The sequence below is a fragment of the Tachypleus tridentatus genome, chromosome 1 (assembly GCF_004210375.1).
Source record: "Tachypleus tridentatus isolate NWPU-2018 chromosome 1, ASM421037v1, whole genome shotgun sequence".
Classification (NCBI taxonomy): domain Eukaryota; kingdom Metazoa; phylum Arthropoda; class Merostomata; order Xiphosura; family Limulidae; genus Tachypleus; species Tachypleus tridentatus.
This window is the reverse complement of record NC_134825.1, coordinates 63,060,207-63,311,586: the sequence shown is the minus strand read 5'-3', so window position 1 is coordinate 63,311,586 and position 251,380 is coordinate 63,060,207. Positions and strand designations below refer to the sequence as shown.

Sequence of the window (251,380 nt, the reverse complement as noted above, 5' to 3'; positions counted from 1 at the left end):
GTAGTCCTCAAGCTTGTGGAATCTAGTTTTCTCATAGGGGAAAAGACAGTCGGCACTAGATCAAGTGCGTGTTTTCGAAATCATTTTGTATTCTTTAATTTTAAGTTTTCCGATTAATTTGCTCGTATTTACATACTAGTAAATAGTATGTGAAACTTACTCAATTGTTACTTAACTATATTAAACGTTTATTCTAAACTGCTTTCGGATATTTTCCAAAAAATATTTGTCAGTTATTCCACTTCTGTTATGAATCCAAACTGTTCTTAAATGGCATAAACTTCTAGTTATGTAGAACACTTCCTAGAGATCATCATGTCCAATTATTTGATAAACAACAAATTGACGTCATATACTTGTATGTTCGAAAACGTCTTTCGTTCTCTACATTAACAACTTGTAGAAATTCTGGAGCGTGAAAGTAAGCTTGTACATAAAATTACTTAATTTCGCAGTTTGGAATTAGTATGACAAGTTATATATTGTATTAAGGTATTTAATTGTTTCATCATAAGAGAAAATAATTATAAAACTAGACTGTTCTGTAGTTATGGAACTTTGATACTAAAGAGAATTTGTAAAAGAAGTCGCCATCTTTTTGCAAACCACGTCAAGATGAAGCTTTATCCTTCCTAGCTTTAATAAACATTGAGTGAGTTTACTCTTTTTGAGCGAGAACTAAATGGTCAACTCTTGAATACAAAGATTGTTAAAACTATTTTAGTCTTGCAATGTCATTACAGGTCATTTCGTTCTGTGACGCTCCGACGATTGTACATTTTGACACACACACACACACACACACACACACACTTCATTCTCCAATAGTGTGAGGTACACTGCTGGCCAAAATCTTAAGGCCAATGAACATAAAGGAAAAAAAAAATCAATTTACGTTGTTAGACTCAACTACTTATTTGAGTAGAGCTTCGAAAGATGAAAATAAGAAAAGGAAAATAAAAACCTTTTGTAGCACTTATTAGGGAAAATGTGAACATTATGAAAGTAGCCGAAATACTAGCTGGTCGAAAGTTTAAGACCATACCAAAAAGAAGTCTTAAACAAGGTAGGAAATGGTCAAAGAGGTTTCAGTAGTAAGCTGCACGGCCGTCGTTGTGAATAATTGCAAACATTCACTTTGGCATGGTCGATATTAGCGTTTGCAGAAGGCTGACTGGAATGGTATTCCAAGAGGTAAAAATGGCTTCACGAAGATCATGCACTGTTTGGAATTGACGTCATTTCTACAGACTTCCCTTGCCATCCACCACCAAACATTTTCAATAGGGTTTAGTTCGGGCAAACACGCTGGATGGTCCAAATGAATCACGTTATTCGCCATGACAAAGTCCTTTGTCGTGCGGGCATTGTGGATTACAGCAGTGTCCTGCTGAAAGATCCAGTCATTTCCACACAAGCGAGAGGCTTCAGTCAATAAGGATGCTCTCTCCAACATGCCAATGTATCCAGCTGCTGTTTGACGCCCGTGTATAACCTGAAGCTTCAATGTTCCATGGAAGGAAAAAGCACCCCAGATCATGATGGAACCTCCTCCACTGTGTCGTGTACAAAATGTCTCTGCTGCGATATCCTTATTGTGCCAGTAACGTTGGAAGCCATTTGGACCATCGAGGTTAAATTTTTTCTCATCAGAAAACAAAACCTTCTTCCACTTTTCTACGTTCTATGTTTGGTGCTTCTCAGTAAAGTTTAATCGAGCTGTTTCGTGGTGTGGAAGGAGGCTTGGTCTTTGAAGACGTTTACGGTTTTTAAAGCCTTTCTCTCGTAGATGCCGTCTTATTGTTCTTGAACTGCCTCTGCGTGTGTCGGGGCCTGGGCCGCCGATAGACTGGTTCTTTGTTCTTGTTACCTGCGTGCGCCGTGCCCGTTACGAGAGATTGTGCTGTTTTGTACCGTGTTCTGCATCGTCCGTGTCATCTGGTCGTGTAGGGTGTAGCTGGTGAGTAGTGTCGGGTGTTTTCGTGTGTGTGAATACGTACTGTGTAGGTAGGTATGGCTGCGGCCATCTGGCTGTACTCTGTTCGGTCACGGTCTATCCGCTTTGTGGTGCCCGCGGCCACACTACTCTCGGCGGTCATAGACGCTGTGAACGCCGCTGTCGGGGGTAGCAATACTGATTGTTTTCAACATTTTGGCAACGGGCGTTTTGTGGCGACGCTGGCGTCGGCTGCTCACGCCCGTCGCCTGTTGGACCAGGGAGACTTTCCTTTAGGCGGCCAGCGCGAGTCCGTGGAGCCGGCCGGGCAGAACATAAAGTGAATTACCCTCCGATCAGTTCACTACGAACTCTCCCATGACGTCGTCATGGACGGGTTGACGGCGTATGGGACGGTCCGCAAGATTGAGCATGAGGTGCACCAGACACGGCCATCCGTATGTACAGGGAACTGACAAGTATGTATAAACATGAAGACGACAGTTCCAAACGTAATTTTTGTGAACGGTTTCTGAGTAATGTGTCATTACCTGGGTATGCAACGGCTGTGTCGCCACTGTGGCCTCGAAGACCACCTGCTGGCTGGGTGCCAGACCCTGCAGTACAGGATATGTCTGGCCTTTGGACACACTGTTAGTGCTTGTACTGTCAGATGTGATGTTTGTAGTGGTGGCCACACGCCCTCGCGAAGCCCGAGGCGTGTGGAAAGTTATGTTCCAGTGGCTGCAGGGCCGCCAACGGTTTTGCGGCCCAAACGGGCGAGGGCAAGACGGGTGGAGGTGGCACCTCCTACTCCCGCGTCGTCTGCAGCGGCTGTGGATGTGCAGCATGCAGGGCAGAAGTATTCAACAAAATATGGTGCTTCTCAGGGACCTGTTCCACTACATCACGTATCGGGATATCCCTGCTGTTTTTGTGTCCCTTTGTGGTTTGTTCTGGGGAGGTGTGACCTTCCTTCAGTTTTGTCTGGTACGTGCAAGCCATGTACTCGGCTGTTTCGAGCAGGCTCTTAGTTAATGGGCACCTGACGTCTTCCTTTCCCATCTTATAGGGGGTTCGTCAGGGCTGCCCATTGTCCCCATCGCTTTACGTGTTGGTTATCGAGTGCCTGCTCTCTCATCTGTACCACTCGGTCTCGATGCGTGGCCTCCAGATGCCGGGCGGTTCGAGCGTGACTTACGTTGCACATGCTGTCGATGTGAACCTGTTCCTTGCGAACTTCACATCGTTAGGTTCGGCGCTGTCCATCGTTACTCTCGGGCCAGTGCTGCCCAGATGAATATTCCCAAGTCTGGTGCGCGGGTATTTGGCAAATGGGCCTCGTCTGCCGACTCCCCGTTTGGTCTGGATTGGACCCCTCCCCGATAACTTGCTTCAGGGTTCGTTTTCTCGCGGGCCCTGAGGCTGCATTGGAGGGGTGGTTCAGCGTGTTGGTTTGGCAGTGCATCATTACTGCTACTGCCCTATTAACCTGTTTGACAGGGCAGGGGTGGTGAGAAGGAGGATCCTCTCTTTGGTCTGGTGCATGGGGGCTGTTCTTCCTCTGGATGACTGCTCTGTCATGTCTTTGCCTTCTTGTGGGGTGGCAAGCCTGAGGCAGTGTCTCTGCTCTCCTTGACGTTGCCACCTCGCAGGGGTGGTCTGGGCATCCCATGTGTCCAGACCCCGTGTCTCCCTTTTTCTGTCTACTACCTTTTGGTGTCTGTCTTTGGAGGGTCACCGCTGCTGTCACCTCTTGAGATTCTTTGTTGGCACAGGGTGAAGGTTCTTTGTGTTCCTTTGGGCCTGCAGAAACTTATGTGTTTTGACCCTCCTTGGTACACTGATGCTGCTGCGGCAATCCGGCGGTGTCGTACCGTGTCTGCCGAAGTACCGATGGACTCCCCTTCCCTCTACCGCCTGCTGGTCCCCAAATGTACCCACTGGATCAAGCGATTCCACCCTGCTCTGCCATGAAACGTTATTTGGGGCCACATCGTGCTGCACCACGTTGGTAGCTATCTTCAGGCTTTCAACTGGTTTGTTGTGCATAACATCCTGCTGGTGAGAGAGCGTTCATAACTGTGAAACTCTGGTGTGACTGAGTTGTGTCTTGTGTATCACACCCAGGTGGAGTCTGTCATGCACAAGTTGGTCCTCTGTCCGACGTCAGCAGAGATCTGGGAAAGGGTTGCTCACCTTTTCCGGGCCCTGCCACTCTCAGCAGAGATCATACAGTAGCACGTACCTGGCCATTTTCCTTTCAGTATACCACAACCATGTTTGTCATCTGGCTTGCTCGAAACAATTTGGTTTTCGAGCAGACGCCAGTGTCGTAATTTTCGATCCTGGGAAAGGCCAGATATAGGCTGTTACTCTGCCTTGTGGCAGACTATCAGCGACTGGGTTCCGGGAGATTTTACCATCTTTGGCGGCCGGACATCTCGCCTCTTTGTGCGTTGGTGGGTGTTCGAGTGGAGATTGGATTCTGAGCTGACCTGCCTCCACTCTCACTTCCTGTTTTTTATTGTTTTTCTTGTATATATTTAACGTTTTTCCTCTTGTATTTATTTAATGTTTTTCGCTTGTCATGCCTTTTTCTACTGTTCCATTTGTTGTAAAGAAATTCGAAATTTAATCTGGTTGCGACAATCAGATGGTGTCTTGCCGGACAACCCATCGAATCCTCCTACTCAACGCCGAAATTTTCTTGGGCTGACCACTTGAAGTTCTCCTTCCATATCCCTCAGGGTCTTTTAAGAAATTTGAAACAGCAGTTTTACTATGCCAAATCTCACCAGCGATGGCACGTTGAGAGAGACCTTGCTTTTGCAGCTCGACAATACCACATTCAAACTCTGCCAACTTTTTAGCCTTTGCCATGTTTTTATCCAATGTAACACAGATGTTAGTGGGAGATGCTGACAACCCTAATGCTTGAACACAAATGACTAAATTTCGTTACGTGTTTACCGATTAAAGCTCCGTTTCAGTATGGTCTTAAACTTTTGACCAGCTAGTACTTAGGCTAATTTCATAGTGTTCACTTTTTCCCTATCAAGTGCTACAAAAGGTTTTTATTTTATTTTCCCTTTTCTTATTTTCATCTTTTGAAGCTCTTCTCAAATAAGTGGTTGAGTCTAACAACGTAAAATGCATATTTGTCTTTATGTTCATTAGCCTTAAGATTTTGGCCAGCAGTGTATGTGATGGCACGAATAACGTTAGGAAGTTACGACTAAAAACCTTATAGTATAATACCCATACTATATTAACCTCTTTTATAAAACGGATATTCTTGCTTACATTGCATCCTACTCCCTGAGAGATGTGAAGTGCTTTTTCCACTGATATTTATGCTCGTGGAATCTCATAAACTCAAAGATGCTGACTCTGTTTATTACAGTTGGTATACAAGTTATTGCAAGTCTTTCTCTGGATGATCTAGTTTTCCTACGTTGATTCATATTCCTTGATTTTCAATACTAACGAAATACAAAGCTTAGATTTTTCATTTGAGGCTGTGAATATTTTTGCATTGCCTTTTTCCAAAACAATCAATTTTCAGTAGTAACATACCAATGCAGAGCCAAATAAGGTCAAAATATTTTAATATATCCTGTTCTGCTGCAATTGTCAAGTGAAAATTTCACTTTCAAAGTAATTTTAACAATATTCAAAATTCTGTATGATGAGAGGGCTTGAATGTCATTTCAATTTCTTAAAAACAAAGTACTTTTTACATCGATTATCATAAATTTTGAAACATTTAGTTAACACAACATCCTATGAAAGTGTTCATGTGATTCACAACACTAAACATAAAAGGGTTTTCAAATGAAAACATGAATTTCTGTTTAATACCACAAGAACATTATTATTCTGGCACTAACAATTGTAGCTAGCTATAGTTAATATTTCATATGTACAGGTGACAAAAATATAATAAAGTAACTATGACATTTTAAGTTTCCAGTAGCCTTTCATAAATTGTCTGATTCATCCATCATGTGAATTTGCAACTTTTGACTAGGGTTATATACAATTAATTCATTAACATGACCTACACATCACCTTCCAAGTCATATTTTTGTTGTACTACAGCAGTTATGGAACTGATTAAAAAAGTCATTTTATCAGCCAAATATGGGGTATTAATAAAGTTGGATTCCACCAATACCTCAATTACAGCCTAATATAACTCTTATGCTTTCATATAGCTACTACCACATGAACTATTTTAATAAGTTTCTTCAAATATCTTAACTCAATGAGAATCATAGCAGTCTTTTATAACATTGCAGTTTTTTTAGTATTTAAAAGATATATTCCTTCAACTCAATCCTATGATATACAAAGGAATTGTTTTATTTTTCTACATGTTAACAACACCCATCTTTTTTGTAGCAACTAATAAATATTAGGTACACAATTTAAACCTACAAAGTTTATATATCAAATATGATTACATCAGTGTCACCAAATCCAACTAAACAATCTCAAGAATACTTTGTGGCTATACATTATTACCACATTACCAAATACAAAAGTATAACACTTCTGGTTTGCTGAAGTTAGTAATGGTAAAACAGCTCATGAGGCACTTCACTTTAAAAATTCCAAGGTTAATAAAGTGTATGTGTGTGTATACTTAGTTCAAAAAATGTAAATTATTAGATCTTTCCCACTAACTCCACTTTATAGCATTAATTCCATGTTTTTCACCACCTTTCTCACAAAAAAGAAGGCAGGTAGACAAATCTGAGTTACAAGCATGTGGGGGGAACTATCCCCTGTTACTGATGGTTTCTCCTACAAAAATTTTGAAATTTAAGCTTGAAATAGCCAATTGCAATCATGTCTTTGTACATAATTTATGAATTAAAAAAAACAAACATTCATGTAACAAATATAACTATTTTGATCACTGACATTTTCTTCCAAATTTTGTGTAACTTGAAGTTTTAGTGTTATGAAAGAGCATAGGTGGGCATGCACAGCTACCTTGTTGTAGGTCTTCATGAAAATGTAGATGTTTATGGGAATACTACTAAAATGCTGGCTGCCTTTTCATGGTTATTCATTAAGTTGTATTGCTTAAATATGTAAATTATATTTCATTTGTGAAAGTATGTTTTTATTCCTTGTTTTACATCGCCAGTGGATCTATGATTGTTAGCATCATATCGTTATTTATGATAACTTACACAGAAGATTTGAACAAGTATGACATTTTTGGTAGTAAGCTGAAATCTAGAAGTTAAAAGTGCTACTCAAGGTAATGGAGTCCCCACGGTGACACTTATAATTCTACAATATAATCTATGAGATAAATATTTAACGTGAAATTTTCACTTTATTATGTCAAGGTAGCAAATAAAACAAAATATTTTTCTTGTCAGGAAAAAATGAGCCCTTTAATATCATATCACTTCTGTATGCTGGTACCACATATTACAGAATATTAAAGTAGGCTTTCATCACTTTATCACTGATGCATAATGATCAAGGGATTCTAATATATTAACAAGCTGTAAAAAGACTTGCAATATATGGAAAAATTCCTTTTCCCTCCAAAATAGATATAATGGGGCAATTGTTTAAAAATTAAGAAATCCCAAAACGTATGGTCAGTTGTAGGTCTATAATTACAATGAGTATGTGCTACAGCTAGAAATTATGAATGATTGTTATTAGTTCATGTTTGTTTTTTACAAACCTCAGGCCATTAGTCCTAACACCAAAGTAAAAGAATGATAATAACAAATAATCAAAAAGCCTTTTTTGTTTGCTAGCCTAGGAATAGTTTAACCCTTAAACAGTAAAATATTGTAGGTAGCAGCATCAATTGATGATGGCTGCCCTTTCAGGGTTAACGTCACTAAATTTTAAAAAAACCTACAAAATAAGCTGCTGTTGAAAGTAGATACTATTTTAAAAATTTACATATTTCATGCATAGTTATTTTTATAGTAAGAAATTACATATAAAGTATCTCCATTAAGTAGGCCAAGAGTAACATAATAGTTCCCACTTAAATTAGGGTATAAAGTGAAACCCCTCTAAAGCAGCCACCTTCAGGACTGAGACAAACTGGCCTGGTTAGAGGGGTTCCACTGTACTTATTACAAACACTAAGAGGAATTTCCAAATCTCGACATATTTTTGAATACAACTCAAAAGCACCTTTAAACCACACAATGATAAATGACAGAAACAAATGAACTACCACACTTTTGTGGATTGTAAATGTTGAGAATCCTAATTCAGTATTTGGAAAATCATGTTTTGGAAGCCCATATTATGACATTTTTCTTGATACAAATATTTCCCTTAGTTATAAGCTTGTGAAATCATTGAACTGATAATAATACATTTTATTTAAATTATTTTGAACAGTTCTTAGATGTGTATAAGGGTACATTTAATTTGGTTTCAATTGTTCTAGCTGATGGAGGGTAACTCCTTAGTCAAATAACCTTTTATCACCTCTATGTCACTTATGTTTAATATCTTGTTGCTATAGATAGAACAAATGACAGAAACCTGAGTTAGATTGGAATGCCATAAACAATAGAAAGATATTAATAATAAAAAATTCTGGATTAGTCTAAGAACAAGAAATCTTTATATGTCTAGATATTTAAAACATACAATAGCATCATTCATATTTCAGATAGTAGAAATGGTTTCTTGCTTGTCAGTGCTCTAGTCTATATAACATTTAATTAGTGCTTTAAGAGAGCCTTTTCATTTTAGCAATTATACATGTTTATGAAGCCCTCTAGATTTACTTAGTGGTATAAACAGCTTATAAAAACTTTCAGTCTCTGAACTGTACTGTATACATTTTTATAACTACAAATATAAAAAAAAACATATGGAGTATATATGTGTATTTAATACAATTATTAACTTACTAATTAAATATGTTAAATTAATTGGTAGAAATGCTTATTAGTCTTGGAATAACATACCATCACAAACTGTAAAATAACAAGTTACTGTTGAAAGTACAGATTACTTTTAATTCATCTTTCATTTATTTAATACTAATTACACATCTTAATTCTTTATCTTCCATACAAATTAATAAAAACTGATGTTATAAAAGCAATAATTGATGAAGGATTATACAATTTAAACTTTCAGCCAGGCATGCTCTGGGTGCTCATGATTAAAGTAATATTTTCTCCCTTCAGTAGTATCCTCCCTGTTAAAAAAAAAGTATTAAATATTACAATGAATTGAGATGAACAAAATAATAAATTTACTGACTTCATTAGACATGTTCAACCTCTTTTCAACAAACTGCCAACACTTATCACTGATGTTCTATACTGTATTACTTATAATCAACATGAGGGGAAAATTTTAATTTATCAAATGTTGCATTGTACTGTGCTCAGTACAGAATATTAGTTTGCTTCAGTTTGAAAATGTCTCTTAGTATTAAGTTTGAGAAGTTTTGGGAATTATTTTAAGGCTCTTATTCCATAAATAGAATGTCAGTTAAACTGTAATAGTTATGATTTATGCATGTTGCTATTCTGTTTTCTTATGGACATCATGTAAATAAATAAAAATTATTTAGTGTACTAGTACTATTGGTATAAAAAAATAAGCTTAAATTTCATTAGTTACCACCACCACCAACAACAACAACAACAACAACAAAAAAAAAAGAGTTTAAAGGAAAGCACTATATTCCTTATTTTTCACGTATGCTCTTTATCTTTTATTTTACAGATAACTTACTAGGTTTGATTAGGTAAGGTAATGAAAGTTAACATTTTCTTACATTAAAATGCATTTCTAATACATACTTACCCTTTCTCACATAAAGCCATCTTGATCTTCTTTCTGTCCCCTTAAGCACTGTTAAAACAATTTCTATGTTCAGTGTACCAGTCTGTATACCCCACCAATTTCACACCACTACTGAACAAGTACATATCATTTGACTAATCTCCACCAGTAGTATTGCAAAACTAATTTTGGTGCAGCTAGCTCCCTCTACTATTCCTGCTCAATTCTCACTTTGAAGATTTCCAATGTATTTCCAATAGGTATGTACCTCCTCTCATATCTATTGGAAATACATTTTAAGTGTAAGAAAGGTGGAGGAGCCAGTGTAGGTGCACAAGACTGAAACCAAGTGAGAAAACAACCGTCAAGAATGAAGGGGGTGTGTGTGCTCCATAATGCATCAGAACACACATGGGGAGCATCTCACTACCTCTGGAACAAGGATATGGGTAGAAAACAGTGTATATATGACCTACTGCTGGTATTACAAAGCTGACAAAATCCCCCCAAATCAACTGTAAGAACAGAGAAGGAATCACCTGCAACTTGAATTAACAAAAAGGTGACCTCTACTGCACATAGACAAAGGAAAAGGACGGTATTATCTTTAACCAGATATTACAAGGAGGATCCTGTATAGCTGGTCCTGCTATAATCAACAACTATTCACCTGGGAATAAGCATCCAAGGGAAATGAAAGGAGAGAAACTGGCTTTGCCCTCTTCTCATTGAGTGGATATAGGACAAGTTAAAAGTCAACAATGCACTCCAGGATCCACCACACCAGTGACAGGAAAGTGGTAAGGATTTCCTTCCTTCACTTGAAGATAAAAAGGGGAGTAAATGTGGTGCAGAGTTTACACAGATGTAACATTAGAGAATGTGCAATGGGTGCCCATAGTTCATCATCCATGGACAAGTCAAAATACACCATCCTAATTAATCGATGAACCCAACCAATTTGTGTGACAGGGAATAAATCATGGGAAACAGATGGACTCCATGGAACAAAATGTCAGGAATGTTAATTCTGTAAGAAGGAAGTACTTGCCATGTGACATTATAAAGAGGAAACCATACAAAGAAGCCAATCTGGAACAGAATGAGAATAAAGGTCGGAAATGAAAGTGTACAGAAATGAATGTTAAAGCCAAACAGCCTTCCATGGACAGTATAGGTTTTAGGAAGGAAGCACTGGTCTGGATACAGGATGATTTAAGCAAACTGGTAGAGAATTCTGGTAAAACTACCTGATTGACAACATCTGCAAGCAAGGAGGAAATAGGTCTTAAGGGAGAGATAGTATATGGAACACATCAACAAAGGTTCAAAGTAGGATGGAGAATGGCATAAGGGACCACAATGAAAGTGGAGGATACATAACCTGAAAGGAGTGGAAAATGAGGGAGATGGCAGGCAAAGACAGAAACCCTGAAAAGCTGAGAGGAAGGTAATGTGTTTGGCAAGGCTGCTAAATAATTAGACACTGTTACAGTGGATAAACCATGGACAATACTTGAGAAAAATGAGAAATGGAAGAAAAGTATGGATAGAAACCACATTGAAGAGATCAAAGGCAAAATATACACCATCTCCTTTGGTAAAGGAGCATTGAAAGTTTTATGGATCTGAAAAGGAAAGACTCAACATGTGGAGTCAGTTCTTGGTTTGAGGCAGTGGACATTCAAAAAAGCCATGCATGAAAATGAAGGTTGGTGAGGTCTAAATGAACAATATCCAACCAAGGTTGATGAAGTATAAAATGACACGGAGGTAAGGGTAGGGGAGGTTGTTAAATACCAATTCTACAGCCACTAAACTTCTCAATAATAACATATCAAAACACAGCTGAGAAAGATATTCTACATATAAACATGTGCATAAGAAGAAATATGGCAAAATAGAACCTTCATTATAGTGAAAGAGAATAGACCAATTTTCTTACCAACTTGTTTCCTTTGCTTTGTTTTTATGTATATTTCTTCAGCTTCATCCAATACAAGATTCATATACTCATCAAACCCCTAACAGACATAATGAAAAAAACATTAGAGATAACATAATTCATGTAATTTAATATAACACAATGTGAAAGAAAATATTAAAAATTACATTTTACCAAACCAATAAAATCCTAAAAGCTAAAGTTAGTTCCTTATCAATGTTATATTTTTGAAACATTTTTTTCTGTTACTGCATATTCAAATGAATTGCTTTTAATTATTTTTTGATAAGCAATTTTCATGAATAAATAAGCTGTTTAATTGTAAATTTTATGATTATGGTAAAATATGAAGTGCATGTAAATTTATATTATTAAAATATCATACTTTGGAATTATTTTTTATAGTGAAGTATAAAAATACTTATAATCTACACTGTAATTTGTATTAAAAAAGGCTAATAATTCCACCTTCCCTTGTATGCAGACACAATGAATTTCAAATTTTCTAAAATAAAATTATTAAAATTGGTAAAAAATTAATATTGTATACATGTTTTACATCTAGTTTTGGGTCTTACTGGGAATAACAACATATAAAAAAAACTGGTTCTGAAGCAGCTTTATCTCAGTTTGGTAATTAGTGGGTTTGTATATTCAACTTTAGAATACTTTAGTGATTGTAATATTTAATACTGACTTGCAGTATTTCTACTGTTCCCTCACATCCACTTATTTAAATAAAACAAAGATGTAATAAGGCATAAAATTTCATGAAAAACAGAACAACTTCTATATTAAATTTTTAAATAAAATGAAATTTTCATAATTAAAATAAACTAGGCAAACAATGTATTTTGCAATGAAAGTAAGCTACTCTTCTCTGTTTCGATATTTTATTCAGTTTTGTGTTTATTTCAGACTTCCTGAAAGTGAGTAAAAGTTGTGTTCATGTGAAGAATATATACTTTTGTCCACTGTACTGTTTTGAAATTCTATTTGTATAATCTCTACAACCTTCTAAATACATATCTATTTTTCATTATTCTATATATTATACTTGATGTTCTCTCTACTTTAACATAAATCATTGCAAAATTAACAATGTAAGATAACATGAAATGTTGATAACTGACTCCATATACATAATACAATGTTAAATGGTAACCTGTACAAGGTTGTTTCAATTTATTAAACATTTTTCTTTTGCTAAGTATTTTATTCTTAGCAATAACCTGTATACATAAGTTCTACACATTAACACCATAATGCTAAATTGCTTTTTTAAGAGACAAAACATTAAATAAAAATGCTATCTAATTTTACATTTTAGAAATACAACAAAATTTAAAAAATATAGAAAATAAATATTGATTTTCTTAGCTTTTCATCTTAACATCTAAACTCAGGTTCCAACTAATAAAGCAAAGCCAACATACCACAAGAGAATGAATCTATGAACCTTAGCTTTAAACATCTCTATGGCAATTGATAATTTTGCATTTGAAATAGTGATCTTTTAATTTAGTCATGTTTTTTAACCAAATTCAGCTATAAAAAAACATACTTCATTGTTGTGAAATACGACAAGTTCATACAATTTAATACTTACAATTATATGTCCTTCTATTCTGAGGTTTACATTTTCATACAGCCATATTTGAATTCTTGCTCTCTGTAATAATGAAAAAGTGATATAGTGTGTTAATACTAACCACTATTCAAAGCATACTACAATCACCTTGTTTCACAATAATCTTTACACTATGTTTTGTTTCCACAGTATTATGAGTTTTTACACTATTCAATTATACATGAAAGACAAAAATATGAAACTCTATAATCCTAAAATCATTCTGGATGGTAGACCTTTCTTCAACAGGAGAAAATAATTAAATAAGGCCAATGCATTGTTTAACATTTAAAAACAATGAAAGATATATTCACTTCTCAGTTACATTTTACAAAAATACTGTGTACACTTTTCCAAACTTATTGTTCTAAATAATTCAGTATTATTTTATGAGTGTAATTACTAATGTTGTATCTTAAACTACACAGTTACTCAAACTTTGTTATTAATCAAGGAAAACATTTATTATGCATGCATGTACTTATCCAAAGTAAAAACCTAGTATTTAAATATTAAATTTATTCAATATAAACATTTTACTAAAATCATTTAATAAAATTAAACTTTTGATAATATCTTACAAAAATTTTAAAACCTTTAGAGAAAAGATAATAAGAAAACTAAAAAGCTATTGAAGCATCTATCAAGTAACCAGTTTTTAGCTAAAAACTATAGTCAATGCAACTGGTGGGCAGCACCCAACCCTAACTCCTAGAATACTTTTTACCACCAAATGGTGGGGCTGATTAACACATTATAATGTCACCATGACTGAAAGGGCATACATGTTCTAGGATGGATTTTGATATGACAACCTATAAGTTGTGAGTTTAGCACCCTAATCGCAAAGCCATGCTATGCCAAAACCACAATATCTATTCAGATCGTGTAGTATTATTGTCATAGAACTCTTCAACTTCTCCCTGCTCGCCACTGTAATATTTTATTTTTACAATAATTGTGGGACATCATTAATTGTATAACACTATAACCAAATTTTCACATTTATTAATGAAGCAAGAAAGACTTCCACCATAATAATCTAGCATTTCCTATTAACTGATGCCAACCAACCACAGAGTATTACAGTAACCAAAATAGCATCAGTTTTAAAATAAAAAACTGCTAAAAGTAAATAGAAAAAATACATAATTTAAAAACATTTTGCCACTGTTACATTGATATTATAATGATGATACCACATTAACAGTGGCAAAATGTTTTGAGTGATATATTTTTTCTATCCAATCTTAGCTATTTTTTGTAAAGTATAGGATACTCCTACTATTTATAATATAGTTTTACCCTCAGAAAGTTTGAAAAATAATATGGAATAAGTAATAATGAATCCCAGACTAATCAGATGTTAGTTATACCCAAAATAAAACATCTCTACTGGCCAATTAGCTCTTTGTTACTGAACTTTTATGGCTATTGGATATAAATATCCAGAACTGTTTTTGTTTAACATCTGTAGTGGCAAATTAGCTCTTTGTTACTGAACTTCTATGGCTACTGGATATAAATATCCAGTACTGCTTTTGTTTGCTGAAAAGGATGATTAGAGAAGTGGAATGTATTTCAGATTATATTAAATATAAAACAAGGTCACTTGAACCAGTATGCTGTGTAAGTTACATCTGCTTAAATAATGCAGCATTCAGCATAAACATTACCCCTGTACACAGCAATTTCCAACTAAAACATATATGATAATGCATGGGGAAAAAAACATTTTCCATAAGTTAAAAACAACAAGTTCATATTGACTTTGGCTGCTTATTAATAGTTTAGTTATGGATCACTATGGATCAGTTAAATACCTGAATGGTATTTTTCCCCTGAATGAATTACTATAGTATATTATAGTCAAATGTGACAAATAAAACCATGTATTTAAAATTGTTTTATCTTAAAAACTACTTGGCCAAAGTGATACAAATTTTCCCAGGGGCACACAGAAGTTTTCCTAAATTAAAACTTGTGGTTCTTTATATGCCTATAGTGAAATGTAGCTCCTATAAGATACATGGCTTTTAACATATCATTTTACATACATTTTTCTTTAACAGTTATCTTGTACTTTACATGTAATATTCCAAACTTCAATAGTACGAAAACTGTTTCCCAACTGTACAATGGCTAATGCAGACTTAATAAAAATTAAGTAAATAAAACTGATACTTACATTTTGAAGGTACCTGAAAATCAAGTTCTGTAAATGGAAAATAACTGTCAAGAAAAATTACAGAAGCTATACTTAACACAATTACTTCCCAATTAGAATATATTTAATAAACTCTCAAAATATTAACTGAATAAAACTTTAAAATATTAAGTTATATTAACTATTCTTGTTGTAAAAAAGTATAAAAAATAGGTTTACAATTAATGAGATTTCAAAATAAAAATTTTCTGCCCAAAATGTAGATAATTTAACTGTACCTTCTAAATTGTATCTGCTACACACAACCATGTAAGGTGTATGCAATGGTAGAGTTACATTAACAACTTCACTCATGACTTCCACTTCTGAACTATTTCTTTGCCATTTCTAAGGAACAGATTTAATGGTACATTTAAAAATTAAAATAATCAATTTTATAAGAGAGTATTTAACTACAATTTAAGGATTGAGGTACTGCATTTTCAATGTATAAATACCAGTTATGGTTTGGTTTGTTTAAAATTTTGTGCAAAGCTACATGATAGCTATCTGTTCCTAATTTAGCAATGTAAGACTAGAGGGAAGGAAGCTAGTCATCATCACCCATTATAAACTCTTGAACTACTCTTTTACCAATGAATTGTGGGATTGGCCATCACATTATAACACCCACACAACTGAAAAAGCAAACATGTTTGGTGCGATGGAGATTCAAACCCACAATCTTCAGATTATGAGTCAAGTGCCTTAACCACCTGGCCATGCCAAGTCCACTAGTTATGATGATAACAAATAAAAACTGTGAACTAAAAAAAGAAAGTATCAAATGAGAAATATCTGGTATTTTTTATTATAGAACTTAAAATAAGGGGAGTTTGAATGGGCAAAAAATGTCTCTTAATATCTTAAAATGCATCAAGCAGATATACCCACTTTGACATTTAAAGCCATTTGATGCTACAAACAGACTTATCCCACAGCTTTACAAAACACCAGAAAAGATAAAATTCCTTGTTTTATTTTTTAATAGATAATTTACATTTTTCAGGAACCAGTCTCATATGTTTTATGCACCAAAAGGGTTACAAGAAACTGAGTGTTCCTAGCACATGCTGTAAACAAACACAAAAAAGTATTAAGTGACAGATGAAACAGTTGTCTTGCACTTAATACTGAAACTGGCATTTTTTCACCCCAACCCTAAAAATGTAAAACAGTAAAAGAGGTACTTGTTTCAGGCATCTCAGTTTATTTATACACAAGTCTGAGTGGTTAGTCCTTCATAGCTCTAAACATGTTGGTAAAAATATTGTACCAGGAAAGCTTAAGTATTACTTGAACTTAAAACTCCAAAATAACCTCCAAATCCATATAAATCAATTTTTTTTAATACAGTTACTACACATAATTAATGAAACTCAATTTTAATAGTTTATATCCTTACAAATACTGAAGAGTCAAACTTTTATGTTCCTCCGTTGTAAACATTTCTTACAATAATTTTAATTTGTTTTAAAATGTAGATTCTGATTGGTTTCAGTTATATGATTGGCATAAAAAAACTTGTTAGAGAACTTGGCTGTTCCTATCATAGGTATAGAGAAATTGTAATGATGCAAGAAATACACAATATATTACATTGAATAGAGTGACACAAGAAAATGTTTCAGTGTTTTGCTACAAAAATGTATAGCTTTTCAAAACTTTCATGCCCCAGAAAGTAAAGCATAGGTATTGATTTACCGAGTAAATATTTGTGGTGCCTTGAAGATTTCCAGCAAAGTAGAGAAATCCGAGCCCTTAAAAACAGGAAGTTTGTAGACTTTTCGTGGAGGTGTGTATCATAATAGGTGTGATGGTACAGCCACAAAGAATGAGACTGACAGAGTTCACAAATAATGTAAATTTTTAATGAACATATCCAGAACTTGCAAGAGAAACAATAATACCTTATAAAACAATTTAAGATAACACTACATTCTATAAAATAGCAAACTATGGTAACGTGTGTAAAATAAAAATATATAAATAATAAAACAAAAAAATGTTCTCACGTTTGAAATAAAACTTGAGAACTATAAATATTCCAACCTCTAATTCAACAAATAAATTGTAATTTAAATTATAAGTAATAAAGCATTAAAGAAAAACTGTTAATATTATTGTTAAAGGATACAATTGGTTGCACCATGACTTTTTGTATTTTCTGTCCTCCTCCTCCTTTGTACGACATTTTAGTTACTTAGTTCTTTATTACCAGAAGAAAACACAGCGTAAGTTAAACCAAAAGGGATAACAACCACCACAAATAATATAAGCACTTTAAGTTTTCTCTAAACTTGTTCTTGATACACGGTAATCACTCACCACGTGCTCGGATATTATGCCCTCTACTAATATTTAAATAGAGTTTATAAAAGTACTTTTTAATTGCAATACGAATATATTTCTATCAGTAAAAGAAATAAAAAATAAAAATGATGCGTTGGTGGCAATGCCGAAAAGTACAGATACGAGATAGAATGACCACTAAAAACTACACAAAAATGTCTAAATAAGTAATAAAATACTTACAATAAAAACTTTCCTCTCTAAGTAAATGTTGAACTTCTTCCATTTGCATGAATTCTGGTTTGAATAAAGGAATTTGAATCGATAATTTAATAAATTCTTCCAATGATTTGGATCCGGCATGGTCAAGTGGTTAAGTCACTCGACTCGTAATGTGAGAGTCACAGGTTCAAATCTCCGTCACACCAAACATGTTTGACCTTTCAGGGCGTTATAAGTCACGATCAATCCCACTAGTTGTTGGTAAAAGAGCAGCGCTCTAAACTTACACTGCAAAATTAGGGACGGCTAGCGCAGGTATCCTTCCTGTAGCTTTGCGCGAAATTCAAAGATTACAATGGATAATTCCCATAAGATTAACTAAGTGGCTACTTATATAACAATGTTTGTATGATTTTATGTATTTATTTATACCTTGTTTCTGCACATTTTGACATTGCCATCTCTACATCATTTTTTTTTCAAAACATTGTTATTACTTGTTCCCTCTTTTTTTCAATGAATGACAGTCACTATGAAGGCAGGAGTTTTAGTCTTAAATGATGTGTTGTCTTGATGGATATCATGAGTTAAACGCTATCCTCCTTTTGTAATTCCTAAGTTAAAATGCAAAATTTTGGTGTGTAAGTTTTGCAACAGCTTACAGTATTGGTAAGCTATTTCTTCTGATGCCAAAATCAAAATAATCTAAATAATATTTAGCCATTGCTCTACTCCTTGGTTCTCTACTTTAGCGATGTTTTTGGTTAAATTGAAGGTCTTAACAACTTTTGAAAACCCCTAACGTCTAAGTAAAAGGTTTATAAAAGTCTATTACATTTTAATAAAAGAAATTTAAGGGTATTTTGAGCAATACATAGTATACGACAGCAATTTTTATCAGGCCTGTCCATATATACTAAGTGTTATCGTTCTCAATGATTATAGCACTGTAATAAATAAAATTGATGTCAACTGACTATGACACCAGGAATCTGTTTAAACTCATTAATGAATTTATATGTTTTATTGTAATATGAGGTTTTAAAATATCTAAAATAACTCGTAGTAATTATAAAATTATATTTTATTTGACTATTTCATGATAGTTCAAAAAAAATTTTTCTTATTGCTCCATACATCGCCTTAAGGGTTCGTCATGTAATTGCCGTTATAATTACTGAGGTACAAAAAAAAAATCAAAAGGCCAAAAATGTGAAAGATTTTCCATGTTTTTCTAAATTACACTTGCAATACTAATTGTTTTATGATTTATTTCCATCATTCTGTGTTGTTAGTTGTTCAACTAATTCTTTCAGTTCTTTTAGGCTATCTTCATGCATAGTTAATTGTCCAACAATACTTAACCTGATTACTCCGTAAGGTCTGTATTGTACATTCAGTTTTATCTGCAAATTTAATAGACCCAAGCATCGTCAAATGTAGATCTCCCTAATAAGATGTACACTTACTTTGCTTCAGTCTAATTTGCATACCCTTGTTTGTTATGACACTATGAAAATGGTCATATGCCAACGAATCCACCATTTTATGTAGAACGTCTGGATGGTATAATTGGACAAACCATTACAAATCTTCCACAAGCTGAGCAAAATATCTTCTTTCCTCCATACTTTACTCGTAAGTTTTTCTTTAGAACTTCATTCTCGTATGTTACTCCAAACCTGTTGGATAAAGCAGCTGTCAATACTTGACAGTGATTGTAGCTCTCAGCTATAATATGTTAATGTGGTTAAAGCAGGTCCTTTTTACTAAGCAGCAAGGTGAATAAGTTTTTGCTCACTATTTCATACATTTATTTTATTTATTATTGCGACTGAGTCCGATAGTTTCTACTATACCAGGTCTGTTCAAAATACGCGGACTGTTTGAATTGCGCGGCTCCAGTTGGTTCCAGAGGAATCCGCTTGGTGTCGCTATATTCGCACAGATCAGCTGATTACACCATTTTCCGATTGCAGATATCTCCATTTGTGTATTAGCTACGCGGTTTTAAGTAAAGTGCAATTTTTTCGTTTGGCGGATTTCAGAATGAATGACCTGAAGGAGCAACGACTTGCTGTGAAATTTTGTGTTAAACTTGGAAAATCTGCGACTAAAACTTTTGCTGTGCTTAACACGGCTTACGGTGATGTTGCTATGAAGCGTACGGCATGTTTCAAGTGGCATGAACGTTTTAAGGATGGCCGACAGTCCATTAAAGATGATGAGCTTTCTGGACGTCCTTCCACGTCAACTGACGACCCACACGTCGACAAAATCAACACCCTGGTGCGGGCAAATCGACGTCTGACTGTCAAGGAGCTTGCTGAAGAGTGTGGGATATCAGTTGGATCTTGTTATGAGATTTTGACCGAAAAATTGAAGATGCACCGCGTTGCTGCGAAATTTGTGCCTCAGAACTCGTGAGTTTTTGACCAAACACTCGATCACTGTTCTTCCCCACCCCCCTACTCACCTGACCTTGCTCCTTGGGAATTTTTCTTGTTTCCCAAACTCAAAAGACCCTTGAAAGGAAGAAGATTTGAGACAATTCCCGAGATTAAGGCAAATGCGACGAAGGAGCTGGAGGACATTACAAAAGAAACGTACCAGGACTCTTTCAACAAGTGGAAACACCGTTGGGATAAGTGTGTGCGTTGGGGAGGAGAGTACTTTAAAGGGGTCCCAGACCTGTAACTTATAAATAAAGTACATTTTGTTTTATGACGTCAGTCCGCGTATTTTTTGAACAGCCCTCGTATTTCAGTGATTTCTCGAATGAATTATGTGTTGAACTAGCTAGCTAAATCCTGAAACTGGATTTCATTTTGAAACAGCTGGAACAGACAAGTAAGATCCTGTAGTCAAGATGGTACAGCAGTAATTGCAACAGATGTAGACCTTACATCTTCGATTTTGTAGGTTTTTGGTTACTTAGTAAAAATAAGGCAAAGTTCGATTTACTTATGAATAACAAATTAATTTATTTCTTCAGTAATGTTCTTTATACTCTACAAACTACGATTACTGGTAAACTTAACTTTACGATATTTCAACAGAATTCTGAAACTAATGTACACCTGATTATAAATAATACCTGTGGTTGGCACAGCACAGTTAGTTCAACGTTTCACTTTGTTCTTAACAACGAATAAACATAACTCACAAATAAAGCTCATGTTACATGCTTGCAAAATTTCTTTGCAAAGTTGACTAGTTAACTTAGTAATCGATTAATGAAGAGCAGAACGAACTCACTAGCCTTTACTGTTTAACTCACTAAAACTTTTTAGTAGATACTGAAAATAATAATTAATTCTGTCTCACTCAGACTTGCATTTATATACCGTACACTAGATTTCTAAACATTGCAGGATACTTTGAGATGTCATGGCGAACTTCTTCTAGTAAACAAAATCAGCAATTAGAACTGTATCCTACAATATTATACTATAACGGAACTCTTGCTTATATGATATTAGAAAAAAAAAACATTTTTATTACGCGATGTGCAACCTTCAACTTCGCAAATTTTTTATTGTGTGTGAATGTAGATTTTCAATAAGAGTCATTATTTTTTCGTTTCGCTTCCGTTTCTCGTCAAGGAGAATTTTATTTTTCTCCATTCTCAGAATGCATATGTGACGTCATGAATTCGTCACACGCAGATCTGATGCGCCATCTATATAAGTATAATAATACTGTCTGTTGTATATCTATGTAAATACTTCCCAGGATATGGATGGATCTTCACCAAAATTGGTATGGAGGTTCATTAAATTCCGGCCCAGCATGGCCAGGTGGTTAAGGCACTCGACTCGTAATGTGAGGGTCGTGGATTCGAATCTCGGTCGCACCAAACGTGCTCACCCTTTCAGCCGTGGAGGCCTTATAAGTGACGGTCAATCTCACTATTCTTTGGTAAAGAGTAACCCAAGAATTGGCAGTGGGTGGTGATGACTAGCTGCCTTCCCTCTAGTCTTACACTGTTAAATTAGGGATGGCTATCGCAGATAACCCTCGTGTAGCTTTGCGCGAAATTCAAAACAAATCATTAATATCCTGAGAAAATACATACAAATTTTCAGTTTTGCATTTCGTGGTTTCATTGAACGCTTTTTGCGTTTTTGTAATCACTATTTCGCCCCTGTTGATGTATTTTCATGAAATTTGACATAAAAGTTTATTGAGTCCCTGAGGAGGTACAGCAAATTTACAGTTTCATTGTAAATTCATTCGCTGTTTTTATTGGCGTTTCGTTTGTTTGTTTTCTGATTTTATATAAAGGAAACAACTTTTCATTTACTAAGGCAACCTTTCACTAATCATGAATTTACATAACTTCCGTCCAGGATATGGGTACCCTCACTGGTACAGTTAATGTGATTTTTATTTTATATTTTCAAATTGTTGGTTTCTAATGCTTCAACAGCTATATGGATTTAAATTGTAGCATTTAATGTATCACACGTTATATATATAAATAGCATTTCAGAGAAATGTTTACCTCTCCTCATCCAATCCAACTGAAGAGTTTTGATATTAAACAAAACCTCCTTGGAGAGTGAATTGTGGGAAACAAAAGATTGATCTGATATATTATTATTATGCATCTCTGATTTTGAACCTCAGACGGTCAAACTAAGAAGAATGTGAAAAAAGGCATGTAATTGATTTTTATCGTAATTACTTGTTGAACTAGCTTTTGATATTTAAACATGTAACTTTTAAAGTATTATATTACATATATAAATGTAATTTAGAGAAACTCTAGTCTAAAACCGTCGAACTCAATATAAATCTATAGTTTACTAACAAGATTAACATATATTATAAAAGTTTGAAAGAAAAAGAAAGTAATATACTTTGAAAAGCCTTTCATGAAGTTTATTTAGAAAATTCTTAGATTCATGGTCCACAAATTCTGTATGGTAAATTTTGACATTTGTACATTTTTATACAACAGTATAAGTCCTTTTTTATCGTTTGCAATGATAATATGGATTTGTGCTATATATAACAATAATTTGGCGTGTAATGGCGCGTGGTTTCAAGTGACTTTAATACAGAAGCACAAAACAAACTGTCTGGTTTTTATAGAAGCTTGCTTTTTACAGCAGGTGTCTGTGCCTTGTTGTTGATAAATTATAACAATAAATGTACAGCATATAATTCACTTGTTTTGATGTAATATATATTCAAAACAAGTCAGACATCGATAAGTTTCTTGAAGGCCTGTCAAGTGTGATGATGTGATATCACCTTGGCGTTAAGGTAAAAAGTATCGGTGAAGATTAGACAGATAAGTTGCAAGAGATGAAGAACTCTTCAGCAATAGTTTCCACAATTGCACCTTATATGGACTGTTTGTTTGTTTTTAATTTCGCGCAAAGCTACACGAAGGCTATCTTCGCTAGCCGTCCCTAATTTAGCAGTGTAAAACTAGAGGGAAGGTAGATAGTCATCACTACCCACCGTCAACTCTTGGGCTACTCTTTTACTGAGGAATAGTAGGATTGACCATAACATTATAACGCTCCCAAGGCTGAAAGGATGAGCGTGTTTGGTGCGATGGGGATTCGAACCCGCAACCCACAAATTATGAGTCGAACGCCTTAACCCATCTCACCATGCCAGACCTTATGTGAACTGTCTCCCAAGTATATTCACACTTCAAAAAACATATGTACTCTGGAATAGCTTACCAAACTGCAAGTATGCTTTGGTGCATTGATACAGCAGTATCTGATACCAGTGACTAAGCAGAATTTCTCAGCCTTCAATAATTGTTGTGTTGCAGCATCTGTCTTTGGACAGGAAGATTGGAGCACCCGCCTTAGTTATGGGTTTTGGACTATTATTTACAAATTTTTTGTATCTTAGATCACAACAATATAAACAAAATACACGGGACTGCGCAACTGCTCAGTAGATGCAATGGAATCGACGACAACCTGTGGCTGTTTTTCAAACTCTAGAAAAATAACGAGGCCCAGGTTGGTTTGAGTTACTTATATGTGTTCAAAAGGTTAGCGGTCAGTTCAGCCTACACATAGCTAGATAATGTTTAGTGTAAACTTAAAATCATACTTGGGAATATGCTGAAATTTTCGGTTGATATGGAAGCACCAGAGTTGTAATCAGTTTTGTCATGCATCAAGTATTATAAGTGGAGCTATTCATTCCAGTCAGTTAATACAGATTCATTATAACAAATGTCAGAAAATTTTACCTACAGTTCTATGGAAATATTGTCAGTTTCTTTATATATATTAGTCCTAAGTACATATTGAGAAGTGATTCGCAGTATCTAAAGACATGCAAGATGTGTTCTGTAGTATGCTACTGACTCCGTTTCGTGCAATAATGCAATCTCGTGTTGGCAAAGCAATATGTTTAATTGCTTATAATAATCAAATGTGTAGTTTTATTCGCATAATAAAATAAGCAGAAGTAGCCCATTGTCTAACTTTGTGTAAAATGAATTACTTCTTGTTCAAAAATCAACTTCTACTTGTTTAAACACATATCTGTCTGAGTTATGGCAAAGTTGTGGTGTTTGTGTGTAATGTTGAAAATATGGCTATATAGATAGTGTTACATATCATACTTTAGCCTCCAATTTATTAAGTTACATATTACAATTTGAAATAGCCTGAAACTGAATTAAATTGTAATTTAAATGTAGAACTTAATTAAATATAGAAATGTATCAAATTTATAATGTTTGCAATGTTTGCCAATAACATTGATAAATACAGTTTTGTTTCTTAATACCAATATATTTTAATGTACAAATAGTAATACAATTTATAATAAGGATTATTATAAATGGTTAATACAAATAATGATTTACATGCAAAGGGTTTACAAATTTACAAATGATATTAAGTCTTCTTTCCGGTCTAAGCTTCCTTGATATCTTATTGAGGGTTCAGAATGAGCAAATTAATTCCGAATTAATGTAGATTCAATTCATTTAACAGGGAGCTAGCTGGCTCTACTTTATTCGTTGGTATCATTTCGTTTACATGCTGACTTCTTACCATTGAATTATGTAATGTTTTCGTGAAAATATTGATGTCTAATGTAAATTCACTGAAGTTGAATGTTTTGTGACGTTTGAAATCTATAAACATTCCTGACCAAATATCTGTAGTTTCTCAATTAAGAATCGTTAACCAAAATTATAGTTTCGGAGTTTTATAGTACACAGACTGTAGCAAACCAACAATATATATCTGTCTTTCGGCGTGTCGGTTTATAAACGTTAAGGCAAGGTTCAAGAAACTTCAGTTGGCCTTAGTACGCTAGTGCTTTCGTGAAACATATATTATTGATTTTTACACTTGAGAATCTTCTACACACTTAGAGAAAAGGTAGGAATTTCGCAATACACATTTAACACTATAAATTATATGCATTTCTAAATATAAGTTTAACTTATACAAACTTCAATATTAAAATAACTATACAATAGTAAATACGTTACATTATTCAATTCCTCGGTGAAATGTTCATCAGCCTTATGAGAATAGTGAAATTATCTGAAATTAGCTGTACAGCTAGGGTTAATTTTCACACTACTTCTGAAAACAAACTTCTAGATTATTGCACATGTAATTTGGATCCAACACAATAACAAAGTCAGTAAGTTGCCAGTTGAATATCCTAATATGTTTGAGCAGATTGCAATTTGAATAAGACAGTAATATCTCACAACCACAAAAATGTAGATGACGTACAGCTGTCGTGCAGGTTTTCACTAAGAATACAACCAGTACTGCAATACATTGGATGTTGAAGGATGAAACAATACAAAGGGTGTTTGGTTAATTTCATTAGTAACTGTAAGTTCTGTATAGATTTTAGATACGGACAAAGAACTGTCTGGACACATTCAAAGGCAAGTATTAGTTTAATACATTAAGCCTTGCTTCATGACACTGGACAGTTGAGTTGAGCAATGAAAACGGATCCAAAACTACATTCACTATTTGAGATGGTGTATAAGAATTTCACATGATGTCATTCATTCCATGTAATGTACATGCAATTTGTAAGCTCAAGAAGGGAACATTACACACAAGATCACAATGTTTCAGTGAGTATGACTTTGTTGTGCATCATGGAAAATAGATAGCCTGTCTTATAAAACAGCAAAAGCTTGGCCTAGTTTTAAAATCTGACCTGGATACTATGTGGCCTGAAAACTATTTCTGTATCAGTGCCATCGAACCATTACAATGCGTAATAATTCTACTGGTGGATTGGTTTCACTCCACAAGCAATGCTTCAGAATCTCAGGAAAACCCAAATGAAAGAGAAAGATCTCACTTGTTGGTTAGTTATCATAAAATAAGAAGCAATACTGTCACTGATAAAGGACAACAGTACAGATATACAAATTTTGACACTTGCATGAGCTGTTGTTTTTTGTTTGTGGAATTTCGCACAAAGCTACTCGAGGGCTATCTGTGCTAGCCGTCCCTAATTTAGCAGTGTAAGACTAGAGGGAAGGCAGCCAGTCATCACCACCCACCGCCAACTCTTGGGCTACTCTTTTACCAACGAATAGTGGGATTGACCGTCACATTATAACGCCCCCACGGCTGGGAGGGCAAGCATGTGTGGCACGACTCGGGCGCGAACCCGCGACCCTCAGATTACGAAGCGCACGCCTTAACGCGCTAGGCCATGCCAGGCCCCTTGCATGAGCAGCCTTGAGTTTAGGAAGGTTTGGTTTGGTTTGTTTTGAATTTTTCATAAAGCAACACGAGGGTTATTTGCGCTAGCCGTCCCTAATTTTACAGTGTAAGACTAGAGGGAAGGCAGCTAGTCACAATCACCCACCACCTCTTTTTTGGGCTATTCTTTTACTAACGAATAAAGGAATTGATCATCATATATAACGCCCCACAGCTGAAAGAGCGAGCATGTTTGGTGTGATGGGGATTCGAACCCGCAACCCTCGGATTACGAGTCAAGTGCTTTAACCACCTGGCCATGTCGACCCGAGGAAGGTATGATGGATTGTTGTGGCAAATCACTGTGTGGTGATTTGTAATCCTCTCTCCAGAGCTTTTAGTAGGATATTATTCATATGCAGGGACGAGAGTCCCCCAATTGTTTTGCACACCATGTACCAACATGCAAAAACATTTCTACTCACATTTGTATTGGAATTTTGAGCAGTGATGTAAACTCCGTATTGTACGTACTGCCAAGACGAGAAATGAAATAAAACGTGGTAAACAGTAACTGAGATTTTTTTGGCTCTTTGTTGCACAGAGTAACTATGGATATAACTGGTCCTCTTTTGAATAAAGTAATTGACACTTGATTACCAAAACTGATTACCTCATCAAGTAAGCTAAAAAAAAATTTCTACTGGTTAATATAGTAGTACTTTTCGTTACTTTAGAGTTGTTTGTATAAACAATAGCTAGACTCTTCAGAACACCTTGAAAACTTTACCTGAACCAAGTAAATAATTTCAACCAGTTATTTCCAGAGTTGTTTGAAGTGCTTGGTGTGGTGAAGATCTGCTTTTGTCGTATCAGTCTGTTTATTCGACAGAAAACTTGCTACACACTATGAATCAGCTGCTTGAAACGTTTGTTAGTCTCAACAGAAATAACCAATGAACACCTGCCATGCATAATGATGACCAATTATGTAATAGAATAGAAATCAATATGTTGCTTCACAAATCCCCTCAGGTTTGACTGAGGAATACAAATAAAGTTTTTGTGAACTTATTGTATTCTCCTTATTGTTATGTACCACATTTCTTTAAATGTAATAGTTAATGGACATAAATATATGTCAGCTATTTAGAAGAAGGCTTCAAAATAACGTGAAAAACTAAAGTTCGAACATAAGGACTGGATGTGACTTTCGTAAATATTTATAGCAAATAGAGACTATTTTATTCTGGTGTCCCTTTTCTTGTACTTAAAGCAACTCAGTCCTTCTAACTACTCCAACTGCAATAGTTACATACGATTTGTAAGCTCACTGAAACACAGACTAGTCAAAACTGTAACTTACTGATGAATCAATAGTGCATGGATTCACTCAAAAATCAAAAGCTGAAACAGCCGACAGTAAGTGATTTTTCTGTATTATTTCAACTCAATAAATGAAGAAAAAGATGACAGAAGTATTTAATTAGCTGTCTGAGAGGAGTCAGACAAGAAAGTAGCAGCATCGCAACAGTGTATGATAGGCCAATGTGCCAATTTAAACCTTCTGGTAAGAGTTTAAGGTACCAATAGTTCCTCTCTCAGTCATTGTCTCATCTTCAGGTGACATTGCCTGGTCCAGTTGGGTCCAGATTTGAAGGGGATTGTATAAATTATAAAAAAATGATATTTTTACACACTCCCGCTAGGATCACTATCCCGTGTTCAAGGAACATCTCTTCAGCATTATTCTGTGAAGATGCCTAAAAGGTAATATATAGAATCTTATCTCTTCAGCAACACCTCTACAGTGAAAACTGAGGCGTTTACATCCACCCTGGGATCTTCAACTATTTATTGTGATCATTTCATTTATTCAAGTGTGAACAATATCTAGAGCTCCCCAAAACAACTTCATTATCCTCTGTCATGTCTAGTTAGCTACATGGATGAAGATCTGGGCCATTTGTTAATTTAAATATTAAGATTAAGATCTGGGATAGAAATGATTGCTTCAAGACAACCAGAGATCTGTTGTCAGACATGTTGAACCATGCTGTAGTTGAAGGTAAGTATGAGATCTATTTTATTTAATTGTAAGTTATAATTATTATTAAAGTTTACTTAATTTATTTTCTTCTTCTTATGATTTATGCATCTTGTGAGTAGATTCATATTTTCATTATTGTTAAAAGGCTCAGTTAACTCAACATATTTAGAATATTGTCTTTATTAAAGGTTTTTTTTTATGACTCATCTTCATTTATTGTATATAACATTTAAAAAAAATATTTTTATGTTATATTTTTCATGGTTATGATATATCACATAAATGGCAATATTCATGTTTGCATTGTTAAAGGTTTGCTGCTTTCTACGCTACACTTCCTGTGGTACAGCGGAATGTTTGCAGACTCCCCCCACTAAAATCCGGGTTTCGATACCCGTGATGGGCAGAGCACTCATAGTCATTATATAGCTTGGTCCTTAATTCCAGCCGAACATATTCTAGTGTGTGTTTTTGCTTCTTTCTAATACTTAAAAAAATATGATTTTATTTTTCATCTTTATATTTCTTTCTGTTTTAATAAACTTTAAAACTGATAGTTTAAATGTTATTTTTATACTATATGACTTTATTACATTGTAGTTGTGATTTATATATGTATTTAGTTTTGTTTGAAATTCGGACAAACCAATACGAGTGTTATCTGCGCTAACCGTGTCAAATTTTAGACATGATAGACTAGAGGGAAGGCAGCTACTCTCTACATTGCAAACTCTTTGGATACTCTTTTACCAACGAATAGTGGGATTGCGAGTCAACCGCCCTAACTCCCAGGCCATGCAAGACCTACATATGTGTTGAAGAGAATTTCTGTTTTTCCAGTGTATATGATTTTATCTTACAATGTTTAACACAGAAGTCCTTATTTAGAAATTCATTGCAATTATAGTTTTAGATTAAATACTAATTTTGGTTTTACTTTTCTTGGCAACTATTATAAAAGCAAACAAACAAGTTTAAGGTTTGAGACATTATATTGACCTTATTTCCACTTTTCTAAATATTATTGATTTAAAAAATGGAGTCAAAATTGGGTTTTGTAGCTTGAAGATATAATATCAACACTATGCCTCAAACATTAAGCTTGTTTGTTTACTTTTGGCGATTGTATTTTCATTTTAAGCTACCTATGTTATTTGTGGGTTTTTTGAAGTCCTTAATTCCTCTGTTTAAATTTAAAAAACAATTATTTTGTTTCTTTAATTGTGCATGTCCATCATGGTAATAAATTTATACAATGCCAATACTGTCCTATCCTATCCGAAACAGTTTAGTTTGAAATACGTAGCTGGTGTATAATGCTCTTTCAGGAAACAACGCCAACCTATGGATTGACTTCATGCAGACTGGATGATTATTGCTCGTGATATCATTGTCACAGTCGTATCTTTGATAGCGGTACTGCATGTATAATCACTATAATGCGCAATGTGTAATGATGCATTTAGTTATATTGCGCACGTTTTATTACAATACTCACAGTTATTTTTGCTCTAGTCTGGCAAAACAAAATTAAATAATAATAAAGAAGAACAAATCGGCGATCTGTATTATAAACCGCTATCCTGATTAATGATGTGTCTCGTTTTCTTATTTCACCAAATGAGTCGGGCTAGAAATTTTGATGAATTCTTCAATATTTCCAGTTGTCCGATATACCACAACTCTTACTCGAGTAAAAATTTGCATTTTCCCACGTATGCTGCTTTTTCATTAAGATACTGTATTTTATTTATTTCCATTTTTCTTATCTGACTTCAAAATAATATTTAATCTTATTAGGATCATTATAATTATAAAAAAAAAAAAAATAAACGTTTGAATAAAAACAATGACATCTGTTCGACTGACATTGTTGTCATTCAGAAATGTGGATTATATACAAAGGTAAACATAGCGAAGGTCAGATGTAAAAAAAAGTGGTTTTCAATACATGCAGATAAATACGTCTGTACTGTGGTTAATAAGAAATAAATATTTATTGATTTAATTAAAATAGGGCGAGGAGGCTTCAATACAGACAGAAGATAAGAAAATCTTATCTCTCTTGCAAGTTCAACGACGTACATGTGTATGTATATAATTATAAATTTTTTATATAATATGAAGTGTGTATAATCTATAATGCATGAACTTGTGTATAGAAGTTAAATAAAAAGTACTTAAGCACGATCAGCCTCAAATTCATTTCACGCAAAGAACTAATGTTTGTTAGCTGGTTTTCACTAGATAAGTGGTTGAGGTCCGTTATACGCTTTATACTAGTATAATTTTCTAATATTAAAATTCTGTGTGCGTATATATATATATATATATATACTTAAATAATTATATGTATGTATATAAAATAAACATTAAAAAGGTCTTTACAAAATTCATTTTAAAACCCAGCTTTTATCCTAAGATCATAATGGATGCATATTTGCCAGTTGCTAGAAGCGTATGAAGTCTTTTTTTTTTCTTTAAAGAAGCTTCTAATTTCAAGGTATTAGGTATGAAACAGTTTCGCAAAATATAATTCTATTTACTGACTTTAATTTGATTAGAACAAAATTTACAAAGATTCGAAAACGATGTGTTACAAAAATTTGAACATGTAAATTATTGAGTCACATGACAACAACGGAAAATGTAAAGTATCGGTGGAACAGCTGATATCAGTTGTGCATTTGAGAAACTTTATGAGTTTCATATATATAGTGCAATACCATTGAAAACTGATCGATTTTGGATCATATCATAAAGATGTGTTCACATCTGGGATTTAGAATTTCCAATCCGAATATTCCCTTGTACTTGTGGCAATCCACATAGAGAATTAGATACATCCACTTTATAAAGGAGGAGAAACAGAATAAATAATGAAGAGATACGAAATAATATTTTTTTACCTATTAACAAATACAGAAACACAATATGTATATATTGTATACTAAATAGTCACCTTTAACTGGACCCATGAAACGATTAACTGATTTTCTTTCCTCAAGGTAGCTTCCCGTCAACCAACTCACTTGAGGGAGTACCATGTTTAAATTTAACGTTTTTTGCTTAACAGGAAACTTTGATTTACCCAAAGCAACTAGTGCTACCCATGCAATTAGTTATTTTAATTCAACGTGAGGGAGAGAGTAACCGCGAGATTTCATCTAGTCCATCTACTGAAGTAAACGGCTGTCGTCTGCATTTTAGCACAACGTGTACGTTACAGCAACACCACAAGAACAGGTAGTATGTCCAGACAATAAAAAAGCAGATAGAAGTTAACACAGCAGCGATTTTAGATCATGTGTTATCTAAAAACTGCAAAAAATCAGAATAAACTGAAAATTACGAACTTCTAGTGTTGAAATATACCTGAGTACTACACATTTAATGTAACTGAAAAACAAAAGAATATGGGATAACTTGAGACAGCAGAAAGAGACTAGCAGTAAGTCATACTCAACTGTGATGAGCGAAGTGTGGTACTTAGTACATGATGAAACTCCAGTAGTACAAAATTCAGTGACAGAAGCTGTCCAAATGCTCTAGACAACAGTATGCAACATAATCAAAAAGGATTTACATCTCAAAAAAGTGGCATAGGCTATGTGTACACAATCATGACACATCTCAAGTAACTGGAGAATGAAATGGGTATATACATAAATGTAACAGTTTTGAGCGATCGAACTGTTAAAGAGGATATTGAGAAACCATCGTTTTTGTACAGTAAATGGCTTATATATAAAATACTAGTACTTCTACTCTTGAACAGACAGTGAGATATATTTGATCTGTTCACCTGTCTTTATTATCTAGTGTCGTTATTATCAGTATCGGGAACTAATTAATTTTTATCTTTAACTCTTTATTAGTATAATATTAACTGATTATCCCAAGTGATAGCTTTTTCTAAAACGTAAACAGCAGATTATATTTGAATTTAAGGTGGACTTATTTTCTATGTTAACTATTACCATTGAATTCAAAACTGAAACAGTAACTTTCCATGATAATTGCATATATGTCTCAATTTTCCATTCAAAGAAATACTTCGCTATTGAGTCAAAATTCGGCCTGGCATGGCCAAGTGTGTTAAGGCGTGCGACTCGTAATCTGAGGGTCGCGGATTCGCATCCCCGTCGCGCCAAACATGCTCGCCCTTTCCGCCGTGGGGGCGTTATAATGTTACAGTCAATCCCACTATTCGTTGGTAAAAGAGTAGCCCAAGAGTTGGCGGTGGGTGGTGATGACTAGCTGCCTTACCTCTAGTCTTACACTGCTAAATTAGGGACGGCTAGCACAGATAGCCCTCGAGTAGCTTTGTGCGAAATTCAAAAACAAACAAACAAACTGAGTCAAAATTTCAGGGCATGTGTCATCAGTCCTTTTCTCCTCTGGTGCCGCCACCTACATTCTAAAGTAATATTCCAAATGCTTTCTTTCAGACATATTTTGTACTGTTCTTTAACATCTGAAATACAGCATTCTTATAAGTATTCGTGTAATAGAAAACGGTTAGAACTCGGCTGTAAAAGTAATACAAAAATAATGATTGATTGTTGATAAAAACCTGATATACTTTGATACGCAATCGTATGACAAATACTTTTATACTAAGAATCAAAGCTCCTTTGAAAAATCATAGTACATAAATTAAAGCACAAAGAAAGTTCCTAGCCCCATTTTATGGAAGAAAGTTAATTTGCGATTTACCTATAAGGTTTCAAGTCTTAGTTTATAAACATTAAAGCGGGTCTTCTATCTTCTTCTCAGTGACACAACAGTATATCTACGAGCTTATAATGCTGGAAACCGAGTTTCGATACCCATGGTAAGCAGAGCAGCATACATTCCCTTTAGATTTGTGCTTAACACTTCAAACAATAATTAAAGCGATTATTTCAAACGCATTTTACGTTTTCCTACCAGCACTGAAAAAAAGATTCTTTAATTTTCTTTTAAAATTTGTTCCAGAAACTCGTGTTTTTTTTTTTTTTTTTTGTTAGGGTTAGATTGTTTAGAAACATGTTAGTTAGCTGCTTTCCTTCGTTAATGTTGCGTAATTAAGTAGGAAAGTTACAGTTTTCAAACTTCATATTTGCTTTAAAAATAATCATTTTTTAACACTCCAGTAAAAATAAAAATCTTAAAATAACGTCAAGGTGAGTTAAGACATGTTTGATTAAAATAAAAGTTGAGTATTTGACATTTTAATACAAGTATGTCAATCCACGTAATTTATCATTTTGAAATAATAAACATAAAAACAAAGAAGTTACTACAGGTAGGGAGAGGATACGAATGCAATTCTATTATGGAGTACTATTCTCCCAACTCATCGATTGCTCTCAAAGGCGTTTCCCTCATTGGCTTGTTCGCTCACGTTTGGAGTTGCGTGGCACGTGGGATTCCAGCTGCGACACGCCTGCTTCTCGATTCAGCGCATTTCACGACGGTTCTCGTAGCTTAGAAGAAATGTAAAAAAATAAATAAAACGAAACGGAACTTTAAGAGCAAGTTTGGTCAAAGGTTACATAAATCGAAAACCAGAGACACATTTATATTATTTATTTTTGCTACAGGCGAAAGTTTTACATTATAGAAGATTAAATACAAAATCAAATTCTTCCAAACCAAGGCTCCCTGATGGCGGTATAGCTTTATATACGAATACGGACTTGTGTATGAATATGTGTATTATTTCGCAGATATTTTCAGGAACGAGGTAATAAGATAATCAAAAGGTGAAAGAGTTAAATCGTTTTTGTTTTTCAGTGATGTCGAGAAACCCACTTGTTGAGAAATTTATATGCAAAAACGGCTCGTTTGGGTTGAGAAAATATTTTACATAGAAGAGCGAACAACGTTTCGACCTTCTTCGGTCATCGTCAGGTTCACAAAGAAAGAGGTAACTGACCGGAAGCTGACCACATGTTTGAAAGGGGTTGTGTAACTGTGTGTCGAAATGTAGAGGGCGGTATTAGATGTTTGAATATATAATTTTATTTATTTTATTATATTAATATAGGTATAAAGGCGTTCCTTTATATTGGTTTATTTTGGGTTTAAGTTGTTGTATAAGTAAGGCTTCTTTAATTTTGCGTTTCTTTATGTTTGTTTCTTTATTTAGTATTTGAAATAAACCAATATAAAGGAACGCCTTTATACCTATATTAATATAATAAAATAAATAAAATTATATATTCAAACATCTAATACCGCCCTCTACATTTCGACACACAGTTACACAACCCCTTTCAAACATGTGGTCAGCTTCCGGTCAGTTACCTCTTTCTTTGTGAACCTGACGATGACCGAAAAAGGTCGAAACGTTGTTCGCTCTTCTATGTAAAATATTTTCTCAACCCAAACGAGCCGTTTTTGCATATAAATTTCGTTTTTGGTTTTGTTTTTTAAATAAAGCGCACCTAAATGTTATTGCTTGTTCATTAACATTTTTAGTTATTAAGATTATTTGAATAGTTATCACCTCTTAAAATATTATGTGATAAAATACGACGAGAGGTGTTAGTAAAAAAAACAAACAAAACAAAGAACAATCGCGATGCACCGATTCTGACATATTAATTTATTTTATTAACAAGCCACATATTAATTCGACAGATGGCGCTATAAACAGCATCTCTAGTTTATTTTCATTGGCTCAGTGTTCGACGGTTTAATTTGATATTAATATGTAAAATTAAGTTTCAACTCTTGTGCTATCTAACTAAATGAATTATATAATGTTTTTGTTACACTACTACGTAGTCATTTTCGATGGCCTTTTCATAAACAACTCTAATTAAGAGCATGTGAGGCTTCAATTTTGAGTGTTCATATTCTTTCTTATTATATTACCTTCGTGAGTAAATTTATTCATTATTTTGAATTATGGTTCAAGTTTCCTGGAAAAATATAAAATATATATGGCTTAATGCATTAGTAACGAATATTTAATCCTTGCCGTTTGGTATATGGTGTAGAATTAATACTTCCTAAATTAGTGAGGCCCAAGCAAACATGTGAGTATAATTAGAAACTGTTTCATATCGAGTAGAACTGACCCAATTTTGTTTTATTGCTTCTAATAAAGGCTGAAAACTCTTACAGTCACACAAACCGTTCATCGAGATTTTTTAATACTGATCAATATATCGTTATTGGCACCGCTGAAAACTGTTTTATTTTTTATCATTGAACACTAGAAAAATAAATGAAAGTACATATTTTGTACTTGTTAATATAAATTGAAGTTCAGTACTCATACCTTCTGATTTAAATTACTTTATGAAAATCAGCTTGATCTGCTAATTTGAACAACTTGTAATAATCCTAATTTCGTTTCTCCAGTAAAACATGTAGATCATGGAAATGGGTTTCATTGCGACAGACTTATTTTAATAGGCTTGCTTCACCATGACTAGACTTAGGTTAACTGAGATATTATAATGTAATATCCTGAATAATTATAACTACAGTAAAATAACAGAAATAAGTGTGTTTGGTGTAGTGTGATACAGCTGTGTCAAGATTTATTATAACCATTAATGCTATATTCTCCTATTTCTATATAGGTCTAATATTATATAATATTACAGTAGCTTAAACATTCACTGAAAAATAAGCACATAATACACAGGGCAGAAAAGACACGCCGTCCACTTTTGCCAGTTAATGTATACACATTGATATTAAGAACTAACGTCTTCCAACAAAGTTAAGCCGTCATGCATTGGAATTTTTAAATTAATAATTAGTTGTAAATAGGAAAGATGGTATTGTTGAAAGCTTTGTTCATTTTTAGTACTGACTTTATACAAATAAATAGATTATTATCAGATGTCCGTGTAAAAGCAAAGTATTTTCAAATTAAAGGACATAAAAATCTTAATGTGTATGTTTAGAGCAAAACGTAATTTTTTTGTTTTTCATTTCTAAAACTGACCATCATAGTTTTTGGATGGCGCTGCTCATGCTGTTTAGGTGAGTAATGGATGTGAGTCAATTCCGTCTAGACTTTTAACAGGAAACTTTTATAAAACTTAGCCTAGAGCCAGAACACAATTATTTTTCCAAGCGCAAAGCTCTAACGGAAGCCAAGGTAAGGACAATTTTTCTTTTGGAACAAAATTATATATCAGGAACACTTTGTTAACATAAAAAATATAAGTTTCAGAAGTAGTCGTAAATTAGGCTTACCAACATGTAAAAGCCAAATATTTAACAGTTCATGTATTTTTGTAACGAATAGATTGCCTTATTATACAAAATTAAAACATTTTCTTTATGAAAACAATTAACGAAAGTAGGTAGTTTTATCTTGGATGTTACCTTCAAGACTGTCACGTGATTCACCAATAATATAAGGATTTCAGACCACACATAAGATCTAAAGATTTGTTCAGAAAAGTTTCTACATTATCTATTAGGTTAATAAAAGTTTGACGTCATCAGTAAATGTAAACAGTAAAATATGTTGTAAACATAGTCTGTAGCAAAACTGAATGTCTTAACAAGTCAATATAGATGATTAGAGAGAGAGGTGTCATTGAACTGTAACGTTTTACTTTAATACAGGTCTAATATATTTTTTGAGAAGATATAGTACCTTTAAAATCGAGAACAATGTGATCCCACTGAAAAATCTATTTAAAACTTTGCCTTTATAAAAAATTAGCGACGCTACTGCTTACATTTTATTATTTTCCTTATAGTACGTGATATACAACTTTAGTCGAAGAAAGGCCAAAAAACAAGTAAATGTGTACAGACTCCTTAAATACATTCTTCTATAGTTTTGGGCAGGAGTGAAATTCTCAAAAAAAGATGAACTCAGCTAGGTGAAGTAAATCTGTTTCAGGAAAACAAACAAAGAATAAACAACAACAAAAAACGCCTAAACGCAAAACAACGACAAAGCAGCTGAAGTAAGTCCCGGCACTCAATAACTCTGAGTACCGGCAGAATTTCACGCATGGATTTAACATTGAATGATTATTACAAATGATGGTTTACGTACAAGAGTTTTACAAGCTAAAGTTTTACAACTTTACTGAGTCTTACGTCGGGTCTAGAACTGAATATTTTATCGATGGTCCAGGTCCATGACGAGCAAATTAATTCTAATTTGATATTGTTACGTCTTGCCTAAGCTAAAACTGTCTTTTCCTTGGCTAGTTTCACACCGGGTACAAGCTGACTCGTTCCAGCAGAGATATTTAATGTCCTTGTAGAAATAATAACGTACGAAGTAATTCACTGTAGTTGAATGATTTGTAATGTTCGAAATTTATAACATTTCTGGTCAAATCCTGTAGTTTTCCAATTAATAGATGTTAGTTACAGCTATAATCTCCTAAGCCTATAGCGTACTGACTGTGGCTGTCCAACAGTATTCTCTTCTCCCGCTTCTCGGCTAGCCGCTTATTTATAGGAATCAAGAATTTGTAGAAATTTCGACTAAATTCTCGTGCGCTTTCGTCAAACAAATATACTTGACTTTAAAATTAATAACGTTCTATACACTTCGAGGACAGGCGGGACTTGCACAATACACAATTTAGAATGTATGTCACAGGCAAGAAAAGAAAACTATATAGAAACAAACGTAGGAACTAAAAATAAATGTACAACAAAAAATTCGTTACAAGTGTAAGATAGAAAAGAAAACTTACAGTTTTTTGGGTTATATTACATATACTTCTAAAATTATAGCTTTTAAAAACGTACTTTTATTGTTACTATCCTACGTGATTAAGTACAGTAAGAACATTAATTGATTCAAAAAATCTAAGCTGTAGCTTGTTACGTATTATAATTTATCTCGGACGAGTATCCGGTTTATTATGTTACGTATGTAACGTATTACGATTTCAAATAATTGGAAATTTGAATTTGAATTCAGAAGTTAATTGAATGTCGATACGTATGAAGTTTATGATATTTACCAACAAGATTGATACACACAATTTTTTTCTTAACACAAATATATTTTAATATGTAAGGAGAACACAATTTATAATAACGGTTTTTGTATATAATAATTTATAAGCAAGTGTTTTACAAACTTACAAACAATATTAAGTTCTCTATACGGCCTGGGACTGAATACTTTGTTGACGGTTCGCGAGGCGCAAATTACTTTACGTTGATTAACAGATACGCTTCACTTGAAGGGAATGAAAGCAAACTCCATTTTTCACACGCGAGTTTTTCCCAGACAAAAATACCTAATGTCCTCGTAGAAATACTAACTTCCGAAATTAATTTACTGAAGTCTGTAATGTTCGAAATCTATAACGTTCCTCGTCAAATATTTCTGATTAATAAGCGTTTTTCAGAATTATATTTTTTGAGGCTTATAGTACACTCACTGGAGCAGACCAACAATATCATTACACTGTCTCTCTGCATGTTGATTTTTAAACTTTAAGGAAACGTTCATGGAGGTTTATTTGGCAACAATACTAGCATTCAATAGAATTACATACACACCCACTACATGTTTTATTTTTGCGGTCGAGAATTTTCTACACATTTAGAGAACAGGCATGACTTTCGCTGTAGACGTTTAACAATACACATTACACGTATTTATAAATATTATTAAACCAAGACAAACGTATATAAATAAAATTAATACATAACAGTAAATCCATTACAAGCTAAACAACAATTATTAATTTTATGAAAGTTCTACATCAGATTTCAGATTGAAAAAAGAAGATATAAGAATCAGTTATGAGGTCATTTCTTTTTATGTGAGTGATTTTAATGTTAATATATTAACTTGTTTTTCATTTACTCATACACACACACACATATATATATATAGATACATAATGAACATAAGGAAAGTATTCAATATATCCATATCAAGTGCAGTAGGTCTTCACGAGTTTCAAAGGTGAACTTTAATTTCTGCTAAGTGTTCTTTTCTCTCATTCAGTACGTTTATTGTATGTTTATCTGGTGTCAAACATTCACAGTTTTCTTTTACTTTACTTTCGCAAAGCATATGAAAGATTTTTTTAACATTAAAACTACTTCTCAGTTACATATCCACAAATCTCTACATTTTTGGATCTGAAGGTCATCCCAACAACATCATTACGAAGAAAAGTTTCATATTAAACATTTTTCACAACCACCTGCATCTTTGGGTTTCTCAAACGGGTTTTCTTAATCGTCATCCGCTCATGATTGACTTTTTAAACCATACAAACTGCAATAGAGCAACATTGACACAAAAGTTACCTGCAGTGAATTTTGTGCCACAAAGAAATTATCTGCATCCCATAGAACACCATCGGTAGTGGAAAATAGGCAATGTGTACTGATAATAATATACATTATAATAATATAATAATAATATGTATTAGAAATAAATAAATGACCATTGTTTTCTTACCCACTCTGTTTCATATATGAATAAAAGTATCTCTTTTATTTTAGCCAAAATACTTCTCGGCTTTCAGCGTACAAATATGGTATCAGCACGTTAACCTGATAATATGCAGAATTTACTTTATTGTTGTTTTTTTCTTGACACTTAACATTATATCTTTAAGCACAACCATCATATATCTTCTTGAAAGACGTTCATGACATGGGCTTTACATGGCCAGGTGATTAGGGCGCTCGACTTGTAATATGAATCCTGCGGGGTCAAATTCCCGTCATGCTTGCCCTTTCAGCCGTGATGGTGTTTTATTTAACAGTCAATCCCACTATTCGTTGGTAGAAGAGTTGGAAGTGAGTAGTGATGACTAGCTACCTACTCTGTAGTCTCAGACTACTAAATCAGGGACGGCTAGCACAGATAGCTCTCGTGTATCTTTGCATGGAATTCTAAAAACAAACAAACAAGTCATGGCATGCTCTGTACTATTTTTAAAAGTTTACATTATCAGTGGCACGATAAAAACTGCTTGAAGTTTATTTGAAGTACACAGGTAAACAAGTGCTTCATCCAATATCACGAAATAATTCGAACTGTTACATTTGTATAGCTTCTACACATTTGTGTATTTCATCACTCGTTCGGTTATATTCTGTGGAGGCCTTTTTCTCAGTTCTTTAGGCCTAAATCCATGTGAATTTTCATGTCTGTAGTAGTAAAGAAAGCTCCTAATTTAGCTGCAATGGACTGCTGTGTTCTTGGGTTGTTTCTGGTGACAAAATGTTTGATTTTCTTTACAACCTCTGGTGTGCAACTGATAGCCACTAATGGAGTAGACATTTTTGTTCTTGGCAGGAATTACTACTTCCGTTTGGAAAACTTTGTTTGTTTGTTTTGGAATTTTGCGCAAAGCTACTCAAAGGCTATCTGCGCTAGCCGTCAATAATTTAGAAGTGTAAGACTAGAGGGAAGGCAGCTAGTCATTACCACCCACCGCCAGTTCTTGGGTTCCTCTTTTACCAACGAATAGAAGTAGTGACCGTCATATTATAACCCCTCAACTTGGAGAGAGTGTGTGTGTGTTTTCTGACATCAAAGCCACATCAGACTATCTGCTGCGTCCACTAAGGGAATCGAACCACTAATTCTCGCGTTGTAAATTAAAAGACCGCTGTCCTACCATGGGAACATTTGGAGAGGAATAACAAGATAGTGTCCCATAATTAAAATAATTAAATAATAATTAAAATAATTCTCTGTAGCAAAAATTCAGAATAATGCACAGCACTAACACTCCAAAGCACTTGAAACTAATCGCTTAATGATGTTTGTATAATGCCAAAATATCAGTAAGAAAATATTAGGATCTGTATTTTTGTAAAAGTGCATCAAGAATGATTTAATTATCTTTAATAACTTTAAGTTTAAAAATACTGTATACTAAGTCACCAACTCAATCACTAAGTCGTTGACTTTAGCATCCAATTTCACTTCAGTGAATTGACTCATTAAATATGAAACTTAATAACACTGCACAACAAATTGTTTGCTTCTTGAACACTGTTGGTGTTCCTTATAGATTTTTGGCTGCTTATCACGATAACCACATTCATATTTGCCCATCACGTACCGTTTCATCGAAATCTTTAGTTTTGCTATAATGGAAAAACGATATCAGGGCAACTGGATATGCTTGCTGATTATTGTTGGACACTGCAACGTGATGCACCGGACATTGAATACAAACGAAAATCTGGAGCAAAACACTTTTAATTATGTTGAACTTAATAGCGTGTTAGAAACATAAACGCGATTAAATACGTTATTGCCGGCAAACAGTTAACTGTCTATTTCTCAGAGTTCCTACATGATGAAGCAAAACCAAATTGATATTTGTTCATACCCACCAGGTACCTGTCACAATCAGCAAAAACTTTTCAGGAAGCAAAACTTTAAAAAAAAACTGTTGTGCAGTGTGACTTAAACATGTAAAACATGTGACTTAAACATCTTGGTAGAAGGGCTCGCCTTGCTCCTCTGAGTATGCTCTCATGACCTCCTTGAATTTATCAAGAAGAGCATCAAGGATATGGACATTCAGGGACATTCTACAGTCCATTTTGCCGTAGTTCTTCACCAGAGCCTCAACCAGTTCCACATAATTTTTGGCTTTGTGATTCCCCAAGAAGCCCCGAACTACTGCGACAAAGTTTCCCCAAGCATTTTTTCCTTCCTACTGAGCTTCTTGAGGAATTCTGTGCACTCCAGGATCTTCTTCATTTGTTGTCCAACGAGACACCAGCTTTGACCTTTGCCTCAAACAGCTTAGGTAAGAAGTCTCAAAGGTACTTTAAGGCTGCAGACTCCTTATCAAGAGCTATGACAAATTTTTCCATAAGACCCAATTTTATGTGCAATGGTGGAAACAATACCTTCTAGAGGTCCACTAATGACTCACACTTGACATTGTGTCTCCCCATAGAGAACTCGGTCCGTTGTGGCCAGTGCTTCCTGTTGTATTGCGCTGCGGTGTCCCTGTTGTTCCAAAGGCAAAGATAACAGGAAAACTTCTTGAAGCCTCCTTGGAGATCTATCAGGAATACCATCATTTTGAAGTATCCGATAACCTCCTAGCTATACTCATCATGCTTCAAGGCTTCTAGCAAGGTCTTGTCGCTGTTTTATTCCTCTTTGAAGTGCACCGAATGAGCCAGGGGAAGAGACGGATACTTATCCCCGTTATGGAGCAGCACAGTTTTGAGGCTTCTGGAAGATTTATCAATAAAGAGGCACTACTCGTTCGGGTTACGAGCAATTCCAATTGCCTCGCACAGACCGGATACGTTGTGGCAGAAGCAGAGCCCATCTTGACGAGTGAAAAAGCTCGAAAAATGTCGGTGACACTTCCTCTGACTTTCGACTGGCACACTTTCATCTAACAAATCCCACTCCTTGACCCTAGATGTCAAAAGCTCGGTATTCGACTTTGTTAGACCAAGATCTCTGATCAAGTCATTGAGGACTTTTGGGTTGGGTAGTATGGGTTTCTCTCACCAGCTGCACCTCTCAAATTGTAATCTGAATTTTCAACGTCTACCTCCTCTTCTGATTTGCTGCTCTCTTTTGAGGATGGCTGCTTTCTTTCTGGCGGAGTGGGTACAGGGAGCTCAGGACAGTGTGGCACTGTGCGATAGATGATGGAAGATCCGGTTACATGATAGCAGATACATTCTTGCGAGCCCGACGTTTGGGAGGGTTCATCATGCAGAAATAGCAATTGCTTGAGTGGTGAGTGGATTCACGCCAAATTCTTGGAATAGCTAACTTCATGGCTCTCTTATCCCCTCTGTACCATCCTGCAAAAGAGCAAAATAAAATTATTATGAAGAATAAATTTATTTCATCCACAACTAATGTGTGAGAGGTTCATGCAAAATATTTTATGTGATATTTTTTTCTTTTTTATTGGAAATCTAAAAAAGAATAAATTAAAAGATATTTAAATTTTAAAAGGTCTAAAATTTCTGCAATATAAAATCTTACTATTCAAGCAGCAAAAATTGTCCGTTTTACCTTCTAGAGTTTTTTGCAGTGCTCGCAGTTAAAATAAGATGCTTAAGGTTTGTCTTGAACCCCATTCAGGCATGCCGAAATATTTCTTGTAGGCTTCACACATTTAAGCAGATGCTGTCACAAGGTACTTTTTGGCTCTTGTCTTGATAAACTGGCCACATAATAGCAGAATGCGTCTGGATAATACTTGTAGCTTCTTGATGCCATATCTGATAAAATCAGATAGGTTCCTTTGTTCACTTAGGCAGCTAAAACTAAACTGAAGTGCTGGGCCCCTGTATGTATATTACGATGGAAAATTCCAGAAAATTCTAAAAGGTTCTTGAAAATTCTCGTGAGTTCTACAATACTTTAGAAAGCTCTTGAAAATTCTTGTAATTTTGAGAAAATTCTCTGTCAGCTACTCAGCACTGAATTTACCTTGAATGTTCTGGAAAGTGGGTAAATTTGAAAATTTCATTACCCTTGTCACAAAAACAAAGTTTGAAGAGAAAAATAGGTCTTTTCCATTTATTTTAGGCATAAGCAATTGGGAAATAGCATTTTCTGCCCAGAAACAAGAAACAGCAAAAATTTTGTTATATAGTGTTATTGAAATAAAGTTCAACCAAAGTATTATTAAAATAATACCATTACTTTAAACGATTTCTAGGGAACGCTTGTTTTGTTAATGTTTGGTCGCTGCTTAAAAATATATTTATAAATTATCTTCAGTTTTCGTATACAAACTATACCGACTTTTGTTCATTACTGCAATGCACACCAAACTTTAAATCGTTTGTACGTATCCATTTGTTTTAAAGAAGAAACATGAAGTCCAAAAAGTCGAATGAATAAAGTTGGCATGGGGTTGAAGACTAAATTAATTATTTCAGTGTTATCTGAGAGAAATGAAACTATTAACATTTTCTATATGGCAAATTTAAGAACAATTCGAACCCTTTTTTTTTAAATGAATTTAAATTACACTTATGAAGATTACTTTGTGTTTGTTGTTTCAATATATGAATTTAAGACTAATTTAAACATTCTATACTGAATAGTCCGACACGGTCAGATGTTTAAGGCGCCTAACTCGCGATCTGACTGTGGCGGGTTCGAATTCCCGTCCCATCAGACATGCTCTCACTTTCAGTGATGGGAATGTTATAATGTGACGGTCAATCCAACTGTTCGTTGGTTAAACGGTAGCCCAAGAAGTTACGGTGGATGGTGTTGACTATCTAACTTCCCTCTAGTCTTATACTGCTAAATTAGGGACGGCTAACACAGATAGTCCTCGTGTAGCTTTCGCGAAATTCCACAAACAACTGAAACTAATGTTCGTAAAATATTACAGGAATTACTGCCGTGCCGATCATGTTGCTATCAACTAGAATGTCTATTTGATCATTATGGCCACTTTTGTGTGTTATGTTCTAGTATGTTGACTTTAAGTATTACTAGTCATGCTATCATAATGATTGTAAGCTACTTTTAAAATTTTTAGTTCATCAGAAGTTCCAAGAGTTATAAAATATCTTCTACATCCGATAAGCTATATTCTAAGTGGGTGCACACTTCTAGCTGCACAGTACATTTTTCAGAGTTTATTTGTTTTAAATGTGAATTATATTGACACACTAAAACAAATAAGATATAACGTCTCATTTGTTAGTCAGCCACTCATTTATTTATTCATATTTTAATAGATATGCATATAAGTATAAATGCTCTCACAGAATAAAAATTTAAGGCACACTTAAACTACTGTTTTTAATATGTTATTATGAACATAATGTATAATGACATAAGTATATATACTGTTTCGCAATAATACATGTACAAAATATTTATCTAATAAAAAAACTTATATAAAGAAAGGTGTATTGTTTTAGGTGAATTTAACTTACCTTTAACAGTAAACCCAAAAATTGCAAATAATGTACTTAAATTAACAGTGAAGAAAGCTCGAATAGAGTATAATAAAATGATTTTAATGACTTCATGCTATGTCATTATTTAATCATGAAAGCGCTAATAGTATCCAGTAGAAACATCATCACTACATATCAACTCACAGTCATATGAACACTCCAGATCATCCAATAAACATATGACTACTACAGACCAATTACAGAATTCATTTTACTTTTAGTATATATGAACTGTCAAGGAAAAGCTTTGACCAATTTTGTTTCTTCTTTGTTACCAGAGGAATTTCAAACGAAGTAATAATTATTGGATGAAAGTAAACGTAATGTTACGGAACTACCTACATTTTGTATTGCATTTCAGTTCTTAAGGAACTCTGAAAATTACATGGTTACACAATTATATATATATATATATACACACACACACACACACACAGATGCAATTAACTTTGCCAGTTTTGTAAGGAACCATTAGTAGTGACATTGTAATAACTCACCACCAGATATTACGAGTTATATTAATGACTCGCAATACAGGTGAGTTCACACACAACCCATCTCTATGTGTGTAGAATCACAATTAGCTGTGTTATTTGTTAAGTTACGACATAACGTATAACAAATTTTTATTGCGTTTCTCGTATCTGTTGTATTATGTATTTTGGAGTACTCTAAAAGGTATAATTGCGGAAGTGCGCTACAAGATATATTATATAGAGCAGTAGTACAAGATATAACCTCCCGAAATGTACTAAGGTATATCATTTTGAAGGATACTACCATACAGGTGTAACCTCTTGAAATGTACCACAAGGTATAACTTCTTGAAGTATGCTACAGCACACAACGCCTTGTAATGAATAACGTATGATACCTTGCATTGACTGCATGAGCTGTTTTTATAAAGTCTGTCAGGTATAATATAAAAAGAAAAAAAATATGAGTGGTTAAGATGTTATGTGTAAATCGTCAAAGGACCAGAAAGCAGAAACAAAGAGAATAATACATTTAAAAATAAGTTGTATTTATTTTACCAAACAGAGACAAAAGATAGGAAAAACACTTAGTCAACACCGCCAACAGTTAACTTTCGAGCTACTCTTTGCCATCAAATAGCTGATTTGTTTTTCATATTATATTACTATGGCTGAAAGTATGAACATGTTCGGTGATGATTTTCAATCCGCGATCCACAGATTGCGAGTCGAACATCGGAATCACCGTTTTAAGAAGATAGTAAGAGATTAAAGAGACAATAATGAAAAAATATTGAACAAAATAGCCAAGATAATTGTAGACATTCGAAATACTGTAATTAATACAAATGTATAAAAGCAAAGGTGGGAATGAGAGAGTACATAAACAGTAAAAAGAATAAATGAAAAACAACTATAACAAGAAAGGAATATGAGAATATTTCAAATTGTTAAAGGGAAAAGAAAGAAGACTTATAGATGAAAAAATAATAGAAAATAGAGAAAATGTCGGGGCGTTTGGGTATGAAATATTATAAAAGTAGAAATAAATTATAAGTATATGACTACATATTTAAATATGTTTTTAGGTACATAATTAGGTAAATTAGAACTTGAAGAACCATTAATGTTAATGGTTAAAATGTCTGTCCTTCATTCTCTATATATCAAGAATTGTTGTGAATGCTATATACTATGTTGTAAGTAAAAATGTCCCAAAAGACCACTGGACTAATAAATAAATAAATTAATTAATCTAGGAAAAAGTCTATCAGAAAGCGTTTCGAAAAAAAAATGTGATATGGTTAAAACTAAGGTCAAAACGAACTCCAATCAGTGAAAGCATTCTCAGCTCATCAGACGCAAAGAGAAATAAATGTCTTTGCGATCTATATTTATATGTATTTTCAATTAAATAAGTTGTGCTTCAATACTGCCATCACTAATATTGGCCAGGTGTGGTTAAGGCATTCAACACGCAATCTGAGGGTCGCGGGTTCGAATCCCCGTCACACCAAACACGCTCGCTCTTTCAGCTGTGGGGCGTTATAATGTTACGGTCAATCCCACTATTCATTGGTAAAAGAGTAGCCCAAACATTGGCGATGGGTGGTGGTGACTAGCTGCCTTCCCTCTATTCTTACACTGCTAAATTAGGGACGGCTAGCGCAGATAGTTCTCGTGTAGCTTTGCGCGAAATGTAAAACAAACCAAACCAATCACTAATATTTGTGATGACCTGTGCTTTTGCACATATAATCTGAGCCAAAAGGTAATAAAATTCCAGGTGGGAAAAGCTGTTGATAGTGATCACCTACCAATATATTGCGTCTTCGATCTCGCCCCCCATAAAAATATAACATTCAGGAAAGAAAAAATTAATTACAGTAAAGCAAATTGGCAAAATTATAAAAAAGGAATTGGACAACCTTTTACCTAATAAAGTTATAAAAGAAGTTAAAACTCATATTGAAATGGATAACTACTGTCAAACAATAACGTAGTGCCTTCAGAAAGCAGCCAAGAAAACAATAAATAACACATGGCAACCCTCGACAGAAATAATCACCCTAATCAAAAAACGAAAACAATTAAGAAGACAGTGCATGATAAAAGGAGACAGAGAAACAAAAACGCAAATAAACAATATAAGAAATCACATCAGAACACAAATAAAACAACAAAAACAAGATAAATGGGACAACTTCTGCTCAAAAATAAATGATAAAACTGACCCGAAAACATTCTGGACACACCTTAAAAGACTCACCAACGATAATACAGTCGCAAAGAAATATCCTTCACTGGAACATAACAATACAATTGCACACACAAATAAAGAAATAGCCGAAGCTTTCAAAGATCAACTTCAAAATACATTTAAAACTCACTCTGATCCAGATATGAATACATATTTCTACAATAAAGTCACCAACCATATACTAAACAATAAACAACAATTTGAACCAATTTTTCCAATAAACATAACTGAGACAAACACAAGACCTATCACAAATTATGAAAACTGATAAAACACGTTACTAAAACAGAAATATTCTTACAAGAATTACTTGAAGCAATTAAAAAACAAAAATCAAATCTCCAGGTGAAGATGAAATACTAGCTATCCTTCTAAAAAGGGCACTCCGAAATTGTTTGACCACCTGAAAACACTTTTTAATCTATCTCTATCCACAGGATACATCCCAGTTTCTTGGAATTTTGCTAATATATTAATGTTCCATAAGGAAAGAAAGCCAGCAAATAAAGCTAATAGCTTCCGACCAATCAGCCTGACCAGCTGTATAGGCAAAATTCTCGAAAGAATAATCAGTAATAGACTCTCCACATTTTTTGGAGATAACATCAAAATTACCAAAAGAACAAAATGGATTCAGGAAATTTAGACAAACGACAAATTGTTTAATTAGATTAACCGAAACTATAATAAATAGCTTCAATAAAAAAGAATGTACTGTCGCTTGCTTCCTTTATATCGAGAAAGCATTCGACACTGTATGGCACGATGGTCTAAGGTTCCAAATGAATGAAATGGGACTACCGCGAGGAATTATTCGCTGGCTATCTAACTATTTGGAAAATAGAAAATGTAGAGTAAATGTATAAGGTACCTTTTCTAAGTACTTTGCTCCAGAAGCTGGTGTCCCTCAGGGAATGGTGGTTAGTCCTATACTCTTCATCATGTATGTAAACAATATGCCATTGAAGGATCCAAATCATGGATTCTCTTCACAGTTCGCGGATGATGTGGCAGTCTGGAAAAGTTCCGCAACACCAACGATAGCAGCCACTAACATACAACCGCAACTAAATAGAATAAGCGAATACTGTCAAAAATATAGAATAAAAATAAACACAGCAAAAACACAACTTGTAGTCTTTACGAAATTGACAAAACACAAAAAAATAGCCAGAATTATATATGAATGGATGGCACACTACTTCAGACTGCCCCATCGGCAAAATTTTTAAGTTTAACCTATGATTCAAAATTAACTTGGATTAATCATGTGAATGAAATTAGAAAGAAAGTCTAGCGAAGAACTAACTCTGCTAGGAGTCTAACTGACAAAAACAGTGGAGCATCTACAGACAACATACTAAAAATCTATAAAACATATATTAGACCAGTAATAGATTACTCAGCTCCAGCATGGATAACTGTAAGCAATAAAATGATTAAAACCAAACTACAAACAATCCAAAACACACTTCTCACAACAGCATACAGAGTTTCAAGAACTATATCATCTCAATTCATACACAAATATTCAAACATGCCAACCGTACCAGATAGACTCCTACATAGTACAATGACGTACTTCGATAAAAATTGGATGAAAAACGAATTACTATGCGAACTAGATAGGTACCTCATACATGATGAAGTTAGTCCAAAACATCTCTCCCCAGTCAATTTATATTTTAAACATAAAAATAAATAAATAAATACAAATAAATAAATAAAAAAAAATAATAAAAATTAATTGAAAAAAAAAGTGCCACCAACAAACTTGACATTCTGCTGATAGAGTAGAATAATAACCATATATGTACCACAGTACATGGACATTGCCCTGAAAATTATCAGAATAATATTCAGTTTAATAATTACAAATTCCAATACTGCAAGACCATAAGTACGGGGAGGAGGAAAAGGTCAAAGAGAACCTGACCCTCCAGGGTATTAACATATCTTACCCAAACACCGTGAGAGAGAATATTTGTGAGAAAAATTTTTTTATTTCTTATCTTTCTTGGTGAGCTCTTATGTGACATAAACCATTACATTTCACCACTGTTCTGAAGGATATTTGTGATTTATCCAAGCCGCAACCAATCAACCAATTCGCAGTTTAGGGCTAATTGCTCAAATATACGACTTTAGACAATTTCAGAAATTTCTCGTAATTTTCCAAGCATTATATCCTGAGACGAGTTTACTTCGCTAACCAGGTGTGTCAAATAAGGGTGTATTGGTGTCTTGAATTGATAATCTTGCTGGCAGGATAAACTATTATCAAAACCCATGCATGTAAAATTATTATCTATCATGTGTAAATACCTATTTTTCATTTTGTATAGATATCCTGGTGTATTACTGAAAATAAAAGTAACATCTTCTTGGCAAGGGAAAATTTAAGGTTCCTTTATTTTAAATCTTGAAACAACTGATACTTCTACTTAAAGATTCATTTTTTGTGACGTTTGAAGCAGTACACTTAAGCAGCTTAACTTCACGGCTTTACGAGTTGGACTCGTAGTGAGTTAATTGCGGACTAGAGTTGTGTTCATGACATGTTGTTGGCCCGGCATGGCCAAGTTTGTTAAGGCGTTCGATTCGTAATCCGAGGGTCGCGGGTTCGAATCCCCTTCACACCAAATATGGTCGCCCTTTCAGCCGTGGGGGCGTTATAATGTGACGGTCAATTCCACTATTCGTTGGTAAAAGAGTAGCCTAAGAGTTGGCGGTGGGTGGTGATGACTAGCTGCCTTCCTTCTAGTCTTACGCTGCTAAATTAGGGACGGCGAGCGCAGGTATTCCTCGTGTAGCTTTGGCGAAATTCAAAAAACAAAAAAACAAAACAGACATGTTGTTATGTTCTTTACCAAAACAATTTGCGCCAGTTGTTGCAGTATACCCAGTTGTATGATGGAACGTAACCTGTGACAAACTGGCATTCCGTTCAGACGTATTCGAATACATCATCATTATTATCTGCTTGTGCCAAAAAAAACCCGGATTTCAGCGCCATCTATGCATAGGAGTGATTCGACTTCGTGTTGAAATCATACTCACTTTGTGATATATAGAAAATACCATTACACGATTGGAAATATATTCAGATCACATTTATATTACAATAAAATATTCTTATTTTACTATTTATCCAAACTATCCTTAACTACAATGCAGAAATAAGTAAGCGATAAGTTTTGTTTGATTTAACTCGATATTTTAATTTCCGGGCTCCCAGTAGGTCAATAATAAGTTTTCGGACATACAATGCTAAAACTCTAGGGTTCAATTCTCAGTGATGAAGAAAACAATGAAGCGAATAAAACATTTTAATTTCCATATTACTACATCTATCCTGTAGTACATAGCGATTCATCTAATATAAATAGCAGATTTTTTTTAGTTAAGAGTTTCATAAATTTCTTTGATCAGAAAAAATCACAGCATAAACTTGTACAAGTGATTAATTAATATATCTATGTCTATCATAGTTCCAGAAATGTGATATTTAAATTAGTGTGATTTAAAATAAATGAAATTGTGTTAACAAAATGGAGGCCAGCTGAGCGCGTGAAAAAGTAATTTACTTTCAAATGACAAATAACAAGAGCTTCTGCACTTTTCATGAAAATGTTAAAAATACATCATTGGAATTCGTATTAATCATGAGTTGGTACGTTATTCATAAATAATAAATTTTTAGTAGTAGTAGCTGAAAGTTTCTTTATCCGAACAGCAGACTGTAAGAAAATCTTCGATTTACTTCTAGTTTTTGCACCTGTTTGTCGGCATATGGTTAAGAAAATATACCATAGAAAAGAAACAGAGGAAGAAACAAGCAACAAGCAGAGGACTGCCAACTGAGAGAGCGGCAAACAGAAAACTTGTGAATACGGACACGATGTATTTATTTGGCAGCAAGGTGGCGCCCCTTGACAGTCGAATTTATCAATTCCCAACCAGGGAGCTTCTTCCCTGCTGAGAAATACTTGTGCGATGTGTGTAGTGGAATGGGACTGAGGGGCCTTGGAAGGGGCCTTTAGTCAAGTAAGGCTACACACTGCGCAAGGATTGCTCTGTTTTTAGCTTACGTAATCCTTCCATTTAACTCGAACAAAACTGTTTCTCTAAAAATATAAAGAAGTTATTTTAAACATTATTTAACTACCAGGAAAAGTTTTTTTTATTCGAACCAACCATTATTTTGAAAAGTTTTCTACATGTGTGAGTGTGTGTCCTAAATTAATATCGTAAACATACTTTATGCTACTTGTTCTATTTTCATGGGTACTAACAGTTTACGAAGAAGGATTACGTTCGTTTATTAACTAACTCTTTTCGTAAACGTTAACGAAACAACAGTAAAATTTTTATATATTTTTTATAGCTTAACGAAATGTTTCCTGCTTCTTAAGATAACGGTTATAATCGAACAAATAAAAATATCAGTAAAGAAGGTTTATGCCTAAAGAAACGCAAACAGGCGTGAAAAAGACATACATTCTGTATTGGAACATTTGTGTTTTATGTTTACAATCTTATTCAGAACGAAAACCTAGGTCCGATACGGGAATCGAACACCAAATTTTAGTGTCATAAGCCTCGAAGCGTGATGTTGAGCTACTGGGAGACCGAACTAAACCAGAAGCACGAAATTAAAACCAAGCTGAGAAAAATTGGTAAACGGTGTAAAGGAGAAGATAATTAGTAAATGATGTTACCTGTTGTGAAACATTATGACACCAGACATCCATAAAACACTTGGAAACTCAATAAAGTCATTACAAACAGATATTTAACGTGTATAATTCATTTTCTCGTGAGAGTGTTAGTGTTGTTACTAAATTATTTTTCTTAATGAAGAGAGAGTATTAGAACTGTTATTGAAATATGTACATGAAAACAAAATTATCTTACGAACTCCATCAAGGGTGAGAATAGTAAGACTGAGTTATATAAACTATAAACCGTCCTGTATTCTTTCTGACTCTCAGTAAAAAGTGAAAACAAACAAACAACAATATATGAGATATGTATTTAAAAGCCTTGTTTTGTTTCCTTTCAGTGAGAAGGAAAAGGAACTGCAAATAAAGTATGTTTAATAAACCAATAGTTTAAGAATAAAAGACCGCAATGTAAAGATATTTGCAGGAGTTACTCATTAAGAAGAGAAAAACAAAATGACCCAAACAGAGAGCAAGTTGCACAGCATTTATAGATATATAAATGTCATCACCACCCACCGCCAACTCTTGGGCTATTCTTTTACCAACGAATAGTGGGATTGACCATCACATTATAACGTCCCTACGGCTGGGAGGGCGAGCATGTTTGGCGCGACGGGGTTGCGAACCCGCGACCCTCAGATTATGAGGGGCATGCCTTAACACGCTTGGCCATGCTGGCGTTAGAGTGAAAATAAAACTTCAAATAAAATACATACTTAACATATCTTGCTTTGGTGTCTTCATCAAAAGCCGATGAAGTGGCAATTAAATATTTACCTAAATACATTTTGCTAGCTATTTTTCTTTAATAGTGTAAGGAATTGTGTTTATGTTCTTTCTATAAATAGTGTAAAATATAGTATGAGAATATATACATAGAGAAAACTATTGATAATTAGATAATTTAGAGAAATGTAGGTGTTATGTATTAATGTTTTGAATATATAATTATTCTCAGGATAGGCAGAAACTACAGACCAGAATCTAACTCTTTGTAATTGGGACAGTCAAGCATAATATTAATTTACATTCTTTTCGCAGTGTAAAACGTCTTATAACTAAGGTAAGGTATATAAGGTAGATAGACAGAAACTACAGGCTAAAATCTAACTCTTTGTAACTGAGACAGTAAAAAATAATATTAATTCACATTATTTTCGCAGTGGAAAACGTCTTATAACTAAGATAAGGTATATGAATTTGAATAAAAAAATGTGTTAAAGTTATTCATTTTTCTTATTCGTTAAAATTCCCTAACTTTTAAAAGTTTCGGGTTTAAAAATGAGACGATATAAGAATTGTCAGAGTAAATTTGAAATAAGATTTCACAATTTATGTTTCTTATATTCGAAATAAAAAATTACTTTAAACATGGTGATACACTTAGACAAGCAGTAGAAATAATGTAAAACACAATATATAAACTTTCAAGCTTGAAATAGTTGGATAGATAATTTCTTGACATCTTTTTAAATGTACAGGTTTTTCGTTGTGTGTTTTGTTCAGTTTTATAACTTACACACATAAACACCCTGACTGTGAACATAAATACATAACAATTCTTACTTTAATGTTGTATATTTCTTTATTCGGATTATTTAGGCTGCCTCATATACGGACAAAACTTTCGTATCTAGTAGTATAGAACATTATTCAAAAATATCACAATAGATTTAATTAATATCTTTTATTAAATAGGAATATAAACGATTTATACAAAAAATGAGATGGACAGAGAACAAATAGGAAGTTTAAGTATAGAAAGGAATTAATAACAAGATGGTAATCTGAGTGAGTTTTATAGAAATTCAACAAAAGCAATAGGAGGCAATTTACTGAGATATAACAAGGAAAAGTATTAATATTGTTCAAATTGTTATATAAGGAAATGACGCAGATATAAGGAATCTTTTAGTAAACTTCAAGTGTTTCGACTCGAAATTTATCAGTGATATTTATCTAATCAAGTAAAACCTCCTTGTTTTCTAAACTTAAAAAATATTTTAAAAAAATATCAATGCGTGATATAAAGAGTCCCGAGGATATTTGTTAATTCTTGCTACAGGGAATAATACCTCCTGGTTTACGTCTTGTTTACATACACGAACATAATTCTAAACTTCTTTTGTGTGTGTATGAAAACAACATAAAGGCGTGTTTGTTAAACAAGTTTTCACTGAGGCAATTCCGCACGTAAAAGCATGCGAATTCCCATGCCGTACTGGTATCTATTCTTGACATATGAGTTGATGAGTTCAGAAAGTACGTGGCTAATGTTTTGCTCATAATGTGACCTAATATGAACTCGTATATTTTTCGTTATAAATAAAGTACTGTATTTGCATGAGAACAGGACAATGAAAAATATTTTATTGAATGTGCAGCTGAGAAGTATCTAATTGTGCAAACCTTCTACTTTTTTGCTTCGATAAAACAGAAAATAGAAAATTATATAAAAAGAGCTCCATATACCAACCAATCAGAAGTTGTCCAAAACAGGCACAGCAGCTTCGTTGTTCAGACAGTAAATCGTATTCTTGAATAGATTGTTCAGGCAGAGTGTTCGTGATGAACAATCTAGAATGGACAACAACTGTCTATTGTAAAAAGAAAACAACATAATTGTGGAGAATGACGTCTTAGAAGTCTTCCAAAAGTTTATTTTGGTAGTAATGACAGACTTTGTATTCCACCTTAATATCTGATCACACTAAAAACTCGGTGTTCTAACTCAATCTTTGATAGTAGTAAGAAACTTGGTATTCCATCTTCACCTTTAAGTGTAATAGAAATTTGGTATTCCATCTTCACCTTTAAGTGTAATAGAAATTTGGTATTCCATCTTCACCTTTAAGTGTAATAGAAATTTGGTATTCCATCTTCACCTTTAAGTGTAATAGAAATTTGGTATTCCGTCTTCACCTTTAAGTGTAATAGAAATTTGGTATTCCGTCTTCACCTTTAAGTGTAATAGAAATTTGGTATTCCGTCTTCACCTTTAAGTGTAATAGAAATTTGGTATTCCATCTTCACCTTTAAGTGTAATAGAAATTTGGTATTCCATCTTCACCTTTAAGTGTAATAGAAATTTGGTATTCCATCTTCACCTTTAAGTGTAATAGAAATTTGGTATTCCATCTTCACCTTTAAGTGTAATAGAAATTTGGTATTCTGTCTTCACCTTTAAGTGTAATAGAAATTTGGTATTCTATCTTCACCTTTAAGTGTAATAGAAATTTGGTATTCTGTCTTCACCTTTAAGTGTAATAGAAATTTGGTATTCTGTCTTTATTTTTGATTAATGAGAAACTCGTATGTATTCTACCTCATATATATATATTTATATGCAGAAAATTGATTGTCATTGCTTTGCCTGGAAAAGTAGACAACTTCAACTACTTCTTGAAATCAAAATAGATTTATAAATAAGTGTTTCTATGTTTTTTTTTACCAATAAGTTTTTTTCTAGACATGTTAGTAAGTATTCTGATTGACTGGCTAGCGTACAAAGAAAAAATACTTTGCTCACTTGAGCTGGCAAAGTGTGCTTTTCAATAAATATATACATATATATTAAAAACAACAACACGTGAAATTAGATGCAAGAATAAATTGGGATAGTGATTAGTGAAATATCTACCAAATTAAGAAAAGTGAATAAAAGGAAAGAAATTACTATCTTTAATGACAGAACTGTGATACGTTTTATACCAGCCGATGTCCGGAGTTTTCATACATTTCTGTGTTGGCGATATGAAGCATCTTGACTGGACACGAGGACAGCGACCTGTTTAAACTTCTAAAGACCTTGATGAAACTTTGTAGAATGGACAGCAACTGCCTGTCGTGGAGACACAAGTATAGAGGACGACGTTTCGAAAGTCTTCCGCCTTTCGTCAGTTCTATAGACCTTGCTTGTTGAAAATGATTGTAAAATAATTTATCCAACATACCGGACAGCCATAACTGATACACGTCTATTTAGCGACTAGAACGAAATTGTCTTCTCGAAGATCTAGAAGCTACATAACCATTGAGTTAGAAACATACAAAATTAGAAATAATATATCTCAGTGTGAGAAAAAAAAAAAAGTACCAGAGATCTTTACCCGAGTAACCAAATGGTGGAAATACATTTTTAAAGAGCACGATTGATGAAGTTTTTCTCAAAATTATAGTTTTAATATATATAATGCAGTTCATTACATTAACGATATTTTCATTATAACGTTTTAATATTGTTCTTAACGGCTCTATGTTAGTTATGTTTTTTTCAATTCAATTCAGGCCTTTAAAATGATTACATGTTTCCGTGCAGTTCATTTATTGTGTCTTTCGTAATAAGTGGTCAACTGACGACACTTTTATACAGTTTTTTTCTCGCACTTATCTTATAGTTAGTCTACTTGTATATTTCTATATAGTTTTTAAAGGTACTTTGTAACGGCTGGTGTGTCAGTGATGTTTAAATACAGTTCTTTATTACGTAGGTTGCTAAAGATGTTTCACACAACATGTAAATCAGTGTTATAAGAGATGGTATATATATATATATTAATGATGTCTCATGCAGTGCTTTAATGCATGACATAACAGAAGGTGTACTAATTACGTTTTTATTTAACTCTTTAACACAGTTTTTAATAGATGTGGTTTTAATGAAATTTTTATTCATTATTTTAACGTAGCCGTTATTAGTTGGTGTTCTAATGATGCTTTTATGTCGCTACTTACTTACTGTATTACTTAACAAATGGTGTATTAATGATGCTTTACAAAATACTTTATATTTTTATAGCTTGCGTATTTCTTAGACGTTGGGTAATGTTTATAAAGGTTATTCACTTACACTAGGTTTAAAGAAAGTTTAAACAATACGACACCTTCTTTAAGTCAATATCCCCTCGAAACGCAAGTTAAGATGTGTAAAGGGAAAAGTCATTGGCTCCCCAACTCCTTTATTAATGGCAGATTTTCCCAAAGTCTACTTGTATAACTGAGGAGAACAGTTGCACACGTCGATAAAGCACCCTGAAAACGTTTGAATTCTGTCCAAAGTTCAAAACAGTGAAGAAAACCTCGTGAGTTCTGCGAAATATTACGGGAAATGAAAGAGTTAAAGCATTTCCTAAACAAAGCGGCTAGGTTGCTTTTGTAGATCAATCTGCTCATTCTAGAATATATTTAAAAATAAAATGCATATGTATTAGATAGCTATCGAAGCGCCCGCCTATCAATCCATCAAAACTTACGCCTGACTATATAGATAACCATCAATTCATTTATCTGTTTACTTATTTATGTATCTTGACAGTAACTAACTAGGCTGCTACCCACCAGGGAATTTTTAAATTACTCATGTACCTATGTAATGAAAGTACGAGTGAACTGAATGTTGAACGGAATTAATCTTTCATTATTTTTTAACAGTGAATCTCATAACGTGAGTAGGTAAACAGTGCATCGTTGTATATTATCGTTGATAATTTGGTTATTCAAGATTAGGACTGAAGCGTTTCACTGAAGGACAAAACAAGATCGACATGTTGAATACCTTCACACCAACTATACCAGAAGTAACACTCGGATGACAACGATTTAAAAACAACAACAACAATATCTTTTGTAGAATCAACTTTATATTCTTGATTACTGTAAAGTTACGACTAGTGATATAATAATACAAATATTTAGACAACAACTGAACAACGTACGACTAGTGATATAATAATACAACTATTTAGACAACAATTGCTGAACAATGTACGACTAGTGAGATAATAATACAAATATCTAGACAGCAATTGCTGAATAATGTACGACTAGTGAGATAATAATACAAATCGTTGGCAACAGTTGCTGAACAATGTAGACTAGCGAGACAATAATACAAATATTTAGACAACAGTTGCTGAACAGTGTAAACTAATGAGACAAAAATACAAATATTTAGATAACAATTGCTGAACAGTGTATGACTACTGAGATAATATAAATCATTATACAACAAGTTGCTGAACAGTATAACTAAAAATAGAGTTTAATAACTGCATTTAAATCCTAACTTTTTAATTACTAGAGGATTTGATTATTCCTAAAGGAAGATTTACACTACTTAATTCCAGAGTTCGATTCCCCCGTAGTAGATAAAGCGAAGGTAGCCCATAAATAAACAAGAGCGACGGCTCTTCTTTTGCTAGTTTAATTAAGCCAAAGTCCTCGCTTTGAAAAATATCAAAGAAAGCATTTGTGATCAGTTTTGTAGAGAAAGGTCTCTGGATTCGCGAAACTTAACATAAGTACATTTGGAAAAGTAATACTTAAAATAACTAAAAGATAAACCTGAAAATAATTAGAACTCGTTTAAAAGTTCAATTAAGTTGCTTACCCTTATTACATGAGCGACACAATAAATAAAGTAAAGCATTACGACAATGTATTTACTATCGCAGCGTCAGAAATCCTCCACTTATACTTTTATGGAACTTATAAGTTACCTTAATGCAACAAAAGTTACTGAGGCTGAATGAATTTTAAAGTTCTAACATGGCCTGGTGATAAGGTCGCTCCATTTTCTCTTTCCGGATAGATCGAGATTTAGATCTTGAGGACCTGTGAGGGTCAGGTAAAATAAGACCCTCTTCCTTACTTTTTCTCATTGTTGAGATTTGGGTCTTATAGACCAAGGAGGGTAAGGCTCACTTGAACTTCTTCCTCCTGTCTGTACTATTGCTTTGCTTTCTGTTGAATGTTTATGATGATGTTACATGAGGGTCAGAGTAAACCACACTTGCTCCGACCCCTTTAAGAGCAAATGTCCGTGTAGGTATCCTCATTAGGATTCTTATGTTGCGTATAACGTCTATAATATTCGGTTTTGAAATATCTTTTATTATACAAACAGTCAGGTGTAAACAGACAACACATTTCATCAGTTCTCGACCAACGCAAAAACATTTTACATATAAAAATGTTTTTGAAATGTTATCGTATTAGTCCAAAACTTGTGTGAGTTTTATTGTTTATTCATTGGTACCCTTATTAGATGTATGTTTGTAAAATATATATTAACAGGTGAGAGGTACTTGCAATTTTCGGGTCGTGGATTTGAATTACCGCCACCGAACATGCTCGCCCTTAAACCTGAGAAGGGAGAGGGCTTTACAATGTGACGGTCAGTCCCACTATTCGTTGATAAAGAATAAAGAGTGGTCCGAGAGCTGATGGTGGATGGTGTAGTCTGTCACATTAATATTAAGGACGGCTAGCACAGAAATAACTTTGCGCGATATCCCACCAAACAAACAAACAATTAATTTTAATAAATTACCATAATCAAGTTTGTATGAACGTTCATCGTACGATTAACACTATTCTTAGAAATACATAAGGAAATATATTGGTATTCTTATACAGCTCGATAAATACTTGCTATGAGCTGTAACTGAAGGAGTTTCATAAAGTACATGTTGAAATACTAAATAACGGAAAATTGCCATTTTGATACCCTCGCTTGTACAGCGTACAAATTTTGGAAAAAAGTTTTTATTAATTAATGTAAGGTTACATAAGATTTTTTTTGTTTCAACTCATTAATATGTATTTAAAAATCACCGAGGCTTCAATATAAAAAATCAAAATAATTGATCAACAAATTGTTCATGTCAGGTTTTATAGGAACAAAGATTCTATAACGTCCATACCGGTCAGTCAGAAAAGTGAAAATGGATTGAAATACCTTCTCACTCAATGCTACATATATTTTATGTATTATAATCTCAAATACATCAGTCGAAACACTGTTAGTATAACATTTCTAATGAATTTAAAGATAGAGCTAACTGTTTAAGCAATATCTGAGACGTTTTGGTACTGATATCGTCCAAGAAGAGAGATATACCTTTCTTTTTGACTAAGAAGCTACATGATGGACTACTCGTGCTCTGCAAATCGCGGATATTGAAACCAGAACCTTAGCATTATAAGCTCTCAAATTTGCTGCTGAGCCATCGTGGGTGGGGGTGAAAATGTATTTAAGAAATACTTCGCTGTGAAATCAAAACGCATACTTTAAATTAGGTTTAACAACGAAATTATAATGTTCCTATCAAAAGGCATTAGTGTCAGGCCTATTACATTTTTAAACACTGTGTTTTTAAGCTAGGCCTCTAGGATACGTAGTAACATTAATCAGTTTGATAATGTAACTTAACAATAGTTGTTTTAAATAAATAAGTCAAAATTAATCTTGTATTTAGAGTTAGAAACAACCACAGATCCCTGTGTTTCAAAGTCTTGTTATCAGCCATAAATCCTCATGTGACAAGATCTTAAACCTTTATAATCAGCCACGTCCCAACGTATCTAGGTTTAAGTACGTTATCATTATTCACAGATCCCTCCATGCATGTTTAAATATTAAACCTTTATAATTAAACACAGATCTCCGTGTATCTAGGACTTAACCTTTACCACCAGCCAGAAATAGTAAACAATTATATGCAGTCACAGCTCGCTATGTGTCTAAGTTATAAATGAAATTAGTATTTTTTTCCGTTTTATTATGTCTTCTAATAAGAAAGGAACAGTGAGAATCTTATCTAAAAAAATGGGAAATTACTGCAGAAGACACTACATACTTTGTTTTCTTATTTTGGTATTACTCTTTCTATCTTAACAGTGTTGTCTTTATCTGCTCAGCTGGGAGAATTTGCTTCTTTATCTTGTGTAGTCAATAGATAAGTTCTGTATAACAGTTAACGTTCAATATTTCGTAATTACAGCAAACTTTAGACTGTTGACATTATGAAAGGAGCACACAAACGCTATCTTGGCTAAGCTATTTGTTTACTAATAAAAAAAAAAAAAACAATGTAAGGTTTTGTGCACGTTCCAGCGAGTTGCAAGCATAGAAACTACGACGTAACAATTTGTCAATATGTTTATAATAGGTCAGTGAGCTCTACCATTCCGATACCTTCGACGTGGTTATAGAATGTATTCAGAAGAGATATCTAATACAACAGTGTTAGGGGACAGGCATGTCTAACAAGCTATGATTGATTTACATCATGATAGCATGCAGTAAAAATGGCTGAAGAGAAGCGAGACGTGTCTGTAAGACCGCTGGAGATGATTGTTTCGTCTGTAACTTGAATGTTTGCATAGTTCAGACTTGTAAAATTAAAACTTTATAATATTGGTATTCTATCGAGTTAAAGATTACGATTTCGGCTGCAGTTTCATGTCAACTTTCTTTTTGCTACATAATTTTCGATTGGGAATTTTGATTGTTTTAGAATAAAGACACATTGGTCTATATGTTGTGTTCACTGTGGAGAATCAAACCCCACATCTTAATGTTGTAAGTCTGTAAGCTTTAGTCACTTCATTAATTCTATATGAATAAAACAACACAGAAACTTTTTCATGTAGGGCCCGGCATGGCCAGGTGCTTAAGGCACTCGACCTGTAATCTGAGGGTCGCTGGTTCGAATCCCCGTCACACCAAACATGGTCGTCCTTTCAGCCGTGGGGACGTTATAATGTTACGGTCAATCCCACTATTCGTTGGTAAAAGAGCAGCCCAAGAGTTAGCGGTGGGTGGTGATGACTAGCTGCCTTCCCTCTAGTCTTACATTGCTAAATTAGGGACGGCTAGCGCAAATAGCCCTCGGGTAGCTTTACGCGAAATTCAAAAAACAAACAATCTCCATGTAGTGTAAAACGTCTTACATCTTATAGCAGACATATTATTTTAAGAATAAAGCGTGTATAAGAAATTCCATTTAGCAAAGGGAATTTAATTAATATTTTTTATTATATAATATTATTTTCATAATGCTTATTCCTGATACGTTGTAACATATAATGTTACGGAACGTTCTCTTGTTATCACGTCAAGATAAGCTGAAATTATCTCATAATGTTGAAGGAAACGTCATGTATGAGAATGCAGAACACAGATGTGAGAGTAAAGCTTTATTTTAACATTATTCGGTGTAATGTATTGCTTGCATAATTTATCAACTTCGTTAATTGGAGAAGTCGAATTTACTTTTTACATGAAATGCTAAAGTTTGAAAAATTGTTCGTTTGTTATAGTTCGCGGCAGCTTAACCAGACTTCTTGGTATAAGCCGAACGTAAGATCACCAAATGTGTTTGTGAACTCATACGCTTGCAAAACGTGTGAAAACCACTATAATTCATTTACTTTCACTATTATATTTTATTCGTAGTTTTATTTCAGACATTAATTGTATATGATCCTGGTATTAGTTTAATTTGTCGAGAGAACAATCTTAAATCAAACCCGACGGTAACTATTTCAGATACATATTTTTTGATGTATTAAAATAACATCGTTAAGATATAGATATGTCTGCACAGTAAATACGGCTATCCTGTTTTTTTAGGGGTGAATATAACTTGAACACAAGTGTTTATAAGGCTATGAATACCTCATATTTGTTATACCTCTTTTCTCTATCTCATAATAGCTGTCAAGTTTAAGGTCGCTGGAGAATGATATCATAATCCGAGGAGAGGCTCCGCCTCATTGAGACTTTTGCCTCATTTGAGTGATGACGCCAGTACTAGAGTTGCGCAAGGCTGACGGAATGCACGAGCCTGACTTTCACTTTGGTATACAATGGGGCGTTTCAGCTCTAACATTAATACCACCCATCCACCTAGAGGTCAAAATATACACAACTAGTGCCTAACCAACGCTGGATGGAAAGGTATTAGGTGGGCGTGGCAGTAATTGATATAGTTTAATTTGTTGTGTGCTTATTATTGTGAAGGGGTGCAAATGAAATCACGAATCATTTTTAAGGCACAGATAACGTATTCTGTTTTTTATACTTCGTAGCAGAATTGTGTTCAGTTATTATCACCTTCTTATGCTAGGCATCGTGGATTTAAAACTTAAAATCAAAGTAAAATAGTACCTAATTATTCTCTCCACAATGATTCGTCATTTGGTTTTAAATGAAAAAAAATCGACGAATTCAGTACTAAGTAATGTGAACCAATCAACTTAAGATGTATTTTATACTTATATAACAGATATTCAACAGGAATTAAGATAAAAATAAAAATAATACAACCCAATAAATTGCTTTTGATTTGAGAGATCACCTTTTTCGAAATTGATTTCTCCAAAGTATGCCTATTTTGTGCACGTGCATCTCTTACGTTTTAGTTTCGAATTCACAACCATTATACTTCTTTGTTCATTTATCTCGATACATATAAACTAATGCTGTAAATAAATATTAGAGGATTAAAAAGAATGTGATAAGACATTACGTAAAAACCCATTTTTCTAACATCGCTACAAGTCCTTTATAAAGGTGTCACTTCAATGTTATTTTATAACATATAAGATTACAAAATTATTCTACTTAATTATCTCTTAAGATAGAAATAGACTCAATATATATGATTTTTTTCTATCTTCTCTTGTTTTCTTATTTTTGATAAAGTTCCAAAGGAAAAATTGTACTGCAGGCAATTGAGAATTCAGCCGAGTCTGGGATATTGTGAAAATAATAATCTTTATCTTACTACAAACTTTAACTACCGTCAAGCAAACACTATAGCCTAAGATATATTTATTGACTTGGTGTAATGAACTTCATAGTTTAGTTGGGATGTTGCTTTGTAATTTAGAGATGATTCTTAAGTTAGCATCGATTTATCAATAAAACATTATATATATATTTAGCTAACAAACCCTGATCATCATCCTTTATACCATAGTTCTCTAAGCCATATTTTGCTGTCTATCTGCCTAAATCTTTCATCAATATATTATTCAATGCATTTATTCATAAACCTACTGACATATTTCACACATCAGTTTGCTTGTCTTAGTGTTCCAATTTCCCATCTATTTGCTCTTTTCAGAAACCACATTTGACACAGTCGATCTTCAAATCATCATTCAACCAGCGATTTGTCAAATTCAACCAATTATTAACTATTTATAACTTTGCACTCTCTGCTCATGTACCAGATTACATCCACCCAGTCATCCTCTCATTCTTATGATGTATTATTCATTTCTTAGTTAATCATTATTTACCCAAACAGACAGTATCGTAGAGTGTAGTATCTGTCATCACGCCCTCTCTCATTAATGTGTTTATTGCTCTCTTCAATACTCTGATAATCCAAATTTATCCATAAAATTTTAAAAAATATCCTCATAACATCTCCCAACTTATTTATTCATATACATGAAACTATTTTGATCAATTAATATTTATGCATTAATAACATTTATCTAATTATAAGTTCATTAATTTTGTCTATTATTTAATTAATTGACCGATGAATTACAGGCTTGCGGTGGTTTTATTATATTGAAAATTTTACATGTTCTTTGGTAATTCCCGTACATTAAATTCGAAAATTATATTCAGTTTTCTCCATCACGTCCATATTTTTCACAAAACGTAATAATTCAATATATAAAAGATTAAAAGACGTAGATTTTCTTCAGTTCATGGCCCGGCATGGCCAGGTAGTTAAGGAACTTGACTCGCAATCCGACGGTCGCAGGTGCGAATCCCCGTCACACCAAACATGTTCTTCCTTTCAGTCGTGGGGGCGCTATAATGTCACGATCAATCTCACTTTTCGTTGGTAAAACAGCAGCCCAAGAGTTGGCGGTGGGTGGTGATGACAAGCTCCTTTCCCTTTAGCTTTCACTGCAAAATTAGGACGGCTAGCGGAGATAGCCCTCGTGCGCGAAATTCAAAACAAAAACAAACTTCAGTTCATCTGTACTTTTATTAACAAATATAATAATAATGAAAATAACGTTCATTGTGGTAAACCAAATAATAATATCTAAATAAAATATTTTATTCTTCCAGATTTGTAAAAAATCTATCCTTACGTAATACAAAAAATTATTTCCGAAATATGAGTAGTTGAATTAAGGAAAATCCAATATTAAAATCAAAACATTTTGTATGAAATTTAAATTCGCGGGCCTATGTTATTATTCTAATTAGTTTGTGTCTATTATTGTTAGATTTTAGAAAAATTAAAACAATTTATGTTGTGCATTAGAAGTAAGCTTAGAAACAAAAGCTATATAATATAAAATTTGAAATGCAAATGCATGTATAATTCTCGTTTAATATGTTAGGACCTAGATTTCTGTACGGTTGACTTAGGTGATTACTTCGATATGTTTATTTCCTCTTGCTCGCTCAGCGATGAGCCGAGAGCTTAAAACGCTAAAATTAAGGGTTTAGTTTTTGCGGTAGATACATTAGAGAAGGTCATTCTGTAGCTTTATAATTAACAACAAAACAAACTACGTCTTAAAAGGTGTCACTCGTATATTAGGATGACAATAAAATCTAGTCTTTTCGTGTCGATATACTTTTATTTATTATGCTTTGTTTGTTTGTTTTTGAATTTCACGCAAAGCTACATGGGGGCTATCTACGGTAGCTGACTCTAATTTAGCAGTGAAAGACTAGAGGGAAGGCAGCTAGTCATCACCACCCGCCGCGAACTCTTGGGCTACTCTTTACCAACGAATAGTGGGATTGACCGTTACATTATAACGTCCCCACGGCTGAAAGGACGAGCATGTTTGGCGTGGCAGGGATTATTTATTATGCAAGTATGTGAAATGTTGTGATATAAGAGAATACAAATAAAATAGGAATATTTTGAAATGTATGATGATTCCATTAAATCTGAGAAGGTTTTTGTCAAAGTTTTGAACCCAAACATCACGTTCTTTACAGCGCCAGTATCCTCTATATTGTGGACTGTTTTACAACTAGTGGATAATCGGATCTTAATAGATAGTGCCATTATGTTTTAATGACTCTATACACTTTGTATTCTGTTATCTGTGAGTCTTCTCGTTTATTTTTACAAGATATCTACAAAAAAGAGCAGTTTACTTATGTGCATGTTGAAATTTGTTATAGCTTAAGATTACTTTTTGGTGACTTAAATTATTCAGTAACGATAATGTTAAAAAAACCCTGGTCGTCCAACGTATATGCCTTTCCTTACGCTAATAAGTAACTATGACTTGTATTCCATGAATGCAGAGCGTATAACTCATCTGATCATTTATGAAAGTCTAGAAAATAATATTTTTGTTTTTATTTTACATTAGTGAGATAACCTGGCTCTGTCATGCTTAATCTTTGATTTTGAGGCTACAGAAGTAACCAACATTTGACTCAACAGTATTAAGTATCTTTCTTGTGCGTTTTCTTATTGCAAAGCCACAATGGGCTATTTGCTGTATTTTTTTTTGTTATGGCGGGAAAATATTCTATTTACGAAAATATTTTAGATCATGTATTTAATTATGAATTCTATAAATTTTGAAATCATACCGCGTGAAACTGAAAATTTTTGAAGTGTGATATAAATTAATGGAATATTTATTTACTTTTCCTGTACAATATTTTAAGACAACTAGCGAATTTTCAAACAAGTTGAAAAGTGGGCCTCGGGGGATCCTGTGTCTTTCCAGTACCTTTAAGAGGTTCGTCAATTAGTATATAATATAGAGCCAAGCACACATGAGATTAGTCTATTTCGAACGACTACAATAAGTTTTTAAATTTAATTACTTGTTCAGACAAAAGAAAACAAACACAAAAAACAACTGTAGTAAACTAATCTACATTCGAACATTGACAAAACATAGAATAAAGGTGGAAATGACTTATTAATACCTTACCCTCCAGCTTCTTGAAATAGTTCTTCCATAACTCTGGAAGTGAACATAGAAAGAGAAAAGTCAATGAACTTTAAGGAAAATCGTCGGGTGTAATGGGTATGTCAGTCTTACATAATTGAAACAGTTTCCTTGAGGCGAACGATGTTTGTTAAGAGACACCAGAAAGATGAATGGTTTAATATGCAAGTTTAACTATAACATAAATCCCATTGCGTTCAACTGTCGTTTAGGCTACTATACGCCTCAGTGAGTCTTATACAGATGAGAAAAAGCTCGAGACTCCTAGAAACATCATAAAACTGATTGGATCCGCAGCTGGGGCGTGTACGCACAAGAGAGGTTTTCGTTGTTTTCTAACTCGGTAAAGAAAGAAGGTTTCTATTGAACTGGCGGTAATTTATTTGTACTCGGAACACATGAAATAAAGAAAAGTTTTTAATTTGACTCAAAGAATTGGAAGTTTCAACTTGAACAGCAGCTGGGCTAAGCGACCGGGTCATAAACCTCAGGGTTCAGCTGCAATTGCTCCTAATTTCGAGCTATTTAACGAGAAGGAAAGTAAGCTTAAACAGCACTTGTTGCCAGAAGAGTTTTTGAGACAAAGACGATAACTAACTTTCACTTTTATTAGGTGCTCATAGCTGAAAATACGGAGTGTGGTTCTCACATCTTGAACTTTGCACTGTTAAGATCCACAGACAGACACACTAACCAGTGAGCCACGCCTGGTTACTAACTTAAAAACTTGTCAGTCTTATATTTTATTTCATTGTCTTTATGACTAGATGATAAATATTGATGATCTACAATCAATCATCGGCTGAGTAGTTTTGTTTGAGTTTTGTATAATTCTTGACTATCCACTCCAATAATTATTGTAGAAGCACGTAACTAATAATCTATTAAACAGATCTTTTGTTTTAACAATTTAGTTTATCATTATAAATTGATTATTATATGATAAATTTGCAAATTTCCACTGACATTAATCATACTGAAACTTTATAGCTTGCAATGAAAATATAGATACTATAAACCTGAATTCGTTCAGTGTATCTTCACGAAATTTGGAAAACTTTTACAAGTCTGTCGTACATAAAGAAATGAGATTTTTGAAATACATCTTTGTCTGTGAATATGCGAAGCCTTTACTTAATCAGTTCGAGTGTAAGATGATTTTCATGTTAACAACAAAAATACGTTTTTCATCTCACACTTTAAAATTTCATTTGTATAACCTCTAGAATATCCTAAATAATATCAGATGTGTTCATTAGGACTTCGTATTTTTACCCATTTAAAGGGAAAATTCACAACTGAATTTCAGCAATTTCAGAATATATTTCAGCACCTAGAAACACAACACACATTTTCTGTCCACTGGTGAATACAATGTTAAAATGGTGTTCTTATTTGTAATCCGCATTTTAAATAAATATGTTTTTAAAACAAGAGAAAAATCAATTGTAACCTGAATTAGTCCAAAGTAAACGTTCATGATTAACCATTGTATTATTGGATCGTTGTTTCAAGAGACTCATTGAGGACCCTCTTGAATAAATATTGTAATTAAACAAGCCTCATTATAAAATGATGTCATTAATGCAGAATTAATTTTGTAATTGGTTGACATAATAACGGAAATTCATGTCAAAGTCAAAATACTTCTCTCTAGCTGTGAAAACAGTCTCAGTGAGTACTCCTCGTGAGAAACATCGTCATTAAAACAAAGGAGCCTCTTTATAAAAGTATATCATGCATATTAATACCGAATTGATTGGTGATTGGTTAACTTAATATTTGAAATTCATGTCAAAGCCAAACAATCTCTAGTTGAAAACAAATTGGATGATAAAAATCACTCACGAAAATACGCAAATGTACAAATAGAAAATAAATAAATAGGGAATTTTACTTATAATGAACCACGTTATACAGGTTGTCGAGTAAAATCTGTTATCTTTTGTCTGAATGTCTTTTCTTTTTCTCATGTATTTAATATATAAACTTATAAATGTCGTCTATTGGTTGTTTAATCCTCTACCATCTAATGTAGGCGCTGTCACCCTTGTTTTGTTATGCTGTTTATTTTAAGATAGCATGAAAAGCTGGTCCTCAACTGCCTGAAATATAATAAGAAAATTATGATGTATTAATAACTTTAAGCCAATTAGATTAAATGATATCACTGTCTAATATCTGAATGAAAGGAAAGACAGAGGAACTGTTAAAACACTCGTGTTGAGCTATCGACCTATGATAGGCCTGCAGTGTTAATATAACGATAATACTTGGATTTAAGATATACTACGTATTAAGGTGAGAAAAGAAACTGCTCGCCAATATGATATTTATTAAAAACAAAAGGGTCATGAGATCATATCATAATTATGTTGTCTATAATTTTGAAGTGATAAACTAGTTAGAAAGCAGCTATTCAATACCATTCAACGCTAACTATTGACTAATATTTTCAGACACAACAATGATATTTGATCGCCACTTCTATAACTCACCCACGACACCAAAACGCGAAAAGCGATTTTTTATTTGTATTAATTTGGCATGGATCAATAAACCTCATCAGATCCACAATTAGATATTTGTAACCGCTGCCTCGCTCTGAGCCTCTAACGTTCAGTAAGCCACAAATTACGACTGTAAACTTAATATATCCCGTAACTATATCAATTAGTATTTTGTAATCTTACCATAACATTTTGTATAAAGAACTCGATGGAGGTAGGGGAACGACGTTGGAAAAGCTCATACATGATCCCTGAGCAAAAGTCAGCAAAAAAGTAAAATGTAGTAATGGTTATGAAAACTGTCACCCAAACTGTAGTTTAACTGACATTCAAAGACTTTGTCTGAGTGATAATTAATTATTTTTTTAACACTTGTTCCTGGAAAACTTATTTTATATTATTTTATTTCATGCAAAGTGCGTCAGCTGTCGGAAAGTTGTTTACTGCCGAAATCTAGTGTTGTATTTCAGTGTCAACCGATGACGTCTAGAACCATCTGTATTTTGCATCATTAGTATTTTCTCTATTACTGCATAATGACATCTGTTATCGTTTATGGCTCTCATGCAGTACAATATAAAAGAGAACACACCGTATAAATCAATGACTATTACGTGCTACTGAATGAAAATCCAGGTGTCGTCCTGATTTGCGATATCAATATTTCTATATAGGGATCTTTTAAGGATTTCTCGCTCCAAGATACATCTGATGCTATTTGAATACTGTACCTTTCTTTGTAGTTTTCGCATCGCTCTTATAACGCTACTTGTAACTCCGGTGAATGTTGCATCTCCTCAGAGATTTTCGAGTTGTGATGACTTATTACTACCTGAAAACTTTTATGTCTCAGAAGGCTGGCCATGCTCTCTATTAGAATGGATATTGCAAGACTGAGTTTCCAGAAAGTTTTTAAAGAATTTTGTTTTGTTTTGAATTTCTCTAATTTAGCAGTTTAACACTAGAGGGAAGGCAGATAGTCATCGCCACTCACCGCCAACTCTTGGCCTACTTTTTTACCAAGAAGTAGTAGGATTGACTGTACCATTATAAAGCCTCCACGGCTGAAAGGACGAGCATGTTTGGTGTGACGGGAATTCGAAGAAAGAATTTGTAACAATAGCAGTTAATATGTTAAATGTGACACTTTTATAAATATTAAAAAAGTACGTGAATACGAACACTTGTGTTTCTAAGTAGGTAAGACAAACTTCATACTTTTATCTGAAGATTACGCTTATGATTCGCTAAATATTGCTTCAGCGTTCGTTCTAATATAAGATTATTATTGAAGGTTAAACAAAAACTGTATAAGACATGTCGCCTACTTTGGACGTGAAAATAATCAATCTTCGTCAGTTATATGCCAACTGAAAATGAAACATAACTCTGGAATTTCGTAATTTCTCGTTAGTAACAATACTAACATACATTCCTTCACGTGAATTTGTTCAAGTTTAAACTCTGGATACGCCTCTGTTTTTCGACCCATCAATTTTATGACCATAGACAGCCTACGGTATATTTTACTGTAACCACCTTAGTAAATCAATTTGCTTATTTCAAAAGTATTTCAGTTGTAATGAGAGTCTTACTAGAAATAAGGCACTTATAAACGTGTCAGTTGTTACACTACAAAATACAACAACAATATATCTTTGTGTTTGAATTCGTGGAAATATTTTAGTTATTTTTAATTTGTATTGTTTGTTTGTTTTAATTTCGCGCAAAGCTACACGAGGGCTATCTGCGCATTTTGTATTGTCCAATATCTTTATAGGGCTTCTTCCTGCTGTGAATATCAGTTCTTGTTAAATTATCTTTAACCCTGCGTTAGTCTTTCGGGGTTTTCACGAACCCCAAATATTTTGTAAAGATCGGCGTCAACACAGGTGCATGTCTGTTGTTCTCAGTGGTTTCAGTTATCGGCTAGTTTATTTTAAAGTTTTACAGTTAGTTTAAGTGGTAAAAGAAAAACAAGTTGTAATATTCAACGTTCATTTATAAATCGACAGAGGAATGATTTTGACTGTTAGTGTATTTTATTTACAAAATAATAGTGTATTATTATTGAAATATTTTAATATTTTTATGTTGGGATCCCCTTGGAACCCGGAATAGTGGCTACAGAAAATTTTCACAGAAGACTAAGTAACATAGTTTGAAATTATTATGAAACTATGATGTAACATTTTGTACTGCTTTGCTGTTAACATTACTTGCTATTTATAATTTTTGGCATTGACGTGCAGAAAGTAAGTTTGTGAATACTGATATATTTGTTGTTAGCGTAAAGTGTAATAATGTATTATGTGCTATGCGCCTACCACAGGTTTCGAACGCCAAAGTTTAGCTTTATAAACCCGCAGGTTCGCCGGTGAGTCTCTAGGAAGGCAAGGAGCGAATGTTATTTTCATTTGATCAGGACCTCTCTATCCCCTTTTGTAGTAAGATGTTAACACTCATTAGAATACGATTTTAAGCAATTAGAATGATACTACTTATTATTAGAGATAAAATCACACGTTGTAAACATTTGAAAATAAAAAATAAATGTGCTTAATAATGAAGTGTTTGTAATTGATAAATTCCTAATTAAAACAGTTTGAAAACGGGCACTAACTTCTTTTAATAGTAATAAAAACTAACGGTTCATTTTTCCAAACTAAACAATGCTTGAGTAATCTAGTTTGTTTGTTTTTTAAAAGTAATATTTCAGTTAGAGAATTTTTACTTTTACATCTCCAGAATGAGTGAAAATTCATCAACATGATTTTAAATAAAAAAGAACAAAAATAAATAAATAGTACAGAGCAATTTGTACCTAATAATTTGTGAAACGAACTGAGTCCGGATAGAAGCACTTATTTTACGGCTTTAAAATTGACTCTTGCCGATTCCAAGACCTCTACCTTTTAAGGTCATCAATTAATCATCAGAGTGTCACTTATTTTCTTCACCTGTAAGCTCGTTAGATGGCGTGCTTTCTATTGGTGTATATCCTACTCAAAATGGTTTGCACTTGCTAGGGTACTTTGTCTGAGTAAATAGTAAGTCTTAACTTTTAATCACGTGCACTCGCTCTTCCTACGATCCTCTCCGTACGATGGCCCTCACTCGTTTACATATTCAAAAGCTACGCCAGAGGCCACTGTGACCCCCCCCCCCAACCCATCCAGTCAAAACTGGAAGGGTTAGAGAAATAGAAAGATAGGTTCTTTACAACCACATGATAGGATCACCACGCCCTCTACAGTGTTAGGTTTTTCTCCTCAGTTTGATTTATAGACATCGATGGATGAAACGAAACGCAATCACTTTGACAACTTGACTCCTCTTTCGGTGAGATAAATCTCCATTTTGCATCGTCACACAGGTAAAGACTCTTATACAATACAACATTAGATTTTTCATCACAAACAGAAACTGACTCAAATACAACACATGAAAAGTTTTGACCTGTCCACCACGAGAGTATTCATCTTTCCGGTCTTGTTCTGTGTGATTGCAATCACTTCCTGTCTATTAACGATGTACATCTTTTATGAGAGACCCACAATTCCAATTAAAATAGCGGAAACGAGATTAATATATAGCAAAGAGGCGTGTTAAATAATTTAAGCCTAATTTATGAAAGTGGTAAAGACAAGATCTTTCAACTACGCTATCTACCGTCCGTACAAGTATGGATAGTAGCAGGTGTAGGTGATATATATATGCATCTGTGAATATTTGGAATTTTAAGTTTCAATCTTTATAAGCATAAGTTCTTGTTTGTTATTGTAAGCAGTTTCCAGTGGCACGACGGCACATTTGTGGATTTATAACGTTAAAATTTGTGTTTTGATACTGTAGTGGGTACAGCACAGATGGTGTAGTTTTGTCCTTAACTACAAACAAATAAAACTGTTATAAGTTTAGTGGTGCAACTGCCTCTGTAAGAATTTGATATTGGCCGCTAATGGTCATCAAAGAGCAAGTGCATGAAGTAGATTACTATTTCTGTAAGGATCGGGTGTGGCCATGTGATTTGAGCAACAGACTGGGAACCTGAAGTTTCGGAGTTAGCGTTCTGTTGCTTTAACATTGCTGTATGCCCTATGGAGCTGTGAGTGCTTTAAAAGAGTGGCAGCTAAATCCCAATATTTGGTTAGAGTAACCAAGGAGATGACAATGGGTTGTTTTGGTTACCTGTCTTTCTTGTATTTATCAGTTCGGAATTAGGAACGGCTAACGCAGTTAGCCCTTGTATAGCTTCACGAAAACATTCGAAGCAAAAAAAATAAAAAAATGTCTTTCAATGACACATATCAATATCTAGATTTTACGTATATAAGGAAGCATATAGTGAAAAACATTCTAGGAAAACAGCAAAACGACGAATAAAATTTCTAAAAGTTTTGGTGCACGTTTAAGTGTCTTTATCATTTTATTAACTGCAGTAAGCACTTTTTAAATATTTCAGCACTAGTATTTGTACGCAACATGTTTTCTCCAGAATACTGCGTGACTTCTACAAAAGCTAAAACGATCTTTGTTAAAATCAAAGAAATTAGTTTTTATTAAGGTTAGTTAAATTAGATCTAAAAAAATTAAAACTATATAATTAGAATGAATCCAAACTGTATCTTGAAGTCTCTAAAACGTAACAGGATTAAAAACTGTTACTTCTGGAACATGTTATTCCTCAGAAACATGCTGACATTCGAAATAAAACAAAAATTAAACCCAAAGTTAGACTAGTTCCTTTAACCCCCAAACTGCACGTCGGTTTTAAAAGAATGAAAATGTTTTATGCACAGTATCGTACCACCTTTCATGGAGAAATGTTAGATGTTTTCACTTGTTCTGTATTTTTTTATTTTAATCTCGAAACGTTTTAACTGCATTTCCATGGTACGGGAACAGTGAACTAAGCGCAATACAATGGAACGAGGATAAGGTTATTTAGTTTATGAGTGAAATACTTCGAGTTTAACTTACATATTACCTCAGGAACTATTATTGTAATTAGACATAAAATTAAACTAAAAGAGCTATCACAACGTATACCCTTATGCTTTATTATTATTTTGGTAGAATTCTGTAAAAAAAAAAAAACAGTTTAAACTTTGTGGAAGAAAAAAATATGTGAAAATATTATTGAAATGATTTTATGTTATTTAGACAAATAATTTGTGAATATTTATAGCAAAACTTAAACATATTACAACATTCAAGTTTACTACTATACTTTAGTTATTATCATGAGCTTAATACATGTCCTCCGCTTGGACAGTGGTAAGTCTACGGATTTACAACTCTAAAATATGATGGTTCGATTCCCCTCGGTGACACAACAGATAGCTTGACGTGACTTCACTATAAAAAACAAAACTCACACAGACACATGCTTAATAAATAAAAAATACAAAAATCATGACAAGTTATCATTTCTTCTACCCATGGCCAAGCGCGTAAGGCGTGCGACTCGTAATCCGAGGGTCGCAGGTTCGCGCCCGCGTCGCGCTCAACATGCTCGCCCTCCCAGCCGTGGGGGCGTATAATGTGACGGTCAATCCCACTATTCGTTGGTAAAAGAGTAGCCCAAGAGTTGGCGGTGGGTGGTGATGACTAGCTGCCTTCCCTCTAGTTTTACACTGCTAAATTAGGGTCGGCTAGCGCAGATAGCCCTCGAGTAGTTTTGTGCGAATTTCCAAAACAAACAAACAAAATTCCTTCTACCCCTTCCCCTGTGGTCCAATGCTAAGCCTGAGGGATTATAACACTAATAATCGGATCTCGATACTATTTTGGGCACAGTGCTTGTAGCCCATGATGTAGCTTTGTGTTTAAGAAAACGCAACAAACAAAATTATTTTTCAACGTCACCTCTTAGGAATGATCGATTTGGTTTGAATTTCACGAAAAGCTACAAGAGAGCGATCTGCTCTAGTTGTCCCTAATTTAGCAGTGTAAGACTAGACAAAAGGCAACTAGTCATCACCATCCACCGCCAACTCTTGGGCTACTCTCTTACCAACGAATAGTGGGATTAACCATCACATTACAACGAACCCCCGGCTAAAAGGTCGAGCATGTTTGGTGCGACGAGGAGTCGAACCAGAGAACCTCGGATTAGGAGTCGAGCGCCTCAACCACTTGGTCATGACAGCCCGGGAACGATCTTAAACGCTGTACTCCAGTTTATTCCAGTGTAAATTGTTTAGCTGCTTCTACAAAATACGTATAAATATCCTCTTTATATTTGAAACGGTTTTGCGAACATGTTTAATATGGTTTGGTTGCCATTTACACAGCACGAGTTTAGTTTTATCATTACCACAAAGACGATGGTGTCTTAGAGCACTTAAATAATTTGTTCTAACAATTTCTTTCGACACTGTAACAAATATATTAATTAGTCTTTGTATTAATTAATGTTAAAAAATAAACAGTGTTGGAGGTTACGAGTTCAATGGAGTTTGAACCTATTGTGCTTTTGTGATTAGCGTGCCGGACTGCAGATTCACAAATCCGTGGTTCGCGTCCTGTTGCCAGAAAAATCGCATTCTGTACTTTAGGTAAGTGATATGAGTAATAATAAAACCCTACTCTATGGCAGTGGGTTGATTACATGAACTTTATAAATAGTTGCTTTGTTAATTCTTCTGTGCAAATATAGATGTAATTTTTCCAGGTGGCAATATCATGAGTGGATGAACAAGCCTAATGTTTTAAAGATACTATGGTTTATTTAACTGTATATGGTTTAAATAAAGCTTAACACTGGCTCAAATGATTCTAAAACCAACATAGACAATTAATTTACAATAAACGAGGACTCAGAAATTTGGGATTCTTCGCGAACTTGTGATGACCACAAATAGTAAAAGTCTTATTTTCTAATTATTGATATTGAAACATTGAAAAGTCGCTTTGAAAGCTGATGGAGCTTAACGGGCTACAGAAGTTTGTTCTTTAAATCTGTACCAAACACTCATTGAGTAAATTAAAAATATGGAAAGCAAACAGCGTTCATATCAGTAATTACATAGTAACACCAACTACTGTACTTATCTTTCCCATCGTGACTGGAGAGGTGAAAAGGGTGATATCAACCTGCTTTTGGCAACCACAACATCAGAGAGAAACATAATTATTTAATGAACAAGAGGGATTCCTCAGTAGCCGCGGCACTTGAAATTCTTTTAGGCAGGATTAAAGTAAATTAATCTATGATTTTTTTTCCTCTTTTTATTAGCTGTATTTTGCGCGTCAGCAATACCAAGCGTGGAGCTCATATATACCCGATTCGATTTTGTTACTCATCAGGATTTCTACCAAATTTCAAATTGAAATTATTTTAGGCATGATTAGAGTAAATTAACCTCTGATAGCTTGGGCGTGGTTAAATACACCAGTCGAAAGTGTTTGACCGCCTGAGTCCTAAACTTTAATTAAGTAAACAATTTTATTAAAAAGTACATAAGGCACGAGTCATTGTGTCAATTTATATACATACGAAGAGCCAGTTAAAATGCTTTAGTATAAAGGTGAATATATTTCAGTGTTTTCGCTTCTCTCAACTTCTTTTAATTCTTTCCGTTACATAAATATATATTTTATTACTTAAGCCTATAGACATCTTATACATTATCAACTAATTTAAGTTTTTAATTAACAGGATCTCTTAGAAACCATAACTTGCAAGTTGCTATGGTTACAGTCCACTCTTGTAATGAGAGAGTATCTAGTACACTGTTGAAACGATAAACCGCAGAAGACGTTTCTACTTTTTTTTTCCACCTATTGTGCAATTGTCTTTTGTTGCTAAGTGATCAAAATTTACAACGCTTTTTTAGAACTGTAACATACTATATAATTGTTTCTGGCTGTGAGGTAAATGGTAAACATAATTTTGCTACTTGATTTAGAGTTAATTCTACTCGTGTCTCACTGAGGTTAACCCTAACTAAACACCTGTCGACTGAACGCTGACAAACAGAATTCCCTAAATTAACCGGGAAGTAGCGAGAGACTTAATAAACGCTTGTTAGATTTGAGTGTTGTGACTTTCTATAATTACTTTTGAATGGAAAACCTATATAACGTGGAGAGTTCGTTGATCTACACAAGTCTTGTAATTAGGAGGGCGCCACTTTAAAAACAGGTGAAAAACTTTCCCACACTCGGCTCTTCTTCATTCCTCTTGCTAATTAGATAGTAATTATCGCTTTGATATATTAAAATAGTGCATAAATGGAAGGGTGTTTTCATTGGTAAATACTTGAACATGCTTTTTATCATAATCGTTCATACTTTATAAAGGAAGTGGTAAAACAGATACAAATTATTCGTTTTATCAGTGTTTTTTATTTTACGTTACAAATGACAGTATAAATCAATCGAACTTTGTGGTGGAAAGTGTTACTGCAGAGTATACATTTTATTAGCCTTTAACTGAATCTTACAAACCATATTCAACTGTGCTAGTCTGCGCTCTGAGGTAACCACTATAATCACAAGTATGGTTTTTGTATGCTCTTTAGATGCTACAAACAGTTCAATGCGCATAACTTAAATGACAAACATATGTAACAGATTTATTATTATATATTTATTTTAATATCAACGTTTGTTTTAGTTAAATACCTATTGAGAAATGCATGTAGTTTATACTATTAAATGTGTATTGCGAAATTGCTGCCTAGTCACTAGTGTAAAAATTAACAATGTACTATGTGTGTACGTAAAACACTAGTGATTGCCAATATTATTGCCAGCTGAATTTTCTAGAACGTCGCCTAACGTGTATATAAACCGACGCGCCAAAAGACTGTTTCATATTGGTGGTTTGTTGCAGTTAGTATACTATAAACCTCGGAAGCTATAACTGTGATAAACGCTTAGCAATCGGGAAACTACAGATATTTAACTAGGAACTTTATAGATTTCGAATATTATAAACTGTTTAACTTGAAAGAATTAACTTGAAACGTTAATATTTCCACGAGGACATGAGATATTTTCATGGGTGAAAAGTTAAGTGTACTTAGTGAAGCAGCTAGCTAGCTAGCCGTTAAGTGAGTTGTACCGATATCAACTCTAAATGCATTCGCTCATCGTGAACCGTCAATAAAATATTCAGTTCCAGGTTAGATAGAAGACTTGGTATTTTTGTAAGTTTGTAAAGCTTTTGTATATGAATCATTATTGGTAATAACCATTATTAGAAATTACGTCATTGTTCGTATGTTAAAATATATTTATGTTGAGAAAGAAAATTATGTGTATCAATCTTGTTGGCAAGTACCACAACTTTGATACATATCGATATTCAATTAACTTTTAAATTAAAATTAAAATTTCTGGCTATTTGAAATCGCAATACGTAATATAATAAATTAAAGACAAGTCCCGGATAAATTATAATACGTAACATGTGTAATCTCAAATCAGGGATTCAATTCCCCTCGGTGGCAGATAACCCGATGTGGCTTTGCTATTTAAAAAAACACACACAAACACGTGTAATAATCAATTTTACAAAGTTTTCACCACAGTTGAATTCCTTTTCTATTACAAAACATGCTAAACTTTCTACTATGAAAAAAGGATTTACAAAATTAGTGTACGTTACAAACATTAACTCGTTTGATATGATATCAGCAACATTTTAGTATGACAGGTGAGATCAATACACATCAAATAAAAATGTCTTGTTCTAGTCGTGAAGAATTGAGACAAACGATACATTTGCAATTTTATTATTGTGACCCAAAAGTTTGCACGATGCCAACGAAATTACTCGAAAAAACTAACGAAAGTAAAAGGTATATCGTAGTTTTGATTAAACATGTTATTAACCAGAGAGTTCTGACTGGAACTGTTATGGATGAACCTGTGTGTAACACGAGGTGTAAAATAAGGCATCGTTTTAAGAGTAAAAAGTATTGTCTTATACGTCGGCAAATACGGTGTTTATTCCAACGTATCAGAATAGCCAGTGTTTAGTGTATTCTCGTGTTATGTAACTAAAAGCTAATTTTACATTATATTATCTTACCTAATTCATTAAGTGTTATTAGTTAAGCCTCAAACGATATCGTTCACATAGATAAGATGACAACTTATGTTTAGATAGTAGCTTATGTACTGAAGCTAAGTATTTCAGTTTAGGCCTAATCTAAGTTGGCAACCGTTAAACATTTCTGAGAATTCGGCTGAATATATCATAGATACTGAGGACAGATAACTGATTAATAAGCTTAATGTAGCCAGTGTAAACCGGGTCATTTGAATGATTTCTGTTATGAACTGTGTTATTATTTCAATTTTAAATTCGAAATAAATAACTTGATCTAAATCTACATGTAACGAAAAACAACAGGTGCAGCTTTAACCATGAATTACGCTTGAGTGTATTTCTTTATAATTTCATGAACACTTTTATTAAAATCTTATAATCACAAATTGTATATCCTTAGAGTTTGATGCATAAAATGCGTGATATTTATATGATTAATTATTCTTTTCAGCTTACTTATATTAAGATATATCTAACATTTACAACCTGTTTTAATGGAGTTAATTATAATTGAGGAAGATTATTTCGACAGTTACAATCATGGTAAAGTAATTGAATGTTTCTATGCGTATATCTTATTGACATAAAAAAGCCACTTTAATCAAAATGTACATATCTTTAGTTACAATTTTTTAACATTTTCAGAGCTATGCAACTGTTTTTGTTGGGACTAAAATAATTATTATTGAATATAAACTGTTATTGCACGTGCATCAGTTACTCAACTTTATCGACTGTGTTCAAAGTGCTGTTGTAATAGTTTCCATTATTAGGCGAATTCTTTGGGGTTGGAATTATTCAGTGAAAGGTTGAATGCAAAAAATCCGGTATACTTAATGATAACGAAAGCTTCTTATTTCTTCGACTGCACAAGTTAGCTTCTGTAGTTTTCACTCGATAAATCCAAGTCCACAGCATACATACATCTAAAAATTTTACCCACTAAATAACTCTATAATTTTTCTATTTCTTCATCTAAACACAAATTTAACAACCATAGGACTAACTAACTGACTAATAAAATCCATCAAATAATATTTCACTACTTCAGACTTAGTTCAAACTATCCGTATACTCAGTTATCAACAATCAATTCTTAAAATTATTTTGCTTTTAATAGTGCTCATCTCCTACACTTTCAAGATTTTAGTTATTAAGCCACACCCACCACGCTAAGTCAACTTTCTTTCTTAACAAACCAAAATACAAAATTTCAAAATGAATAAAAAAGTTCTCTTAACAAAAATATAATATTGTAAAGCTTGACTGACTAGTTGGGATGTTAAGGGTGAACAATTGATAATTTCAGTTGGTGTTTTATTGACAGTGGGTCTACATCTCTTTGTCTTATTGATAGTGGAATTACATCTCCTTGTCTTATTGACAGTGGGTCTACATCTCTTTGTCTTATTGACAGTGGGTCTACATTTCCTTGTCTTATTGATAGTGGAATTACATCTCTTTGTCTTATTGATAGTGGAATTACATCTCCTTGTCTTATTGATAGTGGAATTACATCTCTTTGTCTTATTGATAGTGGGATTACATCTCCTTGTCTTATTGAAAGTGGGTCTACATCTCTTTGTCTTATTGACAGTGGGTCTACATTTCCTTGTCTTATTGACAGTGGGTCTACATCTCTTTGTCTTATTGACAGTGGGTCTACATTTCCTTGTCTTATTGATAGTGGAATTACATCTCCTTGTCTTATTGACAGTGGGTCTACATCTCTTTGTCTTATTGATAGTGGAATTACATCTCGTTGCCTTATTGACAGTGGGTCTACGTTTCCTTGTCTTATTGATAGTGGAATTACATCTCCTTGTCTTATTATTAGTGGGCCTACATCTCCTTGTCTTGTTGATAGTGGGTCTACATTTCCTTGTCTTATTGATAGTGGAATTACATCTCCTTGTCTTATTGACAGTGGGTCTACATCTCTTTGTCTTATTGATAGTGGAATTACATCTCCTTGTCTTATTGACAGTGGGTCTACATCTCTTTGTCTTATTGATAGTGTAATTACATCTCTTTGTTTTATTATTAGTGGGCCTACATCTCTTTGTCTTGTTGATAGTGGAATTACATCTCCTTGTCTTATTGACAGTGGGTCTACATCTCTTTATCTTATTATTAGTGGGTCTACATCTCCTTGTCTTATTGATAGTGGAATTACATCTCTTTGTCTTATTATTAGTGGGGCTACATCTCCTTGTCTTGTTGATAGTGGGTCACATCTCCTTGTCTTATTGACAGTGGGTTTACATTTCCTTGTCTTATTGATAGTGGAATTACATCTCCTTGTCTTATTGACAGTGGGTCTACATCTCTTTGTCTTATTGATAGTGGAATTACATCTCTTTGTCTTATTATTAGTGGGCCTACATCTCTTTATCTTGTTGATAGTGGGTCTACATCTCCTTGTCTTATTGATAGTGGAATTACATCTTCTTGTCTTATTGACAGTGGGTCTACATTTCCTTGTCTTATTAATAGTGGAACTACATCTCCTTCTTTTATTGACAGTGGGTCTACATCTTGTCTTTTTAATAGTGGAACTACATATCCTTGTCTTATTAATAGTGGAACTACATATCTTTGTCTTATTAATAGTGGAGCTGCATATCCTTGTCTTATTAATAGTGGAACTGCATATCCTTGTCTTATTAATAGTGGAACTACATATCCTTGTCTTATTAATAGTGGAACTACATATCTTTGTCTTATTAATAGTGGAACTACATATCTTTGTCTTATTAATAGTGGAACTACATATCTTTGTCTTATTAATAGTGGAACTACATATCCTTGTCTTATTAATAGTGGAACTACATATCTTTGTCTTATTAATAGTGGAGCTGCATATTCTTGTCTTATTAATAGTGGAACTACATATCTTTGTCTTATTAATAGTGGAACTGCATATCGTTGTCAATCGCTTGTTTCAATTTCATCGCTTTAAAGCAAAAATTTCATGTTCTGTTAAAATATTTTTTTATTTTGTATTTCTTTGAAGTTTTTTGTAGTATTTTATACACGTGGCGAGATTTAATGAAACAAACGTTGTTTTAAAGTGAGAGTAAACAAAACAAGAATCGTTTGATTTATAAATACGGAAATTCCTAACAAACGCCAGAGAAATTTAGTTAGAAATTGATATAATTTGCATTCGCCTGTACTTATGTAATTAAACGAAATAGAAGGATGAGAAATATATTAGTATTGTAATTACAACGTCTTTTAATCTCTTGTGAAGAAGACGTAATTAGCGTTTTGTAATCAATTGTATTTCTTTTTAATATATCCACCTGACATGTTTTATTTGTTTTTGAATTTCGCCAAAAATATTTGAAGGCTGTCTTTGCTAGATGGGAGCTACCCTTTTACTAACAAATAGTGGGAATGATCGTCACATTATAACACCCCCACGATTGAAAGGGCAAGCATTTTAGTGATGGGGACTCGAACCCGCAGACTGTGACTCAAGTGACTTAACCATCAGCGCCACCTGACACGTTGACTTACTCTTTTTACTAAACTGGGTCAAACTTAAAACAATAGAAAAATAGTCTATTAGTAAATAAAGCCCCTCCCAGTGGCACAGTGGTATGTCTGTGGACCCACACCGCTAGAAACCGATTTTCAATAACCGTGGAGGGTAGAGCACAAATAGCCCATTGTGTAGCTTTGTGCTAAATTACAAACAAACAATAATAAATAAAAGGTAAAATATAAGGGCATTTCATAACCATTATTTATAGCTTAAAAAACAACATGTTAGTAAAAGAATCATATTTACTTATCAGCTTTTGGCGGGAGGTAGGGTTGAAATAGTTAAAGCCAGTTTTACAAAGACGGATCAGATAGAGCGAAAATAAAAAATAAAATTGGTAACGAGTATACCTACTTGAAGATAGATTTCTTACATTCTTCTTAAAGAGATTCGTGATGACGAGAAACCACCTGAAGATGACTTAAGAAGGTCGAAAACGTTGTTAATACCCATTCCAGCCGTCCTGAAATACATTCTTATAGAGATTGTAATGCGTTGTTTCATCTGTTGTGTGTCTTTGCTGTTAATAGTATTTTATATCACAAGCCTAATATTAACTCAAGAGGGTAGACTAATGTAAGACATTTGGGTTAGTCCTAGATCCATGTACCTTAAGGTAAAAATGCAAAACCATTGCTATTTGTTGTACCTGCTGACATACAAGGAAGTTGTTGGCAAGTTCACAGTGAGAATTCCCATTAACTTATATTTTAACAATATTTTATGGTAAATATATAAAAGGGTTTGGCAGCTCCGACCATATTTTGTGAGACGAAATGTAACTGCAATACCATAAATGGAAGCGAAGTTATTTGAATGATGAAATTTTGCATTAAAATAAACTTTATTAGTTTAATTAATTTATTTTTAAGAAGAGTCATGGTACTTGTCACCATCTTTCAAGAAAAATTACGTTTTCAAATACAACATAGCAAATTCAATAAGATACAATTACTTGATAAAAGTAAATTTTAAACTAGAGTAGCAACATTACCTTGTCTTTCGTTTATTTCAGATTTATGTGGATTGGTTACCTATTTTATAATTTGTTTATGTGACTTTCTTAGTTCTGGGGATTGTTTAACATCCCAGAGATGCTACGTTCACTATAACATGATGATAGAGATGTAGTCGCTGATAGGTGATGCAGCTATGGACCAGTAGGAACTAGTGACTGATAAAGTGAAATGTATGGGAGTTGTATAGGATGTAGGTAAACGCATCTGTAAAGATGAAATCAAAATAATACAAATAGAGGAGAAAATTAAGATAAACTGGGTAAAAAAAACATGCACACGAAAAAAACACGTGGATCACACAAACGACACCTATCCAAATACGTCTGGTCACTGTAATATAAATAATAAATATTACTATTGTGACAGTTTCATTCGTACGCCTGAAATCCATGTTAACCAAACAAGACACACGACTTTCACAGTTTCCAATTATACCAGTCATATCATGGGTGAAGAATGTTTGATGCTTTTTACTATGATATAGGTCTAGCTCATCTCTTGTTTTATTAACCTGCATTCAGGATTACTGATGAGGAGTAAAATTCTCCGAAACTTGTATAACCCAAAAACACATGTTGATTAAGGTGTAGATTGAACTGGACCTTCCTTGAACTTGAACTATGTTTGGAATGTCAAATTTATTTATTAACCGTATTTCTTCCTAATTATTTGGTAAGAAAGAACTTAAAAGTTAGTTTATGAGCATATTCAGAATTAGTTAGCATGCTAAAGATAGATTAATATTACTAAATTTCTTTTAAATGTTGAAATACGTACGTCATTTGAAATTTCATCATTAATTAAGCACGTGTAGAAACACTTGCTCGGTTTCAGCTACTCTACATAGCAACATCCTGCGAATAGACCCAAGTAAGAAACTGTGTGCGAGGGAAATACTGCGTGCTGTGTTCGTTATTTGCGTTAACTGCTCAACCTTGTCAGTTATTGCGTTCTTCCCTTCAGCAGTGCTAAACACAATTAGCACTAATTATCCTGGCAGGTTATTAAGATATGCTTCTGTTGTGCAACGTAGATACACTGTTTCGGTGCACAATCTTTATTCAACCTTTATTATTCTCGTCCAGAAAAGCTGTGAAGTGTAACCATTGCTTTACTCGAGGTTAAAAAAACAGTTATACGCGTATACCTCCATAAATACTTTGGAAGTCATCAGCCACGCCCACAACTCAATGGTCTGTCATTAGTGCTGGCAAGTTTACGACATTACAGCATCGATATTGGTGTGAAGAATTACGGTAGAAGCCAATCAGTGAGTTGACCAGTGGGATGTTAGCCACATAAAACTACTAGTTGTTTTTACGAGCATTTTATAGTTTTAGATGAAGTAGATAGGACTAAATTACGTCGTCATTATTTTACTTTCTCAAAATGATGAAACAAGGGCTTATGTAAATAAATGTAGATTTATTTCACTTATAATTCAGTCAATCAAAAATGCTCCATTTTTCTTGAAGCGAATAAGGAAAAGTTATTGTATAATATTTTAAGGAGAAAATCAATTAATAAAACTTATCCTGTTAATTTTATTAGACAGGTTCCTAATACATGGTTGGCGAAAGATTTGAAAATGACTTAAAAAATGTATTGAGGTTGATAAGTTACGATCATTAATATGTCTGGCAATTTGCAGATCAATGGATCGAAATGTAGTTCCAAATGTGCTCACTGTTTCAGTCGTTTGGGCGTTAAAATTTGTCAGTCAATCCAGCTCTTCGTTGCTACAGAGTAGCATCATGTTAGAAGTTCAAAATTAACAACGACAGCAAATAGTAGCATTGTAACAAACAAAGTGATAATACGAAACAAAATAATTAATAAAATTACTGCAATTAAGTGCTTTAATTCCCACAACCAAAGTTTATTATTATAATTGTGGGTAAGAACAGTAAGGAAGAATATGAGATTTTATAAGGTTGATTTCCAAGATCAGGTGAAAAAAAAATCGAAATTTAAGTTAATATTCAAATATCAACTTACTGAAGTCAGACAAACATTAAATGTTAGACAGTAATTATAGACCAAGTAGGGCCAGAAGAAAGAGAAAAAAAAGAAAGGTAGACGTTTACATTTGGCCGGACAGAAGGTGCTGTTTTGCACAAAATAAAATTATTTTTGTATATGCACCTCCAAGCATCGTAAAAATCATTTTAGCGTGCCTTAACATTTGCAGTGTAAGAGAATTTCGTGAATACCGTGATTTGATTTGAATATTTCAACTTTAGACAGCATCATTAAAGAAACAAATATATTTCTGAAAAAAAAGGAAAACTAAACAACAACAACAAACACCAGATTTTTCTCATAAACTGCCATAATTTCAAATCGACAGTTTTCGGTATTGGATTTAGTTTTTAACAGGAAAACGTATTTGTACGGTAAGTCATGACTGTAAAATATAGTTTTATATTTTAAAACTAAAATAGTTTTACAGTTGAGGTAATAGTTGAGGAGGAATTGAAATGCGGGAATTATAGGTCGATAAACTCGTGTGTGTGTGTAACGAGTCAATGTTGTGAATGTCTCATAAGAGGAGAATTTGGACACAGCTTTAGTGTTTTCATGTCAATAGCTTTGTTTTAGTCTTGCCACAATTTAGTTTCATCAGTGGATACCTTTGGAGTCATAAAAATAACGCTGAATGACTATTTTGTTAGTTTCTCTTATTTGAATAGATTGCGAGGTAAATGGTGTTTAACAGAAGATATTTTTTAGTAAATGTATAGATGTAATATTGTAATTTTTAACCAGCTTATATCAGAAAGTCTTATTGAATATAATATTTCTGTCAAATGATAAGCAGGTGTAACAGATTAAATACCATTCAAGTCAATAAAAGATACAAATTCGATAAAAACGTAAAAAAAAATCGAATAAGATTTTTAACAGGTCCGTATACAGAATTTTCAAAAAGGGGGCTCTAATTTGTGATATCAAAATCCAACACATGTTGTGCAAAACACAATAAACATGCTAAGTATGCTAATATTGAGAAAATCTGGGGGCATGACCCCCCAGAAAATATATGAAAAATAGGCGCTATGAAATTAAATCTGGAAGACATTTTGCATGGCTATGCAAAAAAATAAAATCCGCAAAAATCCAATTAAAAGTGAAGAAATATAAGAATATTTTGTTACATCACAAAATTAAGGGGGTTAGGCAGAACCTACTCGAAGGTCCGGCATGGCCAGGTGGTTAAGGCACTCAACTCGTAATCCGAGGGTCACGGATTCGAATCCCCATCACACCAAACTGCTCACCCTTTCAGCCGTGGGGGTGTTATAATGTGACGATCAATCCCACTATTTGTTGGTAAAAGAGTAGGCCAAGAGTTGGCGGTGGGTGGTGATGACTAGTGTTACATTGCTAAATTAGGGACGGCTAGCACAGATAGCCCTCGCATAGCTTTGCGCGAAATTCAAACCCCTCTTCCTTCCCCCTACGCACGTGCATATTTGAAACTTTAATTTAGAATACTGAAAGTAAAGTAAAACAAAATTTAACCATATTCACCAAGTTTAAAGGAAAACAAATTCAATTTGAGTTGTGTCACCTTCGAATGAAATTAGACGGGGTATTTTAAGAAAAAAATTAAACATATGTTTCCAGTAAGAATTACAGCAATAGCAAAGTCAGATCGAGTTATCTACTGTGCCCAGGGCAATCGAACCCTCTGATTATAGCGTTGCAAATACCTGGACTTAACACGGAACTAACTATTCGTTTAGAACGAATTGAATGAACGAATAAGTCACCAGAAATCGTTGGTAACTGTCGATGTTTTCCAGTGAGCTATTAACATTTTAACATAGTATCTATGTGAAGAAAAGTGTTTACACACCTTTTGCATTCTTTTCACTTTCAAACTACAGTCTGTTTATTTGGTTATATAGCTAAAAAAAGGGAAGATATTTCCAATTTAAAAGTTGATCTCGTGAGATGTGAGATTCATCTTCAGCCGTAATATGTCACTGGAAAGAAGTGTCTAGGATACGGGTGTGTCTGCGTGTGGGGTTACGTGTAAGAACAGCATAGGGGGCCGATGTCTAATTGCTATGGAAATCACAAGCGAGGTTTGAGTGTTGACTATTCGACCTGTTCCTAAAGTTCAGGTATGTAACTTAGCCACTTTAAAATTCTAATGTTTCTGTTTCTAGCACGTTCATGAGAACATGTCAGTAGTTGTCTTGTTGGTAAATTAAATCCAGGAGTTATAGCGCCCTCTTTTTAACTTTGCATGATCTTTAGTGCGACTTAACCGAAACCTCCTGGAGTGCTTAGACACTTTATGTGCATTCAAGCAAATATGTCATTGCTGGAAATGAGTCTTCATTCCTACTTACCACCCAAAGTTCATGGTTCCTACGACGGGCGTAGAATCCGGGGGTCCTTTAACAACTAATTCACTATTAGAAAAGTTACGAAGACAGTTTAGACTTACATCATTCATTGGTAATTTTGAACATTTACTTTAAAATGGTTATTTCTTATGTTTTAATTATATACATAAATAAGATAAGCACGGGTTTCTAAATCTGAGGATTGAAATTCCAGCATTTGACGATAGAATTTACTGTATAATATGTCCACTTTTACAGCATACTTACTTATAGAACTGAATCAGTGCCTGGTCTAACGCCTATTTGTGAAAGTGTAATGGAAAACTTGGATTTTACATTCCAATGTGTGAATACCATATAAATCCTGCGATTAAAAGTGGAATATATTTAGAATTAATGCTATCATCATCATACTTAAATTTCATAATACAAATCAGTATTAGAAATAGTAAATACTTTTAAATCTCACTTTACAGAAATATTAGATTTTGGTTATAAATTTCGTGCAAAGCTACACGAGGGCTCTCTGCGCTAGCCGTCTCTAATTTAGCAGTGTAAGACTAAAGGAAAGGCAGCTAGTCATCACCACCCACCACTAACTTTTGGGCTACTCTTTTACTAACGAATAGTGGGATGGACCGTCACATACAACGCCCCTACAGCTGAACAGGGTGAACATATTTGGTGTGAGCGGGATTCGACGAATTGGCAGTGGGTGGTGTTGACTAGCTGCCTTTCCTCTAGTCTTCCACTGCTAAATTAGGGACGGCTAGCGCAGATAGCCCTCGAGTAGCTTTGGCGAAATTCAAAACAAACCATTATTAAATATTATAACCTGGACATTTCAAACGTAGAAATGTGATACACTGAGCCATATCAAATTAAAAGGTTTATTTCAAAATGTCCAAACACTAAATTATTTATATGAAGTCAACAATGCTCGAGCTGACCGTATTTTTAGGAAGAATGAGTGTGATGTATAATATACTGAAATATTTGTTCATTTATAGTCAAATAATATGTTCGCACGTATTATTGCATTGTTACATTCCTTCTTTGGGACGACATGTATGTACTTCTGAAAAGAAAGAAATGTTTGTTTCTAGTATTTGTTTTAAGCTTTTTGCGTGACTACACGATCAATCAGAGTCTCTTCAGTCTACGAATATATTCAAGTTTTGCTGAGAGAACCCGATCTAAACTTGATATTAATATACAGTTGATACTTTACTCTTAAGTTAGCGAGTTCTTCTAAATTATCTAGAGAAAACAGTTTAAAGTCTCGCACAAATAAACGATAAGAAGTAAGTTTGTTTTTATTTTGTTACAAACTGCTTTCACTGCACGCGGCTGTAGGCCACGTTTATAACTGACGTTATTTACACAACACTGATGTAGAAAATATATTTCTGTGTACCAATCACGCATAAAACAACAATAAAAAAGTAGAAAGCAAGTAAAACAACTGACGGATTCCCTCTACTGACGAGAAACGACTTTAATATCTTGAACCGAACTTCAGTTTTCTTCTTTATAATTTACCTCCGAGTGTTCTAGAAAACCAGACGTCAAATCTTTAGAACTATCTAGGTCTAATTTAATGTCGTCATTACGACCTGCATCTCCTCCGGCTAACATCTAAATTACAATGTTAAATACAGCTTACAACAATACTATACGTCACTTACGGTTTGTTTCAAGTTCTGTTGATTCATTGTACAAAAATACTCCCCTATTGTTGGGGTACTATGCTTAGCTTATCGCTTGTTTATTAACAGATATTTTTATTCGATGAATGAAAATATTCAACTTTTGTTGTTAGTGCAATACCTAGTTTATTGCTTTAGGGCATCAAACTGCCTTGCAAAATTTGTATACAGTTCACCATTGTGTCTTGTTCGATGACATGTTGGCTAAATGATCACCAGGAGCAAAATCTGTTCATTTGATTTCTTTATAAGGACGAGAAGAAAAGGAATAGTTGGCTTTGTTTTTTTTTGTTTGTTAATGCTGTAAAATTATGAACGCTCGTGACTAGTATAGTAGTTTGTTGGAGAGCAGATCTCTTACAGACTTGCACCGCCCCAAAACATGAAGAAGCATTTCATGTAACACGTGCCTTTTTTTCTTATGTGACGTCTTATTAAACTGCCACATTACCGTATTACGAACCCTGTGATTTTGTCTTTTTCATTCTATGAATGTGGTACTATTTAAAGCCCTCTTGAAACTAACAACTCGTTTATGCTAGTATTTCTTCTCAGCGATCCAACATCGGATTGTTAACAGTAGAGTGAAGATCAGTTTACTCACGTAAGGATTATGCATGTGTAATTTAGTGTAAGGGGTGAATAGAAGTAACCAATTTTTTAAATGAATATATTGTTTGAAAAAAAAAATAATATTCTCCCACACGTATACATACGAGTTAATATAAAATATCTTAAATAGTTATTAATGATGATATTATATATATTCTCAGACTATTGTTAACTTTGGTTATCCTCAAAACTGGCTCCTCTTTCAGAATATTCTTTTCTGAGTAGTTTGGAAACATCATATGTATATAGGTAGGACATCAAGAAAATTTGTACGCATTACAGAAATTGTAACCTAGATTTTAATTAATTACGGTGTAAATTAAATAAAGTCGAGTTCCACTTACAATTTTTGTAATTTTACCACATATAAAAAGCCTGTATTGCAATATTTCCTGAGATATAATTGACATTTTTAAACCTAAAGGTTAAGTTTTGAATACTTGCATTTCTTTTCTTCATCAACGCTCACTGGAAAACAGACTAATCCACATCTCTATGTGATCTTATTTCCAGGTGGCGCAGCTGCTAAGTAGCGAAATAGAACACCTCGAGTTTAATAAAAGAATTAAATCAGCTTAAACATGGTCGTGCAAGCCACTTTATGTCTTTATATATCACAGAACGGCTGGTATGGGTATGTCGTTGTTGGCTTCCGATACACCCTAGAACAGGAAATTGGTGAGTTTCAGATATACCAATTCGTTTCAAAGAAGACCGCAAGCCACTTGGACCACCAAGTTCTTTTAAAACCAATCTCTTTCTGCACAGATTTTCCACGAAACTTAACCTTCTTTTATTATTATTGCTTCTCAATGACGAGATTACCGGGCAAGTACAAGTTTCGATTTATTTCGGATAACGCGTAAACAACAAAATAAAATTAATCTTTGCTATTGTGTACAGTGGGATATCGATGTTTTGGGGTCTTGTTTCAATTCAAGATCGTTGTGGCGAGAAATCACTTGTATACTTTCACATTTCATCCTAGCCGCTTGGATTTCTTCCAGTTGTTTGCTTTCCGCGGTAACTTCCAAATACATGAGCCATAAACCACATTTGCTTGACACTAGTCTGTAAGGCAGATTATCGAACGTTGTAAACTGGCAAACAACTCTTATTTTTATTGTTTAGTTCTTACTTTGGACAACATAAAGATACAATAACTTCATTATATTAAGATAGTATAATGGAGCTGGCCGATTCTCAAAAATATTTTTTTTTAAATTAAATATACCTCTTTAGTTACAAAAGCTGGACATGGCCAGGTGGTTTCGGTGCTCGACTGGTAATCTAAAGCTCGCGGATTGAATCCTCTTCGCACCAAACATGCTCGCCCTTTTAGTTTTGGATGCGTTATAATGTTACGGTCAGTCCCACTATTCGTTGGTAAAAGAGTAGCCCAAACGTTAGCGGTGGGTGGTGATGATTAGTTGTCTTCCCTCTAGTCTATCACTGCTAAATTAGAGACGTTAACGCAAATAGTCCTCGTGGAGCTTTGCGCAAAATTTAAAACAAACAAATTGCTAAAAGCGACCTCATATATTAAGCCACTACATTATTAGTATATGAGTTTTGCTATTATTAAAAAAGAAAAAGAAAAAAGTAGTCGTTTGTATGACGTTACAAATAAGTGACAATGAAAGCTACCGCATAAATATATTGGACGTTTTACTACCTTAAAAGGTCATTTTCAAATTAAAAATGTTTAAGTGTATTACTTGTAGCTTTTTATTGCCGTATAAACTTCTGTATTGTTTGTTTCTTTTTTTTTAATTTTCTGCAAAGCTACACGAGGGCTATCTGTGCTAGCGTCTCTAATTTATCAGTGATCGAATAGAGGGAAGGCATCCAGTCATTACCACCCACCGCCAACTCTCGGGCTACTCTTTTACCAACGAATAGTGGGATAGACTGTAACATTATAATGCCTCCACGACTGAAAGAGCGAGCATGTTTAGCGTGATGAGAATTCGAACCCGCGACCTTCGGGTTACGAGTCAACCACCTGGCAATCCCGGGCCTTTTTATGCATTAGCGGCCTAACTTATTTCTTTTATTGAGAAAAGGGCTGAGCTTAAAAGGAAACATGTTGTCTCTTTATTTTAAAATGTTGTCATGAAAGAGAAACGTTAATTACTTATGAAAGGAAAGTAGTTAAGGAGGCGTAAGGGAGGAGGAACGTAGTTTATCACAGTAATGGGTCACACACGCAGCTAACAAAGTTTATTACCACCTTCCAACTAGTCAAGCAGTAACAGTATTCTTTGGGAAAAACTATAATAAATGCAAAAACTGAGTACGACAAAGAGGAGATAACATCTAAAAGTCTAATATGTGATATACACGATACCCCAAACGTCACAAGAAGTGGACTCACCGATTTCAGATTAAGAGTCGAGTGCCGTAACCACCTGGCAACGCCGGGCCTTACTTTTAATATAGCTTATCCTGTGTAGTGCCTTAATAGATAAGGTGGTTTTCACTAGAACTCGTACTGTGTACTGTTTTAATACATAAGGTAGTTTTTGGCGAAGCTGAATTTTTTATTTCATACACAGCCATGCAATAAGAAAGAAGTAGTGAGCTGGATGCCCGTTGATATCTTGAAAAATAAAATTTATGTTGCGTTTTTATAAACTATCCTTCAGCCAGTGGCATGATGTATATTGATACCTTACAAACGTTGTTGCGTTTTTACAAACTATCCTTCAGCCAATGGCATGATGTATATTGATACCTTACAAACTTATACAGTGATAATACAACTAAAGGAAATCAAATCGCGCTGTAAATTTCGTAAAATAAAATAAACCTGAATAATTGAATACTGTGATTGTACGACTTCATTCATTAAGCAAAAGTTTTTAGTAACGAACGTGACCAATATATTGATTGCTATTAATCTGTTCTCACTCACTTATAGGTATAATAGTACTGTAAGGTTAGGATTTAACCATAACTCTCGAACAATGCCAGTTGTCGTAAAGAAACACGTTCATTTATTGTTAAGGTTTTGGAAGAATTGGAAAACCTATAGACAGTAAGATTTGAAGTATCTAGTGACATTTCTTAATGGGCAAAATCTCCATTTACATAAACTAATGTAACCCTCAGTTTTCTATTCATTCTCTGGTTTAAACACTGTCTGATTTCCACTTACTCTAGGACAAATGATTATAACATTATAGGGACACTTCTTCACATTTAAGCATTAGTAAAGCTCCAAAATACGTAATTTGGTGTTTAAAACAATAGGAACATAAAACAACTGGTAGTACATGAATCTTTGCTTTGCAGTCAGATTAGTTTAGTTCAAGAATCATTCCAACTTTATATTCCCATCAGCCACTGCAGTGAAAATTGAGACATGTGACTTTTGACAGATCAGGACTTCATTAAAAAACATACACCACAAAAGGCTGTGTTACCCTGAAATGTTTGACAAGTGCAAAATTACAAAACTTCAGATAATGTGAAAGTACCCAACGTTACATTACAGAAAGTCCTCCCGCTCAGTTGTTTCTAAATACCCAGTGGACGATGCATTACAAAAACTCATACTCTTTAGGTAATGTATAATAGGTGACCACTTTGTGGAGTGTCAAAATTTCACATGGATTCAAAATCCCTTTTGAATATCGTCTGTTCTTAGAAATCTGACATGATAATTGTTACTGGGTGTTCCTGAGACTGCAACCGTTTGTATGATATCTTGTGCCTGCGTGCATATCAGCCAAGCTTGTGGAATCGATACTCATCCGATTACAACATCTTTTATTAATCCACATCATTTGTCTGCCCGCGAACTCCTCCTATAGTTTTGGAGTTAGGGGAAATACAATTGGAAAAAAACATGCCAGAAGAGTTACCCAAACATGGTGGAGGTTTAGGAGTAAATTCTTTAGGGTCGTTGAAGTTGAATCTGGTATTGTATCTTGTGTTCTTGGTACCCTGATTTCGTACCACAAATCACAAGCTACAAAGGGCAAACTTAACACGTTTATTCGGGTACCACAGGCGAGTGTCCTAACGCCTTTTCTTTCGGGTGCGAACCCCATTTGAGTAGTTATAGAAGTAGTTGGGTATTATAAAGGAATTTGATAAGTAGATTGGGGCTTCTATGAACCTTTAGAAAAGCTTTTGGTATCCATAGTGGAACACGTATGTTATATGCTAGTCAGCTTATCTTGGTTTTAGAAACTTAATATTTTGCCAAGGCCTCTTTTGTTACGCATCTTCTAGGAGAACATTAGAAAACTAATTAGATACCACAGAGTATATGAATTATACCATATCCTTTAACCAAATGTTAGACGCCTATATTAGTAAATAACGTGTTATTAAGAAATGAAAGAGATAAAGTCTTAATAATGAAATGACATGTTAGAATATATATCTGAGGTAACATGTGTCTTGTATATATTTTTACCGATACTACGTATATATAAATAGTCAAGTGAATTTATCACGTTCGATATTTATGAATATAAAATTGTTATTGTGAAAATAAAAAAAACGCGTTATAATGTATATTCCCATCTTTCATTTGAATTCAACACTATCTGGTTTCCATAATATTTCATTATTTAGTTACCTAATAGGATAAATTGTTATTATACTTTCATTATAAACCTTCTGGCAATAAATATGACACTTTCAGTTGAAAGTCACGTAAAGTGTTATAGTATTTAACATATAAATGTATACAGATATATCTAGACCAGGTCAACTAAGTGAACATTTACATTATTTGCTAGTGATAACCGTCAAACAGAGGTGATTCTAGGTAATAAGTGGGTAACCCCAGGTGTGTAGGTAAGACTGGGGACTTTTTATAAAAATTGCTGTATAAAACATCTGGTTCATTGTAAAACAATTGTATTTTTATAGTATATGATATTCAAGGCATTCAAGGTGGTTTTCATCGTGTTTCAAAGGAAGTTTACAATTAATATTAACAATATGTTTATGCTAATAGCTTGTGTACCTATTATGTTTTCTGTACAACAGATAAAATGTTTCCTTCATAATATTTAAAGTTTTATATAAGAGTTCTCTGTGTTCTTATACTAAGATATAAGGAGAGCAAGATAAATTTATACTACAAATGTATTTATCTGTATTCGAAGTCATTTTTATGTATTTGAAAAGACAAATAAAATGCCAAAAATAACCTAATTGTTCTTCATATCAGCTCCGTCTCTGACTATTTTTCTTGGTATTTTTCCTTAATGTTTTGTAGTTTATATATATTATCTAGTATGGATATATTTTTTCTAAAGTTTTAAATATTAGCTGTAGTAATAAGATTACGCTGAATCAAATTAAGACCTTAAAGTCCAGATAAAGCATCATCTGCACAATATTTCAGCTTCTAGCATTACGCAGGAGCAGCAAATCATATATAGGTAAACATCCACATATATTAATATGTTTATGGTACAGCACGTCATAGAGTACACATATGTGTACTTGTGTGCGTGTGCTGTGTGTAAAAACATCATCTCGAGAGTTATGTAAACATTAACATTAAAAGGAGGGCTGAGTTAAAAACGTCAAGATGAAATCTTTGATGAAGAAAAGAAAAAAAGATATTTTAAGTGTCAAAACAAGATTTATAAACTCCAAAAAACAAACAATCAACAAAAGAATGCTTACATTTAAAAGACCATTAAGACACAGGCTATAATGTGTGATATTAGAGGTGCCCTGAGTTTTGTGAGTGACTGAGGAAGTAGGAACTACAATGTGATGAGGATACACCGTCTACCAGTCTGAATGTTCATTCGCTAGTCTCACATGTTCAATAGACAGGAATAGAAAAAAATAGTGGGAAAAGAGTTAAGAGAGCAAGATGTGGGTGTTGAATACCACAATGTTCCATATCTATCTCATCTTTTACTGCCTGCAGGTAGTTGTAAGAAAACGATTGCTCTTCAAAGAATTGAAGAATGCAAAAAACGAAAATAAAGCTATAATACAGTGGATAGGAATCTTATCTTCTGACCTTATTTCCTCCCATTGTAGCAGTAAAAGTTGGAATTAACAAGTTATGTATTAGTGCAGTAGACAAATTATACTAGCATAAAAATATATAAAAAACAGTAACAATAAAGTTATCAATAATATAACTCCCAACATCCACCTATTAGGTTTACTCGTAGAGTCCACAGTAATAGGAATTTTCAGACTTTACCTACCATTTACGAGGTCTGATCAAAAAGTTCTAAGACTTTTTCTGTTATGGATGCCAATACAGAGGCAGTGAGCTTCATTGAGGTGTGTACAAAGTACAAATAGTGATCCACCCCATGAATAAGCTATTTCTCCAGACATTATACCCGCGTTGCGAAAAACGTGTTCAAAGACAGACGTATCTTTTGTCCCTGTTGTAATAAAATGAACAGAAAATAAGAGCAACGTGTTTGCATCAAGTTTTGTGTGAACAATGGTAAAGGAGAAACAGAAATCATCAAAATGTTACGAACTGCCTTTGGTGATGACTGATTGAGTAAGGCTGTTGTTTATCACTAGATGAAACGCTTCTAAAATGGCCAGGAATCGGTGGAAGATGACCCACGTTCTGGGCGACTGTCGACATCGTCCACTGATGAAACGGTCACTAAGGTGAACAAAATTCAGGGTGATCGACGATTAACTATCCTCGATATTGCTGATGAACTGGACATTTACTGTGGATCGTGTCAAGTGATTTTGACTGTAAACCTTTGTATGCGTCTTCCTCATGAAAACGCGCCTTCACACACTGCTGAGTCTGTTCAAGAATTCTTAGCAGAAGAAAATATTCTTGTGATACCACATCCCCCGTATTCTCCAGATCTCGCCTCGTGTGATGTTTTTCTGCTTCTGAAAATCAAAATTAAGTTGAAAGGAAAGAGATTTGATGACATTTCAACCATCCATACTTTTGTGAAAGCAGAACTTAGTCGCACAACAGTTGAAGACTTCCAGCATTGTTTCCAAAAATAACAGGAACGTTGGAATAAATCTATATCAGCTGGGGATATTACTTTGAAGGGAATAACATATAATACTGATGTATGTACATTATTCTTCGGAATAAAAGTGAAGTCTTTGAACTTTTTGACCACACCTCGTATTATCTTTATGTGCGATAACGGTATTAATACACGAATGAATATAATGCCAAAACATTTAAACGACTTTATTAAAAACTAATAAATCGAAAACTTCAAGCAAAAATCCATTACAAAAAGTCTTTAGTAGCCTTCTTCTTATGGTGGGCCTTAGAACAAACTTGTTTAACTGTCAGGTAAATTTACTCATAAGTATTAAATGAGTTAAGTTAGAATCCCCGTCACATCAAACATGCTCGTCCTTTCAGCTGTGAGGGCGTTATAATATTATGGTCAATCTCACTATTCGTTGGTAAAAGAGTAGGCCAAGAGTTGGCGGTGGGTGACGATGACTAGCTGCCTACCCTCTAGTGTTACACTGCTAAATTAGGGACGGCTATCGTAGATAGCCCTCTTGCAGCTTTGCGCGAAATTCAAAAACAAACAAACATCAAGGAACCTTTAAAAAAGGTCCCCCCGCTGGTACAGCGGTAAGTCATTGGATTTACAACACTTAAATCGGGGGTTCGATTCTCCTCGGTTGAATCAACAGATAGTCTGTTGTGGCTTTGCTATAAAGAAAACACACAGACACACCTCTTTAAAAGGGTCAGCTTCTACGTATGTCATGTGTGTTTGCACAACTGAATGATGTGACAAAATGTTAAGAGAAAATTAGAAATAATGATTATTCGATACATTTTTTATTCTCTGCAACATAACTAGCATTATTACATTTTAAGATTAGGAAATATTTTATTCATAACAGCTGCATAAATGACCACCGAATAATTAATTCTAAAAGTGTAAGAGTACGCTCTGAAGTTTAGATTCCAAATTTCAATGCTGGTGGGTAAAATACTGGACTCGCAATCTGATTGTTTCGAGTTCAGATTTCCGTCCCATCAAATATGCTCGCCCCTTCAGCCGTGAGGAAGTTATAATATGACGGTCACTCCCACTTTTCGTTGATAAAAGTGTAGCCCAAGAGTTGGTGGTAGGTGATGACTAGCAGCATCTCTGTAGTCTTTCACTGTTAAGTTAGGAACGGCTCAGGCAGAGCCCAAATGCGACGCAATTATATAATCAAATATTAAAAACCAATTATAAACAAAAGCCACTCCATTCCAAAGCTCTACCTATACCAGTCATAGAACAACATTCATGGACGTGACTGTGAAAAGGAGAATATAAAATAAAACCGAACAAAACTACTACAAGCTTCTATTAAAATAACATTTAAGTAAGAAGGAGGAGGTCAAGCTGCACCTGACCCTTTACACAAAACATAAATACTGATGATGATGATAAAGAAAAAGATAAGTAACATCACTGTTATTCACTCAGTACAGTTTAATGGTCGTGACATGTATCATTTTAAGATTGGACACTTTGTTGAAAATAAATAAGTAACTTGACTATATTGTGTGAAAAGAAACAAACATCACTATAGACTTTACATTTCAACGAAGAAGGACAGGCGACATCATGCAATCAGTCATTTCCTCAGTACATTTTACCAGAACATTACTGTGTTGTGCCTTTTCCATACTTAGATTCCTTACTTCATTGAATGAGGCAAGAAAAGCATGGGCTGAGCTATTGTAATCGGTCATCACACAATACAGTTTTACTTCACTCTTAGATTGTCTAGTTGATTACAAACAAGCAGGCAGCATCACTGTAATCGGTCATTCTGTAAGTACAATCCAATACCTTGTTAGATCATTACTTGCCATTTCTCACTTTTATATTCCTTACTCCATTATAAAGAGACAAACAGCGTTATTGTAGTTACAAATTCCTTCAGTATAACATACCAGAACATAACTGTGTTTCATCGCTTCCTGTTGACGCCTTACTATAATGAAGTTAGGATTGACTTGGTTTATTATGTTTCATTAATCTATGTTTTAATTAGAACTATAAAAGCACAGTACATACTCGTTTAATTTATGCTATTTCAGTCAATAAATATTTATGTTTTATTAAAGAACGCAAACCTAGTATTTTTTTGTATTTAAGAAAATATAAATGCTTTTTATTATATGTTATGAATAACATTATTACTTATTTGGTTTGAATTTCGCGCAAACCTACACGAGGGCTATCTGCGCTAGTCGTCCCTAATTTAGCAGTGTAAGACTAGAGGGAAGGCAGCTACTCATCACCACCCACCGCCAACTCTTGGACTACGCCTTTACCAACGAATAGTGGGATTGACCGTTACATTATAATGCCCCCACGACTGAAAGGGCGAGTATGTTTGGTGTGCCAGGAATTCGAACCCGTGACTCTCGGATTACGAGTCGAGTGACTTAACCGCCTGGCCATGCCGGGCCTTTATTACTTGGAGAACGAAAATTAATATTTTGGCACAAATGAAAGTCAATGGAAACTTTTTAATATATTTCATATTAAGCCTTATCAGAATAACAATACTGAATATACTATTTCTGAAGTAAAGAACAAAAAATGAAACGTTAGTAATGTGACATGTATTTTATTTCACGAGAGTTTTAGGCAGAAGTTTTATCACTTTGTGAAACTCTTTACTGTAAGTTAAAAATAAAACAAAGACGAAAAACATATTCAGGATATGACTTTAAGATGTAAGAGGCACACAAGAGCCATCTACGTTGAGAGCTGTAAACACAGCAAGTGCCGCTTCGCCAAGTGTAACTTCAAGGAACAAGGCACACAAGAACTGTTTTCGTTTTTTTTTTCTCTCTCTCTGTTTGAATTATGTCAAGAGAACAAATACTGAGGTTTGCATCGCAGAGATTTCCTTCAGCTGTTCGAAAGAAATGGAAACTTGACATGGGTGCGGATTTTCACACTACACGCAACCCGTTAGCCTGTCAAGTATTTACAGGTGGTCGAGTGCCATTTTTTTTTCTCACACGGCAGAACGAAACTAAAAGTGAAAGAGGCAAATCAGCATTTTGAAGTAATTTGCTTTATTTAGTTTTACCTTGGACCGCCCTCGCCAAATCAATTTATTTCTTTTGTGCTTGTCCGTTCTTATTAATTATGGCACGATTCATAATTCAATGACAACTATGTGAACTGGTAACAGACAATAAAAAAAAGTGAGGCTAATTACGTAATCTTGTACTCAATAGGAAGACAAATTATTTTAAAGGCTATTGCTACAAAATTAATAATTAATCACTATGGAAATCCAACTTTAAAAGGTTTATTGCTATTAGTGTGAGCCCAACATGGCCAGGTGGTTAAGGCACTCGACTCGTAATCTGAGGTTCGCGGGCTCGTATCCCCACCAAACATGCTCGCCCCTTCAACCATGGGGGTGTTATAATGTGACGATCAATCCCTCTGTTCGTTGTTAAAAAAGAGTAGCCCAAGAGTTGATGGTGGGTGGTGATGACTAACTGCCTTCCCGCTAGTTTTACAATGCTAAATTAAGGGCGACTAGCGCAAATAGCTCTCGGGTATCTTTGCGCGAAATTCAGAAACAAACTTATAGTGAACATTCAAAAGAACACAATAAGGATCTAACCACGAATAATGCAAATACTTATACATTAATATGTTTGTATTTTAATTAGGATACCAATATTATTGGTACTTATTGTATGACTCAATTGAGCTTAAACTGCTATTCAAGTTGTAAAAAGTCAGTACCACATCAAACAAAAGTGTAAAATATTATCTCTAACATCAAATGCTTGAAGCCTCTTACTGTTCTGTTATTGATGACACGATAGTAACACGGTACAGCCAGATGGTTAAGGTGCTAGACGCGTAATCTGACGGGTGCAGGTTCGAATTCCCCTCACGCCAAACATACTCGCCTTTTCAACCCTGGCGACCTTATAATGTGACGATCAATCCCACTATTCGTTGGTAAAAGAGTAGCCCAAGAGCTGGCGGTGGGTGGTGATGTGATGACTAGCTCCCTAACTTCTTTTCTTACACCGCTAAATCAGGGACCGCTAGCGCAGATAGCCCTCGTGTAGCTTTGCACAAAATTTAGAAACAAACACGACAGTAAATGTTTTGTCCATGTTAGTTTATATTCATTGTAGACTTTGCCTGGGAATCATTGTAGATGATGTAACGACAGACGTATTTTTGGATGTGTTTCTTCATAGTTATTTTTTTTTATTGTATTAATACAGATTTAACTCATTTTCTCTATTGTAACTGCTGGACTGATAACATTTAAGTCAATGTACCCTTTTTTCAATTAATACGTTGAGCAGTTGTACTCTATTAGGCTTAAGTCCACAGCTTCACATTTTCCTGTGAGCGTAATAATGTAAAAGTAAATACGTAAGAATGCAAAAATGATAGGTTTTTCCAAGTCTGTAGATTTATGTTTAATTCATTAAGATGTTGTACAATGTTGATAATGTGTTTATCTAGTGGTTGTAATATGTTGAGAATGTGTTTGTCTAGTGGTTGTAATATGTTGAGAATGTGTTTGTCTAGTGGTTGTAATATGTTGAGAATGTGTTTGTCTAGTGGTTGTAATAAATTATTATAGTTTCAATCTTTACCTTACTCTGACTGATTTGTTCCAACACTAGAACATCATATTTGATTGTTATTAGTAGTTTACTATTTCAAATTATCATGGAATATTTTGTTTGACCTTTCTGAGTTCAATATTAAGAGGTCAGTGTTTAATTCTGTCTAATGGTCCAAATATAATATTTTCACTAGAAATTAGAGTGTTAGGGACTCGAAAAATATTATCTAGTAGTTCAGGAGTAAAGTACTGGATTCAGAACGCTTAAATTCTAGTTGAGGTTTCCCCTTGGGGACAGAACGGGAAGGCCCGGCGTGGCCAAGCGTGTTAAGGCGTGCGACTCGTAATCTGAGGGTCGCAAGTTTGCATCCCCGTCGCGCCAAACATGCTCGCCCTTTCAGCCGTGGGGGCGTTATAATGTGACGGTCAATCCCACTATTCGTTGGTAAAAGAGTAGCCCAAGAGTTGGCGGTGGGTGGTGATGACTAGCTGCCTTCCCTCTAGTCTTACACTGCTAAATTAGGGACGGCTAGCACAGATAGCCCTCGAGTAGCTTTGTGCGAAATTCCAAAAAAACAAAAACAAACAAACAGAACGGGAATAGTGTATAATGTAGTTTTCCCTTCGAATAAAACAAACAAAACGACCTTCCTAAAGAATTTAATAAATACTTATTTTTATAACGACGAAAATATTACCTAGTTAAGTGCAATATTCAATAGGGAAATCTTTTTTTTCGTTAATATTTCTAATTTATTCTTACCAACAAACCATTTTACTAAAATGGCGTTTTGTGGTTTTAATGGATCTTTACCTCAAGCACTAATGACATCTACCAACAGTGGATAACAACCCACTCCATTTGGCTACTTTAAGATGATGATTGCTACCTGCTAGATTTTACAGTCCATTTCTCCGCCCTTACCTACCTTCTTTCCTCCTCCTTGACCTAGTCCCGCCCTACAGTTAAACATGCCCTCACCAGATGGCGCTTCTCTAGTTGTTTGGAGTCGCATGTCATTTCGGAATCGTGATCTGCGTTTTTTTTCTTCTTGTTATTGTTTTCTTGTGTAAACTTTTCGATTATACTTATATTTTAAAGTATTTGTTAAACATCTGGTTCTGCATATAAGAAAAATATACTTATAAATAATCGGCAATTTGGTGTTAAAATAAGTAAGTAATATAACGTGAAAAGTCTTTACCACAATTCTGATATTGTGACTTAAATAATTCATGAAAATTGCACTTCACTAAGTAAATCAAGTTAACACCGTAGTAGTGGTTGTTCAAGCAATTTACAAATATAAATAACGTTTCAACAACCGTCTATATCTGTCATCTCTAATACTGTTTCGATTCGCCTGGTATTAGGTGAAAGACCTAATCGGCAGTGGCTGCAGCAGATGTCGTATGGATGATGTGTTTTCATACATTTTTATATACTTTCACTCAGAATATTTTAATAATTTAAGTGTTTGTTACAAACCAACCTTAGATCTCAAGGGAGAACTAATATCATCATTAATAATCAACGTGGGAATAGCTATATTAACCTTTTAAATCCATCTTTTAAAACTATACGAAACCACACTAGCATCGTATGAAAAGATAAGTTTTAAAACTGAATCGTATGTAACGTATTACACAATATGTAGACTGAAGTAGTAGTTCCTGTGATAAGCACTTTAACTGGTTGTACGTCCGTGGTTTATATTTGGAATTCAAACACTGAAACTGTTGGGCACTTAACTCGCACATTTATAGACAACCTATTCATACAGAGAGAAAGTTTTAAGGTCGAAATGCCTACTCTTTCACATTTTCAGAAGTCTGTCTGTCAGTGTTGTCGGGACAACAAGCCAGAAGTCACATGTACAAGATTTGTAGAAAATCTATTTGATTTCAGAATCTGCAAGATGTTGACAGCAGAACAAAGGTTCTCATATCATCGTAGTACCACCAATTGTATTCCATGACTTTATCTGTTCCATGGTATATAAAAGTACTAGTACCACCAATAGTATTCTATGACTTTATCTGTTCCATGGTATATAAAACTACTAGTACCACCAATTGTATTCCATGACTTTATCTGCTCCATGGTGTATAAAACTACTGGTACCACCAGTTGTATTCCATGACTTTATCTGCTCCATGGTGTATAAAACTACTGGTACCACCAGTTGTATTCCATGACTTTATCTGCTCCATGGTGTATAAAACTACTAGTACCACCAGTTGTATTTCATGACTTTATCTGCTCCATAGTACAATAAAACAATGATTTCACTTTATCTTTTCTACTTTGCAATTCAAAGATCTGGAACTTGACCGTGCCTACTGTATATATGCGAGTGATAATAAGTTTAGTTTTATACAAATAATAATAAACGTTATTAATCTTAACATTGAAATCTGATCTGTAAAAGACTTAATTAAAAATGATAATTACAACTCACTTCAATTTGGTTGACACCAAAGTCGTTGTTGTTTGTAAAAATTGAATATATGTATCCGTTTATGTATATATATATATATATATATTTAATGCCCATGTATATGCATCCGTTTATGTATATATATATATATATATATTTAATGCCCATGTATATTGTTTCGAAACCGACCTGTATTGTATACGAAATTGAAAAAAAAAGTTCAACTCATTTAAATAATATATATAAGAGAAAGAATAGCCAGTAATAGCAATGATAAACTTAAAAACCGAAAGACATAAGTCACGTCCAACAGTTTGAGAAACACTACTTTATCATACTGACCTTACCTATTCTGTTTTAGTATATGTAAACTAAATTTCACTTTTCTTACTCTGTTTTATTATTGAAAATCTTAAGCATTGTCTCACCTACCCTATCATTTTATACAAATAACCAAGAGTTGGCCACCCCTACTCTGCTTTACAACATAAAGCAACAAAACTGTGATGCTAGTTAATATATTTTGCTGTTAAAAAACTAATAGTTGTCCTTATCTACTCTGTCTTACTATTATGAGATATGACCTTCCTTTATCATACCTCAAAGGTCCCATCCAAATACTAAGCTTCTGTTTACCCTTAATGTACTTAAAATCATCCTTACTGTTAATTGTTATATTTCAAACAACCTTTTCTATCCATACCCTTTCTTTGATGTCTTAATTTGCTGTTTGTCCAATTTCTTCATTGTCCGTAATCTAAATCTTCCATCACACCAGTCAATGTTCATTGTTTATGAAGGAGTGAAGTTAGCCATCTCTACATTAACTTCATTTTTGAAGAGTTTCTTTGTGCTTGTTTATCTTTAACTGGCCAGTAAAAGAGTTTACCCGCGAATTTCATACTTCTAATAAACAATTAAGTAAGAATATAGTGATTATATAAATTTGCAAATTCAATTTGGACTATTCTTTTTATAGTTTCATAGTGTGAACTGAGCTTTCCTGTGTTTTTATATATGTATATGGATCTAAAGTTTTTTAAAACTCCATTTAAGAAAGCGAACAGAACAGAGACGCGATTTCAAGATACATTTTGTTTCAACGACGCTTTCTTAAGATTAAGTGTACTCATCAGCCAACAATGACCGGAATTGTTTATTATTTCATTACAGCCTTTTGTAAGTCGTCTGTTTTTTTCTATTATCTGGTACAACAATTGGGCAATATAATAAGTATGTGTGTGTGTAAAACATATGGAGGTCCTGTAAATGTCATCATTACTTTAAATAAACACTAAAACATTTTACTCTTCCATGATTTTTTGATAAAATTGCTCCGTGGCTAATTTATTTTTACAGAAAAGAACCGGTTTATTAGGAATAGAGAGGCAACACTTGTTTAGTTTATTGTATATTCAGTATTTCTACTCTTAGTTTCCATATGGGAATACTTTGCTCAGGGTTTTCTCACTGAATCCACTGTTATAGGGGTTTCGTGTTGTATGTGTGTATATATATATACTAAATCAATCGGACATAATTTTTTTGATATTTTATCATGATAACATCTGTAACATGTTACTTATAATATATCTCGGATGATTCTCCGATTTATTATGTTACATGCGTTACGTATTACGATTTAAAATAGCCAGAAATCTTAATTATTTTAATTTAGAAGTTAATTGAATGTCAATATGTATCAAGTTTGTGATATTTGTCAACAAGATTGATACCCACAATTTTCTTTCTTAACACACATATGCTTTAATATACAAACAACAATAATATTTATAATAACATTTATTACAAATAATTTATATGCAAAAGTGTTACATACTTACAAACTATACTGAGTTTTATGTCTGGTTTAGAACTGGTTGTTTAATCGACGGTCCAGATACACGATGAGCGAATTAATTCTGAGTTCATATTGTTACACTTCGCTTAAGCTACCTAGCTAGTTGTCTATTCTTGGCTGGACTCACATCGCTTACGAGCTAACTTTTTACCGACAAAGACATTTAATATCGTCGTATAAATTCTAACGTCCGAAGTTAATTCACTGAAATTAAACGGTTTGTAATTTTCGAAATCTATAAATGTTTCTGGTCAAATACCTCTAGTTTTCCGATTAACAAGCGTTTATCACAGTTATAACTTTCGAGGTTTTTAGTATACTGATCGTAGCTGACCAAATGTTATTAAAATGCTTCCCCCCATGTTTCAACTTTATACTCATTAGGCGAGATTCTCGACAATTCAGGTAGCAATAATGCTGGCAATCACTAGTATTTTACATACACACATAGTGCATTGTTGATTCTTACACTCGAAAATCTTCCACAAATTTAGTGAATAAGCGTGACTTTAGCAATACATATTTAACAATATAAGTTACATGCATTCCTAAATATATATTAAACTGAAACAAACACAGATATTAAAATAAATATTGAACAGTAAATTTATTACAAAAGGAGCTCTCTTTGACGTCCTCTCGGTGCAATTAATACTGGTACATCGTGTCAGTACAATCCGTTGAATTATAATATAATAGTGATGTATTTTGTCGATGCAATCCGTGGGATTATCGTGTACTATTGATATATTCTGTCAGTCAAATCCGTGGAATTATAATCTAGTACTGATACGTTCTGTCGGTGCAATCCGTGTGATTATTATGTGATATTGATATATTCTGTAGGTGCAATCCGTGAGCTTATCGTGTAGTATTGATAGATTCTGTCAGTACAATCCGTGGGATTATCATCTAGTACTGATACGTTCTGTCGGTGCAATCCTTGGATTTATCATCTAGTACCATTACATTCTATAGGTGCAATCCGTAGGATTATCATCAAGGATTGATATATTCTGTCAGTGCAATCCGTAGGACTATCATCTAATACTGATACATTCTGTGGGTGCAATCCGTGGAATTATCACCTCGTGTTGATATATTCTGTCGGTGCAATCCGTGATATTATCATGTAGCATTGATATATTCTGTCAGTACAATCCGTGGAATTATCATGTAGTATTGATGTATTCTGTCAGTGCAATCCGTGGAATTATCATGTGGTATTGATGTATTCTGTTGGTGCAATTCCTAGGAGTATCATGTAGTATTGATGTATTCTGTTGGTGGAAGTTCTGGGATTATCATCTAGCATTGAACTGAACTCAATGTTTATTTGTTTTCGAAAATAACTTCAAATAAACAAAAGGAAATTTATTGTAAACCTCCGTTGCTAGAAATTTTCTTTCTGCTGTAATTCAGATCAATAGGAAACAGCTCTACAAAGTAATTGTTTCTAAGTTATGGTACGGAGGTGTACAGTACAACAACCATAATGGATTACGCTTGAAGTTAGATATATAATACACGTACTGTATATATATTTCCTACTGAGTACTGTTACATAGTTCAAAGGATTATCTCAGCGTCTTTTGAGACAGATGTGTATCTAATGTTATTTATATAGGTAAAAATAGGAACAAAAGTTCGTGACGGCAAATGTTGTGAACCCTCTTTGAAAGCTACCGATTTCAAATACTCAAGACATTTATTTTAATTTGTTTAGAAATTATTATATTTAAAACTATGTTAAAGTTCATATAGAATACAATATCTTTCAAGTGAGAAAAATTAATTGGTTCTATTATATACTTCGACATTGTAGACTTTTCTATGTATTTAGTGCTCGTGTATTAATATTAAAAATATATAAACACACTTTAATTGTATAATATTAATAATGGCTTGCCAATTTTTTAGCATATATGAAGAAAAAATCTATAATTTATTATTTCCATAAGTTGCTTCTCTGAATCTCTAATTACCGTTTCAATAATTCTTAGAAAGAAAAATATTACGCTTGTAGAACAATACACATTTGTACAAGATGCTAGGATGTTAACGCATTGACACAATATTTTTAGAAGTTTTTACATAATTTACGATATGTTGTTATTCAAAGACAACACGTTTACATAATAGAGGCTCATTCTTGAACTGTAGTAATAATTATTATGACATCCAGTTAACTATACTCAGAATTTACAGTCTATTATTTGTTTGTTTGTTTTGGAATTTCGCACAAAGCTACTCGAGGGCTATCTGTGCTAGCCGTCCCTAATTTAGCAGTGTAAGACTAGAGGGAAGGCAGCTAGTCATCACCACCCACCGCCAACTCTTGGGCTACTCTTTTACCAACGAATAGTGGGATTGATCGTCACATTATAACGCCCCCACGGCTGGGAAAGCGAGCATGTTTGGCGCGACCCTCAGATTACGAAGCGCACGCCTTAACGCGCTAGGCCATGCCAGGCCCTACAATTTATTAAAAGGTGAAATTTTAAGAATTGAGGGGTTTTGTTTCTCATTTTTATGTAAAGACATATTGTTTTAAATGCGTCAATCAACTTGTTTAATTTTAAATCGTATTAGGTAACAGTGTATCTAGAATACCCTATGCTGTTACTGATTTATGCTTCTAGTCTCTTTAAATATAAGGCTAATAAAATGCTACCGAGTTCCATAAATTTGCTGTCACTATTGTTCTGACAATTAATAAATTTTGTAACGCGATGAAAACATTTGGTTTACAACGAAATTTATACTATTCTTCGAAAAGTTGTTTTTAAGTATTGTGTATCCTATTTTCGGTCTCTAAAAGTGTTTTTGCGATACTATCAGTTTTGTGACTTTACGCTCTGTGTATCTTAAGACTTATGGTATGTGTATTAAAATAAAGTAGAGAACAACCTTTCGACCTTCTTAGGTCATCTTCAGGTCATCTGTGTCTTCTGGTTTGAGATATTGAAAATTACAACTTCAAGGCTATGGTTTGAGACTTAGAGTATATTTTATGCGAATAAAATGTCAGATGCTTTTCCTTGAGAAATTTAAATACGTAAACTTATTAAATAAAATTATTTTAAACTCTGAAACTCATTATAACCATATAGAACATTTCTGTCACGAATTAACTCGTAAGCTTTATCTTCTAAACCTGTAAAAAATTCACGAACACTTGCGCTTCGCTATATAAGATTCCACATAATTTGCAGAAAAAGTAAAACGATTTTCTCTTGCACACTGAAATGTTTTATTTGTCAAAATGAGTGCCATAATTTTTTTATTAAAACAACAAGTTTGTTTCTTTTATTATTTTACTTTTCAAACATTTTTATGACAGTAAAATCAATAAATAACCCTAAATATAGAGTGGGGGTATAGAAACAGTGACCTCTGGAGACAAGTGTAAACTAAGCTATTACAAAATGCTTATTAGAACCAACGAAATGTTCTTCATGGTGTAAGGTCTTATATGAAATAACTACGTATATGTATTTCAAGTCGAGAAAGGTGGGCCTCAACTTTAAGTAGAATGTAGAGAAGTCCATGATAAAACGAATGCAATATTCAAAGCGCAGTTATCAAAATATTTGAAGTTATTACACACGCACGTCATTGAATTATATTAACACCTTTCAAAATTAGTTTGTTTGTTTGTTTTGGAATTTCGCACAAAGCTACTCGAGGGCTATCTGTGCTAGCCGTCCCTAATTTAGCAGTGTAAGACTAGAGGGAAGGCAGCTAGTCATCACCACCCACCGCCAACTCTTGGGCTACTCTTTTACCAACGAATAGTGGGATTGACCGTCACATTATAACGCCCCCACGGCTGAAAGGGCGAGCATGTTTGGCGCGACTCGGGCGCGAACCCGCGACCCTCAGATTACGAAGCGCACGCCTTAACGCGCTAGGCCATGCCAGGCCCTATTCAAAATTAGTTCAAGGGAAAGGTTTCATAAAAGACTTTTACATAAACATTGTTTTTTTCTAATAGCAGGAAATGACATTTATTTTCCCGTAATCATGTTTTATGTTTCAATTATTTCTCTTTTCCCTTTCACTGATTTGGTCTACGATCGTTTACACTTGTGTTTTTATTATCAACGTTGTTATATCTGTTGATATCCGGTGAATTCAACTCGCCGAGATTTCGACCAGTTTGAAAATTTCAAGTTTATGGTTCACCTGTATGATATATTAACTAACGACTATTTTCGTTAGCCTTCGTATGGTCGTTTCACATCAAGAACATTTTTGATCCCAGAATTAACGTTCACTTAAACAACAACATATGTGCAACGTTTTAGTCTCTGTTCAACTCTTTGTTTGCGGCAAACAATCGCTGATTTTCCAGTAAATTCGTAAAATGTAATGCTTGATGTTTCCCTCGTAAATCATAATAAAGTATTTCTGAAGTGTTGTACATAATCTACTAAACTATACTTAGATATGACATAGCGGTCTTCATTTTTAGTTGATAAATTTGAAGTATATGAAAATATCATGTTTTCTGTTTGTGTTTTTTGGAACAATAGTTAAACATAAACTACGTCCACATTTTTCAAAATAGCAATTAAGCGTCACACTTCTTTAATTTCTTTATTAAAGTACAGATTAGAAAGGCACAAAAGGTATATTGCAAAGAGAAAAAATAATTAGAGCTGTCAGAATCGGAAATACTATTTGAAAGTTCTGTTTAAAGCCTAAGGTCCACCAGAATCAACTCGAAACATTTATTATTTTTATTGTTGTTTTTGAATTAAGCACAAAGTTACACAATGGGCTATCTGTGCTCTGCCCACTACGAGTATCGAAACCCGAATTTTAGCGTTGTAAGTCCGCAGACATACCGCTGAGCCGCTGTTGGGCTATTTTTTTTATTAGAATTTTGTTTGTTTGTTTTGAATTTCGCGTAAAGCTATACGAGGGCTATCTGCGCTACCCGTTCCTAACTTAGCAGTGTAAGACTAGAGGGAAGGCGGCTAGTCATCACCAGCCACCGCCAACTCTTGGGCTACATTTTACCAACGAATAATGGAATTGACCGTAACTTAATAGTGCCCCCACGGTTGAAAGGGCGAGCATGTGTAATGTGACGGGAATTCGAACCCACGAACCTCGGATTGCCAGTCGAATGCCTTAACCGTCTGGCCATGCCGGGCCAATTTTATTAGAAAGTAAGTTCTATCAGTATCTTCTACCTTTTTCATGTCTTCGCGTAAAATGTACCACATTCACAGGAAACAAGTTATGAACCAATAAATAAAAAATGATGTTTTTCTGAATGTAAATTCTGTTTATTGTTTATTATCATTTGATATTTTTTTCCTCATAACCTTTGACTTCGAAGGCTACGGCACTACTTGGTGTACCTTTACAATGTAATGTTTACAAAAAAAAATTGTTTATCACAAATTAATCTGTATTGTTATTGTTCAAAAATAATTTTAACATAGCGAAAGTACATTCTTTCCTTTTGTTGAATTTTAATTTGTGATTCTTTGGAAAAATATTCATTCAGTAATTTAAACTCTGAGCAAAAAATTAGTTGACATCAAGATCATAACAAGTTTAGGGCTAAAGGAACAATGCAATATTAAATGAAAATTCAATTTTATTGTGATCACTTTACATTAATAAAACAATAATTTTTAACGAGGAATTGCGGTCCTCTTAAATTTTTCAAATCCTTTGTAGGACAATTGTTGGTAAAGGCTGGTTCTATGGTACAGATCATGTGATTCTTCAGTTAGCGAGCCAGCTACTAATCCGTGAGACATCACAAAATAGTCCCCGAACTCTAAGCTGTGGATGTGTCATTCAATCCCCTAGCTTGTTGGTAGGGTACTGCTGACTGGTAGCCTTGCTGTAACTACAAAAATAAGGAACTGATACACTGAAAATAAACCATCTGATGTTATTTAAACGTAGTTGTATGGACTATGTTGTAGAAAGAACAAATGTTCTAAGATCAAGAACTATCAAAAAGAAATTAGTTATTTGGTGTAAAATTTTAGTGAAACGTTTAGGATTTTTTGTAAATGTTACTAAGATGAGAAGTTACTGGTTTCATTATTTTTCAAACAGTGTTCCTCATATAATTGAATTATCTGTTGCCCCAATACGTAGTTTCAAATTTGTTCACTGAGGGATTTCCAATTGTTTTGACAATTTAGATTTAAATAACAAAAGAGTGAGATTTAATTTACAACAAGTTTTGTTTTGGTTCTCAATATAATACGGTTTTAAAACGTAAAGCTAGACTGGAATTAGGATAACTAAAACATTAATGACAAGTATGAAAAATGCATATTTGATGAGCGTGGTAAGAAGCTTAAGGTATCTTTCTTTAGAAATGTATTAAATCAAAAGCAATTTGATATAAATATAAAGAAAAGTGACTAAACTGTGTAGTTGTTATGATAGACATTATTTACTATATATGTTATGATAGCCAACAACATTTTTTTTCCCTATTTCAAAATATTTTGTTTTCGTTTAGATGTCGTGACAAACCAGTTGTAAAACAAAGCTCACGTGATTGTTGAAATGATTTTTTAACATAAATGTACCTTTAACCTCGTAATTCCAGGTGCCTGAACGTTTCATAGATAATATCTGTTTGTTTTATATTCAGCATGTTGTTTCATAAAGACATCTGTGCACATTATACAACGTTAAGATTAGACCTTCAATATGTTAAATGCACTTCGATACAGATCAGTACGTGTTGGATTATGTAAGCGATTCTTCGTACCACAGTTCCCATATTATCTTGTTTTTAATTCAAAACTAGTCGCAATGCAATTTGTTTATTTTTCTGCTTTTCAATCATTATGTATGCTAGAAGTATATACACTATTTACTTTTATATTTTCATTCAATAGAAAGATGTCTTTCTTTTATATAATGTATATTGAAACGGCGCCATAGATCGACGAGTTAGTCTTAGCTTCAACATTACACTTTGATTTGTATCGTTGGCTTGAAAAACATGGGAAAATGTATCGAGTTATCTTTCGACCTTTTATACATTCTAATTATCTACTGTATAAAAATGATGTTTAGTTAGTGTTTTTTAATGCTTCTGTTTTTTACAAAAATTAAACCAAAGTGTGCTCAAACAAGGAGTTTGTTGCCGTAAGTTATATGTGGTTCTACCATCGGTCGACCGAAAGAAATAATTTCATCACTAATAAAAGGCAACAACGATACTACTGCACGTGGGTATGTTGTAGCTTTCTCTTATGAAGCGGTACCTTGTACATTTTGTATTTCTTGTTTTGTTTGTGGATAGACTTGGTTTATTATGTTTCATTAATCTATGTTTTAATTAGAACTATAAAACCACAGTACATACTCTTTTAATTTATGCTATTTCAATCAATAAATATTTATGTTTTATTAAAGAGCACAAAACTATTTTTTTGTATTTAAGAAAATATAAATGCTTTTTATTATATGTTATGAATAACATTATTACTTGTTTGATTTGAATTTCACGCAAAGTTACACGAGGGCTATCTGCGCTAGCCGTCCCTAATTTAGCGGTATAAGACTTGAGGGTAGCACTAGTCATCACCACCCACCACCAACTCTTGGGCTACTCTTTTAGCAACGAATAGTGGAATTGACGTCGCATTATAACATACCCACGGCTAGGAAGGCGAGCATGTTTGGTGTGAAAGAGATTCGAACCCGCGACCTTAGGATTACGAGTATTTCTTGGTCTTTCTTTTTTTTCATACGTCCAACAGTCCACGTGAGCGTACACTTGACTTTTTTAAAAGTTTTTGTTTTTGATGTTGTTTCTCTAATTCTGAACACTGGCTCAAGCCGCACAAACTGCTATCAATGCATAACCATTCCTAATATTGAACTGAGAGACCAGAGAAAAATCTACTAATCAACAGCACTCATCATCAACTCTTTGACTGCTCTTGTCTGACCAATTAGTAGAGTTTCACAATCATTCTTAAAGCGCACCCAAAGCTCCAGAATACGGATACGCTTTTACAGCAACCACTTGTTTGTATTTAAGCACAATGCTACATAATAGGCTATACGTACTGTATGGTCAGTATGGGTGGGTGCAGAAACCTGGTTTTCTGGTTTTTGTATTACAAGCCTTCAGACTTACCCCTGAGCCACAATGAGAAAAAGGTTTACCTATTGGACTGCAAACGATGAATTCTTGGATTCACATTGTTTGGTCGGACAAGATTAACAGTAAGAGTTATTAACAACTTACCTTCTCATTTCAAAAATTAGGACAGCAACTAATCCTTGTCTAAACATGCCCGATGTGAATAAATACTTTACACGACCTGAAGTGTCTATTTTAAAATATTCTTGTTTATTTTGTCATCACCTCTGTAATCCTAACATGATGAATGGAACTTTTTGGAGGTGCAACATACTATTATTGAATATGTTTAAAAACTTTAATCACTAGAATTTGGACCACGCGGGTTCTGTACATAAAGTAATAATATTATTATACAATATTCAGCTATTTGTTCTCTGTTCTTTGTTACTATCTCGTTGCCTTTAATCACACGTAACATCTTTCGTCAGTCTTCTTCTGCAGGTCTAGTTTCATACTACAGACGAAAAACAAATTCTAGCTCATCTACTACTCTAAGTTGAAATTCGCGAGAGAAAAAATTACCATAACTAAAAAAAATGACAAAGTGTGGCTTTTACTTCTCTTCAAATGTTTATATATACATTGATTAACCACTTTCATATTGTTACTTTATTGTTAAAGGTATAGCTACACAAACTGACTATGTGCACCGTAACCATTGCGGGAATCGAAACTTGATTTTTATTGAATATATATTCTCAGATTTACCATTGATTCACTGGGAAGCTTTTGTATTAATCTAGTTAGTCTTTTTAATATACACTAAGGTAATAGAAGTGTAACTCATTAACTGAGATATAGGAGAAAATAACGGCATTTGTCGTCTGTGCTAGTATGTATATTTAATATTTCAGGTTTGTTTATTTAGTTCTTCAAAGTTTGTCAAAACCTGACAAATGAGTGTCCAAGTTGTGTGGTTGTTCGCTTTTAATCCAATAACACAAACAAAAACGGAGATCAATGTTCAGTGCTTTCTCGCATGTTTACTCGTGTATTATTTTTTATTACACAAGATTTAACACTTTCGAATGCAAGTGTTAAAAATGTTCTGAAAGTTTGCCCATCATAATGACGACGTAAAGAAATAGCCATCCTGTGGCTTATTGTTGAAGATGAAGTAAGACTGCTTAATATAAAAACCTTCAAGCAGTTTATAGTACAGCGTCTATAAATACCATATAAAACATTTGTAATAATTATCATGTTTTAAGCAATGATATCCAGTTTCCTCAGTTACAAACGAAACAAACAGAACAATTACAGCAGGTATCTGCGTTGTAAGGTTATCTTAGGTAGACACAACACAAGTCCGTCCAATCGTAGTGTATATGTAATAAATACACTTATTGCATTTTGTAGAAAATGATGCCAGTTTCTTCATTGCTAGCTTGGGTTCATTTATAGTCGAGGTATTTACTCGCATCTGAGAGTTTCCTGTAAACTAACACAATACATGAATTATGTCATGATAACCATCACGTGTGCGAGCAGGAGTTTAGTTGTTTTTTTTCGAATTTCCAGTGTGAATCTTATTATTAGATAATGTCTATTCAAGTGGTCCATGGCCAGGTGGTTATGGCGTTCGACTCATAATCTGAGGGTCACGACTTCAAATAATTGTCACATCAAACATGCTAGCGATTTCAGTTGTGATAACGTTATAAAGTGACAGTCAATCCAATTATTCGTTGGTAAAAGAGTAGCCCAAGAGTTGGCGGTGGGTGGTGATGACTAGCTGCCTTTCTTCTTATCTTACACTGCTAAATTAGGGACAGCTAGCGCAGATAGGCCTCGTATAGCTTTGCGCGAAATTCAAACAAACAAGTGATCCATGAATTTTACAGTTTTGTCTGCAATGTGTTCTACTTCAAATTAAATTTTTTATTAAGTAATGTTAAAATGTCTCAGTTAAATTTGAAATAAGGTTTTTAGATGTTAGCTACATGAAAAGATATTCAAGTCTCAAAAAGGTTTATATTTGTTTTTAAACAACACAAGTACCTCGTATTTCAAGAAAACAAAATTACATTCATAATGGAAAAAAAACAAACCTTGTTATCACGTTGCAAGAATAGAACAGTGTTATATTATTATAACGATGATGCAAATAATTCAAGTTAACTGGGGTTAAATTTCTAATAAAACAAACAGTTACAGCTATACATATCACGTGACATAACGGCTGATTATTTAATTAATTCCTTGTAGGACCCTTGTAACATATGTATCATTCAGGTGGATATAGTTCCCCTGGTGTGACCACGGTAAATATACGAAATTACAACACTAAAATCGGGGGTTCGATTCCTTGTGCTGTACTCAGGCCCATGTGGTTTTGGTCTAAAATAATGAATCAGAAAGATGAATGCGTTCAGTATATATCAACATTAAATAGATAAGTGGAGTTTCACTTTAAAAACAAAATAGCAATGAAAACGTTATTATAACACTGAAGTTTTATTTTAAGGTAATATATTTTACAAAATACTGTAGTATTCGACATCGTAAGAAAGCTAATGAATGTCCTCAAAATACATAAGTAATTTTTTATTTCACCTAGTTTTAAAATGTTCCTTCTTATCACAAAATCGATTTTTTACGAAATTCATTTTCCTATGCAGTCCAGAGCTTTTAACTTTTCAAAAATTATAGTTTAATGTATTCACGTAATTTAAAGAGACAAATGCATGAATAATAGTATCTGGAATTGTAAACAGAATTATATACGAAATAATGAATAAAACTCGCGAGAAAATGTCCATCTTCTAGTGGCTGTTACGTAAATCATTTCGATAATAGCTCCCACATTCTGTCTATTAGCACTAAATAAGAATACCGTGTTATTAAAAAAAATGAAAAAATTTTCAAGCATTTTACTTTCTCAAAACCCAACTTGTGCAATACGTGTTAGATTTTAAAAGTACAGGCTATGGAGATCAGAACACTGATTTTGTGTCGTTATTTCTATATGTGACCTTCAATAGATGAAAATGGTTGAAGTGTGATAAATGGCGAGACTTACTGGTTGATAACCGCATATGGTTGAGCCACGCCGCTCTCAATGACGATATAGATAGGGAGAAGATAGTTGGTGAACACACCGCGAATGGTTTGGTTTGTTTCGAATTTCGCGCAAAACTACACGAGGGCTATCTGCGCTAGCCGTCCCTAATTTAGCAGTGTAAGACTAGAGGGAAAGCAGCTAATCATCACCACCCACTGCCAACTCTTGGACTACTCTTTTACCAACGAATAGTGGGATTATCCGTCACATATTAACGCCTCCACGGCTGAAAGGGCGAGAATGTTTGTTGTGACAGGGGTTCGAACCCGCGACCCTCAAATTACGAGTCGAGCGCTATGTGCAATATAAGAAAAACGGAAATAAAATATGTTTTGTACTTGTTTTCAATAGCAATCGACAACTGAAATGAAAAACGCATTTTTATATGTGAAATTGATAATCTCAACTAGTAAAGAATCGTCTGTTACATTTTACAAAATATGTTCCTCCATTTTCATGTTTCATTAGACATGTTTTCTGTTAAAACATAATATTTCCATTTGAGCCATTTATTTTTCAGTTAGTAGGAATTTAGGCAAATAAGTTTTATGTATAATGATAAAGGCCAAATGATATAGACATGTGAATACAAACTATCAGTAGAATACTTTTCCGTAAATGAAATTTATTTTAGTTGGAAACATGATCTGATATTGAAATAAGTTGATCACAAAGTATAAGGCGACACAAAATGTATTGGGTTGAGGAATAATTCGTGAGCGTTTTTTGAAGTTAAAAAACTATATTCATAAATGAAACGCTTTCGCAAAATATTTCATGTCATTTGGTAGATAATTTTTTGCTCTAATAGATGGTGTGTTTGATTTTCATATGTCTTTAATTTTTGCTTTCATTTTCAGTTCATTAAATGGACTGTCAAGTGAACAAAATCGAGCATTTTCGACACCATCTGTTTTTCGCATTTAATTTCTTGCAATTTCGTTTAAAACAATGCATACTATATACCTAGGTATTACATGAAATAAAGTATTATAATAAATGTTTTGGGTGTAATGTGTTCATGCATTGAAGTATTGTATAGTCTTGCATGTAATGCTTGAATGAAATTATTTAAAAACGCTCACGAATTATTCCTCAACCTAATACTTTTACTTCTATACTACAACTAAAGTTCGTAATTTGTAAACTTTTACGGTATTGTATTCGTACTAAACGAAACAGCTATAGAACAATATGTATCGTCTCGAAAACAATAAACCCAAATGAATGATAACAGATTCGGAGGAAACTGAAGACACAAAGGCATAAACTGTAACCAAAAGTTGTAATAAAGGAGACAGTGAACATTGAGGACAATACGAGAGAAAAACTTAACAAATCTTTCACAAATTTTAAGTAAAAAAGCAGAGATAAGGACGTGAGGAATGTGGAGCAGTATCTGTTAGTAATGTTTATCATGTGGACTCCATTGTGCCAAACCAATTACAGAAGTAAGGAATGTGGAGCAGTATCTGTCAGTAATGTTTATCATGTGGACTCCATTGTGCCAAACCAATTACAGAAGTAAGGAATGTGGAGCAGTATCTGTCAGTAATGTTTATCACGTGGACTCCATTGTGCCAAACCAATTACAGAAGTATGACAAAACATTAAGTGAATGTATAGTATGACAACTGGTGATCATAAGAATTAACGGTTGTTGTTTTATAACTTATAAAGAAGAAGGTAATGCCTTCTTACAGAGACAGCTACAAGAAAGTGTACAAGCCTTAGTAAGACTGACAGAAGCTAACAGATAGGTTATTTGTGGTGAGAAACGCCAGTGGTACTGAATGAACTAGAAAGTTCTTTGAGCAGCACAAAAATATTATGCTCAAGGTCCAGAAGGAGTAAACTTCTCCAAAATTAAAACTCTTTCCACGGGAGTGAAAGCAGAGATATTTGAAATAATCAGTTTGTCAGTGATGATGGTGGTGAAATATAAAAATATTTCAAGAATGCTCAGTAGCAATGTTGATAACACTCTTTAAAGGCCATTGCACACTGAACAGATACAGATTAATAGCAATTTTAAATACATGAGCAAAATCCTTATAAAAAGTTACCAAGAATCGCATGAGCCTTGAAAGAGATGGAGACCTACCAAACAAGATGGAAGGGGCGTGAAATATGTTGTACACAAAATGTGTTTATTATGCTGTTGGACTATTTGGCCTTTAAGATGTGAAGTCTTAAAAATTCTCATACGATGGATACTGTATATATTGGACACCAAAAGCTGTTAGAGGAAAGTTGGCAATGCAGACCTGAAATTTCGAATCAGCTCTGTCTTGTTACAATATTCTATGTGGACTCATAGAGTCTTTTCCATATACACGAAGCTAGTTGGGTTATTACACTTGAAGACATTAGAATGACACCACATAAATGTATTGATGATGTAAATGTTGCAAGAATTTCGCCTGCGCCGATGAGACGATGAGGGGTCAGCAGTAAAACAGCAATAGCCTCTACCAGCTGATTATAGACATCAAAATGTCCATTCAAGCAGATAAAGCCTGGATCGTACATAGACATAATTCTCTCTTCAAGATGCCATATGTAGACAGAAGTGTTCCACATAAGACATCTGTTACTTTTCTGGTGTTGTGATAAATAGAATTATGACAATATATCTATATATTGTACACTTGAGAAAGGAATCAGTAAAAGTTGTAGCCAAATATTCTCAAATATGCTACAGCCCAGAACATGAAGCAAAAAAGCACCACCAATACGATAAGAGCAACAGTCATGATAAGGATATATAATGGAATTCAATTGTATGCATTATTATTAAAGTCAGAAATGACAAAAGGTGCAAACTGCATTCATGAGAATGGCAGTAGGAGCATCCAAATTAACACTTGGTAATTTTCTACATTGTCTTGGTTTAATCATCGTTACTACAATACAAGAAAACAAAGTATTTTTGTAGGTGAAGTACAACTCAGAGCAACCACAACCATATTACACCCACTATATCAGCACCTGAGAGAGAAGGAAGACAAAGTAATACAGAGCAACCACAACTATATCATCTGTATCAGCACTTGAAAGAAGGGGCAGAAAGTAAACAATACAGAGAAACCACAAACATATCACACCCACTGTATCAGTACTTGGGAAAGGAGGCCACAACCATATCACATCCGCTATATCAATACTAGAAAGATGAGACAGACAAAGTAAGTAATACAGAGATTAAAATCTATCAAGGCATGGGTCAATGAGGGCAGAAAAAAGATATAAGAAGCTATGTCCACTGAAAAAACATCAAAGTATTGAGTAATTCCTGATACATAGCATTAAGTTAAACATAAGATTTTATTATATTGTATTTCGTCACCCGTGTTTAAAATAAATAAATAATCCAACCAACGTTTGACTCTCCACGATTAAAAGCATTTTTACCGAGAACTATACAAAGCTTCTCACTAAAACTACTCTATAGTATCAAATGGAGATGAAGATCCAGCCATTCAGATTATTAATAGGTGGTGTGATCTTTTCTCATTGTAGAATTAGGTAATATGTAAATAGCTATTATCTTTATTTATAGTTTATAAACTGGAATACACTGTACTTACAATGACACTCTCAAAAGAAGAGGAACCATTGAAACATGAAGAGTAGTTTTAGTGAAGATTGTAGGTAAAACTCGGTAAAAATATTTTTAATGTTGTAAAGGCAACTGTTGTCTATGCTATTTACTGATCTTAAGACAATGAAGATTGGCAAAATCTACACTGGCGAAGGAGGCCAGGTTTGGTCAACAAAGCCAAAGTCATGGAATGTACGTACAAGCAGAGGCAAAGAATGATCATAGCAATGGTGGTGGTCTTGGATAGGAAAAAATATGACTACATTTTCTGTGGTCGTATGGCAAGATATACATCTCTTACTTGAATGATCAGCGGATAAAACTTGGCGATCCAGCTCATAAAGGTCAAGAATACATTGAAAGACATTTGTATGGTTTACTAGTAACAGTGGAGATCATCACAGAAGCGTATTTCTGATAAACTCCTTAAATTTCATCACACGACTGTAGACATGTTTTTGTTCAAAGAACATGTTAAAACCTGTGAGAGACGTGAATGATGATCTTATAACGACCAACATTACAGCTAAAAGCATCATTTTCAAAGGGAAAGTGGTCCAACAAGTTGTTAAGATGTAGTCTTTGCGCTACCTGGTAAGATCTTCAAATGACTTCGTCAGTATGTCAGTGAAATGCTGGGTATACAATGGGAACGTAGGATAGAGCAGAGGTCAGAAGTGGTAAAATGGAAGATTGGGGAAAAAAAAAACGTTGAAGCTGGACGTACGTGAAAGTATGTCTAAAGGACATACGCTAATTAAATCTAATTAAATTGGACATTATTACGAGGAAAAAGAGTTTTAAGGTGATTACTGCAGGTAGGAGAACCAATGTCAATCTCTTCAAGCATATAACGTAAGTAATAGTGTAAATATAACGTTATTTATATTTGATACTTATACTGTAAAATAAAAATTGATTAAATAATAACTATGTAAAAATACACGACAATTAATAATGATAAAGTAAACATTATTTCTGTTGACGTTCGGTTGCCTCCCTGTTGTTGATGATTCAGAAATGGAGATGTCGTTACTTGGACTGCGCACTGACAAACGTACTGCAACGGAATTCTGCAGATGGAGAGGAGGAGCATTTATTTATGTCGGTGCTTAAATTCATGAACGTGTAAATAAATAAGTAAATGAAAACAGCTACTTTCCCAACAACGATATAATCAGTAAAAGACAACTACATAGTAAATAACCAAATAAAATATTTTACAACATGACATGAAATAATCTATTTATAGAACTTTTGTTATTTTCAAAGAAGAAATATATCACAAACCAAAATAATCATAGACGTTGAATTTTAAAGAATTATATCCTCCACCCTCAAAACATTTGCAGTAATTTCCATGTCATTCATTTGAATTTTCTCATGCTATCATTTTCATATACGGGGTTTAAGCTACGCTTTCTTGTATGTATTATTATGTGTTAGATTAAAAAATCTTAATTTATTTGAAAACAGACGATCAAACTTAGGAAGACGTAATTTCATGTAATAAATCTACAAGTAAACTAAACAATAAAGTATACTAATGATATTTATAACAGTTTACAGAAAATGAAACAGTTATGAGGGTTTTATAAGTCGAAACAAATAAAATTCACAGTAGAGCAAAAAGGAGACAAAAGGTGTTTATAATAGTATATGAAACGAACCAAAGCTAAATTATTGCAAAGTAAAGTAAATGTCTGTAAATGTAACTGAATATACAAAAACGTCTAAATGCATGTTCACGAACTGATGAGTATATGATTTTGAATGAACTGCGCACGTGTGTCTTCGACCTAAGTCCAGAAAGCTTATAGTAATTTTTCATTTTTTAAAGAAATTACAATAGAGTTAAGTGTTGTTTGTGTGACGTACTTTGCAAATAAAAACTAGAGTTGAAATCGAAGCCAGTCGTCACGTAATGCCAATGATATTGTGCCATTGTGTAGCGTATTCCTTGAAATAAAAAGTTTGACTAAGCAAAAACTGGGAAGGCTAATTTTGACTGGAAAAGTCAATAAGCAACCCGGACTGCTCAGACAAAAAAAAAAAAAAGCCTTTCTAATGACTTGTGATTTGTAGCGTTGGATCGGGCCTAGCATGGCCAGGTGGTTAAGGCACTTTACTCATAATCTGAGGGTCGCGGGTTCCAATTCCCGTCACACCTAACATGCTTACTCTTTTAGCTGTGGGGGCGTTATAATCCCACTCTTTGTTGGTAAAAGAGTAGCCCAAGAGTCCTACGCTGCTAAATTAGAGACGGCTAACGCAAACGTCACAGAGTCTTCGAAGAAAATTACATAAAAAGTGTTAATATTTCAAAAAAATGTTCAACAAACAAATGAAAAATAAGTACTAAAAATGTTTTGTTCTTTTTTAATAGTTTGGTTTGTTTTGAATTTTCGCACAAAGCTACACAAGGGATATCTGCGCTTGCCGTCCTAATTTAGCAGTGTAAGACTAGAGGGAAGGGAACTAGTCATCACCATCCACCGCCAACTCTTGGACTACTCTTTTACCAACGAATAGTTAGATTGACCGTAACATTATAACGCCCCTACGGCTGAAATGGCGAGCATGTTAGGTGCGACGGGGATTGGAACCCGAGACCTTCGGATTGCGAGTCGAGTGCCTTAACCATCTGGCCATGCCAAGCCTCTTTTTGAATAAACCCATAAAATGTTTCTTGTTTTTTGAAAAACAAAAGAAACACCAATATCATTATTACAAATATAAGCGCGTCTAATGATGCTCCAATATAGAGTGGCAGAAAATATTTAAATTAGGAGATTATACTAGTCTCTAGGTACCATTGAAAAATCGATTAACGTTCTATAGAATTGTGTAATGAAAAGTTACCGGGATATGTATCTATCCTACTGTTGATTGATTTCTTCTAGTGATCCTCCAGTGGTAGAGCGGTATATCTAAAAACTCACACTGCCAGAAACCGGGTTTAAATACCTTGGTAAGCGAAATATAGATAGCCCTTTGTGTAGCGCCAATGGTAAATCTGAGAACTTATAATGCTAAATCCCGGGTTTAGATACCTGTGGTTGGTAGAGCTAATAACGAATTATTTTGGAAAATATAGTACAGGACTCTAATGCTTCAAATAAAGAAGTAATTATAAGGGTCATCGTAAGATTCTAATACTGACTTACCTCTAAGAGAGAATAATTAGGTTCTAATGCTGACATACTTTCATCAAACAAGAGTGTGATCCTTATATTGACATTCTTGCATAAGATAATAGCAAGATTTTAATACAGATTTAATTTCGTGATATAGTAGTAAGGTTTTGGTGTTGAGGTTCATCCAACGTTCATTTTTAAAATTCTGTTAATAATATATTTAAAGAGGACGATTTTAGAAACTACTGTAACCAAAATTTTAAAAGAACAGTAGTAAAGATCTAAAGTTGGCTTAGTTCCAAGAATTTATGGTAAATATTTAAAATGACCTATTTTAAAGAATTACATTAAAGTATTGAGGTATTTTGTATAAATAAGGTGTGGGGTACCTTACTAAACTTGGCAGAATGAAATAGCTTGAGTAATCTTTGCATAATTCACTCTAACTGATAGTTTAACTGCTGAAAAACTGAACGCTACTTGCTTTTGTTTCTAATTTGTTCACGTCTTTTTATTTAGAGGAGTTGCAGAAATGTAAACCTAGTGCAGTTATTATATACCTTTAATTAATATCAGTGATATTAACAATAGTTTTATTCTTTATAACTATAAAATAGTAAAAGAAGCTTTAATGTTTATCAAATTTGTATCGCATGATCAACTAGGAAAACAAGCTAATAAAACTATGAAATTGGTCACATTGAATTTGTGATTTATCGTTGTTAAGCGCAAAGATACACAATGGGAAATATGTGTCGCGTCCATCACGGGTATAGAAAACCCTTTTTTAGCATTATAAGTCTTCACAGTTAGTGAGGAGTCACTGGGAAGTGTTTTTCTCAAAGCGTTTAGCATATCATTTATTTTCATATGAGGCAACACTAGGTTTATTGGTATATTGATCTCACACAAGTTAGTGTAGCATTAAACTTAGATGTAGGTGAGTTACTTTAGGGCCAACCTTAATGAATGAAGGTGAGTAGCGTGAGGACAGTTTTTCACCCAGAATCGAAAATGAATCAAAAAATGATTTGAGAAATGACTGACTTATCGACTTGTCAATTATCAAAGAAACAGCCGAAGAACTATTAAAAGTGAAAATCAGATTAACATTCAAATCCACAAGAGCTGTTTGTTTTGTTTTTTTTAATTTGCTCAACTCGCTGATAGAATTCAGCTCCCCGGTGGCACAGTGGTATGTCTGCGGGTTTCGATACCCGTGGTGGGCAGAGCACAGATAGCCCATTGTGTAGCTTTGTGCTTAATTCTAAACAAACAAACTGATAGAGTTTAGAATAATAAACTTTCCTAATTCGTTGTCTTAATTCTTACTGGTGGAAATAATTCTATTAGCTGTCTCACATCTGCTGATTTTTTTGTAAGTAATATATATTACTTCAATATTTCTTTCTCACTATCAAACGTCTTTGATGGTGTTGGTAAAAGTGATTTAGTAATCTGTGTTGTGATTAAGGTATTATACTTGTAGTTTTATAATCAAATTATAGTGGACTACAGATTTGTAATTGGGGTAAGAAAGCGACTACATTACCTTAATATTATAGGACATTTAAATTTCTAAAGTGATGTGTTAATTATTAGCACTGGCGATTAAAATTATAATAATCTCAACAATGGCTTTGATTTTCAAGAATTTTGGTGATATTGTCTTATTGATAATATGAACTGTACCATAAATAACAACAATAAATATCATAAACGTGTTTGTAAAACTGATCACTGATAATACCAAATCAGTTCTGTAACAATCATATTTATCAACAGCAAAACTATTAAGAATGTCTGACACTGCTCAAATATATTAAAGCAGATATTTTATATAAAGGATTGAATATTTCCATCACACCCCACTGTATACCAGTAGTAGCTTTAAATCAGACTTAGCTAATGTTGTACAAAAATTAATGATACAGTAACAATGAGATATCAAGTCAACAAAATAGGACAATATTATGTGTTTTACTTCACTCCAAACATAATTTACTAACAGCGTCAATAACAAGTTTTTTCATGCCAAAACTGTAGAAAATATATTTCTTAGGCAAAGACCATCACTTAGATAGTTCATTAAAGGAATTGTAATGCAAAGTTAACCGAATCTTCAAGAGCTACGAAAACTTAAGCCTAATCTAAATAGTGTATTCCGCTCTTCGTAATTTAACTCTTTAAACCCACAATTGTTTGCGCGTTCTACTGGATTTATTGACATGTTTTCCCAATAACTGTCATCATAATTTATAAAATTTCAAATTTCATAATTTTATTTACCCTTTACATAAAAAATAACTACATGAATAGTTACTGAGTAGATAGCCTCAAACCTCTCCCTGTAGAATGGTATGTAGAAACACCGGTGGGTAACGAAGTGGTCTCGCATGTAAGGTCGTTTGTCGATGCCTATTTATGTTGTCATCGCAAGAAACTACAACAGCTCTTAGTGAGTAAAGCAAGTCCAATTCAAAGACCTTGGCCATTTTTGTGGAGGCGTTTTCATTACAACTTGCTCTTTGGCATACTCGCTGATAACTGTGATGAGATTGTTACTTACATCTTCTGTAAGCAGAGCTCTGAAGTTTGTGAATGACCAATTTCGCGGATTTACCTCAGCCTAATCGTTATATCTGGCTCTGGTAGTGAGCAAAGATCTAGAAGGTGGGTTAGGTCTAGCTGGGATTCGCTTGTTTGGTCTCTTTGTACCACTAAATCGTGGTTGGGACAATAACCCTCTTAAATCAATCGATTGAGAAGCACTGACACTGAATTTCGATTATTGTTCTGAGTCACTTGCATCACTAGAGTCTCTTCCAAAGTCAGATCCATCATCAGAATCACTATCGTCTACACTCTCTTCTTAATCTAATTAATTGAACAAGCTCATTGCTTGTTCATTATTAAAACGTTTCAGTGGCTCCTTTCTACTTGCCATCTTTGTTTTATATCTGAAGTAAACAAACTGTTAGATTTATAAGAAATCACAGGAAAAGAAAAGAAGATCTCAACCAAAACTCGTTGATCTGAAATTTGTTTCAAAACAAACGATAACGTTTCAAGGAACTTCTTGTCCATTTATAATGGGTACATAATTAAATGGTTTGGATTGATGGATTTCATTTCAACCCCTTTGTTATCGATAGTAGAGTATGTATATATGGAAACAACACAAACACCAGACACTTGATCTTTTTTTACGTTGTGCTAATAGGTACCAGCTGGAAAAGGTAGTGTAATAATGTGGAGAAGTTTCCTATGACAGCTATGAATTATGTTTTTTTAAACGTTGACGACTGTATGCGGTTCAAGTTGAATTAATCAATATCAGTTATGTATTTCTATATCAGTGGCGTGGAAGTGACTCCATAAATTCACTTTTATAGTCACTTGTGTTTTCGTTTTCTTTCGAATATTCGCGCAAAGCTATAAAAAGACTATTTACGAAAACAACAACCACTACAAACTCTTGGGCTACTCTAATCAAATAGTGGAATTTCACCACCAATCTCATAACTGCACCAAACTCTTTAACGTAACATTATGATTTTACAGTAGCTGGTTGAGATTTATGGAATCTTTACACCACACTTTGCATCATAACAACTATCGTCACGCCCGCCACAACAGACTAATGAGAAGAAAAACTGACGACAGACAATTTGAAGTGTGTAATACTGGTTTCAGTATCTCATTATTACTCTTCTAGAAACAATCAGATTCTAGAATTACAGATTAATTTTGACACTTAAATTTTAAAACTAGAGATTGGTAGGTTTAATAATAAGAATCTCACAAATGAATTGCCACCAGTATACAAAGTTCAGTAGCTTTGACAATTAGTTACTTTAGATTCAAGGTTTGTAACAACAATGTCATTGTCTGTGTATATGATATATTAGCTTTATTAGCTATTTGGTTTATTAAACTCAATAATAATATGTTGTTTTTTTAACAGATACCTTAGAATGCGTTATCATACCTCTTAGTATAAGTCCTTCGTCCTAATTGGCCGAGAGCCAATGGTATGGTATGAAACATTTTAAAATGTTGCCTTGAAAAGCTGGTCAGCAAATCGCATCAATTTTGTTTGGTTGTCAAGGGCTTTGTCACGCATTCATGACGTCGCAACAGAGCCTTGCAGACGACTATTTCTTTCTTTATTTTTTTCCGACACAGTGAAAACACGCTAATTCGTTTAGGCTTAAATTACAAACAATATCGGATATTTGGCCAGCATTATAGGCTGATGTTAGACAGGTGCAGGTGTGTACTTTATTCGTACAGTCTATAATCATATGATCATATCATATATAGACTGTTGTTATATTTTGAAACATAAACAATTTCGAAATCTTGTTGATTCACAAAATGAGATCAGAAATGGCTTCCCAATGATTCAGTGGTAAGTTTGAGTGCTTATACCGCTAAAAATCTGGTTTCGATAATTGTGATGAGCACAGTACAAATATATTACAGTGTAACTTTGTGTTAAATAACAACAAAAAACAACCATCAATGAAGTGTTAAACTTTAAGATTTTCATATAGTCCAGGGGATGTTGGCTAAATATACTATGGGACAATGATAACCAACAAGGTTTTCGTAAAACTGAGAGCAGAAGAAGGGTGGATAGAATAAAACTGTTACTGACTGGTAACGTCAGGTAGCATATCATTTGTTGTTTTAGTACCCAGTCAAAAATATCACGTAAGTTGTACAATGGTAAATCTGAAGACGTATAACTCTAAAATCAAGGTTTCGGTACTCATGGTGGGTGTAGTACAGATAGTCCATTGTTTAGCTACCAAACAAAACAGTCAATAATTGTTCGCTGTTTACCAAGCTTGGCTTGGTGGTTGGGGCGCTTGAATCGTAATTTCATAGTGGTGAGTTCGAATTCCCGTCACACCAAACATTATCGCCGTTTCAGTCGTATAATCATTCTAATAAGACAGTCAATCTCACTATTTGTTGGTAAAAGAGTAGCCCAAGAGTTGTCGGTGGGTGGTGATGATTAGCTGCCTTCCTTTTAGTCTTACACTGATAAATAAGGGACAGCTAGCGTAGATAGCCCTCGTGTAGCTTTGCGCAACAATAAAAAAACAGTGTTTACCTTAACAGGCATTATAAATATGTTCGTAATAGTATCAATCTGTCCAATATGACAGCTATTTCTTCAAATGGAAAAAAAAGTGGTAGTAGTTTTTATAATTCCATGTGCTATGACGTCGTGCAGAACGTGTTTAATGATAATCTATTAGTTCTTTCGCATGCCGTACAATCAGTAGTAGTGACTTGCTAACGCACGTCACTGGCCTCTAACTTTGCAATTAATGTAAGTAAACATGACATGGAAATTTGGCTTAAAGATATAGAATTGAGAAACGTTGGCACCACTTCGATTTTAAAACATCTTAAAATTATTTCAAAACGACAAGTGTCATTTACATAACATAGCTTGGATGTGTTAAAAGTTGCATTTAAAACGAAGGTTTCTGTTATTATTATGAATAAATTAGATAGTACATATTGAAATCGGGTTGCCAATTTTTAATCCTTATGTTTTTAATTATCTACTGTTTTGAAACATATATAGAAATTATTGTTTGTAAAGATAACCATATAGTACAGATCGTCGTTTGGTATTTTTAATTCGAGGTCGTATGTCGCTAATAAATAGATTCAAAAGTAATTTTAAACGTTCGTGAAGAGGATTTTCGTGTATAAAGAAACAATAACCTGGCTACGATAGTGTTAGGACTTAATAATTTAAGTAAAAACAAATAATGTGTTTTTAAGAAATTTGGTAAATTAGTGATGTATATATGCTAATAATCCAAGCAAAAGTTTTACGTAGGCCAGGGTTCCCGGAGTTTCGCCATCAACGACCTTATTTAATTAAATATAGTTTCTTGCGCCCCCTTTTTAAATCAGGGCAATATGTGTTGTAGTAATTTCTTGTTACTTTCATTTAGAAAAGTATATTAAAATGCATAAGTCTACATTATTGCATTACTAAGCTGCACTATTCTTTTCTGCTCCCATAATATATCAAATCATTCTTCTGGGGTGCGTGCTCCACATTTAATAGTTTCAGCATGTCCAAAAATGATTTAGAAAGGGGGCGCAAGAAACTATATTTAATTAAATAAGGTCGTTGATGGTGAAACTTCGGGAACCCTGGCCTACGTAAAACTTTTGCTTGGATTATTAGCATATATACATCACTAATTTGCCAAATTGCTTAAAAATTCTTTTAATTTAGAAAAGTATATTAAAATGCATAAGCCTACATTATTGCATTACTGAGCTGCACTATTCTTTTCTGCTCCCATAATATATCAAATCCTTCTCCTGGGGTGCATGCTCCACATTTTTGGACATGCTGAAACTATTAAATGTTGAGATAACAGATTGGTTTATGGATGTGCAGCATTCCAGAAAGTTTAGGGCCACGAAAATTTACAGGTTTAATAGACTGAGTCCACGTGTGGCTCAACGGTAATTAGGATAATTTTTCACGCTAAAAACAGAGTTTCGATACCTGTGGTGGGCAAAACACAGAGAGCCCAATGCGTAGCTTTGTGATTAAACTATAATCAAACAAACTCAAAGGAAATCCGAAAGGCTTTTCTACCAACAAATAAGTTTTCGATACTCACGGTGTTCAGAGTACACGTAGTCCATTGCATAGTTCCGTGCTTAATATGTGTGACAAATACATTTCTTCACCGGTAGTTAGTAAACACAGTTCTTAAAGTGGCAAATATGTGCATACATATTTCCTTTCAAATGTCACTATTTGTGATAATTCTATTGTTATAAAACCACACCATAAGTTCACAAATATACTTACGTATTTAGTTAGATGTGTACAAAATTTAAGATAGTTTAATTGGGAAAAACCCTGCAATTCTAACACCTGTTGTCCAACATTTAATTAGCGGTAATCACTAATATACCTAGTTTTGCTATTCATATGCTGATTATTCTAAAGAGTGTGGCGGCTTTTTCTTTGGAGGCAGTCGTCATATAAATATGACATAGTAAAATTTGAGACACTAACAAGTGTCAGAATATTCTCAGTACATATTTTACGTTCTTTACGAAATATTTGCTTAAAGTGCATTGTATCTGTGTTTATTATGCACCGAGAGGGACATCAGCGCTTGAGAGTGAAACACTGTTTTCAAGCATCGTGCCTAAACCATTAGTGTTTATTTATCAACATTTCTACATCTAAAATACGTTTACTTACTTCTTATTTCGTTATTATTACCAGTCAAATCATCTGCTTCAAGTGTTTCTTCCACTTCATGATCAGTTTTGCTCATTATTTCCTGAACATCGCCGTACTAATATTTACCGACAGTTTACAACGTTTTCTTTGCCATTTCATTCGCATCCTCTCACAGAGTTAAGCCTCATCAGTCATTTGAATTGAGTCTAATATAAGTGTTTTATATAGAGTATTCCGTTCAATTGCTATGCCAGTGATCGAAAGTCTCAGGTAAGGTGTAACTTGTCTATGATGACCAAGATTTTGAAGAGCGACGCAAAGAAACTGTCATTGTTGAAGACGCTACTGCTGAAGTACAGTATTATACTTCTTACTAATTGCAGATCAGTCATGTGTCCTAATGCTTAGCGTGCGTGAACTTTGAATCCGAGGATTCGTGCTTCTCCTCACCTTTCTTCAAAACTTTGGAGTTGTGGGTGCGCTATAAGAGTAGCAGTCATATGGAATGGAACCCAAGAGTTGGTGTGACGTCTTCTCTTTAATCTGTTAGTTTAAAATTAAGGACAGCTATGTACAGTTAGTATAGTCGCACAAACAAAACACATAATAAATTCGATCTTATAGTGAAAAGCAAAAAAGCCAAACAAATCTACACGACGTAGGTTTTCTCTTAAGATAAGGACACACAAAAAATCTCCCTATTTCTCGCTGTTGTAAATCAATCAAGTCGTTCCGTCATTTTGATTTCAGTTTCTTTAAATCTAGAGCACATACAAACTAAATACCCACGTGAAGTCTCATCAGTCTATGATGAGTCCCCTAAATCAGTAAAGTATTTCTATTAGTAACTTTCGACATTTAATATAGAAATTTATACTTGTGACAATAATGATGAAAATATCTAATTATCATACTTTTGTATGATAAGCAAGCTTACTGATTAGTTATAGTTATCTTTGTTTTCAGAAAAGTAAGTGTATGTAATTCCTATATGTATTACTATTTTTCACATATTTGACAAATTCTGCCATTTTTTTCCCTTAAGTTAGTGTATTTTATCCCCAGCCTCCCTCAGGGCCCCCAGAGGCACAGCGGCTTGTCTGCAAACATGTACTGCTAAAAACTGGGTTTCGATACCCGTTGTGGGCAGAGCACAGATAGCCCTTAGTGTAGCTTTGTGCTTAATAATAAACAACAACTACAGCCACCATCAGTGACTAAGCGGAAAGATTAAAGGTTTATAAACTACAAATAGTGGCTTACTGCTCGTGGTGAGCACAAAACGGACAACCGTAGTAATGTATCTCAAGACGGCTGGTATGAGTGTTAAAACTTTCATCGAAATAAAGCAGAGAACAACGTTTCGACCTTCTTAGTTCATCTTCAGGTTAACAGACAAACAACAAAAGGAAACCGTATTGTGTATTACGGCTTGAAAACAAACATATAATACTTTCTTCAATTTTCTTCCAGGCCCGGCATGGCCAAGCTTGTTAAGGCGTGCGACTCGTAATTTGAGGGTTGCGGGTTCGCATCCCCGTCGCGCCAAACATGCTCGCCCTCCTAGCCGTAGGGGCGTTATAATGAGACAGTCAATCCCACTATTTGTTGGTAAAAGAGTAGCCCAAGAGTTGGCGGTGGGTGGTGATTACTAACTGCCTTCCCTCTAGTCTTACACTGCTAAATTAGGGACGGCTAGCACAGATAGTCCTCGAGTAGCTTTGTGCGAAATTCAAAATACAAATATACAATCAAAAACAAAACAAACAAACAATCTTCTTCCCTACCTCACGCCAGAAGTAAAACAACAAAGAGCTGTTGTTGTTTGTTATTAAACACAAAGCTACACAAATGGTCTAGCTGTGCTCTGCTTACCATGGGTGCAAAACCTGAGTTCTAGCAGCAAAGCTCCCAAGACATGGCGCTGTGCTACTGGAAAGGGGTGTGGGCATGTAACGTCGCGCTATACGATACTGCAAACAGAAGCACGCATCTGTTTTTTTTTTTTTGGGGGGGGCTTATTACTCCTGTTAACGCCCCCGGCACAGCAGAATGTATCCGAATACATAATGCTAAAAACCTGGTTTCGATACCTGGGGTGGGCAGAGCACAGATAACCCATTGTGCAGCCTCGTGCTTAACTGCAAATAAATACTGCAGTTAATGAAAAGACTCGAGACCCCGAAATTCTCTGGTTATCAAGTGTGTTTTTTTTGTGATTTATCTATTTTTTAAACTGCACACGTTTATTTTCTAGGTATCGTATTTACTTTGTTAATAGTTCAAGAAAAAGCAGTAGTTAACTAACACTTCTATTTTTAAATAATTACATAGTAGGATTTGATTATACTTTAAACATAAAACATACTAGAACAGCTGTCATCGTGACTCGTATGTATACTCGGATTAGTCAATGTAATACATTGATTAGGTCCCTGATGAGTTAGCGGAATGCTTACGGACGTATAATCACAAAGTGCGGGGTTATATTTCCCGCTATGGACAGAGTACAGATGGTCCATTGTGTTTATTAAAAACAAACTACAGCTACTACGGTTAATCGTGTTTCCTGAGGAAGATTTACGTGTGCTGTCGCAGTGAAGTGCCACCGCAGATGTCAGTCGTGGCGCCACGGGTAACGTGTAATGAACATATGTATAGGTTCAGGGTCAATTTTCGACCATTTAACGACACAATAACGCCAGAACAGCTTATCTGGAGTGATATAAAGATAAGTTCATATGCTGTTTATCTTGACAACTTATTTTACAAATCATTTTCTGGTCATTTCATCATAGAGTTGTCAGTGTTTTGTAACAGCAAAAACATGTTAAACTTTCATAATATCTAAGTTAAACAATGCTAGTGCATAGTAAGATAGTTTTATCCATGGTGCCTTATCTGGTATGGCCTGGCGTGGCCAGGTAGGTAAGGTACTCGACCTGAGGGTCGTGGGTTCGAATCCCAGTCTCACCAAATATACTCGCCCTTTCATTCGTGGGGGCGTTATAATGTAACGGTCAATCTCACTATTCATTAGTAAAAGAGTAGCGCAAGAGTTGGCGGTGGGTGGTGATGACTAGCTACCTTCCCTTTAGTCTTACACTACTAAATTAAGGACGACTAGCGCAGATAGCTCTCGTGTAGCTTTGCCCGAAATTCAAAACAAACAGACATTTAGATTACAGTGTTCGGAACATTTTACGCCACCACATGTGTGAAAGAAAATTACGATTACTCAGTTTCAGTTATTTCTCTACCGACAATAATATTACTCGATCTTAGATATTTTAATTAAACGAAAAAAAAGAGCCTTTCTCTTAAGGCTTAATAACCACATATGTCCCCAGTACCTATAGATAAACATTTTAAACAATAGGAATTACTCCATAAAATGTCACGTTTCGTCTTTAGCAGAGTTTTATGTAACATCAATTTTGTGCAATGTTAACCCTAAATATTTATATATAATAATTTTTGTGCCATCCCGTGAACTTGGAACTGTTCCATTTCACCATAACCGGGTTATATTAAATCTATGTTAGGATTGGTTGATTTGGTGTTTTATGGCTCAAAGCAGCTAGGCTATCTGTTCCACGTTAGGAATGGAAACAAATTAATGAATAAAAACGTTAATAATATCCAAGTGTTCCTATCTGGTATAAAATCTAAGTCACATTTAATACTAATAATGATAATTTCGTAAGTTAGAATCAGTTAACATATTTTAAATCTGTAATGTATTATTGTATTAAGAATATAAAACTATTCCGTCCATATGTATCATATAAAAATCTTATTTATTTAACAGTATAATTTAACAGTTTTGTCCATATGTTCTGCTCTTTTTATTTCTTATAAAACGCTTTTCTAGTTTTTCAAAACCATCACTACCGCTTTTAGCTGAGATAAAGCAGGAAGTAAAACTTACAACACTTCAAAACCTAACGCAGCAAATTAGTGATTTATATTTTCAGGAAATTCAACACAAGTACCGAGCGACTTAACTCTATCGATTATGGTGATGTATAGTTAATTCAATTAGCTCAACAATTTGAAAGCAAGAAGGTATCGTCCTATAAAATATCCTTCATACGGAAGATTGAGAAACATCTATGTTCAACAGTCTATGATGTAAGTGGTCGATATACAGACGTAAGTGTTAATTATCAGGATTTCCACATTTAAGTTAGAGTTTTAAAAAGTGAACGTGAATCAGCGCAATTCGTATGCCACAGCTGACGGCTCTGCTGTTTTAAAGTTGCACGATGAAGCACAGCATATTTTATTAATGCGTGTTGTAAAACTGGGTATTTAGAAAGTTAGTTATGTAAATAATGTTACTTGTAGGCGGTTTAACACACAACTTATTACTTTAATTAACGCCCTGAAGGTAAGTGGCTGAATGTTGTCGATACACTGTAAATCCCATGCTGTATAAGAATTATGTTGTAATATTATGCCCGTTTAACTCAACAACAAATCACAGTGGAATAATGTGTTGTACTCAACTGAGATATGTTTGGCTTAAGTGCAGTGTATAAATTATACTGCGCTAGAACAAAACATGTTTAATGTAAGTGCAGCTTATACAATATAGTTTACTGGAGCTACCTATGTTTAGTATACGTGCAGTTTAAGAAGTATAGTAAGCTAGAACCAGATCGTGCAGTCAAAGTACAGTTTATAAAGTAAGGCGTACTATTGGGTTGAGGAATAATTCGTGAGCGTTTTATCAAGTTAAACAAATATATTCATAAATGAAACGCTTTCGCAAAATATTTCATGTCATTTGGTAGATAATTTTTTGCTCTAATAGATGGTGTGTTTGATTTTCATATGTCTTTAATTTTTGCTTTCATTTTCAGCTCATTAAATGGACTGTCAAGTGGACAAAATCGAGCATTTTCGACACCATCTGCTTTTCGCATTTACTTTCTTGCAATGTCGTTTAAAATAATACATACTATATACCTAGGTATTACATGAAATAAAGTATTATAATAAATGTTTTGGGTGTAATGTGTTCATGCATTGAAGTATTGTATAGTCTTGCATGTAATGCTTGAATGAAATTATTTAAAAACGCTCACGAATTATTCCTCAACCTAATATAAAGTATAGTTTTATGTTTAATATATACAATATAGTGCGCTAGGACCAGATTGTTTAGTTCAAGCGCGGTGTATAAAGTCTAACTTTATAGAGGTGGATGTGTTTAGTATTAAGTGCAGTTTTCAAAATATAGTTCGCTGGAGATAAATACGTTTAATATAAGTGCAGTTTATTATGTATAGTTTGCCGGAGCTAGATATGTTTAATATGGGTTTAGTTTAAGAAGTACAGTGCGCTATAACAGATGTGTTTAGTAAAAGTGTAGTTTATAAAGTATTGTGCATTGGAACCAGATACATTTAATATCAGTACAGTTTATAAAGTATGGTGCACTGGAACCAGATACATTTAGTATAAATACAGTTTATAAAGTATGGTGCATTAGAACCAGATACATTTAGTATTAGTACAGTTTATAAAGGATGGTGCATTGGAACCAAATACATTTAGTATAAGTACAGTTTATAAAGTATGGTGCATTGGAACCAGATACATTTAGTATAAGTACAGTTTACAAAATTTGGCTCGCTCAGGATAGAGACGTCTAGTATATGTGCATTTTATTAACCGCTCACGAAGGTTAAATATAAGATTTTCGTGACGGCGTTAATTTCAGTTATTTTAAGGTCTAATAACTAATAAGTCCAATGATCTATACTCGTGCCTTTGTTGACGTGAATAAACTCCAAGGTTCAGAGTACTAGCATTTTGTAAGATGGTTGACTGATTGTTTGGAATTAAGCACAAAGCTAGACAATGAAGTATTGTGCTCTTCCGACCATGGGTATCAAAACCCGGTTTTTAGCCATGAGAGTCCACAGATATATCGCTATGCCACTGGAAGCTTTTGTAAAATGGATTGTAAATCACGCAGAGGTCCACAGAGAACAAACATGGTCTCACACAGCAAACAAACATGGTCTCACACAGCGAACAAAAATACTAAAATATGTTTTAAAGTTCGCATGAAATGGTAGTACTGAATTACCTAGCAACTTGAAAGATCTTAGGCCTTCAATTTCTAAGACTAGGCAACAAGTGAAGAACAGTTAAGCCAGACTTTACGGATAAATTCTCACGTGCTTTATTAACACTCCTATAATTCCTAAATTATGGTGTAGTTTTTAATTCATGCTACACCTAAATATTTAAGCACGTGCAGAGTGTGGTTGTGGGAGAGACACAGCTTTAGTTTTGTAGCTGAATTGTTTCCTTTTTATTCGTAGCGTTTTATGACGTAAACACATACACACATTCTGTGATGTGCGTTTATTATACATGAAGAGAAAAATAGGCTAAAACGTATAACACTCTTGATTGTGAACAGATAAGAGAATACATACGATTAAATTTCGTCTGTTTATTTTTTTACCATTAGTGTTTGTTGCCGCAGTTTATTTCAAAATAGGATATTTTGTGTCTTAATGACCTGACGTGTTATCATACTGTTAAAACATAATTCCCCTTAACTCCAAGTATAACTGATGCAACAGTGTGCAGATAAGTTATTTTGTTGTTTGTTTTTTTTTAGAATTTCGCTTAAAGCTACACAAGGTTTTTCTGCGTTTAACTTCTCTAATCTTGAACTGATAGGTTAAATGAAAGCCAGAAGAAAAGAACGTCCGTTTCGTGTCCATTACGTTTACAGACAAGTTAATGCTTTTGATTTACTGAAACTATTTATCCATTTATCTTCCACCTCGGCTATAACTTGTTGTAATAATTTAATAACTAGCTTTATGCTACAGAATAGAAAACGCTAGAAAACTTCCCGACAAAAGTACAATCAATCCCGTTTCGAATAAAGCAAAATGGCGCAGCAATAGCTTTCTTGTCCCTAATTGAGTTACATTCACTAAAAGTGAATGAAAGAGCTATAAGCTTTATTAATTTGAAGCATATTTGTGTGACACAATAATAATCATACATGTGAACGGTTTTACAGACTAACTATTATTTTATTGCATTCCTCGTTTATATTTTTTTTGTTCTGACAACGATAAACTTCTAACATTAGTTCCCGCCCATCTCCTTCCTTACATTTCTTGAAATTTTCTCAAGTGTTTTGAACATACATTGCCCCGATTAAGGCAAACGGAGTGTAAGACTCGTTATCCCTAATCCATATTCGAAAAACAAGCACTCTGAGCATTGGACATTGTTGGACATTACAAACGGAAGATGACACGCACGAATGGTCACCCTGCCTGACGCAGGCCTTCTAGTAAAACAACAACAACAAAAATCTAAAAGTCTTTAACGAAAAATTTGAAACATGCATTGTGATCGTGATATCCAATATTCAACAATAAATGCTGTCAAGAATTTACTTTAAATCATATATTTATGATCCGTGCTGGAACAAACCAGAGGAGGAGTTAGAAAAATAAATTACAAAGAACTTCTTTGTGCTTTAATTTTGTCGTCATATTCAAGGCCTCCGATTGTCGTTGAATTATAGACGAGATTTTAGTTCTATTAATCATGTTAAAAGTAAGCAAAAAGAATGTTGTTGGCTATAAAACCAAAAGTAACTTGTGTGTTTGTTTGTGTTTAAGCACAAACTTACACAATGGGTATTCTGTACTCTGTCCACTAGGAGTATCGAAACCCAGATTTTAACGTTGTAAGAACACAAACATTTTGCTGTGCCACTGAAGGGACAGTTACTTGTCGGCAGAACATGCTCGGCTAATTTTTAGCTCGGACCTGGCATGGCCCGGTGGGTAGGGCACACGACTTGCAATCTACGGGTGGCGGGTTCAAATCCCCATCGCACTAAGCATGTTCGATCTTTCAGCCTCGAGGGCGTTATAAGTGATAGTCAATTCCACTGTTCATTGCTAAAATCGTAACCTAAGTGTTGGCGGTGGGTGGTGATGATTACTGCATTCCTTCTAGTCTATTATTACTAAATTTAGGGACGGCTAGCTCTGTTTGAAATTCGTAATAAAAAAACCAATCTCTAGCCTCAGCACAGGTATGAGCAGGGTATTTTATACGCAGGCGTTGTTTGTCATTGACCATTGTTAGACTTTAAAGCTATTTGATTGGAGGTCTACGACAAACTCGCCTAGGCTATCTTCTTCCAGTGCGTTTGATCTATTCAAAGACTTTCAACGAATATCTTATGTAAATTTAATAAAAAATAAAATCAGCTTTGAAAATACAATTCGAGTGTTTGAAATTAAGCACATCGCTACATAAAGGGCTATCTGTGCTCTGCCTACCACGGACATCGAAACCCGGTTTCTAGCCGTGCGAGTCCGTAGACATACCACTGTGCAGGCATGAAAATACATCTCAACTGTATTTGAGCATATATTTTACGAATCATATCTAGTAACTGATTTTTAACACTCACGGAGTACTTACCAACGCACGGTAAAGTTACAACTATCCAATATATGGTTTACTGAAATTTCACTTGTTCACATAGTTACGGTGTATCTATCTAATCGCTGAAATCTATAGAAAAACCATCCTCAAAGGAATAGTTATGCAAAAATGGTTTTGCTATCGATCCTTTATTTCAAAAAAGGCCCGGCATGGCCAGGGTATTAAGGCACTCAACTCGTAATCCGAGGGTCGCGGGTTCGAATCCCCATCATACCAAACATGCTCGCCCTTTCAGCCCTGCGGGCGTTATAATGTCACGATCAATCCCACTGTTCGTTGGTGAAAGAGTAGCCCAGGAGTTGGCGGTGGATGGTGATGACTATCTGTCTTCCTTCTAGTCTTACACTGCTAAATTAGAGACGGATAGCACAGATAATCCTCGAGTAGCTTTGTGCGAAATTCAAAACAAACAAACAAACATCTGAAGAAAACCACAGATTCAAATGCAAACTACCATGAAATAATTTGCTGTACTTAATCTAAGTACGTTTTGTAAGTAGAGTGCATAAAGTAGGGTTCGCTGGAACCAGATATTTTAATGTGCTAAAAATATATTATTATTAATATATTATATATATTATTATTATATTATAAATATATTGTTATTATATTATAAATATATTATTATTATATTATAAATGTATTATTTATCTTAGAAATAAATTTTCACATTTTATTATGTGCTGATTGGCTTAAATGTACTATTGGTTATATTGTTAAGTGTCCATAGAGGAGAATAAACCTCGAATTAAAACATCATTTCTAATCCTTTATTGTTAAGTACAAAATTACACTATAGACTGTCTGTGCCGTGCCTACCACAGGTATCGAACCCCTTGCTATGAACTCTCAATCTCATCGCTAAGCTAATATCCTTTCACATCTATCTTCCTTGCCAACCTTTCATTTGGAAGTTTGTACACCGTTTTGAATATGCACTGCCTGTAAGATTTATGTTCCTAATCCTTTCGCTCGCCCCTCCCCCCAGTGGCACAGTGGTATATCTGTGGACTCACACCACTAGAAACCTGGTTTCGACACCCTTGGTGGGCAGAACACAGATAGCCCATTGTGTAGCTTTGTGCTTAATGTCAAACAATCAATTAATCAATCACTTCTAATCCTTTGAAACATTCATTGCGACTGTGCTCTCAATAATAAACTGTAAATGCGATCATGGGTTTATGTGAACTAATCTACTTATGATTACCAGAAGATAAAACAACAAAACACATTATGAGACAAGGAAACAAAGGAACAACTTCTTTCGGCCTCAAGTTTGTCATCATGTTTAAATTCTCAGACCCTGATTGAGGTTTCTCATCATATTTAAATTCTCAAACCGTGATTGAGGTTTGTCATCATATTAAATTCTCAGACCGTAGCTGAATTACACTTGAGACTATTAAATATATTAATGTTGTGAAAGTGGCTGCTGACAATCAGAATATGTCATGACACTAGTATTACCATTAAAAACACTGAAATATTTTCTTTGTTTGTCGTAATGTCTTTTTAAAACAAAGACTATATTTTAATTAAATTAAGTTTTCGCTTAGTTATATGGATGTTTGGTCGTTTGTTTCATAGCAAAGCCACTTTGGGCTGTCTGTTGCGTTCACCATGGGGTATTGAACCCCAGGTTTTAGCGTTGTAAGTCCGTCAACGTATCACAGTTCCACGAGGGAACACGTGATTTTTGTGGATAATTTTCTGATTGTGACATACTCCAAATCCTCAAAAATTACGAAACAGCTGAACAAGTTTAAAATTAAGATTTTTCTTGTTTGTATTTCATTAAAGAACAAAATTGTAACCACACTTGACGGAAACTACACTTCATTCATTGCAAACACACTGAAGAAATGCCACAAACTGAACGTCTCTAATAAACAGACTTGACTGAATGTATTAGAATGACAATATGTTGTATTAACAGCAAAGTCACGACAAATTAAAGACGAAGTAAAATTAAGAAAAAATTAACTGAAATCAGAGGAAAGCATATCTAGAGAAAACACAATTCTGATTGGTCAGTAAAAAAATACAAAGATAAAATCTCACATCCTTTTACAAAGTACTTGGATATTAATTCATACTAAGAACTGTCTAGAAACTGCCGCCAAGAAGAGACAATTCTCTGCAGAGCAACCAGTTACAGTCAAGATAAATTCGTGGAAAGAGATAATAGTGCCATATATCTGTGAGACAGCTGCAGAGGTAGCTTCTCTTTTAAGTAAGTGCTGACCACCTCACATGACTGCTTTTAAGTAATGATTAAGATATAATTGACTGACCTCTGCCTTAAAGATTACCTCCCGAAGGTCGTCACACTGTTTTTGAGAAGAAATACATTCCTGACATTTCTGATAAGGTAGCAATAGGGGGCGCTTACAATTTTTAAAGCTTCTCAAAACTGACGTAAGCCTCACGGTTTCGTGTACATTTTCCTCATGTTATTCGCGTGATGTGTTTGAAACTGGTGAATAACTTTAGTTCTTCGTTATAACAACTGATATTAACTCGCAAAAAGATAGATATATTAATACAACTAACAGAAGCACTCATGAAATAGGCTTCTAGATTTATAGGGAATTATTTTGTTACATCGATTTTCAGTTTTCTTATCTCGTACATTAACGTATCACTGCGTTTTTTCCCTCTTTCTCTTAGGCCAGTTTCAAATAGTCTCGTGATCGTACACCTTGTACCTGCTATTCAATAAGGGACAATAATAACGTTAGATAGCTTACAATCTTGTTTTACGTCTTATCATCGCTGTAAACTGGTTTGGAATGTCAAAACGAGCTCCTATCTGCTCATAATACGCGCAGGATAGTAAATAATGGCTTGTGTTGAACAGTTTATTTTATTACTATAACAATGAATTAAAACATGCTTACAATAGCTACAGCATACACTGAAATCTGTGATTCGTACTTACATGCCGAATATGGACTGCTAACGTAAATTAGACACACAATTCCTTTTAAAACATAGATTGCCGCCATTTGTATCACTGTTCTTGCGTATAAATGTCTGTAAAAGTATTATCAAACTAATATATCACGTCTCGCTTTTGTTTTCTGAGGGATGAGGCCAGAGATTAGTTTCAACTTCAGTAATAAATGATTTCTTGAAGCGGCTGTCTATTATTAATGATATAATTTTAAAAAAAACAGTTAAAGAAGTAGTTAAGAATAATCAAGGATAAGATATAGTTCAGTTGGTATAATGTCGGACTCTACTTGTGCAAACATACCTGCACATCGCACATTTTTATTTTATTTTTCCTCTGATAATCTCATTCAATACACATTTTTTTTATTCACATGCATTTATTTTTTATTAAGAAATAGATGGGCCTTCCATCTTCTCTTCAGGCAAGGGTTATCATGTGTGAGTGTTTTTTTATAACAAAGCCACATTGGACTCCCATCGCGAGAAACCTGGTTTCGACACCTGTGGTGGACACAGTACAGATAACACATTGTGTAACTTTATGCCTAATTTCAAACAAATAGATAGACTGGCATGGTGTTTAAGGTATTCGACTCGCTACCTGAATATTGCGAGTTCGAATCCCCGTCACCAAACATGCTCACTCTTATAATGTAACGTTCAATCCCACTATTCGTTAGTAAAACGGTAACCAAAGAATTGACGATAGGTAGTATTGAGTAGCTGCTTTCCCTCCATTGTATCACTACTAAATTAGGGTTGGCTCGCGCAGATGGCCTTAGTGTAGCTTTGTGAAAAATTCAAACCAAATCCAAACACAGAAATAACTAGTCGATTATTTTTGTAAAAAAAAAAAAAAGCAAAGAAAAGAAAACTCTTTGCCATCTTAAGAACTACTTTTTCAGGCTCTGGGAGTTAACTGTTTGTAGAAATAAAAACAATAATGTCTCATAAAACAGCTGAAAGTGCCGAAGGAGTTATGGATTTACTTAAGTAGTTTAGAATATTATATATTTTTATTTGTTTTTTTTTAGTCTACTCCTTTGTTCACGCGTTAAAACAATCTTTAAGTTCCTTGTAAATTACCTAAGATACAAAGTTAGAAGTTAGTAGAAATATTATTGAGCAACAAAGAAAAAAATTGTGACGCAGAATATAAATGTATAAAAATTAAAGATTATATTTACATGTATACCAAGTGACTTCGCCCAGCTTAAAACTCTTTAGTCCACAATTTTCTCTGTAATTATTTCGTTAACATGATGCATCAAATTTTCCCAACATTGATTGAGAGAAGAAAAATTAAAATTAATGTACGGATAGCAGGTAGAATAATCGTAGTCCAGATAGTTAAAGCACTCACTGGACTCGTAATCTGATGATTGCGGGTTCGAATCCCCGACACACCAAACATGTTCGCCTTTTCAGCCGCGGAGGCGTTATAATGTAACGATCAATCCCATTATTCGTTGGTGAAAGAGTTGGCGGTGGGTGGTGATGACTAGCTGTCTACCCTATCGCAGGCAGCCCTCGTGTAGCTTTGCGCGAAATTCAAAACAAACCAAACCAGAATAATCGCTGCGTGTTACAGAGAAGAAACTGGGTCACACCCGGAATGTTCGAAGGTGGAAAACTACTCTCGTATATTTTGCAGCATTAGCTTGGCGAGTCACATGACCTGCCTTGCTTCAGTATCACAATAGGTTTGTAAGCCTCTAACAATCTTAACTTGTAACGGCTTAACAAGTTCCTCCTACTTGTTTGAAAGATGACGGAATTCAGTAGTCTTACTTTAATTTACCAAACAAGAGTTACAAACTTATTCCATGAATAAACCCATATTACCGACTCATTCGTAGATAAGGTCGTCACATTCCTGTTTCCCGAGGTCAGGGATAAACACCTGATGTTGATTACTGACAAGTTGGATGCACAAAACAAGTGAAGCACAAGCCACACAATGGACTATCTGTGCTATGCCCACCACGGGTATCAAAACCCAGTTTCTAGCTTTAGAAGTTCGCAATTATACCGCTGTACCACTGGAGACTTCATTATCTTTCCGTGAATAGTTTTCTTTATTGTAACTTAGGGGCTAGAAATCTTCACACACAGAGTAAATATACTGAAACGTAACGGCAGCATAGATATTTCCCTTTTATTTAGAGAAATTTTAAAATATTTTTTGCCTGAAATACATGCATTTTTTCAGTAAACAAAATATACCAAGCTGTTTTCCAGATCAAGAATGCATAAAGCTTTATTAGATAACATTCAATCTAACTATTCTAGTTTGAGCTGATAAAACTTGAAACTATGTAGTGCTCAACTGGTCATGGTCGTGTTATGTTATATGGAAATATGTGATTAATATTTCGAAATACACCTCGCTATTGACAAATAAATCATATTATAAGTACAATAAATTTAATGTTCTTTGAGGTTGGTTTCAAGCTTTGATAACACTAAGAAATAGTCGTTAAGTGTATTAGAATTATTGATACGTACTTGATTCATGTGTCTGTACAATTATATATTTGTTATTAAAGTAATTGTATTTTTCATTCAACGTTTCAAACTTCTCTTCAGACAAGGGTTATCATGTGTGCGTGTTTTCTTATAGCAAAGCCACATCGGGTTATTTGCTGAGTTCACCGAGGGGAAATCAGGCAAGGGAAGGTTATAAACTGATTTGTTTGTCAGTAAATGGCAGATTACCAACTGATCATGTTCGTAAGTGAGGGCAGATTATCAACTGATCATGTTCGTAAGTAAGGGCAGATTATCAGCTGATCATGTTTGTCAGTAAATGGCAGATTATCAATTGATCATGTTCGTAAGTAAGGGCAGATTATCAATTGATCATGCTCGTAAGTAAGAGCAGATTATCAACTGATCATGCTCGTAAGTAAAAGGCAGATTATCAACTGATCATGTTCGTAAGTAAGGGCAGATTATCAACTGATCATGCTCGTAAGTAAAAGGCAGATTATCAACTGATCATGTTCGTAAGTAAGGGCAGATTATCAACTTATAATGTTCATATGAAGAATACAAGTTGGCAAGCTATGTCTTTTGGTGTTTGTGGTCACACTGGATACATCAGGTGTTGTGTTCGAATTGCAGACGTGTTTGCAATAAAAAGTACTGGAATGACTTTGTCGTATTGTTATTGTTTCTTACAAGATCATATGGAAAATGTAAACATGCAGCCGTAGAAATACTAGTTGTCTTGGTAACACCTCCTAAGCCACCGTTCAATACAAAATAAAAGATAAGCTGTTCTCTTTGTTTTGTTTTGAATTTCGGGCAAAGGTTACTCGAGGGCTATATGCGCTAGCCGTCCCTAACTTAACAGTGTAAGACTAGAGGTAAGGCAGCTAGTCATCACCACCAACTCTTGGACTACTCTTTTACCAATGAATATCGGGATTGACCGTTACAATATAACACCCCTACGGCTGAAATGGCGAGGATGTTTGATGTGACGGGGATCCGAACCCGCAACCCTCAAATTACGAGTCAAGCGCCCCAATCATCTGGCCAAGCCGGGGTGTATCTATAAAGTATATAGATTCTTAGCATTACCATACTTTGAGCAGTGCTGATTCTTATAATCCAACTTTGTACCAAAATCCGGGGTTTGATTTTTTGCGGTGAACAGAGCACAAATAGTCCTTGTTTAGCTTTGCGCTAAAGCAAAAACATCAGTTTCTGATCAGCTAGCTGGTAACACAAAAACAATGTGTGATATTCTTCTAAAATACACTTAGAAATATATTTCTGCTGCATCTTCGAAGATTCATTTACAAGCGTCATATTTCTAAGTAATAGATTCAACACAAAGTGCTTTTTCGCATAACTGGGGAAGGTGAATTACTTGTTAAAGAGTACAAAATAATCAGTGCGACGTGTTTTCGTTGAATATTGAGTTTAAGCCTGTCTGATCGAGTGTAGTAATACAGTAGAAAGCGCTGAATCATTCGACTTATCAAGTCTAGTTGCTTATGGGAAATGAATATGTTTAAGTTATTATTTCTGAACTTTCCAAAACAAAGGACAGATGTTATTAAGTGACTAAAAATGGATCGTCGCATGACAAAATAGCAACATGATTAGGAAATCTGATTACAAGGGCTGTAGGTATTATTGAATTTTTTTATATGTAATGAAAAAAATGGATAAAACTTTTCTTGTACATCGTAATTTATTCGAAAGTAGTTCTTTAATGTTGCAGGATAGGGAAAAAAACGATAAGATCTGATTTGAAGTAGTCAGTGATGGGCACGAGTGAAGGTGGGCACGTTCAGAACATCCCCTCGCTCTGTTTAACTGATAGTATAAACTATAACATCTCCATCCTGAAAAGTATAATATAATAGAATATATATAAAACTTAAGAAATAGTTTCAGTATTGAAATGTATTTGTTGTTGATTGAGTTTTACGAGACAAAATACAATGTTTAAGAACGTTGGTTTCAAAATTATTCAAAGAGGCAAGGCATTTTGTAAAGAAAGAGGTAACTGACCGATAGCTGACCACATGTTTGAAGGGGGTTGTGTAACTAAGTGTAAGAATGTAGAAGGCGTGCTTAGATGTTTGATTATATTTATTAATATAGGTATAAAGGTGTTCCTTTGTATTGGTTTATATTGGGCTTGAGTTGTTGTTTTAGTAAGGCTTCTTTAATTTTATGCCTATGTCAATAAGTATAATCAAACATCTAAGCACGCCCTCTACACTTCATACACTCAGTTACACAACCCTCTTCAAACATGTGGTAAGGCATTTTGTACTTTTGCAGCGTGTACTTGGTGTATGTGAGCAGCAATGGGATGTTACTGACGCCAGATAATCACAATGTATATATATATACACGACTAAATGACAGTAATATAAATTCTTTCAACTGCTGGACATGGAGGTAGAGTATGTTTGAAATGAATACATGTAATGCACAAGCATTAACTGATATTTTATCTGCCCATCCTGTAGCATAGGTTGACAAAATAACATGAATTCGCTATCTATCGTTATATGAGTCGAATCTAGTTTGTTATTTAATCGATGTATAAAGTACAAAAAATCTGTGTCTGTCTGTTTGTCCATTATTTAATTAGTCCTAGGTCGCTGAGTCGCTCTGAATGAAACTTGGAACAATGGGCATCTTAATGAGGAATCACACCCTTCTGCACCCCTAGTGAACTGTTATTGAACGTTTATTATCCTTGACGTAAATTAACATTAACTACATTCACAAATGGCGCCACTTTTATACACCAAACCAAAAACAACAACAACAAGACTAATATATTTTCCACAACACAACATACACATACAGTATCGAGGGCACACAGAAGTTTTATATATCTCAGACACTGCGCTAGCACTCTCTATGGAGGAATGCAATGAAAAACAAAAGGGCACTACTATTACAATAATACATAAACTTAGAGGACTTTTCTAATACAACAGCCACCATAACGCTGACTTGAAAAACATTCTTATGAGTTTTACTCACTTCCAACTTTGACCCATGAACTTACAACCTCATCCTATAAGACGCTTCTGAGGCCAATGACCGTCAATCCATTAATTACGTGAAATGATGTGGAAGGATATTAAGAGATAGATATTGAAATGGGGTAACAAATCACCCTTACTGGCACTACCTCTTCCTACAAAGTCACCCTGACTATCGTACAGTGTATACCATGTTTTAAATACATACAAATTTAGTTCTTAAAGTTTATACAAAACCATTGATGATACAATAATGATTACCGTGATAATATGTAATTGTATAAATAAATTGTGCAAAAGGAAGGATTTCTGTGCTATTTATCATTGCATCTACTCCTACTTGTTTTTGTTTTTTTAAGTTCCTAATCCGAACAAAGGACTGGTACTTCAGCTTGTAAATAAATAATTATTCTCTGTAACTGTTTCAGAGCATGTGAAACAAACAGTATATAATGAATTTTTATAGGTCTGCACAAGTTTGAGAATGGAAAAGGGATAGAAAACGTATATATATGTAAAAATTTTACTTTATTTGTGCTAGTTTTCTTCATGATTTGACATGTATCATTTTTAGGTTCATCCTTACACAAATCCAACTATAGTTCTTTTTACCCTTTTTTATTTTACTCAGGTTGAACTATACCAATACAGGTTAAAGAGTAGTTAATATGTTGAGAAAGCGATTATTACAATGAAGTCAGAAAAGTTGCGGAACGTTTACTTATTTGACTTTCAGGATCGGTTTAGAAAGCAGTGATGAAGAGAATATATTTTAAAAAGTTATAGTTTTAAGTGCAATAATACAATAACGCATTTGTCGAGTCAAATATTTAATTAACTTTATTTGAATAATAACAGTTCGGATTATTTCGCCATAGAAGAGTGCTTATGTAAATCCCTTGACAATAAAAGATGCTTAAATTAGTTTGTTGTACAAGTTAATTTGTTATTTGGTATTTAATATGCATATGCATTTTTGTCAAAAATGTTCCCCATCAAATATATCTATTACATTTCTTTTGTATGGGCCGGCATGGCCAAGCGAGGGTCGCGAGTTCACATCCCCGTCGCGCTAAACATACTAAACCCTTTCAGCCGTGGGGCATTATAACGTTACGAGTAATCCCACTATTCGTTGCTAAAAGAGTTTGGCGGTGGGTGGTGATGACTAGCTTCCTTCCCTCTAGTCTTACACTGCTAAATTAGGGACGGCTAGCGCAGATAGCCCTCCTGTAGCTTTGTGTGAAATTCAAAAACAAACATTTCTTTGATATTTTGAGGTAATTCCTATTTACATTTTATTTAGAAATTCTGGTAACGCTAAGGCTATAGCTCAATAACATTTATAGTAGAAAAACTATATGTTAATGAAAATGTATTTTATTTTATGAGTTCTGACGTATTAGGGAAAGACAGAGAGAATAATACGGAGAGTGAGTTTATGATAGAACGTGAGTGCTTGACCGGCCTTGTATCACAGTTTCGACTGTAGCCAGATTGCCAACTTTACGCCGTTACTTAGAACAGAATGCTTGAATTAGAACACCATGTCAGACGGGTGTTAGTAGGTGTTCTGTACCCACCTTCACGCAGTTTTCTTCATTATGGATATAACTAGAGGCAGGTCGTAAACTGAGCTTGTAACAGAACATTAGTGAAGATTTTTTGTGTGACAGTTTTGAAAGGTATAGTGACTAGTAAATGGGAAATACGTAGCTTTCATTCCTGTAATGTAAGTGTTGCTTTTAATGTACGAGCGAAAAATTGAAACAAATCTGTTTATTTGATACAAAACTGAAACTTTTTTTGGTGGATTATTCTTCTTTGCACAATCATTTGTTCTTTAGGAACAGCTGAGAATGGATTGGGGGGGGGGTCGTTAAAATATACGGAAGGAAAAACCCCCAGAATAAAAGTAGAAAATAGAGCAAAATCCAACACTTTTTCTACATCTTCTATTTTTCTACATTAAAATACTCTAGGTAATCACTGTTTTGTCTACCTGATTAATTCTCCAACAGGTGGCCTGACTGCATCAGGTCATGTTTTTGACCAAGGGAATTTTGTCCAACACTCGTTAAAATATTTCTTAACTATTCAATCACTTGAGTGAACTTTAAATACAATATTGTTTTTAAAAACTAGAGTATTCAGCTACAAGAGAAGAACATTTTTAAAGTGAAGTTAATGTAACGAAATCTTACACGTGCCCTTTTCAGACGATTTTCCGAGTGTTTCTTAAAATATTTTAAATTCAGCAGAAATCCAATCATGACTAAAGCTAAAAAAAAAAAAATATCAGATTCATGTTAATAAATTATCTTCGACCATTACTTTCATTACATAATCCTCAGTCAGATGTCAAAGTTTTATTTTTGTATGAAGCTATTTGAAACGTTTCCTCAAATCACACGCTCATACCATACATTCGAAACTAAATTTGAGTATTTTCATTCTACATGTATTCACTTAAATAACGTGAAAACTTACATGACCAATCAGAATTACGAGTAATAGAATGAAGTTTTGGTTATAGAACCTCTCTATCTCTGCTATTTTTTTTACTTTAACCAAAATAAAATATCGGTGGCATTTTTTAAAACTAAAAAGCATAATAAAAGCCATCATATTATCCAAAGAAGTTTCAGGATGCTGCAAAAACTGAGCAAAACATTAATAGAATAGAAAATAATAATAGTAATAGTGCAAAACAGGGTGTATTTAGGATCGATTTATTTCAAATAACAATATTCATTTCATTTCAAACATATGAATTCGTATGACAGGTATTTTTGAAAGGTGGACCTTTCTTCTGCAAGGTGCAAATTGCTTTTGATAAAGAATGTTCTACCTTTAGAGAGCGCTTGGATTAAAGGGTTTCGTATCTTTGCGTTAAACTGATTTTTTGAAACTACGTATTTTTTCTAACGAGGCGAAAACTTATATTTTATTTTCACTTTAATGCTTAGCCTACTTCTAAAATTCTGGTGACACTGTACTACAGTTCAATATGCACAAATTGAGAGGTAAAGTGTTGTTTCAAGAGACTTTTCCTTCTTTTCCGGGTACAAAACAGAGGCCTTGGGAAGGGGTTAAAACTTGTGGAAGAAGATCGTACATGATGCTTTCTGGACGCGGCTGTGGGTCGGGGAATTTGGGTGGACTATCGAATCTTTGGCGCTACTTAGAAAAAAGTATCATAAGTAGTTACGGTACGACAGTATTTACAGCAAAAGTGGGCGGTTACACAATACATACACCTTTAATAATTAAATAATAACCCTTCAGATGTATTTGAGAGACGTCCTTGAGTGATAAACAATCTACTTACAAAATTATAAGTCATAAAACCACGTGAGAAAGTCAACAGAGCAGATAAAAAAAAATTACAAAACCACAAATTTCTCAATCTGAATGACTAACTGACTGGTACTGTCAAACTGTTTTAGTTGTGTAACAAATAGACTTACCATACTAAGAGACCACGAACTAGTGACAGAACTAAACATTACCAAAGATAAGTGCTATTTAACGTACATGACGAGTTGACGACTAGCGTGAATGGACCTGGTGTAGCATTGCGCGATATTAAAACAAAGTGACCCGAAAAAGCATCCAAACTAAAGTCCATAGGAATTGATGGGTTTAACCAATCAAATTAACAAGTATTAGAAGTCAAATGAAATAATTAACAGCACAAACCATATCTGAATAATACTTCCTGTGTTTGCAGAAATTTAAAAAAAAAATTACGTGCCATATCTTGTGATACTTTTTTAAAAACAGTTAAATTTTCCTCGCGTGCTGCAAGTGGCAAGCATATGGCGGGCTACATAGTATCTTGAAACCATGAACAAAGTTTTGTTGTTTTTTTAACGTCAGTGCAAGTATAAAGAAAGTAAATGCTTAGACATTTCAGGTGACATTTTTATCAGTGGAATGTTGTTAGATGTTTCGAATAAGTACTGTAAGTGCGTTTGTGACTTAAAGTTTATTATACTTTTGTTTCATCTGCATATATTTATATTATCATCTCTATTGGATGTAGGCTTCTTAAAACAAAATTATGATAAGTATTCACATAAATAAGTAAAACTAATTTAACTACTGAAGAACATTATTTAAGCGAGCGATGCCAGACTGTAATCGTATTTAGAAATTGTTAACCCTAACTCATGAACAGTTTGAAGTAGGTTTCAGAAATTTCTTCGATAAAAGCCCCAATTTTTAAATTTAATAGAGAATTTAATTAATCAACATATTTTTATATTATATATAGTTTAATGGAGCATCTGCATTATTTTTTCGAAAATATTTGACTGCGAGCAATAATTTGATAAAAGTAAAATTAAAATGTCTTGCATAACATTGAAGCTGTGCGGGAGATTCATCACTCTTCTCCCCAGTGGTTAAGCGGTAATCTGTGGGTGTAGCAGAAACCCTTGTAGCTTTATGCCAATAAACCCCAATCGACCAATCAACTTATAGCCTTATAACGCTATAAAATGAATTTCAATTATCGTGATTTGCAGAGCACAGACAAACACATTGTGCAGATTTGTGCTTGACAGCACATAAACAGACTGTACGTTTGTTGAAAAGTTTGAATAATCAGTTTTCCTTGTGCTTTTAATATTATCAACCCTTCGTATAGCTGAGCTTATTATAAGAGGCCGTAGTAATTCAAGAGAGGTGTAAATATTAATACATCTTATGAATAGTGCGAGCTTAATAACAGGAACACTGACATAAAAAACAATTTGTTTCTCTTTGTACGTTTGTATTATCATAAACATACACAATGGGCTGCCTGCGTTCTGCCCACCGATAGGAATGGAACCCTGGATTTTAGCGTTGTAATTTCACGAACTTACTGGGGGATCGTCTACAATAGATGCTACCGTGACATTCCAGATTGTTTTTTCGAACTTAAACCCCTTCTACTTGTCCGTAACCAATTTAAAGTCTTAACAGTTTCACACTGTGTTATCTACTTACTGTTAGTTTATGTGTATTGTAACTTTATATTTTGTCATTTATAAGGCAAAATAGAAACTATGACAGAGTTACAGGCTTTCAGACTAAAAATCACATAAGAAGAAATTATTAAAACATATCACAAACTAAGACAAGCTTATCCGATTTTCTAATAAAATTTCATACAGTTTATCAATAAAAGCTTTCAGCTAAGCAAAGAATTTCTGACAATCATATAACATTACTTAACAATCGAGAACGCCAATCTTTCAGAAGGTAAGATAAAGTTTCCTGATAATCTTATGACATTATTTAACTATGGACCAAAACAATCTTCCAGAAGGTAAGACAAGGTACCTTGATAATCATATAACATTATTTAACTATGGAGATAAACAACTTCCAGAAGGTAAGACAAAATTTCCTGGTACTCGTCAAGACCATTATTCAACAAAGGGATTCATGTGTGTGTGTGTGTGTGTGTGTTTATAATTGGCGAACTGCTGGACCGATTGTCATCAAGCACGCAATGGAATCTTGGGGACACCCGGGGTGTGTGTGATACAGAGGAGTTGACGTTCGAATGTGATTCTCCTATATCAACCCCATGTTATTCTCGTTCGTTAAATGCGTACGGCAACTGGTAAACATTATTTCTAGAATAAACCAGCACATTATACAGCTAAGGATATGGTTCCTAATACTCACATTACTTTAAAATGATCTTCTAGCTTTTTTGTAAGTATCTTTGTGATACTTATAAAAACAATTCTATAATAAAGTACCATCATTTTATAAACTCTAGCATAGGTTTAATGATAACGATGTAAAATGTATCATGTAGTGTAATGTTGTTGATATTCACGTGAAATATCTGTAAAGTATACATGTTTAAATATCTGTAAAGTATACAGTGTTTAAATATCTTTAAAGTATACAGTGTTTAAATATCTGTAAAGTATACAGTGTTAAAACATCTGTAAAGTATACAGTGTTTAAATATCTTTAAAGTATACAGTGTTTAAATATCTGTAAAGTATACAGTGTAAAAACATCTGTAAAGCATGTAGTGTTTAAATATCTGTAAAGCACAATGTTTAAATATCTGTAAAGCACAATGTTTAAATATCTGTAAAGCATATAGTGTTTAAATATCTGTAAAGTATACAGTGTTTAAATATCTTTAAAGCACACAGTGTTTAAATATCTTTAAAGTATGCAGTGTTTAAATATCTTTAAAGTATACAGTGTTTAAATATCTTTAAAGCATACAGTGTTTAAGATAGCAGGTAAATATTTCGTAGCAGTTATGATCCTGATATTCATATCAATGACTCTTGTAATACTGAGATGATTTCTTTATGATATAGAATGTATCTTTATGAATACAAGAAATGCAATTAAACGTATCTTTGTAGACCCAGGATATTATGTGGAATATATCTTTCTTAACATGGGATATGCTGTGGAATACATCTTTGTGAATGCAGGAAATGCTGTGTAATATGTCTTTGTAAATGCGGGAAATACTGTGATACATATCTTTGTGAACACGAGATACCTATGTTGTGGAATATATTCTTGTGAACACAAGATAACTGTGTTGTGTGAATATATTCTTGTGAACACGATAGCACGCTGATTTACATTTAACTTTCTGCATAGAACTCTCGAAACACCACTAACCTACGTTCTATCCACACTCCCTTAAATAACATCAGATTAAAGAACTAAGACAACAAATGTTAACAAAGAATAGTAGATATGAAATATTGTCATTTGTAACTTTAAACCTAACGTTTAATGGTTAATTCTATTAAATTATAGGTAACTTGTTCAGGCTAAAATTATACACAAAAGAATTGCCATGAAAATAAACCTATTATTCAATACTTTATTTTGTATTATCTTACAATTGTAAAATTAAGCAGTATTAAACAGGTGGTATCTTTAACACGTTCTTTATGTCTTCCAGAAACACCTAACCTCGTTCCCAGTGAAATTAAAACAAAAAGAGAGAAATTTAAATATAATATATTTACTTTTCAACAGTTAAAGTAAGAAACTTTCTGAAGCAACAACAGCAGAAACGACTCTTTATACATGTACTTCAGATTTTCACATTTGGCTTTACATGGAAACTTTACAAATAATTAATTTTAAGTACCTTTTTAATAGAAAGTTTTCTCTACTACTTCTACAAGACATCCTGCTGGCCCAAATGTGTGCTTAATTTTTACGTAAGTGCATGCTATCGTTCGTCGAGAATACATGTTATTTTTCACGACAGTCTACGAACTGAAATAAAATGGCTGAAACCTGACTTTAAAACATGCAACATATTATAGAAGTGGTTAAAAGTAGTGTTATTTAAATATGAACTATGTTTAGAACCTAGTTACATGGTTGCCTGTCAGATAACATCTTCATATTAAATCTGGGTCATTAAATGGTAGTGAAATAAAGTAAAACTGTATATATTTGACTTGTGGTTGATAACGAACCTACAGAAGGTAACCAACCTTGTTGAAGCTGTTATTAAAAAGTTATAACAATTAGAAGAAATTCTGTATCACTAATTGAAGATTACATAAGTACTATACGTAGATAATGTTAAGTAAAAATAGCCAATATCTCATCTGATTATTTAAGGTTGTTTATTCATGATAATTAATATCCTTTAAAAAATAAATTCATACTTTATGATCTACAATTTTATATATTTTATAATTTTAAATCAGAAGTTACATCAGTCTAACATCTAGAATAATATGTACAGGGTCAACACGTCTAATTTTACATTGTTATTACATGTACTTATGTACATAATTTTACAGGTACTTTACAGATGTTTCCACACAACAGCCATTTCTATACCCTTATATAAAGAACAGTTTACGACACTAGTTGGCTCGTGCAGCAAGTTATTTTAAACGTCCGCAGATGTATTTGGTTAAAGAACTTCAAAAACATCTTTTTGCTTTCTTTATCCACTAAGAAAAAAAAAAAAAAAGCAGAATTTAATTTTTACCTTGAAGATACTGAGTTTTGCAAAGCACGTGCAGATAAGTAAACAAGATTTCATCCTTATACAGGTACACAGCTGGCTCTTGTTGTTTTCCAGGGGTCTTTCATGATGGAAAGAAAGCACACCTATTATCCCTCTTGTCATCAATAGAGACAGTTGTCATTTAGACAATTTAAGCTGCACCTCTGGGTATTATATCACACTCAAAGAAACACGTGTTCGGGAATTGGTTGTTCTGTATCAGCTGACAGAATACAAGACCTACATCAGAGAAGCAGCCCCACCTAGCTTCAAGCTAGTAAATCCTAATCTTAGATAAAAGATGATAAAATCACAGGTGTACAAGGACAAGAGAAGGTACCACCAGTGGGTTGAAGTTACACTAAAGGGGTAATTTGTTCCATAAAAGAATTGCACTGACTGTACAAATTACTAATATATTTTAACTGTGGAAGACTTAGTCATGTCGTTAACTATCGCTCCATATTCGTCTGTTCTAGATTTACTTTCGTATGATATCTTGCTTTGCACTGTTGAATTTGATCATATACTATTTGGATTCTGTGTTTAAGTGTTTTTATACTATGTTCTGGCAGGAAAGGTAACCAGTCAGACATACCTGGATCGTAGTTTAAAAACGCTTGTTTCAAAAGTTTATCAATGTTTTTAATTCTGTGTATTCTCACTATAGATTCAGCAGTTTTTTTACGAAACACACACAAGGAATTTATAAGATATCGATGAAAGTGTTCATATTTGTCCAATAAGCGATAACCATGAAGAAGTCCAGATTCGTTATCAAAGAATATGAGTAATCCGGACTCTTTATGTTTAGCAAGATTATGGGTTGGTGAGTTCATCATCTCCGAATTCCACTGTTCGTTAAACATGTTGTTTACCATACGATCGAGATTAGCCGTCAAGTAATCAAATATGATCAAGTCTGACCACTGAGCAAGCTCTATTAATTCGTCCATTGTTTTATTGGACAGATCTTCAGCCACGGGATGAAGCCGTCGATCTTTGGTTCGAAAGGCGGGAGGAATATAAGCAGGTACTAAGTTGTCTACGAACTTGGTCAACACAACAGGCCGTTCGACATTCCACTGGGCCAAGTAAAGTTGAGAATGCACCTGTTCCCACTGACGTTCCTGACCTCTGATAACGGCCAGCACGGAGGGCGGCAGGTTTCCAATGTTCAAAAGTCTACTTAGATAGAATGAGAATATTTCCCCTTGAATTTGATCGTTGTTCTGCCTGTATCGACAACACGAATTATTTCCATTTTCAAAAGTAATCAGACGGTTTTGCATCCTACCACATCCTTCTGATATTTTGACTATTTTGGTTTTATTAACAAACTGACGCCAGTTGTCCATGTCTTTCATAAATCCATCAGGAATATTTTTTTCCAGTTCTTCTGCCCAGTATATCCCGTTGACTATGTTAGTTATAACCCTGGGATTTAGACCAGTATAATCCTTCAGAAGATTCTGGTTGTTAAGGGAAGAGGAGGCTTGCTGGGTTCTTGGTTGTGTTGAGTATAGATCATCAATATTGTTACGGTTGAGGCTAACTCGAGAAGACAAGAGCCTTCCTGTGTATTTCGCTCGCCCCGGCAAGTTTCGCTTCGCCGTAGGGAGCCAACGGAGACTGGGCTCGGGGTAGAAAGTAGTAGTGGCCAACCTCTCTGAAACAAGGCGGCTTTCCACGGGGAGTAAACCTGTCATTTCGTTACTCTCAACCCCTACTGCTGTTTCGTTAAAACCTTTATTAACTTTGAAAGTGTTAGCTTTATTGCTTTTCAAATTAAGTTTTGCAGTTAGAAAATAGCTCGATCGGTTCTCATTTTTGTGAGTTATATTTGAAGAGTCAATACGAACTAAATAACGTGATGAAATTATGGAATTCGGAATTACTATTTCCTTACCGTTTTGAGCGACTTGACCTTTTTGTTGAAAACCATTTGTCAATGTCACACGGCTTGTTTTCAGCAGATGAAGCATTTCTTCCTGCAAAGTATGCCCTTCTTTTGCCCTTCCGAGATTATCGTCCGGTTCTTCACTATTATGAAACTGTTGCACGTTCAGAATTCCTTCATTTTCATCAGGCCTAGGAGCAACAACAATCACTGAAGTTTGAGTTACTGATAAACTCCGTGTTATGGTCTCCACATCACCCAATTCTTTGTTGGTGACGTGTTTGTTATAGTCTTTTCCACGAGATGTAGAAACTCCTGTCGTTGAATATGGTACAGACAGATACACAGGTAACAGAACTCCGCATAACATTCCTACAGTAAAGGCGATACCAGCTGAAGTCAAACACAGTTTATGGGACAGTAAGCTAAAGCTTTCCTTATGTGATCTAGGACACTTATTCATATCTGGATTAGATGGCTGTGCCATAAAAAGCCCACATTTAGCGTTTAAAATAAGATAAACACTTGTAATTTTCACTAGAGACTCGATTCTGTTGTTACGTTTCTTAGTAGGTACGGTTGGCCTTTACATTGTTAAAACGATAGAAAATAAACGAAACCTTCGAGTATAAAACCTCATAACTTTTGACATCTCTCTCACTTTTCACTGTAGGCGTTAAATAGCAGTCGCTATTTACTTACTGACTGGACTCGTTAACGCTAGAGTACACGGTCTTGTATCTACAGGTATTTTATATCCTGTAGAACAATAGCACTGACTGAGGGTGAATTCGCGAGCTTTAGACAAACATGCAGAAATCATTCCTTCTAAGTTATAAAGTAAGGAGAAACTGTCACAGTATCACGTAACAAGACCACCAATAAGAAACCGAACTGGCTTTCCACACCTATATCTCACCAATAACCAGTTAGAACAACCATCAGCCGATCTTGAGCTGGGCTGGTGTCAATGTCGGTTTGCGTCTCTCACCTTAGTTCCACTAGTCCTTCCAAGATTGAACCTTTTTGTGAAGTCGTTAAGCCAGTAGGTTACCCAGGGCTTTGTCTCGTTCTTCTTTCCTGGCCTTCAATCACTGCCCCTCCCTTCCCTTCCTCCAATGGCAGGCCTGGGCACTGCGGGAACTGAAGATCACCACAGTGCTCACCTGGCGTTTCAAGTCTTGACTCTGATCTCGGGTCTTCCACTTGTCACTGTAAACGAAAATGGAGGAACCACTAAGGAAACATGCAAGTAAGCAATTTCTTTCTTTAGTTCACTGTTAACAGCTGTTAATGTATTAAAAATCCAACTGATTGAATAGGTAACCTTCTACTAATATTAGTTCTGTGAAGTCTCAAATGCACGTTTAGAAAACAATCGTGGAACTGAATAAACCGGTGCGCAGTACATAACGCAAAAAGATCAATACGCATATCGACTGCTGTGAAACCTACTTTTATGAATGGTTGGATACCAAAGGAAAGGAGGCCAAGCTACCTTGAAACGAGGTCATATAGAAAATCGAGCGTTGTGTGACGGAACCATGTTTGAGTAAAGAAATGTTTGCTTACCAGTGTATGGACAGAAGTGCCGAAGTTGTAACAATAGTGACTATTACTCTGTTTTGCCACCCACGCAACAGAGATACAGGTTTGTCATTGGCGTTCTCGTTAAGGTAAGACCTGCTGTTTTTCAGGCGTGCACGTTTCTCCTCCTTTCGCCGTAGGGACCGACCGATGCTACATACCCCCTACCTCAGTGTCTGAATGGTAGTCTGTCGGTCGGAACTCCCATGGATCTGAGAAACACGCTCGAAAAACGCATAGGTTGTAAATTTGATGAGCTATGTACACACGCGTTGTTAGATACGAAAGAGGAAGTGGAAGTTTTACATAATAGCTCACTGATCGATGGATTGATAAGAGTTGATATTGTATATATTCGGTTAAACACGTACGACCATTTTCAATTCAAACGATTAGTTCTTGATTATCGTGAATCATGAAAGTTATCTTTAAATCTTAAGTACAAGGTTGTACGAAATACAGAGAAATTCGAAAAAAAAAAACCTAACCCTGGAAGGCTAAAGCTTGTTCTGTGCAAAATTTTGAAATGTTACCTAAAATATAATATATGTACCATATTTGTACTGGTAGACAACCTGACGTCAGCTATGCAATATTGACACAGTAAATAAACTTACAAATTCGCCCACTCTCAAAATGAATTTCTTTTTTTTTCTGCATAACAAGTTTGCCAAAGTCCTCCTCATCTGTACGTAAAAATTCATTGTCTTAAATTTAATGATCAGAATATTATTTTGTTTTAAATTGCATCGTTTCAATAGTAACATAATAGAGCGAAGACTAATTAGCGAACAAAGGTGAAGGGCGAGAAGAAGCTGCATTATTTTATTGTAAAGACACTCGTAATCGTATCAGTTTCAACCATTGTCTTAACATTTGTATTTTTTACTCAGTAAGCCTACTTAGCGTTCTAATTACTTCATTATTACTTGAAGCCAGTGTACTATACTATCAACGCAGATATAGAAAATGTTATCTGGAAGGCAACCTCAATCAAGAAACGTCGATAATACTTAAAATGTCGTCCGTCAAACGACCTCAACCAAGAAACGTCGATAATACTTAAAATGTCGTCCGTCAAACGACCTCAACCAAGAAACGTCTATAATACTTGAAATGTCGTCCGTCAAACGACCTCAACCAAGAAACGTCGATAATACTTAAAATGTCGTCCGTCAAACGACCTCAACCAAGAAACGTCGATAATACTTAAAATGTCGTCCGTCAAACGACCTCAACCAAGAAACGTCGATAATACTTGAAATGTCGTCCGTCAAACGACCTCAATAAAGAAACGTCGATAATACTTAAAATGTCGTCCGTCAAACGACCTCAACCAAGAAACGTCGATAATACTTGAAATGTCGTCCGTCAAACGACCTCAATCAAGAAACGTCGATAATACTTAAAATGTCGTCCGTCAAACGACCTCAACCAAGAAACGTCGATAATACTTGAAATGTCGTCCGTCAAACGACCTCAATTAAGAAACGTCGTTAATACTTTAAATGTCGTCCGTCAAACGACCTCAACCAAGAAACGTCGATAATACTTGAAATGTCGTCCGTCAAACGACCTCAATAAAGAAACGTCGATAATACTTTAAATGTCGTCCGTCAAACGACCTCAACCAAGAAACGTCGATAATACTTGAAATGTCGTCCGTCAAACGACCTCAATAAAGAAACGTCGATAATACTTAAAATGTCGTCCGTCAAACGACCTCAACCAAGAAACGTCGATAATACTTGAAATGTCGTCCGTCAAACGACCTCAATCAAGAAACGTCGATAATACTTTAAATGTCGTCCATCAAACGATATCAACCAAGAAACGTCGATAATACTTGAAATGTCGTCCGTCAAACGACCTCAATTAAGAAACGTCGTTAATACTTTAAATGTCGTCCATCAAACAATATCAACCAAGAAACGTCGATACATAGTTAAAATGTCGTCCGTCAAACGATCTCAACCAAGAAACGTCGATAATACTTAAAATGTCGTCCGTCAAACGACCTCAACCAAGAAACGTCGATAATACTTGAAATGTCGTCCGTCAAACAATATCAACCAAGAAACGTCGATACATAGTTAACTATGTTACAGCACAACTTTCGCCACACTTCCATCAATGATTTGATCCATAGGTCTGATAAGAAGTAAGAAATGTGAAAATTTAATCAGTAGTATGATTAACTTATTCCATCGTCCTAGATGATCTTGTTACAGCTATTATATTAACCAATTAGATTGTAAAGAGCAGTGTAGAAATAAAAATAAAATATTAATTTCTAGTCTTGGTTTACTGCAAAGCGAAACGCCAGCATGTAATAAAATTTTCTATAAGACTAAAATAAAACCAATCAATCAAACAAAAGTTTTTAAACCTAACGTTCAAATATAAGTCAAACCTCTTTACACTGTTATTTGTAAAATTATGTTTAGGTGAAGGTACGGAAACATTTGAGCAGCGATTTCCCTCATTATATTTTAAATTGAAAAATCGATTTTGTTCCATTTTGTCCCAAAGGTATAAAAAATGTAACATTTTATATAGTTATTATGGTTGTAATAACTTATGCCCCCCAGTGGCTCAGCAGTATATCTGCGGACTTACAATACTACAAACCGGGGTTCGATACCCGTGGTGGGCAGAGCAAAGATGGCGCGTTGTGTGGCTTTGTGCTTAATTCAACAACAACAATAATTTATGAGTGAAAGTACAGACGAATGTTATGGAACGCCATCTGCGTTGTATCCGTTATATACAGTTTCAACAAGGCACTTAGTGGGCTCAGCAGAGAGCCTTATGTGGTTTTGCTAGAAGAAAAACACACACTAATTATATATATTGATCGCTACATCTTCCAGTATTTAAATCTCTAATATTGGTTTTTTTTTCCGTGATAATTAATCATAGACAATTAATATAGAGTTTACAACTATCTTGGGGAAAATCAATCACACCTGTAGTCACTTTTACCAACTTAATGCTTTCAAGTCGATCACTGATTTGATGTGGGTAGAATGTAGCCTGAGTTTCAGCTGCTAGAAAACGTCTTTAGTAACCATATATATACACACATACTTGCTCAAAAATATTCCAAACAGGCTTGTTATAACTAAACAGTTAAAAAAAAGTAATAAACCATACTTTGCACTTCAAGTTATAAAAGTAACCTTGAAGTTACAATTTTTGTTTTACAAACATTTGTTTTGTAGAACACACAGAGAATAACTCAGTTTTAAGGTTTGTTAACTGTAGGCTTACCATTGTCCATCTATAGGATGATGTGTAAACTCCCTCGTCTTACCTCAAAACAAACATAATCACGAAACTTAAACTTCCTTTCACCATTGCTTATAAAGTCGAAATATCTCCGTCCACAGCAAGTCTTTACTTCACTGTTATTGAATTATCATGACCTTTACTCGACATTAAACATCTTTATTTGTAAATTAGAGAGAAATTACTAAGTTTTTTTAATCATATGTTTCAGATTATTTTTAACCTACTGCAACCACTGTTAATGTGGTGAGTACTACATCATAACGTTCTTCGAGCACAAACGCACGTTGGAACTTTGTATATTCTATTGTTATTCAGTATTCTGTTTTTTTACGAATACTTACGAACATTTTAAACTTATTTATAACATAGATCGTCATTAGACTCTAGAATATCTAATCTATATGATATTTGTATAGACTAAGTATGAAATCCGTTTAACAATAATAAATAAAATCAAATTGTACACCCTTCATGAAATACACAGTGTTGACAAAGCAAATTAACACACCGTTGACTTGGATGAACTGTTCACATGTGTATTTTGTTTTCAACTGTTACATACTTAATGTAACCAGCGAGCAAGAGAAAGTTTCACGTCATCATAGCTTTAAATATAAAGCGGAGAATGTGAAATTGTTAGTGGAAATTTTTCATATTTGATATGTTTAAATTACTACAAACAAATAGGTAGAAGAACTGCTTTTCTGTTATAAAAAAAATAGAGCTACATAAAGAACTAGTCCGGCACAGCCAAGTGGTTAAGGCACTCGACTCGTAATCTGAGGGTCACGGGTTTGAATCCCCGTCACACCAAACATGCTCGCCCTTTCAGCCGTAGAGACGCTATAAAATGTGACAGTCAATCTCACTATTCGTTGATAAAAGAGTAGTCCAAGAATTGGCGGTGGGTGGTGATGACTAGGTGCCTTCCCTCTAGTCTTACACTGATAAATTAGGGACGGTTAGCGCAGATAGTCCTTGTGTAGCTTTGCGCGAAATTCAAACCAAAGGACTATTTGTGTATTGTTTGCTGCAGGTATTGAAACTCGATTTTTATCGTTATAAGACCACTGAATTAGCACGGAGCCATCGGGAATGTAGGCACAAAACCTCTCTGCTATGAATAATCTTGATAAATTCAAAACAGCATTCTAAATAGGTTTATAATTCTAAATTATAACGTAAAGTGAAGATCCTTCAGTTATTTCAGTGGAATATAAAAATAACTGAGTAGTTTCTTAATTAAAGTTTGTACTTAAAATATAGCTGAAACATTTTTTACCCATCACAACGATATAATATTGTTTAATTGGCTAAATTACTTTTGGAAAACAGTTACATAAAGACAAATAAGCCTCAGTGCCCAAAGAAACTACTCCAAACCTCCATATATAAGAATAATGTCAAAAAATTGAATCCAAAGTTTTTGCTATAAACTTCATAATACGAGAAGGTATAGATGTCTTCTACATCCAATGTAAACAAAATTAGCCTTATATCCCAGTAATGTGCTAATTAGCCCTGCAGCTGGTGATACACCAAAACCTTCTGTATCCGGAGAAGTTCTACAAATCTATGTGTTAAAAGGAGCTAGCATAAACATTTGTTGTCTTAAAATGTATAACAAATCTCTATGTTTAAAAAGAGCATCATAAAGAATTCTATCCTAAGATATCCAGTTCAGTTAGAAACTGCTTCATCCGACAGACTATACCTAAGACTTCTATTTTTAAAAACAAATACCAAACTTTTGTATATATATATATATATATATATACAAAGTTGTTATTATATATCCCTCTATTCAAAAATGAACAAAACATAAATTTCTGAAATGATACCATTTTCTCCTCGGTGAACAGCATAAACTCATACATCCTAGGATATACTACAAATAATTATATTTAATGTGATACCAAATATCTCTGAATCTGAGTGATAACCAAATATATGTTTCTCTAAAAGGATATTAAAAAGTTGGAGACAAATGATCTTCAAATTGCCAAAGAAATATACAAAAGAGACAATAACCAAAGACTATTTAACAAAAACTTACTCGTCAAACTAACCTATCAATAGAGTCGTTAACACAGTGTTTTATGAGCTATAATTTAAAAAGCAAAATCTAAGTAAGTTATCCTATTAAAAATTCGCAACATATAATTTACTTTCATTATTTTTCCATAATATATAATGTGAGTGTCTACCGCTCGAAACACTTAAAATAATAATACTATCCTTATGTTGAACGTTTACTGAAACAGCCCGAAGGTATTCAAATAGATGTCTATACCAAAGAAAATTTTATCCTCGAAATTTAAATAACTTAGAACACTTTTTTTTAAATATGCTTTCTTTTATAATTTCATTCTTATTATTTTGCGCTTATGCCGATTTGGGCGACACCTTGAACACTTCGCTTCTGGCGCAACATTAATTTAAATCGTTGGTTCAAGTTCGACAGACCACGAATCTTGGCAGTCTGAAATGAATTATCTAGAGCTGTTATCACTAGATCAGCTGATTACTGTAATTCGTTTCTAGTCGTTCCATATTCATTGCTTTCTTGTCTCTTACTTGTAATACAAACGGACTAGACATCTGAATAAACGAATCGCCAGTCTGCCAAAAGCAAGTTTACAACTTCAACCGAGATACCAATATTAAGCTAGTCTTAAAGAATGAACAAAAGATGGCAATCACTTTTCTGGCATACTGCCAAGTTGTCTGACAAGTGCTAAGTCTCAAGGAATGACACTTCAGTTTGATTCTGCAAGAGAATTCCAAAGTAAGGTGGGGTAAGTTAGGCTCAAAGAGGACGAGGTGAAGGGTCTTTCGATCAACCCTTAGACTACAGCTTGAGTATTCCAGTCATGTATCAAACAGATTTTCTTGTGATACACATCATAAGAATCTTATTGTAAAATTGTTGCACACCTCAAGAATGTTTGAAAGAACACTGTAAAGCTGGTAGAAGTAAGCGTTTATTTATGACAACTGAGATTTATTTTTGCTTTTTTTAGAATAACATTTTTATTTGTAGGTGTTAATTATATGAATTAGCGCACCTTTCGTCTTATACTAAACAGTTTTATATTTAACTACAAACAGTAGTAGTGGAAGTTGAGAGATCAGCGCGTATAGAGTAAACTGTATACAACATGCGATTTGTTTTTAACTGTAAATCTTCGAGAATATTGTTGTACCATGTTGTATCGTTGGACGGGTTCTTTTGCATTATCTGGTAAAAATAATTGCAAGTACAGTCCATTTAACTGCAATATATATATTTATTTATTCGATAAACTTTGCAACAGGCTGCGTTCACTTGGACAGAAGTTGTAGGACTAAGTTCACAAACAACGTTTCAGTATAAACTTCCAGATTAATGGAACGTATGCCTAACTTACGACATTTTCTTGCAAAGCTAATTGCTTTAGAAAAAAAACAAACGCGAATTTAGACGATATTTACGGTACTATGAATTATTTATCAAACTTAATGTTGATAGCTAATTCATTTTGTTAATTCATTCACTTTATATACTTTCAGGTGGCTTAGAGGTACTCTGCACAATTTATACTCCTAAAATTTGAGTTTCGATCCCTGCAGTGGGAACACTGTGCAGCATTTCGCTTAAAACAAAATAACAATGTGAGTTTATTTAAATGTTTGGTTTTGGCCAGTTTTAAAGAGGTAAGAAAGTGATATTTGTTTTTAATAGAAGTAAATATTTAAACGTGAGGCCACACAATGGTGTAGTGTATGTTTACATGGTCACAAGAGTAGGACGACGATTTTATCAAATATTAGCACTAAACCAACAGGCTTTATTTAATGTATTTTTTTAGTCTGGAATGAATGAAAAAAAACATTTTCTTGAAATATATTTATTTATCAAAACCTATAACTGCAAAACTGATTTTTTGCCTTAATTTATTTACATTTTGTTCACTAATTTTAAAACCACTATTTAAAAACTTTTACATTTCAGAAAGAAAATTAGATGTTGGTTCTTTGTCTTTAAAACATTGACCGGGCTAAGCCTAGTGGTAATCATGTCAAATAGCATTTGGTAGGGTCAATTGTTCAAGTCCTGATATCACTAAAAATGCTTCGTGCTTTCAACTGTGGATGCATTATAAACGTGACTGTCAGTCTCTTTAGTCGGTTCAGTGAGTAAAATAAAATTCTTGTGCCGGTAGGTGTCGGTGGTTGACTGTCCTTTCTACCTGCGCGTGAGATACTACATAAGTTGCACCTTCCAGTTCCTCCGAAAACGAAATTCAAACTGGACACTAGATAGCAATTTTAAAATGTTTCAGGTCAGCGATAAATGTTGAAGGATTTATAATGCTAAAAACAAGGGATCAATTCCCAACGGTGGAAAAAAAAAAACGAAGACAGTTGATGTGTAGCTTTGCATAAAAAACAAGAAAACAGTCAATTTATGTTGACAATATTCGATTTTTGGAAAAATCGTTATAGACATAACTGATTTAATAATATTCCCATGTAAAATACATTTATATCTATTATTATGTTACTATTTAGAAGCTGACAAGAAAGAACAGCTTTTTTTTATGAACTGCATTACCAAGTGGGTTAAGGCGTTCGACTCGTAATCTGAGGGGTGTGGATTCGAATTCCCGTCGCACCAAACATGTTCACTCTTTCAGCCGCGGGGGCATCATAATGTAACGGTTGATTCCACTATTCGTTGGTAAAAGAGTAGCCCAAGAGTTGGCGGTAGGTGGTGATGACTAGCTGCCTTCCCTGTTGTCTTACACTGCTGAATTAGGGATGGCTAGCGCAGATAGCACTCATGTAGCTTTGCGCGGAATTCCAAAACAAATAAACAATTTTTTATAAACAAATTATAATAATTATGTAAAAGAAAAACGATCAGTTTGCATTTTCAGTGATAATTATCACCATAAACTAAATATTTCTAATTTAGTCTGTAATTAATTTCTCCACTAAGTCTTTCAGCTGATATTCATCATGTTTCTCTACAAAACAATGGTAGAGATAGACTGGCATAATACACCTTTCTCCACCAAGTCTTTTAGCTGCTATTTATCATGTTTCTCTACAAAACAATAGTAGAGACAAACTGACATAATCTACCTTTCTCCACCTAGTCTTTCAGGTGGTAGTTATCATGTTTCTTTACAAAACAATGGTAGAGATAGACTGGCATAATACACCTTTCTCCACCAAGTCTTTTAGCTGCTATTTATCATGTTTATCTACAAAACAATAGTAGAGACAAACTGACATAATCTACCTTTCTCCACCTAGTCTTTCAGCTGCTAGTCATCATGTTTCTCTACAAAACAATGATAAAGATAGACTGAAATCCACCTTTCTCCACCAAGCTTTTGTCATATGCACTGAAATGTATTGACACTGCACAAATTTTATATACTATTCAAAAGCACAAGCATTCTATGTTAAAATTCTGAAACATTTCCATTGAATGAATCAAAAGTGTGTGGGTTTGTTTTTTCTTATAGCAGAGCCACAACGGGCTAAATTCTGTGTACACCGAGGGGAATCGAATCCTAATTTAAGCTTTGTAAATCCGTACACTTACTGCTTTCCCAGCGGGTGATGAATGAATCAACGTGTGTAGTAACAAAAACTTTTAGACTATTACAACTGCTACACAGTGTTGAAGACGACATCCGTCTTTTGATGAGTTCTTGTGAGAAAATAAATAAACTTTAAATTTTGGAGCTATGATATGATAACATCACACAAAATATTGGTGTGCTGTAGAATAAAAAGTTCAACGTTATTGATTTCGCAAAACATTGGCAAACACAATGAAAGTTCTATATTCGTGGGTTTGTAGTAGTAATGTTAAAATATTAATGGAATCAATGTTTCTTCCTATAATGCATTTAATGACCTTATATCTGGCCAATAAAATGAATGCTTTTAAAAATATCCATGTGGAAAAGGGAGCGATAATGGGAACATTTTGAGTATTCTGTTTCTACTATATATATATAGAAGCTTAATATTTTGACTAATCTTCACCCAACTTGGTACGATGGCTCCTACGGTCCTCTGAAACAACATGGAGGGGTCAAAATTCTGTCTGTTTATCTGTTACGCCGACAACTTTGAACATATAACAGCTAGATTAGATTTGACGGTAGGTTGATAGAGGTAGTAATGAACATTAAAACTGAATCAGGAATGAATGCGCCTCACGCTTTGTATTGCTTGCACATAAAAACCATAAGTAACTAATATTCCCCATTATATTTTCGTAGTTGTTAAGGAGACAAATTGACGCAAAATCACCAATTTTTATACAGTCGGAACCCTTGGATGCAATTCTACAAAACTTGCATGATTTAGTCCCAGCTCATTTCAGTTTTGAAAATGTCCAAGTTGAAGCGCTCTTCTTGAGCTTAACAAGCTAACAAAACTAAAATCAGGAAGTCAATTTAAAGAGAAAACCCCGAAATATATATATAGAAGCGAAATTGCATGTTTCCCCTTCCGCTAACTTCTCTCACACTATTTGACCAATCTTCGTTAAATTTGACGTGTTGGCTCTTACGGTTTCGAGAATAAACGTAAGTGGTCAAAATTCCGAACAGGTTTTCTACAAAAAAGGCCCACATTTGATTTTACCAAACAACGTACAACATGTAACCTATATATGTAATACCCTTCTATAATATTGTAACACTTCGTTCCTTTTCACTAAATGTGGAAAATTCTACTTTAAAAGAAATCTTCAAAGCTCATGAAACTTTTTATGACACAATCATTTTACTAGGTTAATTTTACTAATAATCAAATATGTTTGGCCCGACATGGCCAGATGGTTAAGGCACTCGACTCGTAATCCGAGTGTCGCAGGTTCGAATCCCCATCACACCAAACATGCTGGCCCCTTTCAGCAATGAGGGCGTTATAGTGTTACGGTCAATCCCACTATTCGCTGGTAAAAGTGTAGTCCAAAAATTGACAGTGGGTGGTGATGACTAGCTGCCTTACCTCTCGTCTTACCCTGCTAAATGAGGGACAGCTAGCGCAGATAGCCCTCGTGCAGCTTTGCGTGAAATTCAAAACAAACCAAACCAATCAAGTGTGTATGCCTTTTATAATGTGAGGCTCACTTTATCGTGGTATTTTTAGGTTTCTGCTTAAAATATAATCATGATCAAAGAGCACATCTATAGAGCTTCCACCCCTAAAGTGTGTCATTGTAACACTACAGGTCACTGGTAAGTATACTTTGAAAAATACAAACAAAATTCAAGGGTTTGTTGTGCAGTGTTATCAGCATATACCTCGAGTGACCCTAACATTTTAAGTTACAAATTAAAGTATATTATTAGAATAAGGAGTTTTTTATGTTTAAACACAAAATGTGTAAGACTAACCGCTCGAACTTCATATATTATACATGTGTCAATGCTCTGGGTTTTAAAAAGACTGCTAGGTGGAATTTCACTCTATTTCCCGAGTCCAGTTACCAAGTTGACCAGAGGTGTCAATTGATTTCTGCTGAGATGTCTCTCAAGACAACAAGTTCTCCGCTGAATCCACCGGTAATTCTTGTAATGGTCTATTGCTGTGCTATTTTAAGAAGTGTAATTGTAATGAACATAGTGTATTCAAAAAAGTATTAATTATTTCTTTTACGTAAGATTAGGCGATGCTCTGTACTTAATTGTGCTAATCGCTTCTAGCGACACTCTGTATAGAGAGGTGATGTAAAGAAATAACCACTTTCCTTGGTTTAAAATTCAATGTAAATGATTGTAAGCTTTCATTTGATTATTAACTTTTTATGAGGACAGTAGTGTGTTTGTTTTAACCGTTAAACTGCCACAAACGGCCACATCAGCATACCTCAGAAATACTTCAGAGGCTGCAAGAAAGGCAAACAGAAGGAGAAAAAGATAACGGAGCTAAAAACTCTTTATCTAGAAAATTAGGTAAGAGGAGAAAATTCACAAAGAAACGGAAGATAATTAAAAGGAAACAAGTACATTATTAGTGTTAATAATCATTCATTAATTATATATACTATAATTTATATAATTTCCTGTATCTTTGTATAATTAGGTTCATTATAAGATTTAGTTTTATTCAAGAAGTATATTGGTGCCAAACGTTTCGAATGTTTCTAGCCTTTGGGTTTCTTTTTTTCACATTACTCTATTGGGTCTTTCAGTTTACCATCCGAAAAACCACATTGAAATATATAGGTGCTGTTACACAAGTTATCATAAGTGTGATGGTTCATCCACCAAAAATGATGACACTTTATCAGGTTAATCGGGATCGTTAAGCCTGAGTACACATGTCTTTAAAAGTAGTGTCTTGGTGTGAGAAATATTCCGAAATCTTATATTTGGTTGGCCTTACGTAAATGAAGGTTAAGTTTTATAATTTACTCGGTTTTATGTTACTTTATATAAGAATTGTAGATGGCTGTAGTTTCAGTATCAGTACTGCTGCTTTTTATTGTGATTCACTGTAATTAAGCGTTCAAATCATTTATGATCATATGATCTCGTGTTTCTTTACTCCAGTAAAGCAATATATCGACCTCAGACATTGACATCTCTAGGTCACTTGAATACTTTACTTCATTTAATATAATTGACCATTTGAGTCGATATCTTGCCTTAAAAAAATTGCTTACCGTATATTAAGTCGAAAATCACATTATACCATACTTTAATGCAACGTAAATTTTACGAAGCTTGTTATAATATTAGTGTTGGCTGAATAATAAAGTGTAGGTGTCTGAATTTAAAGAAAACGTGTATGAAATGTTTTTATGGGTGGGGTGGGAGGCATATCTATTGTTTTGTGTAGGAATTTATAAGGTGTCATATAAGCAACCCAATCGTAACATTAAAAACTAAACTTAAAAAAAGCCGTTCCTTTCTTCAGAAAAACAAATTGTTAATTAACCTTTTTGTTCTTCAAGCACATTTGCATTGTTTATAAGTACAATGCTATACAATACTTTATTTGTGTTCTGTCCACCACGGGTATCTAAATCCGATTTGTAGTGCTATAAATCTCGAGACCATCTGCTGAGTTAGTGGGGTAGGAACATTTAAATGTTTTTCGTTAATAACAAACGCCATCTTTGGGTGATCTCAAAAAATAGGCTTAGTAATCTCCAATGTAATTTGTGACCCAGTATATTGTCCAACATAAATATTATATTATCACTTCAAAATATTAATCTTACGTGCGTGATAACTCAGGAATGATCTAATAACTCTCTAAATCTTTCATTATAATTATAGATAACATGAATATAACAATATGTAGTACAAGTCCTAACTTGTTTGTTTTTGAATTTCGCGCAAACCTACTCGAGGGCTATCTGTGCTAGCCGTCCCTAATTTAGCAGTGTAAGACTAGAAGGAAGGCAGCTGGTCATCACTACCCACCACCAACTCTTAGGCTATTCTTTTACCAACGAATAGTGAGATTGACCGTCGCATTATAACGCCTCCACGGATGAAAGAGCGAGCATGTTTGGTGTGACGGGGATTCGAACCTGCAACCCTCAGATTACGAGTCAAACGTAATCAAATAACTTTTCTTTACAAGTCTGTATGTGTGTGTGTTTTCTTTTTGCAAAGCCACCTCGGGCTTATTGCCGAGCCCACTGACGGGAATCGAACCGCTGATTTTAGTGTTGTAAATCCGTAGACTTACCGCTGTACTATCGGGGGGCTTTTCTTTACAAACACAATGAGCGTGAATATTGGAAACACAATGACATAACAAATATCACATATATGCAACTGATTAAATATATATATATATATGTATACATGCCCTTGTAAAAATATACTTAGTGTTTCCAACATAAATGTTATCTTATACAACACCTGAAATAGGTCAGATCTCAAAGGTTTAGACACAGCCATTCGTAGCTGAAGACTGTTCAGCAAGGAGCGAGCACCCAGTTAGTAGTTCTCATTGCCAAAGCGGCTTCTCTTAAAACAGTAACTGAATTGACTATTTGATTTTCGCGATTATACCGTCATAATGCATGAAAGTGCGGAATATCGAAACTCGAGCTCTGAGCCTTCAAATCTGCAGACCAGTATGCTAACCACTAGGCCACGCTGTTCTCGATGTGTGTATCTACTACAGACAAGTGAATGATATTGAAAACGATTTCTGATGGTCATCATTTTCATACGACAATTCTTAAGTCAAATTAAATGTTCGAAGAACCTTTATTTCCCTAAGAACATCTGAATATTCTATAAAGAGAAATTACAAGTGAAAGCAAACCTATTCATCTTGTAATTTAATCCCCTTTAATTTTCTATCTATAGAAAAGTGCTTCGAACACCGAATTCATGTTCAACTATTATTAACAGTTATTATCAAATTTTGTTATAGTAAAAAGAGTCAAATTTCAATACTTCTGAAAAACACAAGTTGAATAAAATGAGGTATATGATAAGCATAAAAGGGATTTATTTTACAACAACCTAAATTCATACATACGTATATATATATATTTGTCACAATCTTGAGGTAATATGAATTCTATTTCTAAGGAATCTATGATATTTTTAATATTTCTTGATAATTTAATATGTATGTATGATTCCAGGTTTATGAATTATAAAGTGTGATAACCATAGTATAAATCGATAGCTTTTATATACTAAAATATACTGTTTACTTAAGATAATCAGCTTTAGTTTTAAATCGCATAAAATATTGAATTTAGTATTCAGGACTGTATTGTGGTTTTCAAACCTTATTCATTAACTACCTATTATATACTATAGATTTACACATTCTATTTAATGTCTTGTTTGTAAGCTGCTTAAAGCTGATTTAACCTTCAAGGATTTTTTTTTATTACTGAGGTAATTGTGTGCCCTCGTTCTTTTGCCCTTGGGTAGTCTCATCATGGGAGGCTTAGCCTGATTAGGACTGATTTACAGCTGTATCTGATCTTTAGTGCTGAATACTTTTAGGTGGGATCTCCTGCTGTTGGAGGCGTTCAGATGAGTAGGCCTAGCTTATAGCTAGGCCTAACTGGATGTTGCTTTGATATGTTTTGAATTATCTTTTTTACATGCAGATTAAAGTAAGTGAAGAAATACAAAATAAATTCACAACTATATTTTTACCGTAACGTCAGAACTGATTATTGATGCTTACTTAACATAACGCATAAGGGATAATTGAATTAATGATTAAAAAAACACTCACAGATAAGTAATAATTATCATATAAAAGGTACATTTTGTGCACTGTGTACGTATTACAAGTTAGTAATGCTGTGAATCTTATTTAGTACTAAGTTTATCATCCATATTTCTAAAAATATTTTCTCTAAGGTGCTTTTCGTAACAAAATTCACAAACTTGTCACTGAGATTTTATCTCGGTCCACATCGAAATTATCTTGGAAATATATAAGTATCTATAATATATTTGTACGTAAAATACACCAAATATATTAAACAACTTGCGGTATAAAACGAAGCAGCTTTATCATATATTTGTATTAAAAAAGAAAATTGTGGGTATCAATCTTGTTGGCAAAAATTATAAATTTGATATATCTCGACATTTAATTAACTTCAAAGTTTAAATTAAAATTTACTTTAGTTTCAGGCTATTTGAAATTGTAATATATAACATATATAACAAAAAGTTTCGTAACTATTGCTTTTAAAATAATCAACTTTTAACACTTTTTATAAAACTAAATAATCATTAAATATTAGATCACTATAATAACTAATAACTTTTACACTAAACAGTCTTGTATATCTGACAGTAAGCTCCTCTTCAATAAAACTATTTACGATATTTTTATCCTATTTACAGAAATGGTTATTACTTCATACACTAAGTCTACTCATATAGCGTGTACAAATATTTGCAGTTGATTTCTCTTCGTATAGGTCCTTCAGTATTACTTCAACTTGACATGATTCCTTGTCTTGATCTTGCGTTGCCTGAAGGCTTCCTTTCTCATTCTGATGATACAGAAGATCGTTTTCTCTTCTTGCCATTAAGTTCTTCACTTATGTGGACGTTCTTGTATTTCTCATCCAGTGGTTTTAGGTTTAATGGGTTATTACCTTCTATGACAATGTCACTATTTTCTGGTTTTGCATCTTTGATATCCACACCTGCCATGTCTATCTGCCTCCACTAAGTCCTCTTTCTCCTCAAAGTTCCTATTCAATGTGTAGTAGTTCTTTGTCTTCCTATCCACTGTCACTTTATATTACATTCTGTTTGTAGCTTCCTGTACTTCAAAATGTCCTTTCCACTAAAAGGTCAGCTTGTTGTTGGCTGTGAGTAGCAGAACTAAGACCTTCTGTCCAACTTTGTAATGTTGATCTTTGGTTTTCTTATCATAGAAATATTTCTTACTGCCTTTGATGTGTTTAGCTTCCCCAATAAAACTAGTTTGATAGGTCCAGTACAATATTGCTTTCTGGTCCTTTGTTTTGAAATGTCGATCATTGGCCTTCTTATCATACAAGTGTTTCTTATTGTGTTTGATGTATTTAACTTACTCAGTAGATCTGCTTTGTTAGGTCTGGTACATTATATTTATTGGTCTTTTCCTTTGGAACATCAGTCTCTGGCCTTCTTGTCACAGAAGTGTTTCTTACTGCCCTGATGTGTTTATCTTCTACAGTATAACTGTTTTGATAGGTCAAATACAATATTACTTTTTCGTCCTTTATTTTGTAAGTCTTTTTCTATTTTGTATTGAGCTTGACGTTCTCTTGAGCACTGTCCCAAAGTTTCTTTTGCACTTTCTTCAATTCCCGTAGACTTACATTTGAGATGTCATTATTTGTTGCTTGGAATGGCTCGAACCTTCACATGCTTTTCTTTCCTTGAGCTCTGTGATGACTGCAGATGCTTCATCCATCTCTTCCACCTGTCTAATTTCTCCAATCTTCTACTACCTGGTATCTTTGCAATCATCAAGTCATCAAAGAGAAGAAAAAATAATTCGTCTTGTCAATTTAGTTCTAAAGTAACTGAACCAAAGTGTTTTTGTACACAGGCTTCAAGGTCTCTCACATAGTATGAAGTTTTCACTTTTATTTTTACGATGAAAAACTTTATCATTATTTCACCAACTAGCACACACAGATGCACCTTGCCTGTCATCAGATACCAGAGTGGTTTTCACTGCTGCACTACTGCACCCAGTGTTTTGCCAAAAGTCAGGTTTTATGAGGCTGGATTCTTTACAATAGGGGTCTGTGACTTGTTGGCGATAAATTCGAACAATAAACGGGCAGGACACAATTCACTTGTTTTAAAATAATACATTTAAAGCAAGGCAAAGCATGTCTATGTAGATTTTGTCGAAAATAAAACAATTATTTAAAATTATGGATACAACTGCGGAAACCCAGCGGTTTACTTAGTGAGTTTATCACAGATTTTGTAGTATGAAACAGAGAGTAGAGAAAAATAATTCGTCTTGTCAATTGGGTTCTAAAGTAACTAAACCAAAATGTGTGGACTTATGACAAGGAAAAGAGAATTTTATTTTAAAATTTTAGATACAGCTGTGGTATCCTATACTCTAAAGAATTTTTATACAAGGTGGCCCGTAAGCCCCTACCCATCCATATGTTATTATGTTGTATTCAATTACTCATATATTATAAATTTGTTTCTTTTTTTTTCAAAAAAATATGGCCGATGTAAGCCCATTTACACTTGAAGAGCGTATTGTAACAAGTACGTGGGTACATGAGCGCAAGAATACTGGTGACACCCTGGATACATAAGATATATTGATGGGTAATGACTTACGGGCCACCCTGTAAATATGTTTGAATTGTTATGAATATATTATTTTAAAACAAATGGATTATGTGTTATCCGTTTACTATTTGAATTTATCACCAACAAATCACAGGCACCTGGTGTACAGAATCAGGCATGTCGTACACTACAGCATGTACTACTTCGTGATAATTTACTACAGCATTATAATAATGCACTACAGAACTATAACGACATCACATAGTCATATTTTATTACATTTCTAATACACCGCTATTAATAACAATTTTGAAAATAAACGCCCAGATGTGGTATCAAAGTTTGTTTGTTTGTTTGTTTCAATTTCGCACAAAGCTACTCGAGGGCTATCTATGCTAGCCGTCCCTAATTTAGCCGTGTAAGACTAGAGGGAAGGCAGCTAGTCATCACTACCCACCACCAACTCTTAGGCTACTCTTTTAACAACGAATAGTGGGATTGACCGTCACATTATAACGCCCCCACGGCTGAAAGGGCAAGCATGTTTGGCGCGACGGGGATGCGAACCCGCGACCCTCAAATTACGAGTCTTAACGCGCTTGGCCATGCCCGGCCCAGGTATAAAAGCTATAACTTCCACGTTATGAGATATGGACATCACATTAATAGTAATACTGAACTTAATGTTAACTTCTTTTAGAATTAACTTGAAAGAGCTGGACAAATGTTCGATGTGTACAGCGACTTCCAACTGTTGAGACATCTCAGTTTTATTTATCATGAAGCGTGAAACTCGTAACTGCAAATAAACGATCTTAATACCGTCCTGTGAAGCTTTAATTTGTATATATATATACCGATTGTTTCTGTAGTTTCAATCAATAATTCAACAATAAATCAGGTGACTATTTGTTTACACCAAAGTTCCAATAACATTTGTCACTTGACTTCGCACTTTGGGACTGTAGTTTAAGAGAGCGATAATCAATCCTACTATTCTATTGAAACAGTTAATGATTACTGCTGACTGGCTGTCTCCCCTCTTGCCTGTCAACTCAGATTTAGGTACGGCAAAAATAGATGGATCTTTGCGTAAATATCCAGCACAAACATGCAAAAACCGTAAATTATAGCAAAACGTAATATAATGGGAATTATGTCTAAGTTGAGTTTAAAACCTGTTAAAAATACTATTGCATGAATATTCAAGTTCGGCTGAAATAGTAAAGTTTTTTGTTCTTTTCTGTGATTAACGTTATAGCTTAAATGGCCAAAAGAGGCAGCAGTTAGGTTTAAAATTTGTCAACATTCTTTAACGTGTGATTTATTTTTATTTCGCCAAGAATGATGTTCTGTGTCATTTAAAAAAAAAGTTAAATATTTGATTATAGTGCCTGCGTTAGTTTTAACTGTAAGTCACTATGTAGGAATTTATCTTGTTAGGTTGATGTTAAGCGCAAAACTATAAAATATGCTATTTGTGATCCGTTCACCAGGGGGTATCGAAACTAGATTTTAGCATCTTAAGCTTCCAGACCTACTACTGAGCCACTAACTTATTATATTGAATGGTAACAATTTAGTCAAAGTTAAACTGAGTTATGGCAACTCTAATGAAATAAGTCATATCTCTAACACATTCTCTCTACCCATTTTGTTTTTCAAATATTTGACGCAATATATTTTATGCATTAGTTTGGTTTGTTTTGAATCTCGAGCAAAGCTACGCAAGGGCTATCTGCTCTAGCCATCCCTAATTTAGCAGTGTAAGACTAGAGGGAAGGCAGCTAGTCATCATCACCCACCGACAATTCTTGAGCCACGAAAAGTTGGATTAACCGGAACTTTATAACGACCCCACGCCTGAAAGGGCGACTGTGTTTGGTGTGACGAGGATTCGAACTCACGACCCTCGGATTACGAATCGAGTGCCTTGAGCACCTAGCGATGCCGGGCCTTTTTATGCATTAGCGGCCTAACTCATTTCTTTTATTGAGAAAAAGGCTGAGCTCAAAAAGAAACATGTAGTTTTATTTTAAAATGTTGTCATGGAAAAGAAACGTTAATTACTTATGAAAAGAGAGTAGTTAAGGAGGGGCAATGGAGGAGGAACTTAGTTTATCACAGTAATGGGTCATACACGCAGGTAACAAAGTTTATTACAACTTTCCAACTAGTCAAGCAGTAACAGTATTACTTGGAAAGAACTATTATAAATGCAAAAAACTGAGTTCGACAAAGAGGAAATAACATCTAAAAGTATTCAGTATGTGAGGTACACGTTACTACAGACGTCACAAGCCACCTTATAAAATAGAACTGGACTCACCGATTCCGGTTTCCTCCCCAGCCTGCAACTCCACTAGATAAGGGTTATTATAACAACACTAATGTGTGAGGAAAAAGTCAAGGGACCTGTGGTACAGAATGATCATTCATTAACCTCATCTCGTCTGGTCTGACTTTAAGCTGATGAAAATGTATCTAGCCTGTCTTGGAACCTCAATAAAATTATGAGGATCAGCGTAAAACGATAAACGTTCTGTGTCCGACCGCTGCAAAGTAACAATAAGTAAAGCCTGAAGAATACTGAGACTGATCCATGACGAATCAATTTATTTTCTTTCCTAATATCAAGTGCAAACCATTGACTATGGATGTTGACTTTGATTATGCTGTTGACGAGATGTTAGGTATGGTAGCCATAAAAATATCTCTCCGCCCCTTTGTTTGCGAAGCCTACTTTACACATGTATTATCGTATTACCATTCATTCCTAAAAGTTTTCATAAATCCCTGAGAGGCTCGCAAACAAGATTGACTTACCCACTAGTCTGACAACCCGTGAAATCTCGTTTTTATATGTCTATTTAGAAACAAGTTTTCTTTTGTGACAGCTGGAATTTTTATATACTTATAATAATATGTACCAACTCTTTGATCAGAAATAATTCGAGACTGAAGAGTCTTTAGTTTTTTTCACGTCTCAGAGATGTCATACATGACGTCATTAAGAGATTAGAAACGGATTATCAGATGATGAAATCTAAACACACCTAATTTTCGCCGAAAATACACTGCAGTAGGTGAAATTTTGTCTATTATCTTAATTTTTAGGTACAGTTGAAATAAAGAACTTTGGATACCCGCAATTGTGATTCTGTTTTTGTCCATTTTACACTTGTACAAAATAAATTTAAATTCAGGATATTTCCATTAAAAACTGGTTTATTATTAAAACTCCACATTCTGTTTGCACATGTAAGGTTGGTTCTGTAAAAGTGTATTTGCTCGCCCTTTCTGCCGTGGGAGCGTTATAATGTGACGGTAAATCCCACTATTCTTTTATAAAAGAGTAGTACAAGAGTTGTCGGTGGGTGGTGATGACTAGCTGCCTTCCCTCTAGTTTTACACTGCTAAATTAGGGACGGTTAGCGCAGATAGCCTTCGTGTAGCTTTGCGCGAAATTCAAAAAACAAACCCTTTCAGACTTCCATTGTTTGAATATTGAAGTTAGGCTACAATGTTACTTTTAAAGGGTTTATTTTTGTTTTATTATGCTATAGCACGGTTAGTCTTGGTTAATATCACAGTAAATTCTGTAGATATTATACAGGGTGTCCACAAAGTCCTCTTTTAAAAGTTTATTACAACAAAACCAAAAGAGCTAGAATTATGCATTATTAGCACCTTGTTACTTAACTAATGAAGATTTTCCTGATTTACATATTGTTATCAAAATGTCCGGTTGTTAATGATTGAAAATTTGAACGAAGATTACGACTACACAGGAGAAAGTTCTCTTCTGTGATCTGGTTTGTAGAGTCCAGATCAGTGACAAGTGTTAAATCAAATTACCGCCGTCAATATGGAAACGATCCTCCTTCCAAACCTAACTAACATGAAGATGTAGTTTCGCTATTTTCGAGAGACAGGAAGTGTGATTGACCTGCTTCGAAGGGGATATCCAGGTATCTCTGAAGAAATTATTATTAATGTCCAGGTCTTTCAACAAAGACCTAGAAAGTGTTTGTACATCACACTTCAAGTGACTGATCTCCAACTACCAAGATCAACGGTAAACAAGAGAATGAATCTTTACGCATATAAATTGCAAATAGTTTAGGCTTTACAACCAAAGGATAAAGTCTATTGATGAAGACAACGTACTTAAAAAGGGTATTTGTCTCTGATAAAGCCACCTTTTATGTATCTGGACGAGTTTATCGCCATAGAGTACGAATATGGGGAGAGTGGGGGATCTAAAAGCCTACACGAGTTTTGTGAATACATTCGCGAGGGCACAAATTTGGTGAGGATTCATCACGATAGGTGATAGACCCATTTTTCTTTAATGAACGGAATGTCACAGGAAGTGTGTATTCTGACATATTGGACAATTACACGATTCCCCAGTTAGAAGGGTTACGACAATTCGTTATTTTTCATCAAGATGCCACTGCACTGGTGTTTGACTGTACGTAACTTGCTTGTCTAAAATTGTCTGAAAGATGGATTGAACGCGATGGGCCATTTTCTTGGCCCCTATGGTCTCCAGATATTACACCTTTATAATCCTACTTGTGAGGGTATGTGAAGGATTATTTTTCCAAAGTCCAGTTGCTGACATTGAAACACATTGTAAAGGATAACTGATGGCGTCAGAGGAGCAGCAATAGATATACTGACCAACAAATCGACTGATATGGAGTATGGATTGGATATGGCACAGGCCACTAGCGGTGCACATGCGTACTGAAAAATGTATAAAACTCTCAAAGAATATATACAAAAACTGCATTGTGGTACATCTTTTTGTTGTTGTTGTTCTAATAAACGTTTAAAACAGGAAAAGGACTTTCTGAACAATCCATATTTCTAGTGTTGATGCATTTGAAAAAAAACAACAACATCATTTCTATTCTTTCTTGCCACCCACTAGTACAGCGGTATGTCTATGGATTTATAATACTAAAATTAGGGGTTCGATTCCCCTCGGTGGGCTCGGCACATAGCCTCATGTGGCTTTGTTATAAGAATACGCACACTCTATTCTTTCTTAAATATGATGTTTTATGTGTCACGTATTACAGTTTCCAATAGCCCAAACCTGAGTTAAATTGTAATTCAGATTTAGAAGTTAAATAAATGTTGATATGTATCACAAATTGGATACAAGACTAATACGCATAGGTTTTCTTATAATATAAATATATTTTGATATACCAACAATAACACAGTGTGCAATAATGATCTAAGTACAAAAGTTTTACAAACAATTTTGAGTCTTCCTTCTGATCTGGAATTTCTTTAATGTCTTATCGAGGGTTCACGATGAGTAAATTAATCCTGATTTCATGTATTTGCAATTTACTTCCATCTGTTATACTTTACAGAGTGTAGTATTAAATAATTCTATCCTACTTCCAACAGTTGCTCTTCACTGGGTTCTGTATTAAATAATACAAACCGACTTCCAACAGTTGTACTTCACTGAGTGTTGTATTAGATAATATTGTCCCACTACCAACAGTTGTACTGGGGTTAACTGAAGCTGTATTATTCGTTTGACACCCATCGAATTTTTCACCTCTGAAGTGAAAATATCTTCCTAAAAATACCAACTTCTAGTGTGAATCTACTGAAATTAAATGGTTTGTAATGTCCAAAATTCACAAACGTTCGTGGTGAGACAAATAAAGTTCCAAATTAATAAGCGTTAATCACAATTATAGTTTCCGAAGAGTATGTATGTCCGCTCACGTATCTCAAAAAATAATAAGCCAAGTTATGTAAAATATTTATAGGAAATAGTGTGTTCTCATGGAACTGTCCTCCATACATCTGGTCTCCATCCGGACCATGGATCACTGTCAAGGATTTTTTAACATGGGACGGATAGGATATTTTCCAGATTTTCCTAAATGAGTCGATTACAAATGATAAGCTTTAGATCAAATTTTACAGGCATTGAGACTCTTCAGGATTCCGCAGAAAATTATCTGGATGAATAGGATCTTTGGTCATTTTTAGGACAAAATTTGAAAATTGTTAAAATTCAGTTTCAATGAAATCGAGCTGTAATATTGAACACACACAAACTGTTTATTGATGTTTTATAAACAGCCGATTTGTTACGTCCTATCTCAAACATGAAAGAGCCATGCGGATCAATATCAGTACTATCCCATTCTCAAGAAAATCACATCTGTCGATGACGTAGTGAGATTATCATGAGAACAATATTTTATCAGATACAAATGTATTACAATTTGGACAATAATTCTTAATATATTGCTCGATTGAAAAAAAAACAACCCAACTAAACCTTGATCATGCGGATCCAGATGGCCACCATTATGATGAAATACAAAATAGATAATACCTCCAGAACGGATGATGATAGACGCGTAATTCCAAATCCTCTGGGTAAATTTTATATTACGTAGGTAGAAGGCATGGTTAAAATGCACTATGCAATATATGGAAAATTTTTTTTTTTCAGTTTTACCAACAAATTAGGTTATCATGACCAACTAGATACAAAACTTTATTTTTAGAGTTTAGAAGCTTGGATGAGGACTAACCAATAGATAGCACGTTTATGACAGAATAAAAAATGCAGAAGTCATGAATTATATGTGACATTATTAGTCTTTTCGTAAATTTGAACATTTTCTCTAATTTTAAAAGGCCGAAATATAGTTTTTGAAGCTTCAACCATCCACAGTTAATGGTAAGAGGGATGAGTAGTGTGTTAAACATTAAGGGAGTTTTAGTGTTATAAAGAAACAACAGGAAAACCTAAGTAGCGTGTTATATTCTAAAAATCAATAGCAAACTGGATTGAATTTGCTCGTGTTATCGTGACCCAGCATGACCAGATGGTTAAGGAACTCGACTCGTAATCCGATGGTCGCGGTTTGAATCCCCGTCATATCAAACATGTTCGCCCTTTCAGCCGTGGGGCGTTATTATGTTACGGTCAATCCCACTATCCTGGTAAAAGAGTAGGCCAAGACTTGGCGGTGGGTGGTGATTACAAGCTGCCTTCCCTCTAGTCTTACACTGCTAAATTAGTGACGGCTGGCGCAGATAGTCCTCGTGTAGCTTTGCGCGAAATTCAAAAACAAAACAAACAAACGCGTTATCGTAATGACGTCAAATATAGGCGGCAGAAACATCGTAAATCATTAGCTCCTTGAACATCAGTGGTGGAGATACTAAGGCATATTACACATCATTTTGAATAAAAAATTTGAACAAATTAGTACTTGAAATAAATAAGAATAATTATGTTTGTCACAATCCTACAATAACTTGTAATTTCGCAAAATCACATCAATATCTCCAGACATATAGATCATACGTAGATACAGACAATTAGAATGGTTAAAACTTGAACTTGAACAAACGACAAATAAAAATAAATGAAACTAAACGCTTTTGAAATACATATAAATACGAGATTTTTCGTTGCAATCCAGAACTCTGAGGTGGGCCGGGGGTATGCAGTCTTTTTGATTACTCTTGCTTAGGCCATGTTATGGCAATTCTGATAAAATAAGTCATATCTCTACAAAATACTCTCTATCCATTTTGTTTTTCAAATATTTGACGCAGTAGTTTTTATGAGTTAGAGGGCTAACTCATTTCTTTTACTGAGAAAAAGGCTGAGCTCAAAAAGAAACATGTAGTTTTATTTTAAAATGTTGTCATGAAAAAGAAACGTTAATTACTTATGAAAAGAGAGTAGTTAAGGAGGGGCAATGGAGGAGGAACGTAGTTTATCACAGTAATGGGTCACACACGCAGCTAACAAAGTTTATTACCACCTTCCAACTAGTCAAGCAGTAACAGTATTCTTTGGGAAAAATTATTATAAATGCAAAAACTGAGTACGACAAAGAGGAGATAACATCTAAAAGTCTAATATGTGATATACACGATACCACAAACGTCTCAGAAAATATTATAAAATATAATTGAATTCTCCGACTTCGGTTTCCTTCCTAGGCAGCAACTCACACTAGGTAAGGGTTGCTATGACAACAGTAATGTATGAAGAGAAGTCAGAGTAATTCAAAGAATTTATCTTACACGTGCATTGTTATATTACTATACAGTCCTATGGCTTTTCACAAATCCCTGCAAGGCTCACATACTGAATTACCTCACCCTCTAGTCTGACAACCCGTGAAATCTCATTTTGTATGTCTATTTAGAAATAAGGCTCTGGTGAGGCAGCCGAAATATTTATATACTGTAGATAATATGTAATAAGCATTTCATGAGAAATAATTCTTAGGAGACTAAGGAAGGTGTATTTTTCTTATGTCCTGGAGATAAGGTCATCAAGAGATTAAGTAGGAATTATCAAATTACGTAATCTAATTGCAGCTAATTTGCGGTGAAATGGAATTATAGTTGGGGATGTTTAGTCTAATAACGTCCTATTTCTGAATAGCACTGATACAGGCAACGAACAAGTTTGTTACCTTCACTTTTGTTTTCGTAGTTGTTTTTTATTTTTAAATTATGGCAATATAATTCAAATAGAAGATGTTTTCATATAAAAAATGTGTTTTACCAGTAATAACCTACATTTAAGACTGCATATAAGAAGTTATATAGACATGTTGATTATTTGTTTATTATACTTTCGCTAAATGTAAGCAACTTGCTACTTTTCTTGTTTATTATAACTTGTCTGTGTAAGTAACCGGACACGAGAAGAATGATGTACAACATAACTGCTGCTACGATTTACAGATAAATATTTCGTCCATCTATGTGTAGGAAGTACGAATATCTGACTTGTGAGAACATGTGCGAAGGATCGTCGACAGTGGAATAATAATAAAGGACACTCCTCCCCCGCGTAAAAAGTAATAGGGTCTACTACATTTATTTCCATATAATTGTAGTTACGATTCTACCTGATTGATAACATTAAGGTAACAGAATAGTGCAACCGCCCTGTAGTTAAAACAAATTAAATTGTGCGTTTCTTCCTTTGTCGGCAATTCTTAAGTGTGTCAGGCCCTTAGGACTCTCCCTCTTTTGGCTCGCCCCCTTCTCGATAAACAAAACCTTTTTTCTTTGGTTTACTTGGCACACAATTTGTCTAAAATGCTAGCGTCATCTATTGACTAATAAAAGAAATATTTTCACGTAAAACAACAAAATAGAGTATTTTGTACTTATGGACAGTTACATTACTGGCATTTACATCAATATTTAGGCCCAGCATGGCCAAGTGTGTTAAGGCGTTCGACTCGTAATCCGAGGGTCGCGGGTTCGAATCCAAGTCGCACCAAACATGCTCGCCCTTTCAGCCGTGAGGGCGTTATAATGCGATGGTCAATCCCACTATTCGTTGGTAAAAGACTAGCCCAAGAGTTGGCGGTGGGTGGTGATGACTAGCTGCCTTCCCTCTAGTCTTACACTGCTAAATTAGGGACGGCTAGAGTAGATAGCCCTCATGTAGCTTTGCGCGAAATTCAAAAGAAACAAAAACATCAATATTTCTGCGTAAACAGGGTTACGAATAGCTTTAGAGCGACGGATTAAAACTTAGTATAACTTATTATAAGTGTTTTTCTTCTAAGGAAGTAAAATAATTCCATCTGAAAACAAGCTTTTAAAAATAAAATAGTTTGGACAATCGTTTATGCACTGAAGATACAGATACCAATATTAAAAATTGGGTCTAATTTTATACAGTATTAAATATTTCTGAAAATATACATCACTATTTTAAATAATTGTTGCCTAACATGTTTGCTTACAAAATGTTTATGAAGACTAGTACAATCTCCAAGTGTGCTTCGAGCTAATAATAATTTTGTTAAGAATTCAACATCTTTGGAACATCCGTCGGAGTTTTTGTTTTCAGCACTGAAAAAAATTTTAAAAATGATGAAATTACGTAATATAAATGAGTATACAAAATGTTGTTTAATATTAAGAAAGATTATTTCTAGCAATCTTCAAGATGAAAATGACATCGCAGCAGGATAGTAACACGTTACGTGACTTCTTTAAAATCCACTAGTAAAAATTCTCGATGGATTTACCAAATACCTACAAGTCAAATCGTAAAGTTTAGTACCTCAACAAAACAGGGCTTTAGTTATTTATTTTCTAGGGAAGTACCATCTACAACTCTTACCGACATTGCTAACAATTAAAGTGTTGTAAAGCGTTCAGTCTCGAATGTTTTTTGTTATTTTTGACTTGTTCCTTTTTTACTTTTATTAGCTTCACCATAACAGTACGAATATCATTTAATGCTACAAATTTTTACGTTCCACGTGTTGAAAAACAAAACGTGTAGAGCTCAAACCTATTTGTTTCATAATTTTGCATGAAGGAAAAAATTGCCAAATGTGATATTTGCGCCATATTTACGATAGCGGACGAACACTACATTTTAATGTTATAAGCTTATCATTAATTAATTTTAATGAAATACGTACTTCTTAGTAAATGATAATAACTAAGAACAAGTTATTATCTCAGCTGTAGATAAGTTATACAATAGTCCTTTCTGACGTAAAATACTCACATATTTATGTATTTCTTAGTAAATGATAATAAATATGATTTAAATATAATGTGAAGTTTTATAGATTTAATTATTTATTTCTAATCTCCTTTAAAAATGGTATTTTGTTTTGTCATTATGCTATCTACATTTCTTCATATTCTGAAGTAATATTTAGAAGCTTCAGTCCGGTGATCAAACTGTGCTCCTTTCTATATTTCAAAAAACATAAAATGTAAAAGTTATTTGAAACAAATTAATTTTGACTTGAGGGTTAAATAAAAAAGATAAATTTTTAGGTGATGTTATTTTTTATATTTTGTTGATATTTTTATATTAAAAAGAAAAAGGACAGTGAACTATGCTTCACTTAGCAAAAACAAAAAAAAGTTATTGTAATTTACTTAAGGCATTACGCAGGTTGAATGTCGCATACCAGCATTTATGGCCCAGCACGGCCAGATGGTTAAGGCATTCGATTCGTAATCTGAGGGTTTCGGGTTCGAATTCCTGTCACATCAAAACATGCTCGCCCTTTCAGCCTTGGGGGCGTTATAATGTGACGGTCAATCTCACTATTCGTTGGTGAAAGAGTAGCCCAAGAGTTGGCGGTGGGTGGTGATGACTAGCTGCTTTCCTCCTAGTCTTACGCTGCTGAATTAGGGATAGCCCTCGTGTAGCTTTGCGTGAAATTTAAAAAACAAACAATTAAAACTAGCATTCATATATGTCCTATGGGAAGGCGTACAATTGTGCTGGTGGCGATTGAAGGTATACACAGACATGTAATTTTATTCTGGTTATATATATATATATTAACTTAAATCAACTACACGTACTGAACATATTAATACATTTACACGATGTCAGTGATGACAAACACTCACGTACGGGTTAACAGACACGTAGAAGGGTTTAGAAGGAGAGAAGAACAAATATGGTAATTTTAGAGAGAGACTGTTAGGTGGATATATATAAATATATGAAAAGGGCGTTTCATAGAAAGACGTAGCCATATTAAAATTAGGTAAATATTATAAAAATCACATGAACAGATGATTATATAGAAATGTGGGTAGATTGATAAGTAAACAACGTTTGTACTGCAACCGTCAGAATTCGTTAAAGTGAAAGATGATTTATAGTATTTGTTTAATATTCGTGAAGTCACCGCTTTGTAAAAACATTCCAAGAAGATGGATAACAGTGGACTTGACAGCTCTCCAGTCAAGTTTTTTTTTATTATTTATTCTTCTACAGAAACGTAACCAAGACAGAACGGTTCATTTATTCAGAGCTTCCAAAGCTGCAGGGACACAAAAGCTCCTAACCTGACGAGCATTAATCATTTGTAACAGAATGATTGGCACATTTTTGTAGAAGTAAGTTGGTTTAAACACGTTTTATTTAAGTTTTTGTTGCATCTTTTATATCAACTTCTGTCGTTCCTTGCGCTGTTGCTTCATCAGTTTTATTGTTCGCGTCTCCTTTTACTTTCTCGTGTTTGTTGATTTTGATGAATCACCACTGTACAGCCTACCTGATGCACTCTGTCGACAAATGTAAAAGGCCACCATTCATATCAGCTTTAGCCTACTGAATAACAGGTTTTATTTACTTTAGCCAAGTGAATGCGCGGAGGCCTTCCACTAACACCATTACCGTTAAGCCTAACTCTCTAACATAAATATAACCTGCAACAACTTAGTCGTGGGAAAAGTTACATAGAAACTATGATGGTGGTCTAAAATCTTATTGACACTTCTCTACCATCCATCTTTCATACATGAAGAATTATTTTCTGCGCATTTATACCTTCCCAGCAAATGCTCCACATTTTAAATATGTCGGATGTGGGAGCATCCTAAGTTTGATCAGTATTTTCAATATCGTTTTTCGCAAAAACTCGTTTTTCAATACTTATTTTAAATTATGAGCTCTGAAAGCAATTCAAGAAGGTATAGTAGATAATATAAGCAAAATTAAAAGTTATGCTAAAAAAAACAAAAACAGTTGTTTCTGTGCCTTAAAGTGACCCCTAATGATTTTACTTTGATTTACAATTAATATCTTTAGTTATTTATTTTCATTTATGCATAATGTGACCATACATGGAAAAGGCTGCATTAAACCAGATAACGTGATTTCAAACAGATTCGCATTTATCAACAAATTAGCAACTAACTTTCAACAGCTGCAGACAGCGAATGATCATAAACTTCTATCTGTAAATAATTAGTCATCTAGCAGCAGAAGTGCATTTAACCTCTGCTTGCGAGTTTCAAACATGACGGATTAAAATTAGTTTTTTCGAAACAGATGGAAATTCTTGTGCAAACAAACTTGTACCAGGACTCATTAAACCCTTCTTACTCTGTAAAGAGGGCTGATAAATTTATGTTAAAGCAATTATGAATATATAAATTAGCGTGTTATGTGACAATCAAAGCCAGTATAAAGTTCCGGTGGAATAGAATGTATCAAAACTACTGAAGGCTTATAACGCTAAAATCTGAGTTCTGATACTCGTGATGAGTACAGATCGCCCATTGTATGACTTTGTGCTCAGCTAGAAACAAATTATATACTATTTGATGTTTTATGATTCGGGTCGACATGGCCAAGTGGTTAAGGCTTTCGACTCCTACTCTGATAGTCGCGGGTTCGAATACCAAACATGTTCACTCGCCCTTTCAGTCGTCGGGGCGTTATAATGTTACGGTCAATCCCACTATTCGTTGATGGAAGAGTTGGCAATGGGTGGTGATGACTAACTACCTTTTCCTCTAGTCTTACACTACTAAACTAGGGACGGCTAGCGCAGATAGCCCTCGTGTAGCTTTGCGCGAAATTCAAAAACAAAATATTTTGTGGCATTCGTAAGGGAATATATTGCCATCGAAAAATTGATCGCTGTAGGAAAGTTATATAATAGTCCTTTTTGACGCAAAATACTCATATACTTAAATAATGTTCATATTGGTATTCAACACTTAACTGACAGAAATATTTCATGTATGTAATGACATTGGGTCAACTTGAGGAATCAGGATCATCCAAAAAGAGCTCTGCATCAAATCGTATCCCAGTAAGCAGAGTGCGGCGTTTTGTAACAGTGGCTAAAGCCTTCTACAGATCCCAAGAGACAGTACACAACACAATATTTCTCTAAAAAGGAAACACGCGTTGCTTCAGCGAAATATATCTGTTTGAGCAGTTGGAAAATAAAAATGGTACTTATGCTATTTGATATGAAGAAAAACAAGCCAAGTTTTCGGATTTCTGAATGATCGAACTGTTAAAATGGGCAATGAGAAACCATCATCCTTGTACATTACATGACTTATGAAAATCAAGCAGGGAAGAGTGGTGGGTTTTGGACAAGAGAATATTATGAAAACAATATCTGGTGAAAATAACGTTACAGGGTTATTGTCAAAACGCACTATCCTCAAATAGGGAATTGCTGTTCATGGTGACATGGACTGTAGCGGTGTTGTGATGTTAAAAAACTTAATATATATCTTAATATAACGTCCTTAACCTCTGTAGCATAAATTTTGATTCATCTTACAAATGCGATTCACCATAAGATACAAGATTTCATCGAAATAGAAACATCCATATTTATTTTTTGTATCTTACTTAAGTATGCATATTTGTAGTCTAAAACTCAGACAAATTAACATTTACCTTAATATATTTAGATCGCTTTCATGATTAATAAGTAACGAGTGGATAACACATCAGCTTTTCTAACAGGTTCAAAGGTCGATCCAAATTCTCACACATCTTTCTTTTAAGGCAGTGTTTCTTAACCTTTTTTGGATAAAGGGCGCACTTGAGAATCAAATTCGAAAGTTATGGACTCTCTACCCCAAGAAACAATGCACATAAATAAGAAAACACACACATACACACAAAATAATGAAGAAAAATCATTTTTTTTCCCGGTTCATGAACATCCTGAAACCTTTAAGAACTCCAATTCTATAGACTTCTTTGAAGACAACAACCACAGTAACCAAGCGATGCGTATGATATATAAACTAATAACAAAGATGAGAAATTATTAACCACTTTATAATTAAACTTAGGTAATCATATAGGCTACTAACCATGACAACTAATTACATCCTCTTGTCACAACCTTACCATGAGTACATTTTGATATTTGTTTAGCTTCTTCATCCAAATGACATTTATTTTTGTATGAGATCTTTGCATTAGCCTGAGTTCAAATACAATTATAATTATTGTAATATTGTAGTCTTTGATAGATTGTTTAGGCAGAGTATTCATGATGAAACTTTGTAGAATGGACGACAACTGCCTGTTGTGGAGATACAAGTGTAGAGGACGACATTTCGAAGTCTTCCACCTTTCGTCTTCGTGTGTGTGTGTTTTCAGAACCTGAATATGAAAGGCAGAAGACTTCTGAAACGTCGTCCTCTACACTTGTGTCTTCACAATAGGCAGTTGTCGTCCATTCTACAAAATGTGATCATATTGTAATATTGGTTCTTCCAGTAACAGAAACTGGAGTTTGGTCTGGTTGTCAGAGATCGACGTATCTATATACTTTAATACAAATACTTAGCACACATGCACGTATATATACAGACAAAGGAGTATGTCATATTTAGACACTTAAGTCCTCTTTTCATAAAGAGTGATTTTCCATTTTATTGTCCTCCGCTGATACAGCAGTAAGTCTACGGATTTACGACGCTAAAATCAGGGGTTCGATTCCCACGGTTGGACTCAGCAGATAGCTCCGATGTGGCTTTGCAATAAGAAAACACACACACACTCAATTTCATTAAACTTAGTAGATTTGAGTTTGAGTTGACAGTTGAAATGTTTCAATCGCTCTTAATACAAATACTGTATTGATTAATTTTTTTCTGAAACACTGTTTCTTTGTAGAACATTGAATACAACTGTGGCATCTTTAAACTGTAAAAATTGATAATGTAAAGATGGCACAAATGATTGTTGTGAATTGTGCTCAAAAACTTCTATTTGTGAGTTTTACGAACTAGGAATTAATAATGACAACAGTGGAATTTATTTATTAAGTGGCATTGATCCATGAACTGGATGAGCAAGTCAGAAAGTTTCAAGAGGCAGGCGGCAGAACTGCCTTATGTATGATCAGCTCAGATGAATTATTGAAATGGTATTTTCAATACCTCCTGAACAGGCCATCAGAACTTACAATACTATATAGTGTTTCCTTTTATAACAATATTTACGTAATGACTGATTCATAAGTTTTGGGTTTGTTTGGAATTAAGCACAAAGCTACGCAATGGGCTATCTGTGCTTTGTCCACCACGGGTATCGAAATTCTGTTTCTAGCGTTGTAAGTCTGCAGACATACCGCTGTACCCATGGGGGGCAAATGAAGTAAATCCAATCTAATAAGTGTGTTTTTCTTATAGCAAAGCCACATCAAGCTAAGTGTTGTGTCAACCGAGGGAAATCGAACCTCTGATTGCAGCGTTGTAAATCCGAAGACTTACTGCTGTCTATCCAGGAAACCAAGTTTTGGAAATGTCTGTAAATATCACAGAAAAACGTTTGAATTTCTTGTGTTTTTATGTTCTGCTTGTTTTTTATCACATGATATGTCACACACCAAAACAACGATGTCAACCAATTTCACTGAAGTGACATAGTTTGAAATGGAGTATCCGTTTTTATAAGTATTACTAATAACTAGTAGTATTTAAAATACAATCCAAATTCTAGTGTAAATAAAGTTATCATAACTCCTCGAAGATGGCCTTTTTTTTTTTTTAAAGAAGATGGTGTTCCTTTGAAAAGGTTAAGTGCAGGGTGAACCGGGAATTACCAGACAATAACATATAAACAAAAAATATTACAGTTCGAATATCATTGTATTTATAACATACTTATAAGTAAAACCTTCATATGTGTATTGAAATGCTGCGTTAAAAACATGCATACTTTTCAAAAAGGGAGTAAATGTAGGGATGGCTGATATCAATCCTTTAAAAACAATGTAAAGAAGATATTAGGATGACATTTACATTATTCCTACATAATAGCAGATCCATACATTTATTTCCTTTTTGAAGAGTTTTTTTTATTATTTGTTGAAGCCAAGAATTACACAGATATACAGACACAGAAAACAGAATATGCTGAATATTATTGTAAACAAGAATGTAATTGTAAAATGCTGCTTGTGAACAATGATAATTAGTGAGACGATAAATACTTGATAATAAAATCTTTTATGGTATAAAACCAACAGTTAATTTTCGAAAACTTTGAGAATGATATATCATTCATAATAAACAAATGTTAGTTCATAGAATTTTGACTCTCAGATAAATAGGAACAGTCTGAAGTAACTTTTATACTTACTACAGAACGACAACTATGTTAAAAAATTATATTAGTATTAAATGACAGTTTCACACCATAGCTGTGAAGACGTTGTAATTACATAAACTTTTCTTTCTTTCTTTCTTTTGACAAGTATTTTGGTGCAAATTAATTCTCCAATTTTAGTTATGGTTGACAACATAATCTATATTAGTCATATTCTAGCGGTTTAAATATTTATGGTTGTTTAAGAGCAAGTTACTTTTACTCTTTTATTGTTAAGTAACCTAGAATTGACATTATACTGCAGTAAAAACGTACGCAAAGCAAGTCATGATCAAACGATGCTACCAGACATTCCAATCTTCGGTCATAACCAGCTGACCAAAGGGAGAGCAAACAGTCAGAAGTGCTTGTCTCCTGTGTGGCTACTTGAAACTGGATAACCGAAATGACTGCCATTTGTATATAACGACCTCACAACTGAAAATGCACATTGAGTTCAACGAACCTAGGCATGGCCAGGTAGGTTAAGACGTGCGACTCGTAATCTGAGGGTGGCGGGTTCGCATTCCTGTCGCACCAAACATGTTCGCCTTTTCAGCCGTGGAGGCGTTATAATGTTATGGTTAATCCCACTATTCTTTGTTAATAGAGTAGCACAAGAGTTTATTTACTCAAGCTACAACTTTCTATTTTGACTCCATGCTGTTAGTTAGAATAGAATTACATTTGGTTTTAAGGAAAGGCAAGTTTTGTTAACTGCAGTTGGACGTTTCACTCACATGAGGGTGTTATTGTATCAATGAACAGAATTGTTGATTTGATCACAATATCAAACTGTTTTACTGTTATCATCGTGTTAAATGTGATAGTAACACTATCCAGTTCTGAAAACAGCAAAAAAATGTGATTAAATATAGAAGCAAAAACTAATGAATTAATGACGTGTTTTATAGATGTAGTAATGGATAGGCCCGGCATGGCCAGATTGTTAAGGCACTCGATTCGTAATCTGAGGGTTGTGGATTCGATTCCCCGTCGCACCAAATATGATCGCCCTTTCAGCCAAGGGGGCGTTATAATGTGACGGTCAATCCGTAATTTCGCACAAAGCTACTCGAGGGCTATCTGTGCTAGCCGTCCCTAATTTAGCAGTGTAAGACTAGAGGGAAGGCAGCTAGTCATCGCCACTCACCGCCAACTCTTGGGCTACTCTTTTACCAACGAATAGTGGGATTGACCGTCACATTATAACGCCCCCACAGCTGAAAGGGCGAGCATGTTTGGCGCGACGGGGATGCGAACCCGCGACCCTCAGATAACGAGCCGCACGCCTTAACACGCTTGGCCATGCCGGGCCAAATGGTTCGTTTGTTTGATAATAACCACAAAGCTACACAATGGACAATCTGTGCTGTACTCACCAAGAGTATCGAAATATAGTTTTCGCGTTTTAAGCCTTCGGATCCAGTAGCATCTTAGTTACATGTTCTTTATTGCTAATTATGAATTTCTTAAGGCACATTATGCGTTTATAGATTAGGTCTTCAAGTTTGTTTATCTATTCTTTAAATAGGGTTACTTATAAGGTCTTCTTTTTAGATCAGTATGTATAACTTCGTTGACTATGCCATATTTTGATCTAATTGAATTACACATTTAATTTGTTGCCACTACTTATTTATCAAGCTTACGCAGATCGTTGTAAGCGTAAACGTTTAGCATGCATTACTCACTCTGACTTGTGTTGCCACTGTGTTGATCTTGACTAAAACCGTTTTATTTAGCGTTTTGAAAAATTTGAATTAACTTTTAAGTTCAACCGCAACATCACCTGAAAAGGAGACACCCGAGAGATCATAAAAAATAAATGCATTTTCACTCTATTTCATCTGGAAAAAGTATTTTAATAATCAGATAAAACGTTTTTTATCTTGAAATAAATTTAATCGAATTAGTTCAAGGAAACAACAAAACGACTGTGTGACTGTTTCATACGAGAAATTGTGAAGGAAACTAAACTGAATAATGAGACGTGAAAAATAAAGTAATTTTGTTTATCTTTTAATTTTGCGCAAGGCTACATGAGGGCTATCTGCGCTAGCCGTTCCTAATTTAGCAATGTAAGACTAGAGGGAAGGCAGCTAGTTATCGCCACCCACTGCCAACTCTTGGGCTACTCTTTTAACGACGAATAGTGGGATTGACCGTGACATATAACGCCCCCACGGCTGAAAGGGCGAGCATGTTTGGCGCGACGGGGATTTGAACCCGCGACCCTTAGATTACAAGACGTATGACCCTAACCACCTGGCCATGCCGGGCCATAAAATAACTAGCAAAAAAAACCAAACAATCGGTCAATTATGAAAAAAAAGGTAAAATATCAACCAAAAGATATAAACTAAAGAGTTATTACAAACAAGAAATGTACAAACAGAATACTTTAAACACAAGCGCTACGGCATCTATAATTTGTAAAGGAAACAATAAAACAATCTGAACAAGCAGAAAACATAATTACTATTGACAACTAAGCACCAGAATTACTCATTACTAAACATAACCAGGCTACTCTAAATAACAAAGCTATGAAACTATCGCTTGCAAAATGACTAAAGGATCACATTAGCAAAGCAAAATTTAAAAGATAATGTAAAAATTCTAAACGAAGAACTTACGAACTATTCTAACAAAGTATTTCAAGAGCGAGATAAGATGAAAACAAATATAATAAATTTTCACCAGGCCTTACCTTCTAGAATCTAGAACACATACCTTTCTGAAAGACACACCAATAAGTGATTTTATTCGAATATTGTTAGGATCAGTGCTAAATGTTTCTTATATGTTAATTACAAACTTCTTTTTTCTTTGTCAATTGAACTTACTAATTAATTTAAATGTAACTAGTTATAATTTCATACAGCAGATGGAAGCACAATCTAGACTAGAACAGTGAGTCTTAATTTGTAGTTTCTCACCACCAGTTCCCTTTTATTCATTCATTTGGCGCTTGAAAAGATTTCATTGTTATGGTTTGGTTTGAATTTCGCGCAAAGCTACACAAGAGCTTTCTGTGATAACCGTCCCTAATTTCGCAGTGAAAGACTAGAGGGAAGGCAACTGGTCATCACCACTCACTGGGCTATTCTTTTACTTGTTGCTGAACTAGTTTAATTATATTTGTAGGCATGTTATAAAGAGTGGGAATGGATATTGTTTCTCAATGTAATAAGAGGATGTATAGGAGTGAAGACAGTATGCGATTCCTAGTAGAATTTTAAAAGTTTTCTGGTTGATAAGATAAGTATCAGACAATATAATTTATAACTAATCATGAACATTACATAAAAGTATAAATGTTTATTAAGGAAGATTCGCTATAATCACGTGCGAAACGGGATGTTATTCGTAAAAAAATGTTATTATTTAGTTTGTACCATTGGCTAAATCTCGTATTTAGGGAGCAAGGAAATCCATCGACTAGATCTTGTATTTAAGTAGCCGTGGAATGCGAGAATCGAGGAGTTATAATGTGACGGTCAGTCCTACTGTTCGTTGGTGAAATAGTAGCTCAAGAGTTGGCGATGGCTGGTGAAGACTAGCTGCCTTCCCTCTAGTCTTACAGTGGTAAATTAGAGACGGCTAGCGCAGATAACTCTCGTGTAGCTTTGCGCGAAATTCAAAACAATCAAACAAAACAAGACTACAGTTATAACAACAACAAAAATGAAGTATAAAAGGATGCTTTTGCGGGCCAATCTTATTCTAATAAATGGTCAAACGGTCCTTTTCTGGACCATCTTTGAAACAGCAACAAATGTAAAAAAAAAAACTTCTATTAGGAGCACTTTTACTCTAGCAAAAGAAGGACAACCAGTCCTTCTTAAGGAGCAAATGGATAACAATTCTTTCTTAGGTGGCAGTTTATTAGAAGAATAAAGGATGTTCCATTACAACTACACCTTCATACCTCTCCTCTTGTACAAAAACCATCTTCATATTCTTTAATTTGTTATGTAATGGGATTGAAGAGAAGTTTCTGAACGTTTGTCATTACCATTGTTTTTCCAAATTAACTATCTGAGGACTTGGTTATGTCTGTCGTATCTCCACTGAGTATTGGTACTGGGTGAAAAGTTTCTTTTTTACTTTCACTCCTACGTTATTATGCTTCTTATAGATTTGTCTCAGTGTTTTTGGCACCATATCTCTACCCTGCCTGATTTTCAAGGAAGCCAAACAGATTTATTAAAAAATTACAGTAGAAAAATATTAATAAAATATTCGGGTAACGAATTTTTGCTTTTTCTAGTTCTAAGCATCATGGCCAGTAATTAATATATCCTCTTTTATTCGTGCTTTGAAATTACTGGCGATCTCCTCGTGTCACGTTGATAAAGGAATTCGAAAATATGCTTAACAAACATCATATTCAAATGTGTGTGCGAAGAAAGGGAGATATGAAGCAGTAATGTCCACCATTGTTATTAAAACCTTGAGAATTCAGTAAACCTCTGGAACAACAATAAATAGTGTTTTCAGTTGGATATACGTGATAACTTATGATTGGTGAAAGTCTGCATATCGTCAAAACCTTCAACAAAAGATGTTCATATTTGTATTCTGTATTTTTGTTTATACTACTGTGAGTATTTGCAATCAACCTAATTTTGAACTAAAACTAAATGTGTAAGAGACATCTCCTCACTTGAAGCAACTAAACGATTCCCCTAATCTTAATATTAAATGATATATCTTTGTTTTAATATGTACTTTTCACGGAATTGGATTACAGCTACATTGGGAATATTGATTATCTTATATAACGTGCTATACACATGGAGTTATAAAGGAGAATGCACGGTCGATGAAACTTAAAAGCTTAACAAGCACAGTCAACGAACTTTTTGCCTTTTAAAGCTATCGATAAAAAAGTTGAACTACACTAAAAACCATTTTTTTGTTATATTGTTACATTGTTAACAAATATCTCTAAGAAAATAATATCTTGATTTAATCACGTAATATGTATTGTATAATTGACTGAATATTGTATAATGTTTAAAAGGCTTTGAGGATTACATTGAAGAAGAAAATAAAAATTATTATCATACAGAAATGTGTTAAAATGTATTTAACTGTATTATGGTTTTTCATAAGCCAGTGCTAAGTACAAAACGGAACATACGACGATACAGTTATTAAGTAGGGTTAGCTAAAAAAAAAAAGAAAAAAAGAGAAAGAAAATATTTCGTTCTAATATTTATCTTGGTAAGAGCTCGATGTCGATTTCAGAAAATATCATTTAATTGAGGAAATTTTGTTCATTTCTGAATAGAAAGTAAAAGACGGATTAATTTACAAAACGTCACTACATTGGAGTTTTTCGTTAGGATACTAAAGTTAGAGAAACTGTAAAAAAATATTTTAATGGGCAGATTGGTTTGTTAGGTTTGTTTTGAATTTTGCGCAAAGCTACTCGAGGGATATCTGCGTTAGCCGTCCGTAATTTTGCAGTGTAAGACTAGAGAGAAGGCAGCTAGTCATAACCACCCACCTCTAACCCTTGGGCTACTCTTTTACCAACGAATAGTGTGATTGATCGTCACATTATAACGCTCCCACGACTTAAAGGGCGAGCATGTTTGGTGCGACCGATATTCGAACTCACGACCTTCGGATTACGACTCGAACGCCTTAACACACTTGGCCATGCCGGGCCATTTAAAAATGTATTTTGTAGAAATGCCCCATAGTGTGGCACAATCTCACATGTCTGTAAAACGTTATGGTTACTATTCTGAAACAGTAAAATATAATAAAGAAATATCTTTATTTAAAAAGAAAATAAAGAGGAACAAGAAATGAGATATAAATAAATGTATATTTTCATAAAATAAAAGAAATAAAGTAAAAAAAATAAAAACGTCTGGATACGATACCTAATGTGAGCAGTACATACGCTGTGCACAATAAGAAACAAACAAAGCAATAATAAATCTAGTCTTCATATTTGACCACATAAATGTTCATTTTGAAAAGTTTGATTTCAAAAGTATATAGTTATAATTATCGTTTACCGTGTTTCACAATATTTCATAATTAAAGATATAAGAGTAATATTGTGTTATTCTTTGAGGGTTGTTACTACTATTGTCAATGCGTCCGACCTTCGTTGTTTAATAAATAAAAATTATAAAATAACATAATAAGATTTTGTTTTATAACATACAACTGACTGTTTTGGCGTCCTCTGCGTTTTCGAAAAACAAACCTATGTTCTCTATTTCCCTATTTCAATTGTCGATAGATAGCAATATTTTGAGAATTTATAAGAAAAAAAAACTTAGGTTTTATTTTTGAAAATAAACTACGAACCTGCTTTAAATCAGGGCTTCCTTATTAACAATAATTTTGTTTTTTCTGGCAAAAATAAATAGACTCTTATGGACTTCAAACGCAAACGTAAATATATGTATGTAATATTATACTCACTTTGCTTTAATGTAAATTTAATATATCTTCTATGAATGTGGTACCATATTCACATTGTGACACTGATGTATGAAATATACTGCAAACGAAATGTAGTATTATACTCTATAATGCATAAAAAGAAAAAAACCTACTTCCAAGCATCGAACCACCTGGAGGAGAAAAAAAAAGTACAATAAAATACATTTGCTGACTTCACTTTAATGACATTTTTCACAATATTATAAGGTAAACCTCACTTTTTTCTACGCAGTTTATTTCATGGTAGACAGTATAATTTTATTTTGTAGGCTAGACCTAGTGTTTGCTTTATCAAACATAACATCCTAATTCTGAATACATTTCTCTTGTGTGTGAGGTTAAATATATAATTCATTACTAGATGTACTATCGAAAAATTGTAGCTAAATGGGCCTGCCTATTCTAGTGGTAATAAATAACTAAATAAAAGTACAATTTCCAGGTTCAACTCTTCTACCAGTTGCGCTGTCTTGACTTTGATCGCATCATAAACAATAAGTATTAAAGTGACACCATTTTCACGTACTCTATTTTATAGCAGACGGCATAATTTTATTTTATAGAATAGGCCTACTGTTTGCTTTTTCACAAACTCTGTGTGAGATTGAATATATGATATGTTAGTAGATGTATAATTAGTGATCTATAACTAAATAGGCCTGTAATGCCATATTCTAAATTAAACGTTAACTCAAACTTACCAAAAGATGTCAAGTCTGCGTAGAATTTATTGAGTCGTGTATATTACCGGTGCTTATATTAATAAAAGCTTGTGATTTTTTGCACCATCGCGTGAGTGAAGTGTGACCTGCACAGTGAAAGCGGCGGGCAAACAAGTAGCAAACAAACAAAGATATTTTTAGGTTTTATACTTTCTTATATGTATAGATTACACTACAACACAATCCATTTCGTATTCTGTGTTTAACAATCACGTACTTTCCGTCGTATTTCCTGCTAAAAACCTGGTTTTGACACTACAGGTGGGTACACTTCAAATAGTCCATGAGGTAGCTCTGCGTTTAACTACAGACTACTAAATGATGAGAAACTTAAAATTTCGCTCGATAAAATAATAAAGGAAAAAATAATTTAACTTGTGTAGCCTAGATTACTATGAAGAGTGTAAATCTCTTGATATTTTATTTTAATAATTCTTTATTTTGAAGTAAGAAATGGACTGGTAAGTATAATATCACTTTATTGACGGATCAGTTGTATTAGTTGTTACTTTAATTAAAAGTCATTCTCACTTTCAACCAAGCTAGTTAAACAAGCGTGCTTTTCGTCGACTTCCGAGTTGTCATTCGGGCTGGTCACAGATTGCAGTGTTTCCACGTGAAAGGGATTCTGCTCGACATCACTGTAGAACCTTGCACTGTTTAGAAGAGGGCGCTCTTTAAGCCAGATCATGAATCCAATCAACCCCATGAAAACTATGATGGCAGCCATATGCCAGGCAAAGATGGCTGTAACCAACATGATCTGTTGGTGGTTGTTAACATCCCACGGCAATACGCCTGGAAAAGGGTTATATAGAATGAATCCAATCTGATAAAACCACGTTCCTTGCAAAAGAGTAAAAAAGGCACGAAGAAAAACGACAAGGACGTTCCCTCTATGATTAATTTCTACAACCAATACCATGGCGCTAGCAATTACTGTGTACAACAATAGCGTGTGCAAATGAGCATCCATATCTGAGCGCCCGTGGAGGTGAAAATGAAATAACAGTCCTTCAACACTCAATGCCATCACCATAGAAACGTAGTCCGAATCAGGGGGAATTGGTAACTTATATAAATGAAAGATATCGACGACTCCATTCACTCCAAAGAAAAAGAACATTGTAATATGATGTGCATTCACCATGGCAGTAAATCGACCTTGACTGTCGAAGGCTGTCACAGTCTCTCCTGTAATCCCAATAGCGCAAAACAACACCTTCAAAACTCCTTCAACAGGTACATGCGGGAAACAGCGACATGGAAAAGTAGCGCTAGCACGGAACTTAACCAGAGGACTTCGTCGGTTGAGAGTGCGGAAATAACGGTTAAAGAGAGATATTGTCCACCAGGTGGCGAACAAGATGAAGAATGATCCAGGTAAGATATGCCCGCCAAATGTTCCCATCTTTTGTTGATATAACTTCTAGCTGTCTTCTACATCAGTTTGATATAGCTGCTTTCTTGAAGCCTACTGATAAATATTCAAGAAAAATGAGTTATCAACTGTGTAATAAGTTTATCATTTTATATTTCACTTACACTAATACGTTATTAATTTTTTAAAGAACAACATTTCATTAAACCTGCTAAAGCTATAGATATTAAACGTTAAGGGTTTTACTGATTACAGAATGACTAACAGAGTAAAGAACGACCTAAATAAAATAATTATAATTTACACAATAATATTTCTCGTAAAGTTATTGTAATTAACCATTTGTTTAATCATGTTTACATTTTGTAGACCGAATTAGTAATTAATGTTAACCTTATAATATATATTAATACATATACAGGAGTAGATACTGACTCCCAAAATCAACTTCGGTGTCTGATATTGACGTTGTATGATTGGTTGTTTGGATTACTGCGCAAAGCTACACGAGGTCTATCTGCGTTAGTCGTCCCTAATTTAGTAGTGAAAGGCTAGAGGAAAGGCTGCTAATCCTCACAACCCACCGCTAATTCTTGGGCTACTTTTTTAACGACGAATAGGGGGATCGATCATTACTGTATAGCGCCCCCACGGCTAAAAGAGCGAACATGTTTGGTGTAACGAGGATTTGAAACTGCGACCTTCAGATTACGATTCGAGTGCCTTAACCACCTGGCCATACCGGGCTCGGTATTGAAGTTCTTTCTAAACAGTTCTTATTGAATGGAAATTTTTGTATAAATCAAGTAAAGCTCTATCATAGAATTTCCAATGAATTAATCAAATCAGTTGTGGCACATTACAATGAATAATTAATTATGTCACTATGCTTCAGTAGGTAAGAATATCAACATTCTAATAAACGATCCACTATTTCACCAAAAGGAGGCATATACAATAATCAGTAGGCTTTGTGTGTATGAGTAAGTTCAATAACTGTGAGTTAGGTCAATCTTTATTTGTTACTTTCATTTCTAAACAAATCTTCACGGTACTTTTATTATTGTAATTATTCCTAATAAATATCTGAGTTCCTTGTGATATTTGGAATCAGAACTACCGCAGCCGTGGCCGAATTTGTTTTTTTTTTAGGATTTGAGTGATTAAAATAAAGCACTAAACTGCACAATGGGCTATCTGTACTCTGCCCACCATAGGTATCGAAAGACGGTTTTTAATGGCGTGAATCCAATGACATACCACTGTGATACTGGGGGGCAACCGATTTATAAATGATTAACAGGGAAAATATAACATATAAGTTCACAGGAGTTAGAAGCTGTTACTTTGGAAATTATGATGCGTTTAAATATTCTTTATGTTCACTGAGATAATTATCAAGAAGCCACATCTTTAATAGCAGTAAAAGTAATTTTCTGCTTGTCTTAGCAATGTTTATCTCACTTTATAAGCAAGTAAAGCTCTCTTTTACTTAAAGGCTCTGTTAACTGGCCCTTGCTAAAATTCTAAACCAATAGAAATGAGCGAAAACGTCATTTTCTCTTAGGATAAAAATTAAATCTATACCTGAATATCTTAGACAAATTTCATGTCATTTTGTAAACCAATGTTGCCATGGATATTTTAAAGCTAAGGAATTTCTCATAGAAGATTTGATCATTTATTAGAAAAACGGAAAAATTTGGATACAAGAAGAAGGATAGTACAAATTTATGACGCCACATTCCAAGCAAATACGAAGCGAATCTCTCATGTAGAAAATTAAAGTTATTGTTATGCAAGAAAACTCTGTAACTCCAAAAGTCATTGCAATAAACCTGAACATGATTTTTGGTACCTTTTATAGCAACTAGGAAAATGAAAGAACATTTCAAGACAACAAACCTTACTACCAAAAAGCACAACTTTCCAGCAAAACGTCGAAATCAATGTCTTTTATTACGAAAAGAGTGGCAGGAAAACTGAACTTTAGGCAAATCCCTTCAACCGTTTTCTTCATCGTAACTTGATGTAACTCTTGTGCTTTGGCCTGTTTGATAACCGAGTTCCACGTAAAGCAAAAGTCTTTTGAAAATTTGTCATTAGGTGAGGTCTTAGATTGATCTTACAGTCATTTGCAGGAGATTGTTGTTGTGGACAGTAATGCGTAATCATGGTCCTCAGACTATCTATCATCGACGGTGGAGGAAAAAGGTGATTCCAAGAGCAGCACAAATATGGAAAATGGCTCTAATAAAATGGACTAACCTGCAGTAATACATTCTTTTTATGTATTTTAATATTCAAAGTAGTAATAAAATAGTGCACTATTATAACAATGGTTGCCCCCACTGTCGCATCCAAAGGATGCCACCTTTCCCTTATCGGGTGCCTCAGAAGAAGGGGTGAAAAACCATCAAAGGTAATGAGGTCATAGTTCCAAAAGTTGTCACCAGGGATGCGATAGTGAAAGGCTAACTACTTATAACGTATCTTATAGTAAAGTTCACACATTGGTGTAGAGGTTATTAAGACTAGTATTTTTCTTCTTTTTTATGTGCATTTAACAAGCTAGTTCTAATGAAATTGTGTTTTCTTCTAAAAATACGTTGGATTGGACCTCACATCATTAGTTGTCATTAGAAAATAAACTAATTGTGGAACAAAAAATGTGCTGCAATCTTAAATCTGAAGTTGGATACAAGACACCTTTAAAGTTATCAATGAAGCGATCATACTGAAGTTATGTTTGAATTTATTAGTTACACCATAATTAAGTGGAAAATACACATGCTTATAATACTGTGTGTTAAAATAAAAAAAGTGCTTATAATACTGTGTGTTAAAATAAAGAAAGTGCTTATAATACTGTGTGTTAAAATAAAGAAAGTGCTTATAATACTGTGTGTTAAAATAAAGAAAGGCCGTAGTTATGGCAACGCTTTATGGAAATATATTATGAAAGTAGAACCCATAATGTGTATCGTTTTATGCGAGTAAAAGGTACACACTGAAACATGCCCAACAGCGTTTCATAAATTAGTTTACATGCTGTTCATTATCACATATCAACCATATCCATGCATGTGATAAACGTATAGAAGCTTATTGTACTAGTAAAAGAGCGTTATTTGTGCAAAATGTGTTGTTTTTTTTCTGAGTTCTATATCTCACAGAACTCTCTTGAACAAACAACTACTTAAAAGGAGAAGGAAACATTTTTAAACCTAAACGTATTCTGGTTTAAACCTAATGTGTGTTAATATCATGATATATGTATGCAAAACACGCAAACTTATGATTTATCTAAATTTGAATTAGCATTTTGAGGTATGTAGCCATTTTGTTGGAGTTTCATGACTAAATACTGTAAAACGCGACTTTTTAGTTACTGTTTAGTTTTTTATCACATTACTTCAAATGCTATCAAGCTGACACCGAAAATGCCGTCTGCCAACAATTATATTGTACTTACGCCCGTTATCATTTTAACCGACTTTCCCAAAAACCTCCATAATATTTGTCATTGTTTGGAAGTCACTCACCACAGTCTGACATGATTAACCTCACAGAAAACAATCCGAATATTAACAAGGCTACATTAAAAACACATTTAAATGAATAGGTTTCAGTAACTGCTTTTTTTTTAACAAGAACAAATATGCCTAACCGTAAGCAGTTGTAATTTCTTTTTGCTGTTTTTCTCCCGAACCAAATCTCCTTCTGCGTTACTGATTGGTGAATTCTACCATATTTTCTATTCTGTTCGAATCCTAGTTAAACCAAACGTGCTCGCGCTTTTAGCCATGGAAGCGTTATTATGTGGCGGTTAATCACATTATTCGTTGCTAAAAGAATGGGCCAAGAGTTGGCAGTGGGTGGTGATGAATAGCTGCCTTCCCTTTAGTCTGTAACTGCTAAATTAGGGACGACTAGCCCAGAGAGTCCTCACGTAGCTTTGCGCGAAATTCATAGCAAATGAACAATTCTATTCTGAGTGTCTTCTTGCTTAGTTATATTGTGTGCATATGTGTTTCTTAATATCGATTATAAAAAAATATCGTGTTAGCTTCCAAAATATTTACCGAAATAGAAGTAAAAATGTAAGCTGACAGGTTTCATTTCAGAAATGTTACCGTTTGAATTTGATAAGAAAGTAACCAAAGTATTAGCTTATCGAGACGCTCATTGTAATTGGAAAATTTTGTTCGTCGTACCACTACCATTACGCCGCTGAAACAGCATATTTTTTTCAATTAATTCACATCTTCAACTGTAAATAAAATGATATAAGAAGCTTAAGGATCTCAAGACATACATTAATGGTAATGTTTGTTTTGTATAAAATGTTTTCGCCGCAAAATTGTTTTCCTCGTTTCTATTTTCAACTTTTTCGTGCTAACTACATTGAATAGAATTAATTTCTCTAAAATGTAACTAAAAATAGTAAAGGAAAGAGAACAGTATCTATCTTGACCTGCTCTTGCTGACCAGATAGTGAGATTTGACATTTGCTCTTACGGAACACTCACGACCTCCTCAAAGTGAATAACGCGTTTTGTGTGTGTGTAGCAGAGGATAATGAATTTAGAAAACATGGATTCACAATATAGGTTTGTTTGTTTTGGAATTTCACACAAAGCTACTCGAGGGCTATCTGTGCTAGCCGTCCCTAATTTAGCAGTGTAAGACTAGAGGGAAGGCAGCTAGTCATCACCACCCACCGCCAACTCTTGGGCTACTCTTTTACCAACGAATAGTGGGATTAACCGTGACATTATACACCCCCACGGCTGGGAGGTGCGAACATGTTTAGCGCGACGCGGGCCCGAACCCGCGACCCTCGGATTACGAGTCGCACGCCTTACGCGCTTGGCCATGCCAGGCCCACAATATAGGTACCATAAACACTAGGACACGCATAGCTTAAAAAATTTCATGAAGTTTCTGTCTCACCCTATTAATGTTTCTACTAAATACGGTAGATAATTGTCATAATTTTACAACTTTAGGAAGCTATCCATATAATACTATCGTTTGTTGTGTTTGGATATATTTTTTTGTTGGTTGTTAAAAATTGTTTTGATAAATTTGTTTATCTAGTAATGCATCATCTACATACGAGACACTTCTGCGGAAGATACATGTGTAGTCACATATAATCATATCTATAACATACGTCAATACTTAAGTCACTTCATATGAATACATGATCCCAGGAGGTGGATTACCGATAGGTAGCGGTATATTTAGGAATTATAGCGTTAAAATTCGGAGTTCAAGTCTATTCGTGCGTAGCTAGGACTGCAGTGAATGGAGAGAGTCTTTTTCGAAACACTTGTGGATCTTTCCTTCTGCACTAAAAATTTAAGTGACCTACACGAAAGTTAAGCATTTATGTAGAAACAAGGGACAGAAAATAGAGGACATTTTAGGCTTTATAAGATATTGAGGCGCTCTTTTGACTCTCCTCGGCCCACTATGGCCAAGTGGTAAAGGTATTCTACTCGTAATCTGTGGGTTGCGGTTTCGAATCCCCGTCACACCAAACATGCTCACACCTTCAGCCGCGGTGACGTTATAATATACGATAAATTCCACTATTCGTTGGTAAAAGAGTAGCCCAAGACTTGGCGGTGGGTGGTGATGACTAGCTGTCTTCCCTCTAGTCCTACACTGTTAAATTATGGACGGCTAGCGCAGAAAGCCCTCGTGTAGCTTTGCGCGAAAATCACAACAAACCAAAACAAATCGACATTCCTCAAGATCTTCCTCCCAACTGGCTACACTCCAGACGGTTGATTCCGATAACACTATATAACAAAATTTTTACTTTTTCTTGTTCCTGGGCAGAAAGTGTTGTTTTCCAACTGCTTATGCCTAAAGTAAATGGAAAAGACCTATTTTTTCTCTTCAAACTTTGCTTTTGTGATCTGGGAGAGTATAATGAAAACATGATGGAAAACTATATTTAGGGGCTGATATGTGAAAGTGATTTACATTACTGTCGCAAATCTCGAAAAACTACTCACTTCTAAACATTTTTGTATAACTTTAGTATAAATACATATAAATATTGATTCATATTTTGCTTTATTCAGACCTTATGTAAATGAAAATGTGCAAATTTGCCCGTTTTTACATAGAAAATAGGGTAACTTCTAAATTTCATTATACAGGTCACAAAAGCAAAGTTTGAATGGAATATTGGCCATTTTTTGTACTTTTACAACATAAGCAATTAAGAAATAACGCATACTATCCAGAACAAAATTTGTGTTACATAGTGTAATAGAAACTATATCAGCTAAAGCTTTAATACGGTTTGAAATGTTTTAAAACTAAAACTATTACGTTATTTAGGAACATTAAAATCCGATTTTTAGCAAAGAATTAATCTCAGCTGTTAGCTATTTTACAGAACAATATATCCCAATTGCAGTAAGAAAAAGGGTACAAAACTTTTACTTGTGCAAAATAGTAAAATAAGATAATACAGTATATATGCTCCACATATTTAGTTGAATAAGATTTGTAAGATCCTTTGAAAGCTAGTATGTGCAAAAATTAATGTATGAGCAAAATCAAATATGTCCATTGTTTTTGCCATAATATAGTTTAGAAAAGATCCAACACTACACAACTTTTACATTCATTAAAGATTGTTTTTCATAAATAACTAAAAACACCTCACGGTTTTAACTCCTTCTCTTGTAAAAGTCGACTCAATATTCAAATATTTATTATTTTGTGCGTGTTACTTTTATTGAAGCTAATTCTGAAAACAGTTCTAAAGCATATGGTTATTGAGTTTTATATCAAGTATTCAGGAAGTACGCATGGTATTACTTAGTTGTGGAGTAGCATAAGTAACATCATGATGGTTAATGAATGGGGAAAGTTTAATTTCCCTGTTACACGTTTCGCAAGTGCACGAATGAACTCGAATGAATTGTGGAAACGTCAATACACAGTTATAATTTCAAAAGTCCCACTAAACATGTACAAGAAGGATAGGTTTCAGATCTAAAACACCGAGAAAGATATATTATTAAAATTATTAGATGATAACAGTAGGGCCTGGCATGGCCTAGCACGTTAAGGCGTGCGCTTCGAAATCTGAGGGTCGCGGGTTCGCGCCCGAATTGCGCCAAATATGCTCGCCCTCCCAGCCGTGGGGGCGTTATAATGTGACGGTCAATCCCACTATTCGTTGGTAAAAGAGTAGCCCAAGAGTTGGCGGTGGGTGGTGATGACTAACTGCCTTTCCTCTAGTCTTACACTGCTAAATTAGGGACGGCTAGCACAGATAGCCCTCGAGTAGCTTTGTGCGAAATTCCAATAACCAAACCAATGATAACAGTAAAGTTGTGACTTAAAAACTAATAAAGTTTTGAAAGTATAATAATAAATAAAATGTAAAAAGACGTGTTGAAATACTACTGAAGATAAAAAAGACGTATTTTTGTACTTAAAACATAATATTACGAGGAAAATATTTTTCTAATAATTTTTACACGTAATTCATTACTATTCTAATTCATGCTCATTAGGTTTTAGGGCTTTCTCATGTTAGTATTTGAGCTATATAAACTTACCATTTTTACACCTGATGATTCTGCAAACCCGACAGCAGAGTAATGGTACTTCATTATTTCGTAAAATGCAGCTTTCATTAAAAATACATTTTAAGATCACATGTTATCCCACAAAGATCCCAATTGTTCATAACATGCGTTTTGAGAAATTACTTCTTTCTTATCCTCAGCAATTAAAACACTATTTATTGTTTCAGTTTTATATTTCGTTTAAAGAGCTAAAGATCATAAAATTAAAAAAAAACTTTTAGATATATACACATAGTCACTTCCATATCGTAAAGGTTTATGTAATATTTTACCTGTTCCATTTAATATTTGAACAATTATAAGTCTTTCAATTGTTATACAAATAAAGTTTTTTTTTCAAAGTTTAAAATGTAATACGATGTTACTAACAGCACAGAGACTTTACCTTTACTCCTGTGAGATTACTAACAGTCCATAGCCCTTACCTTTACTCCTGTGTGATTACTAACAGCCCAGAGCCCTTACCTTTACTCCTGTTTGATTACTAACAGTCCATAGCCCTTACCTTTACTCCTGTGTGATTACTAACAGTCCATAGCCCTTACCTTTACTCCTGTGTGATTACTAACAGCCCATAGCCCTTACCTTTACTCCTGTGTGATTACTAACAGTCCATAGCCCTTACCTTTACTCCTGTGTGATTACTAACAGTCTATAGCCCTCACCTTTACTCCTGTGTGATTACTAACAGTCCATAGCCCTTACCTTTACTCCTGTGTGATTACTAACAGTCCTTACCTTTACTCCTGTGTGATTACTAACAGTCCAGACCCCTTTCCTTTACTCCTGTATGATTACTAACAGTCTATAGCCTCACCTTTACTCCTGTGTGATTACTAACAGTCCATAGCCCTTACCTTTACTCCTGTGTGATATGTTTTCTTTTGTACTTATACCTTCCAGAGCAGTGGCGTGATTACTAAGTTCTCCTGTGTATATATACTTACGAATATTTATATACATGTGGAAAATAGATCTACGCTAGCGCCAGTCTCGTTTATTAGCAGGGGTTTTTCCTTCGGAATGGACGTGTTCTGTCAAAAGGCAACTCTTGCAGCCACTTGAAACGTCACGTCCGTATCATATATAACTTTAAATGTCACGTCAAGCACGAAAGACAGCATGTTCACCAGATTAGTCTGAAACTCCTAAGATTCTACAACCGAGCGGTACTTGCCACTAGGTTTAATTTATTAAAACATCGATTAATACTATTTCCATAAATATGTTATAACTCCTACACTAGTGGTGGGTAGGTGCACATGAAATTAACATGATGTATAAACTAGTGTAATGTGCAGTTTAGGCCACAACGAACCTACTAATAAAGCTAACGAAAACTACATCTAATACAGCCGTTATTAAACTGTGTATTCGTGTGATGACTGAACCAATTGGTAGTTAAAAAAAAAGTTCCAACTGCTCATTATCAATATCATTTTATGTGTGGCATTAAAACCTTTGGGAAACGGAGTATGAACTACAGCATGAGCTGCTTATTTCTGTATACTAAAGATACACAGCAATTGGGTAATATTGTTAAAAGTTGAAAGATATATATTTATATAACAACACGTCTTTTTTTTTTGTTACGATCAGTATCTCCGGAGAGATTAATCGTAGAAAAAAATATATATATATATACATCAAAATGCTTATTTTCAAGAGTGCGTTACAGGAAAATTGTTTATTTGTTTGCAATACCTAAAACATACTGCTTGTTGTTATCTTCTAAACCTGGAGAAATGTATTCTCTTTAAGATAAATTCATGTGATTCTTATAGAACTTCCTTTGTGAAGTGCTCTTGAGATTCTTAAAGAATTTTTGTGAAATGCTCTTGTTATTCTTATAGAACTTCTTTTGTGAAGTGCTTTTGTCATTCTTATAGAACTTCTTTTGTGAAGTGCTCGTGTTATTCTTATAGAACTTCTTTTGTGAAGTGCTTTTGTCATTCTTGTAGAACTTCTTTTGTGAAGTGCTCTGCAGGATATACATATTTTCAAACTTGCATTCGCCCTCAATCCCTAAAGTTACATAATGCAGTGCATATTGCATAGAGCTTGTGCCTAGTTGCGTGTCATCATTTCCTTGAGGTGTGAATAGCACCTCTTGGTGTTTGGGGGGAATACGTAAATATTAGTTTGAACTGGGAGTTTTTAAAACTTTTACATTCATAAAATTGATTTGATCAATTACTTTGGCAATGCAAGATACCACATTATATGTTTTTATAGTCTAACTTAGTAGTGTAATACAAGCAGTCTTTTCTGTCTTTGTTATGTTCAAAAGTATCTTATTTGATCTAACATTTGAACATCATCTCAAGTTTTACTTCTTAATCGTCAGTTTATTTTCATTTCTATCTTTTGGACCTGGTATGACTTGGAGGTTAAGACATTCGACTCTTAATCTCCTGGTCACGAGCTAGAACTCCGTTACTTGGCATGCTCACTCTTTCAGTGTGGGGCGTTATAATGTTACGGACTATTCCTCTTATTTTTGGCAAAGAGTAGCCTAAGAGTTAGCGATGGGTAATGTTGATTAGATATTTCCATCTAGTCTATCGCTTCTAACTTAGGAACGACTAACGTAAAAAGTCCCTCGAGTATCTCTGCATGAAATTCAACAAAGTTACAAATTACGTATTTTATTTTAATTTTAGCTTAATTACTTTTAATTACTTTTTATAATTTTGTTTTTCATTTATTATTTTAATTGTTCGTTGTATTTAATTTACTTTAACTGCATTTAAAGATTTATTTAATTGTATTAGTATGTGTGTGTTTTCTTATAGCAAAGTCACATTAAGCTATCTGCTGAGTCCACTGAGGGGAATCGAACCACTGACTTTAACGTTGCAAATCCGTAGACTTACGGCTACAATGTCAATCTATGATCAAAGTAAACTACTTACATTAATCAGAACTAAGTTCTTTCGAGTCGTAGCTTCTATCCACACCTACTTCTTTCACACAGTTTTTGTAAAGTAGATCCTGTTTCTTCATTTATTCGTAGATTATAGCTATCAATACAGCATCACTCTTTAAACAGAGTACCACAGGTCCACCTTACTGTAGTACTTCGCTGGTTTTGTTACCATCATGACAAGTGGCCGTGATGTTGAATTTCAACAAAGCGTCACCAGAGGGTGACGCCAATTTAAGGATGACTGAAATTATAGTTCGATACCAGACAGCCAGCCATGATAGATGATTACGTAATAGTAACACAAAATAGTGAACGTGCTTTTAGGTCGCCTGTTGAGACAGATATGACTCATACAGGTCTCAGCAAAAATATAATTATTTAATTAAATCGTCATAAAAAGTATGCTTGAAACTAATGCGTTTATAATTAAATCGTCCTAGAAAGACCACTTAACACTAAATAATTTATAATTAGTCAATTAAATCATTTATAATTAATCATCCTTAAAAGGATACTAATAAATTAGTTATTCCTAAAAAGGGCAATGAACGCTAATTAATTAGTTAATTAATAATTAAATCATCCTACCACAAAATATAGACCATGTTTCTAGGTAATTATGACTTATAAAATACATGTCTCATCATGTCGATAATGAATTAATTAAATATCGTCCTAGAAAGAACCCTTAACACTAATTAATTAAATCAATCATATATCAGAATGATATATAATGCCATTTAAAAACACATGATTTATAATTAAAAAGGAAAATCTTAATTATTCAATTAGCTGATTGGTTAGTGTTAAGCGTCCTTTTAAGGACGATTAAATTAATTAATTATCAACACGATGAGATATTTATTGTATGAGTCATAACTGCCAGGAAACATATTCTCTACTTTGTGGTAGATGATTTAATTAACTAATTGATTAGTGTCTTTTTTAGGACGACTGATTATAAATGATTTAATTAACTAATTAGAAATTATTTAGTATTAAGAGGTCCATTTCAGGGCGAATTAATTATAAATGCATTAGTTTAAAGAGCCTTTTCATGATGATTTAATTAAATAATTATATTCTTGTTGAGATATGGATTGTATGAGTCATGGCCACCTGTTACGGCGGCCTAAAAGCACGTTCTCTATTTTGTGGCACTATTACGTAATCATCCATCATGGCCGTCTGTATGGTATCAAACTATAATTTGATCATAAGTTAGCTGCAACTAACTTATAAACGTCAACTGGTGACGTTTTGTTGGAGTACGACGTAATGGGTGCTTGTCATAAAGATAGTAAAGCGCCTTTGACGACACTTCCTCTGTTGATAACTTTTAGAACTATGAACTGGACATCTTTGATTACATCGCCTCTCTCACCATCCCTTGAGACAGTGAATCAGTGGCATCATTTTGGCAGCAATACTACTTCCCTAACTACTTCATTATAATATTATTTTGAGTGAACTATATAGCTATCAATTTTTATTTAGAAATAAATTTCGTAAACGTTCCGTGATAAAATATGTACTGATTGGTTCACTAAAGCAAAAAAAAAAAACAACATTAAACACATTTTTATTACTTTTGCTTTGAATTTCGCACAAATCTATATAAAGGTTATCAACGCTAGCCATCCCTAATTTAGCACTGAAAGATTAAATGGTAGTCAGCTAGTTATGACCACCCCCTATTACTCTTCCTGGGCTACTCTACATTATAATGCCCTCACAGCTGAAAAGGCGAGTATATTTGATGGCAGAAGAATTCAAACATGCTCCTATCAGATTAAAAGTCAAGAGCCTTAATCATCTGACCATGCTAGGCCTCTTAGTACTCCTATCAGCAAAAGATAAAAAACAAAGAAATGCTTCTCATCGCTTGTAAACCTTGTATTAAAATACATCTTAACTCAAGAATACCACCAGAGAAATTCTGATCTACTTATCTCAAAGAAATTAAGTTTTCTCTCTACTCATCTTCATGGCAAAAGTATGAAATACAAAAAAAAATCGCAATGCTCAACGCCGTATCTATATAAATAATACGTTTGCGTTTGTCTGTCCGAAACTTTTCTCGCAAATCTTTCTATTAAAAGTTACAAATCTCATATTGCTAGAAATGCATTTATCCGAGAAGTCCGGATTGCATATTGACTTTTCCATTCAGAATCACCTTATTTGCTTAGTCAAACTTTTTAATCCAACGAGTATACTACACAATGGTACAAGATAGTTGTCATTATGTAACGACTGGCCTCAAATTTAACTTTAATATTTTTATTTGCAAAGTACTTCATACATCAAACGCTTGTTTGTTTATAGTTAAACACAAAGTTACACAATAGGCTATGTGTTCACTGATTACCACGAGCATTGAAACCAGATTTCTAGCGTTGTGAGTCTGCAGACATATCGCTGGGAAGTTGAACAACACATCACTCGCTTGTAATTTACTAAAGAAATTAACGTCATTCTAAATAAAATAGCTATGGTATTTCTTGACTTATTTGGCTCTAAAATAATCATGCACAGTTCGTTAAAAACCATGTGTTTATCACTTTGTGAACACGCATTAAGACGCTTTCGCATAATGTATAAGTTTGCCTTCATGACAACTTCACATTGAAGCTATAACTTAGCTTCAGTCAATTCTGTATACAGCTACAAACATCTTTTGGCCATTTTTCTTTACTGTTGACTTTATTTTTCGTTTTTGTGAGCCTTGTTGTTTCAACTCATAAAACTGTGTCAGACACTGAATGCTCATAAGTCTTGATGACTTAACCTGAAGATGACCTAGGAAGGTCGAAACGTTGTTTTCTCCTTATACAATAACACTATGTACCAAAAATGTTGTTCTTCGATATTATGTGTTATTTCTTAATTGCTTATATTGTAAAAGTACAGAAAATGGCCATTATTCCCTTCAAATTTTGCTTTTGTAACTTGGATAAGGAAATCTGAAAATTAACCTATTTTCTATGTAAAAACGGGCAAATTTTCACATTTTTATTTACATAAGGTCTGAATAAAACAAGATATGAATCAAGATTTACATGTATCTATACTAAAGTTATATGAAAATGAACAAAAATGTTAAGAAGTGAGTAGAATTTTTTCGAGATTTGCGACTGTAATGCAAATCAATTTCACGTATCAGTCCCCAAATATAGTCTCCCATCATGTTTTCGCTATACGCTCCTTGGTAGCGGCGCTCAAATTCCAGTATATGTTGGTGGAAGCGCTTGCCTTGCTCCTCTGAATATGCTCCCATGTTCTCCTTGAATTTATCAAGATGAGCGTCAAAGGTATGGACTTTCAGGGACATCCTGCAGCCCATTTTGCCTTAGTTCTTCACCAGAGCCTCAACCAGTTTCACATAATTTTCGGCCTTGTAATTGCCCAAGAAGCCCCAAACCACTGCGACAAAGCTGCCTCAAGCTTTTTTTCTTTCCTACTGAGCTTCTTGGGGAATTCTGTGCACCCCAGGATCTTCTTTATTTATGGTCCAACAAAGACACCAGCTTTGACCTTTGCCTCAGACAGCTTAAAGAAGTGACAATTGCACTTTTATATGCAATGGTGGGAACAATACCTTCTGGAGATCCACTAGTGGCTCACACTTGACATTGTGCCTCCCCACAGAGAACTCGGTTCGTTGTGGCCAGTACTTCCTGTTGTAGTGCGCTGCAGTGTCCCTGCTGTCCCAAAGGCAAATATAACAGAGAAACTTGGTAAAACATCCTTGAAGACTCATCAGGAATGGCACAATTTTGAAGTCTCCAATAACCTCATCATACTTCAAGGCTTCTAGCAAGGTCTTTGAGGTGCACAGAAAGATATTTAAGTTGTAAAAGGTCTAATATTTTATGATATAAAACCTTACTATTCAAACAAGCAAGTTTTTTTGCAGTGCTCGCAGGGAAAATGAGGTGCTCAGGATTTGTCTTGATTCACGATAGGCATACCGAAATATACCTTGTAAGCTTCACACATTTTAGCAGATGCTGTCACAGAGTACTTTTCCGCTCTTGTCTTGATAAATTGGCCATATACATAGCAGAATGCGTCTGGAGAATGCTTGCAGCTTTTTGATGCCATCTCTGATACAAACAGATAGGTCTATGTGTTCACTTAGGCAGTTAGAACTAAATTGAAGTGGTGAGTGGTGAGCCTCTGTGTATATATACTATGGAAAGTTCTAGAAAATTCTATAAGGTTCTTGAAAATTACCATAAGTTCTACAACATTCTAGAAAGTTCGTGTAAGTTCGAGAAAAATTCTTTATCAACTACTCAGCACTGGATCCACCTCGAATGTTTGTGGAAAAAGGGTAAATTTGAAAATTTCATTGCCCTGGTCACGAAAGCAAAGCTTGAAGAAAAAAATAGAACTTTTCAATTTACTTTAGGCATAAGCAATTGGGAAATAACACTTTCCGCCCAGGAACAAGAAGAAGTGAAAATTTTGTTACATAGTGTAAGTGTTAATACCCATACCAGCCGTTCTGAGATACATTTGGATGCTAATAATTGTTTCATATTCTGTATACTATCATAAATACAATTACTACACTTTACTGTTTGCATTATGTGTAATGTTATAAAATAAAGCTACGTACGTATAGTATTGGGCCTGGCATGGCCAAGCGCGTGAGGCGTGCGACTCGTAATTCGAGGGTCGCGAGTTCGCGCCCGCGTCGCGCCAAACAAGCTTGCCCTCCCAGCCGTGGGGGCGTTATAATGTGAGGGTCAATCCCACTATTCGTTGGTAAAAGAGTAGCCCAAGAGTTGGCGGTGGGTGGTGATGACTAGCTGCCTTCCCTCTAGTCTTACACTGCTAAATTAGGGACGGCTAGTGCAGTGGGCTAACAACCTACTCACTTAAATACTTGTTGAAGAATCCGCAAGCGATTGCGGTCCTATGTTCCTAGATGGAATCTAATGGTGATAACTAACTAATGTATAATATTATTATTTAATAAATTATATCTACGTGAATTTAGTTGTTAGTCTGCGGAACTTTTTTCAAGTAGACTAGGATTTATTGATCTACCACATAATTTCTCTAAGAAAATGTAACTTAAAAATGCCATACATGAAAAGAATATAATGGAGAAAATTCATTTGAAGGACATGAAAACGACTGCAAATGTTTTGGGGATTGCGGTTAATATAAATGCATTATCATAGTTTGGTTTGTGTGTGGGTTGTTTACGTAATAATATTGATTTACATGTTTGGGGCATCTGTTACACATAAAATATTATTGTTTTATTATACCAGTATTATAAAGATGGCCATGTGTTGATGTTGTAAGCTGAGTTAGTAATCGATAACAATGTTGTAATGAAACCTTTTCTATCGTGTGTCGTTTAACACTAGAGTGGTAGTTACTACCTCATAAACCATTAGCGATAAGAAAATGTGGGCTACTCTGTTGCTATTAGCAAAGTGACAGGTGGAAATTTATCTTTTAGTTTGGTTATAGCTTTATATGAAGTATGGACAAGGCAGATGCAAGTAGTAAAGTATTGATCAATAAGTAGGCCATCATATAAATAGACAATTATTAGAACTAACTAGCCAAACCAAAATAAGTCAATCAATACACAAGAAAACAGACACTACAATGAGTTAATAAACCCACTATTAAGTACTATATCGTGTTATTACGTTAATGGTTATACGCTCAAATGATCAAAAACTTCAGTAGCGTATATCTTTTGATTTTTAATATCTGTAAACGAATGTAAATGGTGCCCATTTTTGATATTTTAGATAAAGCTACGACAATACTGGATTGCATCTGAGTAACCTTGTTTTAGTTGTACACGTTGCAATACATTTTATATGGATTGTGATAGTCTAGACTACATCACACGAACTGAGCGAAGCCGACCGGAAAGCACGCTCTTTGCAAGACTATTAGATATTGCATAACCTAGTTGAAACGTTATTATAAAAGGAGTAGGCATCAATTTATAATAAAATAGCAGGTGAAAACACTTCGCCATCATGCAAGAGTTGCCATTGGATATCAGCAGTTGTTTTTTTTATTTGCTGGTATGTACCTTACTGTCCTTGGAGGAAACCTTGGGATAGGCAAATATGGAAATGTTCAGTATACCCAGAAAATATGTAGAAAAATCACTTAGAAATCATAGACAACATGTTGGGATTTTTTCAAAAGACAGTGTTATACAAGATCCACTTCGTTTTTTTCTTGATTTTAATGATCATATCTAGAATCTATCGTTTCTGTGTTTGTTCTTGAATTTTGCGCAAAGTTACATGAGGGCTATCTGCGTTAGCCGTCCTTAATTAAGCAATGTAAGACTAGAGGGAAGGCAGATAGTCATCACCACCCACCGCCATCTTTAGGACTACTCCTTTACAAATAAATGGTGGGATTGACCGTCATATTATAAAGCTCCCACAGCTGAAAGGGCAAACATGTTTTGTATGATTGGGATTGGTCCTGCGACCTCCAGATTACGAGTCAAACGCCCTAACCACATAAGGTCGATCAAACTGGAAGAAATCTAAATAGAATAAATGTCTTTACTATATTCTAAGTATCCTTTTGTTCTAATCTTGAATGTCACGGACATATTTTGCTTTGTTTCATTAATGGGATTCTGTTATTGTGAGGTATGTTATTGCAAGTGTAGTATGTAATACTATAATATGTTTTCTGTCTTCTTGTATTAATATAGAATATTTTCCAAATTTGTTATTTGTACAGTTTTCAAATAATGTGTTAATAAAAAAATGACACTAAGGTTCTTTTGTTATAGCTACCTACTGTTCTGTGTTATTCATCTAGAGTAGTATATTTTTGTCTTCCCGTGATGAAGATAGCTGCAAGATCACCCATAGTTTTGAAAACTAGACATCCCACCAGAGTTTAGTCTATTTCCACTTCATTCGTTATTATTTTGCAGAAAATGTATCCAGTCTGTGCGAGGCAACTGGAATTGCCTGTAACCCGAACGAGTGGCGCCTTTTCATTGATAGTTCATATTTTGCTGTGCTCCTCAAAGACCTTGCTAGAAGCTTTGAAGTATGATAAGCATGGCTGGAACGACTTCTAAATTAACTCTCCATTGTAGCAAGTGAAACGCATCTCAGTAGGTTTATTTCAATTAAAAATATTTACTGTGACTGTTCATTTATGTTCAGCTCCTCTTTATTTTTTGCAAACTCACTTACTCAGATTTATTCCATGAAATATTTCCTGACCGAATCTCCCGTTATTCTGCTGACCCATATTGCCACTACTGGAACAATCAGACTTACCAGAAAATAACTCATAAGCACGCAAATAGCATGATTTAGAATTCGTTAATCCAATGGAAAGAATACTTTAATTAAACTCCCTTTGGAAGGGCTTCATTAACAATTCTAAGGGTTGAACAATAAATAATACTTCCTCTAGACGGCCTTGCGTGGTCTGATGGTTAATACGCTTGATTCACAATGTGCAGGTCGTGGGTACAACAGAGAAGTCTGGCATGCCATGGTCGTCGATGTCTGCCGCAGATTTGACACATGAAGAAGAAGAAGGTCATGGGTTCGAATCATTTTCATCAAATATGCTTGCCCTTTTAGCTGTGGAGGTGTTATGATGTGACGGTCAACCACCCTAGTTTTCTATTACAAGAGTAGCCCAAGAACCTGCGTTAGATGGCGTTAACTAGCTGCCTTCATTCTAATCTTACACTGCTAAATTAATGGCGGCTAGCACTAATAGCCCTCGTGTAGCTTTGTGCGAAATTCAAGACAAACCAACCCTTCTAGACTATCGTCCCCAAAATAGGGATGGCTAACGAGAAAAATCTTTGCACGAAATTTAAAACAATCAAATAAAAACGAGTATAGCACCATCACACAAATATGCGCAGTAAATTATGAATAAATAGTCTAATCGAGGATTGCTAATCATTCATGAAAACATTTTACTCATGAAAAGCAGAAATATGTATTACCTCAGAAATTACGCTATGTAACAAAATTTTTACTTATCCTTGCTACTGAGCAGAAAGTGTTATTTCCCAATTGCTTACGCCTAAAGTAAATGGAAAAGACTGATTTTCTCTTCAAACTTTGTTTTTTACATTTACCCACTTCCCAGGACATTTCAGGTAGATTCAGTATTGTGTAGCTGACAGAGAATTTTCTCGAACTTACAAGAATTTTTAACACTTTCTAGAATGTTGTAGAACTTACAAGAATTTTCAAGAATGAAAGTGTGCAAGTCTCAAGTCAGAGGAAGCGTCACCGACAATTTTCAAGCTTGTTCACTCGTCAAGATGAGTTCTGCTTCTGCCACAATGTATCCAGTCTGTGCGAGGCAACTGGAATTGCCTGTAACCCGAACGAGTGGCGCCTTTTCATTGATAGTTCATATTTTGCTGTGCACCTCAAAGACCTTGCTGGAAGCTTTGAAGTATGATAAGTATGGCTGGGAGGTTATCGAAGACTTCAAAATGGTGGCATTCCTCATGAGTCTCCAAGGAGGTTTTCCCAAGTTTCCCTGTTATATTTGCCTTTGAGACAGCAGGGCAAGTGCAGCGCACTACAACAGGAAGCACTGGTCACAACGGACCAAGTTCTCTGTGAGGAGCCACTAATGACCTCCAGAAGGTGTTGTTCCCAACATTGCACATAAAAGTGGGTCTTATGAAACAATTTGTCACGGCTCTTGATAAGGAGTCTGCAGCCTTCAAGTATCTTCGAGACTTCTCTAATCTGTCTGAGGCAAAGGTCAAAGCTGGTGTCTTTGTTGGACCACAAATGAAGAAAATTCTGGAGTGCACAGAATTCCTCAAGAAGCTCAGTAGGAAAGAAAAATCTTGGGGCAGCTTTGTCGCAGTGGTTTGGGGCTTCTTGGGCAATTACAAGGCCGAAAATTATGTGGAACTGGTTGAGACTCTGGTGAAGAACTACGGCAAAATGGACTGCAGGATGTCCTTGAAAGTCCATATTCTAGACGCTCATCTTGATAAATTCAAGGAGAACATGGGAGCATATTCGGAGTGCTCCCACCAAGATATCTGGACTTTGAACGCCGCTACCAAGGAGCGTACGAAAACATGATGGGAGACTATATATGGGGGCTGATGCGTGAAATTGATTTACATTACAGTCGCAAATCTCGAAAAACTACTCACTTCTAAACATTTTCATATAACTTTAGTATAAATACATGTAAATCTTGATTCATATGTTGTGTTATTCAGACCTTATGTAAATGAAAATGTGCAACTTTGCCCGTTTTTACATAGAAAATTGGTTAATTTATAACTTTCATTATCCAGGTCACATAAGCAAAGTTTGAAGGAAATATTGGCCATTTTCTGGCTTTTATAATATAAGCAATTAAGAAATAACACATACTATCCAGGAACAAAATTTGTGTTACATAGCGTAGTAGCACGTCAAGTCATTAATGTTACTTTTATATTCGAATCATTTAATAATGCATATAAGGAATCGTGTGTGTTTTTTTCTTACAGCAAAGTCACATCGGGTTATCTGCTGAGCCTATCGTGGGGAATCGAACCCCTGATTTCGGCATTGTAAATCCTTAGACTTACCGCTGTACTAGGATGGGGGCGTAAGGAATCGTCCCTAAACTGTAAATACGCTGATTTGGTGGGATAGACACTTCACATAGAGCAAATAGGGAAAATAGTGAAATTACTGGTTGCATTACTTTCTAAAATTTAATCAAAAGCTTAGATTATATACATATTTAATGGTCTACACTCAGATCTGATTTAGCATAGGTTGGTTAAATAATGCAAGAAAATAAATATAAGCTAATGAAGATATCAGATAGATTAAATATCTTACAAGTACGTTATATAGTTTTTATATGTACTTTAAATTTTTCATTATTGTTTTCGATTTCTCATAAAAAATCACAAACTTGTATGCTACTTTTCTCTTAAGCGATCAGTTGGCTAGTAAACATATGTTTAGAACCAAGTGTCACTTCTGTTTCTAGTAAAACGTGTCATATATTTAACGATCACCTAAGAGCTATTTACCATGTAGAATAACCTGTAGTAGCACAAACACTTTGCTTAAATTTTGTTTTTCTCAAAAACGTCTCGATCTACCTTAAAGATCTTAAGCGTGTGTGTGTTTTCTTATAGCAAAACCACATGGGGCTATCTGCTGTGTTCACCGATGGGAATCAAACCCCTGATTTTATGTTGTAAATCCGAAGACATACCGTTGTACTAGCGGGGACGGATCTTATGGAACTAGAAATATGCATAATGTCATTTGCATGCAGTAAAAATAAAATCGATTTATCTATCAGATGAATGTAACATTGATAGAATTAGCTTTATCATACTATAAACGTTATTCACTACGTTTGTTTTTAAAAATAAAAACGCTTTATTTTATATCATGAACCAGTATAATAAACCATTTGTCTATGAAAATGAACAGTGAACAAGACTGAAGCTCATATTTGAAGATGTGACGTTCGTGAAAGTGGAAGCTTTAAAACTTTGCTGTTTCAAATCCACCCTTTCCAATTAATATTATAACACCAAGAAAAACCACTAAATTTATAAATTATAACTTATTTTTACAATCTACAAACATAAGAATAGGATATTTTAAAAATGGATGTGTTATTTGAATACATATATGTGCAGTTATACAGACATTTATATATTTACTTAATTATTAAGCGTTTTGAAGACCAGAATGACCAGACGACTGGAGTTTTGAGTTTATTTCTAAAACTAGTCTGAAATCTGAAAGTCTTCAAGTACTTTCATATTTATAAAACTGACACAAACATTTTTAGTTAAATTTAATATATGTGTTTTATATGGCCATTTAACTTGATATTAACAATTATAAAGCACATTTTCAAATATAAAACAGAATAAGAAATAAACACATTTTAAATCGATAATTAGCTAAAGATGTAAACAATTAATCAGGAAATGGTGAAATTTTCCTTTTAGTTTCGTTTAATATCACTCAATAATGCAAATAATTATAACTAAAATTAATACTCTAGTTACGCGTAAAACTGAAATTCTCTTACAGTAAATTATTAACAATCCTCATAGGCTTCGTGAAATAAATCATGTTTCAACGCATTGAAAAAGTAATAAATATGTGTTAATAAACATATCAATATCTATAAGTTATTCTTGTAAAAATTATAAAAAAATAAAATGTTCAAATACTTCTTCACAAAATAGCTCAATGTTTTTTTTATTCACCATACGAATGTTTTTTTTATAACAAACAGACTTATTTGAAACACGTTATTTTATTTGGATTACAAATATATATATACAAGTCTTTCAGTTCATTCAATGTCGGGAACCAAGACTCTCGATACTTCTGATTATTCGTGTAAAATCGTTTCTTTGTCATTTCACCTGAGTGGTCTATGATGAATGTTAGGCTTAGTCTTCAATGTGATGCCACTGTATTATAACTTTAGTGCTAGTGATGTTGTTGTCTATTAAAAGAGGATATAACAATCAGATCGCATGTACACGTTCGAACACAAGGATACAATAAAAATCCCATTTTCTACTATGCTTGATATTCACGCAAACTCGCGTGACCACGAGAGCTAGAGATTAATATATGTAACAGTAGTTATTTAATGAGCTGGAAATTTTACTAAGCTCTCAAGATGAGTGTTGTGTCCACAAGCTGAATATTTGGGTTTTGAATATCTGAAGTTTTTACATGAGTGTACTTATATACTCTCTAAATTTTCAATACGAATTGTATCATTATATGAAAGGCTACATATTTAGTTTTTTGTTTCAGTTTGTCTTTATAATATTTTCTATTGTTATCTCTCACTCGTTCGTTCAAATCGTCTTATTCGTAGCTGCTAAACATGCACACACTAGCACTTCAGGTAAACATGCACACTCTAGCACTTCAGGTAAACATGCACACTCTAGCACTTCAGGTAAACATACACACTAGCACTTCAGGTAAACATGCACACTCTAGCACTTCAGGTAAACATGCACACTCTAGCACTTCAGGTAAACATGCACACTCTAGCACTTCAGGTAAACATACACACTAGCACTTCAGGTAAACATGCACACTCTAGCACTTCAGGTAAACATGCACACTCTAGCACTTCAGGTTGGATTTTTTCATCCTTATACTCTTGTGTCATTTTTATTTGAATGTTTACCATTTTCACATAAACTATAATTCTTGTGCCTATATTTCTTTTTCTAACAATCATTCTTCCTATCTCTATGTTCCACAAACATGTATAACGTTATTCTAATGATCACTCCTTTTAACCCCTTTACATATTATTACACTATTACATATTATTATACTATGGCATATTATTACACTATTACATATTATTATACTATGGCATATTATTACACTATTACATATTATTATACTATGGCATATTATTACACTATTACATATTATTATACTATGGCATATTATTACACTATTACATATTATTATACTATATTATTACACTATTACATATTATTATACTATGGCATATTATTACACTATTACATATTATTATACTATGACATATTATTACACTACGACATATTATTACGCCATGATATATTATTATACTATTACATATTATTATACTATGACATATAATTACACCATGACATATTATTATACTATGAGATATTATTATACTATTACATATTATTACACTGTGACATATTATTATATTATGAGATATTATTACACTATGACATATTATTACACTATGATATATTATTATACTATGACATATTATTACTATGACATATTATTACTCTATGACATATTATTACACCATGACTTTCTTTAAGCTGATTAGTTTTATTCCTGCTCATTTCATTTTGACTTTCTTGTTTTAAAAAAATGAAACTTTTGTTACAACCGATGTTATCGTCACGCACTGCCAGTCGATCAAAAAAAAAAATTAAGCTCTACAGTCAAACCATCAGCCACGTGCAGAGTTTTTCAGTTCTGTTTTCATTTGTGAATTGTTCCATTTCTTCAAATTACATGATTTATTAACTGATGTGCGTGACGCAGAGTGCACGCAAAATGCATAAGCCTGTCTGGATCTCTACTCACATAAGAATGTTCATAAGAAGTAATTTCTATTTATTTTAGATCTTGTTGGTTTACTATGGAATTAATCATTCTAACTTTACAAGAGGATGGCAGGATTCGCAAAAAGGAATGATCGGTTCTAGAATGAAGTATTTCTTGATATTATAGACTTTATTATTAGTTTCAAAGTATATGATAATTTAAACCTAAACGTAAAGTGAAATTTCACATCTACAGCTCGAAGTTTTCTTTCTATATCGCATAGTGCTGCAATTGTGCAACACACACTCCAAAAACAGAATTACATGTTTCTCATGTTTTGTAAATGTACGATCATTCAGTTTATTTTCAGTGCAGTACAGGGCTCACTATGTGTTACCAAAGTTTTAGTGTTTTTTTAAAATAAGTAACAATATTTAACTGCTCATTTTATACTCTAATTTTCTTTAGTATTTGAATATCAAACAAGGTGGTTATTAAAATAAAATATAAAGCAAATTATTTCGTTGTACGTAACAAAACCTTTATCATATATAGCAGGAGCTTTAAAACTCCAGTTTCAAGTTGTGCTATAAGTATAGCTGAGTCGTGGATTTCAGCCACACTTTTAGTCACACAAGTGACTCTTAGTTTTCTTAAGTTTCTGATTCGAACCAAACATGTCTATCTCAACTCTTCTGCGCAACTCGTTTTCATTAAGTGTACCAAAAAATAAAATCTTTGAAGGGAGGGAACTGAGGATAGTTTCTTTACATTATGCTAAACGTATCACACGCAAGAACTAGAAACTTCAAAGTGTCACGTGAAAAAAACAAACTTTTCGAACTCTAGAAATAACGTTGCCATGGCAATACGTTATGTTCCTCGTATTAAATCACGAAAGACTTGTGTATTTTTTAATTCGCCAGTTGAAGAGCTTAATCTACTAAATATTCATAAAAACCCCAGAAAAGAGGAAAATCGGCTTTTTAAAAATCCTAATAAAAGAAGGATTAAACACATAAAAGGATTAAGGATTGCGATCAGTTTTGACAAGAGAAGAGAGCAGATATATTCAGTTCCTATCGAATGCTATACACAGATATATTCAGTTCCTATCGGATGCTATACACATATATATTCAGTTCCTATCGGATGTTGTGCACAGATGTATTCAGTTCCTATCGGATGCTATACAAAGATATATTCAGTATCTATCAGACACTAAACACGAATATATTCAGTATCTACTGGATACTATAAACAAATATATTCAGTACCAGTCGTGTGTTACAGAAGATATATTCATTAGATTTCCAACATTCTCTATCTAAGCTCTTATTCTTAGATGTTTAATTTTACTTCAAACTTACAATATAAGCAGAAATTATTTTGAAAATATAAATATAGTAAATGAAAAATAATTTCTGTAACTATTAAACTGATAGGCTAAAGCAGGGGTCACCAAACTACGGCCCTCGAAGTCATTTTTGTCTGTTATAACAAAATAAATCCCACCATGAGGCCCGGCCCGCGACCAGCAGCGCCCTCCCAGCCGTGGGGTGTCGTCAATCCCACTATTCGTTGGAAATAGCCCAAGAAAAGTGGCATTTCATCAAATGTCCGACTGTTATAACAAAATAAATCCCACCGATGGTTGCTTTAAGCTGGCAAACACAAGACGTTATGATAAAAAAACAAGGCTGTCACGCGCATTTTTAACCAATAGGAAAATTCTTCTTTCGTTTTGCTGCCCGTTTATTCATATCGAGACACGTATCTATGAAAGCATTATGATTTCGAAAACAAGTACAGACTTAAGCCTCGTCCGATCGACTCGTTTTGTAAATTCAGCGGCCTAGGGTTACCGCTTCAACAAGCTAATTTTCTTGGCATGGCCAAGCGTGTTAAGGCATGCGACTCGTAATCTGAGGGTCGCGGGTTCACATCCCCGTCGCGCCAAACATGCTCGCCCTCCCAGCCGTGGGGGCGTTATAAAGTGACGGTCAATCCCACTATTCGTTGGTAAAAGAGTAGCCCAAAAGTTGGCGGTGGGTGGTGATGACTAGCTGCCTTCCCTCTACTGCTAAACCACTGCTAAATTAGGGATGGCTAGCACAGACAGCTCTCGAGTAGCTTTGTGCGGCATTCAAAAACCAACCTCTTAGTAGTCGAGTTATGCGCTTTTCGTAACTCGTTCTTAGGTAAGTGTCGTGGCAAACATACGTTTCAGTATATTTTGTTTGTGCGTTCTTGGACCAGTACAATACTTTTCTCACAGCGTTCTGTGTTTTTCATTTTCAAATCCTGTTTTTCTTCGCCCATCGTTATGTCTGCTTTTATAAGAAGAAAAGTGGACTCTGAGTGTCGTGCTTTCAATGAAGAATGAGGAGAAAAGTACTTCTTTGTGGAAATAAAACCAGAAAGCTACTTGTGTGATATGCACCGAAAGTGTTGCCATTTTGAAAGAGTACAATCTTCGGCGTCACTATGAAACAAAACATCTATCAACATATTTGAAATTTTCAGGAAAGTTCCGTTCTGAGAAATTTGAATCCATGAAACGTGTTTTTGAATTTCAAAAGAATCTCTTCACCAGAAAGTTTGCTGAAAATGAATCTGTCACTCGTACAAGTTACAAAACAGTGTATAGGATGGCAGAGCGAGGAAAACCTTTTACTGACGACAACTTCATCAAAGAGCGTATGATGAAGCAGCAAATGAGTTGTGTCCTGGAAAAGCCAATTTCTTTTAAAGTATTAGCTTTTCAGCAACTTCAGTTGCACGGAGAGCAGAAGAACTTGGAGAGAACATCGCATTATAGATACGCCAAAAAGCTAGAAACTTCCTATGGTATTTTCTGGCACTGGATGAGTCTACTGATTTCTCGAGTACGTCACAACTTTTCGTGTTTATTCGTGGAGTTAATTTAGACTTTCAGATCACGGAAGAGTTGGCATCAGTTTGCAGCATGCACGGAAGAACAACTGGAGAAGACATTTTCATGGAAGTGCATAAAACTTTGCAAGACTATAACCTTCAGTGGAATCAGCTTAGAGGTGTAACAGTTGATGGAGGAAAAACATGGCTGGAGTAAAGAAGGGTCTGGTGGGGCTGATCAGGAAATAGTTGGAAGATCTTCAACTCCCAAGCGCTCTGTTCATACACTGCATCATACATCAGCAAGGACTCTGTGGAAAAGACTTAGATATTTCTTGCGTACTGAAACCAGTCATTTCTGCAGTGAACTGCATTCGGGTCATGCACTTAATCATCGCCAGTTCAAGGCGTTTCTTGAAGAAATTGATTCGGGATTTCTGTGACTTGCCGTATCACACGGCGGTGAAGTGGCTGAGCTGCGATAAAGTCTTGTCTCGTTTTAATAAGCTGAGAAGAGAAATAGATATATTTCTTATCGAAAAATATAGAGCCGATCCACTTTTGTCGGATCCAACCTGGTTGTTAAAGTTGTCATTTTTGGTTGACATCACATCCCACATGAATGAATTGAACTTGAAATTTCATGGGAAAAATAACCTTGCCTATGTTCTCTATAAAATCATTAAAGGATTTCGGAGAAAGCTGTCATTGTTTGAAGCACATTTGGAAGGAGGAAACCTCTCTCATTATCAGTGTTTCAATGAGTTTCATGCTTGAATCACAGAAAATGTCAACCTGGAGTTTCAGAAAAAGATTATTGGTGATTTAAATAAGCATTTTTAGAGAGATTTTCGGATCTCGACAGAATCGAAAGTGACATTCTCCTTTTTCAGAATCCTTTTGATTGTGTCATTCATGACGTGCCAGTGGAACTTCAGCTGGAGGTCATCGATTTGCAAGGAAATGACTTGTTGAAAGCAAAACACAGAGAGGGGCATCTTATTGAATTTTACAGCTGCATACCTGAAGATGATTTTCCAAAGCTGAAGCAGTTCGCATTCGGTATGGCATCAGTTTTCGGAACAACTTATGTCTGTGAACAAGCATTTTCAAAAATGAAGTATGTGTAGTCGGTACATCGATCAAGATTGATTGATGAACATTTGAAAGCAATTCTAATAATTGGATGCAGCAATTCAAAACCGAAGATTGAAGATATTTTGAAAGCCAAACGCCAATTTCATAAATCTCACTAACTTTTTTGCGACTTAGTGAAATTCAGATATGTACTCACTATGTGCGATGTGAAAATTGTTTTTGCTAATGTCACCTTTTGTGATAACCTTTTGGAAAATAAAAAATGTTGGTTGTATTTCTGTTTGTTTTTTACTATATGTGTGTATTGCATGCTACTCTCACATGGCTAATGTGGCTCCTGAACTTTGTGTTAAGTCTTTTACAGAGAACTTTCGTTCTGATGAGCTTATGAGTATTGAACATAATGATCATGTGGCCCGTGCTTCTCATTCCCCAAGTAATCTAGCCCCTGTGAAAAAAGTTTAGTGACCCCTGGGCTAAAGCAACTAACATTATTTGAATATCAAAATATGCTTGCAACAAACCTTTTACTATTTTTAGTTCATAATTTACGCTGTTTTATTTCTGCTTTGCAGGTGGTCCTAATTTTTATGTATTTCACTAAAATACGTACGTTGCTTTTTATTTATTGTATTTATTCAATTGTTTTATATAATTACAACGATCATATAAATCTTCTATTCATTTTTATCATTTTAATTTTCTCAATGGATTGAAATACCTATTATTTGATGACTTTCCATTGAATAAACTAGATTACCATCAAGTTGTACTTTCATTTTAAGTGGAGCGAAAGGATATTTACTGATCTATATAAATAATTTGGAGAGTTTCGGAAGAGTAACTTATGAAATTTTAGTCGCGGCATGTCGGCTCATAGGATGGCTCTGAGTGTTTATTTTTCAAGTACAAACATTTAGCTTATAGCTCCGTCATTTCTTGTACGATTTGAAATATATTTATAGTTTTAAATCAGGAGGTCAACCCCTTTTGATTGATGTATTTTGCCACGCCCACAAAATCATATATTAATTTACTTTAATTCTGCCTGAAAGAATTTTAGAGTGAGTACAGGATGGCAAATATCCTGATGAATAATAAAATTGAATTGTGTATACCCGTGTCTCACACTTGGTATTACTGGCACACAAAAACATATCTAATAGAAGAAAAAAGGTCTCATTTATTAATTTATTCTAACCCTGCCATAAATATTTTCAAGTTCTGCAGCATTTGGGGACTCCCTTTTGTTAAATGTAGGATATAGTAATGGATAAAACCTGCACTTTAGACAACAAATAACAAAATGTTGTGCTCTGCATTGATGTTCTATAATCTTACATCTGTCTAAGCCTTGATGTACATGAAATAAATGGCAGCAAAGGCTCTAACTATAAACACTAAGAATTGTCATAATTTTTACATTACTCCTACCTTATTATCATTCAACGCCCAGTGCTTTTCAAGTATTACGTATGAACTGAAGAAGATTAATTTAATATTATAATACCAAATTGCCAATGCCAAGATAATGTATGTCTCCAAGGGTGAGGTGTTTAGTATGCGTACATCACATTCATGGCAAATTATCGACTATTCAATAATATAATGCTGCCAAGATATAGAAATGTGTCACAGACGCCCTTTTCTAGATAGGATATTCATAAACGAGCTTTAAACAATGTAGAGCCAAAGAACACTGTTTATTTTTTTAATAATGTTTCTTCAGTGTCTTCCGTGAAAGCAGGAAAGGTTGTGCAGCAGGTCGTTCAGGATAGTAACAAGATTTGAAACCACATCCTTTGCAATATGTTTGATCAACGTTCTCATTGTTACGATAGAGAACCCTTTGATCTAAGTTTCATTATGAAAAAGATGTGCACAATCTCCTGGATTTAAGTATAGATTCCTAGTGGACTAACACTGATAAAAAATAATAAGCTTTCAGCTAAACCTCAAAATAAACATCTGTTTTCCTGAAAAGCTAATGTCAAAAATTGATGTTTTACGTCTCACTATAACAAACCAGACTTAGATCACACATCTTAAAACTTTTATAGATTTTCAACGGCGAAAACATCCGATTTTTATATTTTAGACTGCGTTTGTCGGATCAAACTAACGAAAGCTCATAAAAATCTGTAAGATCCATGACGTAAGTCTGGCTTTATCATCCTTCGCATAGTCTTGTCACAGTATAAAATGCGATATCCAGAAATAACATGTAATACCGTTCACCTCTGGTTGTTTAGAAACGAACCTGCTTACAAAGAGCACAAATGCTTAATGACCTCGTTGTGAAACGTGTATTGCAGTGTTGTACAAATTCATAAAAAAAATACTTTCATTTTTTTTACCAATGATTGTTTTTCTAGTCGCCATTTCTCTAAAATCTATGAACAGCGTATTTTATAACCTTACTGAAGCTGGTTATTGCAAACATCAATTATCTGATAGCGTTTACAAAACATTTCTGTTACGAAACTGAATACATGTGTGTGTGTTTTCTTATAGCAAAGCCACATCCGAATATTTGCTGAGCCCACCGCGGGGAATTGAACCGCTGCTTTTGCGTTATAAATCCGAAGACATACCGCTGTACTAGCGGGGGACAAACTAATTACATCAAAATTAACCACAACTTGTCTGTTTTTGTCAATTTCTAGCATTAAACAGCTCGGACAGTCTGTACCTGTGTAAGAAACGTTACAAATAATATTGTCACACATTTTAACAAAACTAGGAATTTAAACTGAAGAAGTGAGAAAAAAGTATTTACTATTATAACCAGAACAGCATCTTGCACGCGGTGGGTAAACAGTCAGGTCAGACACCTAAAGGTTCAGAGATAGAAATTAGTTATTTAGAACTTCTAACTAGAATAAACGCAAGTCAGCGGCACCTGTAACTCTTACTCGAATAGCTGAATTGTCTGTTACTGTTGTAACGCATCCATGGCTGTAGGAGTGGAGCGTGGTGAGTGGCATATTGTATCTCAGTATTTGTGCCCTCCAACCCACAGTTCGGTTCGTTAACTACTAGGATCAACATGGCCGATCACATGCACACATTCGAAAAGCCAAAGCAACAATTGAACTAAATGACTCGAAAATAATATTCATGAAAAACGCATAAGTTCAAGAAATCAATGTAACAGAAACATACGATATCCTACATCCTGAAGGCTTCCTTTCTTCTTCAAAGGTAAACATCTCCAGTTTGCCCCTGAAGAAGGAAGGTCAATCTTTCGAAAGCGATCGGATTATAGGATATTGTATCTTTGTGTTAACTCGAAAATAAGTCTGTTTCCTTGTAACAAAGTATACAGCTAAACGACAGGATACTTGTGCTCTGCCCATCATGAGTATCGAAACCGCTTTTTAGCAATGTGAGTTCGCAGATATACCGCTGTGTCACTGAGGGGCTGAACAATACAATGAAGTATTTATATATAAGCTGATATTAACGTGTAAATATAAATCACACAATCACTCTCACTGTTCTTAACCAAATGGTATTGATTGATTGAAATGTTCACTAATAAACCACCATTTTTAATGTGTGTAACCAAATTCCATACTTAGTTTTACGTCACGTGATCCTAGGTTAAATACATAGCCCTAGTCAACCAGCTGAAGTTTACCTGAAACAACGACAATTAGTATGGTTCGTCGCCTAGCAACAGAAAATAAACTGGTAAACATATAAAGAGATGTGAGTCATAAATTATTTCAGTTAGAAACAATTTGTTTACTCAGATACAGAACATCGTCACCTTGAACCCGATGGTTAACTGCGACTGTTGCAGACTCTAGCTTTGACTATTTATTTAGAATTTGACGTGTGTTGTAAAAAAAAAATAGCATAATAGTCAGTGCAATTCAAGGCTGAATAACAAGCAATACAAGTCATCACACTAAGGACCATTTCAGGTATATTTTCATCATGAGAAACTTGATAATTAAAATTGTTTCGTTTTTTTTTTTTTTAAAAAAAAATGATGATGTATAAACAGAAATTAGGTATAATGTTTGAAAGTCCTCTTTTGGTGAAAATAACGTATGTCAAGAAATCTTATCACACAAAGAGGGTTCGAAAGATCTTGCTAAGTTGGCCAATGTGTATATGTAATTATTTAGAAATTACGTTAATAAACATAAAACATGGTGTAGTTGCTTTTAATCTTCTTAACTAATCTGAAAGAAAGGTCTACAGAAACTGTGCGAATAGTAATTGAAGTTTTATTTTGCATTAATTTAGCTTACAAATATATAATAAAATAAGACGAATTGGACTATGTGTTGTTTTTTTCTTATAGCAAAGCCACATCGGGCTATCTGCTGAGTCCACCGAGGGAAATCGAAACCCTGATTTTAGAGTTGCAAATCCGAAGACTTACTGCTGTCTATCCAGGAAACCAAGTTTTGGAAATGTCTGTAAATATCACAGCAAAACGTTTGAATTTCTTGTTTTTTTACGTTCTGCTTGTTTTTTTATCACACGATATGTCACACACCAAAACAACGATGTCAACCAATTTCACTGAAGTGACATAGTTTGAAATGGAGTATCCGTTTTTATAAGTATTACTAATAACTAGTAGTATTTAAAATACAATCCAAATTCTAGTGTAAACAAAGTTATCATAACTCATTGAAATCATTTGGAATAACAGACTTTGAAGTATTCACATATAAAGTTAAAATAGTCCAATATCAGTATTAGGTTTATAAATTTTGATGTTTTATCAAATCGTTACAGTCCATGTTACCACATCTGCTCTCATTCTATCTGACGACAGTGCATCTTTACAATAACACTGCAGCGTAATTTCCATCCAAAAAAATCCTCGTCGTAAGGCTGTTTAAAGCACACTATTTTTTCTACAGGATTTTAATAATCCATACAGTGTGTGAGGATGACTGTTACTAGTGCTTGATTTAATAGTTTGATTGCAAAAGAAAAAATAGATTTAGGCTTTGGGTCCAGCGACTTGACTGGTACATCTTCGTATAGAGTAACACGAATATCCGTCTCATTTTCCAGCTATTTGAGGAACACTATATTTGAACGTATAGCATGAATGGAAGTCTTATCTCGGTGAACCTATACCTTATTAGCTTTGTTTTCAGACTGAAATTATTCTTGATTATGTTGCTTATTGATTCCTGGGATACATGGACAGCTTTTGCTACTGAGCTTTGTTTTAATGGAATCTCACCTTTTACAAAATGCCACACTTCACTTACCACACCTGCGTACGATTTGTAACTTATTATCGATGGTCCTGGTGAACCAACTTGATCCATACTCCTTTGTTTTTCATTGCCATTAAGTAAAAGAGATATTTCCTCTTGTAAATTTTGATTACAATCTGAACACATCTTTTTAGTCTAAGTGTATTAATATTTTGTGTCAGAAATGGATGTTAAATGCTCTTCCTAAAAGTGATCAATTTTTCGGTGCCATGACACTACCAAAGGTATGCCAAACAATGTTAACGTGTGGTTGTCAAGGGACTTGACAATTTGCATATTTAAAATCGTTTTAGTATAACGTACTCGAGCCTCTGTTTGAGTTCACATATAACTTAGCTGTTTGGTTCATTTGAACCTTAAAATGTTTTTGAAACCTAACGGAGACCAGTACTTCATCAAATAGTTCGATCTTCATAAACATGAGTGTCATATGCTTAGCGATTTAACAAGCTTTTTGAAAATCAGGAAGCAGCAAATCTTACTGACTGAATCATGTTTCATCACATGGATCACGTTATGAAGCTAAATACACAATTAGATGTGGTAAAAAAACATCAATAAGAATAAATGAGGAAAATTCATCTGTACTGGATATACATAATACACAAATTGACTTCGTTTCAAATTGACAGAGTTTAATCATTGTGAGGATAAGTTTGCTTAAAAATAAAGTTTACTGACTCACGCCCTGTTAGCGCTTCAAAAAAAGATCAACTGCGGATTTACTATAAGAGTGACTGTCATATCCTATTTTAGTTTTTCTCTAGATAAGTATTGAAGTATTATATATATTGTTATAATTCTAAAATAAAAATGCTTTCATGTTTAAACATTTTAAACAATAAAAATTCAGCAATAATCTATTTCTGTGTACTTTAACCTTTCTCACTTTTGCAACCAAATTTTGATAAAAATAACCAAATTGCAGTATTTCTCTATTTCATTTACAAAATAAATTTTGTTTTTGTTTGTTTGTTGTTAAGCGAAAAGCTACACAATGAGCTATTTGTGCTGTGCCCACCACGATTATTGAAATCCAGTTTTGAGAGTTACAAGCCATCGGATTTACTGTTGAGATACAAATATTATGATGAATAATATTTTATTTAATACATTTTTGTATCCTCGTCCAGTGTATGTCTGCAGACTTACAACGCTAGCAACCAGATTTCGATAATGTGGTGGGCATAGAATAGATAGCACATTGTACTTAATTACAAACATACCAAATACTTTTTGTGAAACATATTATATAGTGAGTTAGTTTACCTTGTAGCAATTTTGCACTTTTGCTAAAGTACTCACTTTGAAGAACAGATTGACTGACTGATTAACTTAAAAATGAATATCCTTAGGGAAAAAACTCGATTTAAAAACCCCAGTCACGGAAAATCGACCCCTCTTGGGGTCGCACCAAATTTTAAAATATTACGTCCTAGGAGGTGATAATTGGTAGTTATTAACTATTTGACTCTACTATTCAGAAGTTTTTTTTTCGGATTTGAAATTCACAAAGTATGAAAAAATATACAGTTGTATATAGCAGCAATGGTTTTAGAGGCTTCAGCGTTCCCATATTCTCCAAAATCAATATCATACACCTTGCTTTCTTCTAGTCTAATTCGACTTTTGACCTCTCAGGACATTTGTCCTTCTCATTACTCTTCTTTTTCCATTTTCAGTTTCAGTTCTTCGCTTCCAGTTGATATGATTTGCTTTGTTCGAGCATGAATCCGAAGGCAAGCAGCATCTACAAACGCCATAGGTGAAGCAGTCTATTTTATTTTTATATTTGTTTGTATTCTTGTTAAGACATTTCACAGGTTTCATTTATGAGTATATTTTTTTAAGTAGGAAGAAGAAACTGTTTTAGATTGTATTATTAGATTAGTCTGGTGCTTTCAATCCCTTTTTCGGTTCTGACGTTTTTTTCCCTAAATTTTGGTTGGTTTTTTGCGGCGGGTATCTCCCATTCCTTTAGTTTTTTGTGTGTGTTTTGAATATAAAATCCTACCAATCCTCTTTCCTTTAGAGATTTGCTTATGTTTCAAAGTTTCCTCTTGCTGTAACTCTATCGCATATCTATATAATTGAAAATTATAACATTAAATATTATTTAATTTATTTGAACGTACAAAGTTTTGTAAAATTTGCTTGACTTAGTTAAAAGGGCCAAAATAATGGTCTGGTGGGTAGGGCGCTTGACTCGCAATCTACGGATCGCGAATTCGAATCCTGTCATCGAACACGCTCACCCTTTCATTCTTCGTTCGTAAAAGAGAGTTGGCGATATGTAATGTTGAGTCAATATGGTCCGTCATTTCTAAAAAAACAATAGACGACTAGCTTTGTACGAAATTCCAAAAAAACAAACAAAACTAATACAAGAGAGTTTAACGAATCCTGTAAGCCTAATTACTAACAGCGATATTTGGGATTACAATCTAGCGTGAACTGTATTACGAATTATCAAAGCCAGGTCTGGCCAGGTGGTTAGGGCGCTTAACTCGTAATTTGAGGGTCGCGAGTTCGAATACATGTCACACCTAACATATTTCCCCTTTCAGCCGTGGGGGCGTTATAATGTTATAGTCAATCCCACTATTCGTTGGTAAAAGAGAAGCCTAAAAGTTGACGGTGGGTGGTGATGACTAGCTACCTTCCCTTTAGCCAAATTAGGGACAGCTAGTGCAGATAGCCCTCGTGTAGCTTTGCACGAAACAAGCAAACGAATATCAAGCCTATTGGTTTCATTGGTTTGCCAATTTTAGGTTACTGACATTGCATCAAGTGTGTGTTGTCTACTAAAGAAACGGCCAAGTGAAATCTTTATAGATAGTATGGTATACAAAGGATATTCAGTGTTTACTGTCTCTTTCATTTTAGTCAGGTAAAGGTTTCACGTTAACCAATAATTTAAATTGTTTTTTACAGATACACGTTTATAGCTATATGTGTAGTTTGAACAGAATAACTTAGCTAAATTATTTTCGCTGTAATAATCAATTTATCTTACGTAATCCTTTATAATGTTACAGCACTTTCTCGTGTAATGCACTATGTAAACGTTAACAGTAATTTTGACCACTGGCAAATCATGTGATTCCTCAAGGTGATAACCTCCCTGTTTTTCCATTGAGGTAACCAACCAAAAAACGTAGTTGGTTGATGTATTCTAGAAAAAAACGACTTTGTTATCTATATAGAGGGTAGTCTTCTGTATCAGTCTTTAAACAATATTTTAGTTTTACCCAGATTTTCTCCTGGTAAGATCTCTCTGTCCAATTGTTGGAAAAGAATTGTGCCTAACGTCGTTGAGCGCTCTTTTAAGTGAATAAAGATAACTTTCGATCTGTCATTACATTATGTTTAGTTTATCTCTTTAACTCAATTAAGTTAGGATTCAGATTTACTATGTAATGCACTTCCTAACGTTTTTATAGTTACTGTGGCTATTGTTCTCATATGAACAGGAAATCAAAATACGTTAGCAACGTAAATTATTGTTGCTGTAACCAAATGATTTGTTTGTACAGAGTTTTCTGTCTTCTCGACGAGTGTATTTTGTTGTGTTCTTGTGTGACCCAGGTTTAAAAGTCTTTATGTGAAAGGAAATGAGATGTTTACGATTCGAAGAACTTATAACCAAGGGTAGAAAATTATCAGAGGAAATGTTTGAGTGTATGAGAAGTTCTAGATATTAGAATTTACTGAAGTTGAGGAGGTGTGTGACCATTATTTCATTGTAGCTGAAGTTGAGGAGGTGTGTGACCATTATTTCATTGTAGCTGAAGTTGAGGAGGTGTGTGACCATTATTTCATTCTAGCTGAAGTTGAGGAGGTGTGTGACCATTATTTCATTGCAGCTGAAGTTGAGGAGGTGTGTGACCATTATTTCATTGTAGCTGAAGTTGAGGAGGTGTGTGACCATTATTTCATTGTAGCTGAAGTTGAGGAGGTGTGTGACCATTACTTCATTGTAGCTGAAGTTGAGGAGGTGTGTGACCATTATTTCATTGCAGCTGAAGTTGAGGAGGTGTGTGACCATTATTTCATTGCAGCCGTTGACTTTAGAAGGAAAACCAAAACCTGGAATATACAGAGTCACAAATCAGATTCTACCCAAATGATTAAACATTTTTACTCAAGAATCATGGAGGATTAAGGGTTATTGTGATGACTTACAGTCTGAGACTAAACAGGGTTGTCTCTATTTAACTCTCAGATGTTTACTAACCAGAGTACATTTACCCAAACACTGATCATTACCATCCAAAAAAGACTATTGGCGCTGTTACGATAGTAGATAAAAGTTGTGATTTGACCATCACAGTATTCTGGTTTAACTTCCGACCAATCAGAATTCAACCAACTGCGTATTTTTCAATTCAGATATTTTGTTATGAATGATTATTTTATCTTCAACTGGAGGTACCAAAATATCTGGGGATATTTTAATCTTACTACAGTTAAAGTTGAATCTATGAAAAGGAAATTTTACAAGTGGGATCTTCTGAGATGTTGTCTTCCATCTGATGCTATTGACAGTTTTACCTGGGAATCTACGAAGAGAGCAGCTGCTACAACCATATCATCAGACCAAAGCAAGCTAGGAAACATCACCTGTCCCTCATAACCCATTGAAACCAATCCTGTTTACTGCACTGGTCGTGGAATCGACCCATTGTGGTTACAATCCAGTAGAAACAAACTATAAGGAGAAATAAGTTAAACGTCTACAACTTTGTTATTTATCACATTTTATGTTATAAATACTTTATTTTCCTCCTTGATAAAATATTTTCAATTTGCACGATTTGATGTGTTTATAAAGGCAATTGACATATTGTATGGATTAATGTTCGTTTACATGTTTATATCAGTGTTTAAAGATTTTTGTTTCAAGATGTAGTTATGTATTTTTTAGTTATGACCAGTGTAATTTCTTATGTTTTTCATATGGCATTTTTCTATATATTTTCATAACCAGCAAATAAAGAGTTGACATTCCATGCTGTATTGTGTATTGTAACTAGTTGTACGACATTACTTTAAAAGTGTTTAATGAAATACCATATTTTTTATAGTAACGGAAGCAAAGTTTTTATAATATTTTAATTGTAGTGAGCTTCACTAAAGAAGGATATTTGATCATGAATGTTTGTACATTTTATATTCTATTATAAGTTTTGCTTTATCGTTGTCCTCTGTATAGTATAAAATGTATTCATTCATTGGAAACTGAACTATGTTAAAGAATCTGTTTTAAACTATTGTCTTCACTCGGTTTTAACTCTTATCAAGCATGTTTTAAGTTTGCACACCAGTGTCATAAAGTATCGTTGTGTATTTCTGCTTCACGAATTTCTTTATTAGAAAACTAAATGTTTAATGTTGTTGAAGGGTTTAACCAGTTTCACGACCAGAAAGAGTTTTAGCTTCCTGGTTGACTGAATTTTAAAAGTTAAAGTAGAGGATGGTTGAGGAAACCAGACAATAAAGGTGAGAGAGAAAAAGTGTAGTATACAAAGTATATCGGCCATGCTCAACCAAATCTCGGCCCGGCATGGCCAAGCGTGTTAAGGCGTGCCACTCGTAATCTAAGGGTCGCGAGTTCGCATCCCCGTCGCGCCAAATTTGCTCGCCCTTTCAGCTATGGGGGCGTTATAATGTTACGGTCAATCCCACTATTCGTTGGTAAAAGAATAGCCCAAGCGTTGGCGGTGGGTGGTGATGACTAGCTGCCTTCCCTCTAGTCTTACACTGCTAAATTAGGGACGGATAGCACAGATAGTCCTCGAGTAGCTTTGTGCGAAATTCAAAAACAAACAAATGTGAGAAAAACGACCCCACACTAAAGCAGTAATGCTATTTAGTTATATAAATATTTTGTCATCATTCGAGATTATATAGCCCTCGAGTAGCTTTGTGCGAAATCCAAAAAACAAACAAACAATCAATCAATTCTAATTTAATCAAACGAATGTTCCATGTTCACTAATAATTTTCAAAATCTTTCACGCATACAATATTATAAATATTTATGATTTGTTTGTTTGTAGCTAATAGCTACACGATGGGCTATTTGCATTACATCTATAGCAGAGAATCAAACTCTGGATTGCAGAATTAAAAATCTTTACGTTTGCCATGTGTTTGAGAGGACAACAGTTATAAAACCAGTGTGGTTGATACATGTATAAGAGTCACATACAATTGATAATTGCAGTTAAATGGTCAATTTAATGTCAATATAATACATTACTGCAGAATTTACAAAAGAAAAGTCGTTGAAATGTACAGGGAACTAGTATTTTTTATTTGTTTGAAAAACAGTGCATTTTGCTTTTATGCTGCCATAATTTTACCAGTGTATTATTGTGAAGTAGTGTTCCACTTTGTTCTGTATAACTCAGGAAAGTTACCAGTGTATTATTGTGAAGTAGTGTTCCACTTTGTTCTGTATAACTCAGGAATGTTACCAGTGTATTATTGTGAAGTAGTGTTCCACTTTGTTCTGTATAACCCAGGAATGTTACCAGTGTATTATTGTGAAGTAGTGTTCCACTTTGTTCTGTATAACTCAGGAATGTTACCAGTGTATTATTGTGAAGTAGTGTTCCACTTTGTTCTGTATAACTCAGGAATGTTACCAGTGTATTATTGTGAAGTAGTGTTCCACTTTGTTCTGTATAACTCAGGAAAGTTACCAGTGTATTATTGTGAAGTAGTGTTCCACTTTGTTCTGTATAACTCAGGAAAGTTACCAGTGTATTATTGTGAAGTAGTGTTCCACTTTGTTCTGTATAACTCAGGAATGTTACCAGTGTATTATTGTGAAGTAGTGTTCCACTTTGTTCTGTATAACTCAGGAATGTTACCAGTGTATTATTGTGAAGTAGTGTTCCACTTTGTTCTGTATAACTCAGGAATGTTACCAGTGTATTATTGTGAAGTAGTGTTCCACTTTGTTCTGTATAACTCAGGAATGTTACCAGTGTATTATTGTGAAGTAGTGTTCCACTTTGTTCTGTATAACTCAGGGTTACCAGTGTATTATTGTGAAGTAGTGTTCCACTTTGTTCTGTATAACTCAGGAATGTTACCAGTGTATTATTGTGAAGTAGTGTTCCACTTTGTTCTGTATAACTCAGGAATGTTACCAGTGTATTATTGTGAAGTAGTGTTCCACTTTGTTCTGTATAACTCAGGAAAGTTACCAGTGTATTATTGTGAAGTAGTGTTCCACTTTGTTCTGTATAACTCAGGAATGTTACCAGTGTATTATTGTGAAGTAGTGTTCCACTTTGTTCTGTATAACTCAGGAATGTTACCAGTGTATTATTGTGAAGTAGTGTTCCACTTTGTTCTGTATAACTCAGGAATGTTACCAGTGTATTATTGTGAAGTAGTGTTCCACTTTGTTCTGTATAACTCAGGAATGTTACCAGTGTATTATTGTGAAGTAGTGTTCCACTTTGTTCTGTATAACTCAGGAATGTTACCAGTGTATTATTGTGAAGTAGTGTTCCACTTTGTTCTGTATAACTCAGGAATGTTACCAGTGTATTATTGTGAAGTAGTGTTCCACTTTGTTCTGTATAACTCAGGAATGTTACCAGTGTATTATTGTGAAGTAGTGTTCCACTTTGTTCTGTATAACTCAGGAATGTTACCAGTGTATTATTGTGAAGTAGTGTTCCACTTTGTTCTGTATAACTCAGGAAAGTTACCAGTGTATTATTGTGAAGTAGTGTTCCACTTTGTTCTGTATAACAGGAAAGTTACCAGTGTATTATTGTGAAGTAGTGTTCCACTTTGTTCTGTATAACTCAGGAATGTTACCAGTGTATTATTGAGAAGTAGTGTTCCACTTTGTTCTGTATAACTCAGGAAAGTTATTTTATTTCCATTTGCCCTTCTCAGTTTACACACAATTCTATAAACTCTAAATAATATGCCTATCAATACTTTTTGTAAACCAAGCCATGGTTGCAAATATCCCACTAATATCTTTTTTTCCTACCAATTATCATTGCACCACACATGCTGCATGCTTGGTATCACCGTCTCTTTCTAGGATAAACCCCACCCAGTACAAACGACAAAGTCTTATTCCTGAAGAATGGCTCAACAGGAGGTTATTCATTTCTAAATAGTACACTCCTTCAGTTTTACTCGTTCCATTGGTTGAAGCCTTATGGACCATTCCAGGTTGGGGTTTGATTATTATTTTTTTTTAAATTGAAGTATTTTAAGGAAAAAAAAACACATTGAGGCCATTGTGCTAACCTGTCTTACTCATCTGTTAGTAATATTCACACCTGCACTTACAGTTTGGTGATTGATAACATCTTTAGTAGATAGATGTATAGCATTTAAACGGCACGTCTTTTGATTACTTCTATTACCAACAGCAATAATTTTGTGTACCCTCTTCAGTTTCCACAAATCTCCATTGACAGAGTGTGTTTTGTGTTTTTTGAATTTCACACAAAGCTACTCGAGGGCTATCTGTGCTAGTCGTCCCTAATTTAGCAGTGTAAGACTAGAGGGAAGGCAGCTAGTCATCACCACCCACCGCCAACTCTTGGGATACACTTTTACCAACGAATAGTGGGATTGACCGTCACATTATAACGCCCCCATGGCTAAAAGGGCGAGCATGTTTGGTGTGACGGGGATTCAAACCCGTAGCCTTCAGATTACGAGTCGAGCGCCTTATTCACCTGGCCATGCCGGGCCCCACTAACAGAAAAAAGTTTCCTAATATGTCGCTTTGGTTTGTACACACTTATAATGTGAAATTTCTGTTTTGAAAACTATGAATGCATTTACCAAACTGCCGTCGGGAACAGTATGGCAATTTCAACTTTTATGAACATTATGCTAGTGTGGTACCATCTGATGAGTTGTATATAAGTTAGTTATAGTCTGAACCATTAACTCCTGACCGTACTCTGGTGCAATTCATTATCAAACAATGAAGGAGAAGAAATTTCTTTATATTTATATTTTATATAAATTTTACCATTGTTTCCATAATTATTTCAAATGCTTTATAACTTACTTTTGCTCTGTCTCTCCAATTGTTGGCCATACTGCCTTTGAATAAAACGTTATTTATCGTTGTAAGTATTGTTATAACTTGGTTTATGCTTTGTAAGGGCAGATGGTGATCTTTTCTATTGGTAGGCTAGTTGTTTCTTTGAACAAATAACCTCCATATTTTGCTAATGGAATGACCAAATGTAACCTCTCTGAAAAAGATAACACTATTGTGTTCTTAGATTATGGTTAGCTCTCTCAGTCTTCGAATAATTTTTTTCAGTTTTTCAGTCCTAGCAATTCCCATGGTAACTTCTCTCTCCAGTAACTAAACAGACGTGTTGTCCGTCTTCTTCTTGTATTGAAATTTGCCTATAGTTTACATTTTACCTAATTTCTTTTACACAGATCAGTTAATATATTCGTGTTTACACTGTAATGAATTTCCTCACATTATTCTAACTTTTACGGTTACTTTCCCTAACTGATCGGATACTAGAAGCACCACATAAGCATTACTAATGTTTTTTTCAGTTAGCAATCGTTCTAACGTTTTATTCATTAATTAATAATTCAAAAGTACTATTCTTAAGCATAACATGCACGTGTTTTGAGAGCATTAAAAGTTTTTTATAGCATTTGAATTATACGAGAATAAATATATTAATAGCCGTTTATTTACTCATTGAAATATAATACTACGAAATGTGCTTATAACTTTAGAAAAACGTGATATTCATAGATTTAGTAGCTCTTTTTTAAAATATGTATGATCTAGTTTAAGAACTATAAAAATCTCAAAACAAATAATTTAATTAATGTGTTTCTACTTTATTACAAAATAGATTTTTTTTAATTCACTACCTTTAGCTTTTGAGATTAGCAAACTTTTCAAGTTATTAAAATAAAACACTTTTTTTGATACCTGGTTCAAATAAAAACAAAAGGTTTCATTAGCGACATATCCGTAATAAGTAACGTTTTTAGTGGAGTGTTTGAGTTATTAGGCTTAAAGAAAAAAATTCGCATGATACGAGGAGAATAATTACAAATAATAAAGTTTTACATTGCTTCGTATAAATGCAAATTTCCCTTTGCCTTTTTACAACTTTGAAGGATAATATCTTTCTAGTCTCATTATATTTTCCCTTCTTTTGATGTAGTTCCATCGATTACCTTGTATTTTTCACCACAGTTACATTAATATCATTTTTATTCTGTTGACGTCAGTTAATTTTTCTCACATGAGAAATGACAGATAGTTCATGAGAAGTACAGATTTAAATCAATAAAAATATACGACAGCTGAAAAACTGTATGGAATGTTTCAAAGATGTTTTATAGTCATGTGGAAACCAACGTATGTTTCTTACTGAAAAATGGAGCCTTAACAAAGAGTGTAAGTTGTGTCTATAATACGTTTTTGAAATTCAATCAACATGTTGACACAATATGAGCTGTTCATAATGCGCAAACAGGAAGTACGCGAACTCGTAGGCTATTCAATGAATGTTGTATCTTTTTTTTAGTATAAAAGTATAATACCATAATCTTATTTTTAAATTTAATTAGAATACGACATACGAAACATGAAACAAACGATGATTCATCATATACTGAATATACAGAGAACAATTCAGCGATGTAGGAGAAGGTGCGGTAAAACGGTCACCTATTTTGAAGGCGAGTTTTACTAATTAAGGTGAATATCACGGAAACATACAATATTCTAAACTGAGCTATTGTATATTACGAATTGATTTTAGTTAAAACAAAAATTAGACACAGAATTTTTTTTTTCATTTTGAAACCTGTACATCTTCTTGTTCAGGATTTAGCTACCAGGTTTGACAAAAAAACCTCCCCTCAAGATGGTGTAAAATGGTCCTATTCTAAGTCATACCTACGAGTTAAAACAAATGATGTAACTTAAATCGTCACTGAAATATTTCACCTGTGTGTTTTATTATAGCAAACCCACATTGGTTTATCTGCTGAGTTTGCCGAAGGGAATCGAACCCCTGATCTTAGTATAGTAAACCTTCAGGTATGGAGCAAGAAGACCACGTGCCACGTTCAAGTAGTGTGTTGTTTAAAACAAAAGAACTTGTAAGATAAAATGGCCCAGGTGGAGGATAGAAAGTGTTACTCTAAGCCACTTCTCTAAAACAATCGCACGTTGTAAAAAAATCAAATACTGAACTGTGTTTTTACGACATATTCGACTGTCTGCAAATTTTTTATCGTATGAAACCAAGTGAAATGTCCACAAAAACTTGTAACCATTTAAAATTCGTTATGATAATCTTAGATCAAAGCTGTTCAGAACATAAAAAAACTGAAGTCACGCTTTGATCACTCTCAGCCAAATACGTTCGCCAGTAAGTTTCTCATGCATTGAGTCACATAAACAAAGAGTTACATATAATTCAGCCTAGATGGCAGCACATTTTAACTGACGATGCAAATGGTTGGCTGTTTCACCGAAGAGAATCGTCTTACCTCACTTTTCCATATGCATGATGAACGGAATGAAATTTAAAATTTTTATGGTTTATTAATCAGCTACGCAGTGGTAATGCAACAAGGAGTTAAATTATGACTCTTAAATTCAATACAGTCACTGTGACGGAATAGTTATCCTTCTAATTGTGTGTTTGGTTTTTAATGCTTGTGTGTCTAAGGAACACTGAATAAATGGAGAATTAGGAAATACTTATAATGAAAAATGACTTATTTGTTCGGCAGAATAAAGCTTACTGTGCCTCAAGAATTCATCACAACTAAAATTAGATGAAAATGAAAAATCCCAAATCATTGCTTGTGATCGTGAGGTTATTTATAGTGTGTTTGTGTGCTTTCTTATATCAAAGCCACAGCGGGTTATCTGCTGAGTCCACTGAGGGGACTCGAACCGCTGATTTTAAGGTTCTAAATCCGTAGACTTACCGCTGTACCAGGGGGATTTTTTGCAGTAATAAAAAGCGTTGTTACAAATTAAAATGTATCATTTTATTAAACTTTGCAAAACAGACATGAGGACTGGAACTGTGTTTGTAAAAAAATACTACTAATTAAAGTCCGGATAGAATAATATATTAAAAATAGAGGTTTCGGTTTAACGCCTCTTTCAAGGGTTACAACATGACATAAGACCACAAACTGTATTTTCTCCGCTCTAATTTCAAGAGAGCAACACAATCATTGGCTCTTCATTTGTCAATTCTATAAAGTTCTAAATTTTCTGTAACAGACATGGCACGTAATTTAATCAACCGAGAAACTTAAGAGCGAGTTTGAAATTATTTGCTAGATTTGAAGAAGTTGTGTAATTGTTTCTGGTTTTTGTGTGTGTATCTGTGCTTTATCTTGAGCCATCTAGAAAAAAATATGGTCTTGACCAGAATTTTTTTCTATATTTGTTTTAATATCCAGTTTACGAGTACTCGATATCACTTCTCAATTTTGTCTCAATCCGCAGGAACGGTTAGTTTCTTTGGTTTTTTTATGAACCGACCATGTGTGTTTGCACAAGCGGGGCTGAACAGTATAGAATTAGATAGATGTCGCAGATGAAACCTCAGCCTTTGTTCAAAATCTATGAGAAAATACTGATGCCCGATTCTCCATATGCAACTCGGAATGAATGTGGTCCAGTGGCAGTGTGGTCTCATTGTAAATGTGATTGCTTACCTTATAATTCGTGATAAGTATCGCGAAAACGTTCTTCGCACATGGAAGTCATAGGTGCGCGATAAGATATGTGTTTGAGCAGAAAAGAGTAACCAATGTGATGGCGCTGGAAGTTGGTGCCTTCCTTTTAGACTTAAACTATGGAAACAGATAACCATCAAGTAGCTTTGCGCAAAGTTCAACAAATAAACAATTCTGCATGTAAGCACAGGATAAAGTTTGAAAGTGTTAACACAGTATCAACTTTTAATCTTATCTAATACAACAATATATTTAGTTCCTTCTATGAATAAGCTAAGCTGTTAGCGGTGGATATTGTCAAACTGCTGCATTCCTTCTAATCTATAAGCTCTAAATTAACTACGTTTAAATAGTTCTAGGCCTCAAATAGCTTTGTGTGAAATTTTAAAACAAACAAACCAAATACAGTTCAGTGTGTAACTTCATGTTTTCTTCGTGTGTCCCACATGTTAACAAACAAAAAAACATCTAACACAAAAAAGAAAACAAATTGTTGCTCTCTACTACATATTTCAAATTGATTCTTGTGTATTATCCCCTAATTAGGCTCGACATTGTTAGGTGGCTGGAGCGCTTGACCCGTAATCAGAGGGTCGTAATACCCGTCATACCAAACACGCTCATCCTTTCAGCGGTGGGGAAGCAATTATTTGTGGTCAGTCCCACTATTCGTTGGTTGATGACTAGTTGTAACCCTTGAAAGAGGTTGGCTGAATTAAAGTCGGCTAGCGCAGATAGCCCTCGTGTAGTTTTGCGCGATATTCAAAAACAAACAAAACATATTTTCTGATTCTGGCCTACAGAATTAGTGTAAAATATTATTCATATTCATTTCTCTGAATGTCAGCGATATCTGGGAAACAGATAAAACAAAGATTGATTTTGCGTTTTACACACACAGGAAGCTAGGAGGGACATTTATTTATTTTAAAAGCTGGTGTTATTACGTTGGAAACACAAACAGATATACGAGTAACATAAGGTTCTGCAGGTTTCTCATTTTACTTTTTTTTCCTAGAAGTTGTCGCTCCCTTACTGTTCAAATATTTGTGTAAGTTCATGCGGTAAAAGCTTTTACTACCCACTGACGTCATTGCCATAAAATAAGGATGGATTTCTCCTACATCTATTACAAATTAATGTCCTGTCTGTCAGCGTATACAAACATATTTATATAATTATATAATATAGAAAGAGAAAACAGCATACATTTATGAACTTATAATTAATGTTTAAACACTAGAGAGTATTGCTCAAGCAAATCAAAGTATATAATATACGTCAGAATACGTGCTTTATTCTGGCCCTCATACACAGGTTCTATAAAAGTCGACGTGGTTTATAAAACACACCCAAAAACTACAACTATTATTATTTAGGTTAAGTCGCGATTTTTTTTATAGCGGCATTTATTGTAGAATATTTTTACTTGTTCCTGTTTATCCTGCCTTGTAATATATACTATGCAATACCAAAGTGTCAGTTGGTTACTTCTTTAGCACGTTATTACCAATACAAAATGAGGGATATGTAGGCTTATGATTAACACATCTGATGAATTCAGGATCACTTTCCATAGTCACAAATCATACGCTTCTCATTTTGGAGTCGTGTACGAGTTATAAGAGTAACAGTCAAATTTCACTATTCAGTCAGATAAGAGTAGCTCAAGAGTTGACAGTGGATACTATTGACTGTGTACTTTCCCATTATTCTATCAATTTAAAATTAGTGATAGTTATGTAGAAATAGCCCTACA

At 34.3% G+C, this 251,380-nt stretch overlaps 3 protein-coding genes and 1 long non-coding RNA gene across 17 annotated transcripts; 1 reads left to right on the top strand and 3 right to left on the bottom strand.

Annotated features, from left to right (window-relative positions):
* Positions 1 to 8,930: 8,930 nt before the first annotated feature.
* On the bottom strand, positions 8,931 to 17,884 carry LOC143250433 (small nuclear ribonucleoprotein E-like). Its single transcript, XM_076500915.1, has 5 exons — positions 17,664 to 17,884; positions 15,509 to 15,535; positions 13,300 to 13,362; positions 11,691 to 11,769; positions 8,931 to 9,149 (listed from the first exon to the last, which is right to left on the bottom strand). The coding sequence occupies exons 1-5, from the start codon at positions 17,718 to 17,720 to the stop codon at positions 9,085 to 9,087; spliced, it is 291 nt and encodes a 96-aa protein (XP_076357030.1). The 5' UTR covers positions 17,721 to 17,884; the 3' UTR covers positions 8,931 to 9,084.
* A 95,341-nt stretch (positions 17,885 to 113,225) lies between these two features.
* On the bottom strand, positions 113,226 to 160,248 carry LOC143250381 (uncharacterized). 6 transcript variants are annotated; one of them, XM_076500842.1, is made up of 3 exons: positions 157,844 to 160,248; positions 132,854 to 133,378; positions 113,226 to 113,501 (listed from the first exon to the last, which is right to left on the bottom strand). In XM_076500842.1, exon 1 carries the CDS (start codon positions 160,246 to 160,248, stop codon positions 158,314 to 158,316), a length of 1,935 nt encoding a protein of 644 aa, XP_076356957.1. In that variant the 3' UTR covers positions 113,226 to 113,501; positions 132,854 to 133,378; positions 157,844 to 158,313. The 6 variants fall into 6 exon arrangements, with proteins under 6 accessions (XP_076356957.1, XP_076356961.1, XP_076356943.1 ...); XM_076500846.1 differs by lacking the exon at positions 132,854 to 133,378 and adding an exon at positions 117,830 to 118,118; XM_076500850.1 differs by lacking the exon at positions 113,226 to 113,501 and adding an exon at positions 118,198 to 123,519.
* Positions 160,249 to 160,876: 628 nt separating this feature from the next.
* LOC143250410 (uncharacterized) lies at positions 160,877 to 241,808 on the top strand. Of its 7 annotated transcripts, none has more exons than XR_013028176.1 (4): positions 160,880 to 161,013; positions 235,920 to 236,037; positions 238,542 to 238,624; positions 240,609 to 241,808. It is a non-coding gene; the product is annotated as an uncharacterized LOC143250410 (long non-coding RNA). The 7 variants fall into 7 exon arrangements; XR_013028174.1 differs by having other exon boundaries at positions 240,448 to 241,808; XR_013028179.1 differs by lacking the exons at positions 235,920 to 236,037; positions 238,542 to 238,624; positions 240,609 to 241,808 and adding exons at positions 168,195 to 168,296; positions 190,242 to 190,363; positions 194,429 to 194,763.
* Positions 202,076 to 212,676, bottom strand: LOC143250346 (transmembrane protein 45B-like). Of its 3 annotated transcripts, none has more exons than XM_076500981.1 (2): positions 212,545 to 212,676; positions 202,076 to 204,065 (listed from the first exon to the last, which is right to left on the bottom strand). In XM_076500981.1, the coding sequence occupies exon 2, from the start codon at positions 203,997 to 203,999 to the stop codon at positions 203,103 to 203,105; it is 897 nt and encodes a 298-aa protein (XP_076357096.1). In that variant the 5' UTR covers positions 204,000 to 204,065; positions 212,545 to 212,676; the 3' UTR covers positions 202,076 to 203,102. The 3 variants fall into 3 exon arrangements, with proteins under 3 accessions (XP_076357096.1, XP_076356940.1, XP_076357006.1); XM_076500825.1 differs by lacking the exon at positions 212,545 to 212,676 and adding an exon at positions 212,455 to 212,521; XM_076500891.1 differs by lacking the exon at positions 212,545 to 212,676 and adding an exon at positions 211,983 to 211,995.
* Positions 241,809 to 251,380: the final 9,572 nt, after the last annotated feature.

Excerpts from the sequence above, each read along its gene's own strand:
- LOC143250346 (XM_076500981.1), bottom strand. The coding sequence starts at position 203,999 with ATGGGAACATTTGGCGGGCATATCTTACCTGGATCATTCTTCATCTTG.
- LOC143250381 (XM_076500842.1), bottom strand. The coding sequence starts at position 160,248 with ATGGCACAGCCATCTAATCCAGATATGAATAAGTGTCCTAGATCACAT.
- LOC143250433 (XM_076500915.1), bottom strand. The coding sequence starts at position 17,720 with ATGTCGTACAAAGGAGGAGGAGGACAGAAAATACAAAAAGTCATGGTG. Across the intron at positions 13,363-15,508 it reads TTTTCAGGTACCTTCAAAAT|AGAGCAAGAATTCAAATATG; the intron begins GTAAGTATCAGT and ends TCATTATTACAG. Across the intron at positions 11,770-13,299 it reads GAATAGAAGGACATATAATT|GGGTTTGATGAGTATATGAA; the intron begins GTAAGTATTAAA and ends TATGTCTGTTAG.